Below are 239,211 nucleotides of genomic sequence, written 5' to 3'. Positions count from 1 at the left end.
AGAAGGGTTCTCTCAATATTTTCAAGGCTAAGCTCTTTTCCTAGGCTGCTTAAAACATCATTCATACGATGTCATTCTGTTCCTTCAGTGGCTTCCATGAGGCTTAAGATAAAGGAGTTCTCCTCCTTCTTAGCCCAGTTAAGGCCCTACTTCCACCACCAACTTCCCTCCTGCCCAGTAAATTCCAACACCCAGTTCCCACCTCAGGGCCTTGGCATATGCCAGTCTTTTCCCTGCACCAGCTTTGGCATGGTTAGTTTCTTCTCACCACGTTGTCTCACCTGCTCAGAGAGGCCTTATCTAACTACTCCCACCTGTAGTTGCTCTCAGCCCCTTAATCTCTCTCTCTATGCTGTTTCCTGTGGAACTCTTATAATTCTCATTTTATTTATCTTTTTACAGTTTCTTATCTGTCTTCCTCATTATACTATCAGTTCCAAAAACTGAATCTTGCCTTTTTGTTGTTCCCTTGTCTCCCCAGTGCCTGGGGAATAGGTGCTCAATAAATATGTATTGAATGAATGGAAGTGCTCTTGGTTCCACCCCTCCCCTCTCTGAGTTTTATCAATTCTCCTCTCTCTCCTGACCTTCTCCACTTATTCCCTCCCTTCTGGCTCTGAAAGTACTCCGTCTTTCCTATTTTAACCCTCAAGTTACCCCCCTTCCCCATCATGGCCCCATATCCTCACCCCCATTTGCTCCACCAAAGTGGCTCTGTCTTCTCCTCTCCATAGCACAGTGCTCTTGAAGGCCATTGGGGACCTCCTGCTCTTAAAATTTGATGTCTTCTTCTAGATCATTTTACTTAACTTTGCTGTAGGATCTGGTACTGTTGATCACCCTCACTCCTAGATATTATTTCCTCCCTTGACCATCACAGAGAGGTCAATGGTAGCAAACTGCATTAACCAACTAGAAAACTGATGGGAGCTGAAATGAGACACCCTGGGTTTGAATCCCAGCTCTGACACAGAATAAGTGTGTAACCCTGGGCAAGTTCTTTAACCTCTCTGAGCCTTGGCACCCTCCTCTTCAAATAGAGAATGTAATTTTGACCTTGGTGTTTGTATGAAGTCCTTTTTATTGGAAAATACTTTCATGTTAACTGTGCAGCATGGCAGATGAGGTCCTGGCAGGGCCCACTGCTCAGCCACTTGCACAGCAGTGTAACTTTGGGCCAATTGCTTAACCACTCTGAGCTTCAGTTCTCCTCTCTGTGAAATAGAGACTATGAGACAAACTACCTCCTAGGTTGTCCTGAAGATTAAGTGAGATAACCTGCAAAGCATTCAATATGGCATCCAGCACATTGCAACCCCTCGGTATATGTTAGCTTTTATTATCTTATGTAGAAAAACAAGGTTGTGGGGAGGAGTTATTGGAAGGAAACTGAGATCACTCCCAAATTTGAATAAAGAGTTAAACAACCACACCCTGGGAAGGGCAACTCCGGCAACCTCACCAGAGGGTTTATGGAACATCCCACTAAAGCTCTGCCTTTCCCTTGTCATGACTTGACTTGAGGCTGCTAATAAAAATGTTCAGTCTCTAGTCTGTTGGCTAAAAATTCTAAATTGCTGGCAGAGAAGATTTCATTGGCCCAGACAGGACCAGATATCCATCCATGACAAAGCAGCTGTGGACAGGGATGGGGGTCTTGGTCACCCTACAGAGACACAGCCCTGGAAGGAGGGGACAGGGACTTCTGTGAGCAGAGGAACATCCAATACAGGTCAGAATTACCTGAGATAATGTTTATAAAAGTGCCCTGCCTCCTCCCTGACCATCCCACAGGTTACTTTGCTGCTCCTCTAACTTCCATCATCCCCTAAAGGAGGGCACTCAGGCCTTTAATTCTAAATTCCATTCTCTTTTCTCCCTAACTCCCTCCCTTGGCATTTATCTATTCTTAGCATTTCAAGGAGCATCTTTCTTATAAATTTTATGCTGAGTCTTATTAGGTATAGATAAGTTACTTTCTCTCCTGGGATTGCAGCAACTTTCTCTGTAAAATGATTGTTTCCTCATCTATAAAAAAGATCTCTTTTAGTTCTTGCATTCCATAATTCTATTAACTATTCTTCAGCCATGCCTTTAGTTTTCCCACTTCTTTGTTTTTCTTCATGCTGTTTTCTTTGCCTGAAGAACCTTCCTTGTCCCATATCACTGCTTTCATTTAATTAACATGTATTGAATATCCACTTTTTCAATAGATATCTCCTGGGTCTTGCCTGTCTCAAGTGGTCCTTTCCTGGGAATCGTTCCTCCCCTCCCCAAACTTATACATTGGAATGGGTCCCTTCCGTCACTTCTCTACAACATGATCCTGTCCTCTTGGCCATAGATTATTAAATCCAGGGTGAACACTGATGTTAACTGGCTTAATCAGATTCTTTCTGCCAGTAACTTGGAATTTGAAACTGAGAGGCACAGGGCCTGGGTTCCGTTAATGTCAACATTTTAGAGAGGGCCATCCATCAACTCCCTCTCAGAAGTCCCTGGAGATCCCCTGATTCCTACTCTTTCCAGCCTGGCTGCTCAGCAATTCCTTGGACTCGGTGGGATATCTTGGCAGCCTTCCAATATAAGTTCCTTTTTCACTTTTGGCCAATGTCCTTTTCTTATACTTTCATCCAAATGACATTAACCAATACAATCATATTTGAGATACTGTTAGGCTCTGGTGACACAAAAAAATCAAGTAAAATATTATCTCTGCCCTGCAGCAAAACCTATTTGAAACTCTACCCAGATTTAGAATCACAACTTAGAAGCTCCCTCCCTCTTTTAAGTTTTCTCGTATTCCCCAAGCAGGATTGATCCCTCCCTAGTGTGTTATCATTGCATTTTGCTCTAACTCTCACAGTCACCTGTTTGAGTTGCTGTGAACATCTGTCTCTCCCACTAACAGTAAATCCTTTAAGTTCAAGACCTAGATCTGTTGTCTTTTTAGTCTCTTGACTCTTAGCACAGTATCACAAACAGATCATTCAGAAAGAACATCTGTTGTCTTGTCAGCCCGTCATCCTCTCCCCTTTCTATTGATAACAGCAACCCCTTTCCTTTGGGAAATCAGCCTATCTTCATGCTCAATTCCATACTTCAGATGGGTTCTAAAAGTGGTACAAGACCTAGATTTGGTCAGAGGCACAGTGATTTGAATATGTGAACCTATCAGAGCCAATGGGCACCATAGCTGAGATTCTGGCTGGAAGGATTTGGGAAGAAACCCTCTTTGTTGGATTTGTTCAGCTGTTAAGCCATAAGCCCGCAGCTATTGATGGTCATATTTGCCAACACATGAGAAAAATCTGATTCTTAATGAAACAAATGCAGTGGGAAAGAGAGATAAATTCCTAATGATATTACATTAGAACTTGCATCCAAACACCCCTGGACCTATTATTGGGAACTTTTTTTTAATGTGTTTTTATTGGTTTCAGAGAGAGGAAGGGAGAGGGAGAGAGAGAGAGAAACATCAACTGGCTGCCTCCTGCACACCCCCTACTGGGGATGGAGCCTGTAACCTAGGCATGTGCCCTGACTAGGAATCAAACCTGCGACCACCTGGGTCATGGGATGACATTCAACCAACTGAGCAGCACTGGCTGAGCTGGGAACTTTTTCAATTACACTAATTCCCTCTTTGTTTTCAGTTTTGGTTGTGTTGTTTTGTTTTGTTTCTGTTGAAGCCAGTTTGAGGTGAGTTTATGACACTTGCAATGGAAAGAGCCTTGTAATTCATTCATTCATTCACTTACTCATTTTATAAATGTTTATTGACATAAAGTTCTATGGGAGCCCTTAAAAGGAAGTGATTAGTATGACTGGAGTAGAGGTGGGAAAGAGGTTGGTTTAAGAGGAAAGGTGGGAAGGGAAAGGTGATTCCAGAGAGAGGGATCAGCCTGAGCAAAGGCCCAAAGGCCTAAAACTTTGAGGCCCATTTCTGGCCACTAGGCTCCCTAAAGAGCATATTAAAAGCAGTAAGAACTAGAGCAGGGACAGAACTCTTAAGGGAACTTGTGAGCCATGCCAAGGAGTTAACCCTTTGGTCAAAGGAAGGTGTTTAAATTGTAAAGCATGTTCTATATCCTGGAGGATTAAAATTTAATATAATCAGAAGGAAGTTTCCTGGCCCCAGTCTCTGAATTTTCAGGTTCTATTTCTTTTGGTGGGAAACCAACCTTTCTGGGGGATTTAGAACTCTGGACTCTGGGGTTGAGGGCCTTGGAGTTGAAGGAGAATGTATGGCTCATTAGGAAAGACCCAGCTTGTATGAGGTAGTGGCAGGAAGCTGAGATAGAACCTCAGAAACGACATATTTATTAGGAACACTCCTTCCCAGGTGATTCTAATGCCGGCAGAACTCACATGATGATTTGAGTCCATTGCTCTAGGAAATCCATAACCTGTGGGAAGATGGGGCAGACTGCTCACAGGGAAGAGAGGCTGCACAAACAACAAAATAGGTGCCCATCCCAGGGTCATGGGGATAATTAACTATGCCGTGTGGCTCTGCCTGGCATATAACATGCACTGGAATCCTTTCCTTATGACATTCAGTCCTCTGAGTCAGGGCCTCTGATTTTTCTCTCCTTGAAACTGCCTCCTCTAGGCCTATGATTCTGAGGTGTGTATTTGGGGGGAGCTCAGGTTAACTGGGCGTTTCTGGAGGGCAATGCCCTGACAGCTGGGAAGTGGATCCAGACTGCACAGACTACAACAGTTAGACTGTGGAGCCAGGATGCTTGGCTTAGAATCCCGGCTCCACCACTTACCAGCTACGTGACCTTAGACAAGTCACTCTGTTTCTTCATCTCTACAATAAAGATGGTAATAACACACACACCTCCAAGCAAGTGAGGCAAGTTTAAACAAACAGTCTTCTCTTTCCCCTCCCTCCCTCTTTCCCTTCATGGCTCCCTCCTGTCCTCTGTAACTCATCCTATATAACTGCCTTTGGAGACTACAATCCAACACAGATCCTTTTAGAAAAGCAGGTTTATTGGTCAGGCTGCTCACCAGGACACAGCAACATGAGAGACTCCCCAGAGCCAGCAGGAAACTGCATCTGCCCACCACTCAGGCCCCTTCAGCCCATCAGCACCAAGGGACCTTGTCCCAATCCCCATCCTCCGTCAGCTGACTTGTCTCCAAACATTCCCAAGAGAGCAGGAAACCAAGGAAAGGGTTGGGGGGAGCAAAGCTTTGTATTGTAAAAAAGGTTTGTGTCCCCAGGCTCCTCCCCTCCCTCGCCCCTTAAAGCAATTAGTTGCAATTCTAAAAAGCAGAGCAGGGAAGACAAGGCCGAGGAAGATGTGGGAGAAGGAAGACTCCTACAGCCTCTTCTTAAGGGAACTTGTGAGCCACAAGGGACTTGCAAGGGAGGGAAGTTGTCCTTGCTTCTCACAACCCCATTTACTGGGGAGGAATAGCGGGACTTCAGTATCCTGAGAACCTGGAAGCAGCAACCCTCTCACCTCCAAAGATCCAGGAGAGGAACCCACAAGGGCAAGGTCTTGGCGAGTTCTGCAGGCCTTACACCAGTTCTAGGGAAGGATCTTGAGAAGGAGCTGCCGGGAGTAAAGCAAGGCTGGGTTGCTCCTTACACAGTTACTGTACGCGCCTCACTTCCCCTCCAGCTCTCAGCTTGGTGGCCTGGCCATTAGCACCCTGCTCTCTTTCTAATCTGCCTCCCTCATAACTCCCAGCTCTCCACAGCCTGGAGCTGCCCCCATCTGGGGCCCGAATTCTCTGGGCTTTGAGAAATGAACTGCCCCAGGGGCACCACCCAGATCCCAGTTGAGGGATGGGGTGAGGCTTGCCTGTCTTTTCTCTTTGGATCACCATTTTCTCACCATCCCACCTTATCCTGAAATGGTCCTGCCATCTCCTGAGAACCCCAATAAGATAAGGTTCTTGTCCTGTGTTTCTCCTGCTGTTAATGAGGCAAACGCTCCTCTCTTCACCCATTTCCATCTCCTACTATTTCCCATTCTCCTTCCCAAAGCCATAGCCATGTGTTGCTGTGTGCAGAGGCATAAACATGTGTGCCCACCCCACCCCCACCCCCACCCCGCTCCCCAGGGCTCTGCTTGGCTCCAGCCTTCCTTGATGGGGACCCTTTGCAGACACAGCCTGTGCTAGACCCTCATCCAGGCTCATGGCTCACTCGCTGCCCTCTCTCCTTCACAGCCACCTTCTCCCGAAAGCTGCTTTCAAGTCCCTCCAGCATGGGGCCTCCCAATGCGCAAAGGTCTTCAGGCTTCACTCTTTCCCGTTACATTAATTTTGGCTTTGAAGCCTCCAGGGGTCAGGATTAGAAAGAAGAGCTCAGTGAGCAGGAATGACAGCAGCTGGATGTGTGAGGGGGAGAGTCAGGGGAAGGCAGCATGCCCCAAGGGGGGCCCCCCCCGCTGTGGAAATGATAGCATTTTCCCGCTAGGCTCCCCAACTTGAGCAACCAGAACATGGATCACTCCCCTTTCCATTCCCACCCAGGCTGTGCCCAAACTGGGGCTGTTCTTTGTGGAGGCTGCCCCCCCCACCACCACCTCTTCCGTCTTAACATCTGTAAGACTTGGGGGGGGTGCTCCTTGAGGGGAAGATGTTCTCAATTTAGAAATACGTCGTCAGCCCGCTTGGGGCCCCCGAGAAAGGATGCGAAAGAGAAAGTTCAAGGGGGGGGGGAGGAATCAGGGCGCGGGCGAGAAGAGGCGGGGCGGCGAGGCCTCGCGGGCAGAGCCCCAAGCGTCCCCGTCAGGTCAGTCGCTGTCGCTCTTGTCCACCAGCACGGCGTCCGACTCCTCGGTGATCTCCAGCAGCGTGTGCACGTCGGGGCTGCTGCCGCGCAGCAAGTCGAGGGCCTCGCCCCGCTCGGCGCCGCCCTCCTCGTCGTCGTTGCCCACCTCCACCATCTCCGTGGCCTTCAGCACCTCCACCTCGCCCTCGCGGATCTTCTTGACGTGGAAGGTGAAGGGGGGCACCTTGTAGACGGCCGTCTTGGAGCGCGCGTAGACCACGTGGTCGGGGGTGAAGGACTTGCGCAGCTTGTCTCGGGAGGTCTTGAGCTTCTCGCGGCGCTCCGTGGGCACCAGGCGCGTGCCCAGCTTGTTCATGCGCTTCTCCAGCGTGTGCCGCGTCTTCTCCAGGTTCTCCTTGGTCTTGAGGCGGGTCTTCTCCAGGTTCTCGCGGGTGCGCACCTTGGTCTTCTCCATCTTCTCCTTGGAGAAGGCCTTCTTGAAGTCGTCCACGCGCCGCATGCCGCTGCGCTTGATGCGCTCGGCGCGAGACTCCTCGATCACCTCCTCCACCTCCACCGCCTCGTCGGAGGACAGCTCGATGGCCGCGTCCTCCTCGGGCCGCTCGCCCTCGCCCAGCTCATCGCCCTCCTTCTCCGGCAGCGTATCCGACTCTTTCAGCGACTTGCTGATGCTCAGTTTGGCCGGCAGTTTCACTTCATCCTGAAGGGAGAGCAGAGCGCAAGAGGTTAGTGGGGCTGGGCGGGGGCTTGGGGGGACGCTGGGTGAACCCAGGCAGGGCGGCGGTGATCGTGGGGAGTGCGTGGTACCTATGAAATCCACCTGGACTTGGTTTGCCGGTTGTATACCCAGCGCCTGGCACCTTGTTTGCGCCCCATGAATGCGCTGAATGAATAATTCTGTACAGACAGGGCAAGGAGGGAACAGAGCTTCGGGTCGCAGATTGGCGTGGAGTGTAACTGCACTTCAGTTAAAAGTCTGCAGCGCTCCAAACCTGTCCTTGCGCGCTCCAACCGCGTCCTTGCGCGCCGCCGCCACCTTTCTTACAACAAACCCTTCCCTTGCCATAGGAACACAACTTAGCTTTGGAAATGACCAGAGCGCCCTCTGGTGTCCTAAGTCACACATTGCCCGGGTAGAAGCAAAGGGGTTTGCGAAGCGTTTCTTCAGGTTGAGGGGTCAAGGAACGGAGATGAACGCGTAGCCAGTATCAGGCGACCCCCAAGTAAGGTAGCTTGAAGGCAAGGTAAAGGGAGTGCGTTTCCCAGACTTCAAGCCATTTCAAAACAAGGCTTAGGGTAGAAGAGCTGTGGTCCATGCCCCCCTCCTTGACCTCATACAGTTTGGCTCCACCAGTGCCTTTCCCCCTCTCTACCCATGTAGAAATTCAGAGTAGCAAGAGGAAAAAGCTGGCTGGCAGCTAAAGGAATATTTTTTCCCCAGCACGGATACTTCTTCTGGTTCTGACTTCCCTACTTTGGAGTAGAAGGGAGGGATTACTTTTCCATTCTTGCCGCCCCCCCCCCCCCCCCCCCCCGCAGATCGGAGCTCCAGGGTCTAGGAGTAGGGTGGTGGTCCCAGATTCCCTGAGATCCTGGAGCTCAGAGCCAGTTCTTCCCTTTTCCTCTCAGGGGACCTAGCACCAGCACTGTTTTCCATTCCTGAAAGATTTTGCCAAGATCCTGACTCCAGGCCAAAGTTTCAGAATTTCAGGATCACCTCCCACCAGAAGGCAGGGGAGGCTTAGCAGGGAAAGAAAATAAAGAGGGCATAACCCAGAACATAAACAGGGTCTCCTCTCTGGCCCTGACTCTCTTTAGAGACTTCAGACGAAGGAATGAGAGACAGCTTTTCTAAAGGGTTTTCTGAAGATCGTTTCCCAGAATTGTAAGAAAATCCCAAATGAGAAAAATGAGGCAACGTGAGCTGAGCCCTCTCATAAACAAACAAATACACATACACATACGTTGGCCACTTGGTATCTCTGCACCACCTGCTACAGAAATTCCTTCCCCAGCTCTCAGCCTCTTTCCTTTTCCCTCTCATCCACATCCCCCTGGAGTTTCCTGGTTTACACTGAAAAGTAGGAACACCCCTCCCAACTTCCTTCCCTCCCTGTTAATAGCATTAGCAAGGACAAAGAGGGAATGCTGGCCCCACCTCTTCCCTCAACCTGGGCATCAAGCTCCCTCAAGCTCTCATTACTTGACTACACCTCCCAGCAGGCAAGAGGACCCAGGCACCGGGCATGCTGGGACTTGTAGTCTCTATTTGCCATAGCTCACTTAGTACTATTGTGGGCATCCTACTTCATTCTGTCCATCCCTCTGCCTTTTACCACTTACAGAGGCATTGAAGGGGTGTTTTCCGTGTTCTGAGCATAGGAGGGTCCCAACCTCTCTTAGCATTTCCTCTTAGTTCCAGTTGTGCCCTTTGGGTCTCCTTTTACAATCAGTTCTCCCTGTCAACTACTCCAATCCTCTCTCACCATTTTAGGACTCTCTAGAACCTAACTCTCCACTACCTCTTCATCTGTCTCCACCCAGAATTTACCTGCAGCCCTGTATCAAAAAAATAAAAAATAAAAAAAATTCAGCTCTGATCTCTCCTTTACAGCCTCCCAGAATAAAAACCCACATATTCCACACCAAAGGGTGGAGGAGAACCCCTCCTTTCACTAAGCTCAGACAATGTGGATGGGCTCAGAAGGATTAAGGGTGATGGGCAGGGAATAATAGCCAGGAAACAGTCCCAGCTGCTGGAAAACAAATCCACATTGTCTCCCTGCTCCACTCCCAGCATTCCTGATTCTCCCCCCTGCTCCACCCCACCCCCTAAAGGCTGAGCTGGCTGGTTTTCCTGGCCTCTGGCTTCCTAGATAAAGGTCTTTGCCAACTGAGCTTGGAAGTGAACAGGGCTGGGGAGAGGGTTGCAAACTTGTTGTAGCCAATCCCATCTTCCTAGTGCCCGATGAAGGGTCTCAAGTACATCGAGGAGCAATCCCAGTGAGGGAGGTTTATTTCTGGATTTGGGGGTATCTATCCCAGATATGTATCCAGGAATATAACCCCATTCGTTGTAGGTTTCCCCCAGAGTGATGGCTTACACCAGAGGAGCTGCCTTCTTGGTAGGTCAAGGAATACTATCTGTTAGGGGAAGAAACAATTTGACCCAAGTTCCTGAACAATGTGCAGTAGGTTTGTTCTGGAGAGGGTATACCACCATGACTAACTTTTCCCCTCCATTAATGGATTTTCTCTTTTCTCCCCCTTTCCAAGCCAGGTTTCCCCTATGACTCATAGCCTTGGAGTGCCATCTTGGGCCCACCCAATCTGCCTGTTGCTACAACAACCATAAACACAATCCCAAAGCACCTCCCCCCACCCTGGGGACACAAGCCAGGCACCCTTGTCCTACCCTACTTCTCTGGCAGAGCTCCTGAACCAAAGGAAGGGCCTCAGGGGGGTGGCAAGAAGGGAGGGCTCCACTTGTTCTGTTTTCACATTTTTATTAAACAAAACCACCACTCCCAACAGGCTTGGTTTCCAGAGTTACCTTTAATGACCAGGTCTGAACAAAAGCATGCACAGCTTCCCCCACTCCCACCAAGCACACACAGCTCCCCGACCCAGGAAGTCACCAAACCAGGATGAATTTAGAGGAACCCCAGAGAAGCTTCCAGCCTCTTCCACACTACTCCTCAAACTTGCTGTATAAACTTAAGATCCTCTGGCTTAGAAAATTTTATGATTATAATTTAACTGAGCACCTAATATGTGTCTGGTCCTTGGCCAGGCACTTCACATTTGTCAGGGAGGAAAGACAATGTCATATAGCTCTGGACAATGTCATAAGAGCTTTCTTAACTTAGAGCAAACCAGCTCTGTCCCCAACTGGCTGGGAATGGCCAGAGAAGACTTTGGAAAGGTAATTCGGAGACCTAGGACCTGCTCAGGGATGGTGTTAGAAGATGCAGACCGGGAGAGAGGTGACAGAAGGGAAAGGCTTAAAAATTCAGGCTCTTTCTTATGTGCATGACCTATGGACACAGACAATTGTATGGGGAAGGCCTGGGGGTGCGGCAGATGCAAGGTAGAGGGGACCAATGTGGGGGGAGTGGACATCTGTAATACTTTCAATAATAAAGATAAATTTAAAAGACAAAAACAAAAAAAAACCAAGAACAAACTCAGGCTCTCTACTTCAGACTGACAGGACAAGGGAGTGGGAGAAACCAAAGGCAGAGGTTCCTTCTTTTCTGCTCTAGTGTGATTCTCAACAGGGGTGATGTTGTCCTCAAGATGGAAATTGATTCTTGGAGGGTAAGGGGGGTTTTAGATATTATAATTGTTTGGGGCGCTCTAAAGAGTCCCAGTACATACGCAGACATATAGTACAACTGTACGATTAAAATTTCATGGGGAAGGGGACAGTTAGGGGGAAAATGTCTAAAAGGACTGCTCAGGGGGATGATTATGCAAAAAGAAAAAAAGTTGAGAAACACTGTGCCATAGGGAGCCCAGAAGATCCAAGCCAGAGCCAGTTAAAATGTCCCCCTTCTGGCCTCTCTGAGTTGGCAGCTCTTGAATGCCCCACCCAAGGCAGGATCTGGCAAACATAAGGGATCTCTTTGCAAAACATTTTAAAAAAACCTGGAAAAAATAAGTGTAAATGTTTTCCCCAGCTACATGGGGGGGAGGTGGAGAAGGCACAGAACAGACCCCAGGCCTGGGCCTCATGAGGGCTCTCTCTAAAGAGGCATTGGGCCAAACTGGCCTGCCCCTGAGGAGGAGGCAGGAGGGGGGGAGGGAAGGGAGAATCCGAAGCCGTGGCACAATTTCATGCAATTTCATGCAGCGCAGCATTGGGTGCAGCTCAGATATAGTGTTTGGAGTGTCGCTATTAAGACAGAAACCAAGAAGTAGGGGAGGGCCTTCCCTTCACCTCCCACCCCATTGCACACACCACATTTGCCTGAACTCTGCCTAATGCAAGAGCGTCTCATTATACCCATCACCCACCCACTCGGGGCAGTAGCTTGGAAGAGGCCGACGACCATCACGCACTGACCGCCACTAAGCGGTGAGCTGATGGTGGACTGTAGTGACACCCCATGCCCACAGCCCCATGGGGCCCAGGAGACCCTAAGCACCCCCACCGGCTGTCGGCTCCTTTGGGGTGGGCAGAGGCACAGGCTCTGGGTAATAGGGCAGTGCCCTAGGCGTCTGGTCAAAGGGTGGGAGCTCAGGTACTGTATCAGGCTTCAGGTCAAAGGGCTCAGTCTCAGGCAGAAGGTCAAAAGGCACGATCTTGGGTGTGACCAGGTCAGAGGGTGCATTCAGCTTCTTCTTGGGCTAAGATGAGGAAAAGGGGTTTAAATAGGGTTTGGAATGGGTGCGGACAGGGTTGAGAGAAAGAGGCCTTGGTGAGCATGCAGAGTCAGGAAGGGAGAGGAGGGCGGGGGAGGGAGTACACGCTGTATTAGGACAGAAAGAAACCACATTTTAAATGCTTCATCAAGAGGGCCCTGGGGCTGATACGGGTGGAACAAACCCAGGCCCATGAATTAATAAACACAATTTAAACGGAACCCCCTCCCTTCCTCCCTCTAGAATCTTCCCCAGTCCTGTCCTTGGCTTCCAACCTTCTGTCCCTACCAGGTTGGAGTGGCGGCGGAAAGAGACAAGGAGCTTTCTAAGAGGCCAGTCCTTGGATTCTAACTGGGGAGGCTCCAGTGAGTAAGAGAGGGCAAACAACTTCACTGTCTTCAGAGTCGACGCTGCTGACCCAGGTTTTCGTTTTTTTCCCCTGGGCAGGGCGGGCACAGGGTGCCGCCCTGGATAAGGAGAGGGAGAGGCATGGAAGAGGGACCTCCTGGCTATTTCCCTTTGGCCATGTCCTCACCTCCTGCCCCTCTTGCCACTCTTCCCACCACCCATGTTGGGGCTATCAGACACCAAGGTGCACAGAAAAATTAGGGTAAAAACCCAAGCTGTTTTTATGACACATGGGCCTACATTCTGGAGCACCCAGCGGCAGCTCCCAACTCTCCCTCTTGAGGGGCTGAGCTGCCACTCATGCTTTGGACAATCAGGAGAAGTCAGGGGAGAGGGACAATTGGGGCCACTACCAGACGCCGGTGACAGCAGTGCTGAGTAAAGGCTTGCAGCCACAAAAACACAAAGCAGCAGGAGCCAACCTGCCCTGTGGGGTGCAGGGAGAAGGCTGGAGTGGCAGGAAGGCTCAGCAGACAGGGGATAACATGGTCCTCTTTGGGCCAGATGCAGTGGCCATGCCAGGGGACACCCACACTGGCCAGGGAGCTCCAGTCCTTACACCTACTGTCCTCTCCCCACTCCCCCATTCCCACCGTCATTGGGCCAGGTGGTCACACATGGCCTCTTCTTCAGCACTATGAGGCTGAGCAGCTAAAGGCCACCAACCTTAGCCACTGTTAGCCACCACTGCACATACATACACACACACACACGCACGCACGCACGCACAAAGCAGTCCCAGTGTCAGGACTGTGAAACTATCTCCCTCAGAGAATGAAGGAGCCAGAACTAACCCTCTGTTAGGGCCGAGCCGCCACTCCGGCTTCTGCTGCAGAGCCCAGGAATGGGAGTAGGAGGCCGGGAGCAGAAAGTGTAGCAGAAGGGGTGGGGTACACCAGGGTTCTGACCTCAGCTTTGACCCCCAATCACTTGAGTGACAATAGGCAAGTGACTGCCCCTTTCTGGGCCTCAGTTTCCTCAGCTACAAAATGAAGAAACTGAAGTTGATTATTTCTGAAACATCTTCCAGCTCAAAAGGTCTAACATGACAAAATGATGCAACACTCACTATGGTCTGATTTTTAAAAATGGAACAAACCACGACTCATCTCTGAGGTTGCTTGCCTAACAACAATAATCTTTCTCCTCTCCCTACCAGCTGCCCACCTGTGCCATCTCCCTTTTTGACTCTGACCTTTCAACCGACTTTATTTACTAACAACAACAACAACAAAAAATAGAACAAAGAGCATGATTTCCTTTAGTCTTAGAAATTCCCCTAAAAATGCTCTCCTTGTTTTCGACCCAGTGACCAGGAAAAACAATCCAATTCAGCTTTTGGGGGGAAAGTATGATAAGCAATCTCTCCATGGCCACTAGGCTAAGGGAGATGGGAAAGACCAGAACCCCAGGCTGGGAATATTTTTTTGACAAAGTTTTAGGCTTCTGGAACAAGGTAGCTTTCATTTGCCTTCTATCCAGGAAGGAGCCATAGGTTGGGTTAGGATTTGGGGAGAAGTCACCAAGCCCTCATTCCAGCCCTGGTGTCCTCCCCTTTAATGCCCATGATTGGCTTGATCCTTTAAATGTTTCCTTGTCCTAATTTCAAGCACTTGGAGCAGGTCTGATAGGTCCATGTGTAGGTCACTAACTGCCTCATCAAAATGGCTCCAGAAAACATTTATTTCCATTTTAGTCTCCCTTTCTGGATTCTAAAAGAACTCTAATAACATCCAAATTCTTGTCTGGGAGAACTGACTCTTCAATGATCACAGCTCCTCCTGTTTGCATGGTGCCTACAATCTGCCTGATCTCCCCAGCAGTTCTCAATCCAGTGACGCCAAACCACGAGTAGAATTCACTTCTCTCGTTCATTAACTGTAGCCTAGCTAGGTGTCACCTGATCGGATGGGGTGCCAAACTGCTACTTTTTGTTTGGGAGACAGGGATATGCCAGGAAGGGGCTGAATTTCATGTGTGTGTGTGTGTGTGTGTGTGTGTGTGTGGTCAAATACAAGCCTAACCTGTGATGTCATTACGTCTAACAGTTTCCTGAATCTGGGGTGGGGCCACACAAAGGGATTCCCTCCATTATTCCCCAGGAAGAACGAGTGGGAGGCCAGATGACCTGATCCCACAGCTGGGGCCTTCCCACCCTTCCAGGCTTCCCTCCACCCTGCCCCCCTTGCTATATCATCACCTCCCACATCTGCAGCGGGTAATGCAGAATCTCCTCCCCTGTTCCCACGCTGGAGAACTCACACCATCCTGAGAGGCCTTTCCCCAGACGCAAGCATCCTACCCCAACAGCCTGATTTTACCATAAACGTTGCCGCCCCCGTCTTCCCTATTAGGTCTGCCAAGGCACAGAGCTATTTTTACCTCATTTTCTTCCCAGGCCTGAAGACCTCAGGGAGGAGCAGCCTCTGCCTTCCTCCAGCATCTGAGTACCCCACCCGCTTGCCCCCACCTGGAACATCTGCCCCGCAGCTCAGGGAAGTTCTGCTTCCCTGAGCCCCACCCTTGTTGCTGGAATCTTTTCTTTACTTCTGAGCTCCTCTCAGAGTTGGGACCACTTTAGTTCTTAGTTATTTCCCCTGACGGTTGGGGGCTCAGTGACGGTTGGGGGCTTCAGCTATTCCTTCTAGCTCAACTCTCTGTTTCTCACTGGCCCTGGGTTAGTACAGATGCAGTCAAAGCCACCCTGAGATTAGACTTGTCCCCCAACAGGCTCACAATATACAGCCACCGATCCCTGCTAACGGCTGAGAGGGAATAACAGAGCGAGGCCATTGGCCTCGGCACGGGTCTTTCTCCCTCCATACTCATCCTTTCAGAATCTCCATCTTTGACACAGGGAGGTTTACTCCAAGACCAAGAATTTGTCCAGGTTCTATAGTCTGGGACATTTAAAGTGAGAAGGGTCGCCCATTCAGCCCTCCCAGCAACCCTCTACCAAACCAGGTAGAAACAATAAAGCTGGTGTGCTCCCCTGGCCTGTTCTCCTTCCTTTGATGCCCCTCAGTGTTAGGTAGATCTCTTTAAAAATCACACACACACACATTCTGCTTCCTCCAAGCAGTTAGATCAAGTGGAAACAATTCTGGGCAAACATTTTCTACAAATATTTTCTACCAGATAGTGCTGTTTGGGGAGAAGCAAAGCTTTTTAAAGGCCAAGTGCCCCTCTTGGAAGGCGTCTCTGGGTGGGGGAGAGCGGGTGCCACTCTGCCTCTGTCCCACCGTCACCTCCTCTGATAAGTGCCAGCTCACCCACCTCCCAGTGTCTACTGTCTCCAAACACTCATCCCAATCTGCACCTGCATCTTTCTTAGCTTCTTCTAGGAAGGAGACCAAGAGAGAGAGGGAGAGATAGAAGCATCGCACGTTCCCTGATCCAGACTTGAACTGGCAACCTCTTGGTGCTTGGGACTATGCTCAACCTACTGAGCCACACAGGCTGGGTTAGCCTGCCTTTTCTTTCCACTCCTTTTGATCGTGAGAGGAAGGGGAAGAGGAGCACAGCTTACCCCTCCACCCCCACGATCTCACCTCCTCGGGGTAGGAACATCAACCAGGCCTGCGGGAAGCAGAGAAGAGGTGAGGCTGGGCGCGTTCCCACCCAGGCAAAGATCACCGAGCCCTCCGCTGAGGCCCGCCTTAATGGGATTGGGGAGGGGGAGTGGAGAGGGGCAGGTTTATTTGGGGTTAATTTACAAAAACTGCATTTTTATCCTGGCGGGAGGAACGGGGAGAGGTGCAAAGGCAGCTCCAAGTGGCCTGGGCGGAGCCTGGGGCGCGCTCGCTGCCCGCGGCCCGCGCCCCGGCCCCTCCCCCGCCCCCGCAGGTATGCGCGGTGATTCACCGCGCCCAGACCACCCGGCCCCGCGGGGGCTGGCCGCTCCCCTCCAGCAGGCCCTCTTGCCCTCCCCACCCACCCACGCCCACCCCAGCCTGCCGGCTTCCATCGCGCCAAGGGGACGGGCGCGCAGCCGGCTAGGGTTTCCCCAAGGACCTGAAAGAGCAGGGAAGCCAGGGGCAGATCGCACCGAGGGGACACGGTAGGTAGCCAAGGCTGAGGCGGGGGTGCGGGGTCTGCGGGGGTGTGCTGGCTCGTGGCGTCCCTCTCGCCAGGCGCTGCCCACGCTGGTGCGTGCCTGGGCCCTGAATCACCCGCTATATCGGGCGGGCAGCGCCTGAGGCCCCAAACCCGGGCCGCGCCGCCAGTGTCCGTTTACAGCGGGTCCCAAATGCCGCCAAGGACCTCCGGCTTTCCCCCAAACTTCCTCAGAGTAGAAAGACTTTGGACAGAGCCAACTTAGGAGCGGTCTGCAGGGAACCGTGTCCCCCGAGTCCAGCCCCCCTAACTCGGTTCCACTACGTGTTTGCCACCGTAGGGAGGGGGCTTGGGTGGGGAAGCGCGGGGTACAGAGCGCGCGCCCCAATGCACGCTCCAGGAATCCGCTGCTCACCTCGCCCCACCCCACCCCAGCAGCACTCCCCGAAGGAAGGTGGGTGCCCCGGGCTGGGACAGGCTGGCGGGAGAGCCGCGCTGCTCCTAGGGCAGGTTCCCCCACCCCAAGCCTGGGGCCTGAGACTGCGGGCCGGGCAGGGAGCTCGGGACGAGGTCCGCTCCGCCAGCTCACCTGGTAGATCATAACTTTAAAGTTGCGGCGCCGCAGCAGCTCGGCCTCGTTGACCTCCAGCTTCTTGATCTGGCCGGCCTGGCGCTCCAGGCTGCCGCGCACGGTCTTCACGTTGACGCTGACCTTGCGCACCTTCTCCAGCAGCTTGCTCACGGTGTTGCTGGTGGTGGCGTGCGCCTTGCCCAGCTTGCTCAGCTCCCCCTGGATGCTCTGCACGGCGCCCTCCATCTCCGCCTGCCGCTCCTCCAGCTGGGCTTGGGTCAGCTGGATCTGGTCGACGGCGCCGATGATTTTGTCCAGAAGGCTCAGTACCAACACGCCGTTCACCTGGTCCGATTTGATCAGCTCCTCGGAGCCGGCCCCCGACGGCTCCTCCGCCGCCGGCGCCCGCATGAGGGAGGACCCCGGGTCCTCGGCGTCAGGGTACCCGGAAAGCGGCTGCTCGACGATATGGAGCTGGGTGTCCTCCATGGCTACCCGGAGCCGTTGCGGGGCCCGCCGGGTGCAGCTGAAGCTGGAGCGGGAGACCGGGAGAGGAGGAAGAGCGGGAGGGGGGAGAACCAGAGCGCTCGGAGAGCGGAGGAAACTCGAGCCACGTCCGTGCGCCCCGGGACCGCGGCCAGAACTGTGGGGCGGGGGATCTTTGAGCTCCCCAGCTCCCAAGCCAAACCCGGAGTCTCGTCGCCCATTGGCTGGCCCCGTCCCAGAAAAGGAGGGACCTGGGCAAAAGGGAAGACCGATGATGGGGGCGCGGGAGGGGGGGGGACAACCGAGGGGGGACCCAGGAGCCTAGCGCCCCACCCTTCCCCAGGATGGTTGGAATAGTTGGAGCGGGAGGCTAGGGCCTCGGCTGGCAGCGGAGGCGGTGAGAGCGGGACTGCGGCGGAGGAATGTTAGCTGAGAGGAAACAGGTCCTAGAGTGTTGCTCTCCTTTTCCCTCTCCGCTCACCTGCAAACCTGCCTCAGCCTTTTAAGTTCTAGAGCGGGAAGTCAGGTAGAACACGAGATCCTGAACTTATATGCGAAACATTGTATTATATTGGCCTGTGCCCAGTTTTTGAAAGGGAAGGATCCACAATCTTTTCCAAGGGGCCTCTAACCACCCCAGCCGTAGCGCTGAGCAATCAGAGATCATCAGTCTCCACCTTCTCGTTTGACATGGGGGACAGGAGGACCTGGGGAAGGCAAGTGACCTGCCAGAGGTTACCTGCAAGGTAGCATTGGCTTGGCGCTCACACACTTTCTACCTTAGCACTGTACCTTTCATTAGGACAGGGTGGGCACCCGTGGCCACCCACATGTGCTGGTTTTGAGCCTTTTGGCCTGAAGTTTAACTACAGACATATTTTCAACCATAATGGGTACCAAGGAGCAGGACCAAGGAGGGCCCTTTGCTCAGGAGTCCAGGGAAAGAGAGGCAGCCCATGCCACCCCATTTTGCTCTCTAGCACAGCCCTGGAGCTGTGAGTTTGCTGGAGCAGCACCATCTCCCTTTCCCCCAGAAAAGCTTCAAACCTTTTCCCTAGTTAAGAAACCAAGCTTGGGTTTCCCCAGCTGGATAGATGATGGTCTTGGCAAAAGATCTATTCTAGTCTGGCATTCATTATCTTTAGGAACAGTGAAAAACTGCTTGGTGGAAACCCGAGGCTCCATCGATCCAGTTGGAAAACCCACCAAGCCAGGAAGGAGCTGGAGAGCTCGCTGTCTGGGATAGTCTGGGATAGTCCCAATGACTATTGGAAAAAATAGTTCCCCTGGCACTTCAATAGCTGTTTTCTCAGAAACAAATAGCTTTCTTGTTTGAGTTTCAAGTAGGATGAACTGGTATATAAAATCATAACTGGTATATAAAATCATATATAACATATAAATATCTGCTAGACCTGACAGATTACCCACCTTACCAATTTATTTTAGAGTTTAAAAGAAAATGTATTTGGACAGTTTAAGTTGCTTCCATTGAGGATTGATAAGACTTCTAGAAAAAAAGAAGAATGACAGTAGAGAATCTTACGGGACCTTCATAAGGTTCTTACTTTTTTAATTGGTTAGATTATTTTCACCAGTGACACACAAGATACAAATTGTGACTAGCACACACACACACAAAAATATATATATATAGTGAAAAGAAGTTTTCTTTCTACTCCTGACTGCAGCAACTAATTTCTTTCCCAGGAGACAACTGTTACTATTTTCTTGTGGAGTCTTCTATAGAAAGTCTCTGAATATATGATCAAATATATATATTGCTCATCAATTTTCTTTTTTTCTGTTACTAAAATATCTTGGAGATTGTTCCATATCAGTACATGTAGAGCTGTCTTGTTTTCCAAAGTATAGATGCCCTATACTTATTTAACCAGTTCTCTATCAGTGGACATTTACAAATTACAATTTAAACCTCACTTGGAGGGGGTGCTGAAGAGGAATTTTAGTGGTTGACTTGATTTTTGTGGTTGCATGCTTGCTAAAAGGAATTAAGTCCATGCCATTTTGACTTTCCCATCAGGAAAATATTTCTACTCTTCAAAAAGGAATGACATATTTGAGATGAGTCAAATTATGTTCCAGTGATAGTCTAGTAAATACATGACTCATTTGGTGCCTCGTTAACAGAGAACTTTGCAGAAAGGGCCCTACCCCTACATACCTATGTCCAAGAAAAGATCTGCATCAACAAGTTTCTCTCCTGTTCCTCTTCTTACCAAAATGCCAGCTAAATCCAACAGGGGGCGTGCTAAGCCTTGGCGAACTAGCTTTATCAACAAGGACTCCCAAAACTGGAGCGAAACAATCCTTCGAGTCCTTCATTTCAGCCAAACTAAGCAGTTTCCCTTCGTTTAGAACTGCATTCAGCATGCCATCGCTTGCATTCAGGGTTGAAGCTTTGCGTTTTCCATTGCTCACCCTATTTGCTGAAAGACACACTGTTTCATTGTGTGCTTTCAGCTGCTGAGGCAGTCTGCAAAAGGGATAGAGAGGTGGAAACAAACAACCCTTTGGCCCAGAAAAAGAACACCAGGATGCAACCATGTCAGCAGCTGGAATCTCATAGCACCCTATCAGATTCCCCCATCCGCCCATGTGTTCAACAAAGTGTGACTACTTACCTCCAGCCAGCTACTGGGCTGGGGACTTCAAGGATGAATTAAGCTCAGTCCTTCCTATTGAGAAATTCCGAGCGTAGCAGGAGAGACAGATGCATAAACAGTTTCCCATACAAAGTGGGGGTCAGGGAAGATTGCCACTACTTTCTGGAAGAGTGGGGAACGGTTCACGGGGGTCTCTAGGTAAAAAGGAGGAGGGAGGGAGGGAGGAAATGTGAAAGTGCAGGGCTGAGGGGTGGGTAGCCAGGCACTGCTCGTCTCTTACAGTGGTTCTGCCTTAAGTCTTGTCAGTTTATATTTTGAAGATTCAGCAAGGTGTGAGGGGCTGCAGTGTGTAACATGTTCCATTCAGTTTTGGATCCGAGCTGGGAGAGATCCTAGGGAGACAGTGTGTTTTGTTAATAATAAACGTTTGGGAAACAAACCATCCGGCCTCGGAAAACCAGTCCTCGGCAGCTGGCTCACAGTTGCCACAGGTTTTTCGCTCCAGATTTATAGGCACTATTCTTGTCCCTCTGACATATATGGAAAGTGCCTACAATGTTTGTATATTTCTCTTCCTGAAAAATTCCTTCCTTTCTCCCTCAAGCATTAATATATAGGGTAGGTTTCCTGAACCAGAAAACAATAAAACATTTTTATTAAGTGCTAATTTATGCATCATTTGGTGCTAGAAACCATTCACAAGACACAGCAGGTTTGCTATGGGGTGAGTGTTAGTTTCAAATCTCAAGGAAGCAGTGATTCAGGCTAACACACAGAAAACATCAAGAAAATACATTAATGAAAGTACCATAAAGCTTCCCCTCCTCCTTCACCTTCAACACACACTGACTGGCCTTTTATCCTACAAATAAAAAACAAACACAAACAAAAGCTGCAGCCTTAATTGGCTTTACCTTCCTGTCTCCTCGAGGTTGGGCCCATCTGTTTTCTCCGGTTCAAATGCCATTGTTTTGTAGAACTGCTGCTACGGATCTCTGACCCCCAATTCAGTCCTTAAACGCCTGCAGTTTATGCAAAAATTTGGCTTTCTCTCTACCAAAAGAGCATTTAAAAGTCACTAATAGACTCCATATTCTACCAATTAGCTCTCCTTTTCTTATTTTATTTGAACCCTGCAGGATCTAGCTCTGCTGTCCTCGAGGTTTTCCCTTGTAGCCTTTATGTGAGGCTGTATTATTTTTATTTATTTCTTGTCCCATTGACTAACTTATTTTTTTCTTCCTTTGGTTTTCTAAAAACAGCTTTTAAAACTGCTCAAAAAAATTGTTAAACCCCAGCCTTATTGAGATATAATTTATATAATACACAATTCATGGCTCTACCTCCAAATTGGTGTGTGATTTCAAGTGAATGGCTTTACTTCTCTTAGTTTTCACCTCTCTTAGTTCTTAGTTTTTTCATCTGTAAATGAAAAAACAGTAGATGATTAAAAAAAAAAAAAAATGTATTGATTTCAGAGAGAGGAAGGGAGAGAGAGAGAAAAACATCGATGATGAGAGTCACTGATCGGCTGCCTCCTGCACACCCCCTACTGGGGATGGAGCCCGCAACCCCGGCATGCACCCTGACTGGGAATCCAACCAGGATCTCCTGGATCAACCGCTGAGCCACGCCAGTAGGGCAGGGGTAAATGATTTCTAAGGTTCCTTCCAGTTCTGACATTCAGTGAGTCTATGAAACTAATTTTTGATACTTTAAAAAAAGTCCTTTGAGACCTTATAGTACTTCAGAAAAATCCTTTTTAACATCATTCATTCAAACAAACATTTAACAAGGGTTTATCAAGTGCCAGTCTCAGTACCAGGAGATGGGGACCCAAAGATGGAAAGACATGGTCCTTGCTATCAGTAACTTAGAGTCTAATATGAGAGCTAGACATATCCCTCAACAACTACAATTTAATGGGATAACAATCATAAACGGCATCATATATAATGAGCAATGATAGCACAGGGGAAAGAGTGCTTCAGGAGACATTTCAGAGGAGCTGAGCTGTGGCATTTGCCAAACGAAATGGTAGCTGGGGTTTGGGATTCTAAGCAGAGGAAAGATCTTGGTAAAGGCATGAGGATGCCTGAGCCCACATGGCTATTTGCCATGGCAAATATCTTATAGAGGCTAAAATATAAGATGTTTGGAGGCAGAGAGGCTAAAGGTGAGGCTGGGCAGTAAAAAGTTGCCTAATTACAGTGCATCATGGAAGTCATGCTAAGAGGTCTGGACTGTATTTTAAAGGTTTATAAGGCACTACTTAAGCATTGTAGCCAAAAGAGGAAGAGGAACTGATCTGAATTTTACAAAGAAAATTGATTTGAGGGAATGTAAATAATAGTTTGGGAGGGGCTGAGACTAGAATCAGGGAGCTCTATTAGGAGCTACTGCAATAGTCACAGCAAGAGAAGATGACCATCTGAATTAAAGCAGTATAATGTATATAGAAGGAAGAGATCTGGTGGGAGAGCTCTACAGGAGGGGATGTCGATAAGGCTTGGCAATTGATAACATGTAGAGAATGAGGGAGAAGGAGAAGTCTCAAATATTACAATTTTCATTATATAATAATACAGATATAAAAACCATGGAAGATTGGATTAAATATGTACTAATTCTATGCTATTCCCTGGATGATGCTTTTCAAAACGAACATTCCTGATGTTAGTTTATTCATTTATAATTCTTTATATAGGTAGAAAAGTGTGCATAGAAAACCAATGCTAATTTACTTTTCAGTTAATATACATCAAATATGTTTAAATTCATGAGTTCATAATGATGCTAAACAAACAAAAAACTCCCCAGAAATCACCTTTAGAAAATACTTGAGAACCAACATATTATTTTGAAAACTGGAAATGAAGGGAAATAACTGAGCATTTATCCTGCCTTTTCTGTTTGAATTGTACCTTGGGGTAACCAAATCATTGGTGAGGAAAAGTTCTTATTTTATAAAATAATTTCAGCTTGCCCTAGCTGGTTTTGCTGGTTAGAGCAGCAGCCCACGGACTCAAGGGTCCTGGGTTTGATTCTGGCCAAGGGCACATACCTCGGTTGCAGGCTTGATCCTGGCCCCGGGGTCTCGTTCAGGGAGCATGGGGAGGCAACCAATTGATGTCTCTCTCACAACAATGTTTCTCTCTCTCTCTCTCTCTCTCTCTCTCTCTTTCTCTCTCTCTCTCCCTTCCACTCTCTCTGAAAAGCAATGGAAAAAATATCCTCAGGTGAGGATTAAAAATAATAACAATAATTTCAGCTCATAAATGAAGAAAGAATGATAAAGTTAGAATGTCACCATTTTACAGCCTCTAGTGAAATAATGATCTAGATAATGAATATTAATGCCTGCTAGAACTATAGGTGGAAACGGATGGGGAATTCTATAACCATCGTATCAGGCTAAGAATACCTAAACCCACTCATTAATCTTTTTGGGGGGTGGGGAGAAACAGTTCATTTCTTCTTTTGTTTACTGAAAACATATTCAAGAAAATGGTACCCCCCACCCCCTGCCACTCATTCATTAATCTTTTTTTTTTTTTAATATATCTTTATTGATTTCAGAGAGAGGAAAGGAGAGAGAGAGAGAGAGAGAGAGAGAAACATCAATGATGAGTCATTGATCGAGCCCGCAGCCCGGGCATGTGCCCTGACCAGGAATCGAACCCTGATCACCTGGATCTTAGGTTGATGCTCAACCGCTGAGCCACGCCTGGCTGGGCTCACTCATTAATCTTAACATCACAAAAAGAGATAGGGTTGACATTATGTTTCTGAGTGTGATATAATAGGAAATATACACCAACACTTGTGAAGTATTCTTGACAAAAACAAAACAATCAAACTTGAATCTGATCAAACGTCCAGATCTAACTACCAGTTTAGAGGAAATATAGGGGTCAGGGAAATATATTAAACAGCACTGTAAGAATGCAATCAGCAAAATCCAGGGGCGGGGGCTTCCGCAGGTCAAACAACCCAGTTTCTCCAACCAACAAATTGCAGAGGGACGGGGGAAGGGGGGGGGAGGGGGAGAGGGGAAGAGATGATGACAAAGGGAGAAATCACTAAATTTAATAAGACTTTACTTTCTTGCATATTTGAAAATTTCTAAGAGAGTAAATCTTAAAAGTTCTCATCACAAGGAAAAAAATGCAGTAACTATGTATAGTAGATGTTAACTAGACTTATTGTGGCGACCATCTCACAATATATACAAATATCAAATCATGATGTTGTACACCTGAAACAGCTAAGGCCCTAGCTGTTTTGGCTCAGTGGTTAGAGTCTCTGCCCACGGACTGAAGGGTCTTGGGTTTGATTCGGGTCAAGGGCACAGACCCCAGTTGCAAGGTCAATCCCCCCCCCCCCCCCCGCCCTGGTCGGGGCATGTGCGGGATTGCAACCAATCAATATGTCTCTCTCACAACCAATCAGTGTCTCTCTCTCCCTTCCACTCTCTCTGAAAAGCAATGGAAAAAATATCCTTGGGTAAGAATAACAAAAAAAATACTAAGGTTGTTTTGAGGATGAAGTATGTTCATACATACAAAGGGACAAGTCAGAATGGTTAACACACCATTGTGTTATAACCATGTACATAACCCTTTTCCCTTTCATGCACTTGAACCAGTCAAGAACTGGTGTTAGAGAAAACTTTCTGTTAAACTCATTCTGTTGCTCACAAGAGAATCGATCCCCCCTGCCCTTCCTTTCAACTTTCCAGTTGGAACTAAGACCAGATCTTTAAAACAAGACACTCAATAAAAACAATAAGTGTTTAGCAGCTGTACACATCTAAGCAAAACCATTTGATTTGTGGAATTTGGCCCCTTTCCCAGGAAAAGATGTTTCCATTTCACAATGCAACAGGACAGGAAGAGTGTGAACTCTTGTTCAGATATAGATTCTTTGTGTTCCACTCAGATTTTCACATTGCCATTGTGCTCTGGGTGTGATAGTCCAGCTGTGTGTTGATGGAATGACTCATTTTTCCACCAAAACACGTATTTCTATGAATCCTCAGGGCTACTGATTGGTGTGAATGAGCAATCAGCACAGACTTGGTTCCTGAATCCATTATATGACTTTAGAGAGATGGTTTAAAGTTTTTCCACAACTTAAATTGAAAGAGGCAATTCAAGCCCAGCTGGGTGTGGCTCAGCAGTTGAGCATTGACCTAGGATCCAGAAGATCGAGGTTTGATTCCCAGTCAGGGCACATGCCCGGGTTGTGGGTTCGATCCCCAGTCGGGGATATGCAGGAGGCAGCCAATCAATGACCCTCTCATCATTGATGTTTCTATCTCTCCCTCTCCCTTCCTCTCTCTGAAATCAATAAAGACATATTAAAAAAAAAAAAAAAGAAGAAGAATTTGGGCTTTAAAAAAAAGAAAGAGGCAAGTCAACTATTCAGATAATTCGTGCTCCAAAACCTTAATGTTTACAAGTGGTTATTAAGAACAGCTTTCTGATACCACAAGGGAATACAAAGAAAATAGAAGCATAATCTATGTTCTTTTGGTGTTCAATAATCTCACTGAAGAAATAAATACACAAGAAATAGAAGGCTCCCCAAATAAGTAGATGATATTCAATACAAATGCATGTAAAATATATTAATGTTTAGGAGCACTAGAACAATGGAATCATCAGAATGGGAAGAGGCTATCTGGGAAAAATTTTCACTTACAAATTTTTTTTTTTTTTTTAATATATCTTTATTGATTTCAGAGAGAGGAAAGGAGCGGGAGAGAGAGAGATAAAAACATCAATGATGAGAGAGTCATTGCTTGGCTGCCTCCTGCAGGCCCCCCACTGGGGATCGAGCCTGAAATCAGGGCATGTGCCCTGACTGGGAATCAAACCCCAATCGCCTGGATCCTAGGTCAACGCTCAACGGCTGAGCCACGCCTGGCTGGGCCTTACAAAATCTTTTAATTATTTAAAATTTACAGAAAAGGTTTGTTTAGGTCAAAAAGATTTTTTTCTGAGCCATCTGAGAGTAAATTGGTAACTTGATGTCTCATCACCCCCAAATATTATGTATTTTCTACAAACAAGCACATTCAGATATATAACCTTGTACAACCATCAAAATCAGAAAATTAACATTGATACATACCACCATCTATTTCTCAGCAGCCTATCAAATTTCATCATTTGTCCCAAAAGTGTCCTTCTAGGTTAATGATGCCATCTGAGATCACTCCTTGAATGTAGTTGTTGCCTCTCTTTAGTCTCCTTCAATCAGGCCAATACTGTCTCGTTATTTCCTTGACTTCCATAACTTTGACATTTTTGAAGATTAAAGGACAGATATGTAGAATGTTGCTCAGTTTGCACTTGTCTGGTATTTCCTTGTGATTGGATTTAGGATATTTATCTTTGGCAGAAATAGCACAAAAGGGATGCAATGTTCTTCTCATTGTACTTTAGCAAGTGGTACATGATTTTGATTTGCCCATTGTTTGTGATGTTCACCTTGATCAGTTGGTTGAGGTGGTAGCTGTCAGACTTTTCCAGTGTAAAATTACTCTTTTCCTCTTTATCATCCATAACTGTTTTATATGATGGTATTTTGAGACTAAGCAAATATTCCATATTCCAATTCCTTGAACAGCACAAACTATCATAACACTCAATATGAAAGAGTTTGGGTAGCTCTCTAATTGTTAATAATATTTATTTTGTAACTTAAAAGTCTCATAGAAAGAAAACTCCAAGTCCAGATGGTTTTAGTGGAGAATTCTACCAAACATTTAAAGAAGAATTAACACCAATTCTATACAGGCTTTTCCAGAATTCAGAAGAGTAGGGACCCTTATAAAATGGGTCCCTTCCCAACCCATTTTATAAGACCATTATTACCCTGATATCAAAACCAGACAGCCTGGCCGGGCGTGGCTTAGGGGTTGAGCATCGACCTATGACCCAGGAGATCACAGTTCAATTCCCAGTCAGGGCACATGCCCAGGTTTCGGGTTCAGTCCCCAGTGGGGGGCATGCAGGAGGCAGCCGTTCAATGAGGACTCTCTCATCATTGATGTTTCTCTCTCTCTCTTTCCCTCTCCCTTCCCCTTCCTCTCTCTGAAATCTATAATTTTTTTTCTTTTTTTTAAAAGAAGCCTCTTTCATGGCTTTCTTAACTTCCACGAGTTAAAGGCTCTTTGCCTCATGTGTTGGTCACAAGAGCCTTGGGGGTTGCAGAAAATGTCACATGCCTTAGCCTCATTCATATCTACTTATGGCTGTAATCATTAACAGAGGAAGCTGGCATTCTTTGAACTCCAAAGGAAGCCTCAAAATCTATTATGAGGAGAATTTTACTTTTTACCAAAATACTTTTATGTTAAACATTGACAGGCTTTGAAAGTAAAAACAGAATGTTACCTTGAGGAACACAGACTGAAAACTGCAAAGAGACTACTTCTATGAAAACAAAGTGCATATCAACATTTCAAGTGATGGTCAAAGTAAAAGTCATCTGAATGCTGTGGCAGGAGAATTAACTCATCCAACACTAAAATTAGACCCTTGATAGAATAGTATAAGAATTAGAGTTTCTTTTTACATAAAAGCGAAAAACAAAAATAAATTATTTGACTAGACAAATCATTAAACTGAGCTACTGTCATCTCAAAGATTTCATAGAAGAGGAAGTAAAATTTTAAATCAAAATTTCACTGTTTGCTGCCAACTATTTGCAGGTGAACAGTTGGAACATTATGCAAAGCAAAATTTCCTTTTCAAAATTGGTAAGGGAGTGCAGTGGGTTGAATACTGTACCAACCAATGTATGGTAATCTATGCAGCAGCCCTAGGAAACTAATACAGGAAGCATATGAAAAAGAGAGTCACTTGAGCAAATATGTATTTAAAAACACTTGGTTTAACTTTCATACTCTCCTGTAGGCCTCATCTAGGCATCTAAGTTGGATGAGCAAATATGAGCTGATCCTTTATTTGTGGAAATCTGGACAATTGTTGTGCATTCCGTCAAACTAAAAAATAGAGGGGAGAAAAGGAAAAACATTTCATCATTCCACTATAACAATTCTTATAGCTTTTTGGGACTCTGTTAGATCACTGCCTCTGTTCTCTGCTTTGTCTTTGTAGTAAAATACTAATATTTTTAACTATTGTTTTGATATTTTGACAGATGTTAAGCAATAACTCTATTCAGGCACACAGAACTGCAGTAGTGGCTAGTCCTCATATGGAATTGCTCACGTATTCTAGGGCTATGTGGTCAACAATATTTTATACTTGATCTTGTAGAACACATGCTGTACTTGTTCAAGTAACAGAAAGGTATAGCACAGAAGATCCTTTTTCCCTTCCTTCCTTCCTTCCTTCCTTCCTTCCTTCCTTCCTTCCTTCCTTCCTTCCTTCCTTCCTTCCTTCCTTCCTCCCTTCCTTCCTCTTCCTTCTTTCCTTTCCTAAAGAAGTATATAGGTAACTATAGATAAAATCAACATAAATACCTGATTATTCTGGATCAAAATCTTTTAATCAGTTTTGGGCTAAATTAGTATATTTGCTGACTGTGATGAAAAGAAAATCTGATTTTAGTCTAATATTTGTACTATTTCTGTTCTATTAGCCTTTGTCTCCTCCTTTGAACAAACTTCTACTCAGCCTTCAATATCCACCTCAAATGTCATAGTCCAAAAAGGATTAACAAAACTCTTTCTGGGCTTCCATAAACTTCTGTTCTAATCGCTGCTATATTGCACATTATATATTGTAGTTAGTTGTTTATCTCCTCCATAGATTCTGAGCTCCTGTTCAATTTTGCATTTCTAGTTTCTAGCATTATGTCTCGTATAAAGCATGTACTTAATAGATATTTGCTGAAGGGAATGTTGGATTTTTGATGATTTGGGTTTTTTTTAAATAAAATACTCTTCAATGAATTTAATGAGCATTTTTCTCATAGGTATGATTTGAAATAGAATAACTCTGAAAACTGTAAGTAGAATACAGACATCAGTGCTACCATTTTATTGAAGTTGATGATCCTGCAGTTTTCAGACTCCATAGACATTTTCTGATTCTAGCTTCTGCTCTGAACCTTTCCCAGAATACAAGCATCTGTCACAAGCTCTCCTCCCCAAATAATGAAGTTCATAAAAAAGGGGGGACAGAGAAAAGAGGCAGGGTGTGATCATGCTCCTTTTTGTCTGATACCTGTGTTCTTCTGTTGATAGATTTCTATTAAGAGGTCCTCACTTCTTTCAGGATCACCTATCCATTCACTCATTCAGTCAAGAAATGACCCTTACTATTGAATGAGTAGGCTCAATGCTAGGGGAGAAAAGGGGCTCATAGTTTGGTAATTTAAAAAAATGTAAAAAGCCCTGTGTTTTATAAAAGAGAAACAGAAAAGCCTCATGAGGTTTCCAATGAGTAAAATGAAGCTAAGGAAGTGGATGAACTTGCTCAAGTTCATATACCTTGTAACTGCTAGAGCTGAGATTTATTTGATATCAGATGGACTAGGTGGAGGAACTGAGATTCAAGCCTAGTTCAGGATGGTACAAAAGCTTGTGGTTTACTTCACTACATCATGCTGCCTCCCATAGGCCATTGCTTTAGTTATCTGAGAGAGGCAAATGGACCTGGTACTAGGTATCAGCAATGAAAATAAAAAGAGGTAGGGGGTAAAGGCAAAAAATAAATACAGGACCCACGATTAGCATGACATGGCAACTAACTAAATGTGGAAAGAAAGTGAAAGAGTAGAATTAAAGATGGCTTAAGGTTGGAGCCTGGATAATTACAAAAAACAATGATGCCATTAGCAAGATTAAGGATCTCAGGAACAGGGACAGTTTTTATTCAGTGAGAGCTCTAATCCTTCAAAACTCTGCTCTCATGTCATTTCCTCAATGTAAGCTTCTCTGACATCCTCAGGTCCATCATACAGTATTTTGTGTCTCAACAACAATAATAAGGACAATAATGACAGCTAACATTTTTTTAAATGCAGGGTGGGTTCCAAGCATGTGCTAAGTTCCTTTTACTCCTCAAAATAACTGTATGAAGTCAATACTATTATTAATCCCATTTTACAGGTAAGAAAACTGGGGCTTTCAAGCCTTAAGGTTACAGATATTAAATGGCAGATCAAGAACTGAATTCAGCCTGGCCAGGCATGGCTCAGAGGCTGAGCATCGACCTAGGATCCTGGAGATCACCAATTCGATTCCTGGTCAGGGCACATGCCCGGGTTGCAGGCTGGATCCCCAGTGGGGGGTGTGCAGGAGGCAGCCGATCAATGACTCTCTCTTCATTGATGTTTCTCTCTCTCTCCCTCTCCCTTCCTCTCTCTCGAATCAATAAAGATATATTTTAAAAAAAGAAAAAAGAATTGAATTCAGAGACAGCACCCTTACCAGAGGCAGAATAGTGCAATACATGAGTCAAGAAATGGCACCAAACTGGCTGGGTTTGAATCCTGCTCTGCCATTTACTAGCTGAATGACCTTGGGCAAATTACTGTGCCTCAGTTTCACCATCACCATATCATTTGTTAAATGGGGGTAATAAAAGGATTTGTCTCCCAGTATTGTGAGGTTTAAATGAGTTCATAAAGCATTTAGAAAAGTGCATGGTACATAGTAAATATTAATCATTGCACTCACACCTCTGTCCTCTCTCTCTCTGTCTCAATCATTAGAACTTTATTTCTCACTCAACTGTGAGCTCCTCTAGGACAGGAAGGGTGTCTGTTTCATTTTCCTATCCCCAGCACCTAGCACCATGTCTGCCACATAGTAGGCCCTCAGCAAGCATTTGTTGCCTAAATGTCATTATTCAGGCAGCTTGAAATTCCATCTCCGAGCCTTGGAGAAGAGAGGTGAATGGAAAAATAGGTATGAGTCCCACACATAGACATTTAAACCTGACAGGACTGCTATGGAAGAGATCACCGAGGGAAAAGACAGAACCCTGGAGAAAGATTGACAGCAGGAGATGAAAGGAGACAGGAAAGGAGCTCTGGAGGGTATCATTTCAAGGAAGCCATGAAAAAAAACGAGTTCAAGGGAACTGAGCTGAGTCCAGATGAAAGGCTGTCTTAAAGGTGAAGTATGAAAATTTGTGGTTAGCAAGCAGCTGACTCTGAGGTTTAAATGTGTTGTGTTTCTTGTTGGTTTTTTTTTTTTTTTAGGCTCAGAGGAAGGAAATGACAGTCTATTGTGCAATCGTTTTTCTAAAACTTGGCAGGCTTCCAAATGTGGGTCTCTATCCACTTTGCCTGGAAGGTTGGGAGAGGGAGGGAGCGTTCAAGATCTGGAGTGAAAAGGAGGGCCTGGGGCTCTCCAAGGTGCTACTCGCCATCTAAGTCATAACGCAGTTAAGTTCTATCTTCACTCACAGTGTGACATAGAAAAATCAAATAAAATGTGTTATTTTTGCCCTTCGTTATTTCCTGTAGGTTGGTAAAGCAGGATTGATGATGTTATTGTCAGGTTTTTATCTGCAGTGCCTCCCTCATTGCACTTGAACGTCGATGGAGCTCTTTCTACCACCCACGGAGACCCAACAACCGGTTTCCCGAGTTTTTCCTGATACGGTTCTGGTTACTACAAACGACTTGGGATCCCTACTCCTCTTTAAAAGAAGGTCAAGAAAAAGGAATCAAGATCAATTTTTTGAGAAAGGCGTTTTAACAAAAATAGGTAGGCATCATGTCCACTTAAAAAAAAAAAAAGTTATTTTTTAAAAAATGTTAAGGAATAGAAAACCTGTATGGGGTTCAATGGGCCCGCAGGAATCCACCAAACAAGATTACAAATATACTTTCACAGACACGGTCTTAGGGGGTTTTCCCCCACTGCTAACAGGAGAAAAATAAGACCCTGTACAGTTGCCGGAGAGACTAAACCAAATACCTTTTTAAAGCCGGGTTTTCCATAGTTAAGTGACGAGCCCCTCCCCGGTCAAGGCTCTCCTACAGGATCCAGCACCTTTCGCAAGATGCTCCGCACTCGAGGGCTCAAATTTTCTCTGTAAACTAAGGGGGGGGGGGTGGTGGTGTGTGTGTGTGTGTGTGTGTGTGTGTGTGTGTGTGTGCGCGCGCGCGCGCGCCTTCAAGCTCCCCTTGTTTCCCTCAAGGAGAAAAACTTGTGAATTAATTCTTCGGCTATGAAATGAAATAAAGCAGACAGCCTGGCATGCAGAATAAGGGTAGAGAGAAGGGGTTCTGAAGGGCTCGAGCACCTGCACTGCTGGCCCCACCCACCCGTCCTTCCCCGCCCGGAGCCGCCGCAGCGGAAGACAAGATGGCGTCAGCACCTAGCTCTCCCCCGAGCCCCCGGGACTCCGCACTGCGGCAGCCCACCGAGGCCGCACCCCATTGGCCGACTGCAATGAGGTCATCCTAGGGGCGGAGACCGGCGGCGGCGCAGGGGCGGGGCTTTGCGGACGCACGCACGTCGAGGCGCAGCAGCCCGGAGCCGAGGAGGCTGCGGGCTGGGTCCGCGGCGCTTGCTTTGGTAGTGGCCCTGGCGGCGGCTGGAGGTGAGCTGGGGCTGGAGGTACAACGCGGCAGGGAGCGGCGTCCGAGGGGCACAGGGAATTCTTCTGACATCCCCCTTGCTTGTCAAAGGAAGTAGCAGGGATCTTAGGTCTCGGAAAGGAAAGGAAATGGGGGTTCACCTCTTTTGGGGAACCCCTTCTGTGGGCACAAGAACCGGAGGCTCATTCCCCTTTGGAGGCCCTGATCCCTTCCCCTACTTAAGGGGTAGGCCGAGCAACTGAAGGTTATTGGGATGTCCGAAGAATTTTGGGGGGGGAGACTTCTTAAAGGGGGCCCCAATTTGAGGAGTTCCCCCTTTTAGCCTCCACCCCAGGAGGTGGGTGTGCCCGGGCTCCCTGGGCGGACTGGAAAGGAAGCAGGTGAACCTGAATACCTCGTGACCGTGAGGCTGCGTGGGGACGTTCTGCGTGGATTCACCTTGTGCAGAATTCCTGTTTCTTCATATTTTGTTTGTGACACACACACACCACCCCCTGGTCGCTTGGGCCTATTTGGTTTTCTGTTTGGCTCAAGCCGGAGAGATGTTCTAGGGAGATTTGTAATCGTTAAAAAAAAAAAAAAAAAAAAAAAAAAAAAAAAACATAGGAGGGAGGCAACTCATTGGGGGCTGTCATTATCGGGCAGCCCCTGAACTAGGCTGATCAAGCATAATTTTATGTGTTTAAAGATTATGGACTGTCTCGTAATTGAGGAGTAATGTGTGCTGGGGGCTGGTAATGGCTGTTTGGATGATTCAGGGATAGGCAGTCCTAGAGTAAAGCTGAATAATCTCTTGAGAAATCCTAGCTTATATCTGAGCGTGTTTTTCTGCCGCCTTTGAAACGTCAGATGCACAAAGGTTTGTCATTCAGTTTTCTCGAATTGTCTCCCAGCCTTCCGGAAGGGTAACCCATCCTTTGATGCCAGTTTTACCTGTCATTATGGATGCTCTCATGATACTAAAAATACCGTACGTCTTGCTGAGCTTAGATACCGGACAGTCTGTGCCTCACAATAGCTGATTGAGAATAAATAATTGCAGTTTCAGGACCACTGATAGCGCCAGTTGTCTTTATAACCCCGGCAGCCTGAGAAACCTTTATTGACTCGTGCGTGCGTGAGGAGCTTTCACAGATGGAACCGTGTAGTTCACCTTGAAGGTAGGGATAAGAGACAGAAAGCTTCTGAGGTGGAAGCTTATTATTCTCTGTGGCTTGATGAAACTGCTTTGTCATGGTCAATGTATTCCTGTCATGCTTGACTTGAAATTGAGCTTCATTATGCTAACTGGTTCCTTTTTTTTTTTTTTTAAGATAATGATTACATGTTTAGATTTTTTAGTGAGGAAATGGTGCTTTCTGTGGAATTTGGAGGGTTAAACCTTTTAAGATAGTGTAGCGTTAGGGTAGTGCTGGGACTTCAGCTGTTAGAAATGGGCAGTAGCCCTGGCCGGGTGGGTCAGTTGGTTGGAGCGTTGTTGCCTGGGTACACCAAAGAGGTTGTGGGATCTATGCCCAGACAGAGCACATACATAGGTTGAGGGTTCAGTGCCCGGTCTGGAAGGCAACCAATCAGTGTTTCTCTATCACATCCATGTTTCTCCCTCCCTCTCCCTTCCTCTCTCTAGAATCAATGAAAAACATATCTTGGGTGAGAAAAAAAAAGAAAAAAAATGAGCAGTAGAGGGTAGAAAATGAGTGAGGTCTCCTGTTTTCTGACACAAGTAGAAAACAAGATAGAGCAGTATGAATGTCACTGCCTCAGGATATTGTGTCCAGGGCATTAAAAAGTTGTTTGGGATTCCCAGTTCCTATTTTTAATATGGATACATTCTTATGTATTGAGATTTCCCAAAATATTGTCATTTGATCCCGATGTTGACTGCAAAGGAAGCGACTTTTCATCAGGCACTCTGTAGGAGAGGATTCAGTGACAGCCTTTGCAATTTCTCCTTTCCATCTTTCTAAGCAGGATGTCAAAAACAGTTGTTAAAGACCTGTCAGCATGAGGTGGAAGACATGAAATGCAAAACGGAAGAGCCTTACTGGGTGATGATTGCCCTTTGCCCTCTTAGTAATTTCCAAGGTCATTTAATTTTCTCTTTTTGCCTTAGGTTCAAGAGAAATCCAGGTACTCAGTTGATGTACTTTCTGCCGCCATGGGGGAGCTTTTCCGGAGCGAGGAGATGACGCTGGCCCAGCTTTTTCTACAGTCAGAAGCTGCTTATTGTTGTGTCAGTGAATTAGGAGAACTTGGAAAGGTTCAGTTTCGTGATGTAAGTAGTTGTGGGACTGCTTCTTGAATACCACTGAACTGTATTTTTCTTGTCATGGCCAATTGCCTTATGATGAATGTTTTGCTTTTTATTTGCAAAAATAACAGTATAGCACGGCTCACTGTTGGTACATTTTTATGAGTTGTCTTTCCAGAGGTGAGAATATCATGAGCCAATCCTTTAATGCTTTTACTAGCTGCCCCTTTGAGAATAACCCTAAGCATTCTCAAGGTAATTGCTTGGGATATAAATGTAGGACATCAAACTAACCTGTTCAAGGCTTGCACTTTATTTTGGAGCTCCTTAACACCATTAGCAGGGTATGAAAAATATTTTCATAGCTCTTTCATACAGTAGCATATATTTATTACATGATCTGAAGCCTCCAGTTACATATATATAATATATAAGTAAACTTATATTGAATAATCATTATTCTAAAACATTATGCTGGGATGTTGGAGAAGATATCAAAAGAAAATGGACAGTCTGGGCGGTGTTGCTCAGTTGGTTGGAGCATCGTCCCATGCACCGGAAGGTTGTGGGTTCAATTCCCGGTCAGGGCACATACCTAGGTTTCTGGGTCAATTCCCAGTCGGGGTGTGTTTGGGAGGCAACCAATTGACGTGTCTCTCTCACATTGATGTTTCTGTGTCTCTCTCTTCCTTCCTCCCTCTCTTAAAAAAAAGAAATCAATGATAAAAAGAAAATAGACAGACTAAGAGTATAAAAAAGTATGCCCTATGGGACTTACAATCTGACATATGCTGCTGAAAGGAGGAGGGAGTTAACAGTTCTCTGTTGGGCAGTCTCAAAGTTCCACGTACCTCTCATTGACAGCATTCATTATAGTTGTGATTTTACACTCATCAATGTGAGTAGTTGATTCAAGTCTCTCTCTTCTACTCTGATCTAAGTACCATGAAGACAGAGACAGTCATTATCTTGTCCTTAGTACCCACATAGAAGATCCTCAATCAGTATTTGTTGGACTGAATGGATGGATGAAAGAAAGGTAGGGAATTCATCAAATATTGGCTTCCTGGAATTGGCAAGCTTTCAGGAAGTTCTCAGTCCGAGCTGAAACTGCACAAATATACTCCAGTGACATAGCCTTAGCCCTCATTTTCTTCGAACCTTTTTATACCATCTCTTTTGGAGTGTTCTCCTACCTGACTCGGATTTCTTCTCTTACCTTTCTGAGGACTTCTTGTTTTCTCCCACCGGCCTCTCTCTTATCTTCTCCACCTCTGCCCGTGGTGTCAGTGTTTCCCAAGCTCTCGCCTCTGTTCATTCTGGATAAGCCTGCTCACACCCACATCTCCCTTTAACGCCCTTTTTTCGGTGATCTCATCTATTCTCAAAATTTTCATCTTTATTCAGTGAGTCCCAAATCTATATATCTGGCCCTGACCTCCCAGACACCTTCCCTACAAGTATACAAGTCTCTAAGGTTTTTGTCATTTCTGCTTCTTAAGCTAGTATGTCTAAATCCCAACACTTCACCTTTTCACAAACTATTTCTTCATCCTGACTTCCTAAACTTGAGCTGAAGCATTGATATTCTTCCAGTTTTCTAGACTTGAAACCTAAATCAAGCCTAAGTCACCCTTAATTTGCAATCCTTCATCTGGCCCTATATAGTGTCTCCCTTTCCAACACCTATCAGGTCCATTCAGTGTTCCCAACTTGATGATGTGCTTCAGTCATACAAAAAATTATAGGGAGTCATATAATGAGTACCTATGTTTATACTTTCTACTTAAGAGATAAACATTCCACATATAATTGAAAGCTTCTGCCTGTCCTTCCTCTCTGCCTTTCATTTCTCTCCCCTCCTCCCCAGAGGTAACTTTCTACAGTGACTTTTGTTTTTATCATTCCTATGGGGTTGTTGTTTTTTTAATTTTTATTATTGTTGACAGTATTATTCCCATGTGTTTTTATTTTTCACTTTTGCTATGCATATATATATCACTGAATAATAGATAGTATAATTTTGTATATTTAAAACTATGTACATGGTATCATATTGTATGTATCTTTCAGCAGGTACTTTTTAAATTTAACATTTATGAAATTTGACCAGGTAGCACCAGTTCACTTATTTAAATTGCTATATAGTTATTATAAGAATGTATAGCTTATCATTTTTTCCTTCTGATGAGCATTTAGGTTGATTGCCTTCTTTGCTATTACAATGTTACAATGAAAAGGCTTGTCTCTGTCTGGTGGTATACATCTGTGATAGTTTCTCTGGGGCAGTGGTTCGCAAATATTTTGGCCTAAAGACTTCTTTACACTCTTTTAAAAAATTGAGAACTCTAAAGGGCTTTTATGTGAGTTATAGCTATTCATACTTACTGAATTAGAAACTAAAACTGAGAAATATTAAAAATATGTATTAAATCATTAAAAAATTATAATAAAAACCCACTAGATGTTATCAATATATATTTGTGGAAAATCACTACATTTTCCAAAACAAAAAATGGGAAGAATGGTATTGCTTTTACATTTTTAAAAATCTTCTAGTGTCTGAGTTAATAGAAGATAGCTGGATTCTCATTTACTTCTGCAGTCAGTCTGCTATGATGTATGTCATGAGACTCTGGAAAACCTCACTGAACACTCATGAGACAGTGAGAACGAAAAAAGCAAATAATGTCTTACTGTTACTGTGAAAATGCTACTCCAAGGATTATGACTAGGAGGGGCTTTGCTGAGTATAGTGTGCATCTCTGACTGTTAGATGCTGGCAAAGTGTGCTTCGCAGTGCATGTATCTGTTCATGCTCCCATGGCTGCTTGAGAGTTCCTGTCATTCCACAGTTGTGTCAACACCTCTGTGCTCAAAGAAATTTACCAATCCAATGGCTGTGAAGTGGTATCCTATTGTTGTTTTAATTTGCATTTTCTAGATTAGCACATTTGATATCTTTTTATCTGTTTAGTAGACATAATAGGTTTCATTTTCCATGAGTGTCCGTATCATCTGCATGTTTGCTGTTGGGTTTGCTTGTCTTTTGCTTGTTAACTTGTAGAATTTGTAAAAGTTCTTCATGTCATCTGGAAGCTAATCTTTTTCTCCTCCTTTACTGATGAATTCTAGGCTGTCGCTTATCTTTTCCCTTTGTTTATGGTGTATTTTGTCATACGTAAACCTAATTTTTCCTTTTTGCTTATTGGTTGTTTTTTCCCTAAATTTTTTTATTTTGAAAAATTTCAAGCCTAAATACTCTTATGTAGATTTACCAGTTGTTAACATTTTGTCACATTTGATATAATCTTTGTCACTGCACCATTAGGGAGTAAGCTGTTTCTTCCTTTCAAATCCTTACCCTTTCCTTTCTTTTTCTCATTTCACCATAACATTGGGACCTTCAGTAGCATGTTGAAGAAGAGGAACAGCAAGCTAATACTGCTTAGGGTTGTGTTTAGCTGTGTGTAACCAAAAACCCAAATGATAGGAGTGTACTTTTCTCTTGTAACATGAAGCCCAGCTCTGCACTCTCATCAGTGCCCTAAAGTCATTCTGTATCTCTGTTGGACTGTCCTTGGACATTAGGCTTTTGTGCTTATAGATGACCACCAGATCTCCAGACATTTCACTGAAGGAAGTGCGAGGAGGAAGGGGAAGTACTTTTATCAGGAGAAAAAAAAACTTTCCCAGAAATCCCCATCATACTTCTTTTTTCTCTCTTTTTTTTTTTTTTTGAATATGGTTTTTAATTGATTTTCAGAGAGAGGCAAAGGAGAGGGAGAGAGAGAGAAACGTCGATCAGCTGCCTCCTCTACGCCCCCCACTGGGGATCCATCCCAAAACCCAGGCATGTGCCCTGACTGGGAATCGAACCCTCAACCTTTCAGTATGTGGGATGAGGCTCCAACCAATGAGGCCATACCGGCCAGGGCTAATGTTTCACAATTTAAATAAGATGTTTGCTCTTACATTTTTGGAAAATTCTATTAATTAGATTATGCTGATTCCTTTCAGTTTCTGATTTTCTAAAGTTATTGTTACACATTTGTGGCATTCTATTGAATACCCTTTCATTTATTGGTGTTACCATGTTTTTTCTCCTTCATCTATTAGTTTGGTGAGTTACATGTCCAGATTGTTTTCCTACTGTTTTTAAACAGCTTTACTGAGATATAATTCACATACCATATAATTCATTCATTTAAAGTATACAAGTCTGCTCAGCTGGTGTGGCTCAGTGGTTGAGCAACAACCTAGGATCCAGGAGATCGTGGTTTGATTCCTGGTCAAGGCAGAGGCCCGGGTTGTGGGCTCGATCCCCAGGGTGGGGCATGCAGGAGGCAGCCGATCAGTGACTCTCTCATCATTGATGTTTCTTTCTCTCTCTCTCCCTCTCCCTTCCTCTCTCTGAAATCAATAAAGACATATTAAAACAAACAACTAAAGTGTACAATTCAATGATTTTTAGTATAGTCAGAGTTGTACAACCATTACCACTACTCCAACAAGAAACCCTGTACCCATTAACAGTTACTCCCCAATCCCCCCCCCCCCAACCCCTGGCAACCACTAATCTACTTTCTGCTTCTGTGGATTTGCCTATTCTGGACATTTCATGTGAATGGAATTATAAGTCTTTTGTGACTGGCTTTTTTCACTTAGCATAATGTTTTCAAGGTTCATCTATGTTGTAACATGTATCAATGCTTTTCTGTCTTTTTGCACCTTTTTTCTTAATATGAAAATATGCAACATATTAAAATGAGTGGTTTCAATATAAAAAGTAGTTGGTATCTTCTGTCTGCTCTGCAGAAGATACCACCCTGGGTTTTAGAGAGACAATTGAGTAAGACATGTTTCCTCACTCGTTCAGAATCTTACATATTCCCTCATCTGTTCCTTCTCTTTATCATACTCTTTTCCTACTCTTCAGTCCCTTACTGTCTCATGCAATCATAATGACAGTTTACAGTTTTGTAATAGATGCCATTTTGAGCATTTTGTATTATTATTGCAGGCATTTAGCACAGCAACCCTGCAAAGCAGAACCTACTTTTGATTAGTGGAGCCTACCATTCTCATTTTACAGACTAGGAACCTGGGGCAGAGATGAAAATAACTACCCCAAGGACACAAAGATTGGTGCCCAGGATTGTCTGATTCCACTGCCTGTGTTCTTTTTAATTGAGATATACCAAAAAGAGTCACCCTTTTACAGTGTATGTTCAGTGGTTTTTAGTGTATTCATGAGACTATGCAATCATCACTATCTAGTTCCAGAACATTTCATCACCCCCCAAAAGAAACCCTGTATCCATTAGCAGTCATTCCTTTCCTCCTAGCCCTTGGCAACCACTTACTCTACCTTTCTCTGTGAATTTCTCTGTTTTGGACATTATATATGGTGGGGCAAAAGTAGGTTTACAGTTGTGAGTGTGCAAAATACAGTTTATTTTTGTATTTTTTAAAAAAATATGTCTTTATTGATTTCAGAGAGAGAAAAGGAGAGGAAGAGAGAGAGAGAGATAGAAACATCAATGATGAGAGAGCCATTGATCGAGCCCACAACCTGGGCATGTGCCCTGACTGGGAATCGAACCCCGATCTCCTGGATCCTAGGTTGACGCTCAACCGCTGAGCCACGCCCGGCCGGGCATCTTGTATTATTTTTTATTAATTATTGTATTATTTTCCATATGAACAAACATAAACCTACTTTTGCCCCACCCTGTATATAAATGGAATCATAAAGTATGTAGTCTTTTGTGACTGGCTTTTTTTACTTAGTATATTGTTTTCAGGGTTCATCCATGTTGTAGCACGTGTTAGTACTTCATTCCTTTTTATGTTTTAATAGTCATTGTATGTATATACCACCTTTTATTTATTCAGTCATCAGTTGATGGACATATTTGGGGTGTTTCCACTTTTTGGCTATTGTGAGTAATGTTGCTGTGAACATTTGTGTACAAGTATTTGAGTATCTGTTTTCACTTTTTTAATTTTAAATATGTCTTTATTAATTTCAGAGAGAGGAAGGGAGAGGGAGAGAGAGAGAGAGAGAGAAACATCAATGATGAGAGAGTCTGATCAGCTGCCTCCTGTGTGCCCCCTACTGGGGATGGAGCCCATAACCCAGGCATGTGCCCTGACCGGGAATCAAACTGTGACCTTCTGGTTCATAGGTCAACGCTCAACTGCTGAGCCACGCCTGCCAGGCTTTCACAGTGGTTTTGATTTGCATTTCCCTAACGGCTAATGATGAGGAGCATTTTTTCATGTTTATCGGTCATTTGTATAGATTTTTTAAAAATATATAAAATTATGCTTGCAAGTCTGGGATAAACTCAACTGGTCATGAGGTGTATTTCAAAAGAATTTTAGCATTCAGTTTTCTAATATTTTATTAGGGTTTTTTCATTTTTTATAAGTGAGATTGGCATATAATTACTCTTTCTCAAACTGTTCTTATCTTATTTTGGTATCAAAGTTATACTGGCCAATTTCACTTATTAGTTGAGGAGTGTTTCTTCATTTTTCTCCTCTTTGGATTAATTTTTCTAAGATTTGGGCTTTTCTAAGATTTTCAATTAAGGCTACAAATGTCCCTTTAAATACCACATTAGCTGCATCCTACAAAGTTTGATCTTTAGCATTTTTATTATCATTTCATAAATTATTTAAATTGCTTCATATATGTCAGTTATTAAATACTAATTTATTTTTACTATTAATATATTTTATAAGGAATTATTGTAATCATTTGTAAATAAATCTTTAAACTTATACATAAGCTGCAATTTTGTGATAGGATTATTCTAATGAATGAAGTATTGCATCAAGTATTGCATTCATATTACTTATTAAGGACAAGAGTTAGCAGAAATGGTTCTTTCTTTTATAGGCAATTACTAGACTCTTCAGAGACCCTGGTAAACAACCACTCAGCCTTGCAAATGCAAAGCATTATTGTATCTAAACATACATTTGTGTTACTCATTAAGTACAATTTACTTAAATGAAATAAGATAAGTCGGTTTTCTTTTGTAGTTATTTGAGGAGAAAGCCATGTGTTAGTTCACCTGTAAGATCAATTGAACTGGACTTTTTCATTTGTTTAGAGGAATAAAAATCATTTCTCATTATGTTAAATACAAAGTAAATACAACACTGTTTCATGGCAACCATGGTTGCTGTAAATTTTACACTTTCTAATGTGGGCATGACTGAATGTATTTGGAACTAGTCATATCACCATTAAAATCAGCAATTCAGAAACAAACAAAAAATCATTGTGATTTCTTCTTTGAGCCATGAATTATTTGGAACTATTTTAGAATTTCCAAATATGTTGTTTAAGTTGTATTTTCTGATATGGATTTCTAATTTAATTGCATTGTAATCAGAGAACATTGTCTGTATAGTATCAGTTCTTTACTGAGATTTGCTGTATGACCTATTTTGTAGTCAGTTTCATAAATGAATTATTAAACAGAAAACTGTTGGATGTGGGATTAAATGTATCTATGTCTGTGTGTATATGTATTAGATTAAGTTAATTATGTTGTTCAAATTTTCTCTATATTTAGTAGATTTGCTGTATCAGTAATATAAAAGTTACATTAAAATTTCCTACTGCATAGACAGGTTTTTTGGTTTCTCCTTGTAGTTCTGTTAATTTTTGTTTGAAATATTTTGAGGATGCCTTATTCAAAACAGGCTGTGGGTGGCTGTAGTTGAACCTTGCCTCTGATTTTGAATCCAGTACTTCTTGTGGCTACTTTCACTTCATGTTTATTGAAGTGGAAATTTCTGAATGAGAAGCCGAAGTACTGCCTGCTCGGTGAACAAACACACAAACAATTTATTAGGGACACACAAGTTTAGAATCGTGCATCGTCCTGGGAATTTTTTTTACTATCATTATGTAGTGTTTCTCTTAATCTCTAATAATGCCGTTTGCCTTCGATTCCTTCTGTCTAATGTTAATATAATAATACGAATACTTTCCTTACTTGTTTCTCTGTCACCATTCTCTCTCACACAGTTCACTCTTCACATACAATGTTATTCTTCAAAACAGTAAATCTTTAAAAAGTATATTTAAAAAGATCACTTGATTCCCTATTGCCCATAGGACAAAGTCTTTTACTTCCTGCTCTTTACATACCCCTTCTCCTCAGCTATAGTAAGTTTCTTCTCTTCTCAGAATATATGATTTATTTATGTCTGTGAGTCACTTGTCATGGTCTTTCTACTTCCATTCTGTGTATTTCTGCTTGGTGAACTCTCGCTTCATCCCCCATAGTCCCAGCTCGAGTGGTTTACCTTTGCACATTTTTTTCTTTATCTTCTAAGTAGAATTAGTGTTGTCCCCCCTCCAAGCCCCCCTATCCACATCTTTTTTATGGATGTAAAATTTATATTCAGTGAAATGCATACACTTTAAGAGTACAAGTTGATGATTTTGGTAAATTCATACACCTTTGTAACTACCGCCCCAGTCAAGACAGAATATTTGCAGCAGCCCAGAAAGTTGCCGTGTGCTCACTTCTGGTCAGTCCCCCCTCCTCTCTTAGGTAACCACTGTTTTGATTTCTAGCATCATCAATTAGTTTTGACTATTCTTGAACTTTATGTAAATGGAATTGTACGTTTCGAACTCTTAGATCTTTTTCTCCTCAGCCTAATGTTTTTGATATTTATCTGGTTTTGTGGCTATCTGTAGTTGATTCTTTTTTATTGCTGATAATATTCTGTTACATGAATATGCCGCAATGTCTCTATCCGTTCTCCTATTGGCGGACATTTGGATCATTGCTAGTTTGGTACAATCTCTGTGGGTGTGTTTTCATTTTCTTACACAAATACCTAGTAGTGGAATGCTCAGACATGTGGTGGGTAGGAATATGTTTAATTATATAAGAAATTGCCAACGATATATTACTTTTTAATAGCGTTTATCACAACAAAGTGTATTTATTGACTTGTGTCTGTCTCTTCCGTGAAACTGAGCTCCTAAAAGTTAGGACATTTCTTATTCTTTGTATTTATACCAGTGCCTAATACAGTGTATGGCACATATTTGGTGCTTGCTCAATAAACGTTGAAGGAATAGCTATAGTAGTTCTTTATTTGTTTTACTTTTATGGAATTTATCACATGCCATCTTATTGATCATGTTCATGTTTCCTCTCTACTAGGTTGCAAGTTTCCTAATGAGTAGGAACTTGTTTTATTCCTGTTTGTATTTCACATTGCTTTGAAAATTACTTGTGAGGTATGAATGAATGAACCAGACTGTCACTTAAAAGGTGAAGAACCTGGGACAGAAGAACATGAGACGTTTGCCTTCTGTTTCTTCTGATTGGGAAGGAGAGAAGGAAAACCAGGCAGAGCTTCTATTATATTAGTGGTCCACATTTTTGGTGGTGGTGAAGGAGGGGGGCTCACTGAGACTTTCCGCCTAGGAAGAACATTTTGTACTTTGTCTAATTTTCCTCCATTCCAGTATGTTGCAGCAGTGAGGAAGGGGTTTTTATCTTTAGTTGGTGTAACTGGCCCCAAAGCATATCAGTAGACAGTTTTTATTAGTGTTGCATCATACATTGACACAAAAGAAGGCTTTCACTTTGCAGGTTGTGTTGCTTGTGAAATAGAGGAAAGAGATGTAGCGCTTGAATATTTGGTATTGTGTTCTTATTTTGCAGTTAAATCCAGATGTGAATGTTTTCCAGCGGAAGTTTGTGAATGAAGTTAGAAGATGTGAAGAAATGGATCGAAAGCTTCGTATGTGCCTCTCAGTCTTGTTCGATGTTCCTATAATGAGTCATTTATCTTAAATTAGAGGGACACCAGTCCTCTTAATAAAGGGAGGAAATACTACAGGAGAAAAAGAAAGGAGGAAAAATCTTGTGACCCTGATGTTAAGATGAATTTCTAGTATACAAGTAGATTTTGCGGTGTTTGGGCTAAGGTGGTGCTTAGTGGAAACCTTGTTTGAGATGACAAGGATATAAGCTGAAAACACTGGTTATTTTTTTGTGGGAAGGGTTTTATAGCAGAATTACATTATAGAATTCCGAGAGACGGAACCCAGACAACATCGATTTTAGATGTCAGCATAGCCACTTTTTAATCTGAGCTATTTATGTATGAGGGGAGAAACTTAACAGTTATTGAGATCCTACTGAGAGTTAGGGTGTTCATATACTTTATTTCACTCATTTCCTACAACATTCCTTCAAAACAGGTGATAGCCTTATTTAATAAATGAGGAAAGCAAAGATCAGAGAGGTTAAGTGACTTGGACCAAGAATGCAAGTGGTCATGGTGGAATCAGTGTTTGAATCCAGGTGGTTCTTTCTGGCTCTAAAACCCAAGGTCTTGCTACTCTACTATGTCAGCTCTCAATGAGCTGATAGGTGAATTTGGTCCCATCCTTAAAAAAGTCAGTAGTCATCACCTGAAACACTATTCTGGTGGTTTGGGGCCTAATCCGCCTCTTGCTTTTGTTTGTTTTGTTTCACTTAAACTGCCCTGTTTGGTTTCAAATGTAATGAAACCCTTTGCTCTGGACTTGTCTCACTAGTGTGTCAGTTGTCAAATACCCTATTGAATTGACTCTTCTGTAGCTCTGCTCTTGCCAGCAGTGCCTGTGACCAGAACCATCATACTCTGGGGTGGTTGCAGAGCGAAAGCAGATGTGGACCAGTTTGAAGATCAGAAGAGGGAATGAAAACAGTAGCAGGATAACCCTGTTTTGGGGTAGCTGTGTTTTGGGGGGAGTAGGAAGAAGAGAAATGGAGAGAAGAAGGATTTACATATTCTGCTTCTTTTATGTAAAAATATCTTTCTTAGAATGAAGCTCATTTTAGCAAGGTTTGGCATCTTATTATTTTTTTCCTCAAATATTGGCAGTTCCAGGCATGTACCAAACATAAATGTTTTGATTCTGTCATTTTAGGATTTGTTGAGAAAGAGATAAGAAAAGCTAATATCCCAATTATGGACACTGGCGAAAATCCAGAGGTGCCCTTCCCCCGGGACATGATTGACTTAGAGGTAAACAATTCTGAGGAAGCCAGATAAGTGTCTTGCTACTTAAATGTAGAAATTTCTGAGTGGATGGAGGGTAGAGTAATTCTAGCTGTCCTTGTTGGCATTGTTTATTGATTGCTAATTTCTTGTGGCTGGGATTAAAATGAAGTCTCTTTTTTATGGTATAGAACAGTATGTTGAACAGTATCATGTGCCACTAAATAAATGTTTTTTGGCTATTGAAAACTTATTGGATTAATGTCAATTTATCTAGTAATTTATTAATGACTAAGTAAATGAATAGCCAATAGATTTCAGTATTTGTTTTATCCATCTGAAATCCCCTGAGAAATTCAACCAAGTGTATGATAGAATATATAAGCAAAAACGATTTTAAACAAAATTTTTCATAAAGAAAATTACCCTAGTAAAATCACATATTTGTAAGGTAGATATAAGGTAACTGTCAGGGCGGCAAGAGTTCTGTTGGATGGATGAATTTATGTTTTTGAGAGCAAGCTCATTGAACTTAGTTTGAGTTAATAATTTGACTTCTTTTTTTTTTTGTAGGCTAATTTTGAGAAGATTGAAAATGAACTGAAGGAAATCAACACCAACCAGGAAGCCCTGAAGAGAAACTTCTTGGAACTGACTGAATTAAAATTTATACTTCGCAAAACTCAGCAGTTTTTCGATGAGGTCAGACTATTGTTTCTTTTAGTATCTGAGCAGCTGATATTACACCTGCACAAGTGGGCCATATTTTTATTCCAATAATTATTTTAATTTGCTAGTTTGAAAGCAATACCATTTTCACACCCTGTTTTAGTTGAAGAAATGTCAGATTATGTTCCATTTTTCATGAAGTACACAACCAGACATAATTTTGTATATTTTTGCATTTTCTGTAATTTTTCATCCCAAGGTGGGGAAAGGAACCCTAAAGTAGTCATATAAACATAGTTAGTTGAAATTTTTACATGATATTTCAAGGTAAGTAAACGTGTAAGGGTAAAGCTGAAGCAACAGGAAACATTTGGTTATATGTGAAATTATAACAAAGGTTTAATCTCCAAACCTTTTGTCATCAAATTTTAATTTTATTTCTCTGTTTGCCCATTAACATTTGAGCACACTTTTAACTATTTTAGATAGCACATATCACACTTTAAATTTTTTAAGTGTTTTTTCAAGTACTATGTGGAAATATTGGTAGGATGCTTATTTGGAATTCCTGGATTTTCACATAAACTTAACTGCATAACCAGATAGGAAAAAATGTTACTAAACTCCGGGATTAAAAATGTAGGTGACTAAGTTGCTGACAGCTTCCTGAGGTGACCCCATGGAAAGGATATGGAGCAAGGCTTTCAGAAAGTGTCCTTCTGCTAATTAAACCCGGGAAGGAGTCTTAGCTTTCAACCTGGACATGCCATTTCTGATGGCTTAAAATATGGGTAATTCTCTTTTTTACAGGTGTCTTTGCCACCTGATAAGCAACATCGGAAACTTTAGAGATTGCTTTAGTCACCATTCATTGTGCCTTCCCATAAAGTTCTTTATTTCCTTTGCTCAAAAAACAATTTTTTGTGGCAAAATTTTTAAAAAATAGAGGGCCCATTTTAGTTAGCATCTGCTCTGTTCTCAGTTCTACTTTTAATTTCTGTCTTTTGAGGGAGAAACAACTCCACATAGTTCTTAGACTAGAGCAGGGGTTCTCCAACCAGCAGCAGCAGCCTCACCTGGGAACTTGTCAGAATGTAAATTACCGTCTCCACCCCAGACTTGGATCAGAGACTCTGAGGGTGGGGCTCAGCAATCTGTTTTCACAAGGTCATCCCAAGGCATGCTAGTTTGAGAACCACTGTGCTAGAGAAACTCAGCTGAAGATGTAATACATTCCTCAATAACTAAGGATTTAACTTTAGAGAAGCCATGCTAATTAAAAAGATCTGCTGGGGTGAGGGAATGGGGGAAAGGTCTTATGAATTTAATTGCCTGGTCCTCCTAAGTATCAGAGTCTGGCAATGTTTATCAAGAGAGGTTTGGTGTGAATATTCAGCTTGCTCACTGAGTTGAGAATTTTGAGACCGATGATAACTTCTCTCACCAGTCCCCAGTTATTATCACAGAGGTGGGTGTGGGACAGAGTGATTAACTCTTTACAAGTGTTTCAGGTCTTTTGCAACAGGCATGGCCACTTATGCCATATGGTTTTAATGAACAAGTAATCTGGAATTCCAGGATGCTCACTGCCTACACATTGTATTTATCTTCATGAATTCACTGAGCATTTGACGAACACCTACTCTTTGTGAGGCATAAGATGAGTAAGACACGGTCCCTATGCTGGGAATGTATCCTTGGTCAGATCAGGAAACATTCCGGACTCAGTGCTTTGTGTGCGCACAGATGTGTGCTTTTCTAAACGTGTTCACGCTGCTGGCCTCAAGATCAAACAAAGCTCAGCTACTTTTAGCATCATTTGGGGCTTAATTCTCCTCCCCCCTTTTCTTTTTTCCTTTCGTTTACTGCTGAGACGTTGCTGAAAAGTATGAAAATGTCTTTCATAACCTCCCGAGTTTAGGGATTGAAATAGGCTTCCTTGTCTAGTTCATTCTAGGAGAAATTCCGAATAAAGACTGACAAATGGACTCCCTTAGGGAAATAGTTATTTAAACTTTAATGTTATATTTTTTTTAAATAGTAAGAATAAAGTAAAAAGAACCACTGGGAGAGTGATAAAAGATATTAAAATCATAAGTTATGGATTTAGGACTTTCTTTGTGATTAATAAGTCTAAACTTGAAATGCCCATGCTGAGAAGGCAGGCTTAAATCTTCATGACCTTCATGCCCATTCCATGGTGAGTTGTTTTCCCCTCCTAATCAAGCAAAACATTGAAGAAGAAAAAAATTCTGGAAGTACTTGTGAACACAAGGCCTTGGCTATGAGATGTTCTTCCGCTGCTTTGTCATCAGTCCCTCTCACTCCTGACGCCCTCACCACAGTGCAGGAAATCCAGCAAGAACCACTCTGCCTTTTCTCTCCAACTGCACAGTCAGTGCCTTGCCTGCTGTTGCCACTAGCTCGTAACCTCAGCCAGGCCCCTTTCAGTAGCCCTAGCCCTGCTATTACTGAACAGCAGCCTCAGGTGTCCCAGCCATGATAGGAGACCAGATCTCACAGAGTAAGCGCATGCGAGGTACACTTTTAATAATGCAAAAGATAAGGAAACTTGAGACCCTCAAATCTTAGAAACAGGTTTTTCATGAGATTTTCTTCCATGCCTGAAATTAGAAGGGTTGCAAATGGCCTAAAACACTACCAATTTCAAAGCCTTCTTTTATAATAATTTATAATAATGAGTTAGCAGAAAATGGCTAAATCAGAGAATGATTCTTTCCATCTTTTGGTGTAGGGGTTATGATTGGTGAGGGGTGTAAAATGGGAAAGGTGAACACATTGAATATTCTTATGATTTAAGATGATTACAAATTCGACTTAGCCATTTCTTATCCAGAGCATTTAATATGACTTGTTAATGATTATCCTTTTCTCAGTCTTCTTGCTTATGAAGAACTGTAAGAGCTGGAGAGATTTCTCTGCACCTTTACCATAAGCACCATAACATATGAGAGCGTAAAGAAGACTGGAAAAGTAATGGTTAATGGCATGCAGATCCCTGCCTTCCTTTCCTTCTGAGTTTTCCATTCATCTGCTTTCTTTACTTTTGTTTCCCATCTGCCATCTTCTTGGGGTTTGGGTGAATACCTTAGGTGATGAAGTACAATTTCTCTCTTAACGTAGATGGAATTCAGAGTGTTTGCTCTTGGCAATTAACGTAGCTTGAACTGGACGTGTGCTGCTTATACTTAAGTGTAGAAATAGACCTACTTCCTTGTTCAAGACATGGCTTCAGTGTTCTGATTGGGACAGGGGGTAATCCAGAGGGCATAGCAAGTAATTTAGAGGAACATTGACAGTGTCATTATTGTTACTAGAGAACCCAGATTAGGATTTTGCTACTTGACGATGTGGTTTTAGAGATGGCTCTAAAGGCCCTCAGTTAGTGGTTCTGGTCATCCTATTTTCTCATCAGGCTCGATTATTTTATTTAAAAATTTTTTACTTTCTTCTCTAAGACTTAGGATTTTATTATTATTATTTTTTTAATCCTCACCCGAGGATATGTTTTTGTTTTGTTTTGTTTTTATTTTAGAGAGAGTGGAAGGAAGAAGAGCGACAGAGAGAAACATTGATGGTTGCCTTCCATACACGCCCCAACTGGGAGCCAAACCCGCAACCTTTTGATGCACAGGATGACGCTCCAACCAACTGAGACAACTGGACAGGGCAATTCTTAAGTATGAAGTAGTGAAATTATAATTTAGAATATTATTGCAAGTTTCTATTTAAGTTTAATTCTGTTTTTTATACCAAGAGAGTCCCAGATGTAGTCTTTGGAGTAGTCTAATTGCTGTTTCATCGTTTGTCCCCTTTAGGGCGCATATGTTTGCTCTGAGTCTAATCTTTAGGGTTTATTTAAACCAGGTCTTATGGGCCGCAAAGGGAAGTAGCCAGAATCAGTCAGTTTCACTGGTTTCTGCCAAGGAATATCCCACAAGCAAGTTGAAATGCAGTAGTCATCTGGATCCTCAAAATAAATTGCCTGTGGCTTATAGTCAGCTGGTTTGACTTTAAGTAGAAACAGAAAGAACCCCTAAACTTCCATTTGACAGCAGGTGGTAACCTGTGGCCCATTATCTCATCTTTTTCTTTTTTTTAATATCTTTATTGATTTCAGAGAGAGAAAGGGAGAGGGAGAGAAAGAGAGAGAGATAAAAACATCAACGATGAGAGAGTCATTGATCCCCTGCCTCCTGCACGCCCCTGACTGGGGTTCGAGCCCTCAACATGGGCCTGTGCCCTGACCGGGAATGGAACTGTGATCTGCTGGATCCTAGGTCGATGTTCAACCACCGAGCCACGCCTGGCCGGGCCTTTTATCTCATCTTAAATCTCATGACAATGTTTCTCTGCCCTTCCCTTTTTCTTTTTTTTTTTTGGATCAAAGTTGATCCTGCTTTTAGAATTTACTTACCAAAACAATTGCTTTCACTTTTTAAGGCTTTCAAACTTACATTTGAGGTTCCCATAAGGTTTTTTTTGATAATGGGTTGACAGGAATAGAATCTTGAAATTGGAATGAAAATGTTGGAGAAAAATTTTCCTGATTTTGTTTGTTTGTTTGTTTAGTTTTGCTTTTGAAAAGGAAGGTTATTGAGGCTTACTTCTAGTCTTTGGTCAAGCAAGAAGTGCATGGATATTAAAGTTGGAGAGATCAGGCAGTGGAGAAGTCTATTGGCCTTTATTTTTTAGGGCAGCTTCTCCTTCCCGATGGGAGTAAAGGTGGTAGGTAAGATGTGTCGTGTAGAGAGAGGCTAGGAAACATAGACCTAGCACATCTGAAAAGGTCCCTTTCCTCCTTCATTTCATTGTATAAACCATCATGGTGGAAATCATTTTAAATCTAAACAATTAAACTAGCCCATACACTCTATATTGACTTAATATCTGTTCCTCGCTTCATTCACTTGATTCAGATTGTTAGATTAAGCTATGTTCTCAAGAATCCTGAAACTGTAAAGCCTACATGAACTTTTTAATATTCCTAGATTCCTGCTCAGAAACTAGGACATTTAGATATGTTTTCACTTTTTCTTCCCTTTATGGGTGCAGTAGAGGCGCAGGCCTGTCCAGGTCGTGGACTTCTTATCCTTTGGGAGAAAGAAATACTCTTTAAATCCCATGGTTTGGAGCATTTTATACTGTGGCCATGCTGAAAGTTCTCATGGTCTGCATTTTTTTAAAAAATAGATTTTTATTGATTTTAGAGAGAGAGGAAGGGAGATTGAGAGAGAGAGACATCGATGTGAGAGAGAAACATTGATTGGCTGCCTCCTACACACATCCCTACCAGGGATCAAACTCGCAACCTGAGCATGTGCCCTAACCAGGAATCAAAGCAGCGACCCTTCGGTGCATGGAACGAAACTCAACCAACTGAGCCACACCAGCCAGAGCTATTCTGCATTTTTAAGAACACAGAAAACCTAGCTATCTGGAGATGCCTCTTCGGCCTTTCTCCAGATCGCACAGCTGTGTTTAAGACAGTGACGGTGCCTTGCCTTCTTCCTTGAAAAGAGAGTCTCCGTCTTTCACATTCTCACAAAGGGAAAGTTCTGGTTTGTAACTGCTTGAAACTTGATGTTGAGAGTTTCTGTAGAGCTGCCTTGTTTTTGCTCAAAAGGAAGAAACACTTTAGCTGCTATCCACATGAAAAGGTATTTCCCGGTACCTTCATGGCTCATTTAGGAAAATAGAAGAGAAAAAATGGCTTCCACCAAGTAAGATTTATACATGTCACCACCCTTTAATGGTGGTTTTTTATTCCTTGTTTCTTACCATTTCCCCAGCGCTTTACTGGGGCAGTTACGCTTTCTTTACCCCTTGTTTCTTTCCTTCGTTTTCTTTCCCTGTTCTCGGTTTCTTTTTGTGGGTATGTCTTCTATTTTGGTGGTTTGTTTTTCATCTTCATTTTCTGAACTTATCTCCTGGTTCCTCGTTCCCTGCATGCCACTAACTATTTTCATTAGATATTAATTGATTTGTGAATTCAGGCTGAATTGCATCATCAGCAGATGGCGGATCCAGACCTGTTGGAAGAGTCCTCATCCCTCCTGGAGCCAAGTGAGATCGGAAGAGGCACACCTTTAAGGCTCGGGTGAGTGCCCCTTCAGCCCTCCATACTCAGTGGGGGCAAGTTCTTTTTTGCCGTTCAAAAGAGCAGATGGCTGGGCCTTCGCTTGCTTCCAGAATGCAGTCTCCTCTGAGCCTGTGAGAGGCATTCCTCAGTGGATTTGGATCCAGATCCTGAGTTGTGCTCTGGCAACTCCCTTCTGAGATCAGGAATAGAACTTTAGCAGTCCTTTTAACATAACAATGCATAGCATCGAGTTTGTGTTCTTTGTCCCTCTCCTCTCTTTCCTTCTATGTCTTAAAGCCTCCATCCCCTGGCATGGACTAGACGCCCCAATCTGGCTCTTCTTCCCACAGCTTCGTGGCTGGTGTGATCAACCGGGAGCGCATCCCCACCTTTGAGCGCATGCTTTGGCGGGTGTGCCGGGGGAACGTGTTCCTGCGACAGGCTGAAATCGAGAACCCCCTGGAGGATCCTGTGACTGTAAGACAAGGAAATTGTGTCCAGTGGAGTAGGTCTTGTAAAGGGAGCTCAGAGCAGTAACACAGCATGGTGCCACCTGACTCTGACCCTCCCGCAGAGGAGCCCCTGTGTTTACCGTGCTTTGATCTGCGAATTTGAGGGACTGCTCTTTTCCTCTTAACTTCCATCATATGTGTACATAGGATGTATACATGGCATATACATTTTAAAGCTATAACTGTGTGTTACTTTGATTGTAAATACTTTTTTTCCAGTTATTTTAACCTTTAGCTTTATATATTTTCTGTTATTTATCTGGGAACAAAAGAAAATTAACTGTCTACGAAAGTTAACTTAAAGTAAGACATCCAGTTCCGAGTTAGGTACTATTCATATGTAAAAAGAGAAGGAGAGAGTTCCTAAATTGTGATCTCTGTAAGTTGATGAAATTTTAGTTGGTAAGATTTTTATTGTCTATTTGTTCGTTGGGAGATTTAGAAATTTAGTTTAAAAATACGTATTGTGCAAGCTTCCCCTACCCAATGGTCTGGAAAGTAGGAACAGCTTAACATCTTAGTGTTTGATGTAAAGAGACAGAGTTCTTACATAAACCTACATTAAGTACAGTGAGTCCTCATTTCAGGGATCACAAGCAAAGAAGAGAAAATGTTCTGCAAAAAATTTACTTCTTTTTTGTATTAGTATTATTTAGAAGCCTGAAGTTTTTTTATCTGTTCTCAATTATCTTTTGGATTTCTTAAATTAGTATTCTTTGCCCTGCCTAAGAAGAGAGATTGAATTGTAAGACTTCTCAGAGTGAGTGTGTCCTGCAGCTAAAAATAATCCATTGACAGTATATGGCTTTCACCCTCGGTATTGAGTAGGAGCATGGTGACACTTAGTTATGGTGAGTCCCCTTACCCAGGAGCAGTTTCACAGTCTTACTGAAGGCTGGCCTTGGGTTGTGAAGACATTGCAGGGTGCAGTCACAGGTAACAGGGACCTGTCCTCAGGAACATTCAGCCAAGTGTCTGGGCAACAGAAACCATTATCAACAAACTGAGGAAGGGTGGCCCGGGTATCTGGACTGCTACAGCGGAGCAGCCGTGCCAAGAATGTGCACCGGTCTATTCCTAGAGGCCTTAGGAACTAAGAGTCTTGAGCCTTACCTTCTTCACTCTTCATCCCCGTTTATCCCTTCTAAAGTTACGTTTGCCTGTTTTCCTGTTATAAAAGCTCCATAGGAATGTGAGAAAGTATAGGCAACCAGAGACGACCCCGGTTAACGCTCAGCAGAGCTTGTTTTCCTCCTGGTTCCTTCCAGTGCTTGCATGAGACTTCAGGTGTAAGCTTGGTATTGGGAATGGACTGGCTTCCGCCCTGCCCCCTAAAGTCTAAATCGGCCTAGGTCGTGACATTCTACATCAACATCCTCCCCTGTTATTCCGTTCCTTGCAGTTACCCAGTTCCCTTCACCTGGGAATTTCCAAGCATGGGGACAGACAGGAATGGCTTTCTTCTCTTTCCTCTGTACTTAGGGCATCCAGGCAATAGGAGATTTTAAGTGGAATTGGTGAATAAGGCTACATTGTACCAAGAAGAGAATCATCTTAGTGTCTGTGTCAAGCCCCTGGTTGAGTTTAAAAACAAAATAGGAAGCTTTTTGTGACTTAGTAATTACAGGGCAAATGTTTTTGTAGTGGAGCTTAAGAAATGGATGGAGGATAGTGCTTAAAGTACAGGGTCACTGTATCCTTAAATGATTCTTGTTGTTCCTGTGTCACAGAGAAAGTAAGTTATTTAAGAAGTTTTCTTCCTGGTTACAAGTCTGAACTCTCGGTTTTCATTTTGGGGCCTAGGGCGACTACGTGCACAAGTCTGTGTTCATCATTTTCTTTCAAGGTGATCAGCTGAAAAACCGAGTCAAGAAAATCTGTGAAGGGTAAGAGAAACGTGCCTCCCCCCAAGGGTACAGCCATGCAGCCTAACTTCTTAGAAGATATAGTGAAACCCAGACCCTTTTAGTTGACCTTGACACGGTGAATATATCTTTTAATAAGGTTAGGGCTATTTTAAACAATTAGAAGTGGCCCAAGTTCAGTTTTTAAAGCACTGTCAAAACCACAACTTCCTTTTCTTGAAAAAAAGTAATTAGGATTCATGACTTATAAATGCTACATTGTTCTGGGACAGTGGATCTGTGTACCCAGCAGTGTGCCATAGGCACTGTGCCCTTTTCTGAAATTCTGCCCATAAGATCTTTCTTCAGTGCCATTTTTCTAATATAACTTATATTACTGGTTTTTGGTTTTTTAATCTAAGGGAATTTAATAGCTACAGAGAATGTCAAGATAGTTCAAATGTTACTGCTGTATCTGTAAGCCACTTCCCATAAATAATTATTATTGATTACTACACCAGTCTGAACTAATCCTGTTTTGGTCCTTCTAGTAAATTAGGATTACTTTCTGAGATTATTTAAATTGGATAGATTAAGAAATTTCCATGTTCCTCAGGCTGTGTCTGTACGTTTCAGGTTCCGGGCTTCACTCTATCCCTGTCCCGAGACACCGCAGGAGAGGAAGGAAATGGCTTCTGGAGTTAATACCAGGATTGATGATCTCCAAATGGTACGCAGAAAGCTGAGGGAATTTGTTCTTGTGAAATACTGAAATAGAAGACCAATCTCCTTGCTTGAAACACAGTTTATTAGGTACCTGCAGCAGCTCAGAGTACCAAAAATGGAAATGTCCCCTTGGAAGCTGGGGAAAAGTTTCATGGAATGACTGTTAAAAATAGCATTAATCGTCCTCAAATGAGACAGGAATGCTATGCATCTGAAATCATTGCTTAGAGTATTCAATTCTCCTCATCATGAGTCAAAAGTATGCTTAGTTAAGAAAAAAGAAATAATACAGAAGTATGTACAGAGTCAGCTCCTCCCTCTCACACATACACTCTACCTCCAGAGGCAGCCGCTCTCAACAGCTTGGTGTGTATCCCTCTGGTCACCTTGGATATTAACCACACAGTCTAGCCAAAGCATCCTGATATAACTTGTACCAGGGAGAGACTGCGTTTTTACCAAATCGCAGTGTATGTGGTTTGCACACACCATGGTTGTCATGGGGCTCTAAGAAAGAAGTCATGATTTATGTGTACATGGATAGAAAAGGGTGGCCAGTTGGAGTGTTGTTTCTTGTTGAAAGAATGTGATGAGTGCCCCTTGAAACATTAATGAACATACCAATCCCAAAGGCATTTCTTCCCAGCAGTGGCAGAATTGTCAGAGATATGTTATAATTCCCATTTCAACTCCCTCATCTTTCCCTCCAACCCCATTGTATGTGACCCACCAACTTGACCTACTGCCGGTTCCTTTGAGATATACTTACCTGTTTAACACAAACTGCTGGTGGGTGATAGGCCGTATTAGTATGTTCTGGGTTCCAGGACTGTCTTCTCTCCTCCCAGGCTCATAGGTAGATTTTAAAGAGCATGTTCAGTCCAGCCGTATGAACTGAAACTTTAAAGAGGGATTGAATAGCAAGGAGTGAGATATGGGGGTGGGAGACAGGGAAGGGAAAAAGCAAATAGAACATTGCTTCTCAGTTTACTTAGTGTCCTTCCAGAAGTTATAATAGTAAATGTGAAATTGTCAGCAGCCAGGAGAAAAAGTAGCTTTGTTCCTTTATTCTCGAGTGGTTTAAGAGTTTACCTAGCATGTCGCTTTTTTTTTTTAAACCTCTCTATGGAATTCACATCCTACTGCCCAAGATAGTTTTTCAGGGAGTAGTTACTACTTTTTTTCTGAACTGACTTGAAGAGCTATGATGAAGACTTGTGCTAAAATGATTAGTATGTAGCTTTTTTCTCTTCAAAGAAATGTAGTGATTTAAGATAGATTTTCATGCAGAAATATGAATGGTGAGTTTTGGCCTAGCCCTTTTTCTGCTATTAAATCTTAAATACTTGGTGATAAATAAGGTGGTAGAATGTCAAATGTCCCTGCCCCATTCTCCCGCTCTAATCTTGGCAATATAATTCCTCTGAGGGACATCTATACTGGTTTCTAGAGGATTAGCACTGAAACATTTTCCCCCCAAGCCTGACAGAAACATGGAGCCTTATCTGCCCCGTGGTGACAGTGGTATGTGGCAGTCTAAATCCCCTCTAAACCTTCTGGATCCTCCTGACCCCAGTGTCTCCTGTTTCCTGTTATGGGTCTCTCTTGGCGTAGGCAGACGGTGGTGTTCAGCACTGCCTTTTTCCATTGTCCCCTGATGCTGGCTTACGTTCAGGGGAGTCTGCAGCTTGCCGTTCTTCAGTATGGATTTGTTGCTTTGTCGGCACCCGGGCCTGTGATGCTGACTTCTTTGAGTCTGAGTTACAGGTTCCACCTGGAAAATCACTACTCTTTAATGGTCCAGGTAAAAACCAATGACCTGCATTGTTGTGCCATACGTTTGGTTGTAAGATTAAATGTATAGTGTAAAGGTAAAAACCATTTTCTCAGGCTTCTCTTGAGCTTTGAGCTAAACAAAATGAATGTTAGCAACTAGAAATCTAATTTCTTGTAATCTGGCCTAAAATAAACAAACAAAAAAAACATTCAAGTCAAAGGAAGAAAAAAAAAAAGAGCCCCAGAGTACTTCTCAGAAAGTCGTGCCTTTTTGCCATTCATATTCTGAGATTTAAGACTGACGTTAGAAGGATCCCATGCTACTTTCTCTCCCAAAGGTTTTGAATCAAACAGAGGATCACCGCCAGAGGGTTCTGCAGGCAGCTGCTAAGAACATCCGTGTCTGGTTCATCAAAGTGCGGAAGATGAAGGCCATCTACCACACCCTGAACCTGTGCAACATAGATGTGACCCAGAAGTGCCTGATTGCAGAGGTCTGGTGTCCTGTCACTGACCTTGACTCCATCCAGTTTGCCCTCAGAAGGGGCACGGTGAGTCCCCCACAGCTAGCAGTGCAGCCTACGGCTAGGAAAAGAGGTTCCCATCAGCAATAACAATTAATTACATTTTTATGGCATTTTTTATTTTCTGAGTTCTTCAATATACTCATCTTGTATATGTGTCCCCTTTTTCCAAATGTGGAAATAACAGTTTAAATAAGATTAAATGACTTAATCATATATCCATGATTCTTCAGGGTAGCTCTTGACCAGAATGTCAATTCCCTGATGCACATTCTCAGTCCATTAGACAGCTTCTGCAGTATAATCCTGGCACACTCATTTAGTTAGAAGTACTGTTCTGTTCAAGGCACTGATCTAGGTAGAGGTATACAAAATAAGCCCTCAAATATCTTACAGTTTACTTGGAGAGACTGACATGCAAACATACAAGGCAGTCTGCTAAGAGTGGTATATGTGTATGGAGAGAGGGGTTGGTTTTTCCAACTAAGATGATTGGACAGAAGCTTCAAGAAGAAGGTGGCATGGGGGCTTCGAAGAATGGGTGAGATGTTGCTCAACACTGAGGAGAAGAAAATGTGGACAAAGGCAGGAAGTATAGTACGACCATTCTTGGGTGGGCAAAAACAATAAAAAACTGGAAGACTCGGATGTGAACCTGATTAGGTAGATTGGAACCTAATGGAGAAAGGTTTTAAAATATCAGGTGAAAGGATTTAAATTTTATTCCAGAGGAAATGGAGAGGCTCTGAAAGTTACTTAGCAGCGAAAAGACACTATCAAAGCAGAGTTTTAAAGGAGTAACCTGTTCATAGCATCTTGGTTGGATTGGAAAGTAGAGAGTCTGTAGGGGGGGGAGTCAGTTAGGATGTTATTTTAAACACAGGGTAGTAAGTTAAAAGGGCCCCCCAGGGGAAGAATTGACAATGGAAAAGGAAAGTAATGATGAATTTGTGAGACATTCTGAAGGAAGAATCAGGTATTCCTGGTTCCTAGCAGTGGGTGGGAGAAATACAAGGAGAAAAAAATGTGAATGTTCTTGAGGCATCAAAGCCGAGTGGCTGCCAGAATAATGGTTCCATTAACAGAAGTAAAAGTTCAGCACGAGAAACTTAGGGGAAAGGTGGTAAGTTCAGTTTCAATCACATCGAGGGGCTGGATGGAAATCCACATGGAAATGTCAAGCAGATAATGGGACAGGTTCTCAATAGAAAAGGCAAAATGAAAGATGTGGGATTCATGAGAGTGGAAGGGAATGAGACCTCAGAGAAAGAAAATAAGGAAGCTAAAGACAGGACCTGGGGAGCCCTGCAGGGTGTTGGGATAGGCAGAGGAGAAAGCCAGCAAAGACCTAAAAAGCATGGTTAGTGAGCAGGAGGGAACTCCTAAGGAATCAAGGTTTTCACCCAAGAAGAGGAAGCTCTCCAGGGGCTTGCATATGGGAGAAAAGACCTTTGGGTCTGGTGGCCAGCAGCCACCTTGAATAAGCGCGCTCAGCTAGACTGCAAGGGGTCAGGGAGCGCAGAGCAGGTGGCGAAGCAGGAGAGGCAGAGGATGTGCTTTGCTGTCCCCATAAACAGGACAGAACAGTGATACTCCCAGAAAGGCAAATGAGGATGTCTCTGGAGAAAGAGTTTCCATGTTTTCTTTGGTTACACATTTTAGAATTAAATGTTTCTTCACAGTAAGAATTTTCTTCCCAAGACTTAATTTAAATATTTCATTGTAAATTTTATACCTAGTTTCAGTTTCTCCAAGAACTGGGAAAGATTGAGATATAATTTACATAAAATAAAATACATTTTAGCCCGGCCGGGCGTGGCTCAGCAGTTGAGCCTCAACCTAGGATCCAGGCGAACGGGGTTCGATTCCCGGTCAGGGCACATGCCCGGGTTGCGGGCTCGATCAATGACTCTCTCATCATTGATGTTTCTATCTCTGTCTCTCCCTCTCCTTTTTTCTCTCTGAAGTCAATAAAGATATATTTTTTTAAAAAAATACATTTTATGTGTACAGTTCAATGGGTTTTGATATATACGTACACCTGTGTAACCACCACCACATTCAGGAGCATGACCTGACTGTGATATGTGTGCTTAATGTTTGCCAGGAGCACAGTGGTTCCACCGTTCCCTCCATTTTGAACAGGATGCAGACGAACCAGACTCCCCCAACCTATAACAAAACGAACAAGTTCACGTACGGCTTCCAGAACCTAGTAGATGCTTATGGAATTGGAACTTACCGAGAGATAAATCCAGGTAAAAAAGCTTGAATCATTTTTCCCTAGAGGTTTTATTTTTTGTTTGTTATAATCTTTTAATGCCTCACTTTAAATGGTATTGACAACTGACTTAAAGCTAAAGGTGTCAAGACCTCAATCTGGTGTAATTCCTGTGAAGAGGGGCCTGTTTATCTCCAGGAGGCACTCCTGTTCTCTGGTTTTTACGGAACAGGTGATTTGAAGAACTTTGTTGATTATGAAGCAAAAGTTACACAATGAAAACTTGACTAAAATGTTCATAATTTTATTATTAAATTTTGAAATAATTATAGAAATTATCTCATTCAAGTTCCCATCAAAGGGAGAAAAATCTTATATATAAAAAAGTGGTGGTGTTATAGGCATGGGCTAAGCAGACTGGATTCTTCCATTTTACAGATATAAAATCTAGCTTTCTCTAACACGCTATTTGCAGGAACTGCTTTAAGCAAAAAGTTTTTTGCAAGATATCTGACATTTTAAAGGGGTTTCCCTGTTCTAGGTTAGGGAAAATACAGCAGCTATTGACCATGTTAGTCACGAAGCAGGTTTCCCATCTGTTTGGAGAGTTAATTATTAAATCAGGAGTCTGAGAATTTCTTTTCAGCTGGAGCCTTTGTCGGGATCTGCTTTGCTCCAGGCTGTGAGCTTTCTGTCTCTTACCTGGCGACTTTATTCGGCTGGGAAATGGTTGCTACACGAGAGAAGAAAGCTGACCTGCTCCAGAGGCAGTGTCCCAAGGGTTAGAAAAGAGGAATTAGAGAACCACCCACACTGTTGCCAATGCTAGAGGCAGTGCTTTCACTTCCTGTGTTCTTTGTTCAAAGTGCTAGCAGTAACTCAGACACCATCAGAGCGAGCTGCTTTGCCAGGGTGCACAGTGCCAGGGAATATTTTCCCTGGGAGTCCAAAGTCACCTTATATCGATCGTAGCATACGGAGAGGAATGTGATATGTTGGAAGTTGTTGCGGTTTTCTTTTGTGCTTTGTCTTTTTCCTCCTTTGGTTTTATATTAATTTATTTTTTAATTACAGCTGACATATACCATTTATATTAGTTTCAGGTGCACAACATAGTGATTAGACGTTTATGCACCTTACAAATGATCACCCCAATAAGTCTGGTACCCACCTGACATCCTTTGATTTCTTTATAGCGCCATATACCATCATCACTTTCCCTTTCCTATTTGCTGTGATGTTTGGGGACTTTGGCCATGGCATTTTGATGACCCTTTTTGCTGTATGGATGGTGTTAAGGGAGAGCCGGATCCTTTCCCAGAAGAATGAGAATGAGGTAATGTTTAAGTTACATCTGCAGTGGACTGAAACTATAATTTCTCAAACAATCATTATGAAAATTATTATCTGGAAGACTTTCATCATGATTTATAGAGAAGCTATGTTCATTTTAACACTTAAGGAGGCCATATGCTGTGAAAGTGAATTTTTTGTTCACGTTGTATTTTGGTCTTTACTTGAAGTTCTTGGACCCAGGATGGGGTAAAGTGGTGCAAGAGGAAGGGTCTAGTGTATTCTAAACAACATTGTCACAATATGAGCTACAAAGTACATTTCATTGACTTCTTTCTTCTGGTTCCCAGATGTTTAACACTGTGTTCAGCGGACGGTACATTATTCTGTTGATGGGTGTGTTCTCCATCTACACTGGCCTCATCTACAACGATTGCTTTTCCAAGTCTCTTAATATCTTTGGATCATCCTGGAGCGTGCGGCCAATGTTCATATCTAATTGGACGTAAGTTGCAAAAGAAGCTAAGAGTCAAAGCTTTTTCCTTTCCAATCACCTCTGGTTTTCCAGACAAGTGGTGAACTAATACTTCCTTAGGAGCTGGTTGGCAACTCCACTTCAGGAGAATGCAGAGTCTCCTCTTATTTATCCCCCAGCCTGGGAAGTACTTTGTGGTTTGTTCAGCAGCCTCAAGGAGCTGAGACTAAATTGGGGACATTGGTCCTTTTTATAAATTAAAAGCAGATCCCCCAAATTCCCTACTTGGTTATTTACATGTGTTTAATTTTGTTGTTGTTGTCTCTGACCCCTTCTCATCTCAGATGCTTGTCCCTATTCTTTTTATTGAAGACATGCGATAACCATAGTAGTTTCTTTCGGGGTCAGTTTCTGGACCCCGGTAGTTCCTCTCTGTCAATAAAAAATAAATGCAACTTTTCTCCTAACGTCGTAGGGAGGAGACGCTTCGGGGGAACCCTGTGCTCCAGTTGAACCCAACTGTCCCTGGAGTTTTTGGTGGACCATATCCTTTTGGCATCGATCCAGTAAGAGCCCTTCTTTCCTATATGTCTAACACTAAAATTTTAAATTGTGACCTTAAAGCAAGAGAATGAAAGTGAAGGTAGTTATTTGGTTTTTAGTTGACATATTTTTGGAAAACGTTGGTTTATCTGCCAGTGTACTTCAAAGCCATAGAAGACCCAAGTGCCAATTTTTCCTGCACTGCTTATTTCAGAGGTAGTTAATAATATTTACTCTGGGAAGACTGATTTTCAAGACTCCTTCCCAGTTTAATCTAACTTAATTTGCTTTTTATTTATTTGTTTATTTATTTTAAAGATAGCTTTAACTTTTTTTTTTAATACATCTTTATTGATTTCAGAGAGAGGAAGAGAGAGATAGAAACATCAGTGATGAGAGAGTTGTCATTGATTGGCTGCCTCCTGCACGCCCCCAACTGAGGATCCAGCCCGCAACCCAGCTAATGTGCCCTGACCAGGAATCAAACCACAATCTCCTGGATCCTAGGTCGATGCTCAACCACTTAGCCACACCCGGCCGGGCTGGTTTTTATTTTTCACAGATGTTTTAACATCTTTCTTATGGGTTTCAATTTCCATTCTTATCTTTATGTACTGTATGAACTTATCCCAGAATTTAATTATTTTTTCAAATACTTAGGCAAATAAAATGTGATTAAATCTTGTATTATGTGCCTAAGAAAGGGGGTGGGGGGAGCTGAGGAATAAGCGTTAGACAGCAACGATTATAAAATTTCAGGGGAAAAAACATCATTATGGCCCGGAGAGATTAAGCCTTCTTATTAAAATGGGAAATAATCTGGCCTTTAAAAATATTTCAGATTATTGTACGTGAGGAGAGGTGTTCACAAAAACATAGAGGTGGTGAGATACAGAGTTGATCATTTTAATTATTAGAGAAGTTAATGTTACTGAAATGCTTACTATGTGCCAGGCACTGTACTGAGCCCTCAGCATATCTGATTTATCCTCAATCTATCAGATAGATAATGCTATCCCTATTATACAGATAAGAAAACTGAGGCTTGAGAGGTTTAATAGCATTTCACATATGCATTTAACAAATGTTTATTGAATCCCTATTGTCTGCAAGGCATAGTGCCTGCTGGGGGAAACACAGAACTTTAAGACATGATTCCTACCCTCAAGTCAGTTGGAGTCTAATAATAATATTACCTCACATTTATATAGTGTTCTGTAGTTACAAAGTTTTTTTGCAGACATTTCATTTGATGCTTACAGGGTAGATGTTGAGTTTGAAGTGCCTGTGGGACACCCAGATAAAAATGTCTGTCAGGCAGTTGGAGTTACAGAGCGGAATTTCAGGTGAGGCTGGGGCTAGCGGGAGAACCAGTCACAACTTTTCAGGTTAGAAGTCACCGAGGATAAGCTCTTCATGAAGAGGCCAGTTCAGAAAAAAATGATGCCAGGCTAGATGGTAGAAGATCTGGCCTATTAGGCTATAGATTTTTGCACTTTAGCCTAGAGATGACGGTAGAGGCTCAGGGGGAGGTTTTGGCTCAGGGAAATGACTGCATCAGAGTCACGATTTAGGAAATGTTATCTGACGGCCAAGTGGTGGCAGAAGAACTGTCAGGAAAATATTACAGGCATCCAGTCCTTAGGGGACAAAGCTTAAGGCAATTAATATTTAAAAGTAAATGGACCTACAACACCACAGGGCCATGTCAGCAAAACACAGATTGTGGGAGCATCTACAAATAACTGGGTAACCGACCCAGTTTCTTCAACAAATATTTTATAATGAATAAAAAAAGGAGAGCTGGAGGGAGAACCCATAGATTAGAGACTTAAAAGCTATATCAGCAATCACGGTATATAGATCTTGTCTCGACCTTAGTTTGAATAAATGAGTTATTAAAAATATTTGGACATAATCAGGGAAATTCAAATATTGACTATACATTTCATGATATTAAAGAATCATTACTAATGCTTTGGGGTGTGATAACAGTATTGTGGTCATGTTTTTAAAATGAGTCCTTACCTTTTAGAGATCTGCACTGAAATATTTACAGGTAAAATGTTCCAATATCTGGATTTTGCTTCAAAATAATATGGAGGTGGGCAGCGGGCTGGGGTTATGAGGAAACAAGGTTGACTGAGCATCCGTAAGTGGGTGATAATTGCTGAAGCGAGGTGACAGGTCCATGGGAATTGTTTCTTACACTATTCTCTCTACTTAAGTATGTGCTTAGAATTTTCCATAATTTAAAAAACACTTATTTTTTTAAATGGGTGACTATTTTTCAGTTTGAGCACTCTTTTTAATACCCTTTTGTTCCTTGGGTTGTGACAGATTTGGAACATTGCTACCAATAAACTGACCTTCCTCAACTCCTTTAAGATGAAGATGTCTGTTATCCTGGGAATCATCCACATGATGTTTGGAGTCAGCCTGAGCCTTTTCAACCATACGTGAGCCGCTCTGTTTCTGTCATAAGAATGTGCATAGTTTAGACAGGGCTCTTACCTAAGGAATTCATGACATTTGGGGGGAGGGACTAGTAACTCAGAACTCAGTTCTGTGTTAAAAAAATGCTTTTAAGAAATCGCGTGTTCTTAGATGGGGCTTACTTAATATTAGTCCCTTAACAATTTACAATTGCATAAAGATCTTTGAGAGAACCTTGTGTAATTTTCGTCAAAATGAGTGTTATTTTTTTTCCTTGATGTGTAACTCACATAAAATTATGAACTGCATCTTGGAATGTACTAGATTTTCCAAACTCTGTCTCATGGGAGAATGGTGGCGATGGTACTGGAGCTGTTCAAGGTCCAAAAGTTTGGAAGTCATAGTTAACCCTGCTTGTCTCTGTTGCCTCCAGTGCTTCTGGCTGTTGGCTTCTTAAAGTGATAAAGACAGATTGAGGGAGCATTAGGAAAAAATCTAGTGAGGACTCCAGTCGGTATAGGGGTGACCCTGGGTCTGTTCATTTTCACATTTTTTCTCTCTTCCTTTTTTAGCTATTTCAAGAAGCCCCTGAATATCTACTTTGGGTTTATTCCTGAAATAATCTTCATGACCTCTTTGTTTGGCTACTTGGTTATCCTTATTTTTTACAAGTGGACGGCCTATGACGCTTATACATCTGAGAAAGCACCAAGCCTTCTGATCCATTTCATAAACATGTTTGTCTTTAACTACGAGGACATTCATAAAACAATGCTATATTCTGGACAGGTGCGTCAGCCCAGAAGTGGACCGTCTTAGGTGGTTATCCTAGGTCAGGAAGTTAGATGTTTCTGTTACCCTAAAAAACCTTTAAAAATCCCTTTCTGTAAAATTTGGCTTTCAATTCATACATCCAGATCTAAATTCAGCCCATCCTCCTTACTTGGGAGGGTCTACTATAATTTCTGTATCCAGAAAGGATAGAATAACTCTCATCCTATGGGACAATTCCTGGGCTTCACCACAACATCTGCTAATTATTTTGAGAATCTGGATAGCGTTATTCACAGATCAGTAAGAAAGTGCTGTTTGGGGGGTAATTTGTCCTGGAGTTGGAAACTACATGTTTGATTAATGTGATGTGCCTTGTCCTTCTTTGCAGCAAGGAGTTCAGTGTTTCCTGGTTGTAGTTGCATTGCTGTGTGTACCATGGATGCTACTGTGTAAACCACTGGTCCTTCGCCATCAATATTTGAGGAGGAAGCATTTGGTGGGTGTATTTCTGTTGCTGAAAGTTACTAGACTTTTTTTAAGATCAAGTCAGTTCCTCGTTGGATCTAATGAATTGTGCATAAGTCTATATACTCTTAAAATGCATCTGTGTCATATCCCAGCATGAGCACTGGACCTGCTAAAATAAAAAAACCATGTTTTTGCTGCCTGGACATCTGGATTCAGCTTTGAGTAGCTCGGGTATAGAGAATAAGTCATAAGTTTTTTCCTCTCCTGGTCATGTTTTGCTCGTGCTATGCTCAGCAAAACCCAGGTCTGGGCCTGTCTAGATGCAGCATCAGACACAGCAAGGCAGCAAGAGCTGCCGCCAGGTGAACTCACTCATGTGGTTTGCCTGGGCAGCCACAGGGCTGACACCGAGACACTTTCTTTTGAAATAAGACTGTGATACTTTCACCAACCAAAACATCCGGGGAAGAGATTTGGTTTGAAGCATGCTGTTTTTTCTTTTTAAAAAGCAACATACAAACTTGTATTTACTTAATGTATTTGTGCATAGGAATTCTATACACACATAGACACACACACACACTTAAGTTGCCAAATGTTCATTTCTGGCTGTGCAGTAATGCTTATTACACTGTGGTAAAACCCACAACATCTTTTTGCATGACTCTCATGTGGCTGTTAGATTATTGTTCCTGTTGGAGAGCAGCTGAGTTACAAGACCCTCCTTCTCCCTTTTCTGACCATCTTCACCCTTCCATGTGCCCCGCATTCGTCTCCCCCTTCACTCCCTCCCTCTTTTGTTTCCTTCTCCCTTCCTCTTTTCTTCCATTCACTATCAGGAAGGGCAACCTGTGGAGGCCCCAGTCAGCCCAACCCCGAGCCAAAAGGGACTAGAGGCAGCAGCGGCTGCAACAGTGAGTGAATTTAAACCAACACACCATCACATTTTATGTAAAGAGGTGGCAAACAGTGCAGCAGAATTCTTTTTTAACTATATTGAGAGCGTGGGACATGTGTGCTCTTGGGAAGTATGTCCTTGTTACTCATTGAGATGACAGACAAGATTTCCACCTCTTAGGAGTAGATCCTGCTATCATCTTTACCATTGGTCTACTAAGTTTCTATTCAAATATGTAAGTACAGTCATGGTTATGGAAGCAAAGTGGCTGTTGTACCCTCTCTGGGTCCCATCATCTTAATCCAAGATGGCAGCTCTTGGACTCATCCACTTTCATGTCTGTATTCTGTGACCATGTATTGGATGATTTTTCAGCATGGAGCAAGAACATATCTGTGATTCTTGAATTGATTTCCCGACACTTGAAGTTCTGCTTCAGAATGATGCTTGGACATGTGGTCCATTTTAGCTGTGACTTACTCTCCTTCCAGTGGAAGCTTATACATGTCTACTTTTGTGAGAGACTCAGAAGCCCTCATGTCCTCAGCTGTTCCAGTGAGAACTCCACTCTGCCATGTGTCTCCTGTGTACTGTACATCTGGTGTGATAACCAGAGTCATCTCTGTTGTGATCTTTCCTTCTTCCAATACTAACTTACGATTCAGTATCGGCACTTTGAATGTTAAGAATTTCAATATCTGTCCTTAAAAACATCTCTTAACCAAAATCTTACAAATACCCTCATATCAACTAGTCCAGTCTGTTCTAGGTAATGAATCTGTAAGAATTTTAAGTCTCACCAGTAGTGATTACTCATGTACTATTGTGGTCTAGTAGCATTATACTCCTTTAAAAGAAAATGAAATATTTAGATGGATAACCATTTCCTTCATTAGGTGTTTCTGATCATTTTAAACTTAGAAAACTACTGTGGTCATCCTTCTAGAGCTAGTCCAAAAGGGCTGATATTTTGAATAAGAAGATATTTTAATATTGCTGCATAAAATTATTTTCAAGTAGGGGCTTTCTCTTTTCCTGTAAGAAAATTTTTTAAAATGCTTAAAGTACATACTATCCATTTATTGACATTCTTTCCATGTGTTCTTCTTTCTTCTAGTCTTAATGTTTTTAAGGTGTGCTTCTGATGCATCAGTCTTGATGCCCTTAAACCTGGCATCTTTTCTTTCATGCCATCCAAGTTAAAAGTCCCTAGTCTAGGAACCTGCACATTCATAAGGTCCTCTTAGCCCAGTGGGGGTTTTTTTAGCCAGACATCTGGAGAGCAGCCTGAAGGTGTCAGGATGATAATTCTGTAACAAGGACCCTGGACTCTTGACCCCAAGGGCTAAGGATATGAACACTGATCTGTTTTTGTTCTGTTCTGCGTCCTCTTGGTTGTTTGTAAGCTGTGTATCACAGTTTAATTTCCCCCCCTTTTTTTTCTGCTAGTGTGTGTATGTCTCATCCCCCTTCCTACAACTCTCATTCCCATGTTCTGAAAAGACAGTCGTTAGTGTGTAGCTGGAAGGTTTAACCTGTCTGCCTTCATCCTCTATTTGGGGAAACTTCAGAACTGGCCTTGTGCTTCAGGTGTCTTGAAGCCTGCCCCCTGTACCCTAGAACTCACCTCAGGAGTCCTCTCCTGTCACTCATGCCCTGTGTTGCCTTCTCAGTCCACCTTTTGAGGGATTGCCAGGTGTAATATTTGCATGACCTGGAGGTGCCCAGGGCTTCAATGGTTCCTGAATCTGACTACATATCAGAATCACCTGGTGAACTTTACATTTGTTTCTTAGGGTATCAAAACAGATAAGTGGAAGAAGAAATAAAAATGGCCTATAATTCTATGACCAAGACAATCCCCTACTGACATTAAAAAATAAAATTAAAGCAATAGGTGCCCTTGGTTAGAAAATGCAAATAAGGGAGCATTTGAGATCTTGCTCCCTGGATGTGTCATCAGTTTGACTCAGATAAACTCATAAAAGTTTGAAGGAAAAAAAGAAAAGAAAATGCAAATAATACTGAAAGTGAAAGCCTCCCTGTCCCCAGCACCCTTCTCCTCCTCAAGGGTATTATTAACAGCATTTTGCCTCCAAGTTTTTTTCTGCATATGTCAGCATATATCTATCATCTTTTGATATAAGTGTATATGTGGATGTACATATATATATATTTTAAGACACATCAAGAATTGTGTTTAAACTGTAGCATTATTCTGCCCCTTGATTTATTAAGTTATTAAAAATGTGGTGTATCTTGGAGATTGTTTCATAGTGATTCTCACTCTTTTTTATAGACCATTCTATTGGATATACTAAAATTGTGTAATCACTTTCTTACTGATGGATGTGGTCGTTGTTCCCAGTTCTTTGCTATTATAAATAACAATGCAGGGAACATCCTCGTCCTTGATAAAATTTCACAAGCGAGTTCCCAGCCATAGATGGGATTGGATTGCCGAGTCTCAAAGGGTGCATGCATTTTCAATTTTGATAGACAATCAAAATGATTATACAGCTTGTATTTGGTGGTATATATATATATATATATATTTTTTTTTAACAATAATCTTTATTGTTGAAAGTATTACAGATGTCCCCTTTTGGAGGGGGTATATATTTTTAAATAGAGATCCCCTAGGATCCACCTTAGACCTACTAAATTTACACTTTCTGAGAGTAATATTTGAGAATCTCTATTTACTGAAATGCAGCTTTCAAGGTGATTCTGATGCAACTGGTTCTCTACCCAGCACATGAGAACCACCGCTAGAAGAGAGAGAACTTGTCCAAACAGTGGGGTCTGGTGGTCAGACTGGTAAAAGGTGAAGGTGCGAGTGGGGACCTCAAAGCAGTTGACCAGACCTGCTTACACACTGTTTGTGCTGCTTGCCCAGAAGGCCATTTTACAGGAGAGCATCTTCCAACTCTTGCCTTGTTTGGCTCCCCAGACAGAAACCATATGAAGTGGGTCTAGGGGCTGTTTCTTTTCTTAAAATATGTTTTTATTGATTTTAAAGAGAGAGGAAGGGAGAGGAAGAGAGAAACATCGATCAGAGGCCTGCTGCACACCCCTACTGGGGACTGAGCCCACAATCCGGGCATGTGCCCTGACTGGGAATCCAACCAGCAACCTTTTGGTGCATGGGACTAAACTAACTGAGCCACACCGGCCAGGGCTAGGGGCTGTTTCTTCAGCTCTTTTCACTCTGTTGCAGGTTAGCACTAATTAATACCTGTCAGACTTAATCCCAGTTCTGCCAAGTTTTTGTACCCACAGAGTCCTTTTGCCTCAATAAACCAAAGCTTTTCCAAATCAGGTTGACATAGAAATTCTGGTTCTGGAGAACCTGCTGAAAACTATGCCTGGGAAGTGAGGAGAAGCAAACACCTATCAGCATCTGCTCACATGCCTGTGAAAGAGTTGTTTTCACACTCCAGAATCCTCTATTGAAGGAAAGGAGCCTTTTTTCTTTTTTTTAAACTCAGTATTCTCTAGCCGCAAGCTAACGTACATTAAAGCGTTTTTTCCTTCCCTGACCTAGGAAGTCCTTTGTTCTTGAGCAGAGACCCGGTACATTTCTGGGAGAGGTTGCTGGAACTCTTGGGGCTCTTGTTGAAAGCTTATCAGACCAGGTTACAATCACCATGTCATTCGGTGCCCCTCCCTCTTACAAAGGCTACTCTTTAGTTCAGTTTCAGAAAAACTTAGACCATTGAAGGCTTTACCGGTAGAGCTACCCTCATTATGGGAGTCTGTTTGTATTAAGCCTTTCCATTCAAGCAGGATTCTCAATTAGCATTGACCGAGGCAAGGTTGCTGTCTCCTGGTGCACCAGGCAGAACTGCATATTTCCTCCCATCAGAAGGTGGTAAATGTAGTTGGGGCTGGGGCCCAGGTGGTGGTGGTTGGGGTGGGAACAGTGGCTTGTTTTTACTTAGCTGTTTGATCAGTGGGTTTTTGTTTTTGTTAGAATACATGCTTTTCTGAGGTTTGTATGTACTAACCATCGCCCTTCCCCACCTCACAAAATGTCATATTAAAGCCCAGGCAAATTCTACTCTTTCTGTTCATGTGTGTAGGGAACTCTCAACTTTGGTGGGATCAGGGTGGGCAACGGACCGACAGAGGAGGATGCTGAGATTATTCAGCATGACCAGCTCTCCACCCATTCAGAAGATGCAGAAGAGGTAAGATCCAGTGGTGTGGGCTTCCTCTCCTTTCACCTTGGCTCGGCCCTAGTCTTGTATACCTAAGTGGCCTCACTCCAGTCTTCTCCTTGAAAAATGAACATACTAATACTAATGATCAGCCTGCCTTCTGGACCTCTTACAGCACCACCGCTTTTTCCAATGAGCCCTGTAAACCCCAGGCTTGCCGGCAGAGCCCACAGCAGTTTTGTTCTATTGTTCGACTTCTTAAATTCTGAGTTGCATGCAGATCTCAATTACTAACTGCTCTCCTGGGCACCGAGACAGAGGAGGCCCAGCTTCCCAGCTCTTACTACCAGAAACTCAGCCCACTTAGGCAGCATCCACATCCCTTGCACCTTCCAAGGATGGTTCCAATTGGAATTGTAACCACTGATACTGTGAAGTCCTGTCCCACGGATGTGCTCTTGTTGCAGATATTTTATTTGAGCCTTTTTAAAATGTCATTTGCCTACTTTTTATAGGGAGAGTAAAATATTAAGGCTAAGCTAGACTTCTCCTATACCACCACCTCCAATTTCAGTTTTTTAAAACCCACTCTCTTTACCTGACCACTCATAGCACAAAGCCTCTGAACTTTTGAATCTCATCCATTCATTATATTCTTTTTAAACCAAATAGGATAGGAGTTGAGGACCCAGGTGGCTGGACTTTTCAGTCTGACTGACCACTTTCACTATGTGTTTGGCTTTTTAAAGAAGAAACTGCAAGGGTTGGGATGCCTTTTAAAAATATGTGTCTTACTGTTCTAAATCCTGCTGATTTTGCTTTCCTGTGTGCTGAGGAGGCCTGCCTCTAACATGTCAGACCCTTTTAACATTAACAGTCCTCCCCAAGAAGCAATGATAGTCTTGTGTTCGTGACTTGTGACCTTGTGTGTGCTGTGGCTTCCCACTAAGTGTAACTTTGTGTTTTCAAGCCTACCGAGGATGAAGTGGTAAGAAACAAGCTGCTTTGCCTTCATGTTTATCTGGGGCTTGTCTTCCCGTCCTTGTGATCACTTTGCTGACCCTGCTGCATCCGGGGGCCACACATTACACCCACGTATCCTGCATCTCACTGGCCATTTCTAACCAGTTCGTGGATCCATGTTCTGGAAAAGCTCATCTCCATTAACTGCATCTCATGTCGGTCACCTTTGTCTTTGTTTCATTGACTTCGCTGATCTAATACCTCTGAGAATGGCTTTGTAAGGAGCTACAAGTAATGTCTGCATTGGCATTCTTGAAGTGACTCCCCTTGGGGGTTAAGTCCCATTGGTTTCTGCCTGCCTCTCCTGTGATGTTATGTATGGTCGCTCTGCCACTGGGAGTAGCTGTTTCCTCCCTGATCCTCTGAGTGCTTATGAGTAAAACTCCCCCTTCCTCCCTGTCTGAGATGCAGCCAGCCTCTTCCTGCTGCCCTCATCAGCTTGATGATGCTTGAGTGAGAATTGCTAGACCCTTGCCTTAGGGTCACCTCTACCTCTGTATGACCCACGTGGGAGGTAGACACCCTTCAAAAGGAGGCTTTGCCTTTAGAAGTATCCCAGTAAAAAGCAATCCATCTGTGTGAAAGGAGTTCATATTACATCAGACACTCATACAGAACAATGACAGGGAACAGGGAGAAAGTTGGTGAAATGTTTAGGCTGCATCTGGAGTAGGCCTTCCAGCTCAGCAAGAGTTCGGTTAGCAATATACAAGTTTGGAATTGGGTTTTTAAAAGGCCATGCTGTACTGTTTGCATCTTCCCCCAAAACTTCTCTCTGAAATACTTAGACCCATGAACCCTTCCCTTCCCTGGCTCTCCTGGCCTCTGTAAGGGACAGTGTGATGGGAATGGGAAAAGCTTTGCTGTTTTGTGTAAGAACAGACAGTGCTCCATCTTCCTGAAGGCGGGAGAGGCCCCTGTGCTGGCATCCAGGAGCTCCCATGTTCCTCTGGACCACTCATCTGTGCACAGCCTCTGGCTGAGCTTCCTGGAAGGGCCAGCAGGAGTATGGTCCATGTTAGTGAGGACCCCAGCCTTCTCCCAGTAACATTGCCTCCGACAGTACTGCTCTTTCTAAATGTCTTACCAATTGAGCACCCAAATGCCATGGTCATTGTCAGAACAGTTCATATTTGTAGCATGTCACAGGGGAGTTGGACATCCAAAGAAGATGGACTGTAATTCAGCTGCCCTAGTCCCTGGCCCCCCAGCTCCCTCAGGGGTTTAGTTTCTCATAGCTTCCTAAGTAGTCATAACACTTTTATCTTTATCAGACACATACACAGTCTAGTTCCCTACAACGAAATCTGGATAACTGTCACAGTTATCTAAAGATTTCAAACAAAACAGTTTTTTTTTTTTAAAGTCCAGCCTATTTCTTCTAGACTTGCCCATTTTGCTTGGCTATGAAAACCATTTGCCCCATATAGGTCATTGCTCCAGCCCAGTGGAAGCAGTGGTCCCTTTCCCTGGAGAGCACTTAGTATGATTGCAAACCAGGGCCAGGTAATGTGATTGTCAGAGAAACCTTTGAAGGCTCTAACCATTCAGCAAGGGTCACAGGCACCTCGCCCTACTGTGTCATCTCACCAGGTGCACTCCTCCAACCCATCTATCCATTCATTCACCCTCCATGTGTCAAGCACTCTGTTTAATGCTGCAGAAACTAAAAGAAGAAAAACATAGTCCTTGCCTTCAAGGAACTCCCAAACAAATTGAGGAGGAGACAGTCTAGGTGACAGATGCTGTGATCGTAGGATGCCCAGGATGCCCAGAAAGAGGGCACCTGCAAAACACTTGAGTGGGAGTGGGAAGGAGGAGACCAGGAAAGGGTTCCCCAAGGATATTATTGCTAAGCTTAGTCTGGTCAAGCAAGAGTCTCTGTGGAGGGAGCAGGGGATGCAGAACCATCATTGTGAATAGTTATCATAAAGATGCAGGGGCTTGCAGGCCCATCATGCTTGGGGGATAAATAGATACTCAGCTTGGCTGAAGCTCAGAGTCAGGAGTTGGGTAGCTGGTGAGAAGTGAGACTAGAGGTTGGCAGAAATGAGCCATAGATTGGACAACAAGGAGCCATCAGAGGGTGGTGAAGCTGGAAGTGACACAACAAATGTGCATTGCTGAAATACCCTAGTGGGGATGTTACAGGGCATACTGGATTGGGGAGGGGGCATAGTCTGGAGGCATGGGGACCAGCTAGTCTGCTATGAGTCAGGAAAGAATTGGGAGGCCTGAGGAGAAACAAGGCATTTTCAGGGGGAGTTAGACTCCCTTAATGCTCCCCCCACTGTCTTCCCCTGTTACACAGAAAACTTGCCAGAGGTTACAAAGCAGGAAGCTGGGAATGAAGGACAGGAGAAGGTTAGGGTAATGCCTGGAAGAGAAGCTTCCTCCATCCTTCCATTCCTTTTTTTTTTAATGGGAGAAACTGGAGGTGGGATAAAAATGCTGAAAGTGGCTGGTTCTAAGGGAGCCCCGCAGTCATTGCTTTTGCAGAGCTTTTGGGAGTAAATACCTGTGCTCCTTAGAGCCAGGGACCTCTCCTTCCTCTGAGCATGGGCTTTGGGGCAACAGCCAGCAGTGGTGGGAAGGAACTCTCCACAGCATTGTTGGGATTGAGGTAACTAGGATTAGCCTAGTTTTCAGGTTAACTAGGTGGCTTGACAAGCCTGTTCCAGAAGAAGAGCCCTGAGGGACTCTGGGTGTAGATAGTCAGAGGGGAGGGAAATGAGGCAGCTGCTCAAGGCTGGTGCACTGGAGCTGGCCCCTTTCCCCACTGGCCACACCCAGGAGACCAGGCTCTTAGCCCTTTACCAGCCTAGCCCCTTCTCTCGGCCTGTGCTTGTGATTTCCCATGGCAATTCTGGCATATTTTGGGTGTGGAGTCATGTGGGTCTTGAAAGAAACTAGTAAAAAAATAGACTCTGACCCAAGGGCCGAGCAGGCTGGGGAAGGGAGGCCCATTGGACAGCTGCCCTCTGCTCCTGGGGTTCTGGTCTGGGCTGTGGGGAGGGGCCCCCGGAATGGAACAACCTCCTGTTCTATTGGTTTCTCCACCTGGGAGAGTGAGAGGCCACAAAATGCACCTGGTGCTTCTAAAGATCTGTATTTTTCCCCAGCTGTGCTTGGAACAGTCCTAAATGTGAGCTCCTGAAAGCTTGTTCAAGCCCTATCCCTTTATTCTGGAAATAATTTTTTAAAAATATATCTTTATTGATTTCAGAGAGAGGAAGAGAGAGGGGGAGAGAGAGAGAAACATCAATGATGAGAGAGTCATTATTGATTGGCTGCCTCCTGCACGCCCTGATGGGGGATCAAGCCCGCAACCGGGGCATGTGCCCTGATCAGGAATCGAACCATGATCTCCTGGATCCTAGGTCGATGCTCAACCGCTGAGCCACGCCCGGCCAGGCTGGAAATAATTTTTGATGTTGAAAGGAAAACTGGGAGAAAGGGAGTGTGAGGAAAACAGAAACAAAAACCAATAGATATTCTGTCTGGTCTTAACTGTCTAACTAGGAACTGGTAAAACTTTTTCCAAATGTCTGTGTCATCTTTTCAGAAGTCACACAAAAAAAAGGAGGTTGGTTATCTTGCTTGCTAGGGTTTGTTAAACTAATTAAGTAAAGTGACTGTAGAGGGTTAGGGCCTGACAGCTGGCCGTGGGGGCTTCCTGCTCTCCTGGCTTATTCACAGCAGGTGCTTCCAAACTGGGGACTCCACACACCAGAAGGTGGGAGTTGGCTAGAGCAGGTCATTAAAGTCCAGGTAGCTGTTCTCTTCGAGCACCCTCAACTTCGCATACACTCCACTTAAGCTCACAGCCTAGCAGGGAGAGAAAAACAAATGTGTTGAGACTCTCATAAAGACATAGTTCATTCAAATGTAGTGAATTGAGGGGAATGGGGGTGTCCCAGTTGGGGACTAAGCCTGGCAGGATTTCTAGGGATGGTGTAGCTGAAATCATCACTGGAGTACAAAACTGGGGGCTCCTGGCTCATGGAGCCCAAAGTGCCATGTGGCCACAGCCCAGACTTCTACACATTCCCCTCCCAGCCTTACATCTTCTCTCTGGTTTCTTCCCACCGCAGTTTAACTTTGGAGACACCATGGTCCACCAGGCCATCCATACCATCGAGTACTGCCTGGGCTGCATCTCCAACACCGCCTCGTACCTGCGGCTCTGGGCCCTCAGCCTCGCCCATGCACGTGAGTATATTTCTCTCAGATTGAAAACTATGGCTTTCCCCTGCTCTGGGCACTCTCTCAGGTGGGGGGCTTAAAGAGAGTGGAAATTACATAAAGGTTCTGGGATTATTCAGACTCCTAAGTCCAGAGAGAATGATATCCAGATGGGAGACTCAGCACTTTTGCCAGGTTAGCGATTCACAGTGGTCCCACTAAGGTCATGGGAAGCCAGAGTGCAAGGAACACTCCAGGTGAGTGGTGGTAGAGCAAAATGCCAGGCCCACAGTGCTTCTCACCAAAATGAACCACATGTCATGTCTCTCCCCGGTCCCCAGAGCTGTCTGAGGTGCTTTGGACCATGGTGATCCACATTGGCCTACGTACGAAGAGCTTGGCAGGAAGTCTGGCTCTGTTCTTCATCTTCACCGCCTTTGCCACCCTGACTGTGACCATCCTCCTGATCATGGAGGGCCTTTCGGCCTTCCTCCACGCACTGCGGTTACACTGGTGAGGGGAGAGGCGGGGGGGGGGGGGGGGGGGGGGGGGGGGGGGGGGGGGGGATATGTGTCCTTAGCTGCACTGAGGGCAGCTTTGCTCCTCCCATACAGAATCCAGTGACACTAGGAAGTGTCTGCTTTCACATCACTACACCCAAGGACCTATCTTAGGAGTGAGCTTCCGGAAATGCTCACAGATAACACAGCTCAATTTTCATAGCCTTCGGGGAGAATTCGCAGGTGGGGGTTGTCAGAGTCCTCTCCCTGCCTCTCTAGCATTCTTCCATGCTCTTGATGATAGCTTAAAAGACCTGCTGAGGGTTTGTTTGTTTGTTTGTTTGTGGTTTTTGGCTCTGGCATAGCACTTTCTCCTGTCTTCAGAGCAATGAAAGCAGCTCTGAAATAGATTCTAAGCCCAGGAAAGTGCTAGAGCACAGTGTTCCCCAGTTTTATCCCCTTGTTCTGTCATTGTGCCAGCGTCTTTGAGGAGGACCCTGGCAGCTCCATGTGGTGGGGGGATTCCTGCTTCCCTAGGATGTATCTCAGTGTACCAAAGCAGCTTCAGAAGGGCAGGTTCAGGATTTGTTTGTTTTCTTTGATGTAGTTTGTGGTTTAATGGCCCCGCATGGGGAGGGAGCTCAGCCTAGGGAGTGAGAGAGATAGCTGGAGTCTGGGCTGGGCTGTGACTCCATGACCTCAAAGTAGGGTTGCCAGATTCAGCAAATAAAATTACAGGACACCCAGTTAAATTTGCATTTCAGGTCAACAATGAATAGTTTGGTGGGGATTTCTTGTAGTGTATTTTCCGAATGTGCATATCTGGCTACCTGCCCCTTCAAGTCCCCCTTCTTCCTTTATGTTGTGATTTTCCGTTTTCTGAGTCTCAAACCCCAGGGGCTCTGGAAGCTCTGTTCCCTCTCTCCAAAGTACCCCCCCAGTGTGGTGTGTGCACACAGAGTTTTACCAGTTGAGGGGGTCGCAAATTTGCTGACCCGACCTTAGGAACCCCTATATGAGATGACCTGTGGTGTTAATGATCTCAAGGTCAGAAGAGGGCTTGGAGTGTCTCTTTGCATCACTAATCCAAACCTGAAGAAAATCCAGAATCTGAACCCCAAACTTCTTCTCTTCCCAACCCCCTTATCTTTGATATTCCTTCTGGCTTTGTTATAGCTGAGCCTCCTCAATGTTGCCACTGTTTGTTGTTCTGAATTACAGAGAAGTGAGGCATGTAAGGGGAGAGGGCTGGGACTTAGTCTCCCCTCAGAAGCTCCTTTGGAGGAGTCTGCCCTGCTGCATCAGTGCACTTCAGTACACGTTGCTCAGTACACGTACACAACTGAGAGTGCACAAGGCTTTCCTCCTTGCCGCCCTCCTCCCTGCCCAGCTGTTGTTTACTGTGGAGCCAGGAGGCAGGAGCTCCGCATGATTCAGACTGCTGGCCGCTCCTGTTCTTAGCTTATCAGCGTCCTCTCTGCCCAGCACACTTCCTCAGCCTCTCCGGTGTGAGGGAGCGTCTGTGTAGCCAGCCTGTGGTGACTCACTTTTTCTTGCGCTCTTGGCTTCCTTCCTTTCCTGGTAACTTTTCTGTCTCCTGAGCCCTGGGCTTGAGGGAACAGTTACCAGCCCACCTTGATTCCCAAGTGGGGAGCCTGTAGCCTCCTTCCTGGGCGGGATGGGGAGCCGTTGAGGTGGGTGACGAGAGCTGTTAGTACAGTGAGCAGGCGCACCACAATGTGAGGAAGGTCGCCTGGACTTGGGCCCAACCTGCAGAGTGAGCCTCCAGTTTGCGAGGCCATGTTTTGTCACAGAGGATACTTCTTCCTCAGGCTCACCAAGGAAGTGACACATGACAAGAGAGCAGGTTTCAGAATCAGGCCTACGTGGTTTAAACTCCAGCTCTGCCCACAGCAGCTGGCCAACCCTGAGGGAAACACTTACCTCTCTGAACCTCACTTTCATGTGAAGAGAGGATAATATTCCCGTGCCAAGGCCACCACGACTGAACATGAAATAATGTACATACCAGTGACTCTCACGGTGCCCTGGCACATGTAAGCTGTTGTTCAGGTGCAGGTCACGGCTGCCCTGCTTAAAAGTGGGGTGCCCTGTGGTGAAGGCACCTGGCTGTGGTGACTTGTAAAGAAACTGCTTTTAGTCTGTTTAGAGAGAGGGGAGGCCACTAGGTGGGAGGGTACATGTACCATCTGAATGCCTCTCCGATGTAGTTTGCAAGGAATAGGCTCGTCCACCACGTTGCATTTGTGGGGTTTGGTAGTGGAAGTATTGGGTAGAAGAGAAAAAACAGTGAAAACTGTGCAGCAACTTTCCAATCCCATCATAGAGGAGGCTTGTGGGGCTCATCCCCACCATGGGAAAGGAGGGAATGAAACTGGCACTAGTGCACCCCCTCCTGGCCAAATGTGGATGTGCTTCAGGGATGCCTGGGCCTCAGTCCTGGGGGAGAGGAGTTCCTAGTTGTGGCACTGGGGAGGGGTGGGGCAGCTTGCCCTGCTGAGACTGGCGGCAGGGACAGTGTCACTGTGTTTCCTGGTGTCCAGCCTGGATGTCCCACACCTGTCACTTTGCCCCTGGTATTCACCTGGGGTAACCTGATTCTGACGCAAGGGCTGACCCATTATACCTGTTCCAAGTCTCTTCTGTGGGCTCGAGAAGAAAAACATGATTTGATAACAAATATAAACCACTAGTCTGAGATCCATGTAGGGTCAGAAGGAGGTGGGTGACATTTGAAAATAACAATGAGCAGATTAATGTGCTAGTTCTGCATCCTTCTGAGTTCTCTGTCCCTCTCTTTTCTCCCAACCATGTAGAGTCAGTGGACTTTCCTGCCACCCTAATTAGATGTCTTCTCTTCCTCAGGAAAGGCAAAGGCAGGGATAGGATCTGTAGTTATAACTGTGGACACCAAATTGGTTTTAGCAGAAAGATTGTTGCCCATGGTCTGCCTTCTTATCTCGCAGACTACACATTTGTATAGACGTGCACCATTGCACACCCACAGATTGGTTGGTGGCTAAAAGGACAAGACTGGGACCAATTTGTTGTAAGGGATGCAGTGGTGCCACAGCAGGACTCCATGGGATTGTTGAGTGAATGGCTGGCTGCCCCAGAAGTAAGAACCTGAAATGTAACCTCAGGCTGACATCATCGTCCGGACACTTGGGCCACCAGACAGACATGTGCTCCAGGCCCTGAACTGCTCAGAGGGGAACAGAAAGGGCCAAAGAAGCAGCTGGGCCTAGAATCATCTTTCTAAAACTGCCTCCCCTCAGTCATACCCCTGCCAGGAAAGGGAAGAGGCCCCGGAACTCTTCCCCCTCCACTTACTCAAGGAAACAGGTTTCCTGTTACATAGCAGGAGCAGTCTCTCTGGGGACTCCCATTTATCCTCTGGGTCACTGGGTGGCCTTTGCCAGGTGTTGGAGCTGGAAGGGGTGATAGAGAAACTCATTCTAGTGCCTGGGGCTGTCCTCACTACTGTGGGATTCTGAGGTGCGTCATAGTGGCTTGGAGCATGGCAGGGCCTAGAGGCTCCCTGAGCAGAGCCCCTAAGGAAGGAAAACTCACAGGGCGGCCCCTGGGGCCCCGTTGCACCCTTACACAGAGAACTTTGTGTTTGTACTTTCTCAGGAAGCACACATTTCCCTGGTTTGCAGGGAGAAGAGGGAGGGGAGGACAACAGGGAAATCACTTTCCAGCTCTGTGCCAGGTTGGGTGAGCACCGCTGAGAAGGAGGGTGAAGTCGGGCTGACCTAGAGATGCCCAAGATGTCCCTGGTGGTGGCCACCCTAAGTCACGCAGAGGGATGGCAAGAGAAGGGTGGTGACCTCACAGGCATCTAAAAACGTCTCCATTCGCCCAATTTGGAATTAGAATTGTTTGTACAATTAGCCAGCCAGGAGGTCAGAATTCCCGATACCTCATGGACCTGAAGGTGAATTGCCCACTATCTTGCTACATATTGTTAAATGAAAATGGGATGAGTCAGTCTCTTTTCAGTTGTTCAGAAATCCCTTGCCATATGCAGAACAGCCTACCCAACATGAAGAATTCAGACCTGACAGCAGTGGGCAACAAACAGGGACCTAGCCCCATCACCACCACCTTCCCCAAGTTCCCAGTAGCTGGAACTGGCAGGGCACTTAGTAGGAGTATTGGGGCGTGGGGGCACATCCAGTTCCTGGTTTGAATTGCTCTTGCTGGGAATCCTGTGACTGACTTTAGTTTGAAACTCTCCCTGCTGGATCCGTTTTCCCTGGGGGCTCAGCCCAGGAGCGCGTGGGAATTCTCCAGTCTGGGATGCTTGGGGACCTTGGCCCAGGCCCTGGAATGTGGAGCTAGGAGAGAAGGCCACCTGTTCCAATGGCACAGAAAATTATTCACCTGTTCTCCCCAGGGGTGGAGCTGACAGCTCTGCAGTCAGTGTCCCCAGCCAGCACCCCAAGGCTGAAGGGGCCTCTGAGGGCCTCTCAGCGCCTCCTGCAGACAGTCCTCCTGATGCCCACAAAGGGGCTGGGGAGGGAGGGCAGGCCACTCCCACACTTTCCGCTAATTGCTCCCCTCCGGTTTGGAGAGGGAGGAAGCCCAGTGTGTAAACTGTTGCCTGCAGCCTGCCGGCCCCTCCTGTTCTTACAGGGGTTCTGGTGCCCCCAGGGTCACACAGCCCCAGTGGAAACTATTCCTCAGGGCAGCTCTCCTTGGCTTTTCTATCATCTGAATCATGCATTTTTCTGCCCTTATTTGGTGCTGATTTGGTTGCTGGGCAGCCATCCAGGGCGAGTTTTCAGGGGAAGCACAGCCCAGTGCTCACAGGAGCGCTCTCTTCCCCTGGAGTTTGAGAGGCCCCAGGGAGAGCAGCAGGGATAGACGCTGAGCTGCCTGGGAAGGGAGTTGAAGCTCTGTTTTTCCTTTCAGTCCCCAAGAGAAGAATTCTTTCTCAGATGTTTTTGTAGTTGGAGCATATTTTTGCCATGGCTTTGAGGAGACTTCCCCTCCTGACTTCCCCCCTTTCCTGGGAATTTCCTCCCCTAAATTGAAAGTCTCCAATGTTCACTCAGAAACCTCCCTTCAAGGGGACAAATAAGCAAGAAAACAGCAGTGCTTGCAGGGTTGCTGGAGCTGAGGTCACAGCCCCCCAGGGGCTTCCCTGAGGCTTCCCTGGGAGGTCTACCCTGAGCCCACCAGGCCACGGAGTTTGGGGTCCTCTCCTTCTTTGCTGTTAGAAACTCACGCCTGCTGAACTTTTGCACATGGGCCTGTGCTGAGCAGGTCAGAGCAGGAACTGAGGACACGCCAGTGCATTGCTGCACTGCTCTTGCTGAGGGCAGGCCTGGGCTTCCGAGGCGGAGCTGTGTGCACTGGGAGAAGTTGGCCGAGGTCTGGGTTTAGTGGGCTGGCAGAGGCGGCAGGAGGCAGAGCTGCTCTCCCAAGCTCATCTAGGGAAGGAAGGCTTTGGGGAGCCTAGGGTTGGGCATCTTTCTGGCCCCACTGTGAAATCCCAAATGGTTTCTGTGGGATGATGACTCCCCTCTTCCCTTTCCCCAGGGTCGAGTTCCAGAATAAATTCTACAGCGGGACCGGTTTCAAGTTCCTACCCTTCTCCTTCGAGCAGATTCTGGAAGGGAGGTTTGACGAGTGAGCCTCCAGGGGCCCTGTGCCCACTGCCCTCCCCTACCCACTCCGTGGTGATTAGCTGTGCTCCTCTCTCGTGTTGGTTGTGGTTCCTGGATTTGGGGGCATTTGTGTCCTCCTTGCCACCCTCCCCCAGCCACTTATGAGTCATTTAGATAGATCTGGCCCTCCCTTGGGTCCCCTGCCACCTCAGCTGTGTGTGTTGTAGTGTAGTGATTTTCTTGAGAAGCTGGGCTCTGGACTCACACCACTGGGCACCAGCCTTGCCTTCCCCGTCTCCTTCCAGCCACAGGCAGCTCCTCTCTGTCGCCTGGTGGTGACTGTGTGCATTTACATATGAGCCCAAAGCCCAGGGAAAGAGCGTCAAAGAGCGTCTTTACCATCCACACCCAGATTCTGAGCTTCTAGAATCTCCCTGCCATGCTAGATACTGGTGGGGGAGGGATGCTCTTTAACACCCTACCCTTGGGTTAGCAAGAGCGGTTCCAGGAAGATGGTATTTCTGTCCTCTGCCTCCCACCTCCAGCTTCAAAGCATTTGTTAATCAGGAATTGAGCTGGACCCTGCTGTGCCTTCCTGCGTGGCTTCTCCCTGTCACCCCCAAGGGTCCCAGGATACTCAACACCACCTTCCTAACTTCCACTCTATACTCATACCTCTTTTCCTCCCTCCCAGAATACCATTCTTTCCCTCACCCATTTGCACCCTGCATGATAGCACAGCTGAAAGTGACCCAAAACAGAGGTCCTGGCTTGCTGCTTCTCAGGCCACTGAGGGCCCTGCCACCAAACACATCTTCTGGGCAGAGGGTTTAAATTGATGCTCTTCAATTGCCACTGGTGCAGACCCTGAGACCCTTCCCCACCCCCAAATCATGAATCTTGAGTGAAAGACAGTAGTCATCAAGGCTGGTTCGCTAGCAGTCCAGCCTTGCTCTGCCCCTAGTGCCCCTTCCCACTTCCACAGTGAGCCCAAGTTGGGGAGTGAGATCCTGGGCAGGGAGGGTCACTTTGATTTACAGTTTGCTGACTGGAGGCAACTGGCAGGGCTGCCGGACATGTGGTTGTGAGGGCTGTACAGCCCTGCCCTGTGAGCTGCTGATGAGCACCCCCAAGGGGCCGGCTCCCCTGTCACCCCCACACCAGCTGTGGATCTTAGGGTCTTTTAAGCATGTGTTGACGCAGCAGCCCTGGCTGCTTCAGCTAAATTGATCCAGTCACTTTCAGTGGCCGAGATAATCCCCTGAATTGTCCAGGCCCCTGCCCTCTTCCCAACCTGGCTTTCCTGAGTGAGCTTCTTAGAGCTGCTCACTCAGCTCTCCCAGGCTGGTCTGGCCCTGGGTGTGGGCCATCCGTCCCAGTTGCCCCAGCCTCACCATGTGCTGGGCAGTGTGACCTGACCCAGACCTTGTGCAGAGCCCCCCCCCCCCCCCCAGTGGTCCCCATGGTTTACATGATGATCTTTGTTCTGTTTACAGCGGGGCTTGAAGTAGAGTTCTTTGTCAGGAACCCTTCCCAAGGCCCTTCTGTTCAGACATTCCTGTGCTGAATAAAGTGTGTTTGACTCTACAGAGGGAGGCTGCCTGTCTCTGTACCCACAGCCCCTGCTTCGCACAGTCTCCCCCTCCCTCCTCCAGCATTTCTGCTTCTCTCTGATCAAAGGCCACAGCTACTGTGACCCTGACCAGGCAGTTAGTTTGTGAAATTCTCTCCTTATCTCAAGTTTCACAGGCGCCTTCCCCCTTCCATGAGCCAAGTCTGCTTTGCAGACACCACCCATGGTGGGGAGGGGACTTAGGGACCCAGCTTCATCTCCCCTTCATACACTACACACCCAAAAAGCAGAGGTTCATGGGGGTCTGGGCATCTGCCTACCCTCTCCCTCTTTTCCAATTGTGTTCTTCAGGGTTCAGAAGCCTGGCTATTTTGAGCCCTGATGTCCTTGGCCTTGGTGTAAGTGGAGGCTCAGCATGTAGTTTCTTAGGGCAGCTGGAGAATGTGAGGTGCTGAGGTAGGCAGGTGGCCGAAGAGCTTGCAGACTGTCCTGGCAGGCGGGGTGGGCAGGGAGGGCGCCTTCTCCCTCCTCGCTGCCATGTAAGGCATCCACATTCTTTCCCAGTGCCCTCCCTCTCCATCCCTCCCTCTTAGGGCCTCCAGGGCAGGGGCTGGGCAGGAATGCGAGCAGCAGGTGGACAACTGCAGCTCCAGGAGGGGCAGGAAAACCCTGTTCATTTCATGTTCCTGTCCCCCCCAGCCTCAAACCCTCTCCTCCCTCACAGGCCAGCTGCCTGGAATAGGCCTTAGGGGCAGCACCCCCACCTGGCTCCTCCGAAAGTCCAGAGTGGAAATTTAGGTAAATGAGCTCTTTTAGCCTCTGCTCTGTTATTGACTCAAAAAGGGAGGCCTAATTAAAATAGATATTTTAATTACAGCGTTGCCCCAATATGCCAAAGTTTCAGGTTCGATTCCAGATCAGGGCACATACAAGAATCAACCAGTGAATGCATAAATAAGTAGAACAACAAATCAATGTTTCTCTCTCTCCCTCTTAAATCAATAAATAAAATTTTATAAATAAATAAAGTAGATTTTTGGAATCAGTGGAATAGAATTGAAATTGAGAGTCCAGAAATAAACCCTAACATTTATGGTCAATTGATTTTCCCCAAAGGGACCAAGATAATTCAATGGGGAAAGAACAGTCTTTCCAACAAATGGCATTAGTAAACTGAGTATCCACATGTAAAAAAAAAAATTTGGACCACAACCCCACTCTATATAAAAAAGTTAACTCAAAATGAATCATGGACCTAAATGTAAGAGTTAAGAGTTAAAACTAAAACTCATAAGAGGAAATCACAAGTCTTCATGCTGGCCTTGGGTTAAGCAATGATTTTTAGATACGATACAAAAAAAAAACACAAAAAACAAGCAATGAAGATAAGCTGGGCTTTAGCAAAATTTAAAAATATTTTGCTTCAAAGGACAAAAATCAAAATGTTAACACTGGGAGACAATATTTACAAATCATACAGTTGACCCTATCCCCAGGTTGAATGGCCAATAAGACCATGAAAAAGTGCTCAACATAATTAGTCATTAGGGAAATGCAAATTGAAACCACGAGGAGATGCCACATCACAACCACTAAAATGGTTACAATAAAAAAGTTAATTACAAGTGTCATCAAGGATGTGGAATAACTGGAACTCCTAGTCACTGCTGAGAGGAATGTAAAATGGTGCAACTGCTTTGGAAAGCAGATGGCAGTTCCTCAAAATGTTAAACCGAACTAAGAGAACACCCAGCAATTGGGCTTCTGGGTATTGACTCAAAAACAATGAAAAGACGTGCACACAGACTGGTGCGAGTGTTCATAGCAGCATCATTCATAATAGCCCCCAAATGGAAACAGCCCAAGTGTCCATCGGTTGGATAACAAAAGGCGGTCTATCCATATAATGGGTGTCATTCTGCAATAAAAATGGATAAAGCACTGATACTTGCTCCAACATGAATAGACCTCAGAAACATTATGCTACAAAGCTGGACACAACCACATTATATGATTGCATTTATGTGAAATGTCTAAAATGGGAAAATCTAGAGAGACAGAAAACAGATGGGTAGTTGCCTAGAACTGGCTGCTGGATGCGTCTGGGGACAGGATCAAAGTGGGAGATCCCCTTCTTGTGGAACCCCTGGACCCCAGGCATCTGCTGAGTCTATGCCCCTGTCCCATGAATGCCTCTCATCTTACGGTCCTAGAACCAGCATGGGAACTGTGGTTTGGGGCCTGCTCGGTGTCATAAAAACAGGACAATTCCATCACCACCTTCAGAACCCACTCTCTGTCTTGTTCATTGGGGTCCTGGGTGGGACTGTGCCTCTTTCTGCCCCAGGAGCCCTGGGGCGAAGGAGCATTGGAGCTCCCCTCAGGTCCCAGTGACCTGGCTGCCTTCCCAGCTCCCCGGCCTACCCAAGGCATGTCCTAGGCATCGGCTGCTCCCTGGTGGCCAGACAGGGAAAGACTCATTCCTCCTCACTGGCAAGGTGAGTGTGATCCTAGCTGGGCTGCGACATGCAGGCAACTGGGTTGGCTGTACAGTATTCTGGGGTACATAGGCAGAGGGGCCAGGAACAAAAGAGGACACGATGAGATGGAGAGCGGAGAGCCCGGACTACTTGTTTCACACACATTCATTGAAAAGTAAAGTCCTCCCACCCCCAGCATCCCAGTACCCCATGGGAGGCAACTACTGTTTCCATAGCCTTTAAAAATACGCACACAGCCTGGCTGGGCATGGCTCAGTGGTTGAGCATCGACCTAGGATCCAGGCGATCGGGGTTCGGTTCCTGGTTGGGGCACATGCCCGGTTTGCGGGCTGTGGCCGATCAATGACTCTCTCATCATTGATGTTTCTGTCTCTCTCGCTCCCTCTCCTCTCCTCTCTCTGAAATCAATATATATTTTTTTAAAAAATAAAAAAAAATACGCACACAAATGGGAGTGTACTGTACCCAAGTGGTTTGACCATTTTCAGAACATTCTAGATCATTAACAGCACATCTTCCTCATATTTTAGTAAATGCTTAATATTTCATACCTGAATTTCTTCAACCAGCCTCCTACTGTCTTCAAAGAGCTCCCAGCCTGATGGGGAAGTAAGAAAAGAGTGTGACATGCATGGAGTCATCCCTGAAGCTCCTGCCCGGCATCTTTGAGCTCAGGCTTTAAATGTGCTACCAACTCCCTGGATGGTGTCCCCAACCTACTGCCCCTGCCAGCAACCCACTACCACTCTGGGTGAATCCAGACTGCACAGAGAGCCCCAATTCCCTCACCCATGTGTTCCCTAGGATTCAGAAATCCCAGTAAAACAGGTCCAGGCAGGAAGAGAAGCTGATAAGTTTCACCCAGAGAAAGGGGTGTTTGGAGGGAAAATGGGGTGGGGGGTGAGGGGTGCTGGTGGGGAGTGGAGAAAGGCCTGGGGGGAGGTGCTACAGACTATAGCCCCATGAGGGCACATCTCTCTGGGCTGGTCTTGGAGCCCTCCTTGGGGAAGGCTGAGAATCTTTTGATTCTAGGAACTGAGTGACAGCAGGGGCTGCACCTCCTGACAGAGCTGCTCACTGAGCCAGGAGCAAGGCAGGGGTCCTGCAGCTGTGTCTGCAGCTGGGGGCAGGGAGCAGGGGAGCGGGCCAAGCTCAGTGGACTCCCATGTTCTTTTTCAGTAACGACTCCAAATTCCGTGGATTGGCAGTCCTCCTGGGATCTCTTTCCTGTCTCTAAGCAGCTTCCCTCAGGTATGACAATCTGGAGAGATCGACACCTGCCTCCAAAAGAACTCAGAATCCTGTTAGGAAACAGGTTTCCTAAAGGGCCCACCACAAAGCCCCACTCAAGCCCTCCCCGCCCAGAGAGGCAGCCTGAAAAGTTGCAGCACTTGGGGAATAGTGGCAAGAACGCTGGTCTTGGAGTTGGGAGTTCCAGCTGCAGTCCCAGGCCTGCTCTCCTACTAGTATTGGTCTTGTCTGAGTCATTTCCTTTCTCTGGCCCCCAGTTCCTCATTATATAAAATGAAAATAACTCCTATCTTGGGCTGCTGCGGCTGCTGCTGCTGCTGCTACCCCTTAAGGATCCAAGGAGAGACCTTAACATGTCCACCAGGCCCTGCCCCACGGCCAGCCCAGGCTCCATGGCCCATGGCCCCTCCAACTCCGTGCATGATCTTTCAGTTCCTCAAATCTGCCCAGCGCTTTCTTTGTCCTTCAGGGGTCCTCATACAGACATTTTCTCTACCTTGGGTACTTCCCCTGTCTCTTCTCCTAGTCAATCCCAATTTAATTCGGATTAAATGTCACTTCCTTTGGAAGCCTTAGGCTGGATGCCCTCGTATTTCTTCACAGCATCACAACGATCATGCGAATCTTCCCACAAGTACATGGTTTCTAGGTCTCCCCCGGAGAGGGGCGGCAGTCCTGGTACAAAATAAACTCCCAGCATTTATTGGATGGTTGGGTGAATGGAAGGAAAGTGACTCGTGTGCGAACGCGCGCGGAATCTGAGGACGCTGGTGAAGGGAAGCGCGCCGCTTCCGGCTCCAGGCTTCTGAGGTTCCCGGAGTCACGCGCCCGCGCCCCACGCGCAGTCAGAAGACACCCTCGGGCGGCTCTGTGGGACCCGGAAGCCGGTCTCTCAGCGGCCCGCGGGCGCTTTCTCTTCGGGTCCACGTGACCCAAGGCCCGCAGCTGATTGGGCCCGGGCCGCCCCGCCCCTTAGGCCCGAGTCCCGAATTGGTTCCCCGCGCGGCCGCCGCCAAGTTGAGACCATTGGACCATGGAGGCGGCGGCGGCGTCCGCGGCTCTGGGGTTCCTGCTCCTGGCCATGGCGGGAGCCTCGTCCAGGGATGAGGCCCGGGAGGCGGAGGCCGTGCGGGCGCTGCTGGCCCGGCTGCTGGGGCCCGGGCCAGCGGCCGCCTTCTCGGTGTCGGTGGAGCGCGCCCTGGCGGCCGAGTCCGGCCTGGACACCTACCGCCTGAGCGGCGGCGGCGCCGGGGCGCAAGTGCGGGTGGTCGGCTCCACGGGCGTGGCCGCTGCCGCGGGCCTGCACCGCTACCTGCGCGACTTCTGCGGCTGCCACGTGGCCTGGTCGGGCTCTCAGCTGCACCTGCCGCGGCCGCTGCCCGCTGTGCCGGAGGAGCTGACCGAGGCCACGCCCAACAGGTACCGGCGGGACGCGCCCGTCGGCTCCCCTGCAGCTGCCTCCCGCCGCCCGGCCCGGCTCACACCTGGCTGAGGTCCCCGCCCCTCCGCTGCGCCAGGCTGGTAGGAAGCGCTGGCCTTAGGGTCGCACCACTCTGGCTTCAGATCCTAGCTCTGCCTTGCCCAAGTAACTCAGAAAGAATCTAGAGGATTGGGCTGGAAATACATGATGCAGATTTAATTATTCAAGAGTTTTAGGGTTTCTAAACCAGAAACACAAGTAGGCAATACCCAGAGTGTTCCCAAGAAGAAAAAAGCTAAGAGTTCTTATAGTAAAAAGGTGCATTCTTGCGAAGTCAGATAAGATTGGAAGCGTTCCAGGTGGTATGGCCCTATACATAAAAGGTACATTCTTGAAAAGAATCGTCTTGCATTCTTAACCTCTGGATTGGTTCCAGATGGTTATCCTGTGGGCTGAATATGACCATTTTTTCCTTAGTCCCTCAGGGGTAATCAGAGGGTTATCTGGAGGTTAGCTGTATATCCAGACATTGATGCACGACTGAAAAGACTGAAAGTCTAAGTTCTGCCTTGGCAGGGTGGCACACTGGTTAGAGCGTAGGCCCTGGACTGAAGGGTCGCTTGTTCAGTTCTGGTCAAGGGCAGGTACCTGGGTTGCAGCCTTGACCCCCACGGTGGTGGGGGGCAGTGGGCCAGACAGCCAATCCATGGGTCTCCCTCATATCGATGTCTCCCCCCCCCATCCCCACCTCGTCCCTTCCCTCCACTCTCTAAAAAAATCAATGGAAAAAAATATCCTCGGGTGAGGATTTAAAAAAAGAGTCTGCTCTGCAGGGCTAGAGGGCCCTGGTGGAGTGCTGGGAGCAGGCAGCGGGCGCCTCGGAAGCTCAGGTCCTGAGTCTTAGCTCTACTGGGGGTAGATCCCCAAGCAAAGCAGTAGAGGGGCCACGTTGGAACCCCTCACCTCTGGGCCAGGTCTGGGGTCAGGCCGCCCTCTGTGCTATTTCAGGATGATGGATGTCAGGGGTGAGGGACATCTGTTTTGCACTGAGGGACACGCCCCAGCTCATGTTCCTGCCTACAGGTACCGCTATTACCAGAATGTGTGCACGCAAAGCTACTCCTTTGTGTGGTGGGACTGGGCCCGCTGGGAACAGGAGATTGACTGGATGGCACTGAATGGCATCAACCTGGCGCTGGCCTGGAGCGGCCAGGAGGCCATCTGGCAGCGGGTATGTGTGCACCACACGGGCCACCCCACACAGAGAATAAGGGCTCCAGAAGTGTTTGTAGTGTGCATGATGGCTCTAGCCCTCTGGAAACAGCTTCCACTGCTGAGACAAGCAGGAAGGAGTGCTTCCCAGCACCCCACTGTAAACCCTTTAAGAAGTCCAGTCAGCTGCTTCTATAGATTCTGTGTCATTAGCAGTCCTTGATCTGCCTTATCCTTTCCATCCTTAGTCATGGTCCTAGTTCAGGCTCTCATGCCCTCCCCCTGGATTTCCACGAGAGCCTCTGAACAGGACTCCTGGCCTTTCAAGTTCCTCTATCTGGTCAAGACCTTCCACTAACACACTCAGGAGTGCCCCATTGCCGGGCTTGGGAGCTTCCATCCTTGGGGCTGCTTAAGCTTCCCACAGGGCTGTCCTCACCCATCACTCTAGCCAGCCTTGCTCCATGAAGACGTCTAAGACCCCTTCCTTGTTTTGGGGAGAGCCCCTTTGTGCCTCACCTCACCTGTGTGACAAGGGTGACACTAGTAAGCTTACCTGTTCACAGATCTATTTCTGCTGGACTGTGGGCTCCTTGCAGGCAGAGATTGCATTTTGTCTTAGTAACTGTAGGGCACCCCATAGAGAAAAGATGAGTGAATGTTCAATGAATCAATGAAAGGAGATGAAGTATTTATGTGTGTGGGGATTGCCTTCCTTCTCAGGTGTACCTGGCCTTGGGACTGACCCAGTCAGAGATTGATGAGTACTTCACCGGTCCTGCCTTCCTGGCCTGGGGGCGCATGGGCAACCTGCACACCTGGGGTGGCCCCCTGCCCCACTCCTGGCATCTCAAGCAGCTTTACCTGCAGGTAAAATAATGGGGAAGAGAGGGGATAGAATTGGTCCTGGACAGCCACAGGCCAAGGGAGGGTGGTATTTGGCCAGACTCAAGGCTCCTAACTGGATCCTGGGGACTCTGTGTGCCCTGGGGGAGTAAGGGCCTCCCATCTCGGGCCATGCTCACCATTTCCCCTCCCATTCTTCCCAGCATCGGATCCTGGACCGGATGCGCTCCTTCGGCATGATCCCTGTGTTACCTGCATTCGCAGGGCATGTCCCCAAGGCTATAACCAGGTGAGCCTCCCTCCTCTGTGCCCTCACCTCCCACTCAGCTCAGAGACAGAACTTATTTTCCCCTGCAAGATATGATTTAAAGAAAAACTGAAGCTCTAGATGTAGGCCCTGGCTTGATTCCAGGCTCTGCTATCCACTAGCCATGTGACCTTGGATGGATTATATGACTACTCTGCGCCTCAGTGGCCTCACTTGTCAAATATACATGGCTTGGCACAGAGACTTAGAAAAAGGCAGCTCTTATGAGGAGTAGTAGGGGTGCACTGGTCTCTGTCCTTCCTGCTCCTTTGCTCCTCTGTGCTACCCACCCATCCTCTCCTGTGGCTGGGAAAAATCTTCAAGGCCCAACCGAGACCTCCCCTCCTTCAGGAAGCCTTGCTGGGGCCCCCAGCATTGGTCACCACCTCCTTCATTCCCATGAGCACCTGGTTTCCTCCACTCTCACAGTACTACGTGCATTATGCTGGCCTTCATCTCTCCCACTGAGTGGCAGGAGCCTCATGCATACATTCAGTGAATGTTTGTCAGACTCTCTGGAACTACCAGACCAGGCTCTGTGCTGGGCCTTGGGGAGGCAGCGACAAAGGTGCACTGAGTTCCTGTCCCTGGAGTGAGATAGGTTGTCAGGGGATGCAATACAGTGATAGGGCCCACTTCTCTGTCAAGGTCACTTCTGCCTGGGGAAGAGGAGCCGCAAGGGCTCAGAGCAGAGGCAGTACTGGGCCAGACCTTGAAAAATGAGTGTTGCTTGTTTCAGCCAGTGGGAGGGGCGAGACAGCAAAAGCTTTCCAGATTAGGTAAAACGTAAAAGATATCAAGGAGTAATGAGCTGGGTGAGCAGAGGGGGGAGGAAAGGACTCCAGGCATGGAGCACAGTATGTGTAAAGGCATGGAGGCATGAGACACCAGGATGAGTTCCGGGAGTTGCAGATAACTGAATGAGGCTGGCAGTGAATACTGTGTCAGCCTGCATTAAATGTCTGGACTGTTCCCACCCCCAACTAGGGTGTTCCCTCAGGTCAATGTCACCCAGATGGGCAGTTGGGGACACTTCAACTGCTCCTACTCCTGCTCCTTCCTTCTGGCTCCAGAAGACCCCCTGTTCCCCATTGTGGGGAGCCTCTTCCTGCGGGAGCTGACCAAAGAGTTTGGCACAGATCACATCTATGGGGCCGACACTTTCAATGAGATGCAGCCCCCATCCTCAGAGCCCTCCTACCTCGCCGCAGCCACTGCCGCCGTCTACCAGGCCATGATTACAGGTTTGCTGCCAGGGGGAGGTGGGGAAGGGGAGCCCTGGACCCTCAGGGAGGTAGGGCTGGGAGAAGGGACTGGGAATAGGAACACCTGAGTGTGACACATGGCACTTTACAGTTTACCAAGCACTTGTACACGCATGTCATCTCATTTAATCACCCTGGTTGAGAGGTGAGCTCTGGAACCAGGCAACCTGCTCATACCCTGGCACTGGCACTTCCTGCCTGTGACTTGCAAAGTTACCTCCCTCCCAGTCAGTGCCTCAGTTTCATCTATAAAATGGGGCTCTCTTATAAGTAGAATGATGCCTGGCTCAGAGTAAAGCGTCATTAAGTGCTGGCTATTGAAAATACAGGGGTGGGCAAAAGTAGGTCTACAGTTGTGAGTACGTGAAATAGTTTGTTCTTGTATTATTACTTATTTATTAATTATTGTATCATTGGTTACAGTGTAAACCTACTTTTGCCCACTCCGTATTTTATTTGGTTGCTACCTCCAGCTGAGGTACGGAAAGCAGCCAGAGGATAGGGAATGTACCTAAAACTGGTAGGTGTCCTTCCTGGTACACAAATGTAAACCCAGTGCTTCTTCCTGCCACTTACAGGGGAGGGGTAGAAAGGAGCCAGGTCAGAAGTGTCTTGGTGGGGAGGCCTGTGTGTGAGCCAGAGAGGGAACCAATTCGCTCAGAGTTACTTGAATAGCACTACTCCAAGTCTGATTCAGCCCAGAGCCTGTCAGGTCTGCAAATACAACCTCCGTCTTTTCCCTTCCCATTCCTGAGTCAGAATGACCAGGGCTGGAGCCCATGAATGTGTGTGTGAACCAGCCCTCTGGGTAATTCCCATTTCCACAAAGCTTGATAACAGTATCCTAGAGCTCCCAGTGGGGGAGGAGGAGGAGATGGGAAGGGTGCGTGTGATGAAGTGCCCGGCTGGTTGGCAGTCCAGGGGAAGGAAGTGTCCTGTGACAGAGTCATTTAACTTCTCTGGACCTCTGTTTCCTCTCTATAGAATGAGGGTAAATGTCCCCCTGACCCTCTCTCTTCTCATCATCTTCTTCTCTATTCCCCCCACCCCAACCACAGTGGACCCTGACGCCATATGGCTCCTCCAAGGCTGGCTCTTCCAGCACCAGCCTCAGTTCTGGGGCCCTGCCCAGGTGGAGGCTGTGCTCAGGGCAGTGCCCCGTGGCCGCCTCCTGGTTCTGGACCTGTTTGCTGAGAGCCAGCCCGTGTACAACCGCACAGCCTCCTTCCAGGGCCAGCCCTTCATCTGGTGCATGCTGCATAACTTTGGGGGCAATCACGGCCTGTTTGGGGCCCTAGAGGCTGTGAACCAAGGCCCCACTGCCGCCCGCCTCTTCCCCAACTCCACAATGTTAGGCACGGGCATGGCCCCTGAAGGCATTGGCCAGAACGAAGTGGTCTATGCCCTCATGGCTGAGCTGGGCTGGCGAAAGGATCCAGTTACAGATCTGGGGGCCTGGGTGACCAGCTTTGCAGCCCGGCGGTATGGAGTCTCCCATGGGGGCGCAGAGGCAGCATGGAGGCTACTTCTCAGGAGTGTCTACAATTGCTCTGGCGAGGCCTGCAGGGGCCACAATCATAGCCCACTGGTCAGGCGGCCATCCCTGAAGATGGTTACTACTGTTTGGTACAACCAATCAGATGTGTTTGAGGCCTGGCGGCTGCTGCTAACAGCCACCCCCACCCTGGCCAGCAACCCATCCTTCCGCTACGACCTGGTGGACATCACTCGCCAGGCGGTCCAGGAGCTGGTCACCTTGTACTATGAGGAGGTGAGGACTGCCTACCTGAACAAGGAGCTGGTTCCCCTGCTGAGGGCTGCAGGCATCCTGGCCTATGAGCTTCTGCCCTCACTGGACAACATACTGGCTAGTGATGGCCACTTCCTGCTGGGCAGCTGGCTGGAGGAGGCCCGGGCAGCAGCAGTCAGTGAGGCCGAGGCCCATTTCTATGAACAGAACAGCCGCTACCAGGTGACCCTTTGGGGGCCAGAGGGCAACGTTCTAGACTATGCCAACAAGCAGCTGGCAGGATTGGTGGCCGACTACTACACCCCCCGCTGGCAGCTGTTCATGGAAATGCTGGTTGAAAGCCTGGCCCAAGGCATCCCCTTCCAACAGCACCAGTTTGAAAAGAACGCCTTCCAACTGGAACAGACCTTTGTCCTCAGCACAAAGAGGTATCCTACGCAACCCCAAGGTGACACTGTGGACCTGGCCAAGAAGCTCTTCCTTAAATATTACCCCCGGTGGGTGGCTGGCACCTTGTGACAGATTAACCACCCCTGGGCCATGTTCTCCCCAAACTCCAGGCCTGAGCAGGTTCCTGGGGTCTGGAGCTGGGCAAGTGTCACTGGAGGTCCCCAGGCCTTGGTGAAGGAACTCAAGACCTGCCAGTGGGATCAAGGGTAGGAGATTTGGAGGGAAGTGAGCTGCCCTCCCCCCACCACCCCATATTTGGGATCAAAGTACTGTTTAGTACAACTTAATAAACTGGTGAATCACCTGGGCCCCTGTGTCTGAATGTCACTGCTACAATGCCTGGGATGACTCGGGGTTATAGCATGGACACTGGTGTGAGCCCAGTTCTCCCTGCCCCCTTGCCTTGGTCTCCTCATTTTTAATACTAACCCCTGACCTTTGAACTGAGAATGCCTTCCCAAAGCATTTCCTTTCATACCCTCAACAACAAACTTTGGAAACTATCATTGTCCATGTGGGACAGAGACATGCCCGAAGAAAGATCTGTGCAGGACACTCAGTGCCCACGTGGGAGCCCACACCTCCTGATTACAAAGCTTCGCCCAACCTCTGACCAGTAACTAAAGAAGGGTGTTCCAAGTAGTGGCCTCATCTCTACGGTGACCTAGAGCAGAGTGGGGAGAGCAGGCCAGGGACCTCTGGAGAGTTCAGCCTTGAGGTGGTGCTGAAGACACAACAAGGGGTGGGCACCTCTGAGGGCAGAGGCGGAGCGAAGTAGGTGATATCTAGTCCAGAGACTGGAGCTTAGCACTGCCAGAGCCTCTCCCACACACCTCTCCCCATGGACCGCACAGTGGTGCTCATCACTGGCTGCTCCTCGGGCATCGGCCTGCACCTGGCCCTGCGCCTGGCATCAGACCCGTCCCAGAGCTTCAAAGGTACATGTGGAGATTGGGATGGGAGCAGCCCCTGGTCCAAGGGGACCTAGGTAAGTTAAGCAGGACATTCAGATCCTCGTCTCGGCCCCAACCTCCAGTGTATGCCACTTTACGGGACCTGAGCACACAGGACCAACTGTGGGAGGCAGCCAGGTCCCAAGGGTGCCCTCCTGGCTCCCTGGAGACGTTGCAGCTGGATGTGCAGGACGCAGATTCCGTAGCTGCTGCCAGGGCACGTGTGACAGAGGGCCGCGTGGATGTATTGGGTGAGCCTCCCCAAAACACATATGCAAGAGCCTTCTCTCCCGGTGTCCAAACCAAGGTGTCTTGAGGCCCAGGGAACACAAGGGACCAACTGGGGTGGAGGGTGGTGCATGAGACACATGGGGTCGGACCTCTTCCCTCAGTGTGCAATGCCGGCCGGGGCCTGCACGGGCCGCTGGAGGCGCACTCAGCTGATGCCGTGGGCTCTGTGCTGGACGTGAACTTGGTCGGGATGGTGCAGATGCTTCAGGCTTTCCTGCCAGACATGAAGCGCCGCCGCTCAGGACGTATATTGGTGACTGGGAGCATGGGAGGCTTGATGGGTGAGTGGGGTGAGTCAAGAGGGGCTGGGCCAGGTTCAGTCGCACTGTGCGCCCACAGTGGGCTTTCTGGGGATGTGCTCCCATAGGAGTCTCAGCAGCCTCATCTCCCCTCAAAGGGCTGCCCTTCAACGCCGTTTACTGTGCCAGCAAGTTCGCAGTCGAAGGTTTATGTGAGAGCCTGGCTGTTCTGCTGCCTCCCTTCGGGATCCAGTGAGTCACGCCCTGCCCTTAGAACCCCCTGAACCCTGACTTTGGGAACCCCCATATCCCTTCTGGGAGCTGCTCCAGGTGTTCTCCCCGGCCTCTCCCTACTGCAGCCCATGCTTGTTGTGTGCCAGGCACTGTACTGGGCCCATGCTCATGAGGTGTCTGTACTATTATTGGGAAACTCAGTCCCAGAGAGATTAGCTGACTACCCCAAGGTCACACAGTAGACCCAGCCAAGTTGGAATTCTGCCACTAGAGTCACTCTCACACCTTCAGATGGAAGTGGGAGGGCTGTTCAGGCAGTGAACCACTTTTCTAGCACTCTGGTTAGCCTAAGCTCCCGCCGCCTGCCGGTGCAGGTGTGCAGACCTTTCCCACCCTCCCTCTGGCCTCTGTGCCACAGTGGCTGGGTCTGGGGGCCAGGTCCGGGGCCCTGTTCGCATTGGCCCTCAGCCCACTCGCCACTCTCTCCGGTCACCAGCGTGAGCCTCATCGAGTGCGGCCCAGTGCGCACTGCCTTCCCGGAAAAGGTCCAGGACGGCCTCGACGTGGTGCTGGAGGGTGCAGACGCCCAAACCCGAGACCTTTTCTCCCAGTACCAGCGCCACTTTGAGCAGGTCTTCCGTGAGGGGGCACAGGACCCAGGGGAGGTGACAGAGGTAGGTGCCAGGCAGGGCTCTGGGAGCGAGGCGGCACTCGAGTCCTGGGTTTCGCATCCAGCCCCAGCCAGCCCGCTTCCTCTCCCCCGCAGGTCTTCCTCAGAGCCCTGCGCTCCTCGCAGCCAGCCCTGCGCTACTTCACCTCCGAGCGCATCCTGCCCCTGGTGCGGCTGCGCCTCGCCGACCCCAGCGGCTGCAGCTATGTCGCTGCCATGCACCGTGCAGTGTTCAGTGACAAGCCCGCTGCGGGTCCAGATGGTGCCCAGACGGAGGCCCGAGTGGGAGAACTGGGAGGCCCTGAGCTCAGCGCTTCCCCAGCTGCCCTGAAATAAAGGCCTGGTCCCCATGGTCTCCCTCTCTCTCCTTTGCGCCCAGGGGATGTGCGGTTCTGGGGAATGGAGCGGGACTGCACTGCCCTGGCGCGTGCAGCCGGTGGGCATACTTGTTAGGCCGGGTTACACCTACCTGGAAACCTCCCAGAATGAGGGTAGAGCTAGCCCCGGTCAGCCCTCAAGTCCACTGCTCTTATCTGCAGCAGTAGGAGTTAGGCAGGCTTGGATGGGAGGAAAGTCTGGTTGTGACTCAGTCCCTGCTAGTCATGGGACCTCAGGCTAGTTCTTTACTTTCTCTGAGTCTGTTTTTTTAATCTGTAAAATGGGTATAATCCCTGTATCAAGGACCGTAGTGAGAATGAATTGAGATAATGCCTGAAAGTGCTGGTATAGAGGTCTTCATAGCAGGCACAGTTATTACTACTACTAGTGGCATTACTAGTCTTGTCATTGTATTCCCGTGAGGAAGCCGGAGATGTAAGGAAGAAACTGGGCCAAATGAATTAAAAGGAGACAGCCCCACTCCCCCTCCTCCTTGCCCCCTGCCCTAGACAAAACTCAGCAGAGAGATCCCCACCAGCCTAGAAGCTGCCTCTCACCAGGAGGTTTAGCTGAGGCTCCAGGCCTGGCTGTTCTGTTCAGTGGTCTGTCCTTCCTGAAGCCAGCGAAGGAGCTAGAGTGGCAGGAGCCACTGAAAGGGCCTGCAGGGTTGTGGAGCCAATCTCCTAGCTCCCTCCCAGGTTGGGTACTGGAGGAAGGGTGAACAGACAGAAACTAGGTGAAGAGGTTGCAGGCAGAGGAAAGGGGCAAGGGTGCCCTGGAGGGGATGGTACTGAGGGGAGACTAGGAGTGGGGAGGGGATAACCAGGGGCATGGCTGCAGAGCGTCTGGAAGTGGACTTACAATAAAGAGGAACCCACTGGGGTTCCTAGGGCTTTGTGTGGGACCTTGGGGGAAGGTGGCACTCATCTTGACCTGCCCCTACCTCCAGATAATGATCTGATCTGGGCCTTTGGACTGCCTGCTGCTTCTGCTCCTGGGGGAAGGTTTAGGAAGGGGCCTTGGCCACCCTGTCCTTACCTATCTACCTGCCCTGTTGGTCCAGATGAGTCTGTTGTCCCTGAAGCATCCAGGAAAGTCACAGGAAAGGGTCAGGGCCAAAGTGACATGCAACTCTGAGACATGGGACCTCTTCTCCCTCTCCCTCTCTCTCTAAAATCAATAAAAACATTTTTAAAATAATCTCTTTAAATTCTCAGTTTAAAAAAAAAAAAAGCCCTATAGCCAAACCCCTTGTGATTTTAATGCTTATAGTATTTTGGCAGCTAGAATTAAGTAATTTAATTCTTACTTAGGGCTTTGTTCAAATGTTAACCACTCTCCTTGATCAACCCCCTTTGTTCTCAGGAATGTAGTAATAAGTTGCTGATGTGGTGGTATCTCTTTGCCAAGCTGGGGGAGATAACTTCAGGGGCAGGAAGAGAATTTATGAGTTTGTTTGCAGAAGGAAAGAATATCTTCAAGGTAGCTATGACCAGCTGCTGCTACCCAGGAGTCTGATGCAGAAAAATTATCTGTGATTAAAGAAACACTTTTCTCTCAGTTCCCTGAAACTCCCCCTCCCTTACTCCCTAGCCACAAAAAAACTCCCTCTTTTGCTTTTGGGGAGTGATGGATTTGAGTGATCTTGCTCTCCCATCCTCTCACTTTGTCAAGTTGAATAAACCTTTCTGTATCTCCAAGCACTGATGTCTCAGTGTTTTGGCCTATTAGCACATCAGGTACATGAGCCTGAATTTTGGGAGGTGATTCAGTAACAGTCCCATGACTTTGAATACCATTTACATGATGACGACCCCCCCAAACAAAAAAACTCCACATATCTCCAACTCCATTGTCTCCCGCAAACTCCAGGCTTACATATATCCAACTGCCTGCTCAATGTCTTGTTGCCTAATAAACTTAATGTGTGCAAAGCCCAATTTCTGATTTCCAGCCCTTTCAGTCTTCCCTACTTCAGTACATGACAACTCCATGCTCCCAATTGCTTGGTCCAAAAACCTTAGATACCTCCTGACTTCAGTCTCTCTCTGTCTCATCCCTCAACCAATCCAGCAAACACTGACAGCTCTACTTTCAATCTTTAAGGCATATTTGGAAATTACCCTAGTCCATGCACTATCATCTCTCCTGGATTTTTGCAATAGCTTCCTAACTGGTTTCCCTGATTCCACCCTTACCCACCAATAGTAAAGTTTCCACAGTGCAACCAGAATGATCTTTTAAAAATGAAAGTATAGCCCTAGCCAGTTTGGCTCAGTGGTTAGAGTGTTGGCCCATGGACTGAAGGGACTCAGGTTCAGTTCCGGTCAAGGTCACGTATGTCAGTTGCAGGCTAGGTCCCTGGCCCCAGTCAAGGTACATGCAGGAGGCAACCAGTCAATGTGTCTTTCTCACATCAATGTTTTTTTTTCTCTCTCTCTCCCTTCCACTCCCTCTGAAAGACAATTGGAAGGAATATCCTTGGGTGACGATTTTAAAAAAAGAAAGTCTAAAAAAAAAAAAATGTGTACTCATTTCATGCCTCTGCTCAAAACACCTTCAGTGGCTTCCTTTCTCAGTAAAATCTAAGGTTTTCCCCCAAGGCTTCCCAACACCTTTGTTGATCTGGCCTCACCTCCTTTTTTACTGTCTTACTATTCTCCCTCCTCTGTCTACCAGCCCGAAGCGGGCAGAGTTGTGAACAGCTGCACATCCTTTCTAATCTCAGCTCTTCTTCCAACTTTCCAACTCAAGTGTCAGGCCTCTGGTTGGGCATTGGTAGCCAGTCAAAGTGCCCACAGTAGAGGCCAGCCCACTGGGGCAGCCATTGGGTTCCCTTCTTTGCCGCAGTGCACTATGTGCAGTTCCTCAAACAAGCACATTAGACCTGCTGGAGTTTGGGGTGTCCCTGTACTCATATGGTGGTCCACAAGCATCTAACATACAGCCCCTTCCCCGCCCCGCCCCCCTCTCCCCCCCATTGCAGAGGTCAATGGCCAACCTGAATTTCCCTAGCAGATGCCTCTTTCCCAAGGCCCGTTTCTTCAGTCTCCTAGATGGCTTGCCAATTTTTGGTTTACAACCTGGGGAGTTCCCCGGGTGGAATCTGAAGCTGGTTCCCCGTACCCAGAGGGTGCAGAATGAGGCAGACCGCTCCAGATTAGTGGGTAGCAGGGGTTTTTTATTTATTTTGTTTTTCAGTTACAGCTTACATGCAGTATTATTTTGTATTAGTTTCAGGTGTACAGCACAGTGGTTAGGTGGCAGGTTTAATAAGCAAGAAGAAAACTTACAAGACTTGTCCTGGGCGGACACAAGACAAGTAGATCTCTGCATCAGCCCACCAGAATCCTACAAGTTTTAGGGAGGCTTTAATTAGGTTCAGTCACACACAGCGTCCAGATGGTTTCAACAACACCTTGCTTTCTCAAGGCTTCGTCCTTGAAGACAGCTCCCACTGTGAGAATGGTGCAGAGCATACATTCCCAGGACAGAAGAGGGGGTGAGGAGCTTCCTAATGCCTAGGTCCAGCTCAAGGGTCAACCAGCAGTTGCTGTCTCAGTGCTCTATTCCAAAAGTGACTTGGTATAGGAAAGGGAGGCTGTGTGTCCAGATGTTTCAGAGCAGTTCCTGACAGTCTTTGCAGTTTGCTTCTTCAAACTGCTCCTCTACTTACTTATTCATTTATTTTTATTGCTTTCAGAGAAAGGGAGAGGGAGAGAGAGTCATTGATCCGCTGCCTCCTGCACGATCCCCGCTGGGATCCGGCAGGAGCCCTCACCAGGAATCAAACTGTGATCTCCTGGATCCTAGGTCAATGCTCAACCGCTGAGCCACGCTGGCCCGGCAAACTGCTCCTCTCTTTAAAATCCAGCTTAAGATGCCTCCTACAAGAAGCCTGACCTCAGTGCCTTTGTGGCTCTATAACATTCCATCCTTTACTTCAGAGGCCGATCCAGGTTCTTTGGGGCCAGAGGCTCATACACCTTGGGGGGACCTCTTTAAACGTACAAAAACAATCACGTAAGTGTGAAAGTTAGCATTTATTTTGTTTGGGAAAATAAACCACAGCACATTCCTGGAATCCTGGAGACTGGTTTCCCTTCTTTTTGAGATCTCCATAGACAATTGACCTGAAATGTTTCCTGATGGCAACCTGGCTTCCCCCCTCATGGAGACTACCAATTCCAGCTTTTCCAGCACCCATTCGCTTCACAGTAAACCCTCGCCTACCGCTCTTGCCCGTTTTTTTCCTGCCACAAAGACCATCTTCTGGCGGCTCTACTGAGCTCACACGCAGCGCTCCCGCCTCCTGCAAACTAGCGCATCACTGGTTTTGTGGGATGTGTAGCGAAGGCACAAGACACGGCGTCTCTCATTACCTCCCTATATGTTCCTATAATGTACAGAACCTCAATTTTCCCATCTGTGAAATGGGGACTTGGACAGGGTTTTCCAGTGGCCTCCTACGTGAGGATCCTCGGACTGAGGGGAGCCAGGGGGACTCCGGAACGCGGCGCCCTAATTTAAGCGCTACCCTGTGACACACCCCACCCCCTGATGACCTGGCTGAAGCCAGCTTTTCTCTCGGGGTCTGAATGGTATCCGCGAAACGCACCTTCAAGCTAGCCTTGCCGTCCCCCGCACAGCCCCGGTGCCGCTCAGGTCAGGGAGGAGGGACTCACCCACCCATCTCCCAAGCCTCGGAGCTCGGCCCCACCCCATTGGCAGAACGACCCGTGAGAAATCTCGCGAGAATCGCGCTCCCGACAGACTCGAGATTTTAGGCCTTTTCCGGATTCCGTAGCTCTGAGTCCCAGTCCCTAATTAGTGCTTCCGGGTTGCATCCCGGGAAAGCTTCAGTGGTGTTGCGAGTGGAACCAAATACCGGAGGTATCAGTAAGTAGGGGGCCGAACCGAGCCTGAGTGTCTGCCTTTAGTCCCCTCCTTTGCTTCCTTGGAGAGCCTGGTACAGCTTAGCAGGAGGGCCCAGGATTTCTGAATCCCCAGCCCTATGACTCAGGGACTCCTGTCCAGTTTCCTCTCCCAGGATTTCGATTATTTAGTTCTGCGAGCTCACCTCGCCGTCTGAGAGATGAGGAAACCGAGTCTTACAGCATAGCCCCGAGGCGCAGTTTACCAGGCCCCGTCCCCTCCCCAGGGTTCCTCCCAATGGGCACAGACCCTCTATGTCCCCTGTCTTGGGTCCAAGGTCCCGTACAGATACCGGCCTCAGGCACATCCCCCTCAGTCACCCTCTACTGGTCTCCCTGACTGTCTACAGGCCTAGGCAGCATGGCCTTATTCCGGTCGGGCCTCCTGGTGCTGACGACGCCGCTGGCCTCTCTGGCCCCTCGCCTGGCCCCTATCCTGACTTCTGCGGCCCGGCTGGTGAATCACACACTCTATGTACACCTGCAGCCGGGCATGAGCCTGGAGGGCCCGGCTCAGCCCCAGTCCAGCCCCGTGCAGGCCACATTTGAGATTATCGATTTCATCACAAACTTCTATGCTGGCGCCAACGTGCACTCACACCTGGACATCAGAATCCTGCTGACCAATATCCGAACCAAGAGCGCCTTTCTCCCTCCCCTGGCCAGCTCAGTCCAGAATCTGGCCCACCCGCCGGAGGTGGTGCTGACTGACTTCCAGACCCTGGATGGAAGCCAGTACAACCCTGTCAAACAACAGCTAGAGCGTTACGCCACCAGTTGTTACAGTTGCTCCCCACAACTTACTTCAGTGCTGCTCTACCCCGATTATGGGCCTGGAGAGCTGCCTGCGGAGCCCCTGGATGTCCCCTTATCTTCCACCATCAGGCCATCCTCCCCCATGGCCAGATCTCCAAAGCAGCCGGTGCGTGGCTACCTTCGCGGTGCTGTGGGTGGCACATTTGACCGCCTGCACAATGCCCACAAGGTGTTGCTCAGTGTTGCGTGCATCCTGGCCCAGGAGCAGCTTGTGGTGGGAGTAGCAGACAAAGACCTGTTGAAGAGTGAGTTGGAGAAACACTGGATTAGGGTGGTGGAGGACCCCCAAAACTCCCCTGCCAATGCCAAGATTGAGAAAGGGTGGGGCCATCCATTACTTTCCACCCCTCCCAAATGTCACACACAGTGCCAGGCACTCAGTTGGTGCTAAGGAAATTTTGTTAAATGAATAAAAGCAGCTTCCTCAATATGTAGTCTAGTCACCACTCAATCAGAATCCCTGAAATATGGAGCCAAGGAACCCTAAGGTTTGAGACCCTGGGAATAAATGGACAAGTTAGTTGTGCAGAGACAGTAAGAGGGGTCTCGAGGATGATATGGTTCTTGAAAGTCTCTCTATGGCTCTGATGCCCATTGGCACTGCTAGTTCTCTGGACACATGGCAGCCCTTGCAGTGAGTATTGTGCTTGCCTGCTGCCTGCCTCTCATAGCTTTCCCATCACTGACCACTTCCCAGCTTAGTCCCTTCTTCCTGCCACCCTCCTCTGGAGACAGGATGCTTAAGGACACCCCCAAACTGGCCCGCACTCTTCCTCCCCAGTAAAAAGATCTCACTGTTCTGGGCTCCTTCCTCAGGCAAGTTGCTCCCTGAGCTGCTCCAGCCCTACGCAGAACGTGTGGAACATCTGAGTGAGTTCCTGGTGGACATCAAGCCCTCCTTGACTTTTGATATCATCCCCCTGCTGGACCCCTATGGGCCCGCTGGCTCTGACCCCTCCCTGGAGTTCCTGGTGGTCAGCGAGGAGACCTATCGTGGGGGGATGGCCGTCAACCGCTTCCGCCTTGAGAATGTAACCTGTGAGGGAGATTGGCAGAGGGAGTGGATGGGAACGGGGAAGGCCATTGGGGGTGGGGGGCGGCTACTGGAAGTACCATGACCCCAGAGGAGGGAAGAGAGGGCTCAAGGTGGTAGAAAGAGGCAAAGAGGAACTGGTTCTCGGGTTGTCCTTTGAGGCAAGCTCTACCTCTGGGGTAAGTAAGGGAGGCTAAGGGGCAAGTTGGTATCTATTTGCCCTTCTTCACCTCACCCCTCCTTCCCTCACCTCACCCCTTCTCTACTTCAGGACCTGGAGGAGCTTGCCTTGTTCCAGATACAGCTACTGCAGGACCTAAGCCAAGAGGAAAACGAAGAGGGCAAAGTCAGCTCCTCCAGCTTCCGCCAGCGAATGCTGGGAATCTTGCTTCGGCCTCCAGATGTAAGCATGTCCTCCCTTCCTCCCAGCTCCTGGATGGGCTGGAAATGCTGGAAGGTAGATACTGAAGGATTCAACTCAAGCATGAGCCTGAGGACCCTAGTAACTGGAGTTCCTCTTATCTACCCCCAGATTAGGCCAGAGCTCCCCCCGTGTCTCTACGTGATTGGACTGACAGGCATAAGTGGCTCTGGCAAGAGTGCAGTAGCTCAGCGGCTGAAGGGCCTGGGGGCATTTGTCATCGACAGTGACCAACTGGGCCATCGGGCCTATGCCCCAGGTGGTCCTGCGTACCAGCCCGTGGTGGAAGCCTTTGGAACAGGTAATAACTGGAGAGGGCTGGAGGTCGCCTGAAGTGAGGAGGTGGCCTGGTCTCCTTGCCCAGTCCTCTGTCTCTGTCATCTAGATATTCTCCATAAAGATGGCATTATCAACAGAAAGGTCCTGGGCAGCCGGGTGTTTGGGAACAAGGTAAATACACACCTCTGCGAATGTTCTCAGCTGCTATAGACCTAGGGGTTGGGACCCAATGGATCTCTCTGATCTGGCTGAGAATGCCAATCTCCATCTATTCCCAACTACCTCATTTCTCGGGCTGGCTCTATCTCCAAGGAGAGGAACCACTGCCCACTCCCTCTATCCTGCTCCTCAGAAGCAGCTGAAGATGCTCACGGACATTATGTGGCCAGTTATCGCAAAGCTGGCCCGAGAGGAGATGGATCTGGCTGTGGCTGAGGGTGAGTGGGAGGGATGATGGGAGTGGCTAAGGGACACAGTTAAGCAGATGCCTTCCCTGGGAGTTTCCCCACTCCAAGCCAGACCATCCACTTTCCCAGGGACTATGTTTCATTGTCTCTGAATGGTAGCAAGTGGCAGGGTATTGCTGCCAGTGACTGGAGTCTCCCTACAGGAAAGCGTGTATGCGTGATTGAAGCTGCCATGCTACTTGAAGCCGGCTGGCAGAACATGGTGCATGAGGTGTGGACCATTGTCATCCCTGAAACTGAGGTATCTGGAACCCACCTTCCACTCCATCTCCACTGCAGACTGCATCCTGCCCTGAGCCAGTTGGCTGACAAATGCCATGTCTGTACTCAGGCTATACGGCGAATTGTGGAGAGGGATGGCCTGAGTGAGGCCGCAGCTCAGAGCCGGCTGCAGAGCCAGATGAGTGGGCAGCAGCTTGTGGACCAGAGCCACGTGGTGCTGAGCACCTTATGGGAGCCACATGTCACCCAGCGCCAGGTTGGTGCCCAGGGAAAGACTGGGTTGTGGGGAGGGAGTCTACAGCGAGTGCCTGCCTGACTCTGCCTTCTTTTTCTCCTAACATTCTGGCTTGCCCAAAGGTGGAGAAAGCTTGGGCCCTTCTGCAGGAGCGCATAGGTGCCATCAAGCCATGACTGATAATGAGTTTTCTGTGGGGCCAGATTGGCCCCTGGAGCTGACGAGAGATCCTGTGGTGAGGAGGAATGGGGGCTTCTGTGCTCACCCTAGCTTGGGCCTAGAGGGCTCTGAGCTAAGCTGGGCAGGGCAGGGCCTGGTGGACACAGGAAGCCTACCCAGCTTGCAGGTGTTGGCCAACACTGAGGATGTGGCCCATGGGGGAACAGCCCCTCTCATATTCCAACCCCATTCTTGCCTACAGGTGTCTGATACCTGGGGAGGGGCATGGGGGTTGGGGGAGGGCAAACACTGGAAATTGTAACAATTAAAGGTTAATGTTCCCAGGTGCTGTCTGTATGGTGTCTGCTTCCTGCTTCAATGCCTCTAAGGTATCTTTGGGACCCTTGAGCCACAGGTGCAGGCCTCAGGCCTAAGGTGGAAGCCAGGAAGGAGTACAGTGGTTAAGAGCATGGCCTTTGGAGCTAGTTAGACTGAGGCCAGCCTTGGCCCTATCACGGACTAGCTATTTGCATTTGGACAAGTTACATAGACTTTCTAGGTTCTTCAGTTTCCTTATCTATAAAGTAGTATAACTTGGTCAATAGGCTCTTTGAAAGCGTTAATTCCACAAGTACCCAGCTGGACGCTAGGCAGGGTGTCGGAGGACTATTCTTCAACAAGACGGGAGGCCTCTGCCACCGCAGAGCCCGCAGCGTGGTGAAGTGGGACGGGGTGGCCAGGGGGCTGGTGGGCCTGGGGGAAACGTCCCCAGGACGGCTAGGCCTGGCAGGGCGCATGTGCACAACTACGACACTACTGGAACAAGCCTTTTGAGGGGACCCCATTTCACTGAATGGGTTTCATGGTGCCTACGCGAGGGAGGGAAAGACCAACAAGGAGACATCCCCAAAGCAACCAGTGTCAACCCGAAGAGCACCCTCACCCCACTACCCCGGTTCAGTGTCTCTTGGTGCGCACGCGCGCCACCCTTGCCCCGCCCTTTACCACTTGGCCGCGGATTGGCGGGTTTGGGTCACGTGCGCATGCAACGCATTTCCTCCCTGCAAGGGCCCCGCCCAGCGCGGCCCGCTGGCTGCTTTCCGGTGCGGTGTGTCTGAGATGACGGAACCCGGCGCCTCTCCGGAGGACCCCTGGGTCAAGGCAAGCCCCCTGGGCGAGCACGCCGGTGAGGGGAGGGTGGGTCGCACGCGTGCACGTAGGGGGTCCGGAAGATGAGGGAAGTCCCTCCGGTGCCCACAGTATCCCCACCTTCGCTCTCCGGGCCCAGGGGCTCCAGAGCAGACAGCTCACCCCCCGAGCGTGCCAAGGTGGGGAGATGACTGAAGCGTGTATGCGCGAGTGGGAGGCTACGGGGTTTGAGACTGGGGACGTGGGGGTGTGGGGCAGGTGGGATCATGCTGAGGGCGGCGCTTCCACGACCTAGCCAGTCTTGGCTCTGGGGGGAATCCTTCAGTTTCCCGCGCGGGCGCGCGCACGTGTGTGTGTGTGTGTGTGTACACACTTGTTTTTCCATTGCCTGAGCACGTGCGTGTGTGTCCGTCCTTCAGTTGTCTGTGCACCTGTGTGCGCGCGTAGGATTGTATGCACAGAGTGAATGGAGGAGACGCTATCCAGGGATGTAGGTCTGATGAGCTTTTCTCCTTTGCGGGGTGCCACAGGTGGAGTATGCCTACAGCGACAACAGCCTGGACCCCGGTGAGTGCCCCCCACACATACCGTTTTCAACTCTGGAGTTACACTTCCACTTAAAGCCTGTAAATTCGCCTGGCCTTGCAAGCCGCACCTGACCAGAATCCACTATCCCTGAGCCTGATACAGTGAGGGAGGTGCTGGAGGACAAGGATAGGAGACATGGGAGAGTGACGCCTAGTTCCCTCTGCTCTGGAGCACGGAAGTGATGGAAATAGTGACAGCTGGTCACTCTCTCACCCTCTTCAAGCCCAGATGTTACTTTGTGAGCCAATGAGTATCGTTGGTACAGGCCAGTGGAGCAGTGGAATGACTTGGGGACAGGAGCATTGCAGCATGGCACTACAGGAAGTGTGTGGCCCAGTGTATGGCTGGTTTTTGGGTTTAAGGGGAGGAGAGGTCAGCATTTAAGGATGAGGGAGCCATAGTGCCCCCAGGTGTCTGAGGTCCTGCAGTGTCCCCCCACCTTACCCCTTAGTGATTGGGGCCTCTCTTTTCCAGGGCTTTTTGTAGAAAGCACACGCAAGGGGAGTGTAGTGTCCAGAGCTAATAGCATCGGTTCCACCAGTGCCTCTTCCGTCCCCAACACAGGTAGGCAGCAACAACCCCCACCTGACAGGGCTCAGGTATGCCATCATTTTAGTATCTTAGGAAGCTCCAGCCATCCACATGGGGTGCTAGAGTCCTAGTGCTAAACACAAGGCCTCACCATCTAGAATATTAGGTTCCTATGTCCATCTGTCATCTGGGCACCCTGTTCTTTTTCCAGTTAGGAAAAAGTGGATTAGCTGGGCCTCATTGGGCCCCAGAATGACCTCTTCCTGCCCCCAATTCTGAGCATAGATGACGAGGACAGTGATTACCACCAGGAGTCCTACAAGGAGTCCTACAAGGACCGGCGGCGGCGAGCACACACTCAGGCTGAACAGAAGAGGAGGGATGCTATCAAGGTGATTGGGGAGGCCTCAGCCAGCACAGGAATGCCCTGCATATTTCAGACTCATTGTGCCCTGACCCCATCAGACAGTCCCAAGTGGCCTGGGGGCAGCTAGTCTAGTCCCTGGACGTGAACACCTCCCTCCTTCCAGCCACTCACCCCTTTTAGTTTGTATGGAACTTGGTGTCATGGAAAAAAAGCTTTGTGCCAGTTTGCCTTAACCCCTCAGAGTTAAGGAAACTTTTTCCCTTGTTGTCTCCACAGAGAGGCTATGACGACCTTCAGACCATCGTCCCTACCTGCCAGCAGCAGGACTTCTCCATTGGCTCCCAAAAGCTCAGCAAAGCCATCGTTCTACAGAAGAGTATGGCCAGGGAGAACACTGGAGGGGCTGGAGCCAGTGGGCTATGGGAAGGCTAGCCTCATACCCATTTTTAGCCTGGCCCTGCTGGGGGGTTGTAATGGAAGAGTTGGGGTATAGGGGAAAGGGAACAAGACCAGCTTTGCCCTCTGGTTAAGATTTCCTCTGTGCTCACCCCTCTTCCCACCCCCACCCCAGCTATTGACTACATCCAGTTTTTGCACAAAGAGAAGAAAAAGCAGGAGGAGGAAGTGTCCACGCTACGCAAGGACGTCATGGCTCTAAAGATCATGAAAGTGTAAGGGGGGCTGAACTGCAGGAACCAGGGCTTCAGAGGGGACTGAGGCCAACTTCAGGTCACACCCTCCCTTTTGTTCAAAGACCATATTAGATAATATTCTAACTCCATCCGGTGGCCACTTAGATAATAAGTCGCAGGACCCTGTACCTCAACAGTTTGACACATAGCAGACACTCTGAAAAAGCCTGTTGGATTAATGAAAGGAAGGTTGGAGAAGATAGGTGTCTATTTTTGACCTAGAAGCAATATCTAGCTTGTGAATATATCCCAGAAGGTCTCTAGGAATTACCTTGCTGGTGTGGGGGGGCGGTATGTAGGGTCACCCTATTATTTTTCCTGGCCTGGTAGAGATGCTGTAGCACTTTAGCCCTGGCCTGCTTGCTTTCAGGAACTATGAGCAGATTGTGAAGGCACACCAGGACAACCCCCACGAGGGGGAGGACCAGGTCTCTGACCAGGTCAAGTTCAACGTGTTTCAAGGCATCATGGACTCCCTGTTCCAGTCCTTCAATGCCTCCATCTCCATGGCCAGCTTTCAGGAGCTGTCAGCCTGTGTCTTCAGCTGGATTGAGGAGCACTGTAAGCCTCAGGTATGGAGCAGCAGTGGTCATGGGGTCTGGGGTCTTCTCCCACCCTTAGGCAAAGTGACCCAAGCCAATTTCAGAAAAGCAGGTAGCAGGTTTTAGGTTTCTTCAGGGTGTTTCTACAACTTTCAGCACTCGTTTCCCTCTGCTTTCTAAAGTTTAAATTTTCCTGTTACAGTTTCATTTATCAAGTATGATCTGAGCACTTCTGTAAGGCCCATGTTGTGGCCACATCAGTCACTCCTTGGCTGCCCAGTATATAAGCCCCCATCACTTGAAGCAGAAATACTTGAGGTTTTTGGAAAGATTTCTGGCCTCCACCCGCAGGCCTACTAAGGTAGTTTTTCCTGGGGCTTATTATTTGCAGCAGTGCGTTGTGTTAATGGTATTAAACAGTCTTCTGCTTTTGAAGCCTAGTTGCTTTTTCTGAGGTTTGAACTTGTACCTGAGATTCTTGCTTTCTTTGCTCCCCAACATTTTTATTGTAAGACACTTAAAACATGCTGGAACATCAAGAGAACTTACAATGAATATTCATTTATCACCTACATTCTACCATTGTCATTTTCCACATTTGATTTATCACATAACTGTCCATCTCTCCATCCCTTTCTCCATCCTGTTTTGGGGGCATTGCAAAGTAAACTGTAGACATCAGTGCTTCCAAGGGGCTTTCTTTTGTTTTTACTATAAAGAGCACACCTGGTCTAGGCAGGTGTCACAGACCGCTCTGTGCCCTCACCTGAGCATCATCTCTTCCTTTGATGCCTCCAACAGACTCTACGGGAGATCGTGATTGGTGTCCTGCACCAACTGAAGAACCAGCTTTACTGACCTGCAGAACAGCCAACCAAAGGCCCGAGTCTCCTACTTGGCCACAACCACTGGGCTTATGAGATTGAACTGTGACACCGTACACAAGTCAGCTGGTTTCTCTTCATGTTTTGTCCCCTAGCCCCCCTAATCCTCAGTGGGGCTGGGGTGTTTGTGAAAGCTTCTGATTAATTTATTATATTGACCATAGAGCTCAAACCTACCCAGTCTCCCCCCCACACATAGGAGTCATCAGAATGGGGTCCGCTCTGGGCACCCTGCCCTTTCCTAAGCTTCAGATTTCGGCATATGATCTGCACATACTTAGAAACTACTGTTTGCTTGTGTTGGCCTCTTGGGTGACAACTGGCCCAAGTTAGGCTTTTTGGCAGTAGTTGCACAGGAAGAAAGCATTAAGAGAAAATACTTTCACAGCTGCATAGGGTGAAAGGGCTTGTGCTGAGGCTAGAGCTGCCTGGTCAGCCCAAGGCAAAGCCACGGCTTTCTGGCCAGCTCAGGGCAGGGCTGCCAGGTTGCTGCTCCGCCGTTTACTCCGTCACTTCTTTACCCTCTGCTCTGGACAGCAGAGAAGCAGCCTCCCCCCTACTCCTGCCCTCTGTCCCCACAGGCATTGGCACTGTGCAGCAAAGTCAAATGGATACAGCACCACATATTAAAGTTTTTATTTTTCTAAACACCAACAAAGCAATTTTGCTAAAGTTGCAATTATTAGCTGGGCCTCAAAACCACTCCCAGCCTTTCTGTCAGGTATATCTGGGTCTCTACCATCTCTCAGTGCTGCTTGCACTTCTCTCAGGACTTGGGGAGGTGAAGGCTCGGGGTGTATAGAACCCAAGAGAGTCCAGGGTACAGCCCTGGACTCCTTGAATGCTGTGTATAATAGCCTCTCTCTACCCTTGTCCCTCAAGCTCCCTTTTGCCTTCCTCAGATTTGATATCTGGGAGGTTTAATTATCCAGAGGAAGTTAAATATTTTTATATCAAATTATATTACAATAAACATTGGCAAATGCTTTCCTTTAGTTTTGTTCCAAGTCTAAGTGTTAAGCTCAAGCAATTGAAATGTGAACCATGTAATGAGCATAAACATCCATTCTAGGTGACTAGCACTCCCTCCCTTCCCTCTCTGCCTAATACTCTGGTTTATGCCCCTCTCCCAACTGCTCTGCTCAAAGGTGGGAAGCAGCAGTAACAACAAAAAAACCTGGCTGAAACGGGCAGCCAGTCTGGGACGTCTCTGTCTCCACAATCCAGTCCTAGCACAGGGGCTCTCAGGGGTCTGGGAGCTTGACGTTGTAATCTTCATCTGTCTCTATCCCAACTTCCTCCTGTGGGGCAAGGAGAAAAGTGAATGAGGCCTCCCTGGATGAAACCTCATGTGAGCAAGGAAGGGAAAGAGAACCACTTACAAAGAACTGCTTCTTGCTCTTGGAGTATCCTTCAAGGATTGCATCACACAGCTCTGTTGCCTGACAAGAAACAAAACCACCCCTTTACAGATGGACAGTACTTGGCAGTACCTGACAGATACATGATATGGGGCAGCAGTTTCTCTGGGGGCTACTATTTTCCAGGGCCTGCCTTGGAGTTTCTGCACTTACCATCCTCTTGCGCTTCCTCCACTCCTTGCAGTACTTCTGCCTCTCTCTGTACACCTAAGCAGGGGAAACAGGTTCCTCTAAGCCCTTCGCCCCATGGCAGCCACTGGTCAACCCTTGCCCTCACTTCTCAGCACATGGGGCCCTCCCTCCCAACTCACCTGTTCTTTTTCTTCTGGGGTCACATGGTTGGTGGCTGCTTTGATGCTCTTCAGTCTCTCTGTGTAGCCAGCACATTCCTTCTTCAACTCCTGGAGCTCTTTCTGCATCTCAGGTGTGGTCAGGGCACTAGATAATTCCTTCAGCTCTGAAAACACATCTCCCTGAGATCACCTGCTATTCCCCAAGGGAGTCTTTTCCAGTGGGTGCTCCCTGAGGTAGGAGACCAGGCCTCCATTCGCTGAGTCCTACACCCAGGGTCCAGAATGGGCCCCTTATTCTAGAAATGCTCAGGAAAGATTAAGACTTACAGAATTATCAGTTTATTCTAGTTTCCTTTCCTCCTCCATCTACAAGTAGTGGTCAGGTGTGAGGCTAAACAGACTGTTAGCTGTAGCCAGTTAAAGGAGCAGGAATAAAGGGAAGTGTGGGAACAGTATACTGATAATTATGGTAAGGAAAGCAAATGCATTTCTTGCCTATTTGTATTTCAAAAGCCATTAATTGTCATATATTTCTTTTAATGTAATGCCATGGCAGCCCAGCAAAGGGATCTTCACTGCAATGAGACAACAATGCAGTCAACAAACCATTCCCTTAGTAATTCCTGACCTCTGGACTGACCCTGATGCTAGGGGCACCCTCCAGAAGAGCTCATTCTTACCAGCTTCCATGTGGCGGCAGCTCTGCTGCAAGCTCTGCACCTTGGCAGTGAGGGTCACGATTTTGGCATCCAGGCTTTGGAGGTCAGCGTCGCTCACCATGTCAAATTGGTCCTGCCAAAGACAAGGAGGAAAAGAAAAGTGGGCTGATGTGACACAGGATGGGAACCCACGTCTAGAAAGGCAACATTCACATGCACTTAAGAACCTGAGACCCCCCCCCAACCTTCCAAAGGACCTTCCAAAGTAGCAGGAGTGTATCTTTGAGAAATCATTCAGTTTAGTACTTGGTCCAACAAGGTATCAAAGTTGAAACCTAATGTCTGTCCTCAAGGGGCTTCTAGGTTGTCAGGAGACAGGATAGGACAAATATCTTTCAGTTTAGTGGTCAATCCTCTCACTGGGCTGAAGTAGTAAAGGAACATTCTTCCCCAAGTGGTGATACCTAAGTTATGGGCTTCCACAATAGGAAGAGTCTGGACAGGCAAGGAGGCATGTTGGGAGGTACTTAGTTAAGGGACTCTAGTAAAGTGGTACCTCAGTTTCCCAACGTCTCGGTTGACGAACATTTCGGTTTACGAATGCTGCAAACCCGGAAGTAAATGCTTGTTTTGAAACATGCCTCGGGAGCCGAACATGCCACACGGCTTCCGCTGAGGGCAGGATCCTGAGGCCTAGCTGTCAGCTGTTGATCCCTCAGCTTTCGAACGTTTCAGAACTCCAACTGTCTTCCGGAACGGATTGCATTCAAAACCGGAGGTAACACCGTAATAAAGTCTGAGGAGCCCCTCCCATGGAAGACATGTTGGGGCTCAGTAGGAGTCTCCTCAGTTTGTGAGGGGGAGCAGGTTAGAAAGGATGTGAATCCTGGGCAGTCTGGACTCTACATTAAGGCAAGGTTAAACCTTTATAGCAAGAGGCAGCAAACTGCGGCCTGCAAGACAAGTCCTGCCAGATGCATGCTTTTTATTTTTCTTATTTTTTTAATTTTTTAAAATATATCTTTATTGATTTCAGAGAGAGGAAAGGAGAGGGAGAGAGAGAGATAGAAACATCAATGATGAGAGAGTCACTGATCGAGCCCGCAACCCGGGCATGTGCCCTGACCGGGAATCGAACCCCGATCCCCTGGATCCCAGGTCGACACTCAACCGCTGAGCCACGCCCAGCCGGGCGATGCATGCTTTTTAAACCAAAAATGTATTAAGACAGCCACACCCATTCATTACATATTGTCTATGGCTGCTTTTGCTCTACAGTGGTGGACTTGAGTAGTTGTGACAGTTGTGTAGCTGTGGTAAGAGACCATCTGGCCTGCAAAGCATAACAATATTAACTGTCTGACCCTTTACAGAAAAAAAAAAAATCTGCCAACTTCTCCTTTAAGGGGCCTTCAACAGAGCAGTAACATAATAAAACCTATTTTAGGAAAATTATCCTTGATGGTGATTTGGTTCAGTTAAAAGAGGATTTAATGTCTACTGGATGTTAAATACTGTGGAATGCTAAGTAAAGGAAGAGGAATGAGAAATGGGATCTGTCCTAGAACAGTTTATACCACAGTACTGTATGTCTCAAGAGGTAAGCACCTGAAGAAGCCATTAGCTCAGAGCATCCGGGAAGGTTTCTGGGAAAGGTAATGCCTGAGTGAAATTCTAAAGGATGAGTAAGAGTTAGCTGGGCAAAGAGGAAGAAGAGACTAAAAACTCCAGGCAGGGGAAGGCCAATGAGCTAAGGATACAGGAGTAAAACACATATAAATGATCTAGTATTAACGGATGAAGAAGTAACAGGGACAGCTGAGGTTAGAGGCAGGCTGGGGCCAAGATACTGCAACAGATGAGGAGAGCCTGAACCACAGCAGCAATGGCAGGTGGGAAGGAGAGGAATTCAAGGAGGGGGAAATCAGCTGGACTCGATGGCTGGCTAGCCATGTGAGATAAGGGAAGTTAAGAATGACTCCCTGGTCTCTGGATCGGGTGAAGAGTGATACCATTAAGAAGGAAGAATGTGAAAGGAGCCAGCAGGGAGAGAGGAAGCATGCTACTTTAGCCACGATTCTGAAAGACATCCAGATGGAGGTCTGGGCTGGGGATACAAAATTAATGTGTGTGTGTTTAGGGAGGCAGGTGGAAACAGAAGGAAAATCATTTGGCACAAGGTGATTCTAATCTAGATGATTGGGAATAAGAACTTCCCAGCGGAAATGGATTTTGGATTTTCTGTCATCTATCACATTTCAAATCTGGAAATCTCATGAGGTTTGGATCACAGCAAGGGAGTACACACACTGATTTAAAGGATGGCTGGGGCCCTTTTAATGGTGTAAGAACAGCTGAATTTCATGGACTGCCTCAACTCTCCCAAAAGAGTTCGTATTAAGGACTGATCCTCCCAAGAGTTCATACACGGGTGATAATTTGAGCAGGCTTCCCTCACCTGGTCCGCAAAATATATCTTCTGCTTGCCATACATCTTCTCTTTGATCTTGCCTTGTTGGGCCAGCTGCTCCAGGGCCTTCACCACTGCCTGGTAGAGGGGAGGGTGCGGAGCAATCAGAGTGACTTCGGCCCAGGCGGCCAGTGACGCGGAAAGCGCGCGACAAGCCTTAGGAAGCCCAGGGCTCAGAATGGCAGCCTCGAGACAGCAGGACCCCAGGCTGATTCGAGGGGTCCCAAGGGGAAGAACCCCAGGAGAGCGTCCTCACCGCTTTGCCCAGCCCGTGTTCCCGCTGCAGGTTCCCGAACACATCCTGCGCGCTGTAGGGCCGGTTCTGCTCCTGCAGGTACTTCAGAAGGATGCCGGGGGCTATGGGAAGAGGCGAGACAGGGGAGCGGGTCACTCTGCCGACCCCCTCACCCGCTCCCCTCTGGGTCTCCCCGGCTCCCAGGGCCCGCTTACCTCCACTCGCAGCTTCAGCCCGGCTTTTACTCATGGCCTTTCCCGCCACCACACTCCTAAAGCCGGACGTTACGGTTGCTCGGGGCAACGGCTCCTTCCGGCGGCGGGAGGGGCGGCCCCCGTGAGGTGACTGGCGAAGGGGAAGCCTTCGCGAGGCACGACGCGACCCTTCCGAGGCACCGTAGTTGATTTCTGCCCGGAGCTTGGGCGCCGGGCCCTACTTCCTGGAGTCTCTGCGGAGAGGTGGGAGCACAGCCTGCAGGCTCTCCCTTCCTCCCCCTCCGAACTGAAGCCGTAGTAAGTCACGCCTTGGTTTTGTGACTTAGCCTAACGGCGGCTAAGCACTCCTGAACCTGAGCCGGCTGAAAGTTCGAACGGGAAGAAACCTCAGGGTCAACTCCCGCGAGGCAAGCGGTTAGCTCAAGGTCACAGGGCAGTTACCCCCTGGGACCTGTCCTATTCCACGCCTCGAGGCTCTTTGCCGGTTGGTCTTATCATTTGTAAAATAGGAACCAATGGCACTTGCAGAAGAGTGGTCGTCAAGACTTACTAGAATGCCTAAAACACCCCGGAAGCGCATAACGTCACCTGTTTGCTCGTTACCGAGCTCCGCACACAGGGGGCGCTCAATTCATGCTGTAGTTTGAAAGCCAAGGAATGGTAGGCTTGGGAGGGGGCTATTAAACCACAAAGCTTTTACAAGAGTTTACTGTTGGCTGAGTCAATCTTATGGCAGCACCTGGCAGGTGCTTTCCATTCCTGCCCACAGTGGCCAATGGGACAAAGCTTAAAATAAGTATTTCTAGTTTCTGAGGTCAGCTGAAGGCCAAAAGAACAGCTGTCCCTGCAGCTCAAACAATCCAGAGGGAAGTGGTGTTACTTTTTTAAAGCTTTGTTACCTCAAAATCTCATTAGCCTTTGAAATGTACTTGTCTTCACGTGTTTAGGGGGCAGTATCAAGAATTAGATGCCCTCAGTGTGCCTCAGTTGGTTGGAGCGTCACCTGCCCACTGCAAGGTTGCTTGTTTTGTTCCCAGTCAGGGCACATACTTAGGTTGAGGTTTGATCCCTGGTGGCGGTGGGTACGGGAGGCAACCAATCAGTGTTTCTCTCACACACCCATGTTTTTCTCTCTTCCCCTCTAAAATCAGTAAAAACATATCCTCACGTGAGAACTTAAAAAAAAGAATTAGAAATGATTGGCCTGTAGGTTAGATGCCGGCCAAAAGTGCCAGTTATGCTCATATCCTCTCTTGGGGAGGGGAGAGTGACCTTATACCATGGTGGTTTTCTGACCATCACAAAGGAAAAGCAGGGATAGGCAAGTGGGTCCCTCACACCTGGCCTTCCTCTCTTCTGAGGCTCTCACCTCCTCAAGTTAATCACATATCAGATGAACAAGAGAAGACCTATCAAGGGTAGGACATCATTCAACTTTAGTCTCTTAAAAATTGTTCTCATACAAGATTTATTCCCCAGCACCCCTCCCACCCCCATCCCCACCCCAATTCACAGTGGAGGACTAAGGAGATTCAGAGCGGGATCCCCCAGGTACAAGAAACACCTTCCAAAGATTTTGCTCTCCTTCCTTCCCTCCCTCTTGCTAACTCCAAAGGCCTGGAGCTACACACACTCATGCAAACATACAAAATCCCACTCCTGGTCCCACACCTCCCATTTTTTTCCACATCAGAGATCACCTGTAAGACATGGACTCTGAGAAAAGATAAGGTGCCCAAAATCTGTTCGAGAACCCTGAAGTGGGGAGATGCCATTACCCCTAACCATACAAAGGTGACTATGAAACACACCTAGCTCTTCTCCCTTCTCACTGCTAACAATTTCCACTTCCTGGCCTCTACTTTCTATCAACCAAGAGCAAACATGTTAGCACACTCCCACCTACAGCACATGAAAATGGGCTCTAGCATCCCTCACCCAGGTGTGGGGGTGTTGGGGGAGTGGTCCCTGAGGATCAGCAAAGGGTTAGTGTAGAGGGAATGAGGATAGGAGAGTTTGGCTTGAGCTCTGATTGGGGAAGCAGAGAAAGGGTGTAAGCTGACACAGGTTTAAAACTAATCACCCATTTTAGTTTTTGTCTCACATGATTTTACTAGGGGCAGTCTAACAGATACCCCTTAGAGGGGTCTCTGCTCCTTACAGAAACATTCTTGCTAACTAGGCTCATCCTTAAAAGGCCCTACCAAGTTGGGAAGCAGTTCAATATAAAAAGTATTAAAGGAGCTGAACAGAGAGTAAGAACAGCTGGTGCAAGAAAAGCTGGTGGCTCCTGGGATGAATGCCACGAAGCCATTTGTAAAGTGCTACTCTGGCATCCTCCATGGAATATTGCTTCTCCAGGGGAGGAGCAGGGGAACAAACAGGAATGTAGAAATGGGTATGGTATGATATTGCTTTGCTAGTTGCTCAGGCTGGTCAAATGGAGCCAGGGGTTAGCAGCACCAAGGACAACTAGGCAGCTCCAGAAGATTTAGTGAGACCATGAGATATAGAGGCACTCACCCTTCCAGCCAGCTGACCCCATGGCCCAAGGTAATGTAGAAAAGGTCCACCCCCACATCATGTTCACATTTCTTAAATTTCACAAGCAATGTTTTGGAGCACGGGATTAGGCCTCAAAAAATGAGGATGGACTGGGGCCGAGGGAACAGGCCTGCTCTGCAGAACCAAAGGACAACCTTGTTTAGAAAAAGACAAATCAAATCATGGCTTAGCAAAAGAGGATGACAGTGTAACCCTTCCAGCTGCTGCCTGACTTGGGCCTGTAAGGAGGTGATGGAGAAGGAAGGGAAGGAAGGGCTCTTCGATCAATGAGGGCCCCAGAGCACCCATACCTAGAAGCAAACAGCAGCACCCCCCTCAAAGGGGAACCAATACCCCTGACTACTTTGTTCCCCAAAAGTACCATCCTGATGGAGAGAAGCCTCCCTAAGGAAGTCCACTCTCATTTCAGTGACTGAGCTCAGAAATGATGTCCAGCTGGTAACAAGGAGTGAGAGTATCCTCTCTCAACAGGCCTCTGAGCACCAGCCAGGCCACCAGGCATACAAATATAATTCAGGGGATGGGACCTGGGTTCTTCCATTGCCCCTTCACCTTTAGTGGGATGAGGAGAAGAAAAACCTAAACCACAGTGACCCCCAAAAGGAGTCTCTGCCTCAGTGGCTCCTGGAACTGGCAGGGTCCAGTTGACTCAGCTCTGACTGGTCCAGAAGTTCAAAGTCATCCCCCTCAGCATCAGTGTCCAGGTCTGAGCTGGGGACCCGGAGGAAGCCTCTGGTTGCTCTCCGGGGAGGTGGGCCAGAAGGGCCTGGCTGGGAGGCGCCTGACAGGGCCAGCTGGATCATGCCCTGGGAGACCAGGCTGGCAAGGTTGCTGGTGAGGTTGGATCCTGCAGGCAGGGCACCAAGCAGGAGCTCTGGCAGTGCAGCCTCGTCCTGGCTGGCTGGGGAGACCGGGGGCTCCTCAGCCCCTGGTGGGGAACGATACATCAAGCTGGGCATTCCAATGCTGGTATCGTCCTCGTCATCCAGGCCAGCAGGATCCACATTAATGGAAGGGAAGTCTGGAAGGTCTCTGGCAAAGGATTCCTCTGGATCACTGTGACCATCTAGGTCTGAGAGCATAGAAGGGTGTGTGAGACATGGCAACTACCTGGCCCCAGCCCCACAAAGACAGCCCCATATAACCACCCTGGATATCTAAGAGTGAAGCAAAACCCACAGCCCTGGTCAGCTTTCCCCCCACTATATAAAGACTGCTGTGACCTGTACTGGCCAGAGAACTTCTCCTCTCTTCTTCCACTATGCTCCCCATGAACCTACAACCTCAGGCGACTAAGAAACTGAGGATTCTAAGGAGTACAGCTGTGCCATCCTGACTGCCACACCCCTAAGGCTGCTCTGCCACCTGATCCACTACTCAGAAAACAGGAGAGGAGAGGGCAGTATCCCCCGTTGTCTGGGGAAGCTGAAAGGCAACAGAGCCATTATCAACTCAGGTCCAAGGTTACCCTCACCTTCAGAGCCTTCTGTTAGAGGTGTTTGGCCCCGTGAAAGATTGAATGTGCCATTGTCTGTACAGGAGACTTCAGCATCCGAGTGCTCAGAGTCTGTGATGGCCAATTCCCTGGCAACAGTAGAATCATCCAGCTTAGGAAAGAAAACACAGACAAGCCTGAAGAGATGATGCCATTAAAAACAATGCAATAAATTTTTTTTTTTTTTAAAGTAAAAAAAAGTACAGATGCAGTTCCCCAGAAAGCGCTTTACTAATTAGCTGGCCCTAAAGGCTACCCCTAAATCCAGAATTGTAACCAGGCATGGATGTGGACTTCCCTCAAAATCTTAACCATTTTTAGGCTGTTCCCCCAAGGAAAAAACCCTTATCAATCTTCAGCAGAGGAAGGAAAGCAGTTGCAGGAGTCAACCAGCCACTTACTCTTAGGAAAACTGATCCAGAGAATACTTTTCACAGGTGACCTGGAGGATACACACACTGCCCAACCAAAGGTGAGCAGGGCTCTTTAAAAGATGATCACACCAGTTCCTGAAGTTCTGCCGTGATGGTAGGGGTTAAAGGGAGACATGAAAGACGGTGTGCTGGTCACCAAGTTCAAATTGAGATCTATGTACAAAGTCCCAATATAACACTAGCTTCTCTCCTCACAGGAGTGCCAGTTATGTGCATGTCTGGTCTCTCAAGGGGGCGAGGGCAATGCTTAAGCCCATGAGCTTACCGCCTAAATGCAGGTGCCAGATGACTAAAAGGGAGCTAAAGAAAACTGGCCAGCCCCCAGCTGGTGTGGCTCAGTTGGTTGGGCATCATCCCATGTGGTGGAAGGTTGCCGTTTGATTCCTAGTCAGGGCACATGCCTGGGTTGTGGGCCCAATCTCTAGTAGGGGGCATACAGGAGGCATCCGAGTGATGTTTTGCTCTCTCACATCAATGTTTCTCTCTCCCTCTCCCTCTCTCTCTCTCTAAATGTAAAAAAAAAAAAAATCTTTAAAAAGTAAAGAAAACTGGCCAGTGGTGCAGCTTCCACACCCAAGATACCTGAGGACAGAAGGCAGCAAGCTCCTCTTCACTGTCACTGTGGTTGTCCATGGCATGTTCTGGGTGGAGAGCTCTGCGGCGTACTATGTGGAAAGAGCAGAAGGCCTTGGCACCTTCCCTTGAAGGGAAACCCCTACCCTCTTTGAGCTTCGAAGGCATGAAATGAGAACATAACAAAACCCAACAGCTCTGAATATGGCCCTAAACCTGCGTAACAATGCCTGAGGGTGTTGCAGAGCCTAAGTGGAAAGGTAAGTTGGTAACACAGAAAAGAAAGATCTCTCTTCCAACAGCTTTTCCTCCACTAGCCACCCTCCCCTCCCCTAGACAGATGATCAACTACCAGGCTTGTCAACAGCTCTCAGGATCCGCAAGGGACAGACTGGATGTGAAGGTGGAAAGTAAACACTACCATAGAGGGAAAAGAGAGATGTTTCACCTTAGTTAAGCCAGGCTTTTGAGGACTGATACTATTCAACTGGCTGCCCCAGGGTGAGCAGGGCCTTGGTGACCACATGCAGAGCTCTCTGAAGGCCAAGGCTTAATGAAACACCCAACCTGATCAGACCACAGGAGAGGAAAAGCTCACGCAACTGTCATTACTCTGCTGGAGGTACATTTTTGGCTTCTGAGACAGCAATTCTAAACATCTTTGGAAGGCAGCTCTCAGTAATGAAAAGAGGCCCAGCTTGGGGGTTTAAAAGACCTGCTCTACTATTTACCAACTGTGAACTTCAATTTCCTCAACTGGAAAAGGAAGATAATACCACCCTCTTCTCAAGGTGGTTGTAAAGGTTAAATAAAATGATGTATGAAGAGCAGTCAGCACGGTGGTTGGGCACAAGGAAAATGTTTTATAAAAACCACTAGGGACCCCTGCTGGGCATGGGTCAGTGGTTGAGCATTAACCTATGATCCATGCGATTGGGGTTTGATTCCTGGTGAGGGCACATGCCCAGGTTGCAGGCTCGATCCCCAGTCAGGAGGCAGCCGATCAACGACTCATCATTGATGTTTCTCTCTCTCTCTCTCCCCCTCTCCTTTTTTCTCTCTGAAATCAATAAAGATATATTTAAAAAAAACAACACACACTAGGGATATTTTCACTGTCTTTTATTCAGTGTGGGAGGGCTTTTCTCAGATTTGTTTAAAATGGGAGTGTTTTGAATTCCAAATGGGAAAAGTTCGTAACCCTGCATAGATTTTCCTGGAATAGAATATCACTTTTACCTACCACCCCCTACACACCGACCACATGCCACTTTTCCCACTTTCGAGGACCTACCCATTATGTCAGGCCTATGGGCTTTCCTTCTCTTCCCCAAACTGTCCAAGTGGAAGTAAGCCTCCCCCTTACACTTACGTTGTCTCTCTCTCTGCTTGGACATCATGTAGCCACGGACACTGAAGTCCAGCCGCTGCAGAGCTGGCTTCAGCCGTATATAGGCTCGATCCCACAGTCGGTGGTACACAGCAAGGGGCCACATCATGACAGTGACAACTGAGAGGAGTGGGAAATAGTGACAAAATGGATAAGGGGCTGCACAAAACAGTCCTACCTGTTCCTCTGCTATTGTGTCCTGAGGGGCTTAGACACTTAGTGTGGAACAGTTATGCTCGCTTCTGCTGGTCATCTTCACTAGTCTCCCCTACTACATGAGGGGGGTTTTGTTGGCGGGCAGATACTTCTGCAGCCACCTACAGAGCTGATATACTGAGGGCAGAACTAGGTAGTGTAGACACTTGCGTATGAGTGTCACTGAGCCATAAACAAGGCCAAAGGGTAACAATGCCTCAGAAACTACAAATCATGTGAGCTTCTGATATAAAATGGCCACAACCATAACTACTCAGTTCCTCCAGCCTCAAACAGACTTCATGCCAGTAGGAAGCAACTAAATTGATAAAACTGTGCTATGGGGGGGGTGGGGGGGAGAGTGATCTAGGGTAAACAGAACCTAGTAGAGGATCCCCTAACAGTTATGTTCTTCTGTTACACAATACAATGACTCTAAAAATTCTCTCCTTAAATAGGGACAGACAGCCCTAGCCAGTTTGAGCATCGGCCCATGGACTGAAGAGTCCCAGGTTGGATTCCGGCCAAGGGCACGTACCTTGGTTGCAGGTTCAAGGCAACCAATCGATGTGTCTCTCTCACATCGATGTTTCTCTCTCTCTCCCTTCCACTCTCTCTGAAAAGCAATGGAAAAAATATCCTTGGGTGAGGATTAAAATATATACATATGAACAACTCCACTGCAGACCCGGCGAGGTGGCAGCTACTGAGGGAGTCGGGGAGGCCACGCAGGGCAGTAAGCCCAGTCAGCCTGAGCTGCCACCGCCCCAGCAGCAGCAAGAAGAAGTGATGGTGACTGAGTCCAGAGAAGCAGTGGCATCCCCTATGGACGACAGGTTCCTGAGCCTGGACTCACCCACCTAAGTTCTGTACAGAGACAGAGCAGAATGGGCCGATATAGATCCAGTGCCCCAGAATGATGGCTCCAATCCAGTGGTCCAGATCAGTTACAGTGAAAAATTTAGACATGTTTATGATTATTTCTGGGCCATTCTGCAGCATGATGAAAGAAGTGACGGAGCTTTTAAACTAACCAGAGATGCTACTGAGTTAAATGCAGCCAATTACACAGTGTGGCATTTCTGAAGAGTTCTCTTAAAGTCACTTCAAAAGGATCTACATGAGGAAATGAACTACATCACTGTAATAACTGAAAACAGCCCAAAACCTGTCAAGTTTGGCATCATAGGCGAGTATTAGTGGAATGGATAAAAGATCCATCTCAGGAGTTTGAGTTTATTGCTGATATTCTTAATCAGGATGCTAAGAATTATCATGCCTGGCAACACTGACAGTGGGTTATCTAGGAATTTAAACTTTGGGATAATGAGCTGCAGTATGTGGACCAACTTCTTAAAGAGGACGTGAGAAATAATTCTGTCTGGAACCAAAGATACTTTGTAATTTCTAACACCACTGGCTACAATGATCTTGCTATATTGGAAAGAGAAGTCCAGTACACTCCGGAAACGATCAAACTAGTACTACATAATGAAAGTGCATGGAACTATTTGATAGGGATTTTGCAGGATCGTGGACTTTCCAAATATCCCAATCTATTAAATCAATTACTTGATCTGCAACCAAGTCACAGTTCCCCCTACCTAATTGCTTTTCTTGTGGACATCTATGAAGATATGCTAGACAACCAATGTAACAAGGAGGACACTCATAACAAAGCACTAGAGTTATGTGAAATCCTAGCTAAAGAAAAGGACACTTTAAGAAACGAGTATTGGAGATATATTGGAAGATCCCTTCAAAGCAAACACAGCACAGAAAGTGACCTACCAACAAATGTACAGCAATAACACCATCTAGAAGAGCTTGATAGAATGCTTTTTATTTTTTTAAGAGACTCTAATGCAGGAGTTTAAAACTAGAACAGTCATTCCCTTTGCCTGTGGTGTAAAACATGCACTGCACAGGTATTGCTTTCTAACAAGAACTAAGTATGATGTTCCTTGGGTGCTGCTGCCATGCAGATCAGCTCTAAGAAATTTGATTCTTTTATAGCAAAGTAATTTCGGGGGAGGGAGAAGAAATAAAGTCCCATAAAGGAACTTTTGTAGTCTTATCAACACTTACTTAAATCCTTTAGCATCAACTCCTCCCTAAATGGTATATGCATCAGGATTTGCAGCATTAATAATTGCAGGTAGCTTATATGTAACGGACACGAGGTACATTAAATTTCTGTTTAGGAAGCAAGGAACACAATTGTTACTCAGAGCTGCTATGCCACACTCACAGTATCTTGATATCACTATAACCAACTAATGCCAAAAGGATAGTTTTGTAATAAAATTATAGATGTATCCTAAAACAAAAAAACAAACAAAATATATATATGAAAAAAAAAATAGGGACAGTCCTTTATAGTTGGTAATACAATATATGTTAGTGGACCTTGTCAATTTCTAAAGCTAATTTGGTAAGATAAGGACTTTATATGTGGGGAGCCTGTGATACACATGAGAAGATATTTTCAGGACACTAAACAGGTCATAAAAAAAAATTAAAAAGGTAGCCTGGCAAGTGTGGCTCAGTGGTTGAGAGTTGACCCATGAACCAGGAGATTAAGGTTTGATTCCCCCTCTGGGCACATGTCCAGGTTTCTCCCCGATCCCCAGTAGGGGGCATGCAGGAGGCAGATCAATGATTCTCTCTCATCATTGATGTTTCTTCCCCCTCCCCACCTTGAATTTAGGGACTACATGGGCAAACCTGTTCTGACAAGTCCACTCTATAAGCAGGCAGCCCAATCCTCATGTGGGGGAGGGGAAGGGCAAGGGAAGGGAAAGAGATGAGTAAGGCAAATCCACCAGCTGCTCCCAGGAGCCAGAGCCACATCATTGATGTTTCTCTCTTTCTCTCCCTATCCCTTCCTCTCCCTGAAATAAAAATAGATATATAAAAAGATAATTTCCTAGAGAACCAAAATATAAAAGTCCTCTCCCCAGACCCAGAGTTAGCTGTAGTTGGAAACACTATGAGTAGAGTAAGCTCACACAGGGAGGTATATGCCATACTTACGCATTAAATAGGACAGCAGGAGCCCAGGGATGTAGCGGCCCAAGACAGCCAAAAAGGTAAGTATCCCACAGCTCAGCAAGCAGAACTAGGGGAGTCAGGAAACAGTATTAAGTTTCTGCTACATGGCAGGGGACTGGGGTGAGAATGGGAGGTAAGATAGAGATATGACTGCGATAATTCTTTGTGACTTATGAGTAACACACAGACACATCAGAATGACAGCCACTTTGCATCCAATAGTGACTCTCTTTGGGAGGAAAGAGGATGTCCACTTCTATTCAAACTCCTTTGATGTGGCTACCCCATAGGGATGCACCTTTCATGCTGGGAAACTGGTTTGAATAGGATTAAGCCAAATATTCTCTCTGAAAGCAAGTGTTGATGGTGGGTTTTTTAAGTCAAATTTTTAAAAAAATCAAAAAACCCAACAACCTACCACATTTAATATGACACAGAATGCACACAAGCAAGCTTTCTTTCTCATCTTGGAAGAGAAAGATGGCCTGATCTAAGTGGGAAGAGCCCAAAGGAGGAGTCAATAAGCTCTTGCTTTAGTTTTAGTGGCTGGTCAGGAACCCTTTCCTGTAACTTCCCTTGGTCGCTATAAAAATCATGGTCTTTCCTTTATTGAGTGAGGATATATAGCAAAGGATTTTTTTTTCAGTTTAGCATGAACTGAACCGAGAAGCCAAAAATGAACATGAAAAAGGGAAGAGTCTTACCTTGCCTGGGTTCTGCTTTTTGAAAAGCAAAAGATTCCTTATGAAAATGGTCCCACTAACCCAGACTTCAGCTACATGGTGACAGAGCTCGGGCACGCTGAGTAACCGAGGGTGCACAAAGCCCCAGCTATGGAGAGAGAAGGGGGAGCTGTGAAAGGAGGGTGCTGAGGGTTCCCCCTATCTTGCTGTGTAGGCAGCCAATGCTTCCAAGTTTAAACAGGAGCCGGGGAGTGGCTGTCCTAGGTGCTTTGGAGGTGAAGCATGACTTTTTTCTTGGCTCACCAGGTTGAAACTTGAATTTAGGAACTATAAGGGCAAACCTGTTCTGACAACTCCACTCTACAAACAGGCAGCCCAATCCTCATGTGTAAACCTGTCACCAGCTCCAAGGCCCTTTGTGCTTAGAAACATCATCTATACACTCAACCATTGCAATTCACTGTGATTGCAATCCAGGGATAAAAGTAAAGCAGTCTGACACCACTGTTGCTGAGGGGGAGGCAATGGTGGATATACCCCTCAGTGAGAAAATAAAGCAAAACCAAAAATAAACCATAGCAGAGAAAATTACTTGGATCACACATATGGAATGAATGGACTGAAAAATGAAAGCAGGAGCTGTAAGACACAAGACGAATTTTTGGCTGGATGATGCCAGGAACCAATGTGTTTTCTGACCAGGGAACTTTAAACAGCCAGAGGTCACAGAAAACACTAAAGGACCTGGTGTAAAAGCCAGGAGACAAATGAAGTAAGTTGCCTCTAGGTTTTCTCAGTAGGGCTGGATAATGCAGCTAATTCCCTGGCATGTCAGGTTATGGAGCACTGTAATGCCTTTTTTCAGAAGCTTCTCTTGTGAATATCGGAGGACACTAGCCATCTTACCATATGGCTGCCTGAACTTTAGGATTTGTTAAAAAGATTACTTGGAACAGACTAGGTTCTCAGCTTACACTTTGTCCAGAACATGGGGTTAACAACATATAACCAGAATATTACAACAAGAGCATCAATCAGAACAATAAAAAGGGATTCAATTAGTATTCCATACCTCTCATTGTCTAACGCGTCGGGTCTTGACACTACAATATTAAAACAAACACCAGCATTAGTTGGTAGGGAAAACTAAACGTGAAAATGTTAAGCTGTTGGTCTAACTGTTGAAGTTTTAATAGGTTTGGGGGGGGGAAATAAATAGAAGAGACTATGTTATACTGCCAGAGTTAGGGAGCTGCTGACAAGGGAATGATGCCTGATGCTTGCTCCTTTCTCCAGCAGAGTGGTGGGGGCGAGGGGAGGATCCAAATGGAGCATCAGAGCCCCTTCTAATTACTGAAGCTGAGAGCCAAGGTATACACAAAAATCAGTCCATCCCACCCCTCATGTGTATCTGGTTTGTTGAAATATATCAATGTGCACCAGGTTACCGAGGCATGTTATAACTATTCCAACCCTAGAAATCTGCTTATTCTTTTTAAAAAAAGACCTATTAACTACAATGAATGATATAAAGTCTTTTGACATAACTCCTTGAAGTCTCTGTGAAATAGGAAGGGAATGTATTTAAAAGCTGTACATTTGGCCCAGCTGGTGTTGCTCAGTGGTTGAGCATCGGCCTGTACACCAAGAAGTCTCCAGTTTGATTCCTGGTCAGGGCACATGCCCAGGTTTTGGGCTCGATCCCTGGTGGGGGGCACACAGGAGGCAGTCGATCAATGCTTCTCTCATCGATGTTTCTTTCTCTCTCTCCCTATCTCTAAAATCAATAAAAACATATATATCTATTTTTTTAAAAAGCTGTACATTCTGGTTTGATTATCCTGCTAACACTTCAAAATTAACATGTCCAAAACCCACATCAATTTTCCTCACTCACTTCCCACCCAAACCAACTCCCCTGTCTGACATTGCCTGTATCTGCTAACTGTAATGCAATTCTCCTACTCTCCTAGCTTTGAAATCCCAAAGTCAGCTTTTATCCCTTACTCTTCTAACTTCCCATTTATCAGTCTTGATGTGTCATCCTCCTTAAAAGCTCTACAAGCTATCTACCATTTGTTTCCATAGACACCTCTCTGATTGCTTCTCACAAGTACTGCCACAGTCTCCTATCAGGTCTCCTTCCTTCCCCCTTTTCTCCTTCCATGTGATTTAAAGATAAAACACATCTCTAAAATCATCTCAGCAGACAGCTCTAATTTAAAAAATCTGCAATGACCAACCACTATATATAGGATAAAGTCCAAACTTCTAAGGCTAACTTGAAAGCCTTATAAAATCTAATCCCAGCATACTTTCAGTTTTATTTCCTAGCACTCCTTTTAATGACCTTGTCACTCCTGTGAAACTGATGGATTCCCGGCTCTCAGGAGATGCTTTGCAGACTAATCAAGCTACTGGCCCTTCTGGAAACACGCTTTTCTCTCTACCTGTCCAAATCTTTTGCTTCATTCAAAGCTTGAGCTAGGACAAAAATACATGACAAACATACAGATCACAAATTATACCATGACATCTCTGGTACTGTTCTATAACTGTCATTTAACTTTTCTTATGTTAACTATGTATAATCTTTGAGAAAGGAAACATCTTAGCATACATTATATAAGTTATAATGCCTAGTTTAGTGCTTTGCAAATAGACAATTTAAAAGAAATTCCTGAGAGGCAAATTGATACTGCCTTAGTAAAGACATAGTATCCAACGGAGTGAATTATTTTTTAAAAACTTGAGGACTACCTAAGAACTACTTATTCCTCAGGTCAATTATGAGGGCAAGAATATCTCAGTCAGCGAATACAGACTTCCTGAGCTTAACAATGGGAAGGGCAGAATTCAATTCTAAGGAACTACATGCAGATGAAGCACTAGCCCTTCAAGCGTCTCCTAAAGCAAATAATTCGAATATCAAAAGACATTCCCAGTTCCACATACTACCTCATAAAACTCCAAAACTAAAGGTAAAAATTATTTAAAAAGAAGTTCAGTGTTTTAAATACTACCAAACTCACCTTTTATTTCAGGCCAGATTTTGTTTTTCCACTGATCTATACACACGAGGATCATGGAGCTGAATGCAAGTAAAAATACAAAACGAAGGGATGTCAGTGCAAAGAACCTAGAGAGAAGGAAGAACAGAAAAAAGATCATTATCCAATTAAGCTAATTTCAGAAAAGACCACTTGTGCACTACAAGCTCTGTAATAAACAAGTCCTAGCTATATACCCTGCGAAAAATCACTTAAACTTTCTGAACTTCAACTATTTTACCTATAGGGCAGAGATAATCATTTGCTTCTATAAAGGCAGAGGACTACACCAAATACCGTCTTAAAATCCCTTTCAACTTTTAGGTCTGTGATTCTATTAATTTCAGGGAGAAATTCATCCTTGATAACACACTGTTATGATGAAAGCAAACATCTTTATACCAAATTAGACCCTAGTGTAGGACAATAAACTGTTAGAGATGCATTAAAGAGCATTTAATTCAATTAGATATCCTTTGCCAACTGAGATCCAAAACAGTAAAATGACTTGTCAAGGTCGCACAGAAAGCACTGAAGCTACATCTAAAAGCCAGTTCTTCAGAATTAACACCAATCCATCTTAAACTCTTCCTGAAAACTGAAGAAGAAGGAACACTTCTTGATTCATTTTATGAGGCCAGCATGACTTTAATATCAAAGCCAGATAAAGGCATTACAAGGAAACTACAGATCAATATCCTTTATGAATACAGATGCAAAATACTCAATAAAAAACAAAAAACTGAATTCAGCAGCATATTAGAACAATTATACACCATGATCAATTCCCAGTATTTATTCCAGAAATGCAAAGGTAGTTCAACATACAAAAATCAATAAATGTAACGTATCACATTAACAAAATGAAGGAAAATCTAGTTCTTGTTTGAAGGAATCAATCATAAATAGATATTTACAATCTGAGAAATCTGAACACTGACTGCACATCTGAATATATTAAGGAATCACTGTTAATATTTTTAGGTGTAATGTTATGGGAGTTATATTTTTAGAGTCCCTATATTTTAGAGATATTTAGTAAAGTATTTATGAATGAAATGATATATCTGGGTTTTGTGTCAAAATAATACAGTTTGGCCCCAGCTGGTTTGGCTCAGTGGTTAGTGTCAGCCTGTGTACTGAAGGGTCTTGGGTTCGATTCAGTCAAGATACCTTGATTGCAGGCTCAATCCCTGGCTCCAGTGGGGGTGTGTGGAGGAGGCAACCAACTGATGTCTCTCTCATATCGATGTTTCTCTCTCCCTTCCACTCTCTCTGAAAAGCAATGGGAAAAAATATCCTTGGGTGAGGATTAAAAATAATAAAAAATAATAAAATAATAATAATAATACAGTTTGGCAAGGAAAAGAGTGTGAAAGAAGCTGAAATAAGACTGACCATGAGTTGGTAATTGCTAAAGCTGGGTGATAGTACATGAGATTCTTCATTTGCACTATTATACCTCTGCATACATTTAAAAATCCTCACAGTAAAATACTTATAAAAAACCCTAAATCCTCTAAGGCAGTGCCTTGAAGAGTATCTGTAGTCCAGGGCTGATTTCACCAGTCTGTGGGAAAGTAAGTACAGAAATTGAAAGCATTTAGAAATTTGTATAGCAATTTGACCAAGTAATTTTGAATCTAAGAATACATTTGGGCTTGTATTGTTAATGCCTTTTTAAACTTAATTTGTCTAGTAAGTCATTTATTTTGTATTTTACAAAGGTATTGATTTGCAACAGATTGATGAAAAAAACAACACTAGTCCTCACCACAGAAGATGGTCTGAGGAACACTGTTCTAAGATCAAGCAGGAAGCTGAATGCATCACCAGACTATGGTTCAGCAGGGCAGACAGGCATGGCTTTTAAAGTTAGATTGGCTTGAGTTTGATTCTCTGAACAGTCAGCCACTCTTAGTCATGTAATCTTGATTAAATTAGCTTAACTTCTTTAAGCCTCAGTTTCCTCATCAATATGTAACTTAACAATAATCAATCTTGCAGGATTGTTTGTAGGTATTACAACCAGCATACTTAATTATCTAGAAAAATATCATACTTGATCCTGCTAAAAAGACAAGAAGAGCCTGGCCAGGCGTGGCTCAGCAGTTGAGCATCAACCAAGGATCCAGGAGATTGTGGTTCGATTCCCAGTCAGAGCACATGCCTGGGTTGTGGGCTCGATCCCTAGTCGGGAGCATGCAGGAGGCAGTCGATCAATGACTCTCTCATCATTGATGTTTCCATCTCTCTCTCCCTCTCTCTGAATCAATAAAGATATATTTAAAAAAAAAAAAAAGACAAGAAGAAAATACAGGTCACCTAATACATTGTAACATTGAACAGAACTACTAAAGTGTTATTAGCTATTATCACAGCAACTGATCAAACACGGGTATTACCAAGGGTTGGTTATAAATGACAGCTTCTCAACTCAATATGACCTAATGACTTGCTTGACATCATCACAGAACAATACCAAGAGTACAATCCTTATCATATTTTTTAAAAAGCTCTATCTGTGTATATATATGAATACACATACAAACATAGGGATTGGCAGAGGAACTTTAAGTTTTGTCTCTAGACATTTTTGTACTTTTTCAATAAAGATGAATCCATGTTATATAACTTTTAAAACTCTATAAAGAATAAGGGATGAAATGAAACAAGAACTTAGAAATCCAGTCACAAGTGACAACCCTTTTCCAATTTTTCCACCCCACCACTGAAAGAATACTGTAATTATATATGAAAATTAAAAATGTGAGCAGCTTAAGAGAAATAAGCCTCTAGAGCCTCTCCAAGCCATTAATCTTCTCTCTAAAGCCAGTTCATCATCCTAACAAACAAGCAAATTTAACAAGGCCAAGGATACTGGCTCCAGAGCCCCCAGTGCTGCTGTTTCCATGTCCCAGTATGTCCCAGTAGCTGGGGTGGCGAGACTGCTGTTTTCTCCAGAGTACCTGAAAGGGCTCCCTGCGGAGGCCATCCAGACTGTCTGCAATCTCCATTTCCCAGACCATAATTACTAACACAAATATAAACTGGAGTAGGGAAGGATGCTAAGCTCTCCTAAGAAAGGTCAGTTTTCCAAAGATGATGGCAGCCCCTCACCTACGCTTCAACTTAAGCCCACAAACAGCTGAGTGCCTATTACATGCCAAGGTCTAGTAAGTAGTCCAGTTATAGAAACGAGTAAGGCATGGACCTTACTCTCAAGTGTATTTATGTGTCTGTGTGTGTCTCAATATAACATGACATGATGATAACAAAGAAGAGGGCATCTAAGCAGGGATCTGAAAGACAAATGGTAAGAAAACACGGCCAAAGGATGTAGGGAAGAAGATGACATTCAGATAGGGAGAACAGCCAGCTGGCATGACATATTTAAGACAAGTAGTTTGACAGAACTGAAACATAAAAACAGAGGGAAAGAGTGAGTACAAGGAGAGGAGGAGGAGTCAGATCATGAAGGGCCTTTTATGACAAAGGGTATTGGATTTTGAAGGTGAATTAGTAAAGAGTTTTACAAAGGGTGTATTTTCTGGGTCATGAAGGCTAACATCTTGAACAAGATTAATTCTGGTCCATAAGCCAAATTTTAGGACTAGATGTATTTTTTTCTTGAACAAGCCAAAGTAGGAACTTCTGAGGAAGAAGAGTTTTTTTGTGGTATAAAACGACATTTCTTGGGAAAACACTTTCCTCCATATAGATAAAAACTTAATTAATAGAAAGATCACCTCAAATCACTAGAGTTGATCCCTCCAAGGTAACCAGACAGTACCAATACTCCCTCAGGTGTCTATGAAATATAAAAGAATATAGATAAGTGTGTGGTCCTTTCCTACCAGCCCTCGACACTAAATTCCTAACCAAAAAGGGAATATCAATCTCAGAAGATGTGTTTTGGATATAATGAGGGTCACATAATGCCATTTTATGAAGGTAACCTGAAAGCCTACCTGTAAAAACCACTGCAACTATGTGCAAGGACAAGACATAACTGAGGCCTTGACATGTAAAAGTACTGAACATAAAGTACTTTTGAGCCTGGTTATAGGTAAAGGATGGAAGAAAAATAAGGGACGATCCCTCTGGATTAGCTTAATCTTGCAATGTCTATTCACACAGGCCAAAAAATTTAAATGCAGCTTTAACAGTGTACAAATTTGGTAAGACAACATGAAAAACATTTTTCAGCAACTATAATCAGCATGAGAACTTCCAAACTTAGCAAAAACAACTACAAATGTAGTCAACTCTGGATAGTCATATGTGAATTATTCAACCTGGAGACTGCTCATAGGCCATTACTCCTAGCCATTGTGAGCTCACAATCAATTTTTCCTTGTGTGTTTTTTTAAATTGATTTGAGAGATGGGGGGGGTGAGAGAGAGAGAGAAACTGACTTGTTGTTCCACTCATTTAAGCATTGATCCCTGCATGTGCCCTGACTGCAGTCAAACCCGCAACCTTGGTGCATGAGGACAACGCTCTAATCAACTGAGCTACCTGGTCAGGGCAATTTGTTCTTAAGATATTTATTTTTCTTATTTCTAAAGCCAAGCATGTTGATTGGAGAAAGTTTAGAAAATATAAGTAATCAAGAAAATAAAAATGAAATTAATACACCATCTATGAAATAGTCTTACAAAAAAAAGTTTTTTGAACCCAAATCTGATCAAGCCTCTAGATGCAACTACCAATTTACAGGAAATACAGAGCACAGGGAAACATGAACATGTTAAGCCACAGATGAGGATGCAATCAGCAAAATCCAGTCCATAGGACACTACAAGACAAACTGGTTTCTTTAACAAATACACTGCAAAGAGGAAGAAGGCTGAAAGGAAACCAACAAAGTAAATATATGTGGACTTCATTTGGATCACAACCCAAACAAACAGCTTTAAAAAAAACAAAATGACATTTGTAAGAAAACTGGAAATTTGAACACTCACTGAAATCATTAATTTTTTACATGTGATAGTGGTAGTAGTATTTTTTTAAAGTCTATTTTTCAGAGACACATACTGAAACACAGATTAAATGATATGACATCTAGAATCTGCCTCAAATTCAAGGAGAAGATGGGAAACAATTGGGGTATACAAGGCTGAAAATTGGCCATGAGGTGAAAATATTTAAAGCTGGGTATATGGTGGTACATATTATTCTGTTTACTTATACATGCTTTAAAGTTTCCATAAAAAACGTTTCAGGCCCTGGCCCAGTATCTTAGTCGGTTAGAGAATCGTTCTGATACGCCAAGGTTGGGGGTTCAATCTCCAGTTAGGGCACATACAAGAATCAATCAATGAATGCATAAATAAGTGGAACAACAAATCGATGTTTCTCTTTCTTTCTCTCCTCCTCCCTTCCTCTATCTAAAATAAATAATTTTTTAAAAACCTAATAAGCAATAAAGTAATTCATTGTCATTTATTTACATAGAATTTTTATCAATGAGAGTAAAAATTTATATATCCATTGACTTATTATTTGTGCTTTGTAAACTGTCCCTCCCCTTTATTAGTAGCTAAAATCCAATTAATTATCAGTCTAAATAAACTATTCCTTGGGAAAAGTTTAGTATCCAGAAAAGTCATGAGAAATTCCAAAACTAAACAATTTTTTTGAGGTTAACTATAGGATCCTCATTTTAGTACAGGTAAATTGGAGTTTACTATAATCAAAAGCTTATGCTATAATCAAACAAAATAAAGATCACGTCTATTTTCAATCAAAGAAGACACTATTGCTGGGTTCCTTCATTATTACAGAGTAAGCTTGTCTCAGTGGCACTTCAGAACCATGCCATCCTATAGGGACAAAACGCCCATTATCGTACAGCACTTGTGGCTGTCTAGTTAATGAGCCACTGTAAATTAGAATGAAAAAAATTAACTCAGCCTGTCATGTAGTGATAGTTACTGCTTGCACAAAACCAGAAATGAAACCAACTAGCTGCTTTGACTACCTTATGTTAATGGACAGAAAGCACCCATCCTTATAATTAAAACAGATAAAAGCTGATGGCAAAAGAGAGGCAAAACAAACAAACAAAAAAAGCCAAGGCATCCTTGGGAGTCTTCTTGGCTACAAAAAGCAACAAGAACCCTCCAAAGACTATCATCAGAAACATTTGTTAAACAGATTTCATCTGAAATTTGAGGTGTAAACTTTTTTCACGGCACAAATGTTTCTACTTAAATGGGCCCTCCCTCGCACTTCCCGTTTCTCACTATTGTTTTTACTCAAATTCTATGCTTTTATTTTTTTTATTTTTATTTTTTATTTTTTTTTAGCCACTGGTATTTGGGTTTTTGTTTTGTGTTTTTTTTTTTTTAAATGTATCTTTATTGATTTCAGAGAGAGGAAAGGAGAGGGAGAGAGAGAGAAACATCAATGATGAGCAAGTCATTGATCAGCTGCAGCCCGCAACCCATGGGCCCTGACTGGGAATTGAAACCCAATCGCCAGGATCCTAGGTCGACGCTCAAACGCTGAGCCACGCCTGGCCAGGCAAATTCTAACCTTTTAAAAATCAGAATTGCTATATATCTTTAATCACTTTTGGGGCCATTTTTTAATTTGGAGAGATGGGGGGCATCGTGTGGGGGTTTTTTCAATTGTAAAAACAATAGATTCCATAACATTCTCTAGAATATGGTGCATGGTTAACTCAGACTAGTGACTATAAAAGCAGATCCTAACAGGGAATGAGCTTGTGATTGCTCTAAATCAGTACCTGTCGTTTAAAGACCACCTAGAATCACAGAATGCTGAGAACTGGAAGGCAGCTCAGCGGTCACCTAGGCCCCAGCGGTCACCACGTGCTCACACACTTCCCAGGTTCCTTTGTCCTGCCCATATCTACCAGGCCTGAATCAAACCAAAAAGTTACTCAAGCATGTTCTTTCCTGATCCTGTCAGGATACACTCTTGCTGACTCATCCACTTCTCCCAAATCATTCATTTATAGGTGACTTTGAGGAGAATGAAAATACAAGCAACTTGGTGGAAAAAGAAGAAAAAAAACACACACAAGCAATTGGAAAGGAAGGCCTGATCCTAGTGATAATAACATATCAGTGACCAGAAGAAAAATGGGCTGAAAGATCTCTGATGTGATCACCATAATTTCTCTGAAGCCTGAAAAATTTTTACAACTGAAAGCCTTGAAATACTGTGGTGGCAAAGCATCTACATCTATCTCTACCTTTTATGTTGTTTTTATTACGATGTAAGAGAGCATACTCATAGGTACATAAAAACCTTCACTGAGAATACTTCACTGAGAACTTTGAAAGTTAAGTCACCTTCCTGAATTCTGGTTTTTCTGTACTCCTACCCAATCTTCTAATACTGCAAAATGAATAAAACATCCCAGGTAGTGATATATCATAATTCAAAACAAATAATGAAAAATATTTCAGATGTGATTTCTCTCTGACTTGAGCCTTTGTTTCCTAAACACTTAAAATGTCCAAGAATTAAAGTCACTCTTCGACATTCCAAAGTGAAATGTCAACATCTATATTCAATGTGATGCTACTGGAAGGTGAAGTCTAACTTTCATTTTAAATCTCAAACTACCTTCCTGGAAGAGTATTTATTTACTAAAACAAACAATCCTGTGAACTCCAATGCCAAACTACCTTAGCTTCTTGGGCCTTAACACTATTAGTCATTCTGTGCCCTTCACAAGTATGAGTCCTTTCCATAAATGGCATACCCATTTGCTTTCAGTGTCAAGAGTCACACCCTCATTTTGCTATATCTCTCTCCCACCTACTTAAGAGTGTGATGGGGAACGTAACAAGAGGAACTGTTCTGGATACAGAACAGGCAAGCTACCGGGAAATGCCAGAGATAAAGACCAATCACAACAATGCTTTAAGGGACCAAGAGTAGAAAAGTGGGGATCTGAGTGAGATTCTAAACATAGCATATTAATAAAATTTAGTAACACTGTTGGGGATGAACAAATTAAGGCTAACACTGTAACACTTAGAGGTGTCTCTGTCAGAGCAGCTCCTTATACTAGACCTCTACCTGCATTCTACTTCAAAAATCTCTCAGGCAAGAGGCATGTAGAAAGTCCCCTCCTCAAAAATAACAACTTACATGCTACTGGTCCATGTGCATTAATAAACCCTTGGTTTATCAGGATTCATTTAAATCCTGATAAAGTTTTTATATATTAGCCAGTCACACTTTGATACAAAACTGGTTTATTGAGGACCAATTTCTTTTTTATGAGTACAATCCCAATGTAGGAAATGAAGTTTTGACTGGATGGTCTGGGGTCTGGGGTCTGGGGTCTGGGGTCTGGGGTTTGGGTTTTGGGGTTGGGATAGGGACGCAGAAGGAAAAAAGGTCATTTTGGTAAACACTTCTGAGAGGTTACGGGTTTCTGACAAGAACAACAGGAGAGAAGTAGGTACCTGGGGTTCAAAGAAGAAGCACTACCTGCCCGCCCCCCTCCAAAAAAAATGAGGACTGCTGTAAAAAAAAAAAAAAAAAAAAAAGATTGTTGTTTATTATCAAGTTTGCTAGACTCTGGAAGCAACAAATGGCAAAGGTTACTGTGACAACTTTAACCTGAGTCTCCTTCAAACTCTGAGAGGATTAACTTTATAGTTAAACGTTGTGTCTTCCTGTCAATGAACTCAAAAACCCTGTGCTACAACTGACTAAAAATCTTCTTTCAGAGAAAGAATAATAAGTGTTTTGGTTTTATAATCAAGAATTTTAAGAGGAAAGCTATTTTGAGCAAAACCAAAAATTTCTGGAAACACGTAACTTGTCCTGTTTCAGGTTCATCCAGAATAGCCTTATTTCATTCAGCTGTAGAAGCCCCACCCCCTCACCCCCCACCCCAGTTCCCTGGGAATTTGAACGATAATACTTCCCTAGATCTGCTCAGGTAGATCTTATGAAGACCTAAGTCCACTTTAGGTGATGACAACTAAGAGAAGCAGTAGTTTCATTTTCACAGAGCAAGATACATACAGATTCTTAAAGTATATTTACAGCCCTTTTCCAGCTCAAGAAAACTCACACACACTATCAGACATCCTCAATTTCCTTGCCTCTATACCATGGCTAAAGAAGCCTATTTCCTTGGAACAGGAAGGAGCTGCAATCCTAAGTGGCTTTCAAAAGGGTGAAATCTCACAATCACTATTTCATAACTGTTCTTTAAAAGCTTATAATTTCCAAGTAGCAGTTTTGGAGGGTCTCACTGACGCTCAGGCTCCACAAACTTCCTTGAGTGGGCGAGAGTACATCTAAACATGCTAATTCTAATTCCCATCGCTCAGGCTTGTTTTCTTATCACACCTATGGATACCTTTTCAAGACCTCACGCCTCACGCATGTACCCCAATAACAATAACAACTACTAACATCTCTGGAAACAGCCTTCAAACCACATTTGAGTAGACAAGAGAAAAGGAGGTGATGGCCTTAAAAGGGCCACAGCTTTCCCTGCCTAAAAGGAGGGGCCCTAGCTCACCGCGGGCGGCTCAAGATATTACCAGAAGCTCCTGCCAGATGTGCGGGGCGAGGGTGCGGGGGTAGATAATACAAGGTAGACACCTGGGAGGCCTGCGGAGAACTGCGGTGCCGAAGGCTACCCGCGGGATAGAGTGGAAGGAAGTGAGGCAACATTAGGCAGGTATGGGAAGGAGTTAGTGCAGCGAAGAAAACAGGGGAGGCGACAGGTGGAGCCCTAGAGAAACCTGACGAGTTCGCGCCCCGGAGGGTTTCCGAGGGTCTAGTTTCTCACCAGAAAGCCGCGTTCAGCCCCAGGCACCACAGGGCGCTCCTGGTTGGCCGCTCCCACACAAGTGCTGCCTGCACCCGGCTCAGCAGAGGCTCGTAAGGCCCTAGCACCTCCACCAGGGCCCGCTGCGCCGCCTCAACCTGCTGGTCCCGCTCCAAGGAGCCTGACATAGCGCCGCGGCCCCTGAAAGTCGGCCTCGAAGATGGGCCTGGGACCGCGGCAACCCCCTCAGCCTCCGCCATCAGCCCCTGGCAGCCACCACATCCGGGGCCACGGCCCGACAATCACAATAACACCAACTGCGCAGATGCGCGATTCGGCGGGGGAGGTGGCTTTCCTTGACAGCGCCTGCGCAGACGCTCTAGCTCCCATCCACCCAGAGGAAAGAACGCTGCGTCAAAAATACCTCCGGATCTCCCGGGCTCTAAGCCCGAACCGGAGCTGCGCACGCGCAGTTTGCATGACTGAAGCCAAACGAATAAGGAAGTACCATCTCCAGAACTCACTTCTCATTGGAGCGGAGAAAGTTCGTGGGCGGAGCGGGTTGTTTGGCGCCTGCGTGGTGCGGTGAGCGGGCTGGCGAGCGGCGGCTTTGCTAGCGGGAGCGGCTGAAGCGCCGGTGCCTGAGGAGCGATGCCGAGGGAAATCATCACCCTACAGTTGGGCCAGTGCGGCAATCAGAGTGAGCGAACCCCCGCCCCCTCCATTAGCCAGGCTCACTAGATTAAATGGGACCTCACTGTGGAATCCTAGACTCCCATCTGCCCTCCCAGAATCCTAAAGCGGGACATGCCCGCCCCAGTGTCCAGTTACCCAACCCGGAGGGGCCTTTCCCTGCCCAGGCGTCGGCATACAGCCTATTCCTCTGTCGTGGGAGACTCCTGAAGTTTGACTTCCTATCCCTGTACTCAGGCGCTATATCGCCCAGCTCCTAGTTGGAACCTGCCCAGACCCAGATATCCTCTTTCACCCCTGCCCATCCCTCCTCCCCCCCAGTTGGGTTCGAGTTCTGGAAACAACTGTGCGCCGAGCATGGTATCAGCCCCGAGGGCATCGTGGAAGAATTCGCCACCGAGGGCACTGACCGCAAGGACGTCTTTTTCTACCAGGTGCTCCCAGCGACTTGGCCGGGGCCGGCAGTTGCCCAGGGGGCCTGAAGGGAAGGGCAGAGGCTTGGTACTGGGAAACTCTCTGGGCACAGCCACCCAGGGTGGCCGGCTTGAGGAGGGAGGGCAGGCAGGAGCCAAAGTTGGGAGGACAGGGGACTGGGCAGGCCTTTTCTGATTTGGTTTGTCCTGGACTCCTTTTGACAGGCAGACGATGAGCACTACATCCCCAGGGCTGTGTTGCTGGACCTGGAGCCCCGGGTGATCCACTCCATCCTCAACTCCCCCTATGCCAAGCTCTACAACCCAGAGAACATCTACCTGTCCGAGCATGGAGGAGGAGCTGGCAACAACTGGGCCAGTGGATTCTCCCAGGTAATTTGCTGTTCCCTGGCAGGACCTGCAACACCTTTCCTGTGTGGGGACAGGCCCTGTGACTTCCTGGAGAGATGAAATCAGACAGTAGGAGGGGAGAGACATGGCTGAGGGGAGTTCTTTTCTCTAAGTCAACTATGTAACATTATTAAGAGACTACACTAGCTAGTACCAGGCCATACTAAGTGCTTTACATATATTAACTTGTTTACACCTCTCCAAAACCCACAGACACTTACTTATCTGCCGTTCCAGAATCCCCCAAAAAATCTGAAAGCAAAAGATGATTTATAACTCATTTAGCAGCAAAACCAACTCTCAGTGGAGACAGGCTATTTTATAGTTTCTATCCAACTTATTGTCATTACTCATATCTTTCTTTGCAGAAATATTAATATATTTGATCATACCCCTACTGGTGTTTTGCTGAACATACATCATATGTACCATATTGCCTTTCTAGAATCTGAAATATTCTAAACATAAGCTCCAAAGATTTTAGATAAGGGTTTATGGACCTGTATTATTACATTCATTATACAGGTGAAACAGGTATAGAAATATTAGGTAACCTACCCAGAGTCACTCGGCCAAGTAGAACTAGACGTAATATATGAACTTAGGCAGTCTGGATGTAGAGTGCCTGCTCCTAACTTCTCAATGCAAATAAAAATCAGGGCCGCCTTGCTCCAGAAAAGAACTTTTAGGTGCTATAAGGAGAATTAAGGGTGGCTATTCTGATATCAGAGTCCTTGTCTCATGGTCCTGCCACTCTGACCCTCCCCATGTCTGTACAGGGAGAGAAGATCCACGAGGACATTTTTGACATCATAGACCGGGAAGCAGATGGCAGTGACAGTCTAGAGGTAAGTGTCTCAGGAATGCTGGTGGGAACCAACATAGGGAAGGCTTAGTAACACCCTTTAGAAGCCACCAGACCTTCTGAGAAATAAGACAGAGTCTCCTAAGTTCTGTGTGTTGGGGGAGGGAAGTGGAGGAGAGGCCTCAGGAAGATAGGACTCCAAAAAATTGTGAGATGGGTTCAGTTTTGAATCCTGCCACAAGATACCACGACACTGACTGCCTCTTTCCCATGTAGGGCTTTGTGCTATGTCACTCCATCGCTGGGGGGACAGGCTCTGGCCTGGGCTCCTACCTCTTAGAACGGCTGAACGACAGGTAAGTCTGTGTTTTGAGGGGCTGGGAGGACGTGGTTTTCCAAGTAACCTGGATTCCCTCCAAATATACCTTCCTATTCACTGGAGCAGGAAAGATACCTTCTAGTTCCTCCTGTAGTGAGGAAAGTCAAGATACAATGATTGAGAACCTGGTCCACTCCTGGGGCTTTGAACCGGAACCTAGAATTCAGGCCCTAGATGAAGAGATGGAGGTTTAGGGAGAGTCTGGACAGTTTGAACTTGGAACCCTAGATCCTAAGATTTCTCTCTGCCATTTGGGAAAGTTATAGACTTCCAAATTCAAGTCTCCTTTCTCTCCTTATCTTATGGCCCCATACTATTTTCCCCGTCCAGACTTAGTTGCTTCCAGACAGCTGTTGGGAATCCCATGTTTACTAAGTCTCCAATCCGTTGCCTTGACTCTCTTCTCCCAACCCCCACCAGGTACCCCAAGAAGCTGGTACAGACATACTCAGTGTTCCCCAACCAGGATGAGATGAGTGACGTGGTAGTCCAGCCCTATAACTCACTGCTCACACTCAAGAGGCTGACCCAGAATGCAGACTGTGTGGTAAGTCGATTTTACCTTTGCCTACTCCCAACCCCCCCAACTGTTTCATCATTTTCATGCATTTAAAAATTCCATTTTAAGGCCTCCTGGGCCCTATTCCTGTGCAAATCCCTTTTGGATGGGTCTTTCTGGTTATAAGGTTTAAGGGAAATTAAGCTTTAGAGCCCAGGCTCAGGCAGAGCTCATGTTCTTTCTAATCCCCAAAATCTGCCACCCTCATCTATCCCCCCAGGTAGTGCTGGACAACACAGCCCTAAACCGCATCGCCACAGACCGCCTACACATCCAGAACCCATCCTTCTCCCAGATCAACCAGCTGGTGAGCCATCACTCCTGGACTCTTGGACTAAAATCCTTCCCTACTGGAATGCTGTCTGGGGAAGGGAGCACCCCCAACCGGGCCAAGACCCATGACCTGGCATCCCTGTCCCCAGGTGTCCACCATCATGTCAGCCAGCACCACCACCCTGCGCTATCCTGGCTACATGAACAACGACCTCATTGGCCTCATCGCCTCACTCATTCCCACACCACGGCTCCATTTCCTCATGACTGGTTACACCCCCCTCACCACGGACCAGTCGGTAAGAGCGGCCCTCAGTGTCCCAGGCCCAACTGCCCTGGGCCCAGAGGCTCTAACCCCGCCTTTCTCTTCTCCCTGCTGCCCCAGGAGGCTCTGTGCTCAGGGACTGGCACAGACTATACAACTTCCTTGCTCTCCTCTGTCCTCTGTCTTTGACTCTCTGCAGGGCTTGGGCCGAATGGGATCTACTTATGCTCCTGCACAGGGGCATGAGTTTGCTGAGCTGAGGATGGTTAAGATTCCTGATCCCACAGCAGAGGCTCAGTATAGACCTGAATCTAAAGACACTCCCCAAAGAGGCCATACTGCCCCAAGTCTGGTGCAGGACATGTGTTGCCTGTCTTCTCTGCCCATGCATCTGTGGACTGTGCCCTGAGTGCTGGCCTGGTCCCTGTGGCCCACTGTCCCCTCAGGTGGCCAGCGTGAGGAAGACCACGGTCCTGGATGTCATGAGGCGGCTGCTGCAGCCCAAGAATGTAATGGTGTCCACTGGCCGGGATCGCCAGACCAACCACTGCTACATCGCCATCCTCAACATCATCCAGGGGGAGGTGGATCCCACTCAGGTAGGTGAGGCCCCTTCACTCCACCCCTGAAACCTGCAAGGGTAGAGGAGAGGCCACCACCACCACCCCTGTGCCCACCCTAGGTCCACAAGAGCCTGCAGAGGATCCGGGAACGGAAGTTGGCCAACTTTATCCCCTGGGGCCCAGCCAGCATCCAAGTGGCCCTGTCGAGGAAGTCTCCCTACCTGCCCTCTGCGCATCGGGTCAGTGGCCTCATGATGGCCAACCACACCAGCATCTCCTCGGTGAGTTTCACAGTTTGCACCTATTTTCCCATAATAATTTTCCTGGTTGTGCTTCACCTCTCTACATCCCTGCTGCTCTGCTTCTGGCTTTTTTACTGTGAAGATAGCCCAGCCTTGGTTCCCTGGCTCTCTGGGCCATATTTTTCCTCAAAGTTCTTTTTGACCCCTGCTTTCTGCACACCTCAAGCTCTTTGAGCGGACCTGTCGCCAGTATGACAAGCTGCGGAAGCGGGAGGCCTTCCTGGAGCAGTTCCGCAAGGAGGACATCTTCAAGGAGAACTTTGATGAGCTGGACACATCCAGGGAGATTGTGCAGCAGCTCATCGATGAGTACCATGCCGCCACGCGGCCAGACTACATCTCCTGGGGCACCCAGGAACAGTGAATCCCCTAGGACAGAGACCCTCATCTGCCTTACAGGTTGGCCCAGGCCCTGCCTGACTGACCACCTCTTCAGAGCACAGATCAGGGACCTCACACATTTCTTTCTCATAAACACATACACATACTCTCTGTTGGCCTGGGGACACACTTATTTCTCCTCTTGTGAGACTATTTATGTTTAATAAAGCACTGGATATAAATCAAATCACTGGTCTCTTTGAAGGCATGGAGAACTGGAGAAAGGGAATGCCTGTTCCCTCCCCATTACTAACAGGGTCTTCCCCCATTTCCAGCATCTTCAGCTCTGAGCAAACCACCTCCCCTAGCTTTTCCTTCTCTTGCCTAGTTTTGGAGAACAGGTGGGGTTGACCCACCTGAGAAATATGTTTCCAGGGTAAAAAGGCCCACAAATACTATCTGACACTCTGCGTACTATTCCTTCCTACCCCTCCCTGTATCAGGTGACCATTCCACCAGTTTCACATTCCCACAGCAGTGTCCTGTTGATCGTTAGGGCAGCAGGCCCACAGCTGCCAGCCCCATCACCAGGCCCTAGGCAAGCAATAGAGACTGCCCCAATGCCTTTAATCTTCTAGCAAATGGGGTAGTCCTTGAGAGCCAGGCCTAGAGAGCCACTGGTCAGGCAGCTGGAGTCTAGGACAATTAAGTCAGGAGACCAAACAAACCTGAAGCCTAGACTGTAAGCAGGGCCAAAAATGGGCCCATAGCTAAGGCGCCATGATTCTCTTTTTTTCTTTTTTTAATATATCTTTATTAATTTCAGAGAGAGGAAAGGAGACGGAAAGAGAGACATCAATGATGAGAGAGTCATTGATCAAGCCCGCAACCCGGGCATGTGCCCTGACCGGGAATCGAACCCCGATCGCCTGGATCCCAGGTCAACGCTCAACCGCTGAGCCACGCCTGGCCGGGCAGGCGCCATGATTCTATTCTCAGGTGGTCTCGTTATTTAAAGGTCCAGTGCCTTCCACTTCCGGTGAAAGGTTGAAGGAAAGTAGTAATACATAGTGATCTAAATCTTCAGGATCACCCCAACTGGGTGCCTCGGTTGGAGCATTGTCCCCTACATCACAAGGGCTGCGGGTTTGATTCCCAGTCGGGGGCACATAACTAGGTTGCAGGTTTGTTCAGTCCCCAGTCTGGACATGTATCCTCAGGTGAGGATTCAAAATAAATAGATCTTCAGGGTCAAAAGGACAAAGCAGGTTGTCCCTAGACTGGTGGATTGTCAGGGCCCCTTTTAGGCCCTTATGCACCCCAAAGGTAAAGATTATAGTAGCTGTAACATGTGGCACTGTGTTAAGTACGAAATATTATTTTATTTAATCCTCACAACAACCTTCTGAAGTGGTAGATATTATTAATCCCATTTTATAAATAAGGAAACTGAGGCCAAGAGTTTAGTTTACCAAGTCACCCAGCTAGTAGATGGCAGGGTTGGAGTCAAATCCTGGTTTGCGTGACTGGCATCAGTGTTCCTAACTATTGTACCTCACCCTGCCTTTTGTGATATCTTACAGGGCTGGTATAGAATCATCCCATTTCTGAGGTCTTTTGGAGCCATTGGATGGGCCCATGGTTGTCAGAGGCTATTGGTGACCTTGATAGGGCAGATGCAATCTAGGGGAGGAGGTGTCAGCTTCAACTGGCTACAAGTATACCTACAAAGTGTTCCCATCACACAGGTCAGAGTAGCTGGGGAGCTGTGCCTGCCTTCTTACCCTCATCACCCTAGGCTGTCTGCAGCCAAAGCCAGAGGGTCAGGCCCAGTGGATGAGGGATTGGGGCTGGCAGAGCTCAGCACACGGGGGAAGCACCAGCCCTAAAAGGTGTCTGCAGCTCCCTACAGAGGCCGAAGAGCACCCAGGAACTTTGGGCAAATTTAAGAATGTTTTCCCTCTTGCCCACTATTGGCCTGAGACACTTTCTTTCATGAACCTATTCATCTTTAATAAAGCTCTGTAAACACAGTGGACAGCATACAGGCCAGACCCTTATGAACAAAGGGGACCCTTGCCAGATTGCTGGGCAGAGATCAGGCAGTCAGAAACCAGGCAGGCCCTGGGCTGCCTGAGGGTGGCGGGGAGGCCACAAACCTGTCACAACAGTCAAAGCATGAGCCTGTCACTATGGGTTGCCAAGGCTGACTCAGGGAGATCCTCCCAGTAGGGAGGAAGATGACTTCAGGGAAAACCAGCCTGCACCTGGTCCCTTCATGGCTTCACCTCTGACCCCTGCACTATGGATACCTCTCCTTGCTTCTCCCATTTTACCGCTCCTGCCCCTGATGACCAGTATTTCATCACCTGGGACATGTGCACAAGTGGGGATCATAGGCTGGCAGACGTGGCAAGGCTACTATATGTGAATGGCCGACTGGCCCACTTCCAGACCAAAAACGATCCTAGGGCCCACCTTTGCAGGATCCAGTAAGAGCACAGAGCCCCAGCCAGAGGAAACACCCAACTAGTCCAGAGTAAAAGTTTGTGTGGATAGTACTACAGTCTCCAATCCAGAGGAGTGAACACCCTAAGCAAGTGGGCCTCCCTGGGAAGGAGAACTAATTAGATCTGCAAAGATGCCTCCGTTTTCTGACTGTCGAGTGCCAGGCATTATAAGCTCAGCAAACACCTCAATGCCAGTTTCAGAGCCAGGGCCCTCCCCCAAGGCTATTTCCAGATCGCCCATCACCCCACACCAGCACAGCCCCTCCCTGTTCTTGGCCTGCCGCAAACCCCAATGTGTGTCAACTAGAGGGCAGTGAGGAGGCCAGGTGGAAAGGGAGAGAGGCCTCTGGGAATCAGGGCAGCAGGTGGTGCTGGTGGTGAAAAAACCCTGTGGTCTGAGAGCCTGCAAGCTGCAGAATTAACAGTACCAATGAGAGACGGCTGCTGCGGAAAAACTGGAAAGAAGGCAGAATGCTCAAGCCTGGAACAGGGGCCTCTTTTTGACTAAACGAAGAAGAGAAAATAAGCCAACTAAAGGTAATGTTCCCAGAACATTCCATGTGATGTGACCCTACTTACATGAGACAGAGACCCAGTAGCAGGGAGCACATTACCAAAAACGGAGTGGTGTAAACGAATCTGAAACTTAGGGATTGTAACTTTGGAAAGTGGATTGAGATGAGGCAAAGGGGTGATGAGGCTACACACAGACACTGGACAGAGTTAGTGATCAGTCCAGGAAACCTTATCCATGGTCTCCACCAGCTGCAAGCATTCTAGATCTCCCTAGAAATGGGCAGGCACTCTGCAGTAGAAAGTCGATTAAAATCCAGTATACAATACCTCCTCCAGTAATGCCCACTGCCACTGGCTCACTTTTCATTCCCTCTTGGGTGTCTTAAACAGGGGATGGGCTCTTCTAGGGAACTAACAGAAACAATTTAAATTGACAATCTGATTTACTAATCCATCATTTATAAGTTTTAATTAAACCCCCAAGAACTGGGTCACTGCAGCATGAATTGGTAAAATCGTAAAACTTAGTTTCTTGCAAAGTGGCAGGCCCTGTCAGTCAGGGTCAAACACCCCATGCAACCCAGATAGAAACACCCTCCTCATGTCTCTGGCAATGCTATGTTAGTGACCCCGGCTGTGGAACCCAGAGGTGGGCAAGTCTTCCTTCCAACCCTCAAATCCACCACTAAGCCATTCCAGAAAGGGGAAACTTATTCATTTTTAAAACAAATATATTAAGGGCTATGTGCCTGAACCCTTTCCAGGAACTGGGAATACCTTGATTAATAAGTTAAGGCCCTGAATCTCAAAAAATTCACAGCCCAAGACATCTACACAGAAGAGTGACTGTCAAGGTGGTAAGCATACTTCAGTGGGATCACAACAGTGTGTTCTCAATAAATATTTGTTGAGGTGGGCTTCCTCTGGAGCACACTCATGCTTTTCTTCCCCCTTTCTCAGGAGTGTATCTCTGCTCCCTTTCTCCTAAGCTGTAAGGGTCCCAGCCAGACTTGCAACCAGGGGAGCAGCAGGTAGCAGCAGCTTGTCCCAGGATAACCCCCTGAACCTGTCTCCAAGGCCCCCTTTTCTCTGACTTTTCAGTGAGCTAACAGCAGTCCCACCTTGGCTCACATCTGTCACTGTGACTTTTACTTCCCAATGAGTCCACAGCATCCTGCGTGGCTCACTTCTTTCCCATAATGTTTCTAGAAAGCCAAAGCAGAGCACCACCTAGGCCCTCTGCTGTTGCTTCTTCTAGCCTAAGCCCTTCCTTTGTTTCACTACCCCCAGCTTTGATAAATATACACTCAAAAAATTATTAAAAAATAAATATTTGTTGAACGTTTGCAAGAATGAAAGGCTGTGGAAGTCACATAGAGAAATGATTGTTTGACAGAGCCTTGAATTCTGAAGGAGAACTTCCCAAGTGGAAATGTATGAGAAGGCAGAGGGACTCCCATGTGCAAAGGCCCAGGCTGAGCAGGGGAATGGGAGGTGGAGTTCACTTCTCTTCTGCAGCTCAACCACCTCCTCTCATCAGCTGAGAGGGGGAAGCTCACACTGGGCAAATGGGGCCATCAGGGCCCACCTGGGGCTGAGTGAAGGCCAAAGGCAGAGAAAGGGGGGTCTGGCCCTACCCAGGTATGACAGCTTCACAGAGAGAAGCCAGCCAGTAGGATGTTGTAGACAGGGGCGTAGTTCATTCACTGACATCCACAGGGAAAAGCATGGTAAGCAAAAGGAAGCATATCTACATGGAATAATATTTTTTCCTGATAAAAATGTAACAAGGGTAAAAATAATAGTAAAAGAAAAAATTTTTTTTAAATTAAGGGCTACTGCTTTTCCACTGAAAGAAACCACAACCTTCCTCAGGGTAACCTACACTCTGTTCTTGCTCTCCTGGAAATTACCCCACTATGTTTCAATGAATGATTCATTTTCCTGTCTTCCCCTCTGGTCTGTGCATTTCCATGCCTGGGACAGTGTCTTTATCTCTGTGTTCCTGATATCTACCAGAGGTCCCCCCACAATGTAGCTCTTGGATAAACCTTGGTTGAACAAATGAAAGAATGTTGTCAAGGCCACAGCTTCTGCTCCCTGCCTTTCCTTTAACAAGACATTAAGAGACTTGCCACACAATCAGATAATAGTCTACCCCAGGATAAATTTGTATGTTCACCATTGGCCTACAGATTAGGAATACTGTGACTTTAATCCTAGACCATTTTCAAAGAGGAGGGAAAGGGGGGGCGGGGAGGAAGAGATGTAATTGTGCAACTTTAGACATGAAATTTTTAAAATTCCTTTTATGCATGACATAAGATAGCCCAAGATTCTTATACAGAATAGCTTATGGTATCAGGAACCAAATGGCTTGATGTAGCTGAATTTCTGATATTTGATCCTTTGGAAATTTTCTCAATGGATATCTTATACAAGGTGCCATTAGCACCTGAATGGAAACAAACTAGTGACTACGGCTATCTTACTTCCTACAAGATCAGATAATAGTCATGGATCATGAACTGGATCTGTAGACAGCTACACCAAAATGGAGTATCAGTGGAAGGTAGAGCAGTTCCAAGGCCAAATCTGTAAAGTAAGATGGGAAAAGGGGGCAGTCAGAACTGGCTCAGCTGGAAGGTAAACCATAGGGTAAAACAAAGTTGCCGACTGGATGTGCTCCTCTTAAACAACTTCCAGAACCTTGCTTTGCTCAAGGAGCTCAGCCACTGTCAAGACATGGCTGGAAGGAGGTGGCGAGGAGTGAGAGAGCCTCAGGATCACCAAACTACATCAGGGCCAGTGAGGAAAACTCTGGGCCAAACAGCCCCAAGTCTTGAAAATGATTTATCTTCCTTTCCCTAATCCGTAGTCCTCCCTGAGAATTCCCACTCCATGTCCCACACTTGCTTAGGATTCTTAAATCTGGCAAGAACTGCTACCCAGAACTTTTCTCTTGCCCAATTAGATTTCAGTTCTGTAAACGGTACTATTCTGAGTATCCCATCAGCCTGGCCCCCAAGGCTGGAAATGAATCACAGAGAGCACTGGCCACAGGGATAATATGAAAAAATACCCTGAAGTTCATGAGAAAAACGCAATAGATGAACATAATAGGGTTTAGTTCAAGAGGCTAAGAAAGGCCAGACTACTCCCTCTGCTTCTAGGACATAACCATAGGCAATACAGCTTAAGAGGGTCCCCCACCCAGAGCTATGGAACAGCCTTAACTGAAGTCTATCACGGCCTCGGGAAATCCTTGTAACCTGGCCCTCTCGTGGGTTATAAACACATCAGTCCCGAGAGCACTATAAAACTGTCTGCTCCAGTGTTCAGTTGTGTTCAGGGATCTCCCCACAGTGACTGTTCCATCCCAACAGCTATGTTCCTTTGAATGCACAATATTTATTTCTCTGTATACACTGCCATTGTCCCCTGCTCTTTCAGCAAGTTCCTGACCACTACCTTTAACCCATATGTGTGTGCATGCCTTCCGGTAACTGCCATTGTCAGCTGATGCACCAGCTGCTAATCTGTAGGTCCTGAGCCACCACACTGATGATTATGACCCTGCCACACCCCATTCACTTATACCCCTGCCATGTGAATAAGACCCCAATACATGCATGCCTTCCTCCCGCTTGCCCTGCGCCAATAGTTCTGAACTTCTGCTGATTCATGGATCTCTTTGAGAATCCACTCTGAACCTCCCTAAAAAAACAGAAACATGAATTTGAAAATAATTTCAAGTGGTTCTTGACTTATAAAACCCATGCTTCAGGCCCCAACCCAATGCTAACAATTCCTAATGTCAAAAAATGATGGCACATTGAACGTCAACTGTAACTGAAAAATAAAAAATATTAAAAATAAAGAAATTGCCCAGCTGGGCATGGCTCAGCAGTTGAGCATCGACCTAGGATCCAGGAGATCGCGGTTCGATTCCCGGTCAGGGCACATGCCCGGGTTGTGGGCTCGATCCCGTCAGGGGCAAGCAATAGGCAGCCAATCAATGATGGCTCTCTCATCAGTGATGTTTCTATCTCTTCCTCTCCCTCTCCCTTCTTCTCTCTGAAATCAATAAAGATATATTTTTTTTAAATAAAAAAATAAAAATAAAGATATGATGGCACTTCTAAAGAAGCAGGAAGTCAGAGAGTGAGAACTGAAGCTAATTCTTTCCTACTTGTTCTCCAAATGCATAAAAGCCTGCAGAGGACTTGGGATCAAAGGTTAATCAACCTCATTCCTGAGGTCCAGCCAGGTGCTGAACTCACTGGTCCACCTGCCTGAGGCTCATAATGACCAAGGAAAGCAGGACACAGGCCTCTCGCCTTGCCCACAGCAATACACCCCTACGTGTGGGTCAACCCAGACCTTACACGCCTTTCTGTATGGCCATCCAGGTGAGTCTAGTGCTCACCTTGTCACCTTGAAATAGTGGATGAAAAGGACTTCCAGCAGGTCTGTTGGGCCACACCTTCCTGGAGCACATCTTCAGATCAAACTCTGCTGAGCTCAGTGATGACTGCAGCCTCGCTACTGGCCAGATTACATTTTCTGGGTCACTCTGACCTCCTCAAAAACCACAACTATCACTGAGCTGGTGTTCTCATGCTAGTATCCTACTCCAACCCTCTCTGCCTCAAAAAACAAAATAGAAAACCAGCCTTGAACTTGGCACAGGAATACTCATCTCACACACACACACACACACACACACAGGGTTGCCGCCAAACTGTCTCCAACCTATGCTAAAAATGATTACGTATTTCCAACAAAGACTAATCATGAATGTAATCAAGGGTCTATGGACCCTGGGAATGGGGAGAGGTCTCACTGCCATTCCACAGATGAGGGACTTCTCCCATTCTAGCCTTTCCCAACCAAGGTAGCTTCCTCCTCCCAATAAACATGTACACATCATTCAGACTGGTAGAGCATTAGCAAGAAAAACAAAGCTTTAAGGTACAAAAAAAACCCAAAAAACTCTCCATGGACCTCAGAGTCAAGTCTTTTTTTTTTTTTCTTTTTTCCAAATCAGTCCATTCTTGATGCTATGGACTATCCCATGAATTTCTAATTCTGTGAATAACCCATTACTAGAGTTTTGTTCCAAGATTCAGCCGAATTCTGGCCTCTCACCATGTGCTTTCAAGCAATGCAACGTAATTAAAATGTTATCATAACCTACTTATCAGTTACTAACTAGATCTGTGATCTTAGGCAGGTCACTTCCTGTCCGTGGGCCTTGGTTTCAACATTCATTCACTCAACAAATATTTATTGAGAAGCTACTAAGATCCAGGCACTGAGTTAAGCGCTGAAGACAACAAAGACAAGCAAAATATCTCCTGGCTGAAGAATTTCTCACTCTATTGTTTATGCGTTAATGTGAGTAACTAGTCACATGACTGCAAGGGGAAAACTGGGAGAGGAGCACCTGTGTCTGATTAGGGGCATAAGGGTCTGTAAAAATAAGGGGTTGGGCTTCTAGATCAAAGAGTCTGTTATTCTAAGTCTGTGATGAGTTGCAAAAGGACACAGAAGCCATTTGGATATTCCGTTCCAGAGAAATGTTTGCAGTACCAGCCCTCTACCAGCGCAGATAAGGAGTTTACCATTGGCAGTTCACCATCTGGCACCGATACCTCTCTTCCAAATTAAATGGAAGCCAGACTCTCATCATCAGACTCTTGTGTTATCCAATTCTAATGATCACCTAGGAATGTAAAACGCTTGGGAAAATCGAGTCTCTTCCAATTCAAAGGTCAGAAAACACATTCCATGTACTTGAGCTATACATACATACTTAACCAGCTGACGCAGCAAACATCGTTTAGGAGGGGGGGAAAGACGCCCACACATACATAAAATACATCCATCCAAAGGCTTTCTTTCAAGCAAAACCAGAAATAAAACCTATTGATGTGTTATTGCCGGGCTTACCATTAACACACACACCAGCTAATCCTATTTAAATCCTCAAATACTGAAAGGGACGGTTATGAATTCCCAAAAGGTCAGTATCCTTCCAGGTTGTCTTCTTTTTCTGCTTAACTGTATTTCCTATATTTATTACAACAAATACGTTTTGATGCTGTAACGTTTAAAACCTGGTAGAGGTTATTATTTTATGTAGCATACATTGTCATCTACCATTAAAATATTTATTAGTTGTTGTTTTTTCCTGTCTTCCCAAGGAAGCGTGAGGGATCTGATGCTGCTACATTCGGACTGGCTGCTAAGGAGTTATACGTATAACTCAGTGCTTAGGCTTTTTCTATCTTGAAGTAGAAATGCAGGTAATATATAAACCTTCCTGATTCCCCTTTCAATTCTTCATGATGTATGTGTGTGTATATAGATATATATATTCAGTTATGAAAATGTTGTGTTAAGAAGACATCTTGATGATTGCACAACAGTGTGAATGTACTTAATGCCACTGAACTATACACTTAAAATGGTTAAAATGGTAACTTTTATGTTATGTATATTTTACCACAATTTTAAAAATAAGCAATTAATTTTAATTTTAAAAATACAACTGATTTGCGTACATAGGCCTTGTATCCTGTAACCTTTCTAACCTCACTTATTAGTTCTAGTAGTGCTTTTTTTTTTTAATATTTCTTAGGATTTTTTATGTACAATCATGTCTTATGTCTCCTGTATGTAAAGACAGTTTTTTCTTTCTTTCTTTTTCTCTTTCTTTTTCTCTTTCTTTCTTTCTTTCTTTCTTTCTTTCTTTCTTTCTTTCTTTCTTTCTTTCTTTTCTTTCTTTCTTTCTTTCTTTCCATCTTTCTTTCTTTCTCTTTTTTAAAAAATATATCTTTATTGATTTCAGAGAGAGGAAGGGAGAGGGAGAGAGAGAGATAGAAACATCAATGATGAGAGAGTCATTGATCAGCTGCCTCCTACACTCCCCCTACTAGGGATTGATCCCAAAACCTGGGCATGTGCCCTGACTGGGAACTGAACTGCAATCTCCTGGATCATAGGTCGATGCTCAACAGCTGAGCCATGCCCAGCGGGCTTATTTATTTATTTAAAAAAAAAAAAAGCCACATTGACAAAGCAAAGGCTCCAGAGTATACAATCTTGTGTTTTCTGTACCCTCAAATGCTTCTAAAATATGCCAAGGAGGAGGAACCCTGTCACACAGATGTCAATTCAGATTAGGGAAGATAAGATTAAAATTACTTTGATTCCAACACGTGAGAACAGTTTGAGAATGACTTTTCTTCAACACGTGATGAACAAAAAAACACCTTAAGCTATGTATCACTCCTGAGCCAAGGAGGAACTATGGCAGAGGGAATTGGATGTTGGTGTTTCCAGGGTTCCTTACTTATTTGATCACAGGGTGACTCAACAGAGGGAACATTGTTTCAACCTGTTTGGTCTTGGTCCATCCTGAAAACACACTTGCTGACTTGGTTCTATCACCAACTTACAGATGGGTTGAAGCGAGCAAGGGAAGGGCCTCTGACAGTCTTCACTGGGGACTCCTCAGAGCAGTCACAGAGCCGCCCCGAGAGCCTGCACAGAGGGATTGTCTGAGACCTGCAGAGGCCTCAGGTCAACAGCCAAAGTCATAAACTGGAGAGGTAAGGAGCCAGAGGGGCAGGCAGGCCAAGACTGAGAAAACAAGAGCTCCAAGACAAAAACCATTAATAAAAAGTGCTAAAAGGTGACTATAGGGCTGGATCTCCCAATTTTCAATTAGACTTCTAAATAATTATTTTGGTGGCAAGGATTTAACAAACCAAATGATGGAGAGCAGGAAACTAAAACCATGTAAGAATATTTTTTAATAATCTCCTAAATACTTTTAATTAGCCAAATTCTCTAACCTGGCATAGCTAGAGAAATGTACTGACATCAGTAGTCCAAATGGACCAAAAAATATGAACAATAAGAGTTCTAGAAATAAAGGAATAATAACTGAATCCCAGATACTTAAAGAGATCAACTTATTAAATATAACAATATATTAAAGCAGCAGCAGGAAATATAGTATCTTACTATATTGGAAACATTTTAAAATCTCATCAGAAAATAAAAACCTGTGAAGACACAAAGCACAAATGACTGGGACAGGATCTTACAAAGGAACTGTGACAAAAGCACCAGCCCAGCCCTAGCCATTCTGGCTCAGACTGAAGGGTCTTGAGTTCCATTCTGGTCAAGGGCACGCACCTTGCTTGCAGGCCTGGCCTCCGTCGGGCACGCGTGGGAGGCAAACAATTGATGTGTCTCTCCCCCTGCCTTCCACTCTCTCTAAAAAATCAATGGAAAAACCTCGGGTAAGGATTAACAAAAACACAAACAAAAGCACCAACACAAATATATCATGAGTCGAACAGAAATCACATTTACGGTAAAAAGAGGGGGGAAGTGCAACTTTTACAATAAAAGAAGGGAAAATACAGACCATGCACAATAATACTATTATGTGTACCTAATGCAATACTTTTTTGAAAAAGAAATGAGCCTCAGTTTCCTCATTTGTAAAATGAGAAGTTGAAATAGACTTAGGGCGCTTAAAATGGATGCTGGTGCCCAGCCTGTGTAGTTCAGCGGTTGAGCAGGGACCTAGGATCCAGGAGATCACGGTTCAATTCCTGGTGAGGGCACGTGCCCAGGTGGCCTGCCGGATCCCAGCAGGGGTGGTGCAGGAAGGAGCCGATCAATGACTCTTTCATCATTGATGTTTCTCTCTCTCTCTCTCTCTCTCTCCCCCTCTCCCTTCCTCTCTCTGAAATCAATAAAAAGATATATATATATTTTTTAAAAATAGGTGCTGGCCTGTGACTGGAGCCTCCAGGCAGCCCCTCCCACCATGCCTCTTCCCTTCCTTTTCCTTGGAGTGCTGTCCATCTTTGTGAACACTGAAGGGGAAAGGCTGGGAAGGCCTAATTAATAAATGACCTCCAGCCCTAGCCAGTTTGGCTCAGTGGTTAGAGCACTGGCCTGTGAACTGAAGGGTCCCAGGTTCGATTCCAGCCAAGGGCACCTACTTCAGTTGCAGGCTCCATCCCAGGCCCTGGTTGTGGCTCCCGCAGGAGGCAACCAGTCAATGTGTGTCTCTCGAATTGATGTTTCTCTCTCTCCCTTCTACTCTCTCCGAAAAGCAATGGAAAAAAAGTATCCTAGGGTGAGGATTGAAAAATAAACAAATAAATGATCTCCATGTCCCATCCAGCTCTGGCAGGCTGCCACTGTACTGCCAATAAATCAGCATCACATCCACAGTGGCAACAAGGCAGAAGCTCCGTACTACACAAAGAAATGTAGCAAATAATGGAAATGATGGAAACATTTTTTCTCTTTCTAAAAGCTGCTTTTCTGGAAAGTACATTTAAAGACTATGAAGACTGTTAAAAGTTAAATACATTTTAAGGGAGACATTCCTGGCAAAATGTGTTTCTGAGGCAGACTGGAATGCGGGCTAGAGCCATACATTTTATGGCTGAAAATGTAGCTGCTGACAACCACGAGCTGCTGACGATCACGAGCACCGACGTGGCAATCGGGAGTAACATGGACATGAACGAAGAGCAGTCACAGATCCCTGACAATGCCGCCATGAAATGCATAATTCCCAGCAAGCAGTGTAAACAAGGATTAGGAAATACTTAAAATAAAAAAGTAGCCCTGGCCAGGTGGCTCCTTGGCTGGGGCATTGTCCTGTACAGCAAAGGGCTGTGGGTTCAATGCCTGGTTTGGGCACCAGTGGGAGGCAATCAATCGATGCTTCTTTCTCCCTCTCTCTCTCCCCCTTCCTCTCTCTCTAAAATCAATAAACATACCCTCGGGAGAGGATTTAAATTTTTTTTTTAATTTGCCTCTACCCTTTCTCTAATAATTATAAAGATATTAAAACAATCACTTATTTAAAAAATATTACATGATTTGATTTCTTTTACCAAGGCACAGGTACCATACACAAATTTACCTTAGCATTCAAGTGATTCCCGAAAGAGTGTTCTCAAATTTATACTTGGCGTAAGTTTTTCATTTAAAATCAATTGTGGCCCGGCCGGCGTGGGTCAGCGGTTGAGCATCAACCTAGGACCCAGGAGGTCGCGGTTCGGATCCCGGTCAGGGCACATGCCCAGGTTGCCGGCTCAGTCCTCAGTGCCAGGCGTGCAGCAGGCAGCCGATCAATGACGACTCTCTCATCACTGATGTTTCTATCTCTCCCTCTCCCTTCCTCTGTCTGAAATCAATAAAGACATATTTTTTAAAAAAAATCAATTGTGAAATACATAGGGTGCAATTATACTTTCCTTGCTACTTTTTATGTCCAAAAAGTTTTTAAATGTCCAAAATCAAAAGTTAGAAAGTTCAATTGTGGATTATATCACTTTAATGTTTAAGTGCTTAGGTTTTGTTCTGTGGAGGGCACAGCTGAATCCTGAGTGTGTAATTTCAGCCTGGTCAACCACATATCTTCTCAGCGCTCTTCTTCAATAAGAGAACTAAAAAGACTCAGCTAAGCATACTATAGAGCAGTGCTCCTTAAACTTTACCACAAATACAAACAACCCAGGGATCCCCTGAAAAGGCAGACTCTGATTCTGTAGGTCTGTGGCGGGACCTGAGATAGTATATTTTCAACAAGCCTCCAGGTGATATTGCTGCTGCGGGTGGGCCCAGGACCCTACTGGAAGAAGTGGCAAGAGAGCAGCGGCTCCCTAATTTTGGTGCATGAGAATACCTGGAGGGTTTATTAAACCAGATTGTTGGGCCCCACCTCCAGGGTCCTGATTTAGGAGGTCTAAGGTGGGGTAGGAAATTCTGCATTTCTAACAAGTTCCCCGGGCGATGCTGATGCTTTGAGAACCACTGCTGTCAAGGAAAGAATATTAAATTATGAGGGAGAAAATCTGGGTTTGGCCTCAGCTCTGTTAATGACTGGCCCTATGATTCCATCAGGCAGACAAGCTCTCAGCTATAATTAACAGAACATCTAATTAAGAGTAGCTTAAACAAATAGTTTGTTTTTCTCTCGCTAGGTTAATCCAGAGGTGGGCAGTCCAAAGTTGAGATACTTATTAGGAAGCCATCCAAGGACACCGGGCGTTTCTCTGTGTTCCACCGTCTCTAATGTGTGGCTTTTGTAGTCATGAGCACAAGGTGGCTGCTGAACCAAGTTCCAAGCAGAAGGAAGAGAGCAGAGCAAAGAGGACATCTGGCTACACACTTGCCCTTTTGAAAAAGTTTTCCCAGGAGTTTCACTCCATGACTTCTGCTTACAACCCACTGGCCAGAATCAATGGAGGTGGCTAGGGAAAGGGGGTTGGATTCTATAACCAACATTGTCTACCACAGTGACCTCACACATAGACACAGATCTTAATATAACATCAAGACTACAGAAGCTCCAAAATATAAGTATACATCTCAGCTCTCTGGACCCTAGTCTCCTCATTCACCCATAAAGTGCATGAGATGTACTATTGGCATCTGGGGCAGGACAATTCATCACCGTATGGAACTATCCTGCACATTGCAGGACATTTAGCATCTCTGCTCTCTAGGTGCCAAATGCCGGTATCATCCACCCCCAGCACTGTGATAATACCAGTCGAGCCTCTGCTGGTTTGTAGATGCCCCCTGGTTGGGATGGGGCATGGAAGGAAACTGTCTTCTGGGGTTGGAAACCACTGGACAAGATCCTGTCTGGTCCAAAATTGCATGATTCTCTCCTCTTTAACAAAGGCTAGTTTTTTGTGGGGTTTTTGTTTTGTTTTGTTGGTGTGTTTTTTTTAAGCCATGGCTACACAGCAGGAGCATGGGTGGGTAGACATTCTTTTATCTCCTTACTGATACTTTTAAACAATTACCATTTCCCTTACTGAGAAAGCCCTCCTCCTCTGAAGCACATTACCCACTATACTATGTGTTCCAATGATCTACCTACTTCCAAGTCACTCTTCTACATTCTTCACCCTAGATAACTGGCATCCATAAGGATGGTCCTGACTGGGCTGGCTGCTCCTCGACCTTCTCACCTCCAATGCCCTTTACTACGTCTCTGCTTGTCACCCACACTCTATGGACAGACCTCAGCAACGGCTGTCCCCCAACTACTCCTTAAACTTGACTGGTTCACTCTCGTATCACCAGTTCCTGCACCTCCCCTCTCTCATCCCCATTGCCCCATTCCTGTCCCTAACGTTGCCTTCACTCCCCCAAGTCATCAGCCCTTCCTAGCTTCCCGCTCTTCCCCGCGCAGCCTGGACAATCTGGCCCATCCTTCCTTCATTCCTGATCTTCACCCCAGCCTCCTGGTCAATTCCAGCCCTGGCTCTAGCTGACTTTCTGCCCAGACTCCTACACTCACACCCACACAGACTGCTGCCAGGACCACCCGATGGCCTCTAAGGGCCCCACCCCTCTCCACCCACTGGGCTGGTAGTCCTTGTCCTTGTCCTCTCTTCTGTTCCCTACCTTTATCACCTCCCCTTTCATTCTCACTCTCAGCAGATAACTTCACTCCCACTTCACGGTGAAAATAGAAGCCATCAGGCAGAATCCCCCTCAACTTCCTGTCCCCACTCCCACCCCATTAAAACACTTATTTTTATCTACACTCATCCTTTCCTCCCTTTTATCGTGGGAAAAGTTTCCTTCCTGTATTAATCCCTCCACCTGAGCCCTGCATCTGAATAGCTCCAGCATCCTCAGGGACCTTGGCTCTCAAAATCCCCTCTCTATCCCTTCAGTATTTCAACATGGAAGCCTCTCCTACGTTCTAAAAAGCAGTGTTCCTAACATACTACGTTCCCAGTAAGACTGAGCATCTTTTTATATTTTTTAATTTATCATGAACTGTTTATTCCCTTTACCCATCTTTTTCTGAATGCTGGTTCTCTTACTGATTTGTATCCCTCTGCATTTTCCCCACTGGCCAGTTCCCACCAGACATTCAAGACTAGGCCAGGCACCACCTCCTCCAATAAGTCTTCCCCAGTTCTCTGGCTGCTCCCTGCCCCAGCCCCAAGCTAAGCTCTACTCTGTACTCTGCTAACCATGCTGTGTGTCTCCTCCACAAGGCCTTGGGCACTTGGGTCTCTTACCTCTGCTTCTCCAGCTCCTATTAGGGTGCTCTGCATAGTAAAGAGGTGCATAATAAAAAAATGAAAGAATGAGCAAAGACCACAAACAGGATTACTTTTAGGCTTATTTCCTTTTTTTCTATTCCTTGAGAAAACAATACAGAACAAAATAGCCCCGTTTTGTTCTACTTCAAAACCAAAATGTGAATTTAGCATAACTTTCTTCAAGTAAAGACCTTAAGCTCTTTGCCTTCATTGTCTGAATTTTTTCCTGGGCTTCGTTTTGAAAGTTAAAACTCCCTGGAGTCTCAAGTTCTAAAGCTGCTCTAACTAGCTCTCTTCCTTCCAGTTGCTGAGACACACCCTCATTTCCCTACCTCACCCCTCTGCCTCCTTTACCTCCCCAACATACTTGCGCTCCTAAGATACTGCAGGCCAGGTGTCCAGCAAAGGCCAGAAAGGATGGTGCAGCCAAAATAATGTTTTTTCAACCTAGAATGTCAAATAAAGGCTCAAGGCCATTTAATCAACTTGTTAGTTTACAAATGCTACATTTATGTTAGAGGCAGACCAAGGCCTCAGACAAAGGAATACCACATCCCAGTACATTATCATAACCTGGATCAGAGAACATGGAGTCAAGCAAATTAAACTCAACACTCAATAATCAGGTCATGGGTAATGACCTCGAGACCCTGGATCTGACACCCATGAGTAAGATCATGAACCTGCTGGGCTTTGTGCTAAACCTCCATAAAGTTTGATCTGAAACCGTATCTGCAGGATCATGACAAAGAATTAGGCTTTCATTTTTAAAAATTTATTTAAAGCAACCACTCATTTTGCTTTTAACTCTGCATAAGAGCCTTCCTCTGTAAGAGCGGCCAAGCTGTTCCAACAGCATCTGGTGATAACTACGGCTAATATGTGTTGAGGGTTGTCTATGAGTCTGGCAGGGTGCTAAGTGCTCATCTCATTCAACAGATACGACCTGGTCATTTCTCAGCAGAAATGGAAAACACGCTCTGCTAGTGACCAGGAGCATTCATGTTCAGCCTCCTAATGTACCTAAGCGTCTGCTTCCAGCCCGTGTCCACAGACTGGGAGCAGCCTGCAGCTTGTTAGAGACGGCTTCGCAGAGGAAACTTACACTGCAACTTCTCCAGCTCAGATCCATTCACAAGTTCTGACCTGTTTGCCTATAAACTGGGATTTGGAGGCTGTTTTCCCACTTCTGGGAAACTATGAGGAGGAGCACGGCACTGTTACTAAGCCTAAGAAAAGGCTGAAATGCAACTCTGTTTCACAAGTGTTCATAAACTGCTTACAGTTTATTATTCTCCAGAAAGCAAACAGCCGGTCCAGACTCATGAGGAGGGGGGGGGCGGGGGGGGGGCTGGGAAGTTTACTCTCACCCCTGAGGCCTTTCTCCCACCTGGGCGGGCTCTGAGAGGGCCCCGCACAGCCTCGGGAGAAGCTGGCCCCGGGGGAGCGGCTCCGGCGGGGAGGGAGGGGAGGGGAGGGGAGAGGAGGGGAGGGGAGGGGGGGAGAGGAGGGGGGAGGGGAGAGGGGAGGAGGAAGGGAGGCCCGAGGCTAACCGCGGAGCGCCCAGCCCACCCTCAGACTTCAAAGGGAGCAGCCAGACCCTCCCCGAAAGGGCGAAGCGGCCTGTCCTCCCCGGGGCCGCTGGAGATCTTCCGACAGCCCGGCCAGAACCGGAGGAAGCGGCCTGGGCGGCCGGGGTGGGTGAGGGGCAGGGAAACTGAGCCGCGGCCCGGGAAGGGGCGGGAGTGGGGCGAGCCGGAGCCTTCGAAAGAAGCCCGAAGGATTCCTGGCGGCGGGCGCTGGAAGGCGGCCGAGTTCTCTTAAAAAGAGACAGAGAAAAGAAAACCAAAAAAAAACAAAACAAAAAAAGCCTCGTCTGAGCATGACTCTTGGCTCTGCAGCGGCTCCGGGAGAAAGCCAGCCAGACGGGGACAGACAGACAGCCCTGCAGAGCGGAAGGGCAGCCAGAGGCGGGCCCGCGTCGGGGCGGGGGCTCGGGATGCTTCGGGGATGGGGGAGACGACACTTCAATAATTGGGGCGGAGACAATTGTCCGTCCATATGGAAAAGATAAAGTAGATCCCTATCTTGCAGCAGGCAGGCCTCCAAATAAGTTCCAGATGAATTAAAGACCTCCAGGGAACAAGGGAAACCACGATGGGACTTTCGGAAAAAGGCATAGAAGACAGCTTTATGACGCTGGGAGAGGGGAAGGTTCCTTATCACGTGCAAAACAGAAGGAAAAGATAGATCACTTTGTCTCCATAAATAGAAACATTTATTTCTCGGTAGCTCAGTTGGTTAGAGCGTTGTCTCTATGTGCCATCCCGGGTCAGGACACAAACAAGAGTCAACCAATGAATGCATAAATAAGCGGAACAACAAATCGATGTTTCTCTCCCCACCTCGAAAAAATACATAAGAAAAAAAAGAAAAGAAAATGGGCAATTTCAAAAGGTCACTAATGAGAGAAAATCGGATTAATTCCACTTGTGATCATAAATGGAAATCACAACCAGGAGACTCCACTGAACAGTCCTGGGGTTGACAAACGTTAAGATCTGATAACCCAAGGGTGGATGCAGGTGTAGGGAAATGAAAACTCTCTTGCTGTTCAGAGTGTAAATTGATACAACCGTCTAGGGGAAAATATCTTCCTTCATACTCACAAGTGAACAAGTCCTGTACTCTTTCATTGTAGTAGAGGATAAGTGGAAACAATCAAATTGCCCCTGTGTGGAAGCAGAATAAATTGGTTTATTCATCTGATGAAATACTATAAAGCAGTTAAAAGAAATGAAATAAGTCTACATACACCAACATTGCTAAATTACAAAACTCCAATGTAGGGTGGAAAAAGCAGATTACAAAAGGATATTACACTCTGATACTATTAATATATAATTTCAAAACAAAAATATATAGTAAAAATACAAAATCATGCTTGTATGTTTAAAATTTTTTGTAATTTAAAATAAGATAGAAAACACAATGAGATACCACTTCACACTCATTAAGACAACTATTATTAAAATAGATAAATAAACACCAAAAAACAGAAAGTAGCAAGCATTGACAAGGATGTGGAGAAAGTGGAACCCCTGTGTCTTGCTGGTGGGAATATAAAATGGTGCAGCACTGTGGAAAATGGTATGGCAATTCCTCAAAAAATTAAACATGAAATTACCATATGGTCCAGCAATTTTACTTCTGAGTGTAGACCAGGAGAATTGAAAGCAGAGACTCAGATACTTGTACACCCATGTTCAGAACAGAATTATTCATAATAGCTAATATGTGGGAGCAACCTCAGTGTTTATTGACAGATGAATGGATAAACTCAAAATGTACATACATACAATGGAATATTATACAGCTTTAAAAAGGAATGAAATTTTGACACATGATCCAACACGGAGTAACCCTGAGACATTATGGTAAGCAAAATAAGCCAGACACAAAAGGACAAATACTGTATTGTATGATCTCACTTACATGAGATACCTAGAGTAGTCAAAAATCATAGAGGCAGAAAGTAGAATGGTGATGGGGGGGGGGGGTGCGCTATTGTTTAATGGGTACAGTGTTTCAGTTTGGAAAGGTGACAAAGTTCTGGACATGAATGGTGGTGACGGTTACAGAATACAGTGAATGTACTTTATGTCATTGACTCATACATTTTAAAATGATTAAAATGGTAAATTTCATGTTAGGGCGATTTAACTTAAGAGTAGAAATTAAAAAGAAAGAAAATTGGCTTGAATCCAGCCCCCCCATCTAGCAGAGCCGCTGAACTATCTGCACAGAGCAGCTGACGCCGCACACCTGGGCCTCCCGCCCCGCGCGCCTCCCTCGCGCCCCCTCCAGCGGAGCCTCACTGCGCAGGCGCGGAGCGGGGAGCGAGCGGCGGGGGGCGTGGCCTCACTCTGCGCCTGTGCCGAATTCCAGCTGCAAGTGTCCTGGGGTTAATGATGCCCAGGTTGGGCATCCTGGCCAGCCGGCCGCCGGGAGACCTGCACTGCACACGCGCAGACCGAGCACCCGCGTCCAGAGACCGAGAGAGCGCGCGCTCCCCACGTCCTGCGTGTCCGGCTGCCAGGCTTCCGTCTGCGCCGTGACTCCCGCCCGGCCGGGCTGGCGCGACCGCGTCTGCAGAGCGATGCCCCGGGAGATCATCACCTTGCAGCTGGGCCAGTGCGGCAACCAGAGTGAGCGAGCGTGCGCCGGGCCCCCTCCAGTGTCCGGTTCTGCCCCTTCGGGTCCCACTCAAGTGCTTGGCATCATCCTGTTGCCTTTTCCCTCCCATGACCCCCCTGCCCTACTGCGCATGATAAACGAGCCCCAGACCTAGAGCTGCGCCTCTAGCCCTGGGCTCTGAAGGCTCCCAGACCAGGGGTGTTGGATCTAGTCTCTGAGTTGTGACAGTCTATGTGCCTAACCCCTGGGCTTCTGAGGCCTTATGACTCTAGCAGACCCAGCATCTCTCCCCATCCCCCAGTTGGGTTCGAGTTCTGGAAACAACTGTGCGCAGAGCATGGTATCAGCCCTGAGGGCATAGTGGAGGAATTCGCCACCGAGGGCACTGACCGCAAGGACGTCTTTTTCTACCAGGTGCTCCCAGTGACTTGGCCGGGGGCTTGAAGGGAAGGGTAACGGCCTGGTACTGGGAAACCCCACTGGGCAGAGGGGCCAGGGCTGCTGGCTTGAGGAGGGAGGGCAGGCAGGAGCCAAAGTTGGGAGGCCAGAGGACTGAGCCTTAGCTGAGTGGGCCCCCTCCTGGACTCCCCTTCACAGGCAGACGATGAGCACTACATCCCCAGGGCTGTGTTGCTGGACCTGGAGCCCCGGGTGATCCACTCCATCCTCAACTCCCCCTATGCCAAGCTCTACAACCCAGAGAATATTTACCTGTCCGAGCATGGAGGAGGAGCTGGCAACAACTGGGCCAGTGGATTCTCCCAGGTATTCAGGTGGCCATCCCAGAAACCCTTGATGTTCCCACCTTAGGCAAAGCAGGCTCAAGCAGCCTGGGGATCTAACTAGATCAGATTAACAATAAATAGGAGACAAAGGGATACCCTGACCAGAGGGACAGCCAGGGAGAGGTTTATGCAAACTGTGCAAATCATTTGCAAAGTAGCTTTTCTGGGCTGAGGGCCACAGCTGAGTCTTTGCTTGAGGGTGGCAGCAGTGTCCCTAGGTAGAATTTTGGGTGCTGAAAAGAGATGCTTTCCAAAATCTTCATCCTGACCCTCCCTCCCCCCGTCTCTGTGCAGGGTGAGAAAATCCATGAAGATATTTTTGACATCATAGACCGAGAAGCAGATGGAAGTGACAGCCTGGAGGTGAGGTTCTGCCCCACTGAAGAAGAAAAAAAAAAGGCTGAAATGTGTTTGGGAAATGTCAGGAGGTAGCCTGAACAGGTGGTGTGATAGGGACAATTCAAATCAAAACTCATTTATTGAGCATCAGATGTGAGATATTGAGGTAAATGAGGTACAGTCCTTGTCCTCAAGGAGATCCTAATCTGGATGGCATCAGTCTCGTAGGTATGAGTCATCCTTCCCACGAGCCTCAGCCTGGATGGACACAGAGGAAGGCTTGAGGCATGAGTGTGTTGGGAGTGGGGAATGAGACAAGCCTGAAGTCTCTCCCCAGATCCCTGGAGACTGCCTCTCCATCCCTCCCCATGCAGGGCTTTGTGCTGTGTCACTCCATTGCTGGGGGGACGGGTTCTGGCCTGGGCTCCTACCTCCTGGAGCGATTGAATGACAGGTAAGCCTGTGTTTGGGGAGAGCGCATTTTTTCTCTTGGACCGGAAGGCCTGCAACTAGCCCTTTGAGTCATAGGTAGGAACAGAGCCTGGCCACCCAGGGAACATGTTGGAAACAGTAACTCCTGGGAGGGCTGTTTACCTAGAGAGAGGAGGGGATCTACAGGGTTTGATGCTTTAATCTTATCCTTTTTGGCTCCAGTGCTCTTGAGACTCAGTTCTGCCCTCTACTCTTTTGTATAAGAGTTTGGTGGCACTTGGAAAGGAATGGCCCGTTATCCCTCGAGAAGACAGAAGTGGGCAGTGATGGGAGTCCTTCAGTTCACTGTGCTACCTTCCCCTTTCCCTCTTCGTCACTCCCAGATACCCCAAGAAGCTGGTACAGACATACTCAGTGTTTCCCAACCAGGACGAGATGAGTGATGTGGTGGTCCAGCCCTACAACTCACTGCTCACACTCAAGAGGCTGACCCAGAATGCAGACTGTGTGGTGAGCATAAGAGGAAGAAAGAGGAGGCTTGGGTCCACCTCCCAGTGCAGTGAGACACATACACCTGCCCTTTCTGAGCCCCAGCCAAGAGAACAGATGACCAGCAAATCCATACCTGGTGGCTCAAATTGTGAAATAAGGACGTGATCCCAAGTTGCTTACAGTCCCCCATATGTCCCCGCTTAGCCTATTTAATGCCTACTCATGCTTAAATTTTCAGCGCAAAGGTCACTCTCTGAGCATAAACCTTCCTGACCACTCAGTCAAGGTCAAATGCCTTTGTGCATATTTCGGACTGTAATTATACTTTTCTGTTGATTTGTTGTTGTTTTTTTTGTGTGTGTGTGTTTTTAACCCTCACCCGAGAATATTTTTTCATTGCTTTTTCAGAGAGAGTGGAAGGGGGAGAGAGAGAAAGAAACATCAATGTGAGAGAGAAACATCAATTGGTTGCCTCCCGCACGTGCCCTGACCAGGGCCAGGGATCAAGCCTGCAACCAAGGTATGTACCCTTGGCCAGAATCAAACCCAGGACCCTTCAGTCCATGGGTTGATACTCTAACCACTTAGCCAGACTGTCTCGGGCTTTTCTGTTGCTTAATATTTAATATCAGTCTCTTCCACTAGACTGTAGACCTGGTGAGGGGGAAGACCATGCCTTTTTACTCTCTTTGGTATCTCCAGAGCCAGGCACAGTACACGGTACATAGGGATAATCAAATATTTGTTTACTGCACTGGATGGTAGAAAAGTGTCTCATGCTCCAGACACAGTACATTCTTTTTAAAATTACACACTTCCTGGTTTGGGAATTTAGAGGAGGGATAAGCTAATAACTTATTTCTCTGCCCCCTTTCTCCTAAAAAAGGTGCCGTGACCCTCTTCTGTCCCCCCAGGTAGTGCTGGACAACACAGCCCTGAACCGCATCGCCACAGACCGCCTACACATCCAGAACCCCTCCTTCTCCCAGATCAACCAGCTGGTGAGCCATCACTCCTGGACTCTTGGACTAAAATCCTTCCCTACTGGAATGCTGTCTGGGGAAGGGAGCACCCCCAACCGGGCCAAGACCCATGACCTGGCATCCCTGTCCCCAGGTGTCCACCATCATGTCAGCCAGCACCACCACCCTGCGCTACCCTGGCTACATGAACAACGACCTCATTGGCCTCATCGCCTCACTCATTCCCACACCACGGCTCCATTTCCTCATGACTGGTTACACCCCCCTCACCACGGACCAGTCGGTAAGAGCGGCCCTCAGTGTCCCAGGCCCAACTGCCCTGGGCCCAGAGGCTCTAAGCCCGCCTTTCTCTTCTCCCTGCTGCCCCAGGAGGCTCTGTGCTCAGGGACTGGCACAGACTATACAACTTCCTTGCTCTCCTCTGTCCCCTGTCTTTGACTCTCTGCAGGGCTTGGGCCGAATGGGATCTACTTATGCTCCTGCACAGGGGCATGAGTTTGCTGAGCTGAGGATGGTTAAGATTCCTGATCCCACAGCAGAGGCTCAGTATAGACCTGAATCTAAAGACACTCCCCAAAGAGGCCATACTGCCCCAAGTCTGGTGCAGGACATGTGTTGCCTGTCTTCTCTGCCCATGCATCTGTGGACTGTGCCCTGAGTGCTGGCCTGGTCCCTGTGGCCCACTGTCCCCTCAGGTGGCCAGCGTGAGGAAGACCACGGTCCTGGATGTCATGAGGCGGCTGCTGCAGCCCAAGAATGTAATGGTGTCCACTGGCCGGGATCGCCAGACCAACCACTGCTACATCGCCATCCTCAACATCATCCAGGGGGAGGTGGATCCCACTCAGGTAGGTGAGGCCCCTTCACTCCACCCCTGAAACCTGCAAGGGTAGAGGAGAGGCCACCACCACCACCCCTGTGCCCACCCTAGGTCCACAAGAGCCTGCAGAGGATCCGGGAACGGAAGTTGGCCAACTTTATCCCCTGGGGCCCAGCCAGCATCCAAGTGGCCCTGTCGAGGAAGTCTCCCTACCTGCCCTCTGCGCATCGGGTCAGTGGCCTCATGATGGCCAACCATACCAGCATCTCCTCGGTAAGGCTAGTCTCCTGGTCTTCTTTGGCCACTCTGTTCCACTAGCCCCTTCATCATTCCCCCCCCCCCATCTATTCCAACCTCCCTATCCTGCACTGGCTCCCGTCATGGAGATTTCTATCTCTTTCAGCTCTTTGAAAGTTCTTGCCAGCAGTACGACAAGCTTCGGAAGCGGGAGGCCTTCCTGGAGCAGTTCCGCAAGGAGGACATCTTCAAGGAGAACTTTGATGAGCTGGACAGGTCCAGGGAGGTTGTGCAGGAGCTCATTGATGAGTACCATGCCGCCACGCGGCCAGACTACATCTCCTGGGGCACCCAGGAGCAGTGACTTCCTCCCCACCACTCCCCCTGGATAGTAAGCACCGTTTCCATCATGCCTGGTCCGTCTGACTCAAATTCCCCTTACCAGCAACTCTTTTAGGTTCATCTCCAGCCCAGGACCTAACCCTGTTCCCTGCCTCTTATGCCCTAACCCTTGATATGCTTGTTTACATCTAATAAAATAATAAAGCTTGGTTGTAAATATAATCAGGGTTTGGTCTGTGACTGTAGGGATGGTGAAGGCCCCTCCATCACACCTCCCAGTGTCCAGGCATGTGTTGGTAAGGTGACCTTTACCTGCCCTAGCTTTTTACCAGGTCTTAGTGTGTCTACTATTTCCCTTGACATCCTCTGCCTAGAACTAGGCTGTTTACTGGAGTTAGCTCTACTCTCAAGACTACAGAGGATTGATTACTGAAGTCTGCTGTCTCCTCCATGCCTAACTCCTACCCCAGGTGGATCAATGTTGCCCCAGCCTCCTCTACTCAGGGATGAGGCAATGGGGACTACTGAAGGAGGGCCAGCATTTTGAGCAGGTCAGGAAAGCTGGGACTCTGGATTCTCACTGCCCAAGGATATCAGATCCTCAGGAAATCAACCCCATAAAACAGGAACAGAACTCAGGAGTAGGACTGAGCCCATCCTGACAAGCTCTTTATCTGTGCCAAAGAAGTTCCTGGGTCTAATCCTGCCCCAGGCTTCTCTCCATTCCAGGCACACCAAAGATGGATCCAACCAGGCCCCCTATAAGCTAGACACCAGGATAGGAACTGGGTAGTACTAGTTCTGATGACTCACTGCCCTCTGCCCTCAGGGGAAGTAGGCCACCTCTATGCCACTCAATGGAGAAGAGTATAAGTAATTGCCAGCTTCCACAGTTGCCCCCTTGTCTACCCCACCCACCACCCAGTGGTAGCCAACTGGCCAGGAGGAGGTTAAATCCAGACAGTCAAGGAGGGTGGAGCCCTGTGGTGTCCAGACTCCCCTTAGTGCTGGTAAAAGCCCAGAGTGTGGGCGTCCCCAGGGGTGGAGCTCTGAGCTATGGGGCTCCAACTTGTCCCACTGACAAACTCTCACAGGAAGGGTTTGTGTAAATAAGGTGGGTTTTTTTTTTTTTTTTCTTCTACAAATAAATTAAGAAACAATCTAGAAAATTGTCTGCACCCATTGCAACCCTTGGGTGTAGGGTATGCCCTGTCCCTGCAGGGCTAAAAGGGTCCATGGTTCCCTCAAATCTCAGAGCAGTCCAGGTCCAGGCTGGAGATGGGAGGGAAGTTGTGACCTCTTGGCAGGCTCATTTCTGCAGCTGCCCCAAACAGCCAGACTGTCCCTGGGGCTCGTCCAGGCCCGGGTGCTGGCTGGGAGAGGAGGTGTCTGGCAGGTCTTGGCATGAAGGAGGAGGGCTGCTGCAGGGCCTCTCAGGGGAGGGGTTAGCCAAGTAGGCATTCACCAGCTGCATGATCTCTTCCACCTAAGAGAGGGCAGAGGTCAGGATACAACAGGGGCCACTGGGTTCTCCTGTCTCATCCTCTACCCAGGCTCCTTACCAAGGCCTTACATGAGCTGCCCCCTACAACCTTTCATTTCTCATCAACATTCCTTCACTACGTGCCAATCACACTTTATTCTTTGTGCTTCTCTAATAAGCTAAGTTCCTTCTCTACCTGGAATGCTGTTCCCTCAGAACTTCCTATGGCTAGTTTAAATGTCACCTTTTTAAAGGATACTTTCCTGACCATCCTATGTGACGCTATGGCCCCCTCCAGTCACCTCCTGTCACATTACCCTTTCCTTTGTAGCATTTATCACTATCTTAAATAATCTTTGATATCTTGTTCATGTCTGACTCCCCCACTCTAACGTAAGCTCCTTGAGTTTGTCTTTGATCACTGCCAGATCACCAGTGCCTAGAGCTGTACCTGGCCCATGCTCAGTGTTTAATAAATGTTTCTGGACATCCTTTCCCTTCCTTCCTCCTTTCACACTCCTCTTCCCACTCACCTGGGGACTCTGCAGGAGGAGCTGGCTCTCTCCCACCCTCAGTGACAGGGTGTGGGGGCCCATTAGCTGGCAGGCGGCCACATGACCATAGCTGACACTATGGATGGGCTCTGTCTCACCGGGTCGGGAGAGGGACATGGCCTTGGCTCCCAGGCCCAGGCATAGCTTCTGTGGAGCGCCCCCACCAGGCTCCTGGGGGCAGAGAGGCATAGTCAGGATGCAAAAAGAGGAACCTGCAGCATTATTTTTGATGGGAAGAGATGGCTGAGAGCAGGAAGTTTCCCAGTCCCCCTATGATCCACCATGCATATGTGGAGTTGGGGCTAAAGCTCCAAAGAAGTGAGGGCCCAAGAGCCAGGGACTCCTGGGGTCTGAGAAGGGCAGCTGTGCTGGGTGTAGGGAGTGAAATGACCCCACAGTGGGGGCCTCTGGCTCTGGGGCAAAGGTGTGGGGCTTGGGCCACCAGAGTCCCCTTCTCCCTAATCCCCCTCACCGTGCTCAGCTCCAGAACTTCATACCGAGCAGCGCCGAAACCTGGACACTGCGCCGCCAGAGCCAGGTAGGCAGCCATGGCCTCCGCTCGGCCCATGCCCCGTAGACGCTTCCAGCCGCCCAGCACAGCAGCTGCCATGCCCGCGCCACCGCCTCCCTCTCGGGCCGCGCTTCCCGCCGTACGGCCGGCCCCAGCGCGCCGGGCCCGCTCCGCTCGCCTCTTGGCCAGGCCCGAGCTCCAGATTGCCCCGGCCAGCAGGGCGGCGGAGGGGGGAGGCCTGGGGATCAGGCGGGGAGGGTCTTCTCGCGGTGGGGCGGGAGGCGGCAGCAAGCGGTCCAGGCGGGGCAGGGGCGCCCGCGGGGAGAAGTCCCGGTGCAGGCTCTGCAGGCGCAGCGCCGCCAGGGCGCGCAGCGTGTCGTCCGGCGGGGGAGGCCGGCCGCGCAGCAGCAGGGCGTGAGCCTACGGGGGAAGCACTGGGCGTCAGCGAGGCAGCCGCGGCTGTACCGTCGGGGCGAGGAAAACACCTCCGGGCGAGGAATCTGAGGTCTGGGTTCGACTAAAGCCTCCCACGGGGTTGCCGAAACGCCGAAATGCGATGGCCCAACAAGGGAGTTCAGGCTCCAGGGTCTTTTGGGGGGCGTGAATGCTACAAATCCTCACCTGCTCAAAGAGGAAAGGCAGTTCGTGACCGTCTGGGGACAGTCCCTCGGGGTGCAGAGGTCCATGAAGACGCAGACACAGTCTCCAACTGGAGTCGGGAGAGTCCTCCAGCGCGGCTTCCTCCGCGGCCACACTGCATTAGAGAACCCAGCGCTAAGCGACTCAGTGACAGCCCCCATCCCCCCCAAGGCCTGGGGCGGGACCGGGCCAAACTTGGGGTGGGGCCCTGGGGCAGGGGCAGGGCCAGGGCCAGGGCGAACTGGACCCAGGAGATCAGCTTTGAAATTGGGCTGCAAACCGCTGGCGGACAGGGGTCCATCTCAGAACCAGCAAACCTCACTATTCAGGGCAAGTAGCAAGCGCTCGTATACGTTTGCTTAAGGACTGACGGACGCTTCGAGAAGGGTGGGCTAACGCAGAGCAGGGCTGGGGCTGGACATTTACTTCTCAAACCTGGTGAGCACGTCGGCCACGAGCGTCCCCCCAGCCAGGGCTCGCTCCTGGGCGCCTCGCTGCTCGTACAGCGCGAAAGCGTTGCGGCTTCGGGCCAAGCCCAGCCGCCCCACCAGCTCTCGAGCCACCTGGAGGGGAAAGCGCGTGAGGGGAAAGTCAGACCGCACAGAGGTCTTCTCAGGACTTCTGGAGGGGCTGATCCAACTGGAGGTCTCTCAGTCCCGCCACACACATATCCCTCACCCAAATGATGAATCTCAGACGTGGGGCAAACCTGGGGCCCGCGCGCCAGGAGAGCTGGAGCACAGGAAGCTGGGAGGAAAGGCTGGGGTTCCAGGGGGTCTTTCTCTGGTCTTACCTCCGCCGCCGTGGTGTGGGAGTCTATGGCCACCGGGCAGGCACCAGCCCCCGGACAGTGCACGGTGCACAACAGCTCCTGCCGTCGGCTCAGCGCGGAAATCTCAGCCAGCGAGGGCACCAGCTCTCGGCCTCGCGTCCGGCCCAGCGCTTTTCGGATGAAGCGAGCATATTCCGCCAGTTCCGAGTCCGGGAGCGCCTGCTCGGTCCTGGGATAGTGAGAACCCGAAGATCGGTGCTCGGAGCGAGGGCTTTCCTTCTCCCCCTCACTCTCACAGTCTTATTTTATAGTTTATTTCGTCTCGTCGATTCCCTCCCCTCCAACTCCAAGTTCCATGAAGGCAGCGACGGGCTTTTCTGAATCTACACCCGGCGCTCTGTAGGGCGCGGAATTACTTTCTAAGTCCCGTGTGTCTCCCCGCCCCCCCCCCCCCCCCCGCAGCTTTCTAACTGCCCCTCCCACTTCCCAAAGTCTCCCCGATCCTGCTCCGGGTGGCAATGGAGCCGCACTCCGCTGTCCAGCCTAAAAGCCCCGGCTGCATCAGCCGCAAGGAAAAGCACCCTTTGGGTTATTCTTCCGCCCAAAGGGGGCACCTTTTTGTAATTTCTCCTCCTGCAAGTGAGATGGGATCTTGCCATTCCCACCAAGGCGCTATTAGCAGCGGCCTTGACCTTGGGCAAGTGCCTTCCCTCCTTTGGGTTTAAGTTCTCCAGGTACGGAACCCTTCTGAAACGCCCGCACCGTCATTCTCTCCCAGCTCTAAAGCTCCCTTGCGTTGGCCTCACCCCACCCCAGCCCTCTCACCTCTCCAGGTGTCCCAGGAGATGCCCCCGTACAGCTCCCCCAGGCCGGAAGGTACAGCTCATGCAGGTGAGAAGCTGCCAGTACCGTAGGGCCGCGGGGTCTTGGGAAGCCGGGAGCCCAGGGGGCCCCGCGGGGCCCGAGGTCTGCTTAGCCAGCTGCAGGAAGAGTTCGTCTCGAAGCGCGGGCAGGTCCCGGCAGGTCTGGAGCACACCCTGCATCAGGGGCCCGGGGCGCCGCGCCCCCTCCAGGGCCTGCAGAGCCAGGAACAGCCGCACCGCCTCCTCGCGCAAGGGTGCGTAGCCAGGACCTGCGGGAGCGTGGGGGTGCAGGGTCGGTTTGGAGAGGGGACACAGAGCCGAGCCCTGGGAGGAAGGCGTGAACCAGCGAAGGTCAGAGGGAGTATAAGGGAACGGAGGGTGGCAAGGAAGGGAGAGTACGGAGGACAGGAAGAGGGAAGGGAAAACAACGGTTCCTACAGAGCCAGACTCAACCCCCTGCCTCCCAGGAATCTTCCCCCTGGATCTGCTGAAGCTGCACTTCGAGTTAGTAAGGTGGAGGGATAGACTAAAGGACATAGGTTAAAACCAGATTCTGTAACTGGGTACAGAGCACCATCGCCATGGGCCAGAAAACAGGCTGGACTGGGGGGTCAGAAAACCAGGGTTCTTCTCCCCCTAATCCTGTAGCTTTAGGACCTGGGCCAGTCATGACTCCCATTTGGAAAGCAATGTAGCTGGGTGAGGCACAACCTTCTCCTAAAGTGGTGGCTTTCCCACCACTTGTAAAGGTGGGGTGGCCTGGTCTTAAGCCTATTGTACAAAAATAGAAGACGTAAAACTCGTGAAGGAACACCAGCAGTCAGAAAAGGTCAAAGGAGGCCTTTCTGTGTGACTGCTGGCTTCCCACCCTTACACCTTTGGTATCAGTCTGGTAAGCTTCCGGTTTCAGCTTCATTTTTTAAAAAGTGAGGGGCTGGGTAGGTCCCCTGAGGACTCCTAGATCCCTGTTAGGTGAGACATTCAGATTCCCCATCCAAGGGATTGGACCACTGTCACCACTCACCTGGGGCGCTGACTCCATAGGGCAGGGGCAGAAGTGGGGCATACAAGGACCCACTGGTGTGCCTCAGAATCGGGTTCCTTCGGTAAATGAGGGCCACGGCCTCTGGGTCTCCGCAGCTCTCCTAGACACGGGGGAAAGGGTCGCAGTCATGGAGAAGGGGGCTCCCCACGAATCCAGTACGCTGCTGGGCCCTCCACCTTCCTCTTTCTCGATGGGGTCCCCTCTCTCCTACCTGAATGTCCCTGAGCAGCAGCTGGGTGGGGGTCTCCAGCGGTGCCTTGGAGGCGATCACTTCGCGCAGCGCCACCCCCCAGCGCTCTGCTTCAGCCTGGCGCGGGGAGCAGAGCCTGACGCTGTGCTTCCGGCCAGACACGGTCACTGACCACAGACCTGGCGGGAAAGAGAGGCCGCGGAGGGTAATCAGGGCCAGCTAGGGGTACTGCCCAGGGAGGTAGGAGAGTCCTCACAAGGTCTCACCAGTCTCCTTGGGCCTGCGCTCCGGGCCGGTTACCGAGCACAGGCTGGTGAGCACCAGGCTCCCGAGGCGACGTGCCCCCTTCCCGCTGCTGCTGAACTGGTCCAGGGAGTCCCGGGTGAGCACGAACCAGGCCCGACGCGGGGGCAACCAGGGCCGTGCCCCTCGTCCGCGGGGCTCGCGGTACAGCCAACCTGGGGGGAGGGTATCAGCAGGCGAAGACATTATTCCCAGGAGTCGTAGGACTGAGGGACATCCAGAATGCATGAGGCGGGTCCTCACCTTTCACGACGACATCCGTGTCGTCTTCCAGAGGCCCCTTCTCCGGGATGAGGCTCCGTGTCTCTTCCCAGCTCTGCAGCCTGGGCCAGAGGGGACGAAGGGTTGGGCGAGGCTGCGGGTCCTGGCCCCAGCCTCCAGGGGGCTCCTCAATAGGGGTTCCCCAGACAGCAAGGGGTGCCTGCTCCCGGGCTGGGCACCCCTCCCCCAGGCTGTGGGAACTGCTGGGCCGGTCTGACCTCGCACCAAAAATAGCCCGGACCCCCCCCCTTCCTCCCGGCGCCCCCAGCCGGACCGCCCCCTCGGGACCCCAGCCAAACCACAGCGTCCGGCATAAGGACTCTCCCTTATTGCACAATCGCAAGAGGGGAGGCGGCAAGGATGGAGGTCCCGGGAACCGGCTGGGGTCTCCAGACCAGGGGACGTAGAGGAGGAGCTCACCTGTCTGAGATGGGCGCGCTCCTCACAGGCTGAGTCAGCGTCACATCCAGGGGGCCCTGGGGAAACAGTCTCAGTATCAGAGCCCTCCTCTCCGGATGCCCAGGGCTTCTGCCCCCAGGACGGTGCTGCTCAGGGGTTGAGGAATCAAGGAAGGGGGTTGTGACTGTGATGGAGGAAGCTGAAACCCTGGGCTCACCCCCTCCCACCAGACTCTACAGAACAGCTGAAGCTAAAAAGCCTTGTCTCCTCCGTTACCCTTCAAAGATGCAATCAGGGGTTTGGTGGGGTGGAAAGAGCACTGGGCAGGGAGTCAGGAGACCTGGGTTCTAATACCACCTCCAGCGCTAACTGCACAGGGATGTAAGAGAGGAATCTTGCAAGTCCCCTTCAATCTTCGGGCCTTAGAAGGGAGAGGTGGGCGAAGTCCCTTCTTGCTCCCGCAGTTATGAAGTCACCCCTCTCCCTCATTTCCCCTTCACTGGCCCGCGGGTGGGCACAGAGGTGAGTGAAGGGAAGAGGGATCCCTTCAGCATAGGGCTTTCCCCAAGAGCTTCTTATGCCCTCCCACAGACACCACTGGTACTCAATGTAAACAGAGACCCTGTCCCTTTGCTGGGGCTCAAGAAGGGCTGGCCAGGCTGAGGAATAGCACGTTCTCAAGGGGAGATGCGCAGTAGATTTCGCACGCCCCCCCCCCCCATGCCCTAGAACTTCAACTGTAGACTGGGGTCTGAGAGAGGCCACAAACCCATCCCCGAGCCGGGTCGGGCAGGAACTGTTCCATCGTCCCATTGCCCGCAGACTGCTAAAGCCAGGAGGGAAAGGTGGGGGAGGGGGGCCAGGGACACCTGTCCCCTAGCTCCGGGGAGGGGGGTGGAGGTGGAGCAGGAGGGAGGCAATGGCCTGATTCACAGAGTACACCCTGCCTAGTCTAGACGCTTGGGGACGCCTGGGTCCTGTGCATTCCTAAGGCAAAGATTCACCTATTTTCTGCGGGGTCTGAAAGGGGCTCTGGGCCACACCACCGCAGTAGGCAGGTGCTGACCACTCTTAGACCAATTCCCCTAATCGCAGTCCCCTGCTTCCCTCCCCCCCTCTATATTTATCCGCCCTCCGCCTCCGCCAGGTGCTGGCGCCGGCCCCGGCGGCGCAGCCCGCCCCACCCGGGCACGGAGCCACCGGGCCTGCTGGGGACCCCTGGGCGGGGGATGGGAGCCTGACCCAGGCCACAGTGCTGGGGAGTCTGGTGGCGGGTCTGCCAGGGAATCAGAGGGGATGTCAGGGGATGGAGCTCTCCCACGCCAATAGTGCCTCAGTTTCCTCACGAGGAGATTCGACAAAATCGGGGAGACCAGTGTCCCTCACCATCCCCTCTGAATTCCCCAGGAGGCTCACCAGGGAGGGCCAAGAGCTCTGTCCTGAGGGTAATGACGAGGAGTCCTCCAAGAGTCTTGGTCCCCAGCTCCCTCTCGGTGGGGTCCCCGCCACGCACCCTAACCTGAGGGTGCCTCCTCCCCCTCGCCCGGGTCCCTGGGGTGAGAGCTCCCGCATAGCCCCAGCGCGCCCGACCTGGGCGCAGAGAGGACCCAGGCGCCCGGGCCGCCCAGCCGGCCTCGCCACATTCCTCGGCGGTGGCGGAGGCGGAAGGAGATGGGATGGGACGCGGGCCTGGCAGCGAAGGGAGAGGCTGGGCCAGGTCGGGCCACGCGTGACGCCTCCCTCCCTCGGGCCCCCAGCAGGTGGACAGCACCCAGCGTGAGGCCCACAGGCACATCCGAGCAGGGCGCTCCTAGAGCTCCCGGGACTTCGGCCCCAGGGCGAGACCTCACCCACTCTCCAGCCACCCGAGAGCGCGGTGCTCGGCTGGAGTCTGGAGCGGGAGCCGGCGTGACGGCCGGTAGTAGTGAGAGGGGCTGAGACACCGCTTCAGCCCCCGGGACTTACCCGCCCGCCACCCGGTGGACTCGGGGTCCGCAGCTCAAAGGTCTCGTCGTCCTCGTCGTCGTCGCCGTCCCCGCTAAGCTCGCCGTCCCCGTAATCCCGGTGCAGGAGAGTGAAGCCTCGACGGCAGCAGAGGAGCCACCACAACCCCCCGGGGAGAGGCATCCGGGCGAGCAGCCGGGGGGGGGGGGGGGGGGCGCGGGCAGCCGGGGCCGAGCTGCAGGGGGTCGGAGAAACTGGCGGTGCTCAGACCCGATGGCGGGGGGAGGAGATGAAGCGGGCGGAGGGGAAGGGAGAAGGGGACCGGGAGGAGGCGGCGTCTGGCGCTGGGGTGCAAGGGGTTGCTAGCTAGAGCCTGCGGGGGGCTTGATGTCTCTGCCCCCGAAGGGGGAGGGGGAAAAGCGTCTAGGGCCCGGGTGGAAGGAGGGAGCAATGTCCGGAGCTGGGAAGTAGTGTCCGTTGTAGTGTCCAGCCCTGTGGGGGGCAGTGTCCGGTGCAGTGTCCAGGGTGGGCAGCTGTCCAAGCTCCAGAGAGGGTCGTGTCCGGTAGAGCGTCCGGTGGCCGGGGCCCGGGCCGCGCGCGTTGCGCTCCCTGCAGCCCCGGGACTGGCGCGCTAGGGGCGCGAGCACAGCCCCGGGACCCCGCCTCCCAAATCCCCTCCCTCCGCCCCCCCTTCCCACTTCTGTCTCTCCTCCCTTCTTTACAGGGCAGGGTCCAATTTTCGTCACAGCCTCCTCTGCCCAATCCCCGTGCCTGGCGCCGGGAGCGGCCACCAATCAGGCTACTGAAACGGCGGTGGGTTGCATCATGTGCCTCTGGCTCGGTGACAACGGGGCGGGGCCAGGGAATTGGGAGGGATGGGGCGGTGCGAAGTTAGCCAAGCACTCGTCTCTGAGGTCGGACAGAGTGCTAGTGACGTCACGGAAGCCCGCCTTCAATCTCGGTTTTAACTCTTGGCTCACCAACCTGCAGATGAAAAACCCTCCTGAGAGGAAGCTTTGGAGAACGAAGGGCGTAGGGCATCGAGGAAGGTCCCGACTGCTGCCCTCTGAACCCCTGTCTGGCCTCAGGATCTTTGAGAAAGGAAAGAACCTTAGCTACCTGTGGCCGGCACAGCTCTAGCGGTGGCCCTCCGCCCCTGGATGAAGTCCAGCTCCTGGACATGAGTCACCTCCTTTTTGAAGTGAATTGCAGACCTAGGCCGGAAATAAAATCGAATATAGAGCGCATAGCTCACTGAACTCCTGTGGGGAGAGTAACTTGGGATTCTAGGGAGTTCTGTTGTCTTCGGATAGAGTGGAGGCCTCTCTGGGTGAATATCCTGCTGTTTTGCGTAGGAAAGGGTTAACCCAGGCGCTAAGCGGGCGGGGCGGGGCCGCGGACGGGGCCGGGGGCCAGGGCAACTGCGGGCACGCGCGCGCGTTGCTGACTCAGCGGCGATTCCCGCGGTCTCCGGTGGAGGGTTCCAGGTTGGCCCCCAGTGGCTGGTGTGTGGTACGTTTTGAGGGTCGGCGCCACCTCCGCGCCTTTCGAGGTTCACGGCCCCTGGAGGCTGTGGTTCGATCTCAGCCGCCCGAGGCTCTGGGAAGGAAGGCTAGTCGGAGCTGGGGCGGGGCGGGACAGGGCGGGGACCTCAGGCGAGCGCCTCCCTGGAGACCTCCCCTCCGCGCCACGCCCTTCTTGTCCCAGGTCCCCAGGCTGCTGGCTGAAGTGGCCCGGGCAGCTTTGCTGACCGGATATTAAACTGCGAGAGTTGTCGCACGTGAACACCATCCTGCCTGTCGTGATTGTGTAAAACAAAGACCTAAAGAATTAATGTGACACTCTCTACAGGCCATCCGGGCCTTGCCCTGGCCCCAGAGGACGGTGGTCCGCACTGAGGTTTCCTAGGGGTGGGGACACCACAACCATGTATTCTCCTCCCTGTCTGGATCCCAGGCTCTAGTTGCAGGGAAGTTCTTTCCGATGTCTAACCTCTCTCTTTCCAGCAGGCTCAGTGCATTTGACCAAGAACAAGTCACCTCCACCCCCACCACGCCCAAGATAATGACTCTTTGGAAATTTGCAAATTGGAATTTTCTCCTTGGTTTTTCTCCAAGGTGAAAAACTACGGCTCAACTTTTTGCTCCCCCCCACCCTTGCACCACAGAATTTTAGAAGAGACTATAAAATGGTAACCTAATCCAAAAGCCCACCCAAAACGGGAATCTCCTGCCCCATCCCTATCTCCACACCACACGCAGGCACACACAGTCCCCGACAGACTCAGTCTGAACATTCCAGAGGCCGGGAACTCGGGACTTGCTAAGGCAGCCATTACTGGATAGCACTCTAGTTGTTAGAAAGCTCTTCTTTACGCCGTATCAAGAGGAACCCCCGCCCCTCCTCGCCTGGCAGCTTCCCACCTCACCTCGGTTGGCAGAGAGCGGGTAGAGGTGGAGGAGGTGTCAGTGCTGCAGCTTTAGCAGGCTCAGCAGCCCCCCACCCCCACCCAGGCTCTCCGCGCCTCCCACTCGGAGCCCAGCTCCCTGGAGGTGGAGGTGGAGGTGGAGGTGGAGGTGGAGGTGGAGGTGGAGGTGGAGATGGAGGTGGGGCGGGGGGTGGGGGACCCACGGCTCTGCTACAAGTCACTTTCAAGTCAGTGACTCAAAAATAGGAACAGTTGTTGGGTTGCATCTCATTTCCACGTTATCAATTTAATGTGGCCAAGTACAGAAGCAATTCCTTTAGGTCCCTACCTCTTTTTCAGTGTTCCCCCAGCTACTCCCTTTTCCCATTACCCTCCCATATTCATTTCCTCAGCTCGACCCCTCCTCTCGGTACGCAGCCCTAGTTGTCCCAGAAGGAAACACTGTGGGTCTCAGTGGGAGCCGAGCAGGAAGAGAGGCGGGGCCGACGGGGGCAGCGGCCGCGGGGGTGAGGCACGGAGCTGCAGCTCCCACCCCGGAGCAGCCTCCGCAGGTCCTGGCGGAAGCGCAGACCCAGAAAGGCGTAGAGCACGGGGTTGAGGCCGCAGCGGGCGAGAGCCAGGCCCCCGGTCACCAGCAGCGCCAGGTCCTTGCGTTTACTGGCAGGGCAACTCCGCTCGCGGGCGGCCAGTAGGTCGGCGGTATCCAATAGCAGGGCGAGGCTGTAAGGAAGCTGCAGCACCACGAAGGCCGCCACCAGGGCCACCACGACGCGCAGCGCGCGCCGGCGCTCCGGCCCCCTGGCGGCCAGCAGCGTCCGCCCCAGGAGCGCGTAGCAGGCCGCCATGACGCCGAGCGGCAGCGCGAAGCCCAGGACCACCTGCGCCACGGCGCTCGCCCCCTTCACCGTCTGCGTGAGGCCCTCGGGGAAGATGAGGCGGCAGCGCCGCTGGCCTTCCCGCTGCCCGTCCTGGCTGAACAGAAGAGCAGGCAGTGCCAGGAGCAGTGACAGCAGCCACACGATGACTGAGACCAAGTGTGCTCTGCCCGGCCCCGAGGGCCTAGGTCGGGCTGGGAGGGCCCGCGTAATGGCCAAGTAGCGGTCGGCGCTAATACAGGCCAGGAAGAGGAAGCCTGCGTAGAAGGAGGCCGAGTAGAGGCCCGAGATGGCACGGCAGGTGACACTTCCCAGATTCCAGCCCTGCAGGGCTCCCGCTGCGGCAAAGGGCAGAGTCAGGGCCAGCAGAAGGTCGGCCAGGGCCAGCTGGAGCAGATGGGCCGAGGTGGGTGAGCGGGAGGCACTTCGGGCTGCCAGGTGGGTGGCCAGGACCAAGCCATTGCCAGCCAGACCCAGGGCGGCCACCATCAGGGAGATACTGGATTGGAAGGCTCGACTGAAGGCCTGGACATCCGCCTTGTAGCAGAGCTCTGGCAAGGGCTCCGCTGAGTATGCCTCCTCGTCGTCCCCAGAGTATGGGCCCCAGAAGACCTGCGGAGGCCAGAATGAAAAGAGACCTTATGAGTCCTTCCCTTCCCACTCCCCTCCCCCTCCCACACACGCTTTCTAAGCTGGGGTGTGACCAGATACAAGGGTACACTGGGAGAAGACACAAACTCTTTTCCAAACTCCCCAGCACCCCAACAACAGGCCTTGTCTGCCCTTGCACCCCTCCTGTCTCTGCATCCAGCTTTCTGAGTGACCTTGAGCAAGCCATTTGCTCTTTCTGGATCTCAGCTGCTTAATATGTAATGTCGAGATCAGAAATCCTGACCAGTTCACCTGGCAGGGTTGTTAGAAATAAGGATTGTTTGAAGTAGGAAGATAATGGATGTGAAGCATCTGTGCTCTTCATAGGCCAAGGGTTTGTATTATTAATAAATCTTGGAGCTTCGGTTCCGCTTGCAGCGCCCTCTCCTGGAAGGACTCCCCCATGCAGGCTTTGCCTCAGACCCGGTGGCCGGACTCTAAGCTATGGGTCGCTTCCCTTTTCCCCTCCGGAACCCGCACCTCTACCCTCCAGTACAGGTGCACTGAACTACTCGTGACAAGCAGGTCTCAAGAACTGGGGCTCAGGTTTTCCTTTGGCAACTTGGACCACTATGTTCAGCTCACCCTTCCCTGCAGCCCCAGTCCTGTCTCCCAACCCCAGCCTCACATCACCAGACCCATTTATCTGAAGGGGCCCTGATCCCAAATGGCTCTAGGAATCCCGCATAGGTCATAGCATGGCGGAGGCCTGTTGCCAGGTGTGGAATCCCATCCCTTCACCTTACCCTCCCTCTCTGTATCCTCCCTCCACCCACCGCCCCGCCCCCACTCCCACCTGCTCCGCGGGCTCGGTCCCCATCTCTGGCTACACGGGTTTCTGAGGTATAGCGACGGAGGAGAGAAGTTAAACTAGCAGGACAGGAAGGAAGGGGCGGGGAGAGAGGCCCAGAGGGTGGGGGGTATTAGGGTCTGTGGTCCCTCTCTACCTAACTTTCCCATTCAACCCCCTAAAAAAACAATTTCTCTTTACTCTGCCAGTAGAAAGAGAATGAGTTTTTGGAATATCCTCATTTGCTAGCTACCTGTGTGATCGTAAGTTGTTTGTGTTTTTGGGTTTTTTTACCTCTCTGAGCTTCAGGTTTTTCATCTGCAAAGTGGAGTAAGGTAAAAATGCAGAATTCACAGGGTTATGAGGGTGCCTAACAAGGGTGCTTGGAGCATTATTTGCCTTCGGAAAATGTTAGAATCTTTTTAGAGACTCTTCTCCCCATATCCAGCCACCCCCATCACCTTTGAATTTTTCACGAGCTCCCTTCCCCCAGCCCCGCGACCACAGTGCCCGCCAGCCTCAGGTTATTCGGGGTATTTCCCGGCGGCTGGAGGCTCGCTGCCCCCGCCCTTTCGCAGCGAGGCTGAGGCGCGCGCTTGCGCGGGGTCCGGGAGAGCAGCGCGAGCTGGGAGAGGCTGGGGAAGGGGGGAGGTGACAGGAGAGAGGGTGGAAAGGAGGGAGAGAGAACCGCGGAGAGCCCGGAACGACTGAGAGAGGGGGGCGAGGGGAGAAGGGTTGGGGGAGAAAGGAAAGAGGGGTGGGTTGGAAAGGAGGAGAGACGGCGATCGGCTGAGAACCCCCCAGGAGAGCTGGGCGCCGAAGCTGGAACTGGAGCCCTAGCCGGAACCTGGGCACTGGGAGGCGGCCGCGGACACCCGTGAGCCCTGCGGGATGAGTCTCCGGCTCTTCTGCATCCTGCTCGCCGCGGTCTCAGGAGCCCAGGGCTGGGGCTACTGTGAGTGCGGGGCTCGGAGGCCCGCGGGGTTGGGCCCGGGAGTTCAAAGCCAGCAGGGCGGGTCCCGCACCGCATTGCGGCTGGGTGGTCGCGGGTCCCTCCCCGGCCGGCGCGCGCTCGCTGGCTCGCTCTCATCCTTTCCTGCTTTCCCCCCGCGCTCCGCAATGCAGCTCGGAGGCCGGCGCGCGCGCCCCGTGCTGGGGCTGGGCTCAGAGCCGAGGACAGAGTCGGCCCCGGCTGGGATTTGGCGCTACGGTCCAAGCCAAAGCTGGTGCCTGGGTTTGAGGGCTGGGGATAAGAGCATTACTGGTGACCCCGGCTAAGATTAAGGTTTTGCCAGGGGCTGGGGTTGGGCTTGGAACTGGCCCAGGGGCTAGGGTTTGGGGTTTGGGGCTTGACTTTGGGGCTGGGATCCAAGCTGGAGTTGGTGCTGGATTGATGCTAAGGTTGGACATGGAGCTGGTGATGGTGCTAGGACCGGCTGGGGTTGGGACCAAGGCCTGGACCTGGGGTTGGTGCAAGTTTGGGGATGCTGATGAGTGGGACTGATGCTCAGTCTGGGGCTGGATTGGTGTCTTGGGCTGACTCAAGTTCTGAAAGATGCTGAGTTTGAGACTGTGTTTTGGGGAGTATTGAGCCTGGTTAGAACCATGGAAGGACCGGCTAGGGAGTTTCTGGCCTAGGGGTTCCCCCAGAAGAAGATAGCCTCCCCTGAGTGTGCTGCTGTTGCTGCAGCCCGGGTTGAGTAGATGGCTTTCAGTTAGGGCTGGGTCTGCCTCTGGGGAACTGAGAAGGACGAGGTCCAGTTGCTCAGTGTACTGGGCCTTTGGGAAGACCTGGGAGAGGCTGACCTGACCAGTATGTCTGTTCCCCCAACCCAGATGGCTGTGATGAGGAGCTGGTTGGGCCCCTGTATGCTCGATCCCTGGGCGCCTCCTCTTACTATGGGCTCTTCACTACACCGCGCTTTGCCCGACTGCACGGTGAGTGCAGCCCCGTGGAGGGGGGAGAGGCTCTGGAGAGCTGGGAGTAAAGGGGGAGCCAGTGGTGACACTCCTGCCCCTTCTATAGGCATAAGCGGATGGTCTCCCCGGATTGGGGACCCGAATCCCTGGCTCCAGATCGACTTAATGAAGAAGCACCGAATCCGGGCGGTGGCCACACAAGGCTCCTTTAATTCTTGGGACTGGGTCACCCGTTACCTTCTGCTCTACGGTGACCGAGTGGACAGTTGGACGCCATTCTACCAACAAGGGCACAATGCGGTAGTCCAGCCTCCTGCATGCATACACACTTGGGGAACCTCCTCAGCTTTGCTACCTGGGCTGGGCATTAACTTGTGGGGAAAGGGAGGAGGCGGTGGTGAGTGCACAGGTAAGGAGCAGTGACTTCTGCTCCAGGGACTAAGGTCAGAGGGACTGTAAGCTGACCATGTGCGCAAGACACTCCCAGGTGACAGGGTTTAACAGCCTCAGGGAAAAATCTGGGAGAGCTTCTTGAAGGAGGTGACACCTGAGCTGAGCTTTGAGGAATAATAGGATAGTAGGAGAGGACCCTCTAGGGGTCATTAACTGTGTTTGCGTAAAGCCTTGAAGGCAGGGGAGATCCAAGGAGCGTTTGCTTTTGCAAAGTCCAGATTGGCTGGCTGTGACAACTGCAGGCTGGGAGGCTGTTGGGAAACAAACCTAAGGTGGGGACTGGTCGCTCCTCTCCTCTGCCCCCTCAGACCTTCTTCGGTAACGTGAACGAGTCGGCCGTGGTGCGCCACGACCTGCACTACCACTTCACCGCGCGCTACGTCCGCATCGTGCCCTTGGCTTGGAACCCGCGCGGCAAGATCGGCCTGAGGCTGGGCCTCTACGGCTGTCCTTACAGTAAGGGCGCGGCGGTCCTGGCGGGGTCCCGGGAGACAAGCAGCCTCCCCGGTCCTCGGCCCACCTTCGGTCGTCGTTCGCGCAGAGTCCGACGTGCTCTATTTCGACGGCGATGATGCCATCTCCTACCGCTTCCCGAGAGGGGTCAGCCGAAGCCTGTGGGACGTGTTCGCCTTCAGCTTCAAGACCGAGGAGAAAGACGGGCTCCTGCTGCACGCTGAGGGCGCCCAGGGCGACTACGTGACACTCGAGCTTAAGGGGGCGCACTTGCTGCTGCACATGAGCCTGGGTGAGCCACGGGGAGAGACTCGTGAGGCGCTGCTGTCGCGACCCTGGCTGCACCTTCTCCCCGAAGCCCTGCCCACTCCCGACGTCCCCTGTTCTGCTTGGACCAACCTGCCTTTTTCATGTAGAATTTGTTGCTAGCAAAACACTGGACTCCGAGTTAGCAGAATTGTAATCCAGTCTCAGCTCGACCATCTGCTACCGGTGTGACCTTGGCACTTCTCCAGTTCCAGTCTCCTCACTGTAAAAACATTACACATACACACACTAAATAGTTATTATTTTTGTATCTAATTAGTTTTTAATAACATCCGCATGATGAGGTAGAAGCAGCTATCATGCCCCAAGTTTTACCGATAGGAAAACAGAGATTCAAAGAGGTTAAATGACTTACCCTCAGTCACATCCTTGCCAGTGACCACTGCTCCATCCCAGACTCCCAGTGGTCCAATCTCTGAATGCCCACCCTCCCTGGCTGCTGCTTCACCTACCGGCTAGGGATCACTGGGGTTCTCCAGGTTCAAGGTCTGACCTAGCCCCATCCCATCCTCAGGCAGCAGCCCCATCCAGCCAAGACCTGGACACACAACGGTGAGCGCTGGTGGGGTCCTCAATGACCAGCACTGGCATTATGTGCGTGTGGACCGATATGGGCGCCAAGCAAACCTCACCCTGGATGGCTATGTGCAGCGTTTCATTCTCAATGGTGATTTCGAGAGACTGAACCTGGACACTGAGGTGAGCAGAGCAGAAGGACTCATTCGGCTGAGTGGGGTACTGGGTGCGTCTGTGGGGGGAAGCATTTCTCTCCACCAAAGGCAAGACCTTGCTTCCCGGTTTCTGATATCCTAGCAGCTCTTGGCAAACTTGGAGCTCACAGAAAGGCCTGGGGTTTTGTCCTTGTTGCTATTAGCATGCCTATTCCTGGATGCCACCACAGAACTACTGAAATGGGGTTTGGAAATCCAGATTTTGGGGGTTGGGCAAGATGAGAAAATTGCCTTGGATTGCCTAACTCTGTGGAGTTGGTAAAGGCCCTCCCTCCATCTGCGTGTAAAGAATCCCAGAAAGTTTTATTGACTTACTCCAGCCAATTTGTGGTGGAGTCAGGACTAGAACCCAAACCTCCAGAAGCCCAGCGAGCTTCCAGCTTTAACACCAATATTGGGGAAATGTGTGTTTCAAGTCTTTTATAAGCTGTAGAGTGGGAGCTCGAGGAAGGTGCTTGCACTCCCGCACCAAGGAATCTCACTCCCCTACCCCGCCCTCAGATGTTCATCGGGGGTCTGGTGGGCGCTGCGCAGAAAAACCTCGCCTATCGGCATAATTTCCGTGGCTGCATGGAAAACGTCATCTTCAACCGAGTCAACATCGCGGACCTGGCTGTGCGGCGCCATTCACGGATCACCTTCGAGGCCAGTGGGCAGGGGATCTGGGAGGATGGGACATCGGAGCCGCTTGGAAAGCAAAGAGGTGGACCGGGAAGAGATCTTGATAATCAGATAAAAAGCCCAGGACCTCCCCCTCCCCAGCCAAATGCTCAAGTGGGGGGCATCACGGAATCACAGGAGGTGCAAAGTCCACCCCTCTACCCCACAGTTAAGCTGCCCTTAGCCGATGGGATCTGGCCTCTGGACATTGGAAGGAACAAGGCGGTCGCCCTGAAGACCGTGTAGATCAGTGATAGTGAGCAAGCTGAAACTTCTCCTACAGCTGGAAGTATTTCTAGGGGGGTGGGAACAGTCAGGGTTGGAGGTCTCGCCCCCACACCGAGGGAGTGCTGTGACCAAGATCTTAGACCAGTATGAAAATGGAGCTCCTAGCAGAGGCTCAGAGGCAGGGCAGGAGCTTGCGGCTACTGACCGATCCTTCCTTTCGCCCCCAGGGTAAGGTGGCCTTCCGCTGCCTGGACCCGGTTCCACACCCAGTCAACTTCGGAGGTCCTCACAACTTCGTGCAAGTGCCTGGTTTCCCGCGCCGCGGCCGCCTCGCAGTCTCCTTTCGCTTCCGCACCTGGGACCTCACCGGACTGCTACTTTACTCCAGCCTGGGGGACGGGCTGGGCCACGTGGAGCTGATGCTCAGTGACGGGCAGGTCAACGTGTCCATTGCGCAGGCTGGCCGAAAGAAGCTTCAGTTTGCCGCTGGTGAGGGATGGATGGGGGTGGGGGTGGGGGGTATGGCGTGTAGCACTAGGAGGCCAGAGAGGGCAGAGGAGAGCCCTAGAGATTGTAGGCCTGGACTGAGGGTAGCAGAGTAGGAGGTCCCAGGGCCCTGGGAAAAGGTGGGGGTGGATGGAGGCAGCTGGAGCTAGGAGAGGCAGGAAGGCTGAGTCCTGGTATTCTCCAGTTCCAGGGTGTCTCTGGAGGTGTCTGTTATTCATTTATAACTTTGCAGAGAGACATTCAGAGATGTCACCACTCAGTGTGATAAGTGTAACAATGGGAGGAGGCACATAGTCCAATATTGGGACGGGGGGGGGGGGGTGCTGCTTCCCCAGGAAAGACACATTCCTCGTCTGTAGGGCCTGGTGCTTTCCCCACCTACAGCATCCTCCTTTCCTGTCCAGGGTACCGCCTGAATGATGGCTTTTGGCACGAGGTGAATTTTGCGGCACAGGAAAACCATGCTGTGATCAGCATTGACGATGTGGAGGGGGCAGAGGTCAGGGTCTCATACCCACTGCTGATCCGTACAGGGACCTCATACTTCTTTGGGGGTAAGTGGTGGCTAACCTGACCAGACCCCTGTCCCTGGGTGGGAAGGCCCCCACCTAAGTCCACCCAGATGGCACTACATGGAGAGCTTTGTAAGGATAAATCTCTCTTTCCCCTCTGGGGTCTTGGGGACCGTAAGGTCACTGCCATTATCTATTGGCCCCCTCCCTTCCTCCATGTCTGACTCTCCCTTGGCATCTCCCTGGGGGAGGGTCTCTGGAGTCTCCCATGGGGAGGGCCTCACAGGGGTGGTTGCTCCAGGTTGTCCCAAGCCAGCCAGTCGATGGGGCTGCCACTCTAACCAGACGGCATTCCATGGCTGCATGGAGCTGTTCAAGGTGGATGGTCAACTGGTCAACCTGACTCTGGTGGAGGGCCGGCGGCTTGGATACTATGCTGAGGTCCTCTTTGACACATGTGGCATCACTGATAGGTATCCAGAAGCCCCTCGCCCTGCAAGAGGTGACCCCTTCCAAAGCCCTCTTCCATGGCCTCCCAAAGGGAGTGGCCTTTCTCAATAATCTTTCTTCTGGTCCCAGCTCTTCAGTCTCCTAACTGGAGATGATTCCTCCTTGACCTCTCACCTCCTGTTTGTTCCCTTAAAGTGACAGACGCTCAGAATGGAAATGAAACATCTATTTTCTGGTCCTATAGGGTTTGGGGGTGGTGGTGGCATAAAGCCTTATTTGTTCTTTTAGGGAAGGGCAAACAGTGCTTGAGCCCTGAGGCCTGCCTAACGCCCCAGCATTTAGGCTCATATCTGGCTAGTTAGGTGAGGTGTGTCTCATGGAGTTCTGGTGTTCTCAGGAGCTGGGATGGAGCCTGTAGGTGCTAGAGCCCACTCTCAAGCTCCCAATAAGGCTTCTTCCCTTGGTGCTGACCCCTTCCTTAGGTGCAACCCTAACATGTGTGAGCATGATGGACGCTGCTACCAGTCTTGGGATGATTTCATCTGCTATTGTGAACTGACAGGCTACAAGGGGGAGACCTGCCACCAACGTAAGCCAGCTGGGATATGGGGGAAGAGTCAGGGACACGGGAGGTCAGGATAAGGTTGCTGGGGATCATGAGGCTGCCAGAGATGGTGGGGCTGGCTCTCCTAGCCCTCTGAACCCATAATTGCCTTTTACCCACCCTACCACCTACCAGCTTTGTATAAGGAATCTTGTGAGGCTTATCGGCTTAGTGGGAAAACTTCTGGGAACTTCACCATTGATCCTGATGGCAGTGGCCCCCTGAAGCCATTTGTAGTGTACTGTGATATTCGAGGTAAGTGGCTCTGATAGGTGGTGAAGGGGCAGCTGACAAGGCTATGCTGGGGTGTGGGGCAAACAGGGAAGGATTGAAGGGTGGACAGGGGCCAGTCAGATTAAATTCTGGTGGGGCTAAAGGAGGGCAGAGGGAAAAGGGACACTCAGGAATTTGTAATCTAGCTTTGCAGATCAATTCCAGCTTCCTGATCTATTCCAGCTGTCTCATTTCCAGCCTGCAATGTCCAGGGCCAGGAGCTAGGCTAGAATGGAGCTGCTGGCCACATTTATTGGCTCTGAGTTGCAGCAGTGGTGGTGGAGGTGGACAGGGAGATGGGTAGAGAATGCCCATTTCCAGCCAAAGCTCTGTCCTTTCCCCTCCTCCAGAGAATCGGGCATGGACAGTTGTGCGGCATGACAGGCTGTGGACAACCCGGGTGACAGGTTCAAGCATGGAGAGGCCATTCCTGGGGGCCGTCCAGTACTGGAATGCATCCTGGGAGGAAGTCAGTGCCCTGGCTAATGCTTCCCAGCACTGTGAACAGTGGATCGAATTCTCCTGCTACAATTCCAGGCTGCTTAACACTGCAGGTTGGGTCTGGTGTCTGGGAGGGTGAGGTAGAGCTGGAGGAGACACCAGTGGGGGCCTGGGAGAAAGAAACCAGACAGTTAAGCTGGAGCCCTGGGCTAGAAGATTCAAGAGGTGTAGGCTGGTTAGAAGGGTGGGAGGGGAGCCCAGAGGCTAGTGGAGGAACAGGGCCTGGAAACTGCCTGAACCTCTTCCCCAGGAGGTTACCCCTACAGCTTCTGGATTGGCCGAAATGAGGAGCAGCACTTCTACTGGGGAGGCTCACAGCCTGGGATCCAGCGCTGTGCCTGTGGTCTGGACCGAAGCTGCGTAGACCCTGCTCTGCACTGTAACTGTGATGCTGATCAGCCCCAGTGGTGAGAGAGGCAAAGGGACAGGGCTTTCAAGATTATGGGGCAGGTGAATGGCCGGGGCTGAGCCACTGCATCTTGCTCCCACAGGAGAACTGACAAGGGACTGCTGACCTTTGTGGACCATTTGCCTGTCACTCAGGTGGTGGTGGGGGATACAAACCGCTCCACTTCTGAGGCCCAATTCTTCCTGAGGCCTCTGCGCTGCTATGGCGATCGTGAGTGGCAGACCCCTTTTGTGTATCCTCCAGTATTAGCTCTCCCAGTTTCTTGAATCTAGGCCACCTGGCCCACTGAGTGCCTCCAGGACATACCGCCAGATACCCAGGTCCTGCTATGACATGACCCTCATCTGTGATGCTCCTCTACACCATATTCTTTCATCATGCTCCCTGGTCTCCCTTGGTTCCCCCTAGCTGTCCGTTTTGCCTTTCCTTTCCCCACCCGAGGCTCCCTTACTCCCCTACCCTCCAACCTCCCTGACAAGGCCTTCTTCTATCTGGTTTTGTAGGAAATTCCTGGAACACCATCTCCTTCCACACTGGGACTACACTACGCTTCCCTCCAATCCGTGCCAACCACAGCCTTGATGTCTCCTTCTACTTCAGGACCTCGGCTCCCTCAGGAGTCTTCCTAGAGAATATGGGGGGCTTGTACTACCAGTGGTGCCGACCTTACGTGCGGGTGGAACTAAACAGTGAGCAGGCACACTGGGAGGGACATGGGGTAGACAACGATCTCTGGGAAGAAAGGGGGTAGGTGGAGGCTGGGGCAAGAGACAAGGGCAGATACTCTGTGAGGGCAGTATGGAAAGGGCTTTTGATGATCCTGGGTTCTAGGCCCAGGTCTGTCTTAAAAGCTGGCTTTGTGACCTGAGGCACCCAGTTCGCCTCTCTTGTGAATAAGGAAGTTGGACTCCTGACGTATCTCCTAGCTGACTAGCTATGCTTCTAACCTGAGAAGTGGGGCTGGGAAGCTGGCTCCAGGGATCTGCTGATTTGGGAGAGACCAGGAGTCTGAGGTTTTAAGCAGTTTATAGGTTTTGTCCCAGGCTGTAGACAAATTGGAGGGACATTCCAGGAGCTCCAAAGAATGAAGAAGAGAGGTTGTATTGGGTGAGGAATCTTGGAGGTCTGAGTCCTCTCCCCCTCCCCCTCCCATTGTCCAGCATCCCGCGATGTGGTCTTTGCCTTTGATGTGGGGAATGGAGATGAAAACCTGACAGTACACTCAGATGACTTTGAGTTCAACGATGACGAGTGGCACCTGGTCCGGGCTGAAATCAATGTGAAGCAGGCGCGGCTCCGCGTGGACCACCGGCCCTGGGTGGTGCGGCCTATGCCCCTGCAGACCTACATCTGGCTGGAGTACGACCAGCCCCTCTACGTTGGTGAGCAGCAGCCCAGAGGCAGTCTGGAAGTCTCCTTAGCTTTCCCACCCTCTCAAGGCTGCTCTCCTGTTCCAAGAACCCCATGTCTTAGTTCCCAATCCCCTCTGCTTCAGAGTGAGCCAAAGACCCACCTTTCCTCTCCAATCTCTGGCTCTATTCCATTCTAGCCCCCTTGGATCCTTTCCCAACCCCAATACTTACCCTTGTCTCTTGCTCTACACCCATTTCTTGACCTACCCACACTTCCCAGGATCTGCAGAGCTTAAGAGGCGACCCTTCGTGGGCTGCTTGAGGGCTATGCGTCTGAATGGAGTGACTCTGAATCTGGAAGGCCGGGCCAATGCCTCTGAGGGCACCTCACCCAACTGCACGGGCCACTGTGCCCACCCCCGGTTCCCCTGTTTCCATGGAGGCCGCTGCGTGGAACGCTACAGCTACTACACATGTGACTGCGACCTCACAGCATTTGATGGGCCATATTGCAACCATGGTTAGTGCTGCTGGTTATGGGAGGTCAGGGAGCCATAGGCTGAAATGGGATGTAGGGATAGCAGGGAAGAAAGGAAGGAGGGTGTCCCTGGGTTCCTGAGCTCCGAATTGGGGCCATCAGGCAGCTGAAGATGCTGGGTGACTCCAAAAGCATAAAGTGGGGGCAAGGAAGGGGTGGTACAGCTAGCTGATGGTAAAAGAACTCAAAAGCAACAAGCAAATAACTTCCCCATCTTCCCCTATCGCCAAGGTAACACAGGTTACCCCCCTTGCAAGCATATCCACCTCAGGCTGCATGATGCCCTCCTATGCCATTTCCTATTTGACAATTGCTGCACTCCTAAAACATGTCTGCAACCTGGTTCTTGGTTAAGGAGAACCTTGTCACTCACCGCAGCAAGCTCTCTGCACATAGACTGCATCCTCCCTAAGGCCGGTCCAGGAGGGTGCGTGAGCAGGTAGGCTACTGATGGGGAGTCTGGTGAAGGTAAGGAGGTACAAGGACTTAGGGACCAATAGAAGACCTTTGGTCTTGGTTTGAGTGTGAGTAGTGGTGAATGTACTGGATAGAATCAAAGATATTCCAATTCTAATCTTAGCTCTCCACTTACTGTGTATCCTTAAGCAAGTCACTACCCACCTTTGAGTCTCAGTTTCCCCACCTATAAAATGCACGGGTTGGGTTAGATGAAACTGTGGTGTTGGCAGAAACTGAAAGGAAGTCCCAGGGGTGTGTATGTGTGGACGACACACTCAGTGTTTGAATGTGGGAACGGAAGCCCTGACCTCACCACCTCTGCCTTCAGATATTGGTGGCTTCTTTGAGCCCGGCACCTGGATGAGATATAACCTGCAGTCGGCACTGCGCTCTGCAGCCCGGGAGTTCTCCCACATGCTGAGCCGGCCGGTGCCAGGCTACGAGCCAGGCTACATCCCCGGCTACGACACTCCTGGCTATGTGCCTGGCTACCATGGCCCTGGGTACCGTCTGCCTGACTACCCGCAGCCTGGCCGTCCTGTGCCAGGTTACCGGGGCCCTGTCTACAACGTTACTGGAGAGGAGGTGTCTTTCAGCTTTAGCACCGACTCTGCCCCCGCAGTCCTGCTCTACGTCAGCTCTTTCGTGCGTGACTACATGGCCGTGCTCATCAAGGAAGATGGTAAGCTCCTGAAAGGCTCTCCCCCACAACTCCAGCTTCTTCATTCTCACAACTATTGATTCACTCATACATACATATAAGGACCTCAGTGCTCTTAGAAAACAGGGATTGTGGGACCTGAGGGGAAACTTCCTTTCTCCTCTCCACCCCACAGGAACTCTGCAGCTGCGTTATCAGCTGGGCACCAGTCCCTATGTGTACCAACTGACTACCCGACCGGTTACTGATGGCCAGCCCCACAGTGTCAATATCACCCGGGTCTACCGCCACCTCTTCATCCAGGTGTGTAGACGGAGGTGGACCAGCTCAGACCACAGGTTCAAATCACAAGTTGTGGCACCCAGGAAAATGTCACATATTTAGCATTTGTAGAGCACATTCCAATTCGCAGAGGATTTTCATATACATTACCTCATGTGACTCTCATAACAGGTCTGTGAGGCAGTTCGGGTACACAAGTGTTCTTATCAGTTTTACAAATCATTAAATGGGCTCAGAAAGTGGTTTTCCCAATCAAACCACTAGGAAGCTGCAAAAACAGGGCTCAAAATCAGGTAGTTGGGTTTTTAATACCAAATTCTACATCTGGGGTCAGGGGTCACCCACCTAGGGCGGAGGTAGGACTTTACCACCAGTTTGGACAGAATTCAAACAGAGTCCCTACATGATCAGGCCTGTGTCTGCCTCTGGTTCTCCCTCCTTCATCTCCTCTCCCCTCCCTGCCTCAGGTGGACTACTTCCCACTGACAGAACAGAAGTTCTCACTGTTGGTGGACAGCCAGCTGGACTCACCCAAGGCCTTGTATCTAGGGCGTGTTATGGGTAAGCTGTGGGTGACAGTGTGTTTTGGGTAAGAAATTATGGATGACGTCCTTGGAACCTGTAAGAGAGTGAAGGAGCTGGGAATAGCAGTGAAGGTGGTGATGAGTGGGAAACCATGGACGATGAGTGGGGGCAGGGCTATATTGGTGGTCTAAGCTCTTCCTTTCTGGGCCTGCCTCTCCCCCAGAAACAGGAGTAATTGACCCAGAGATCCAGCGCTACAACACACCAGGTTTCTCCGGCTGCCTGTCTGGTGTTCGATTCAACAATGTGGCTCCCCTCAAGACCCACTTCCGAACCCCTCGACCCATGACTGCTGAGCTAGCTGAGGCCCTTCGAGTTCAGGGAGACCTATCTGAATCTAACTGTGGAGCCATGCCACGTCTTGTCTCAGAGGTGCCACCTGAGCTGGATCCCTGGTATCTGCCCCCAGGTATGTCCCCAGGACACAGAAGAGGGAGGGACGACTGGAAGAAAATGATTCTTACCATGTAGGTGGCTTCTCCTAATTGGTGCTTTCTCCTCTTCAGATTTCCCATACTACCATGATGATGGATGGGTTGCCATACTTTTAGGCTGTGAGTAGTGTGTTCACTGCCCTGACCTCCTGATTCTACCCTCTGTTAGCATTCCCTCCCTGCCCTGTATCCCCAGGGCTGAGGGGTGGTGAAGGCACTGGGTGCATGGTGGTACAAAAACGGATGAGATAGGCTGTGCTGAAGGTAGAATTGGGTTGAAGATTTTTTTTAAAGTTTGAGAATGCTATAGACTTTTAATTGAAATATTAATATGAAGCTATGGCTAAGGAATGAGGAAATGGGGGTACAGTAACATCTAGAGATAAGAAGGGGAAACTACCAGGGCTATGAAAAGAGAATATTAGAAATAGAAGACAGCAGGGGATAACCCAGGAAGTTAGACCTACCAGACCCTTAGGACTCGCCTGATGAGGTTGTAGAGCAGACACTAGCACACAGGTATGCATAGATGTGTGTGTGTATGTATGTGACACACCAAAGATCTGCTCTAAATTGTTTTTTCCCCTTTCAGTTTTGGTGGCCTTCTTGCTGCTGGGGCTGGTGGGAATGTTGGTGCTCTTCTATCTGCAAAATCATCGCTACAAGGGTTCCTACCACACCAATGAGCCCAAGGCCACCCATGATTACCACCCTGGCAGCAAACCTCCCCTACCTACTTCAGGCTCTGCCCAGGCCCCAGCCCCTACACCAGCTTCCACCCAAGTTTCAGCCCCAGCCCCAGCCCCAGCCCCAGCCCCAGCCCCAGCCCCAGCCCCAGCCCCAACCCCAGCCCCAGGCCCTGGCCCTGGCCCCCGGGACCAAAACCTACCCCAGATCCTGGAGGAGTCCAGGTCTGAATGAATCAGAAGGGCTTCAGGGATTAAGTCCATTTTCTCTGAATTCCCCAGTACCTGCCTCTACCCAACCCTGTCAGGGACATTTGGCTCCTTTTAGCTGGTTCTGCTCATCCAGAGGATGCCCCTCCTGCCAAGTATGGTGGGCAGAGCTACAGATGGGACCAAAGGGAGTGGTCGAGCCTCACTGCCTAAACCAATGCCCTGCCCATTTCCGTTTCCCCAGGCTCCTGGTTGTTTGCCTGCCCCCAAAGGAGAAGCCTCATGGGGTTGAGACAGGCCCTTCCTGCCATCCCTGTCCCAGCTGCTGCCAGGGATTAACAGAGTGCAGGGGAGATTAACTGTCTCTCTGCAAACATTCAATCTCAGCAGGGACAGATGTGTGGGATTGCAGGGATGCATGAAATATGGGGGGAGAGGGCTGCTAAATCGTATTCCCCAGGCTTCCCCTGCCCTGCAGAATGTCTTCCATCTGTGTCCACTCAGTCGGGGGTTAGGGAGGGCTTCATCACTGGCCCCTACCCTCCTCTTTTGTTTTTTATAGAGACTGAGAGGCTTCAGTTTAGCACTTTAGTACCTCTGCTACTTCAAATGCTTTATAGCCAAAGCCATAAAAACTTGCAACGTAGAGAAAATAATGCAGACACACTGACTAGCCAGCCCTCTACTTTTCCTCCTGCTTCCAAGGTATGCAGTAGCCTTGGTGCCTCTCCAAAGGCTTGGCCCCCTCTCCAATGCATGAGGAGTCCTCTTTCCTCCGCTCAGAGATGCTGCTTCATTTGCCCAGGTCACATTCTTTATATATATTTTTTGTTGCAAAGTCTCTCTCTAGAGAAACTATATATTACTCTAATTTTTAAATTATCAGTTTATATATAAAAGAAAAAAAAGCAATTGATTGTCCTGTCCTGTGCTGTGCCCGTGGTCTGTAGTTTGCTTCTCTGGTGTTGGAAGTCCTGTGAGGTCAGTTGGTGACTCATCCAGCCTGATCCGCCCTCCACTCTGGAGCTGTGCTCTCAGACTCAGAGCCGTTCTAATAAAGCAGAGTGGCAGAGCCCCAGACTGTGTGTGGCAGCTGGTGTCATGGTTGAGGGGGTAAGTGGGATGGTTTTAAGGGAACTTCTGAGGGCTTGGGAATTTCTACGGGGAGCCCTCAGAATCCTTGTATCACCTACCAGGAGCCTGACTGGTTCTTGCCAACCCCCACCCTTCCCTAGCCCCAGATCTCAGTGGACAAGTGGGGATCAGAATGCTAAAGCTTCAGCCAGAGGTACCCCTGTACTGCCATCCCTGGATCCTTCCAGTCCCAAAGCACACGGGACACGCCTTGCCAAAATGGATTCTGCCACTTTATTCAGATTAAGAGGTCACAAGCCACAGGACTTTAAAGTGCGTGAAATTCACTGGCAATAAAGCCGCATGTATACCAGCCTCCTCTGCCCCCACCCTCCACCACCTTGCTTCATTCATCATTATATGTCTTGGGGGAGGGGTTGGCACCCGTCATTAAAGGTTGGGGACAGCAGGGAAAAAGGATGGGAATGCTGGAGGAACAGGAGTATTAGTAGTCTGAACCTGGGGGAGGGGGTTGACCACAGTGATTCTGCACACTGAGGGAAGGGTGGGGTCAGTCTAGCCTCTCAAAGGCTGGATGTAATTTTCCCCCACCTATTCCTCATGCCATCCCCTGGCATTTCAGACAGACCTAACTCCTCCTTCATCTGTCTCTGGTTTTCCCCTAAAATTTATGAGTAATTCAGAGCCCACAGTCTAGCTAGAAGGTGTCCCCAACACACAATGAATACAAACCACAGCAGATGTGCATTTCAGAATCATGGTAGGGGCTGGCCCAGCGAGGTGGGAATAGGCTCGTCAGGAGCTGGCTGGGTGTGTGCTCTGCTGAGTGCACGTGCCCAGAAGTGTGGTGAGCAAGAGTAGGTGAGTGTGTGTGTGCACGTCCCACAAAAACCCCTGGATGGCTGCTTGGGCAGCGGGAATCCCACTCCTTGCTTCATGGGACAGCCAGAGGGGTTGGAGGAAGGGAGTGGTCAGCATAGCCTGGGAGAGAGAGGCTCTGATTCCCTAGAGAGAAGAAGCAGCCTGCTCCCTGTTCTAATACTCCCTAGACCAGTCTGTACCTGCCCGTGTCCTTTTTACCCAACACAATGCTCCTTATTCTCTGCCAGCTCAGCACACCAGACAGACACAGGGCAGCTCTTAGGGCTGCTCTTTTCCCACTCAATTCTTCTATGTCAAGACCTCCTCCTACCTCCACCAGAGGATGAGACAGAACCTGAGAACCTTCCACCCCTCTTCTTCCCCCTACCTAGGAATGGGATTTGGACAAGGACCTCAGAGATGTTAGCTTAAACTCTACCCCAGTCTACAGATCTAGAAGAAATAAAGTGCTTTGCTCTGCATGAATCCCAGAGAGAATGACACCACAGATTGGCACAGGTAGTCTTTTCGACACTTCAAATACCCTCTGCCAGTCTGCAGTGCACACATGATGCTATCCTAAACACGTGCAATTTGGGAGCCCCTTACCCACCTCTAAACACATACTGTCAACTCATCCTTTCCAACAGCAGGTGCTACAGACAGGAAAGTCAATCACACTGACAATTTCCCCCTAGTCCAGGCCTATACCCATCTACATGTGGGCCTGGCCTCTAAGGGGAATGAAAGGCCTGAAAACAACTACGGATCCAGGGAACCAAGCACTCACACCCAACCTGGCATACCCCTCCATGCTTCCTCAGTGGCAGCAGAATGCCTGCCCACAGTTGCTAAGCTAGAACTTTGGAAGGAGCTAACAGGGCACTGGCACTTGCTCTCGGGCATCTGAAAACTCATCCCTCTCCAGAATATACAGAGGTTTCTCAAAGCCTGCTGGGGCCCAAGTGTAGCAGCTTTACTACTATTGTGAGGCTGGTTCTCACTGTCCATGGAAGAATGGCACTTAGCTTTCCTTCTTCCAGCATTGGCTATCGATATGTAAAACTCACCCTTTCAGTTTGAACCCTGCCAGGAAGGAAGAGGTAGTAAGGTGACCCATCTCAGCTCTGAATTCAGCTGTGCTGCCTGCCAAGCCCACCTTTAAACCGGACTGCTCATAAGCTCCAGGTACTAAACTTCACTTAGCCTGTCTTCTCCAGGTCTTGGGACCACAGAGAGATATGCTGGCAATCCAATTACATAAGGACTTTTGATTTGGAAAGTTAGAATTGCAGGCTAATGCTTGTTAGGAACCACCCAAGTTGATACCTGAGGCCTACAGCCTGGGTGACAAGAAATCAAGCATACGTCACCAACCCCCAGCCTGTGCTCTATTCCTCTGAGGCCTGAGATGCAGTCTCTGACTTCTGCACCATCTCTCCTGGGAGCCCAAGCCCTAGCTGCCTCTGCCTCCACTCTCACTGAGGCAGTTTTGTCTCCACTGGACACAGCTGAGGCTTCACTACAGAGGGAGTGGGTGGGGGGTTTCTTGGTGTGAGAGACACATAGTGCAGAAAACTTGAGCAGCAGTGGTGTGTGCACGAAAGCAAAGACAGTGCTGCTACCATAAGCGCTGGCGTGAGGCCCAGGAGGGCTAAAGGACATCAGTCTCCCTCTCGATCCCCACGTACTTGAGGGCATCAGCTTGGCTGTACCTGTCCCAGAGCAGGAGGAGGAACCAGATTACTATCAAGATTTTGTGAGTAAAAAGATGGAGTCCCCTCCCATTTCATTTCACCTCCCACTTCTTAGCAGCAGTTTATAATGCTCTCCCTTCTGAGGCAAGGCACCAGAAATCAGAACAAATAAAAAGCCTTGATCACCACAAGATCCTCTCCTTCCTCCCTATCACCCACCTTAAGCCCCCAAATCAACTCCAACAGCCACCCTTTCCACCCCTACGCCCATCTCTCTAGGACCATTCCTGGCTGCCTCACCTGTAATCAAAGAAGAGCTCTTCGCCAGCTTGAATTGCCCTCTTGGCAAATATCCCAATCCGATGATCCCCATTCACCATGACCACTGCAAATAGGATAAACCCAGGGCTAGGTTCCTAGTCAACCCCAAGTCAACAATCAGTAGTGCTTCTGGGCCAATTTTCTCCAAATTTGCAGTGAAAACATATATGAAGTGGAAGTAGAAAGTAGTCAATAGAGTTGCTTCTGTGTGTATTTGGGGGGGGGGGGGGGGTCCCTCCATGCTCTTAGATCTCTTTCTCTGGCTAGTGCCATGGGAAAAGAATTATCTTTAAAAGACTCATGTTTAGCCCAGCTGGGCGTGGCTCAGTGGCTGAGCATCGACCTAGGATCTTGGAGATCGTGGTTCGATTTCCCGTCAGGGCACATGCCTGGGTTGTGGGCTCAATCCCCAGTCAGGGGAGTGCAGGAGGCAGCCGATCAACGATGACTCTCTCATCATTGATGTTCCTATCTCTTTCTCCCCCTCTCCCTTCCTCTCTGAAATCAATAAAAATATATTTTTAAAAAATAATAAAATATAAAATAAAAGACTCATGTTTAGCCCTAGCTGGTTTGGCGCAGTGGTTAGAGCATCGACCTGAGGACTGAAGGGTCCCAGGTTTGAGTCTGGCCAAGGGCACGTACCTCAGTTGCAGGCTCGGCCCCAGTCGGGGTACATGCAAGAGGCAACCAATCGATGTGTCTCTCTCACACTAATGTTTCTCTCTCTCTCTCTCCCCCTTCCACTTCCTCTGAAAAGCAATGAAAAAAATATCCTTGGGTTCAGGTGAGGATTAACATAAAAAAAAAAGACTCATGTTTATGGGAAAATGTTTATAATGCATTCACTGAAAAAAAAAACACATTATAAAACAGAGAGAGAGGATCAAAATGATACCAGACATTAATCATGATTACTTCTGGACAAAAAATAACTCAGCTATAGAAAAGTTAATAATGGATAGAGATCATAGTAAATGAAGTATATATCCCCTAGCCCACCACTCAGGTCACTGGGAACTCACCTTTGGCGTAACAGTTGGGGTTCACTGAATGGTTTGCAAATCGAATTTTGTTTCCTTTCCGGGTTGCATCCACTACAAAATCTGTGTAAAGTAAACCAAGACCATGAGTTCACCAGGCAACTCCACAACTTGAGCCTGAATTTAAAATCAATCAAACAGAAACAAGACAATCCAGTGGACATTTTGAAGCCCAGTGTACTAGGAGGGGCTGGGAAAGCAGGCAGCGTAAGAACGCAGCTGCATGTGCGCACACTCCCTTTGGGCCCCATCTTTTTGCTGGAATTATGGATTTCCTCTTCCCACCTAGGTAGGAAGATTTCTGAGGTGCAAGTGCTCAGTGCTCTGATTACAAACACAACCTGGAAATGGAAATTCCCCCAAAGCAAGTGAACTGTGGCTCATTGTGTGTAAGTTCAATCGCACCACCTTGCTCTGTGCATCTATTGGAAGATTCACAGGTGATCTGAACCTGGACCATAACAAGGGACATCGGGTAGGAAGACCTGTTCGAGACCACTTTGGGATGAGAAAGAGACTCTGTACCATTGTTGAGGTTGAAGAGGAAGCTGGACATGTATTTGTCATAGACCTTCCCTCGTCGATCAGCCTCATCCTGAGAGATGAGCTGCAGAGACAGACAAGGAACAAACAAGGGGTTGGGCTCTCTGTTCAGGGCACAGACCCTGCCCCTAGACAGGAGTGGGAGGGGGCAGTGCCACATATAGGTGCCTACTGAGAATCATAACATATTGAGCTCAGATTACTTCGTTCCAATCCCTCCCAAGGCTGGCCAGTATTAAGGCTGAAGAGAGACCCCCACCTGCCCCTCCTGTGTGGTCTGAACTGCCAAAGAGTTGAAGAAGAGTGGTTTGTTTCAGGATTGCAAACAGTTCTGTGGGATCCCCCGAGAGGCCATATGAGAACTCAGCAGAGTTATTTAGAGATTAGTTCACAGAAGTCTAGACCACAGAAAATCAGGGTTTTCTCATCAGTATCTCCCCAGATAAGAGTGTGGGCCAAACTGATAGCACTCACCTCACCACAGTACTCAGAAATGAACTCGTTCTTCTGCACAGACTCCTTAATGAAGGTGCCCCATCCGGCCACATCTGAGGGGGCCAGCAGCAGATGCTGGGGAAGAAGGAGGCAAACCTCAGACTACAGGGTGTGTGGGTGCAAGGGGATCTGTGTACTGGGTGTGCATGTGTACGGCTGGGGGGGAGGGGAGGCTGGAAAAAACTAGCTACTGTTAAGAGGATCTGAGAACAGAAAAAGGTCTAAGCCATTCTGTTCTGGTGGGAGGAAAAACAAAAAAGGGAGGTGGTGAAAGGAAACATGACGCCTCTTCCTCTAGAGCTGGGGACCTTCACTGCTGTGTGTCAAGTAAAAATAGACAACATCAATGACCCGTCCACCCTCCCTGCTCCTTTCCATCTGGCTGGTTCAGAGGTCACTTTTCTCATCCATCACTAGGACAGGAAACTTTATTAATTCAGCAAAAATGTGTATTTTAGTGTTTACAGAGAACGTTCATGTACAAACCCTCTTAAGGAACCAGTAGAAACAGGCTACTGGGGACTATTCAGTCTTTCCTGTTCTGTTATCCAGCTCAGAAACCTGAGAAAAGCCCTCACCTTCTTGAGTCCCCGCTGGATACTACAGTTTTTACAGGAAACCACTTTGCAGTCCCAGTGCTCTGAGGCCCCACAGGTGAGACACAGGTCAGGGTCACACTCTCGCACTGCCAGATAGCAAGGACACTGCTTGGTATTGCACTGGGTCTTACAGCGACAGCCAGGAAAACGATTCTGACCTGGGTGGGACAACAGGTAAGGTTAGGAAGAGAAGCAGGCAAATGCTGGGTCAGGTTGGACTAAAGGGACAGCAGAGAAGTAGATGTTATGTGTTCGAGGATATTTGGCAAAATAGGAGAGAAGTTCCCTTCCCAAAATTCACATCTTCAAAATTTTTCCAAAGAAAATGGAGTGCCTCCATTTTCATGCCCGAGAGTCAGAAAATCAGGTTTGACTATGGAGGTATATTTCCTAGAGATTCCCCAACAATGCTCTCCCTCCTCCTTGCTGGTGGAATTTGGAAGGGAGATGTACAGTGCCCTAAAGAAAATGAAATCAGTGTTTTTCACTGGTAAATACTGAGCATCAAAACAAAAATCATTTTGAGAACAGCACATCCCTTCTATGCCACCCTCCTCCACCCACTGCCCTCCTCAGTACAAGCACTTCTCTGCTGTGGTTAAGATTGATATCTGCTATGGGTTAGGAGGTATTTACAGCACAACTGCCTGGGCACCAAGTTCTGCAAGATCTGGGGGCTGCCATCAAGCTGCCTTGAGGGGGAAAGAGAATAGTGGGATAAGAAGTGAGAGAAGCACTTTTAGCCTCTATCCTACCTCTGCTGACATACAGACTGATCTGATATTAGAACTCCAGATAGTAAAATAAAATAGACATGCAGAATCGTAACCTATAAAACATTCTGGAAAGGGAAGCTATGACTGCACTATCAGGAAAAAGATTCCCATGTTTCTTAATTCTGCCCTGGACGGTAAAGGTGGGGAAGCATCCGGTTTTTGTATAATTGTTCCTTTTAGAATCATATACATATGGGTTTTCAAAAATGGCTTTTCCAGATCTTAAGTCTCTTGTAGAATGCTTAAAACACAGCAGCAAGAATATCAGAATGCCCATAAGCAGCAAAAGGCGCAGGAGGGGAGGGAAACTGGGATGCATTGAGGCCGACTGTTTTGGTAGACTACAGGGGAAACGGAGAACTCTTACAGTCTGGGTTGCACTGGCAGAACTTCTCACAGAAATTCTGAGTCATGATGCAGGGGCAGGTGCTGTCACAGGGGCGGTCTGGGTGGTCGCAGGGTTGGTAGTTGTACACTTGTGTGGAAGAGTTATCTAGGAGAGAAAAAAATAGACCAGGACACTGCTGAGCTCATGCTCCCTAGCTGCCCTCCCTCCCAAGTGTCCAGTGGCACCAATTCAAAGGAGGTTTGTTCTAACCACAACCTTAGACACACATTCAGCACCTGAAATGAGAGGCAATCCTAGATGACGGCTGTTCATAAGCTACAATGGGGTGATTTGTTTTGTGGTGAAAGTGTGGAAATAGTCCAGGACTACAGCACAGCTATTCTGAACATTAAACAAAGACTAGGACCTGGAAAATGGCAAACTACAAAAGTCAGAGACCACAGGCCCATAACTCTACCTCCTAAGGTCTTCACAGCTGCAGTGAAAAGCTGAGCTGTTCTCAGTTGCTACAGAAAAACTGCAACCTGCGAAAGCGGTGTAGGGTCAAGAAGTGCAGCTGCAGGTGGGGCAGAGGATGGCCACAGGGGTAAGACCTTGAGCTGAACTGCCAAAGGCGACCCTGGAGGAACCTACCTTTCTTCAGCTGGATTTTCCTGCAGTGTGCAGCCCACAACCTGGAAAGAGACAAGATGGGTCTGGGTCATGGTCCTGGGGAACTCTGCAGATTTGGGTAAAGGACAGTGTGACCTACTCTGAGGGCCTACAGTTTGATAATTGGGGAGTGTCCTCCCAAATCACTTCATAGGAGGCCTCTGTTCTGATACAGGGAAGCTACAGTCCATCCCAAATCCAGCTGGCCTATGCCTCAAGATTTAAACATAACCACCACCCCCCCCCTTAACAAACAAACATACATAAAACAAAAAACAGACACAAAGCAAAATCTAACCCTCTATGTCTATTATACTACTATTGTTTCTCCTTTTCCCCAACCTTTGGGGAGGTAGAAATGTGTGGGTTTCAAGATGAGTAGTAAGGTGGCTTTTCAGGAATATGCTCTGAGTGAAGGAACTAAAAGGAAGCAGCCACGGGGACTTCCTTCTATATCTAGAATCGGTGTCAGTTCCTTTCTTCAATAGGTGATAGTCATTAGGGAATCAAGCCAGGCTGAATGTCAAATTAAAAAAGAAGCCACCAACTACTTCATAATAACACTAGCTTGAAAGCAGTGTTATTATGCAACTTAGAAAAATAATGTAAGTGCCAAAAAAACACCACCACCACAACAAACCACACAACTGTGGTCAGGGTTGAGAAGTGGGTACAGTGGTTAACTAATCACCCAAAGAGGAAAATGGCCTCAGTGTGGAGCATGAGGCCAGCTCATGTTCCACTGGCCAAGAGCTTAACTGGAAAACCAAACAGTTACCTCATGACCCACAGAATCTAGGGACAGGGGAAAGGCTAGGCCAAGGCACAGACCCACAGGGAGCACTGAGAAGGCTGGCCCTCAGTTGTGCAATCCCAAACGGATGGGCAGTGGCTAAAGAGGGAGGCAGATGGGAAGTCCAAGGGAAGGTCAGAGCACAGGGAACAGCCTGGCCACAGAATGTCCTTTGTCTGACCCTTGCCTGTGCTTTCTTTTCTTCTTCTGCGAGGGGTTCATGAGCTCATCTGTTGGCAGCTTCAGGATAAGTGATTCTTTGACTGCAAACTGAAAGACCTGGAAGAGAAATTCAACAGGACTTGTCACTCTTTCTTGAGCTAGGCAGTCATATAAGTCACTCAGCCAGGTGCTGGGCTTAGAAGGGTTCTAGAGAGCTCCTGGGCAGCTGATGAGCATCTCTTCAGTCAGGACAGATAGAGTGGAAATGGCTCTGAAGTTAATTCTTAAGCATTTACTCTGACTTGAGAAAGTAGAAATACTAAGCACAGTTACAGCTTTTCTGGTTAGTAGCTTTCATCTACTGCTCTGCATACCAAACCCTGAGTGTGGGCGGATTCTTACCAACAGTATCTCTTTCTTAGGAAGGGCAACTTTGTTTAACTGAGTGAAAGACCTGACACATACCAGCACTAGCTCCCTCTGCTGGTATAAAGATGTCAGAGCCTTGACTACTCACTTCAGTAGGACAGCATTTCAGGAAGGCTGGTTCCCTTTCATTGTGCTTCTTCCTTTATAGCATTTGTTTTCAGTTCTCCCACCCGCCCCTCCTTTTTGGTTTAGGTAATTTTGAGGTTCTTTGAAAAGTATTAAATCTTCTTCTCAGGAAAATACACACAAAAGTTGTTTTGCAACCAATCTGATAGATCTTTATGTTAAGAACCCGTGTCTCAGGGAAATAGGTTTGAGCTCCACTATGAAAGCAAAGGGCACTTCAACTCCCAGTTCTATTGCTTGTTCTAAGTAAAGAAAAAATGAAGAAGAGGCGACAGAGACTCCTCCAGAAGTTAGGAGCCAAGTGAGCTCTGCTCTTCCTTTCTTGTTGGACAGATTGGCCTTAACACCTGTCTCCTGTCCCTGTTCCACAGTGTCTTCTCACTGCAGTCTTGTCCTGCCTCCAGAGCATCAGTGGCTACTAACAAACTGTGATTCTAGTGATGGTATAAGTGAGCAGGGCGAGGTCCAGGCCTAGCTTTTAGGGGTGGTGATTAGAAAATCTTGTAATAGGAAATTTGTAGAATAAAGCAATGAGGAGACTGATGTAGGAAGCAGCCGCAGAAGTACGCCAGGTAAGAACATCTCTAGATAGACCCACGAGTCCCTTCTAGGAAACGAATACACATTTAGAAGAAAAGGCAGGAACCAGAAAAAGAAGCTAAAAGTGTGCTAAAATATCCAGAAGAGTTAGATCATGGCTAAAGACAGAAATAAGAATTCAGCAAGGAGGAGAGCAGATCTCCAAGCACTGCTACGCTGGCCATTGAAGGAGGCCCCGTGTTTGGAGACCCACTTCATGGCCCAGAAGCACGGCTCATGAGGGACTGAGCCTGAGACAGCTTCTCTCCAGACAGGCAGCCTTACAAGATGGCAAAGGGCTGACAGAGCAGCACATGAAAGGAGGGCCACGCTTGTTCCTGCTGCTTTCAGACAGTACCTGCTTGCACGTCTTTGTCCCCAGAAGCCTTGCTATTGAACAGAAGTTGTTGAAGTAGGTGCCATGAAAGACTCGAAAAAGAGATTCTTCAGCGCCAGTCCATTCTACAGGCTCCGAAGGTGCTTCCACTACACAGAGCTGAGGTGGGGCCGGACTAGCCTTCTGTTTTGTGGGGGTCTGACAGCGAGAGTTAGCCTCTAAGAGAGGAAGAAATAAGAGAAACCGAAGAAGGTGGAATGAAGGTGTCATCAGTAGTTGGCCACAAACTCAGAAGTACTTTATTTAAAAGGCAGCGTAGTTAGGAACAAAAATATTCCCCATCTCCACTGCTTATAGGCAAACCCGTGGAAAGAATTAACAATTTTATAAAACATAGTAACGTTAAGTGTTAGGTGGCGATCCTGGGTTTTACCAGAGTCCCTGTGTGGTAAGAAAAGATCATTTTTTGTTCATTGTACCTGAAGAACTGGAGGCCCAGTCATTGCCTGTGTCCCTGTCACTGTCCCCTTCTTTAGTCTCAGCCACAGCAGAGGCTGAAGTGTTGGAGCAGGAAGCACTGACCATGTGGTGCCTTCGCCGGCGACGACCAGAGCACTTGGAGCGAGGGTTGTGGAGCATGGCGTATTCCTTTGCTCCTTCCTGCAATGGACACGTTACCAATAGAAAACTGGAACAGGCCCAGAGTCACCATATTTATCCCATCATCATAAACCATCTTCTTCAACACCTGTACTTATGTGCACTGATACTTTTTAATTTGTTTGCTCTGTACCATACAAGTGTGGGCATGTAACAGCTGCTTAGCAAACATTCTAAAAATTTAGAAACTTATACCTCTTCACAAAAGAACTATCTTTTAAAGTAATATCATAAAGATATAATCTATTCATCTATGCATCTTCAACTTTCCAGTGAGTTGCATCTAAAATTCATTTGCTTATTAGCTGTTTGGGATTTGAGAACATATTCTCCTGTAGATGAGGTGGTGAGCTTGAGAGAGGGGAAGGGACCTGCTTGAGAGTATATAGCTAATTCTTCCAGAGTGCATAAAAGGATCAGGGCTCCTCGTCCCCAGCCTCTCTTTACATTCTACTGCTCTGCCTCTGTTTCAATAATATGTGTAATACCTGAATTTGTACAATATTACTACTTAATTTTTGGAACTTCCCTCCAAATTAGTATATTAAACTTGGAAGAATACTGTTTCATTATTTTATAGCTATGCTTTTTTTTTTAAAGACCAAGTAACTACCATTCAGCTTGATCATCTATCTTCTTACCATACCTGGTTCCCAAAGACTTCTAGCTGTTTCTGAAAACTAAACCTACATGTAAAGGATAAGGGTTTCCTATTAATAAGGATATTCAAAATAATATTCTGTAGGCCCTAAAGGCAATACCAAAAGAAAAGTTTCAAAATTAATTGAATCTGATTTTATGTGCCTATGCTATGATGTGATGCACACAGCATCACTTATAATACACTCTTATTCAAAATGTTTAACATAGCCCTGGCCAGGTAGTTCAGTTGGTTAGAGCATCGTCCTGATACACCAACGTTGTGGGTTCAATCCCCAGTCAGGGCACATACAAGAAGCAACAAATGAATGCATAAATAAGTGAAACAACAAATCGATGTTTCTTTTTCTCTCCCCTCCCCTTCTTCTCTCTCGCTCTAAGATCAATAAATTAAAAAAATTTTTTTAACCTAAGTATAATTAAGCCTCCAGAGCTAATTCTAGCTTATGGGAAATAGGGGATAGAGTAAAAAGTTAAATGACACCAGGAGGAAACAACAGACAAGTCCAGAATATGGGCCACCCCACAAGACAACCAGCCTGAACTTTTAAAAGAAAAAAAAGTGGTGTGATTATTTGAGATTAGAAGAGACTGAAAAGACATGCATGACTACATGATCTTGGTTTGGGGGAAAAAACACAACTAGCTATTTTTGGTACCACTAAAAAAAAATCTGAATATGGAATGAATAGATGATATTATGAAATTCTTGTTAACTTTCTTAGCTGCAATATGTAAGAGAATGTCTTTATTTTTAGGGGATGCATGTTGAAATACTCAGCAAACAGGCATCACAATATCTGTAACTTATTTTCAAATGGCTCAGCAAAAGATACATACACACAAATACAGGAATAAAGCAAATATGGGGGGGGGGATGTTATTAAATTGAGGAAATAGGTATCTTTCAATTTTTTTGAATGACTAAAATTTTCCTTAATAAAAAGTTTGGGAAACAGTCCAGCATTTGAATATGTACTGATTTCTAAAAGGTAATAAAAGAAAACCTGTGCATATACATTCCTGTAAGTTAAACATACACACACAGCTCAATTTAAACAATTTAGTTTCAGACTCTGAAATGTGAATAGATGATATTTAAGGCAGGGAAGCCATCAATTCTCTTCAAACCTCACTCCATAAGACTAACTTCACAGTCCTACTGCCTCAGTAGGTAGGAGCTCCTTAAGAGCAGAAGTGATGTTTTATTTGCACTTTATGACCCCCAAGTGCTATGTACTGTCTCACTTGGTTTGTGTTCCCAGGGGCAGAAAGCCCAAGGACCATTTCCTGCTCAATTTTCAACAAAGTTAACAATGGTAGAACAGCTTAAGAACGTACCAGCAAAAGGAAGCAGTCTGTGCCACATGGTTCTGGTTCAATCTTGATTTCTTTGTTCTTGCGTTTATATACATTGGGAGTAGCATGAAAAGCTGGAAAACACAACACTGTCCTGTTTCCAATGATTCATCCACTTGACAGGATGGGGAGGAACAAAACTGAATTAGGGAGCTAGTGTAGGAGAATCTGGATATAAGTAGTTACCATCAAAGGGAACAAAATTTAATCATTTCTGATATCACCACAATCCTTTCAAAGCTAGGAGGTACTGAAAAACAATTATGTTGCTAGTTATTCTCAAAGCATGTTGCACTATAACTAAACAAGTGAAAACTGATTGGTCCTTTGTAAAACCACCATCAGATTGGAAGCTGGGAACTCTATATGATAAACTAAAACAAAGAGAAGGAAATGGTGGCTGGGAATGGAAAATAAGAGAGCATTTCAGAGTAGCCCCACTCACGGTGAAGGAAGCAGTCGTATTTAAAGCAGCGCCGGCAAAAAAGTGTGTGAAAGGAGTGCAGAGATTGCTCCCGCTGCACTGACTTGGCATTGGGGCCATCGATGTTGGGTGTGCACTGAGGAGGAAGTGCATTGGGGTCTGACATCTCTGTTAGCTCTCGATACCTATTTAAGAAAAAAGAGATAAAGAGATCCTTCCAAGGGAATGTCTTCACTGAGAAAATACAGATTGAGTACTGAGAGTCATCCAGGTATAGTCGGCCAGGCGAGGATGGGAGTTTTTATGAGTTTTGTTTATGATGGAATGGTGTATAACTAAGTTGGTACACCAAATGTAATTATGCTGGGCTGGGGATATGACTGAAAGTAAGGGGAAGGAAAGATTTGGTAAGTATGATACTGGAGTAACTCTCCAGAAAAATGGCAGAATTATAAAAGTTCTCTGCCCAGACTTACTCAAAAGCCAGCAAACAATGATCCTTAATAATCAGAAGAGTGGGCAAATCTTATGCACTTACCATAAACAAGGCTTTTTATTAACCAAATATAGGCTTGAATAAAAATTTTGCCCAATCACTCTACATGGCCTGAGAGGGACAGCTTCCCCTACCTCTCCTTCATGTCATCTGGGACTCCATTCTCAGGGAACATCGAGGCGATTGCACTGAAGATCATGTCATTTGGGAACTGTTTCTTGGAACTCTTTTTGTTGCCTGGATTAGAAAAGACAAAAAGCTCCTGAGTGCTATCTATAATCAGAGTATGAAAACAAAGCTGTCTGATCATTTTTCCTTTCATCACATCATTTTGATTAGAGCTGCTTTGTTAACCTAACCATTGGCTCTCTAGGAATGTAAGAAGGTCAAGGCTACCTGGACTTATCTAATAGGCTACCAGTTAATAAGGAAATCAGAGCCATCTACATATTAACAACAAAATTCACTGCCCAAGATAGAACCTGGAGGTAAAAACCAGAGTTTTCACAGAGAGACCTGAATACAGAAGAATCCTATTTGCTGAAGAACAAGTCTGACATAACTTTGGTATAACAAAAGACACATTATGTCCCTGGACATATAGTATAATTAAATAATGTAGAATATAATTAAACATTAAATAGCTAAATATTAACAACATGGGAAAATGTTCATGATATAAGATTAAATAAAAAGGATAAAAAATTATATATATGTGTACACACACACATGTGGCATGATCCCAATTTCATATAACATATAAAATAGGTTGATTCACATATGTACTTTTAAAAATTGAGATATATTTGACATATAACGTTGTATTAGTTATATATATGTTACATTTTTTAGGTCTAAGAGGAAATATTAATGCTGGTTATTCCTAGGCAGCAGGATTATAAGGTCATTTTATTTTGTTGTTTATAACTTTCCATGTTTTTCAAATTTACCACTTTTCTAATTAGAAGTGAATTATAATTATTCTCTAAGTTCTACTTTCTTCTCAGCTAGGTCACAGCTATCTTAAGCTATCAGTCAATGATTCTTTTTCCCTTTTAGTGAATCAATGACAAGCAACAACAGCCTTCAATAAACAGTCAAGCTTTCTGTTTTTGCTTCTTCCCTCTCCCTGTTACTTTTATTTTAGTTTAGTTATTGATCTTAGAGAGAAAGAGAGGAAGGGCGAGGAGAGAGACAGACATTGATTTGTTGATCCAGTTACTTATGCATTCACTGGCTGATTCTTATATGTGCCCTGACTGAAGATCGAATCTATAACCTTGGCATATTGGAATGACACTCTAACTACAACTGAGGTAGCTACTTGGTCAAGGCGTCTCCTTGTCACTTTTTTTCTTCAAATCCTCACCCAAGAATATTTTTTCCATTGCTTTCCAGAGAGAGTAGAAGGGAGAGAGAGAGAAACCATATGAAGAGACACATCGATTGGTTGCCTCCCACATGCGCCCTGACCAGGGTCGGGGATCACGCTTGCAACTGAGGTACATGCCCTTGGCCAGAACTGAACCTGGGACCCTTCAGTCCTTGGGCCAACGCTCTAACCACTGAGCCAAACAGGCTAGGGCTCTCCTTGTTACTTTCAAAGTAGAATAAGGAAGTAGTGCTCTTTACCTTCAATAGAATGTCGTTTTCTCTTTCTTGTTACTGGCAGATCTTCTTTGCTGTCATCCTGCTTTCCATCTGAGGTGTCATTGTGCCCTTCTTCTTCCTCATCTGAGTATTGATTCAAGGCATCTACCAACTCCAGGAAAACAGCATCGCTAATCAGGACAGATCCAGGGATCATCTCTGAAACATAAGGATTAAATGGATGACCAGTGGTTGTTTCATATTCCATTAGTCCATTAGATAACATGTATACATTTTTATATGGACAACCAGGGCATTACAATAATTTGACTGGCTCTTACAACTGCAACAGTTCAGCTAACTAGAGTGGGAAATTTAGTTATAGGCTTTATTCTTACTGGGGTACTTCACTTCCACAGTCACAGGTCAACCTGTATTTATGGTCCAAAATCTCACATAAATGTGAAAACAATACAAATGGGACAGAAAAAGAATGATAAAATGAAAATGTACTTGGTTTTGCTGCTAACTGGTCAGTAGTGACTTCTTTGAATAAAAACATAGCATTTTTTCCTAAAATCATACTATATGGGGTTATACCATACCTTAGGAGAAAGTCTTTGAACACTAGGGGGCGTAGTGGATAAATGCATTTCAACAGCCTCATAACAGTAGCCACAATTGTCAAAAGAGCAGGTGACCTTATTGGTTTGCAAATCCATGGGGAGTATCTCCCCATCTTCCCACTTCTTACACACTAACAGTCTTTTCTAAAACTACAACTAAATCCAAATGACTTTTTTTTTTAGGAAAGTCAGGATATTATAACCAACTTTTGAGAGATCCAGGGGATATCTGGATCAAAGTCATAAAACAGAGGTTATGCTCACTGTCATTCTCAGAGAAAGGGAAATTAAGAAAAAATGGCCTTGGATAGATTTACGAAAAATTTCTAAAATCAAATTTATTTGTACACTGAACTTTCTCTCCCATCACTGATTACTATATGATCCTTTTATGTCTCAACTCCTTTAAAAATTTAACTGGAAATTTTTAATATAAGATTTCTACTTTCAGCCACATGATTACACTGAAATATTCTTCAGTGTGTTCACCATGAGGGAGCAGGTAAGAGGAAGATGATGATGGACCAAAGAAGAAGCACCATTCTAACAAAGCCTTCTCCCAAAGACCCAGCACCACTACCTTCTTCGCCATGCACTTTCCCATCGTAGTTATTGATCAGCTCTTCAATGAAAGTCTCATCTTCTTCTTTTACCTCATCTCCCATGTAGGGAATATTGCACAAAACTGTCTCATCTTCTACCTGAAATCAAACCAGATGTGATTTGTTCCATGAATCCACTATGCATCTCCTCCTTTCTGTTTAATGAAATATTTGCTGAGCCTGTTTTGCTGCTTGAATCTCCTGAAAATGACTTTGGTCACAGCTGCCTGCAATTTAAAAACTGGCTATTTTGTTTTGCCAACAAAACCTCAAATGTAAGAGGGCAACGCTATTTTTAGAAGAAGAAAAAAAGTCAGTTTAGCTATGTGAGGATATTAACTACCAAATGTTTAGCATGATACTTCCACTAGCACCTAAAACTTGATAGTACATTTATTTTTCACAGGGATTCCACCGTCTATTATCTCATTTTATTCACTAAAATATCATTGTGAAATAGGAATAAATATCACCTAAACAACAGTCTAAAAAGTCTTCAATTTTAATTCTCGTACATAAAGAGAGATTAAATGAGAAGGAAGGCTTCCAAAAATATAATCTGCAATATTACTAGAATATTTATAACAGAAATTGGGCAACCATAAAATTTTTGGATATTCTATTATACACACTAATAAAAAATAATAAAAAATATGATCATAACTCATGTCAATCGCACTCAATGGGAACCTGGCAATCGCAGTATGAACTACAAATATTTTCTGTCAATAAGCAATACTAATGGATTTTTTCTTTTTTTGGTTCAACAGAAAACACAGTCATTCCTAAATCCTCAACTATCAATAAAAAGAAAAAAAATCCTCAAGTATCATAGTAAAATTGCTCTGAAGCTTTATTCTAAGAGAGGATTCCCTTCTGTAAACCTATATCCTATTTCAGTCAGCGGAATTGTTATCTGTCACCAGGCAGATGATAAGCAATGGCAGTATTTAGAGAGGGCTGATTATCAGGACCACAAATAATCCTAGTAGGAGTCAGCTTAAGGGCCCAGATGAAAGGATTGTGGATCCCTGTGCACCTCATTTATCTCAGTTGCTTTCATAGCATCTTGCCTTGAGGGGATTCAGAAAGGATTGAGCCATCAGCAGGGAGTTGTCAACCTGCTTAAGCCTCAACTGTCTGATTTAGACTGCATTTAACTGCACATAATGTTATAAAATTGGGCCACGGTAGTAAGGGAAAACTGGAGTCTTGTCCAGTCTCATTCATTAAAAAAAAAGAACAATCATCGACGCAAAAGTACACTTTGGAGAGCACAACATCTAACAAGTTAGAACAACTTGCAATATACTTTTTCTGTGTGTGGTTTTTTTTTGTTAATCCTCACCAGAAGATATTTTTTCCATTGATACTTAGAATGGAAGAGAGGGAGGGAAGGGGGAGAGAGATAGAAACAGAGAGAGAGAAACAGAGAGATACATCAATGTGAGAGAGACACATCAATTGGCTGCCTCTCACACGCACCCCAACCAGGGCGGAGGATGGAACCGGCAACCCAGGTACCTGGAGTCAAACCCACGACCCTTTGGTGCACGGGCTGATGCTCTCACCACTGAGCCAAAAAGGTCAGGGCACAATACACTTTTTAAAAAATTTAAATATATCTTTATTGATTTCAGAGAGAGGAAGTGAGAGGGAGAGAGAAAGAGAGAAACATCAATGATGAGAGTCATTGACTGGCTGCCTCCTGCACACCCCGTACTAGGGATCGAGCCAGAAACCTGGGGATGTGCAGTGACCGAGAACTGAACCTTGATCTCCTGGATCCTAGGAGGATGCTGAAGCGATGAGCAATGCCGGCTGGGCACAATATACTTTTTAGAGTACATAAATTACAAAAGCATTCTGTCCTGCATGTCCAAGCTTTGTTCTGACAATATTTACCTTAAGAGGAGTGCCAGCATGTCAACGTAAGAAAATCATAGAATTTAAACAATTACCATAGTGCTTTCAATACATACCATAAAGTTCTGCTGGAGAGGGGACCAGGAATACATAATGGGAACCAATGCAACTGTATTCAGAGACCTCATTAACATATGTTGGCTTGCAAATCCTGGGAAAATGCTGTCAATGGTACACTGAAATATAAACAATGAAATGGAGAGGGTAAGGCAAGCACACAAGCTAAGAAAGAATTGGAGTTTCCTTCCAAAATGATTCCAGTAGCCTTCTAATTCTTTCAAATGAATAGGCTGAGGGTTTTGTAACAGCTCCTAAAAGGAACCACTATACCGTAAACCTGTGGAAAGCAGAAACTCTCTCTTAATTCCCCACATCCAGCACACTGCCTCCCACACTCAATGATGTATATTTCAAATCCCACACTTGATGTTTATTTCAGTCTAAAACTGTTGGTCTCCTTGGGCTTGAGACAACAGCAAAGGGCCTCTGAAAGTCCTAAGAGATGAGGAGGAAGATGAAGTTTTCCTGAAGACCTAAACTTTAAGACAGCAGACATCAACTTAGCTGCACAGGTGATGGGGACGGTACGGGGCAAGCAAAAGAAATTACAGTCATATTCTGCTTTGGGAAACAAAATTACTCTCAATACATTACCTGCTTATTATATCTTAAAAGCATTATCTCTTCAAGAAGCTAGCATGATTCGCAAACTTACAATAAGGGACATCCCTTTGATCAAGATACTCCTGTCCATTACCCGAGGCATTCTTTTTTCCAATATCAAAGTGCTGAAGGTGCCAAACAAGGCACAAAAAAAGGTTACTTTGTAGCCTAGACACAGAATCCAGGAAAATAGATAGCAAATGTCTTATTCTATGAAAAACTCATGATTATGCTCATTAACTGAGGAGTACAACAGGCAAAAAGGTTCTTCTTTAAGCTACAGATTTACCATCCTATTCAAAGTTGACTATAACAACTGTATCCATCATCCTTACTTTTTTAAAGATTTTTTTCTTTTTTATTATTTTTTTAAGTTTATCTTTATTATAGAAAGAATTACAGATGTCCCTTTTTCCCCCCCATTGACCCCTTCTACCCTGCACTTCCTTCTTATTTATTTTCTAATCACAAATACAAGTCCAAGGAAGAAAGGGAGGCTGGAGCTTAGACACCGGAAGTACCTTTTTGAGAAAAGGGTGCCCACTCACAGGCTTCATCAACTGAACAGGTTGAACACGAAGCTTCTTCCATTCTTCATTGAGGATCTGGGTTTTTTCTTGAACCTTTGCAAAATTTGCTACATACAGAGCCTAACAAAGCCAAGAAAAAAGTTGTTAGGATTTCAAGAGAAGAGTTAAAAAAAAATTCAACCCCTCCACATTGGATCAATACATTAAAATACAGAATCTTTGGAAATTATTTTTTACCTTTGCACCCATATTTGCCTGAAGTCGTTTAAGTTGTCGAAGTCTCATGTATTCAGACTTAACTTTCCTTTTCCAGTAAGTGATACATTTGGAAGTTGGGGGATTTGGTATATCCATTTTGCTGTAATCTAAGAAAGGTGGGGATGAGAAATAGCATTTTACTGCCTGGAAATGAAGCATTCCTCAAACTCAAATATGGTCAGTTATACTTTCATTCCCATTATATATTTATTTATAAAAACATACACTTAAAGAACGCAAATCTATGAGTTCAACAAAAAACTTAGCCTGGATCCTCCTCTGTACCTCGTTTTTAACTTAGCGCTCAAGAAGTTCTCTCACAGATATTTAGGAACTTTGAAACTTTGAAGCCTATTCACTACCTTGATTAAGAGAAATGGTCAGCAAGAATCAAGTTAATATCAAAGAGGTTCATGGAAAGATCCACACTATAAAACTGTACCTGCCAAATTGTCTAAATCTACCACACCCTTAGTAGTAAAGGGTGGATATGACAACAGCATGATTTCATCTCCAAGTCAACAGCAAGACATATAGAAATATATAACACTGCAAATAACTTTTTTTTGGTGTTTAAATTAAAAGTCACGGTTTTAAAGAAGTACTTATTATAAAATACTCTACTTACCTCATAGAATGGAAAGGGATGTGTCAGGTTTTACAATGTGCCTTCTGTTCTTCAGAGGAAGGGTAAGACATAAAAGCAAAACAAATACTCAGCTTTTTGAAAGAGAATAGACAGCAGTGTTTAAGTCAGTGAAGCACAGTCAGACCCCAGTACCCTCTGTAGAATGCTCCCCCGTAACTATGAAGAGTTTGCGGTCTCTGCTACCACTATTTCTGCATGTAAGGCAGGTCCCAATAATACATGATGTCATTGGGGAGAGTCCTCTATTTTATTAAATCCTATCCTTCCAGTCATGTGTACAAATATATTCTCACAACTACAGTTTGCTATTTTGCTTTTCTGAACCAATTTCTAGGCTCAGCCTGCAGACCTATCAATTATTTTAGAGAAAGAACAAATACTACATGCATGTAAAAATTCAATAAAATCTACAGGATTATGTCTTTACTCTATATTAATTACTTAGGTTTCCTAGAGAACTAGTTCAATTCATTTCACCTAATATTTTAAATTTCTGAATACATTACAAGGAACTATGAAGAGTCCAAATTCGAAACAGAAACTAAAGTTTCAGGCCTTATTTTTTTTATTTCTAACCAATCATTTTAAAAGTACTGCCCAGCTGGGCGTGGCTCAGCAGTTGAGCGTCGACCCAGGATCCAGGAGATCGGGGTTCAATTCCCAGTCAGGGCACATGCCTGGGTTGCAGGATGCTGCTGATCAATGACTCTCTCATCACTGATGTTTCTATCTCTCTCTCTCCCTCTCCCTTCCTCTCTCTGAAATCAATAAAGATATGTTTAAAAATAAATAAATATAAATAAAATAAAATTACCTGCTTTTCCCCGTAAGAATTGACAGCACAGACAAGAAAACAGCCAAACTGAACCCACTGTCACACATGCCACAATCCGATCATGATTGTTATCTCATGCACATGGACTTGGTTTCATTTGATGAACCAAATAGATTGGTACACTGCTATTAGAAATTTAGAGGAGAAATAAAGGAAGAAATAGCAAAACACAGGCAGATTCACTGTGTTTACTAAAACTCAATCAGGTGAATCAAGCTCTTAAGAACAGAATTCCCTGTGAGTTAAACATTCTCTCTCTGGACGAAGGGAACAAAACAACAGCATCTAGGAATCTGAATCCCAGAGCGCTAAAACGATGATATATAAAAAAACCTAAACTGACCTGAATTTCTTTCCTACAAATTGTCCCACCTCTCTTCCTCCTACATCTCTCATATCTTCTCATTCCTCTATCGAATGGGGCCAAAAGAGGGACTCTTTTTGACTGATAAAATTATACATCACACAGTAACATTAAGTTCATATACTTTCTACCGAACAAGATGAATATACTCCAGAAAATGAAAAAATGGTTCAAATGTAAGACAAAACTGCCTCCCTAAGAAATCTTAGATTACTCTTACTGAGACGCAAATGAGCAAATGAGCCAAGTGTTAGACCACAATTTAGTGGGTCACCATAACCTCCTTAAAAAATGGGTTTTAATTGCAATCCTTTTCCCATTCTTTTTGGAACTCATTTCCCTTTTTGAAATAGTAAGCTTAGGGCAGTTTGCTGCATCCATTTACAACTGGAGATCAAGTAATGGAAAAGAACATAATCCACAGCTGCTAGGGTGTGTTTGTGTGTGTGTGTGTGTGTGTGTGTGTGTGTGTGTGTGTGTGTGTGTGTGTAGATTTCTTAGAGGAGATGGCCACAGAAAAATATAAATATTTTTATTAAAGAAAGGAGTTACGTACGCCCTGGCCTACGTGGCTCAGGAGTTAGAGCATCCGCCTGCACACGGAAAGGGTCTCAGGTTGGATTCCTGGGTTGCCTTCAACCCCCGCCCCAGTTGGGAGCCAACTAATCAATGTGTCTCTTTCACACTGATATTTCCCTCTCTCCTCTCTCTCTCTCTCTCTCTTTCTCTCCTTCTCTTTCCCTCTTCCCCTCCCTTTCACTCTCTGAAAAATCAATGGAAAAAATATCAAGGATTAAACAAAAGGAGCCTGGTGGGGCGTGGCTCAGCAATTGAGCATCAACCTAGGATCCAGGAGATCGTAGTTTGATTCCCGGTGAGGGCACATGCCTGGTTGCAGGCTCGGTCCCCAGTCGGGGCATGCAGGAGGCAGCTGATCAATGACAACTTTCTCATCATTGATGTTTCTATCTCTTCCTCTCCCTCTCCCTTCCTCTCTCTGAAATCAATAGAGATATATTTTTAAAAAAATTTTTTTAAAAGTCAGTGAGCTTACGATCTAATGGTGAATACAGAAAAGTAAACTATTTTTTTTTAAAAAAGGAAAGGAGTTATAACTGAAAATGTGATCTCCCACAGCCTGTCAAGAGTTGACAGCATACACATATACATGAAGATGCCACTGTTTTAACCAATTATGATGTAAAATAAGCCACATTTCCTCCTTTTACAATAAAAATACTATTTGAATTTCATGTGACCATGAGGCAATATTTATTTTGCTTTGCTTTTTAATGGGACTTAAACGTCTCTAAAAGTTTATTTGGCAGTTAGTAAGTCCCCACAGAGTGTATGAGGAGGTTGAGACATACTATTTTAAACAAATAGGTATGATTAAAATAAACACCTGAAACACAGTCATAAGATTGGTTCTCAAAGCACCTGGACACTAACCAACAACTATCACTTCAAATATTTTTTTTAAAAAAGCACAAACAAACAAAACACTCAGCATTCAAGAGAGCAGATTTGGAGAGATGGGTTCATTCACCTTGGGCAATGGAAATGGCACATAAAAAATACTTTATATTTCTACTAGATCTGTTCTTTAGTTCTTAGACATGCAAAACAGCATTTATATTTCAGTTAAGTACTAAGCTATTACTTAAGAGCTTTTCATTATGTTCACTTAGTTCCCTTACACATTGAAAATAAACTTCAAAACATGATGTTTTGGCCAAGAAGTTTAAAAACATCTTTATATAAATAACTCCAAAACTCAGTAAGATAAACCACCCAATAAAAATGGCAAAAAAAAAACAAACCTGAACAGATGCTTCACCAAAAAAGATATAGAAATGGCAAAACAGCACACAAAAAGATGCTCAATACTATTAGTCATTAGGGAAATGGAAATCAAAACCACAAGGATGTGTACTATTACAACCCACTAAAATTAAAAGGATTGATAATATCAATTGTTGGTGAGGATGTGGAGCAAAATGGAATCCTCATACACTGATGGTGGAAATGCAAAATGGTACAGCTACTTTAGAAAAGAGTTGGCCCGCTTTTTAAGGATATTTTTTCCATTGATTTTTAGAGGGAGAAGGAGAGGGAGAGGCAGAAGGGAAGGGGGAAGGGGAGAGGGGGAAGGGGAGGGGAGAGGGGAGGGGGGAGGGGGGAGGGGGGAGGGGGGAGGGGAAAGGGGGAGGGGAGGGGGAGGGAGGGAGGAGAGAGAGAAACATCGATGTGAGAAAGACACATCAATTGGAACTGGATGCCTCCCGCACTCGTCAGACTGGGCTGGGGACCAAACCTGCAGCCTAGGTATCCTGACCGGGAATGGAACTAGAGACCCTTCGGTGTGTGGGCTGACGCTCTAACCACTGAGCCACACCAGCCAGTTGGCCAGTTTTTTAAAAAGTAAAGTTAAATATATACTTACTATATAACCTGACATACAGTTTCTAATTATCCAAGAGAAATAAAAATATATGTCCCCACAAAATTCTGTACACAAATGTTCATAGCATCTTTATTCATAATGGCCAAAAAGTGGAAACAAGGAAAATATTTATGGATTTGCAAATGGATACAGTATATATATACAATGGACTACAACTCAGCAATAAAAAGGAATGAACAGTTCCTATACATGTACAACACATCTCAAAAGCATTATGCTAAGTGAAAGAAATCAAACCAAAAAAAATGGCATACTATATGATTCCAAATACATGACATTCTAGTAGTATAATTCTAGAAAGGGCAAATCTGCAGTGACAGTGATTGTCAGGGGCTGGGGCTGCAGAAAGCAATAAAAAGAAAGGAACATAAAGGCACTTTTTGGGAATGATATAAATGTTTTATACCTTGGTTGTGATGATGGTCATTTGACTATGTACTTTTGTGAAAACCTGGAGAGCTATATACATAAATGATTAATTTACTGTATATAAATCTTACCTCAATAATGCTGATTAAAGAAAAAATAAGTCTTTCTTGATGGCAGATCAATCCAGTATTTTCTAGAGATTTACTATTAAAAACAATAGCCAATTTCACCTTTTAAAAAAACCACTGAGTGACTTCAGAATGAATAGTAGAATGATAAATATTGGTTCATTAATTGTAAAAAAATGTTACATGTATACTACTGTAAGATGTTAATAATAGGGGAAACTGGATGTAGGGTATATGGGAACTCCCTGTAATATCTTTACAATTTTTTTGTAAATCTAGAACTGTTCTAAGAAAAGTTTGTTTTTTAAAAAATTGATAATTGGAAATAATAACTACCTTATTTATAAGTCAAGTCTCTACAGGAAAAGAAAGCTATAAAAATTTGGAAATCCTTCCCCAGAAAATTGAATCTCAATTTGCTTCAAAGGCTAAAACTAGAATGTAGTTTGTCACTAGTTGGAAATAGGAAAACGTTCTGAAATGTTTGGAGACAAAACATTTAAGGAACAATATTCTTAAACTCAGAGAAACTGAGATCAGAATATAAAAGTTCCAAACTATGAAATTCTTTCATCCATATAAAGGTGTCCCTTTACAGAAGCTTGTCTTAGGGGCAAGTTCAATGTCTTTACTACTTTCTCTTTTATAACAAATAATTTTTGTTAAGTAATGCCTGGGTGAATATCCCTGTAAATTTAAAATTTTTCCACCTTATTCTTTCCTTTTCAGTTTATTGTAGAGTTGAAACATAAACAGTAGCGGTGAACCTACCTCTTCAAATAGCTCTAGTAACACACAATGAGTCATTCTGGTGATCACCAATTTCATCAACGTTCCTGGTAAAATCAACTCTATGGCTAGGTATATATATATATAAGGATAGATCCTTCAAGTAAGATCTACTAAATACATCTTTAATTTATACTCTCCCACTTCTCCAAGATATTTGTATTTGTTATTAGTTTGAGGTTCTGGGCACGATACACATAGAAAAAAACCTTACTAACAGGAAGCTGTGATCCTGAATTTTTATTTAAAATAAAATTATAGCACTAATATTTTCTAGTGTTGCTTTATTAAGAGAATAAGGTCATTTGCACTGGAGACAATGGTGATAAAAATCAATGCAGGATTGATTTTTATGAGACCCAAAGGAAAACGCTGGCTCTTAGGATATACAACAATGGTTTAGAATAGTTCCAAGTAATCTCCTAACAGAATCAGCCCTCTCTTGGCTGATTCTGTACTACACTATCACAAAGTTTAATACTTAGTGACTGCTCATTATCATTCAATAAAAACAAGACTTTTTAGTTATTCCATTTTGAATCAAAGTATTAGGGCAAGTGTGTCAGAGAACACAACACACCAGAGGCACTTAACTTCAACTACCCATTAAGTTGTTCTTGACTTTAGGATTTGGAGCACTAAAGTCCCAACTGACAAGCTGGTGGACTAAAGAGGTGGGAAAGAGCCCAGAACACAATTTGAACAAATTTAAAAAGAACAAAAGCTGGGACTTTCTAGAATGGAGGTATTCCCTAAGAGCAATTTTTCCTTTTTAAATCCTCCCCCTCAATCCTAACATAAATGATATAATTCTCTTCACCTTTCTCCACATGCCTTTTTTCTCTTTAGTTTGAACTACTCTATGTAGAAATGTAATGTGTTTTTAGTATTGCTGCCTCAAACTTTGTTGGGTAAGTTGCTAGTTTACAAGGTAGAAACTTTTAAAACTTAGTCCAAGACAGGAAAAAGATACACTACTTAATTAAATTAATTGTTACATGTTTAATCAAGGACAAAAACTGTTACCCAGAGGACTAAGGAAGCCAGATTTCAGATCTCAAAAAATTAAATAGGCAAAATTAATTTTTTAAATAGTTTTTTAAAGGCATGCTAATCCAGAGGCAAGATAAGAGAATCAAGTCCGACTACATTTTCTCCCCTTTTCCCTTCTCACAAAAGTGGTCTTGGGAGTAAAATTTCATTTTTTAATTCTAGGCCGCTTATTCTAGTGCTGTTTCAAAGAGAATTCAAATAACACAATGAAGAAGCCATGTCAACCTCAGACGGTTTTAAAGCTGTGTCTTGGCATCAAGATCCATGATTGGACTACAAGTAGACTCTGCCAGTTAGTAGCAGAATTAGGATCCAGATCTCCAACAGCCAGCCTCAGAGACCTGCCTACTATTTATGTATTCCACAAATATGTACTGAGCACCTACTGTGTGCTTGACACTGTTTTAGGTTCTTAGCGTATATCAGTGAATAAAACAGGCAAACATCCCTGCCCTGGGAGAGTTAATTCACACTGTAATACACACAACTCAACATAAACCTTGGCAATAATATTATTATTACATTTTTATAGAGAGTCCTTTCCTCTATTATAACTGTGCTTACAAAAAAGTACGTACTTTCTTCTAGGTAAGTAAGTGATCTCTTTTATCAATGCCACACCGCCCCAGCCCCGGGGATTCCAAGGCTTAAAATAGCCAAGCTCAGCACCTTCTCCAGCTGGAAACTTCATTCAATGCCGGTTTCCTAAACTTAAAAGCACCGGGCGGGGGATTTTTCTCTTCAAAGGCGTCCTGGCAGCGAACGTGGAGGAACAGACCACACTTTCAATGCGGTCCTCCTACGCACGCAGCAGCTCCCCCACCTCGGCTCCTTTCCTTACCCTCACCCCTCCGGCGCGAGGCTCCACACCTAGGCTACTCCATTTACAATCCCACATTTCACCGATTAAAGCCGGTTCTCGATATTCCACCGGCCGCACTACATCATCCTTCCACATCCCTTCGCTCTCCCCACCCCCGAAACAATTTCTCAGTAGTCACTTTTCACCGAAATAAGTTGGTCCCACATTTCCTAACAGGCATGTCCCAAATACACCTTTTTGCTTCAAGGCGCTAACCCCTTCTATCGTTTGATCCCCAGGAGAATTCCGGGGTGGGCGAAACCAAATTTTTGGAAAGCAGCCTCTCGGGGCTGAGGCTGATGAGGCGAGAGGCGCCCAGAGCCCAAAACCTAAGGAGGCTTCTGCACCCGCTCCACCCGGAGAGTGAGCGCCCCCTTATATTTTGCACCTTAGGACCTCACCCACCTCACCCAGTCCCGGCCCCGATTTTTACTGCCACCCCTTCCTCAACACCCCCAAAGCTGAGGCCCGGTGTCGGGCCCTCCCAGTGCACAGCCCCGGGTCCCTGGGCGTCCACCTCTCCGAGGGCCCCCGCAGGTGCCACCGCCCACTCGCGCCCTCCCTACGCCAGGACGACCGCCCACCCGACCCACCCCGCCCTCCAACGGGATTCCCCGTCCCCGGGCCCGCCCCCGCCGCTCCTCCTCCCGGACACACCGCCCTCCCAGCCTCAGACGCGGTCCTCGCCGGGGGCTCTCTCGCCCCGACGCCCCCTTTCCCCCGGCCCTCGAAACCGGGAGTGGACGCCCGCTACCTCTGGCAGACAGGCAGTGTGCCCTCGGCTTCCTCCCAATTCCCTGACCCCTTCGCCTTTCCCTCTCTTAGGCCCCGGGTGGCGAAGTGCCGAGGCCCGGCCCCACCGCCCGGCCCGGGCTTGTTTACTCACTCACCCTCCATCCCGAGCCGCAGGCACCCTCCACTAGGACGCCTGCGCGCCGCGGCCCCGCCCCCCGCGTCGTGGCCCCGCCCCGCGCCTCCTCCGGCGCGTGCGCGCTGCGCAGCCCTCCTTCCAGGTCTGGCTACCTGGGCTTCCTTCTAACGCGTAGGTCGTTTGGAACGAACACCCCGAACCTCGGAGTCGAGGTGGTACAGTGCCAGCCCGATGGTGGCCCTGTCAGGGGGCAGGTGTCTTGGGAAACCTCGAGGAGCCACCAATATCTTCTTAAAGACTTTATCCAGCGGCTGCATCATCCCCAAGTCTCACTTCATCGTTTGAAGCCAATCTGGAACCGCTTCATACCAATCCCTCACACCTACCAGTACCCCCGAACACTCGCTTATGGGCTCTATTTATTCGTGCTTTATTTACACCTGACTTCTCTATTTCTGTCAAAAATTTTACCAATCCTTTAGATTCAAATTAGCCTGTATCAAAAAGGATCTCATCAGAAGATACCTGTAAGTTCCAAAGGTAAGTACAGGAGAGAAATTTGACAGACACCACCTTAACCAAGTGATCAAAGTTAACATATTATTGGATTAGGTACCCCTCAGTATGATGCAATGAGAAGGGCACAAAATCACATCTGTAGTATTCTTGAAGAAAAATGCATAAACTTAATTAAATCACAGGGAAGCATGAGACAAATCCACAATAAGGGGAAATTGCCAGCCTTCGTGGCTCAGTGGTTGAGCGTGGACCTATGAACCAGGAGGTCAGGTCAGGTTGAGGTCAGGGCACGTACCTGGGTTTCAGGCTCCATCCCCAGGAGGGGGCGTGCAGGAGGCAGCTGATCAATGACACACTCATCGCTGATGTTTCTCTCTCCCCCTCTCCCTTCCTCTCTCTGAAATCAATCAACAAAAATATTTTAAAAGGGGAGGGGGAGATTTACAGAATAACACCAGTATCTTCAAAAAATGTCAAGGTCATGAAAGAAAGAAAAGGTGAGAAACTGTCCCAGACTGAAGGAGACTGAGGAGCCATGACAACTAAATGTAATTCATGATCCTAAATTGAGTACTGGTCCAGAAAAAGGACGCCAGTGGGATAATGAAATTAGAATACAGTCCATAGGTTAGTTAATAGCATTTTATTAATCTTGATTCTTGGCTTTCGAAATTGTACTTCCTCGGCCTTTGAGGAAGATGGCTGAAGGGTATATAAAAAGTCTCTACCATTTGCAACTCTTTTGGAAATCTGAAGTTATTTAAAAATATAAAACTAAAACAATTAAAATTTAAAATACAAAATAACATTACCTTACGTTTGTCTCCAAGTGTATAACTATGAAAGCCTGTGATGTTTATTTTTTCAAATAATCTTCATAACAACTCTATGAAGTAGGTAGAGAGGATTTTAGTTTTACACACAAGGCTATTCTGGCATAAAGAAGTTAAGGGACTCGCCTTACACAGATGAAAAATTGCTCTTTCTGTCAGATCTCAAACTCAAGTCTCAGGATTCCCAATTTAGTGTTCCTTTACTTCTTTTTAAAATTTATCTTTATTGCTGAAAGTATTACAGATGTCCTCCTTTTTCCCCCATTGACCCCCGCTCCTGCCCTGTTCTTTTACTTTTATCAGAAACTTTGACTTTGCTGTTTTTCACCAAATAAAGACAAAATTCCTTCATACTTGGTAATTTGCAATAATGTTTCTTTCCATTCTCAATGCCTTCTAGATCAGTGATTCCCAAATTTTATTCACATTGAAATTAAAACTGGGGAACTTTAATAGCAGATGCCTGCCCCCAACCCCCAGAGAGTTTGATTAATTGGTTCTGGGGTATGGCCTGAGCTTCACAACTTCTAAGAGCATCCCAGGTGATTCCACTGTGTGACCAAGTTTGAGAACCATTAGACTACATAAAAAATTGTTTTAAAAAAAGAATGTGGGTTATCTAAAGAGAGATGTTCAGAAGATCAGAACTGAGACTGGAGAGAAATTTGGGAACTGTCAATATATGGGATGGTAATTAACACCATGGGAGTGGACAACATTGCTTTACGAGAGTATGCCAAATTATAAGAAAGGAGATACAAAGAAATTTTGCAATAACAAAGAAAAAATATGGTTACAGAAATATTTTGAGGTGGAAAAGAAGGAAGATGGGGGAATTTATGTCAAAGTTGTAGATCAGAGTTCTGCAGCCCAGCTCAAGCTCCACCTCCTCATTAAGCCTTCTAGCCCTCTTGCATCTCTTTGGCTAAAACTCCAACACTACTTTTTTCTAAAACTATTTTTTAATTTCTTTCTTTCTCTTTCCTTCTTTCTTTCTTTCTTTCTTTCTTTCTTTCTTTCTTTCTTTCTTTCTTTCTTTCTTTCTTTCTTTCTTTCTTTCTCTCTCTCTCTCTCTCTCTCCCCCCCCCCTCTCTCTCTCTCTCTCTCTCTCTCTTTCTTTTTGAGAGGGAGAGAGAAAGAGAAGCATCAATGTGAGAGCAGAACATCATATAAGAGTGAAACATGGGCTGCCCCCTGCACCACCCACACCAGTGGGGATCAAGCTCGAAACCTGGGCATGTGCCCTGACCAGGAATAGAGCCAGCAACCTTTGGATGCACGGGAAGATGCACAACAAACTGAGCCACGTGCGCCAGGGCTCCAGCACCACTTGTACACTCACTACCTCACTGAATACCTTTTTCATATCCACAACGATACTTGGCAATAGGATGAAACCCGGGGTTTAGTAATCCTTGTTCACTGGAGGATTATAAAAACAACTTTCCACATCACCAACAAGCATGGGGTTCTTGGGGAAATTTTGTCTGCCAATTGGTTCCTCCTCATTGTGATGGAACAGAATTTTTCCTGAGACCAGCCTCTTTCTTAGCTGACTGTGGTTCCTGAGAAACTATCAGCCAATCTTTCTTTGGCAAGCTCTTCCTTAGAACTTTTTCTTTTCCAACCCTTCAGGTCTTTGTCCTATAAATTCGTAGAAAAACTGTTGGCAAGTGCTCAGCAACTGGACCTTTGAAAAACAGTACCATTACCCCTGCCCCACTCCTCCCAGCCCCACCCCCAGGCAGTTAATAGGAGGAAGGAATAACACTGTCACTCCTGGCTTCCAGTTGCTCATCTTGCTCTTAAATTGGAGGCCTTTGGGGCTGAAAGAAACTGGACAAAGTGTGCTGAGTAGCCTAACAGAACTGGTTCTTTTTCTGAAAGTTCCCTATTGCAGAAAAATAAAATTATGTGTTTAATTTCTGAAACCTGATGCCTGATTTGCCTTGGCAGTCACTCTCCTGGGCTTGGCTGAGAGTCCAGCCACACCATTATACTGATTAATACCAGCTCAACTTGCTCCCTGGAGAAGAAGAGCATTATTTACTTGACCATTTTCTTAAATCCTTTTTAATTTATGTGTATTTTAGCATGATCTTATTGGCTTTAACATGCTGTAACTGTGACTACTGGCCCCAATGAAGCCTTAGGGAGGACTGTTCTGCTCTATGCACTCACAGCCTCGTCACAAAGCAAGATTTTGTTCTACTCAGTGATTAGAAACGACATGTCACGTTCTGTTCCTTCTGGGGTGGGCCGGTTCAAACAGAACTTTCTGCACTATTCCTTCCTCCCTTGCAACCTTCCTCCCTTCCTTCCAGCCCCCTTTGGATGGTGACCCTTTGACTCATTCTGCCCCTCCCCTGTAAAGCCCCCGGGGATATCAAATAGCATTTCTCTGAGGGGAAGCAAAGGACCGAGGAAAGGTTGGGCCCCAGACAGTCCCTGACAGGGACGTATAAACACAGCTGTGGAGATGGGAGCAAACCCTTCTCCCTCCCCCAGCTCCCACCCAGAAGCAGGGAAAGGCCACCCCGCTGGGAGGAAACTAACAACAAAACCAAGCAAAGCACAACCTAAAAGCCTACATGAAGGTCACCAGAAATGGGGCTGCTGCCCAGGCCTTGGTGGGGCCAGCTCAAGTGCCAGACCCTTCCCTGAACCCTTAGAGGCGAAGGCAGCTCCAAAGCAAGTTGAGGCCTAGACATTACTGAGCCTAGAAACATGGCTCAGTTTTTGAAGTCGCTCCTCTCCCGGACATTTTGTCCTCTGAACTCAAAAACCCAGCTTTCCACCCTCAGGTACTTAGCTCCTGAACGCTAGTTGCTTAGGGATCATAATAATGCATTCAATTCAGCAAGTAAAAACAGGTCCACAATAAACCCTTGTCCATGGCTATTAAAAGTTTAAATTCTGAGCCTCCAAGCCAAAGTATTAGAAAGGGCCTCCTTAGTCTTTGTTAATTTCAAAATAAATTATTCCAGTAGGAAGGAACTTCCTCTTTGGGGGATTACTTGGGTGGGACATATGCCTTGCTTTGCACACTCTCTGAAAGCTCCAACCCCACAGCTAGGGTGGTGCTGCTTATTCTCGCTCCCTCGGCCAGTTAATGCAGGGCCTTGAATCCACAGGACACGCCTTTGGCACAGCACTGCCTGGGAATTAGCCCTGATTGGGTGGATAGCTAATGAGCTGTGCTTCCTTTCTGGCCATCAGGCTCCTCAACTGTAAAACTGCAGAACTAGAAAAATAATAATAGCCTTCAAATACTGACCATTCATTATGTGCCTAGCAGTGTACTAAGTGCTTTACAATGGGGTCATCTCATTTCATATGAAGTCAGTAATATTCTCATCCTCACTTTTACAGCTGAGGAAACTAGGGCCTAAAGGGATTTTGGAACTTGCCCCAAATCACTAAACTGATAAGTGGTGTGGCCAGGATTTGAACCCAGTCATTCTGACCCTCAAACCCATGCTCTGAACCACTTCACTCTACCTCTTCTTTTCTCTGAGGTCTCCTAGCTCTGACATCACGATTCTGGATTCTCTTCATGGCTTTCTGCTCTCACCAGTGGCTCCAGAAGGAGAAATGTGTTTGGGACTCGACTCTGCAAGTCCAGAGCAAAGCAACTCCTGAAAGGCAGGAGGCTCCTTACTTCCTCTGTACTGGAGATGCCAATCAAAGTTGGACACTCCATATCAGCAGGGAACAGCCTGTGTGGAAGACAAACAAATCCTAGCCAGACAGGAAAGGGGAGTGCCACTTGGTTCTGCCACTTCCCCTGCTCTCTTCCGTGGCTTATCAGCAGGGTCCCACACTTCTGATAATATGGCCCTTTGAACCCTACTGTGGCTAGGATGGGACAGCAGGCTATGAAAACCCTTTTTGGAGCAAGAAAAGTACATTGAATCTATCTACAGATTATATCCATGACATTTTATTTAAAGGAGCAAAAGAAATCGCAGTTTTTTTATATTTAACATATTGCCTTTAGCATTCACATAATCACTAGGTATTGGACTGGATGTGAACCTACAACATCTTGTGTAATCCTTGAAAGATGCCTGGTAGATATTTTTACCCCCACTTTACAGCGAAGGACATTGAGGTTCAAGGAGATTGACAACATTGCCATGGCCACATTGCTGGAAAACAGGAGAGCTGAAATTCAAACCCAGGCTAGGTCCGTTCGACTGCAAAGTCTGTATTCTTTCCAAAAAAAAGGAGTGTTATGTAACAAAAAGAAGGATCCCAGAATACCTTGGAAATATAGTTATCATAACTGCATGTGTTATATACATCATAATAGTGAGAACCCTAAAAAAAATAAAAATGAAAAATCAGAGCCTAGCAGTCATTTCTGCACAGTGTCCTCTACCACCTCAGCGCTAAACTGCCTGCCCACACATGGTCTTTGCCCGCTGAGCCAACCCTTATAAAGGTTCCCTGGAGTCCTATTCCAACCAATAGGACTGAATCTTCCCCTATCCTAGGAGCTGCATAGCTCTGACCAATCCGAGTGGCTCTATTCTGACCAATCAGGACAGTGCATTTGAACCAATCAAACTCTGACGATTTGGCATCCTCATTTGCATGACGAGAAACTAATCAGGGACCACGCAGGAACTTCTGCGTGGACAAACCAGCTACCCTCTGGCTTGGATGGCGCATTTTCCGTGGAAGACTGCTTCTTCTTGAGTGGAGCTGAGCCGACCATGGAGTGGAACTGCCTAGTTGAAGAAGGACCTGGCCCCAGGGCCACCTGGCCCCTGGGGCAGCATTAGGGTGAGTTTGAGCCTGTAGAGCCATTTGCACTAAATAAAGTTTCCTCCTTCCCTGCATCCCAATTGGAGAGTCCTGCTGGTGTAGAATTGGTGCCAGCCACCTGGTTGATAACAGTTAACTGCCATGTATCACATGCTTACTAGTGCCAGGCATTGGACCAAACACTTTACACACATTATTGCCACTGCGCAGTGAGATGCACACTAGTAGCCCCATTTTTGCAGATAAGAAAACAAGCTCAGAGGAGTTAAGTAATTGCACAAGGTCACATATTGATAAATCAGTGATGGTGCTGGGATTCAAACTCAAGTCGGCTTGACTCCAAAATGTATGCTTTTAACCACTAAGGCAATAGAAATAATACTGTATACCTTGATTATGGGCTTATATACTTATGATTACTCTAAGTGCTTTGAATATTATCATTTATAGATATTATTACCCTCATTTTAGAGATGAGGAAAATATTGCCTTTTATAATACTTTTTAAGCTCACACTGCAAACACTACAAGTTAAAACACTCATACACTATTAGAATCATATTTACTTAACATATATTGGATCTTTGTTGTGATCCAGAAAAATGATTTATTTCATAACGTCAAGAGCTTTTTTTATTGTCCATCTAATGCAGTGATTTTCAACCTTTTTCATCCCATGGCACACATAAACTAATCACTAAAATTCTGTGGCACACCAAAAAATATATTTTTTGCCAATCTGACAAAGGTATAATTTTGATTGATTTACCAAAAAAAAGAAAAAGAAAAAAAGAAAAAGTAATTACCTACCCTTTTTGCTCCAAAGTGATTTTTTTTTAAAAAGTCAGGTTCCCATATTTTTTTTTTAAATCCTCACCCAAGGATATTTTTCCATTGCCTTTTTTTTTTTTTTTTTGCCTGAAAGAGTGGGAGAGAGAGGGGGGGGGAGGGAGGGAGAGAGAAACATTAATTGGTTGCATTCCACACATGCCCCAACCAGGGCAGGGGACTGAGCTTGCAAGGTACATGCCTTCGGCCAGAATCAAACCCGGGACCCTTCAGTCCATGAGCCAATGCTCTAACCACTGAGCAAAAACAGCTAGGGCAAGCTTCTGCATTTAAAAAAAATTCTTATGGCACATTGGTTGAAAATTGCTGATCTAATACCTTAAGGTCTGGGGGGAAGGATGTGAAAAACTGCTGTTTGTAGGTGAAGCAAGTATAGTTAGGAGTGGAATTGTACTGAGTGGAGAAAGCCCTCTGTGCCATGAGGAGCCCTGTCTGGCTGCCCTTCTGGCCACTGTTCCTCATCCCTGCCTATTTGGCTCTGTCTAGCAAGTTGGCTAGCAAGTAAACTTCCATCAGGTATTGTGGAGCAGAGGTAAAGTGCCAGGCTTCAGCATCAAGAAGACCTGTGTATCAATATTAGTTGCATGGCCTTAGACAAGTTGCTTAACTTTTCTGAGCCTCAGTTTCCTCATCTGTAAAGTGGGTTGCTATTTAACGGAGTTGTGAGTTTAAATGAAACATTTTGCATGAAGCATTGAGCATACTGCCTGGCATCCTCGGAGCACCCCCATGTTATACAACAGCCAGCCTCCTGGAGTGCTGGTAAATCGGACACAGTGGGTCCAGGCTGCCTGTCTCTACTTCAGCCAATTAAGCAGAGACAAGTTTGAATTATATTTTAGCTTTTATTCCATTACTGCCAACAAAATGGGAGAGCAGTGGGATTTGTCCACATAAAATCTGCCCTGCCTTTTCCTTATTACCTGGCTGGTTATATAGGGCTGCATGCAAGGGGTGAGGGGTGGTCGTGGAAGGATGGCTGCAGGGCCTGTGGTCATGTGTTTCCTTCCAGGATCTTGAAATCCATAACAAAGTAGTTAATTTTCAATGGTGTTAAAACCCAGTTCCTCCAGCCCGTTCCTTGGACCTGAGGCAAACTCCCGGAGGGCAGTCAGGCTCCAGGGACAACACCCAAATCAAAGCTCATACTGTCCTTAGTCTGTTCTCAAAATGCATTTTCTTTTCTAAGCAATGGACTCATCCAGGCCCCAAGGTGTCTCATCTTTTTACAGCTCTGTTTTTCTTTTTGCAGCACATCCTCCAGCTTCCTAAGGTCTGTAGGAAAACTTCTTATCTATAGTCAGTAAGACAAAAAATCATTAAACAACTATGGTCCTATTCCTATTAGGTGCTCTCCCTTCTTTTACAATCATGGTCAACAGAGCATGATCACCATCTCTGCCCCCAACACTGAGAAGATATAGAAACATTCCTGGGGATGGTTTCATTGGACAGTCTAGGAATGGAGAAAGGGCAAAAGCAATCTTGGCATCTGACATTTGGTCCTGACAACAACCATGAGTCAGCCTGAAGTGCTGAGGGACCAGCAGTGTTCTCAGCACTGCTGGGCGTGTGCTGTGGTCACTTGGCCATGGTCGTCTTCAGTCACACTGTCTGAATGTTGTTCTTGTGAATCTGGCTTGGGTTCTTTTCAGAAAACAACCTCCACAATGTGATGTCATTGTCCAGCTTAGATCAGGGAAAGAGAGGGAGTAAGTTGTGTGCAGGATCTTATTTCTAGAGGGGTCAATCTGGTCTCAGAAGAAACTCTATCCTTCCCCCCTCCTTTTAAGACCCAATAAGGAATTAATACTATGATTTTGAATGAGACGGAAGTAATAAATCATAATTAAGACATGAAGTTTGCATCAAGCAGTTCTGGTTTCAATAAATGGTAGCCACTGTTAAGTCCTCAGCAGTTGATAACTTGACCATTTTCTATGCTTTTTACAAATCCAAGAATCAAAGTTTTCTCCCATAGCCATTCTTCCCCCTGAGAGGTGGTCACATTTCTTATACTGAGTGTGCCATCATCCGGGAGATGAAGAAGCTGGGGAGAGATGGAGTAACTGTGTTCCAATTCCCTTGTTTTCCCCTCCTCAGCCAGCTGGCTCCCTGGCTGCAGCCCTCCTGGCTCTCCTTGACCCCTCCTTGACCTCTGAAGATGCCTAGCTCCTCTCTCCAGCTTGGAAAGATCAGCACCACCCGGCCAAAACTTCTGGCTTCCTTGATCCTGACTCTTTGGCACATCCTCTCCTGTTCTCTTTATTTTGCAGACTGCTGGGGAAAAGGCCAGCGAATGTCTCTACACCATAGAGACGCTAATTCCAGGATGCTCCGCATAATTTCATTGTGAAGAAGGCCCCCAGTACTTTTTCCTTCCCATGATGTGGTTCTGGATGTGTGTGTGTGTGTGTGTGCGTGCGTGCGTGCATGTGTGTAGGGGGAAGGCTGAGAATTAGAAATGGCACTTCTTCTAAGGACTGAGTCATCTCTCCCCCTGTTCCAGGCAGGATGGTCTGCAGCCTGTAACAAGAAGGGAAACACACATGACAGTAGGATTCCTACCCAGGAGAAATCAATCTAGGTTGGGGCCAGAAATCTCAGGTCAATGTTCACTTGGACCAGAGCCACATTCCTCTCTTCCCAAGCACTAGGGGTAGAAATGGGGTAGGGACAGAGGAATACGGGAGTGTATAGGGACCTTAAAGACCTGGCTCCGCTGGATATAAGAAAAAAAGAAAAAGACTGAAAACTATACTATGCAACAGTTAAAAGGAGAGGAGAGTGGCACATCTATATATGGCATCATGGAAAGATATCCAAGACATGTTATTAAGTAAAAAAAGAAATCATTGAACAACATGGATACTAAATCCTATTTATGCTTTTTTTTAAGGGCAAAATATGTGGGGAGGTGAGTGAAAAAGGAATGGGGGCTTGGCCGGGCGTGGTTCAGTGGTTGAGCGTCAACCTAGGATCCAGGCCATCAGGGTTCGATTCCGGGTCAGGGCACATGCCCGGGTTGTGGGCTGCAGCCAATCAATGACTCTCTCATCATTGATGTTTCTATCTCTCTCTCTCCCTCCCTCTCCTTTCTTCTCTCTGAAATCAATAAAGATATATTTAAAAAAAAAAAAAGGAATGGGATTATGAAGTTTTCTGTGTTTAAATATTTTGCAACAAAGATTAAGCTGCTGATAGAATAGGAAATGCTGACTTCAGTGTGGTCTTGTTTTTCCAGTATTACCTGAACAACAGGGAGACTGGGTCTATACCCTGAAGGAAGTGTGACCCTAAAGGGCAACAGACCTGCTCAGCCCATCCTGCTCCGTTCTCCCCAGAGGACAAATACTCTCGACACTGAATCACACTGAGTCACGTCAAGAATAACACTAAATCACATCAAGAAACATTTTAAGGTGTTGATGGCTCAGAAACCCTGTCCTGTCCTTGGAGGGTCCCTTAAATTTCATATCTCTCCTGTCTCCTGCTGCCCCTCTGAGACTTTCCAAAACCAAGCTCTTCAAAATGTGAGCCTCGAAGCCTTCTTAACCACCCATGCTCTTTGGAATCTGGTGTCATCATTGCCTTTGATTATGCTTGTGCAAGGCAATCATGGCAGCATTCCCCTTAAAGGGAGCAAGTTTGAATCTTCTTTTCATATTTTGACTCACTGCCAGGCTATTGAAATAATTTGAAAGGAAAAATACATTTTGCAACAGGTATATACTTATGTATTACTTGCAACTAAAAAGTATATTTTTATAGCAAAAATTATACATTTTAAAGCAGAAATGTGCTTAGAAAAGAAAGGTAAGGGCTCGTAAGGGTGGAAAATAGGACTTCCCATGAAAGAACTTGTCCCTAATGAAGCCCTTCTCTGTCCTTTTGCTGCAGAACATGGGACCATCTCCTATGGTAACTTGGAAGAGGGTGAGGTCTCCAGTCTCTGTTCAGCCCCAAAGGACCCTTATAGCGACCCCAAGTTACCAGGATGCTCCCAGGGGTCAATGAAAACATCCAACCATCTAACTGGTAAGAAAAAGTGGGAAGAGGAAATTCAGGAGGAGAGAAAATTCCCAGACTCTGCAACGGAAGTGTTTGGACTTCCACGTTCAGGAATGGCTACAACAAGCTCTCCTTTGGAGGTCTTCAATCCTGATGCAAGCTTAATCCCAACTCTAGGCTAAAAATCACACTTTCTACCAAGTCACCTGTGCTTTCCTTTTTGACTCTAAGGTCATTTTGTATATGAAAATGTCGAGCCCCAAAGACATGAAATGGCCTGCCCAAGGTTACACAGCAAGACAGAGGCAGAACCTGCCTTCGGAATCCTAACCAAAGCCTGTTTTTATCCACTATACCGTGCTGCCCTATTTAAAACCCAACATTTACTTTTGTCAACTTTAATCTTTTTTTAAAAATACATCTCTATTGATTCAGAGAGAGGAAGGGAGAGTGAGCGAGAGAGAAACATCAATGATGAGAGAGTCATTGATCGGCTGCCTCCTGCACTCTCCTGACTGGGGATTGAGCCCACAACCCGGGCATGTGCCCTGACCAGGAATCGAACCACGATCTCCTGGACCCTAGGTTGATGCTCAACCGCTGAGCCACACCCAGCTGGGCTGTCAACTTTAATCTTGACCCCAACCCCAGTTCTAACCACAGTGGGCTCAGGTGCTTCTGACCCCAGTGCAGTGGAAAGGGCTGGTTTTGCTTTCTTCCCCCTCTTTGCTCCCTCCTTCCATCTTATCACCCAGAATTTCCCTCTTGATCATGTTTTATTTTTTTAAAAAGGGCAAACACGGGTGACAGGGAAAGAATGGATTTTGTCCCTGGCCTGAAGTGGGTCTGAGGTGCCTGGCTCTTTTCTGTACATTGCAGAAGATGACTCTCTGCAGGAGGGCTTTGGGTTTTATGACAAGTAGGCCACCTCCCTTCTCCCTCTGAATGTCTTTCTAAAGCAACTCTTGACCCCAACTATGGAGGAGGGCCACAGGTTATCAGTGGCCATGACTCAAGAGTCTAAGACGCTGAGATGAAGATTTTTGAAGAGAGATCATGAAAGATAATTCGTGGTAGGCAGGGATCAGTAAACTTGGACAACAGCAGCAGCTGAGTCCAAGGGTCAGTGTCTGGGAGTAATTTAGGAAAGTTCGGTGCTGACAGCTGTGTCTGGAGTTGCACGTCATGGCCGAGCCAGCTGCTGGGCTCCTCCACTGCTTCAGGCAAATGAAGCTCTGGCTCAGGACACAGAGACAGATGCAGTGTGGAAGAAATCAGGGCCCCTGGGAGCCCCAAGATCACTATGCTGCTTGCCAGCAGTGTGACCTTAGACAAGTCCTTAGGAAAGGAGGAAAGGAAACTAGTATCTACTGAGTACACGCAATGCCTTTTCACATATGTCATCCTCACTGCAGTTTAGCGAAGAGGGCAATGTCCTTATTGTACGTGGGATGACACTAAGAGTTTGTGAAGGTAACCGACGTCATTCCAGGGGAGTGGAAAGATGGAATCAGGACTCAGGGCTTCTGAACTCCAAGTTCTGGGCTCTTGCCCCTCAGCTTTAGCTTATTTCACTGTAAAACAGGGATAGCCCTAGCCGGTTGCTCAGTGGTTAGAACGTCGGCTTTCGAACTGAAGTGTCCCGGGTTTGATTCCGGCCAGGGACATGTGCCTCCGTTGCAGGCTCCCTTCCCGCCCCAGTCTGGGAGTGTGTGGGAGGCAACCAATGGATGTGACATATGGATGTTTCTCTCTCTCTCCCCCTTCTACTCTCTCTGAAAAGCAATGGAAAAAATATCCTCTGGTGAGGATTACACACACACACACACACACACACACACACACACACACACACACACACACACCAGGGACAATAATGTACCCATCTCATGAATGAAATCACACATGGTAGGTTCTAAACCCCTCCGTTCTCACAACCTTGGTCCTGAAGAGCTGTGGCCACCTTCTATCTGGGGATACAGTCATCTTACTTTTGCCCGTCTCCCCAATCCTATTTGTGGGTCTAGGCCCCAGGACATACCTCGAAGGGAGGGTATTGGGACTTTGGTTTTCCCTCTACCTCTATTCCCAGGCCCTCTACCCACTCTGGAGGGCTGGCTTTCTTCTCCTGCCAGGTGTTGGCAGGCGGGCTGACATCGGCGGGTATTCCCAGGGAAACTGGGAACTCCCCCGCAGGCCGGGCAGCGCACGCGCGCGCGCACACACACCACACACACACACACACACACACACGCACACACACCACACACACACACACGCACACACACACACGCACACACACCACACACACACACACACACACGCACACACACCACACACACACACGCGCGCGCACACACACACACACACACACACACACACCACACCCCCCCCTAGATGCTACGGCGGCGTCGAGAGGCCCTGGG

The 239,211-nt window shown here is 47.1% G+C and overlaps 14 protein-coding genes and 1 pseudogene across 29 annotated transcripts; 9 read left to right on the top strand and 6 right to left on the bottom strand.

Moving 5' to 3' along the window:
• Positions 1 to 3,669: 3,669 nt before the first annotated feature.
• CAVIN1 (caveolae associated protein 1) lies at positions 3,670 to 17,930 on the bottom strand. The gene is made up of 2 exons (XM_016202188.2): positions 17,184 to 17,930; positions 3,670 to 7,463 (listed from the first exon to the last, which is right to left on the bottom strand). Exons 1-2 carry the CDS (start codon positions 17,652 to 17,654, stop codon positions 6,765 to 6,767), a joined length of 1,170 nt encoding a protein of 389 aa, XP_016057674.2. The 5' UTR covers positions 17,655 to 17,930; the 3' UTR covers positions 3,670 to 6,764.
• A 14,810-nt stretch (positions 17,931 to 32,740) lies between these two features.
• Positions 32,741 to 88,274, top strand: ATP6V0A1 (ATPase H+ transporting V0 subunit a1). 4 transcript variants are annotated; one of them, XM_016202184.2, is made up of 22 exons: positions 32,741 to 32,820; positions 34,932 to 35,093; positions 44,786 to 44,864; positions 46,042 to 46,139; positions 46,686 to 46,814; positions 52,799 to 52,902; positions 53,235 to 53,361; positions 55,200 to 55,282; positions 55,877 to 55,970; positions 58,081 to 58,293; positions 60,374 to 60,524; positions 61,684 to 61,823; positions 62,131 to 62,285; positions 62,731 to 62,821; positions 65,139 to 65,257; positions 65,807 to 66,023; positions 66,397 to 66,504; positions 67,316 to 67,390; positions 71,460 to 71,567; positions 76,655 to 76,772; positions 77,087 to 77,258; positions 82,817 to 82,996. In XM_016202184.2, the coding sequence occupies exons 2-22, from the start codon at positions 34,977 to 34,979 to the stop codon at positions 82,908 to 82,910; spliced, it is 2,592 nt and encodes an 863-aa protein (XP_016057670.1). In that variant the 5' UTR covers positions 32,741 to 32,820; positions 34,932 to 34,976; the 3' UTR covers positions 82,911 to 82,996. The 4 variants fall into 4 exon arrangements, with proteins under 4 accessions (XP_016057670.1, XP_016057669.1, XP_016057668.1 ...); XM_016202183.2 differs by lacking the exons at positions 67,316 to 67,390; positions 82,817 to 82,996 and adding an exon at positions 88,138 to 88,274; XM_016202182.2 differs by lacking the exon at positions 67,316 to 67,390 and having other exon boundaries at positions 52,820 to 52,902.
• A 957-nt stretch (positions 88,275 to 89,231) lies between these two features.
• NAGLU (N-acetyl-alpha-glucosaminidase) lies at positions 89,232 to 96,066 on the top strand. The gene is made up of 6 exons (XM_087826100.1): positions 89,232 to 89,628; positions 90,713 to 90,860; positions 91,565 to 91,711; positions 91,891 to 91,976; positions 92,982 to 93,238; positions 94,318 to 96,066. Exons 1-6 carry the CDS (start codon positions 89,243 to 89,245, stop codon positions 95,526 to 95,528), a joined length of 2,235 nt encoding a protein of 744 aa, XP_087682226.1. The 5' UTR covers positions 89,232 to 89,242; the 3' UTR covers positions 95,529 to 96,066.
• A 15-nt stretch (positions 96,067 to 96,081) lies between these two features.
• On the top strand, positions 96,082 to 98,660 carry HSD17B1 (hydroxysteroid 17-beta dehydrogenase 1). The gene is made up of 6 exons (XM_016202186.2): positions 96,082 to 96,397; positions 96,496 to 96,663; positions 96,805 to 96,984; positions 97,101 to 97,194; positions 97,673 to 97,850; positions 97,943 to 98,660. Exons 1-6 carry the CDS (start codon positions 96,301 to 96,303, stop codon positions 98,180 to 98,182), a joined length of 957 nt encoding a protein of 318 aa, XP_016057672.2. The 5' UTR covers positions 96,082 to 96,300; the 3' UTR covers positions 98,183 to 98,660.
• Positions 98,661 to 103,058: 4,398 nt separating this feature from the next.
• COASY (Coenzyme A synthase) lies at positions 103,059 to 107,131 on the top strand. Of its 3 annotated transcripts, none has more exons than XM_016202043.2 (10): positions 103,060 to 103,117; positions 103,509 to 104,219; positions 104,791 to 105,005; positions 105,279 to 105,410; positions 105,540 to 105,729; positions 105,814 to 105,878; positions 106,060 to 106,144; positions 106,318 to 106,415; positions 106,506 to 106,652; positions 106,754 to 107,131. In XM_016202043.2, the coding sequence occupies exons 2-10, from the start codon at positions 103,520 to 103,522 to the stop codon at positions 106,805 to 106,807; spliced, it is 1,686 nt and encodes a 561-aa protein (XP_016057529.2). In that variant the 5' UTR covers positions 103,060 to 103,117; positions 103,509 to 103,519; the 3' UTR covers positions 106,808 to 107,131. The 3 variants fall into 3 exon arrangements, with proteins under 3 accessions (XP_016057530.2, XP_016057529.2, XP_016057528.2); XM_016202042.2 differs by having other exon boundaries at positions 103,060 to 103,123; XM_016202044.2 differs by lacking the exons at positions 106,318 to 106,415; positions 106,754 to 107,131 and having other exon boundaries at positions 103,059 to 104,219; positions 106,454 to 106,506.
• Positions 107,132 to 107,892: 761 nt separating this feature from the next.
• Positions 107,893 to 112,844, top strand: MLX (MAX dimerization protein MLX). 4 transcript variants are annotated; one of them, XM_016202176.2, is made up of 8 exons: positions 107,893 to 107,951; positions 108,470 to 108,506; positions 109,002 to 109,091; positions 109,344 to 109,450; positions 109,702 to 109,801; positions 109,997 to 110,096; positions 110,488 to 110,689; positions 111,461 to 112,844. In XM_016202176.2, exons 1-8 carry the CDS (start codon positions 107,910 to 107,912, stop codon positions 111,515 to 111,517), a joined length of 735 nt encoding a protein of 244 aa, XP_016057662.1. In that variant the 5' UTR covers positions 107,893 to 107,909; the 3' UTR covers positions 111,518 to 112,844. The 4 variants fall into 4 exon arrangements, with proteins under 4 accessions (XP_016057662.1, XP_016057665.1, XP_016057661.2 ...); XM_016202175.2 differs by lacking the exon at positions 107,893 to 107,951 and adding an exon at positions 108,002 to 108,118; XM_016202179.2 differs by lacking the exon at positions 109,002 to 109,091.
• On the bottom strand, positions 112,165 to 116,934 carry PSMC3IP (PSMC3 interacting protein). The gene is made up of 8 exons (XM_016202180.2): positions 116,837 to 116,934; positions 116,643 to 116,743; positions 116,375 to 116,464; positions 113,938 to 114,049; positions 113,276 to 113,421; positions 113,118 to 113,171; positions 112,926 to 112,985; positions 112,165 to 112,844 (listed from the first exon to the last, which is right to left on the bottom strand). Exons 1-8 carry the CDS (start codon positions 116,868 to 116,870, stop codon positions 112,788 to 112,790), a joined length of 654 nt encoding a protein of 217 aa, XP_016057666.1. The 5' UTR covers positions 116,871 to 116,934; the 3' UTR covers positions 112,165 to 112,787.
• Positions 116,935 to 118,306: 1,372 nt separating this feature from the next.
• Positions 118,307 to 140,338, bottom strand: RETREG3 (reticulophagy regulator family member 3). Its single transcript, XM_016202169.2, has 9 exons — positions 140,081 to 140,338; positions 130,258 to 130,364; positions 128,298 to 128,328; positions 127,247 to 127,373; positions 126,525 to 126,609; positions 123,276 to 123,413; positions 121,913 to 121,995; positions 120,876 to 121,008; positions 118,307 to 120,473 (listed from the first exon to the last, which is right to left on the bottom strand). The coding sequence occupies exons 1-9, from the start codon at positions 140,317 to 140,319 to the stop codon at positions 120,016 to 120,018; spliced, it is 1,401 nt and encodes a 466-aa protein (XP_016057655.2). The 5' UTR covers positions 140,320 to 140,338; the 3' UTR covers positions 118,307 to 120,015.
• LOC107528823 (protein farnesyltransferase/geranylgeranyltransferase type-1 subunit alpha pseudogene) lies at positions 123,702 to 125,299 on the top strand (annotated as a pseudogene).
• A 335-nt stretch (positions 140,339 to 140,673) lies between the features above and the next one.
• Positions 140,674 to 145,290, top strand: LOC107528932 (tubulin gamma-1 chain). 2 transcript variants are annotated; one of them, XM_016202174.2, is made up of 11 exons: positions 140,674 to 140,759; positions 141,074 to 141,186; positions 141,391 to 141,558; positions 142,356 to 142,424; positions 142,658 to 142,737; positions 143,181 to 143,307; positions 143,540 to 143,626; positions 143,742 to 143,891; positions 144,304 to 144,456; positions 144,540 to 144,701; positions 144,889 to 145,290. In XM_016202174.2, the coding sequence occupies exons 1-11, from the start codon at positions 140,711 to 140,713 to the stop codon at positions 145,084 to 145,086; spliced, it is 1,356 nt and encodes a 451-aa protein (XP_016057660.1). In that variant the 5' UTR covers positions 140,674 to 140,710; the 3' UTR covers positions 145,087 to 145,290. The 2 variants fall into 2 exon arrangements, with proteins under 2 accessions (XP_016057660.1, XP_087682717.1); XM_087826591.1 differs by lacking the exon at positions 143,742 to 143,891.
• Positions 145,291 to 165,130: 19,840 nt separating this feature from the next.
• On the top strand, positions 165,131 to 170,294 carry TUBG2 (tubulin gamma 2). Of its 3 annotated transcripts, XM_016202171.2 has the most exons (11): positions 165,131 to 165,401; positions 165,692 to 165,804; positions 165,988 to 166,155; positions 166,470 to 166,538; positions 166,889 to 166,968; positions 167,330 to 167,456; positions 168,353 to 168,439; positions 168,555 to 168,704; positions 169,117 to 169,269; positions 169,353 to 169,514; positions 169,645 to 170,293. In XM_016202171.2, the coding sequence occupies exons 1-11, from the start codon at positions 165,353 to 165,355 to the stop codon at positions 169,840 to 169,842; spliced, it is 1,356 nt and encodes a 451-aa protein (XP_016057657.1). In that variant the 5' UTR covers positions 165,131 to 165,352; the 3' UTR covers positions 169,843 to 170,293. The 3 variants fall into 3 exon arrangements, with proteins under 3 accessions (XP_016057657.1, XP_016057656.1, XP_016057659.1); XM_016202170.2 differs by lacking the exon at positions 165,131 to 165,401 and having other exon boundaries at positions 165,491 to 165,804; positions 169,645 to 170,294; XM_016202173.2 differs by lacking the exons at positions 165,131 to 165,401; positions 168,555 to 168,704 and having other exon boundaries at positions 165,492 to 165,804; positions 169,645 to 170,294.
• A 653-nt stretch (positions 170,295 to 170,947) lies between these two features.
• PLEKHH3 (pleckstrin homology, MyTH4 and FERM domain containing H3) lies at positions 170,948 to 178,973 on the bottom strand. 2 transcript variants are annotated; one of them, XM_087826589.1, is made up of 13 exons: positions 178,806 to 178,973; positions 176,862 to 176,917; positions 176,424 to 176,503; positions 176,144 to 176,335; positions 175,899 to 176,056; positions 175,667 to 175,787; positions 174,605 to 174,911; positions 173,801 to 174,008; positions 173,434 to 173,570; positions 172,990 to 173,122; positions 172,330 to 172,788; positions 171,837 to 172,028; positions 170,948 to 171,306 (listed from the first exon to the last, which is right to left on the bottom strand). In XM_087826589.1, the coding sequence occupies exons 1-13, from the start codon at positions 178,965 to 178,967 to the stop codon at positions 171,130 to 171,132; spliced, it is 2,382 nt and encodes a 793-aa protein (XP_087682715.1). In that variant the 5' UTR covers positions 178,968 to 178,973; the 3' UTR covers positions 170,948 to 171,129. The 2 variants fall into 2 exon arrangements, with proteins under 2 accessions (XP_087682715.1, XP_087682716.1); XM_087826590.1 differs by having other exon boundaries at positions 173,443 to 173,570.
• Positions 178,974 to 181,631: 2,658 nt separating this feature from the next.
• Positions 181,632 to 183,714, bottom strand: CCR10 (C-C motif chemokine receptor 10). Its single transcript, XM_087826588.1, has 2 exons — positions 183,535 to 183,714; positions 181,632 to 182,699 (listed from the first exon to the last, which is right to left on the bottom strand). Exons 1-2 carry the CDS (start codon positions 183,556 to 183,558, stop codon positions 181,632 to 181,634), a joined length of 1,092 nt encoding a protein of 363 aa, XP_087682714.1. The 5' UTR covers positions 183,559 to 183,714.
• Positions 183,715 to 184,307: 593 nt separating this feature from the next.
• CNTNAP1 (contactin associated protein 1) lies at positions 184,308 to 196,807 on the top strand. Its single transcript, XM_087826098.1, has 24 exons — positions 184,308 to 184,483; positions 185,365 to 185,466; positions 185,555 to 185,748; positions 186,210 to 186,357; positions 186,443 to 186,646; positions 187,196 to 187,380; positions 187,914 to 188,057; positions 188,528 to 188,789; positions 189,212 to 189,361; positions 189,621 to 189,792; positions 190,252 to 190,358; positions 190,509 to 190,628; positions 190,997 to 191,200; positions 191,398 to 191,554; positions 191,639 to 191,766; positions 192,060 to 192,245; positions 192,717 to 192,938; positions 193,189 to 193,428; positions 194,234 to 194,587; positions 194,742 to 194,869; positions 195,316 to 195,409; positions 195,597 to 195,842; positions 195,940 to 195,987; positions 196,460 to 196,807. Exons 1-24 carry the CDS (start codon positions 184,420 to 184,422, stop codon positions 196,786 to 196,788), a joined length of 4,188 nt encoding a protein of 1,395 aa, XP_087682224.1. The 5' UTR covers positions 184,308 to 184,419; the 3' UTR covers positions 196,789 to 196,807.
• EZH1 (enhancer of zeste 1 polycomb repressive complex 2 subunit) lies at positions 196,701 to 225,860 on the bottom strand. 4 transcript variants are annotated; one of them, XM_087826097.1, is made up of 21 exons: positions 225,820 to 225,860; positions 218,042 to 218,085; positions 217,393 to 217,520; positions 217,147 to 217,275; positions 216,019 to 216,138; positions 214,015 to 214,135; positions 212,851 to 213,027; positions 211,353 to 211,455; positions 210,744 to 210,907; positions 210,281 to 210,372; positions 208,099 to 208,279; positions 207,641 to 207,837; positions 206,168 to 206,265; positions 205,176 to 205,216; positions 204,561 to 204,686; positions 203,397 to 203,575; positions 202,798 to 202,893; positions 202,306 to 202,387; positions 201,763 to 201,843; positions 200,717 to 200,801; positions 196,701 to 200,434 (listed from the first exon to the last, which is right to left on the bottom strand). In XM_087826097.1, the coding sequence occupies exons 3-21, from the start codon at positions 217,507 to 217,509 to the stop codon at positions 200,374 to 200,376; spliced, it is 2,250 nt and encodes a 749-aa protein (XP_087682223.1). In that variant the 5' UTR covers positions 217,510 to 217,520; positions 218,042 to 218,085; positions 225,820 to 225,860; the 3' UTR covers positions 196,701 to 200,373. The 4 variants fall into 4 exon arrangements, with proteins under 4 accessions (XP_087682223.1, XP_016057651.2, XP_016057652.2 ...); XM_016202165.2 differs by lacking the exon at positions 225,820 to 225,860 and having other exon boundaries at positions 206,174 to 206,265; positions 218,042 to 218,785; XM_016202166.2 differs by lacking the exon at positions 225,820 to 225,860 and having other exon boundaries at positions 217,174 to 217,275; positions 218,042 to 218,785.
• Positions 225,861 to 239,211: the final 13,351 nt, after the last annotated feature.

This window comes from Miniopterus natalensis, chromosome 17 (assembly GCF_054644295.1).
Source record: "Miniopterus natalensis isolate mMinNat1 chromosome 17, mMinNat1.hap1, whole genome shotgun sequence".
Taxonomy (NCBI): Eukaryota; Metazoa; Chordata; class Mammalia; order Chiroptera; family Miniopteridae; genus Miniopterus; species Miniopterus natalensis.
This window is presented reverse-complemented; position numbering and strand designations above follow the sequence as displayed.

Bases quoted from the DNA above. Each gene is read 5' to 3' on its own strand.
- CAVIN1 (XM_016202188.2), bottom strand. From the start codon at position 17,654: ATGGAGGACACCCAGCTCCATATCGTCGAGCAGCCGCTTTCCGGGTAC. The intron at 7,464-17,183 runs GTGAGCTGGCGG...CTCTCCCTTCAG, and splicing joins TTAAAGTTATGATCTACCAG to GATGAAGTGAAACTGCCGGC.
- ATP6V0A1 (XM_016202184.2), top strand. From the start codon at position 34,977: ATGGGGGAGCTTTTCCGGAGCGAGGAGATGACGCTGGCCCAGCTTTTT. The intron at 61,824-62,130 runs GTAATGTTTAAG...TCTGGTTCCCAG, and splicing joins CCCAGAAGAATGAGAATGAG to ATGTTTAACACTGTGTTCAG. The intron at 71,568-76,654 runs GTAAGATCCAGT...TTCCCACCGCAG, and splicing joins ATTCAGAAGATGCAGAAGAG to TTTAACTTTGGAGACACCAT.
- NAGLU (XM_087826100.1), top strand. From the start codon at position 89,243: ATGGAGGCGGCGGCGGCGTCCGCGGCTCTGGGGTTCCTGCTCCTGGCC. The intron at 89,629-90,712 runs GTACCGGCGGGA...TCCTGCCTACAG, and splicing joins ACCGAGGCCACGCCCAACAG to GTACCGCTATTACCAGAATG. The intron at 91,977-92,981 runs GTGAGCCTCCCT...ACCCCCAACTAG, and splicing joins GTCCCCAAGGCTATAACCAG to GGTGTTCCCTCAGGTCAATG.
- HSD17B1 (XM_016202186.2), top strand. From the start codon at position 96,301: ATGGACCGCACAGTGGTGCTCATCACTGGCTGCTCCTCGGGCATCGGC. The intron at 96,664-96,804 runs GTGAGCCTCCCC...CTCTTCCCTCAG, and splicing joins GGGCCGCGTGGATGTATTGG to TGTGCAATGCCGGCCGGGGC. The intron at 96,985-97,100 runs GTGAGTGGGGTG...CTCCCCTCAAAG, and splicing joins GAGCATGGGAGGCTTGATGG to GGCTGCCCTTCAACGCCGTT.
- COASY (XM_016202043.2), top strand. From the start codon at position 103,520: ATGGCCTTATTCCGGTCGGGCCTCCTGGTGCTGACGACGCCGCTGGCC. The intron at 104,220-104,790 runs GTGAGTTGGAGA...CTCCTTCCTCAG, and splicing joins AGACAAAGACCTGTTGAAGA to GCAAGTTGCTCCCTGAGCTG. The intron at 105,730-105,813 runs GTAATAACTGGA...TCTGTCATCTAG, and splicing joins GGTGGAAGCCTTTGGAACAG to ATATTCTCCATAAAGATGGC.
- MLX (XM_016202175.2), top strand. From the start codon at position 108,023: ATGAGGGAAGTCCCTCCGGTGCCCACAGTATCCCCACCTTCGCTCTCC. The intron at 108,119-108,469 runs GTGGGGAGATGA...GGGGTGCCACAG, and splicing joins CACCCCCCGAGCGTGCCAAG to GTGGAGTATGCCTACAGCGA. The intron at 109,802-109,996 runs GTATGGCCAGGG...CCCCCACCCCAG, and splicing joins AGCCATCGTTCTACAGAAGA to CTATTGACTACATCCAGTTT.
- PSMC3IP (XM_016202180.2), bottom strand. From the start codon at position 116,870: ATGAGTAAAAGCCGGGCTGAAGCTGCGAGTGGAG. The intron at 116,465-116,642 runs GTGAGGACGCTC...CCCCTCTACCAG, and splicing joins AACACGGGCTGGGCAAAGCG to GCAGTGGTGAAGGCCCTGGA. The intron at 113,172-113,275 runs GTGAGTTGGGAG...TCCCCTGCTTAG, and splicing joins CCCCAGAAGAAAAAGAACAG to GTGTACAGAGAGAGGCAGAA.
- RETREG3 (XM_016202169.2), bottom strand. From the start codon at position 140,319: ATGGCGGAGGCTGAGGGGGTTGCCGCGGTCCCAGGCCCATCTTCGAGG. The intron at 126,610-127,246 runs GTAAGACTCTTC...TGACTCCCCTAG, and splicing joins AAAAGCAGAACCCAGGCAAG to TTCTGCTTGCTGAGCTGTGG. The intron at 120,474-120,875 runs GTGAGGGTAACC...CTATGCTCTCAG, and splicing joins TCTAACAGAAGGCTCTGAAG to ACCTAGATGGTCACAGTGAT.
- LOC107528932 (XM_016202174.2), top strand. From the start codon at position 140,711: ATGCCGAGGGAAATCATCACCCTACAGTTGGGCCAGTGCGGCAATCAG. The intron at 143,308-143,539 runs GTAAGTCGATTT...CTATCCCCCCAG, and splicing joins CCCAGAATGCAGACTGTGTG to GTAGTGCTGGACAACACAGC. The intron at 143,892-144,303 runs GTAAGAGCGGCC...CTGTCCCCTCAG, and splicing joins CCCTCACCACGGACCAGTCG to GTGGCCAGCGTGAGGAAGAC.
- TUBG2 (XM_016202170.2), top strand. From the start codon at position 165,622: ATGTGCCTAACCCCTGGGCTTCTGAGGCCTTATGACTCTAGCAGACCC. The intron at 168,440-168,554 runs GTGAGCCATCAC...CCCTGTCCCCAG, and splicing joins TCTCCCAGATCAACCAGCTG to GTGTCCACCATCATGTCAGC. The intron at 169,270-169,352 runs GTAGGTGAGGCC...TGCCCACCCTAG, and splicing joins GGGAGGTGGATCCCACTCAG to GTCCACAAGAGCCTGCAGAG.
- PLEKHH3 (XM_087826589.1), bottom strand. From the start codon at position 178,967: ATGCCTCTCCCCGGGGGGTTGTGGTGGCTCCTCTGCTGCCGTCGAGGC. The intron at 176,057-176,143 runs GTGAGACCTTGT...CTTTCCCGCCAG, and splicing joins GCGCAGGCCCAAGGAGACTG to GTCTGTGGTCAGTGACCGTG. The intron at 174,009-174,604 runs GTGAGAGGGCTG...TCACTATCCCAG, and splicing joins CTCCTGGGACACCTGGAGAG to GACCGAGCAGGCGCTCCCGG.
- CCR10 (XM_087826588.1), bottom strand. From the start codon at position 183,558: ATGGGGACCGAGCCCGCGGAGCAG. The intron at 182,700-183,534 runs GTGGGAGTGGGG...TGGCCTCCGCAG, and splicing joins GGACCGAGCCCGCGGAGCAG to GTCTTCTGGGGCCCATACTC.
- CNTNAP1 (XM_087826098.1), top strand. From the start codon at position 184,420: ATGAGTCTCCGGCTCTTCTGCATCCTGCTCGCCGCGGTCTCAGGAGCC. The intron at 185,467-185,554 runs GTGAGTGCAGCC...CCCCTTCTATAG, and splicing joins GCGCTTTGCCCGACTGCACG to GCATAAGCGGATGGTCTCCC. The intron at 185,749-186,209 runs GTAGTCCAGCCT...CTGCCCCCTCAG, and splicing joins ACCAACAAGGGCACAATGCG to ACCTTCTTCGGTAACGTGAA.
- EZH1 (XM_087826097.1), bottom strand. From the start codon at position 217,509: ATGGATATACCAAATCCCCCAACTTCCAAATGTATCACTTACTGGAAA. The intron at 208,280-210,280 runs GTACGTTCTTAA...TGTCCATTGCAG, and splicing joins CAGACTGCTTCCTTTTGCTG to GAAGGAGCAAAGGAATACGC. The intron at 200,802-201,762 runs GTGAGTTCCCAG...TCCTATTTGCAG, and splicing joins CCCCAACTGTTACGCCAAAG to TGGTCATGGTGAATGGGGAT.